The 263,523-nt window shown below is 40.9% G+C and overlaps 30 protein-coding genes, 1 long non-coding RNA gene, 1 other non-coding gene and 4 pseudogenes across 36 annotated transcripts in view; 16 read left to right on the top strand and 20 right to left on the bottom strand.

Annotated features, from left to right (window-relative positions):
- The window catches only part of LOC115684058 (coatomer subunit beta'-2-like), a 105,903-nt gene extending 99,800 nt beyond the window's left edge, over positions 1–6,103 (top strand). Inside the window, exons 26-27 of the transcript XR_008818615.1 lie at positions 5,819–5,873; positions 6,089–6,103. The gene's annotated coding sequence lies outside the window, so the exon portion shown is untranslated. The remainder of the gene's footprint in view (positions 1–5,818; positions 5,874–6,088) is intronic.
- Positions 801–1,353, bottom strand: LOC130140612 (thionin-like protein 2). The gene is made up of 2 exons (XM_056320380.1): positions 1,037–1,353; positions 801–954 (listed from the first exon to the last, which is right to left on the bottom strand). Exons 1-2 carry the CDS (start codon positions 1,299–1,301, stop codon positions 893–895), a joined length of 327 nt encoding a protein of 108 aa, XP_056176355.1. The 5' UTR covers positions 1,302–1,353; the 3' UTR covers positions 801–892.
- Positions 6,104–7,185: 1,082 nt separating the features above from the next.
- LOC130140573 (thionin-like protein 2) lies at positions 7,186–7,766 on the bottom strand. Its single transcript, XM_056320228.1, has 2 exons — positions 7,458–7,766; positions 7,186–7,339 (listed from the first exon to the last, which is right to left on the bottom strand). The coding sequence occupies exons 1-2, from the start codon at positions 7,720–7,722 to the stop codon at positions 7,278–7,280; spliced, it is 327 nt and encodes a 108-aa protein (XP_056176203.1). The 5' UTR covers positions 7,723–7,766; the 3' UTR covers positions 7,186–7,277.
- An 18,873-nt stretch (positions 7,767–26,639) lies between these two features.
- On the top strand, positions 26,640–31,897 carry LOC115684046 (uncharacterized). The gene is made up of 5 exons (XM_030608738.2): positions 26,640–26,913; positions 27,400–28,538; positions 29,363–30,264; positions 31,040–31,096; positions 31,377–31,897. The coding sequence occupies exons 2-5, from the start codon at positions 27,554–27,556 to the stop codon at positions 31,614–31,616; spliced, it is 2,184 nt and encodes a 727-aa protein (XP_030464598.1). The 5' UTR covers positions 26,640–26,913; positions 27,400–27,553; the 3' UTR covers positions 31,617–31,897.
- An 803-nt stretch (positions 31,898–32,700) lies between these two features.
- LOC115684073 (F-box/kelch-repeat protein At1g80440-like) lies at positions 32,701–34,054 on the bottom strand. The gene has a single exon (XM_030608766.2). The coding sequence runs from the start codon at positions 33,883–33,885 to the stop codon at positions 32,815–32,817; it is 1,071 nt and encodes a 356-aa protein (XP_030464626.1). The 5' UTR covers positions 33,886–34,054; the 3' UTR covers positions 32,701–32,814.
- A 5,751-nt stretch (positions 34,055–39,805) lies between these two features.
- On the bottom strand, positions 39,806–41,232 carry LOC115684013 (F-box/kelch-repeat protein At1g80440-like). Its single transcript, XM_030608688.2, has one exon. It carries the CDS (start codon positions 41,047–41,049, stop codon positions 39,979–39,981), a length of 1,071 nt encoding a protein of 356 aa, XP_030464548.1. The 5' UTR covers positions 41,050–41,232; the 3' UTR covers positions 39,806–39,978.
- Positions 41,233–44,511: 3,279 nt separating this feature from the next.
- Positions 44,512–45,076, top strand: LOC130140685 (uncharacterized). Its single transcript, XR_008818664.1, has 3 exons — positions 44,512–44,715; positions 44,794–44,889; positions 44,983–45,076. It is a non-coding gene; the product is annotated as an uncharacterized LOC130140685 (long non-coding RNA).
- A 2,828-nt stretch (positions 45,077–47,904) lies between these two features.
- LOC115684015 (F-box/kelch-repeat protein At1g80440-like) lies at positions 47,905–49,373 on the bottom strand (annotated as a pseudogene).
- A 3,282-nt stretch (positions 49,374–52,655) lies between these two features.
- On the bottom strand, positions 52,656–54,026 carry LOC115683955 (F-box/kelch-repeat protein At1g80440-like). Its single transcript, XM_030608616.2, has one exon. It carries the CDS (start codon positions 53,787–53,789, stop codon positions 52,719–52,721), a length of 1,071 nt encoding a protein of 356 aa, XP_030464476.1. The 5' UTR covers positions 53,790–54,026; the 3' UTR covers positions 52,656–52,718.
- Positions 54,027–57,253: 3,227 nt separating this feature from the next.
- TRNAS-AGA (transfer RNA serine (anticodon AGA)) lies at positions 57,254–57,335 on the bottom strand. Its single transcript has one exon. It is a non-coding gene; the product is annotated as a tRNA-Ser (tRNA).
- A 9,857-nt stretch (positions 57,336–67,192) lies between these two features.
- LOC115683960 (auxin-responsive protein IAA1-like) lies at positions 67,193–68,773 on the top strand. Its single transcript, XM_030608620.2, has 5 exons — positions 67,193–67,555; positions 67,858–68,039; positions 68,141–68,252; positions 68,352–68,413; positions 68,549–68,773. Exons 1-5 carry the CDS (start codon positions 67,305–67,307, stop codon positions 68,584–68,586), a joined length of 645 nt encoding a protein of 214 aa, XP_030464480.1. The 5' UTR covers positions 67,193–67,304; the 3' UTR covers positions 68,587–68,773.
- Positions 68,774–70,383: 1,610 nt separating this feature from the next.
- On the top strand, positions 70,384–74,163 carry LOC115683953 (katanin p60 ATPase-containing subunit A1). Its single transcript, XM_030608614.2, has 7 exons — positions 70,384–70,545; positions 71,049–71,523; positions 72,007–72,204; positions 72,611–72,855; positions 72,975–73,133; positions 73,273–73,360; positions 73,686–74,163. Exons 1-7 carry the CDS (start codon positions 70,424–70,426, stop codon positions 73,965–73,967), a joined length of 1,569 nt encoding a protein of 522 aa, XP_030464474.1. The 5' UTR covers positions 70,384–70,423; the 3' UTR covers positions 73,968–74,163.
- Positions 74,164–81,284: 7,121 nt separating this feature from the next.
- Positions 81,285–83,252, top strand: LOC115683954 (gibberellin 3-beta-dioxygenase 1-like). The gene is made up of 2 exons (XM_030608615.2): positions 81,285–81,947; positions 82,162–83,252. Exons 1-2 carry the CDS (start codon positions 81,472–81,474, stop codon positions 82,787–82,789), a joined length of 1,104 nt encoding a protein of 367 aa, XP_030464475.1. The 5' UTR covers positions 81,285–81,471; the 3' UTR covers positions 82,790–83,252.
- A 12,728-nt stretch (positions 83,253–95,980) lies between these two features.
- Positions 95,981–98,541, bottom strand: LOC130134678 (protein BOBBER 1-like; annotated as a pseudogene).
- A 3,284-nt stretch (positions 98,542–101,825) lies between these two features.
- On the bottom strand, positions 101,826–103,453 carry LOC115683959 (probable 2-oxoglutarate-dependent dioxygenase AOP1). Its single transcript, XM_030608619.2, has 3 exons — positions 103,080–103,453; positions 102,356–102,677; positions 101,826–102,074 (listed from the first exon to the last, which is right to left on the bottom strand). Exons 1-3 carry the CDS (start codon positions 103,451–103,453, stop codon positions 101,826–101,828), a joined length of 945 nt encoding a protein of 314 aa, XP_030464479.1.
- A 7,352-nt stretch (positions 103,454–110,805) lies between these two features.
- On the bottom strand, positions 110,806–112,021 carry LOC115683957 (probable 2-oxoglutarate-dependent dioxygenase AOP1). Its single transcript, XM_030608618.2, has 3 exons — positions 111,648–112,021; positions 111,201–111,522; positions 110,806–111,106 (listed from the first exon to the last, which is right to left on the bottom strand). Exons 1-3 carry the CDS (start codon positions 112,019–112,021, stop codon positions 110,858–110,860), a joined length of 945 nt encoding a protein of 314 aa, XP_030464478.1. The 3' UTR covers positions 110,806–110,857.
- Positions 112,022–120,999: 8,978 nt separating this feature from the next.
- LOC115683956 (probable 2-oxoglutarate-dependent dioxygenase AOP1) lies at positions 121,000–122,621 on the bottom strand. Its single transcript, XM_030608617.2, has 3 exons — positions 122,224–122,621; positions 121,792–122,113; positions 121,000–121,422 (listed from the first exon to the last, which is right to left on the bottom strand). Exons 1-3 carry the CDS (start codon positions 122,601–122,603, stop codon positions 121,177–121,179), a joined length of 948 nt encoding a protein of 315 aa, XP_030464477.1. The 5' UTR covers positions 122,604–122,621; the 3' UTR covers positions 121,000–121,176.
- A 3,823-nt stretch (positions 122,622–126,444) lies between these two features.
- LOC115683961 (deoxypodophyllotoxin synthase-like) lies at positions 126,445–128,317 on the bottom strand. The gene is made up of 3 exons (XM_030608623.2): positions 127,897–128,317; positions 127,478–127,802; positions 126,445–126,872 (listed from the first exon to the last, which is right to left on the bottom strand). The coding sequence occupies exons 1-3, from the start codon at positions 128,286–128,288 to the stop codon at positions 126,630–126,632; spliced, it is 960 nt and encodes a 319-aa protein (XP_030464483.1). The 5' UTR covers positions 128,289–128,317; the 3' UTR covers positions 126,445–126,629.
- Positions 128,318–135,090: 6,773 nt separating this feature from the next.
- On the bottom strand, positions 135,091–142,980 carry LOC115683952 (pleiotropic drug resistance protein 1-like). Its single transcript, XM_030608612.2, has 24 exons — positions 142,510–142,980; positions 142,057–142,177; positions 141,366–141,454; positions 140,984–141,068; positions 140,708–140,867; positions 140,522–140,598; positions 140,269–140,322; positions 140,097–140,187; positions 139,727–140,028; positions 139,342–139,623; positions 138,941–139,257; positions 138,685–138,845; positions 138,491–138,594; positions 138,235–138,397; positions 138,044–138,160; positions 137,776–137,909; positions 137,328–137,660; positions 136,890–137,180; positions 136,717–136,800; positions 136,494–136,627; positions 136,175–136,402; positions 135,926–136,097; positions 135,569–135,823; positions 135,091–135,461 (listed from the first exon to the last, which is right to left on the bottom strand). The coding sequence occupies exons 1-24, from the start codon at positions 142,839–142,841 to the stop codon at positions 135,201–135,203; spliced, it is 4,347 nt and encodes a 1,448-aa protein (XP_030464472.1). The 5' UTR covers positions 142,842–142,980; the 3' UTR covers positions 135,091–135,200.
- Positions 142,981–156,609: 13,629 nt separating this feature from the next.
- LOC115684030 (uncharacterized) lies at positions 156,610–160,362 on the bottom strand. Its single transcript, XM_056320361.1, has 2 exons — positions 160,081–160,362; positions 156,610–159,972 (listed from the first exon to the last, which is right to left on the bottom strand). The coding sequence occupies exon 2, from the start codon at positions 159,940–159,942 to the stop codon at positions 156,745–156,747; it is 3,198 nt and encodes a 1,065-aa protein (XP_056176336.1). The 5' UTR covers positions 159,943–159,972; positions 160,081–160,362; the 3' UTR covers positions 156,610–156,744.
- Positions 160,363–164,335: 3,973 nt separating this feature from the next.
- LOC115683963 (probable 2-oxoglutarate-dependent dioxygenase AOP1) lies at positions 164,336–165,927 on the top strand (annotated as a pseudogene).
- Positions 165,928–168,006: 2,079 nt separating this feature from the next.
- LOC115684047 (molybdate transporter 2) lies at positions 168,007–169,814 on the bottom strand. Its single transcript, XM_030608739.2, has one exon. The coding sequence runs from the start codon at positions 169,698–169,700 to the stop codon at positions 168,246–168,248; it is 1,455 nt and encodes a 484-aa protein (XP_030464599.1). The 5' UTR covers positions 169,701–169,814; the 3' UTR covers positions 168,007–168,245.
- A 4,057-nt stretch (positions 169,815–173,871) lies between these two features.
- On the top strand, positions 173,872–178,261 carry LOC115684007 (uncharacterized). The gene is made up of 7 exons (XM_030608681.2): positions 173,872–174,105; positions 174,967–175,082; positions 175,223–175,341; positions 175,442–175,604; positions 175,694–175,920; positions 176,314–176,635; positions 176,903–178,261. Exons 1-7 carry the CDS (start codon positions 173,947–173,949, stop codon positions 178,050–178,052), a joined length of 2,256 nt encoding a protein of 751 aa, XP_030464541.1. The 5' UTR covers positions 173,872–173,946; the 3' UTR covers positions 178,053–178,261.
- A 105-nt stretch (positions 178,262–178,366) lies between these two features.
- Positions 178,367–181,585, bottom strand: LOC115684006 (pentatricopeptide repeat-containing protein At1g15510, chloroplastic). The gene is made up of 2 exons (XM_030608679.2): positions 178,551–181,585; positions 178,367–178,470 (listed from the first exon to the last, which is right to left on the bottom strand). Exon 1 carries the CDS (start codon positions 181,412–181,414, stop codon positions 178,790–178,792), a length of 2,625 nt encoding a protein of 874 aa, XP_030464539.1. The 5' UTR covers positions 181,415–181,585; the 3' UTR covers positions 178,367–178,470; positions 178,551–178,789.
- A 588-nt stretch (positions 181,586–182,173) lies between these two features.
- On the bottom strand, positions 182,174–185,961 carry LOC115684008 (plastidic ATP/ADP-transporter-like). Its single transcript, XM_030608685.2, has 5 exons — positions 184,729–185,961; positions 183,698–183,952; positions 183,455–183,598; positions 183,018–183,365; positions 182,174–182,758 (listed from the first exon to the last, which is right to left on the bottom strand). The coding sequence occupies exons 1-5, from the start codon at positions 185,485–185,487 to the stop codon at positions 182,417–182,419; spliced, it is 1,848 nt and encodes a 615-aa protein (XP_030464545.1). The 5' UTR covers positions 185,488–185,961; the 3' UTR covers positions 182,174–182,416.
- A 10,913-nt stretch (positions 185,962–196,874) lies between these two features.
- LOC115684039 (uncharacterized) lies at positions 196,875–202,377 on the top strand. Of its 2 annotated transcripts, none has more exons than XM_030608727.2 (7): positions 196,875–197,347; positions 197,957–198,264; positions 198,469–199,194; positions 199,935–200,063; positions 200,522–200,725; positions 201,320–201,520; positions 201,881–202,377. In XM_030608727.2, exons 1-7 carry the CDS (start codon positions 197,194–197,196, stop codon positions 202,001–202,003), a joined length of 1,845 nt encoding a protein of 614 aa, XP_030464587.1. In that variant the 5' UTR covers positions 196,875–197,193; the 3' UTR covers positions 202,004–202,377. The 2 variants fall into 2 exon arrangements, with proteins under 2 accessions (XP_030464587.1, XP_030464586.1); XM_030608726.2 differs by having other exon boundaries at positions 196,875–197,450.
- A 1,455-nt stretch (positions 202,378–203,832) lies between these two features.
- LOC115684055 (probable histone H2A variant 3) lies at positions 203,833–206,940 on the bottom strand. The gene is made up of 2 exons (XM_030608750.2): positions 206,719–206,940; positions 203,833–204,313 (listed from the first exon to the last, which is right to left on the bottom strand). Exons 1-2 carry the CDS (start codon positions 206,824–206,826, stop codon positions 204,017–204,019), a joined length of 405 nt encoding a protein of 134 aa, XP_030464610.1. The 5' UTR covers positions 206,827–206,940; the 3' UTR covers positions 203,833–204,016.
- Positions 206,941–209,751: 2,811 nt separating this feature from the next.
- Positions 209,752–214,245, top strand: LOC115683974 (boron transporter 4). 3 transcript variants are annotated; one of them, XM_056320276.1, is made up of 14 exons: positions 209,752–210,121; positions 210,316–210,421; positions 210,533–210,615; positions 210,866–211,058; positions 211,176–211,314; positions 211,427–211,592; positions 211,697–211,863; positions 212,115–212,288; positions 212,385–212,480; positions 212,573–212,689; positions 212,853–213,154; positions 213,249–213,528; positions 213,605–213,742; positions 213,870–214,245. In XM_056320276.1, exons 1-14 carry the CDS (start codon positions 210,106–210,108, stop codon positions 213,900–213,902), a joined length of 2,010 nt encoding a protein of 669 aa, XP_056176251.1. In that variant the 5' UTR covers positions 209,752–210,105; the 3' UTR covers positions 213,903–214,245. The 3 variants fall into 3 exon arrangements, with proteins under 3 accessions (XP_056176251.1, XP_056176249.1, XP_056176250.1); XM_056320274.1 differs by having other exon boundaries at positions 209,757–210,121; positions 212,835–213,154; XM_056320275.1 differs by having other exon boundaries at positions 209,757–210,134; positions 212,835–213,154.
- Positions 214,246–215,404: 1,159 nt separating this feature from the next.
- Positions 215,405–217,431, top strand: LOC115684089 (protein DUF642 L-GALACTONO-1,4-LACTONE-RESPONSIVE GENE 2-like). The gene is made up of 3 exons (XM_056320315.1): positions 215,405–216,104; positions 216,246–216,758; positions 216,850–217,431. Exons 1-3 carry the CDS (start codon positions 215,810–215,812, stop codon positions 217,380–217,382), a joined length of 1,341 nt encoding a protein of 446 aa, XP_056176290.1. The 5' UTR covers positions 215,405–215,809; the 3' UTR covers positions 217,383–217,431.
- Positions 217,432–218,093: 662 nt separating this feature from the next.
- On the top strand, positions 218,094–223,261 carry LOC115684112 ((6-4)DNA photolyase). Its single transcript, XM_030608814.2, has 14 exons — positions 218,094–218,514; positions 218,694–218,765; positions 218,957–219,037; positions 219,177–219,356; positions 219,433–219,504; positions 220,236–220,322; positions 220,437–220,535; positions 220,631–220,714; positions 220,869–220,955; positions 221,093–221,164; positions 221,248–221,361; positions 221,829–221,916; positions 222,010–222,105; positions 222,716–223,261. Exons 1-14 carry the CDS (start codon positions 218,191–218,193, stop codon positions 222,895–222,897), a joined length of 1,638 nt encoding a protein of 545 aa, XP_030464674.1. The 5' UTR covers positions 218,094–218,190; the 3' UTR covers positions 222,898–223,261.
- Positions 223,262–223,452: 191 nt separating this feature from the next.
- On the top strand, positions 223,453–226,947 carry LOC115684077 (cytochrome c oxidase subunit 5b-2, mitochondrial-like). 2 transcript variants are annotated; one of them, XM_030608773.2, is made up of 6 exons: positions 223,453–223,829; positions 224,204–224,289; positions 224,376–224,426; positions 225,549–225,615; positions 225,751–225,830; positions 226,496–226,566. In XM_030608773.2, exons 1-6 carry the CDS (start codon positions 223,667–223,669, stop codon positions 226,496–226,498), a joined length of 450 nt encoding a protein of 149 aa, XP_030464633.1. In that variant the 5' UTR covers positions 223,453–223,666; the 3' UTR covers positions 226,499–226,566. The 2 variants fall into 2 exon arrangements, with proteins under 2 accessions (XP_030464633.1, XP_030464631.1); XM_030608771.2 differs by lacking the exon at positions 226,496–226,566 and adding an exon at positions 226,580–226,947 and having other exon boundaries at positions 223,466–223,829.
- Positions 226,948–226,970: 23 nt separating this feature from the next.
- LOC115683989 (uncharacterized) lies at positions 226,971–233,550 on the top strand. The gene is made up of 10 exons (XM_030608666.2): positions 226,971–227,108; positions 230,070–230,162; positions 230,420–230,534; positions 231,482–231,518; positions 231,614–231,683; positions 231,776–231,880; positions 232,231–232,381; positions 232,787–232,869; positions 232,983–233,076; positions 233,167–233,550. The coding sequence occupies exons 2-10, from the start codon at positions 230,132–230,134 to the stop codon at positions 233,252–233,254; spliced, it is 774 nt and encodes a 257-aa protein (XP_030464526.1). The 5' UTR covers positions 226,971–227,108; positions 230,070–230,131; the 3' UTR covers positions 233,255–233,550.
- A 1,462-nt stretch (positions 233,551–235,012) lies between these two features.
- Positions 235,013–240,593, top strand: LOC115683987 (periodic tryptophan protein 2). The gene is made up of 7 exons (XM_030608662.2): positions 235,013–236,284; positions 237,103–237,354; positions 237,436–237,528; positions 237,776–238,147; positions 239,103–239,447; positions 239,631–239,858; positions 239,950–240,593. Exons 1-7 carry the CDS (start codon positions 235,091–235,093, stop codon positions 240,130–240,132), a joined length of 2,667 nt encoding a protein of 888 aa, XP_030464522.1. The 5' UTR covers positions 235,013–235,090; the 3' UTR covers positions 240,133–240,593.
- A 451-nt stretch (positions 240,594–241,044) lies between these two features.
- LOC115683988 (uncharacterized) lies at positions 241,045–243,212 on the bottom strand. Its single transcript, XM_030608663.2, has 2 exons — positions 243,087–243,212; positions 241,045–242,210 (listed from the first exon to the last, which is right to left on the bottom strand). Exon 2 carries the CDS (start codon positions 242,166–242,168, stop codon positions 241,182–241,184), a length of 987 nt encoding a protein of 328 aa, XP_030464523.1. The 5' UTR covers positions 242,169–242,210; positions 243,087–243,212; the 3' UTR covers positions 241,045–241,181.
- Positions 243,213–244,913: 1,701 nt separating this feature from the next.
- Positions 244,914–245,668, bottom strand: LOC115684078 (late embryogenesis abundant protein Dc3-like; annotated as a pseudogene).
- An 8,709-nt stretch (positions 245,669–254,377) lies between these two features.
- On the top strand, positions 254,378–259,876 carry LOC115684074 (uncharacterized). Its single transcript, XM_030608767.2, has 10 exons — positions 254,378–254,561; positions 256,426–256,551; positions 257,148–257,235; positions 257,488–257,573; positions 257,698–257,916; positions 258,067–258,254; positions 258,471–258,629; positions 258,726–258,806; positions 258,907–258,961; positions 259,252–259,876. The coding sequence occupies exons 1-10, from the start codon at positions 254,451–254,453 to the stop codon at positions 259,432–259,434; spliced, it is 1,296 nt and encodes a 431-aa protein (XP_030464627.1). The 5' UTR covers positions 254,378–254,450; the 3' UTR covers positions 259,435–259,876.
- The last annotated feature ends 3,647 nt before the right edge of the window (positions 259,877–263,523 follow it).

Raw genomic sequence — 263,523 nt, 5'->3', positions numbered from 1 at the left:
CCCCTCAACAAGTCTATTGAATGGCCGTGCATGAAATAGACTTGAATGTGGGATTTGTCGGTGGACAAAATGTCGACGAATATGATGCAGTCTGCTCTTATGTGATAGTGTCTCACGTTGGATTTACCGGCCTTATTGGTCTCAATGAGCCTGTCGGCTTGGAGTTGGCGGAGTAATCAGAATGGATGGCTTCGGCTAAGTGAAGATACTTGAGAAACGGTCGAGGTAGGATAAAACGCTATATTAAAGTGATCCATGTGAAGAAGCCATAGAAGCTGTTCGCATTTTTAAAACAATCTTGGTTTCCCCCTTTTCCCAATTTGAAAACACGAAAACGATTTATAACTTTTAAAAATAAGAAGGACTTGTATGCGTTAAGGGGCTACACACTCATTCAGGAATGCTTTTGAATTTTCGAACCATTGTTAAGCGGCAACTTGCAATATTTCAGAAAATTTTGTTTTGGTAAATACTCCAAACGATCTAACTAGAAGTGGCCTAATTTTGCACGCCCTAAAGAGTTTAAGAATTTGGCATTCATATATGGCTAAGCCACGTCTGTTGCTGGTTCAAATCTTTTCCATTCAGGACAAGTTGGTTGATTAGGAAAATGAACATTATGATACGTATATGGTTCACCCACTCGAGCACTAACTCCTAGTGCTGTGTGAAGCCATGAACCTTTTGTCAACAACACATGCTAGTGTGTACTCCCTGATATGCATTTCCAGATTAATATTAAATCCCAATAAACTAACATTCACCGAAACAAAGTAGACAAGAATTTTGCTGGAACAAAATGGCTCAATACTCCTGACGTTCCATTCAATTCATTGACGTGTTATTCGACTTCAGAAAACCAAAGATTTATCATAAATTATTTAAGGGCAAGCTACGCATGAGTGGCACATCTCTCCGAGCAAGAATCCACACAACCCGCAACTCTTTTCTCACCTGAGTAACACAAACATGAGCAGAAATGTGAGCTTACAGAGAGAGAGAGAGAGAGAGAGAGAGAGAGAGAGAGATTTATTACCAGGGTTATCCTTTGAACTGAGGTTGATACACGAGGAGGAGGCACATCCAAGCGTGCAGAAGTACTGTGTATCCATAAGGCTGTCTGAAGAAGGAAGTAGACAGTCCTTCAAGCACTTGAAAGCGCACGAGGTCAGAGATTTACCAGGCGTGATGACACACGGGATGAAGCATGTCAGGTAGCAATCCTGAAATTTGGCTCTGGACTGCCCAAGAAACAACCCCAACACAAGACAAACCACAAAAACAGACTTCACTTTGTCCATGTTCTTCTCTTACGATGAGGAAGAATTAGAAGCAACACTGACAATTTGACTAAATTTAGCTGAATGATGGTCCTTTTATGCTCCAACCAAGAGTGCCATATATGGGTTCTTTCACGGCAAGCACAATAGGATAGGGACAAAAATTTTCCTTACATGAAATGCATCATGTTTGTTAAAAATCTCTCTTGATTTTAAGCTCACAAAGGAAACTGGATCGATTTAGGGCCCTGGTTTTAGTGGTTTACTAATTTGAGTAGGATTAATTAATTTGAGTAAGTTTTCTATTTTAATGCAAATATTTTCGAGAAAATTACCAATTTAGTCATAAACATATTTTACGGATTCTAATGTAATCCTTATCATTCAATTATTCCAATGTATTCCTCAATTTTGGCCAAATTCTGGCTAGCTATCTGATGCGAACAAACTGAATGAAACAAGGTAGTTTTCCACAATTTTATGAGTTTTTTCTTTTCTTTATTTTTCTTTTGCGGTTACCGTTCATCTTCATCCTCATTCTTCTTTCCTTTTTTATTTATTCCCTTGCTTCAAATAAGGTTTCTCTTCTCTAGAACATTTAAATACCAGAATCATCTCTAGCCCGATGGAGATTGAAAAAAAAAACGAAAAACGTGAACAATTACTCCAACAATCATTTGTTTCCCATTTCCTCGAATCCCAAAAATCGTATCCCAAAATCTCACTCTTAAATGAAACAGTACAATTTTGCATGATTTTCTGAAGGGCTTTGTATAACGGTCTTTGGGTCGAGAATAACGGCAAGTTGGTGAGCCATAAATTCCTGAAGGAGTGGACTCCACAATAATTTATAATTAATTTTTATTTATTTTTTGTGCTCCACAGCATTGTGTTAATCTCACAATAGATTAAGGGAAAATTCCATTTTGGTACCCAAAGTGGGGTCAAATTCTCAATTTGGTATCCAAAGTGGATAAAGTGTCAAATAATGGTCTGAAGTGCTTAATCAGTCTCAAATAAGGGTCCTAAGTGCCCAAAAAGTCTCAAATAAGGGTCTGGGTCGCCGGCCGGCAAAACATGTCCGCTGGCGGCCAAAAACGGTACTGTTCCGGCACTGGAACAATACTTTATTATATTTTTACATTTTTTTCTTTCTTTTTTCTGTTTTTTTCTTTTCCTTTTCCTTTCCTTTTTTTTTTCTCTTCCCTTTGCCGGCCTCAGGCGGAGGCTGCCCTCGTCGGCGTCGGGCGAGGGCCGCCCTGCCTGGGCGAGCGAGGGTCGCCCTCGCCGAGGTCGGGCGACCCTCACCCGGTTCGACGAGAGCGGCTCTCGCCGGATCCAGCAAGGGCCGCCCTCGCCCGCCCAGCCCTAGGCGGGGAGGGCCTCGCCCGACGGCCGGCGAGGGCGACCCAGGGCGAGGATTGCCCTCGCCGGCGTCGGGCGACGGGCGCCCCCGCCTGGGCTGGGCGGGCGAGGGTGGCCCTCGCCCGACGGTGGAGAGGGCGACCCTCGCTCGACCAACCCAGGTGGGGGCGAGCCGGCGTCGGGCGACCCAGAGCGAGGGTCGCCCTCGCAGGCGTCGGCAACGGGCGCCCCCGCCTGGGCTGGGTGGGTGAGGGCGGCCCTCGCCAGATTCGGCGAGAGCTGCTCTCGCCGGATCTGGTGAGGGTCGCCCTCACCCGACCCCGGCGAGGGCGACCCTTGCCCGCCCAGGCGGGGGTGGCCCCCGCCCGACTCCGGCGAGGGCAGCCTCCGCCTAAGGTCGGCGACCTCCGCCGGAGGCCGGCGGAGGGAAGAGAAAAAAAAAAGAAAAGGAAAAGGAAAAGGAAAAGGAAAAGAAAAAAAACAGAAAAAAGAAAAAAGAAAGAAGAAAGAAAAAAATGTAAAAAAATAATAAAGTACTGTTCCGGTGCCGGAACAGTACCGTTTTTGGCTGCCGGCGGACGTTTTTTGCCGGCCGGCGACCCAGACCCTTATTTGAGACTGATTAAGCACTTCATACCCTTATTTGACACTTTGTCCACTTTGGGTACCAAAATGGAATTTTCCCATAGATTAATGACGGTCACTTAATCAATTCTCTTTTCTGAATATTCTGATTTCCTTCTTTTTTTTCTTTCTTGTGTGGTTACTGTTCATCTTCTCCCTTTTCCTTCTTTCTTTTTTTTTTTATTCTTTTCGGTTTCTGTTTTCTAGAACATTCATATACTGGAATCATCTCTGGCCTTATGGAGTTTGAATAGAATAAGAAAAACATGAACAATTACTTCAACAATCCTTTGTTTCCCATTTCCTCGAATCCCACAAAAATCTTGCTCTTGAATGAAATGATATAATTTTGCATGATTTTTTGAATATTCAGATTTTTTTCTTTTTTTTTCTTTCGTTTATTTTCTTTGTGGTTACTGTTCATCCTTTCCTTCTTTCCTTTTTTAATTCTTTCCCTTGCTTCAAATAAGCTTTCTCATTTTTAGAACATCTAAATACTAGAATTATCTATAGCCCCATAGGCTGAGTTTGGTTGGCCGGATAAAATTATTTATAGGATAAATTTTATGTTTGGAGTGACATGAAATCTGGATATGACCGAATATAACCTAGATATAGTCCAGATAAAAAATCCCACCTAGGGGGTGGGATAAACCCAGATAGGATTTGTAAATATGAAGAAAACTAAATTTCAGAATATCGGCAAAAGCTTCTACTATCCCTGCAACTTTTGCCCTCTCTACCTGCCATCTCTCTCCCTCTTCTTCTTCGACTTGTTTTTGCTCTGTTCACATTCACGGCTCACCCGCCACCACACAAATATATGCAACTCATCATGCATTCGGTGTTTTAAATCAGGAAAAAGCTGAATATCTTTGGAATATATTTGTGAGTCTATTAAAAGAGAAATGGTTAGTATACTAAGATCGATTTATAAAATTAATATATAAGTTATGTGAGATTGTTATTAGTGTTGAAAATAACCCGCTTATTTTTTTACTTAATTGTGATATGTTATTTCACATTTTGAAATAAAGGATGAACCACTAAAATTATTCAAATCCTTGTATTAAAAGGGTGAATACAAAAAAAAGCTACAAACTCAACGCGTGATTAAGATTTTTTAAAACATAAGTACACATTGACTTGTCTATAGGGATGAGGATCTCTATCTCGCACAATATTTCCATGTAGGTTGTGGTGCCATTAGAATTTTAGAGTTCTCTCCCTTTCTCATCGTAATGAGTGCAGCATTGGATTTATAAATGAGAGAGAGGCGTCAATTGAATGCGTCGTCTAAGTATTAATAGAGGACAAAACTCATTCATTTGGTCCGTTAGGATATTATCAGAGTGAATTATAACTGAAGTGAAAGCCATTTAACAGTCCTTCTGTTTTGAGAGTACATACGCAATACCACCGAGAGAGACTCAAGAGAACCAAGTCGGAACTTTGTTAATTCTTTTTCAAGGTGAGACAAAAATTTAAGAGTTGTTGATATATATGGATTGAGTGTAACTTTGGAGGGTCGCAGTTAATCTTTTTGCTCGTCTAAGATTTTATTCAAGCACAGGCCCAAATGGTAAAAAATGGCTCAAATCTTCAAATCCTCTGAGACAGTGAGAAGCAACAATTAGGATGTGGATGGAGACGTGATGAACAACATTTCCATTTCAATCCATTATCACTTTATATCTCCTTCAAGTACCTGACTTCTGCATATCTATAGAATCCTATTGCTGGTAAGCTTTTTGAACCAGTCAAGGCAGCTTCAGAATATAATCGTGGTAATCTGGAGAAAGTAGCCCTTAGTCAAGGTACCTATTACAGTTCTTGTTGGACCAACCTTTCAGACATATGACTTGGCTACTTGAAGCCATGTTTGTGGATTTATGGGATCTAGTCTACGACTACCTCAAATGCATTTTTATAGCTTAGTGCGGATCATTTGAAGATTCAATATTGCTAGTCATTCATGAACCAAAGGCAGTGGTGAATCTGGTTATTCATATAAGTCATTCCCAAATTACGTAAGTTTCCCGAGCAGCAGCAACCCATATCATCTTTGGCTGTCTTTGTGAGAAGCTCCTGGAAATACTTGTGTTGTTTGTCCTACATGCAGGAACCTGGAGCAGTGAATGTGCTCAGACTTCATCTTGTTTTAGTAGGATCCGAGTGAAAATAGTTGGCTCGGCAAGTTGTAGGACTTGATCACAAATTGCAGAAACATTTCAGGACTTAAAACAATTGTTGTACAAGTTATAATCTTATAGGTTGAGTGACGCTGCAGAGGAAATCGGTCTGAAACACTTAATTGCGTGGTTGAATACTTCCAGTGCACCATGAGGAAAAATTCGGCTGACTAAGCAAGCTTAACTATAATGACAGCTACTGCTTTCAGACGTCACTTTGCTTTTCAATTCCTACTCCACATGGGGAGCACGTATTTATCTCGAGGAGATCCATGCGCTGATAACTCTGAAATTTTGCTTGACATCCATGCCTTAACAATTGCATCTTTCCCGATTTTCATTAGTTGTACCGCATGTAGCTCAAGAGATCACCGGGATCCATTGCCTCCATTTCCTGGTGTTTGCCAATTCAGTGAGTTGATTTTTTTTCCGCTAGTTTGGAAAATAAATAATGTAATAATTGCCATAGAGAAAGTAGCGGAAAACCTCCTTTGTTTAGTTGTTCTTTCGCCTTTCTTTGGGTACGTTTTCGAGGCCTTTCCAACTTTGTTCCATAAGCTTGAACCATTGAGAATATTGCTTCGTTGTAAGTCGAGAGTTTCGGGCTTACATGTTCCAATTCCCCAGGTTTTTGGTTTCGAGGGGATGAGAAGTATTGAGATCATGTAGACAGATTTCCTATACTCGATTTGATGGACTGGGGTAGCTTCCTTTTCTTATGCTTCGAGCATTTTATGATCGGGTATGAAAGCTGTTCAAGATATGGCTTCGGAGATGGTGGCGAATTTTGCGTAGAGGCGATGACATGGGCACAGGTTAATTAGTTTGTAATTGACTGATCTTCTGAATCTACATTCTCTATTTTTCAGTATGCTAAACTAGAGAATAAGGGGAAAGATCAATAGTTGCCCTATTCCAGGGGATTTTGCCTTCGACTATCCTCTCAACAAGTCTATTGAATGGCCATGCATGAAATAGACTTGAATGTGGGATTTGTCGGTGGACAAAACGTCGACGAATATGATGCGGTCTGCTCTTACGTGATCGTGTCTCACGTTGGATTTACCGGCCTTATTGGTCTCAGTCGGCTCGGATCGAGGGCCTTGTTGGCCAATTGGCAGCTGGCTTCCTATGGAGTCTGCGGAGTAATCAGGATAAAACACTATATTAAAGTGATCCATCTGAAGAAGCCATAGAAGCTGTTCGCATGTTTAAAACAATCTTGGTTTCCCCCTTTTCCCAATTTGAAAACACGAAAACGATTTATAACTTTTAAAAATAAGAAGGAATTGTATGCGTTAATGGGCTACACGCTCATTCAGGAATGCTTTTGAATTTTCAAACCATTGTTAAGCGGCAACTCGCAATATTTCAGAAAATTTTGTTTTGGTAAATACTCCAAACAATCTAACTAGAAGTGGCCTAATTTTGCATGCCCTAAAAAGTTTAAGAATTTGGCATTCATATAAGGCTAAGCCACGTCTGTTGCTGGTTCAAATCTTTTCCATTCAGGACAAGTTGTTTGATTAGGAAAATGAACATTATGATACGTATATGGTCCACCCACTCGAGCACTAACTCCTAGTGCTGTGTGAAGCCATGAACCTTTTGTCAACAACACATGCTAGTGTGTACTCCATGATATGCATTTCCGGATTAACATTAAATCCCAATAAACTAACATTCACCGAAACAAAGTAGACAAGAATTTTGCTGGAACAAAATGGCTCAATACTCCTGACGTTCCATTCAATTCATTGACGTGTTATTCGACTTCAGAAAACCAAAGATTTATCATAAATTATTTAAGGGCAAGCTACGCATGAGTGGCACATCTCTCCGAGCAAGAATCCACACAACCCGCAACTCTTTTCTCACCTGAGTAACACAAACATGAGCAGAAATGTGAGCTTACACACACAGAGAGAGAGAGAGAGAGAGAGAGAGAGAGAGAGAGAGAGAGAGAGAGAGAGAGAGAGAGAGAGAGATTTATTACCAGGGTTATCCTTTGAACTGAGGTTGATACACGAGGAGGAGGCACATCCAAGCGTGCAGAAGTATTGTGTATCCATAAGGCTGTCTGAAGAAGGAAGTAGACAGTCCTTCAAGCACTTGAAAGCGCACGAGGTCAGAGATTTACCAGGCGTGATGACACACGGGATGAAGCATGTCAGGTAGCAATCCTGAAATTTGGCTCTGGACTGCCCAAGAAACAACCCCAACACAAGACAAACCACAAAAACAGACTTCACTTTGTCCATGTTCTTCTCTTACGATGAGGAAGAATTAGAAGCAACACTGACAATTTGACTAAATTTCGCTGAATGATGGTCCTTTTATGCTCCAACCAAGAGTGCCATATATGGGTTCTTTCACGGCAAGCACAATAGGATAGGGACAACAATTTTCCTTACATGAAATGCATCATGTTTGTTAAAAATCTCTCTTGATTTTAAGCTCACAAAGGAAACTGGATCGATTTAGGGCCCTGGTTTTAGTGGTTTACTAATTTGAGTAGGATTAATTAGTTTGAGTATGTTTCCTATTTAATCCAAATATTTTCGAGAAAATTACCAATTCGGTCCTAAACATATTGTACGGATTCCAATGTAATTCATATCATTTAATTATTCCAATGTATTCCTAACTTTTGGCCAATTTTTGGCCAGCAATCTGGACAAACTAAATTTTTTTTTGGTATGTCATACTCTAAGTCTCAACTCACTCTCAGAATTTTGTCTTGCCTATTTGCAAAGCATATGAGTTGAAACCTACATCTGAAACTAATTCCCCACCTTCTCGTCAAACTGAATAAAATTTGGTAGTTTTGCATGATTTTATGAATATTCTGATTATTTTCTTTTTTTCCTTTTTTTGTGGTTACTGTTCGTCTTCATCCTTTTCCTTATTTCCTTTTTCTCTTTTCTAGAAAATCTCAATACAAGAATCAACTCTGGCCCGATGAAGATTGAAAGAATAAGGAAAGCATGAACAACTACTCCAACAATCCTCTCTTTCCCATTTCCTCAAATCCCACAAATCTTTCCCCCAAAATCTCACTCTTATGTGGACAAACTAAATGAAACTATTTGTAGTTTTTACATTATTTTCAAAATATTCTGATTTTTTTCTTTTTTTTATTCTTTTCTTTCCCTTTTTAACTCTTGTGGTTACTCTTCATCTTCTCCCTTTTCCTTCTTTTTTTTTTTTTTTGATTATTTCCCTTCAAATAAGGTTTCTCTTTTTTAGAACATCTAAATACCATAATCAACTCTAGCCCGATAAAGTTTGAAAAGAATAAGGAAATCATGAACAATTACTCCAATAATAATTTGTTTCCCATTTCCTCGAATCCCGCAAATCGTATCCCCAAAATCTCACTCTTGAATGAAAAGATATAGTTTAAAATGATTTTCTGAATATTGTGATTTTTTTTCTTTTGTTTCCTTTGTAGTTACTGTTCATCCTTTCCCTTTTCCTTCTTTCCTTTTTTAATTCTATCCCTTTCTTCAAAAGATTTATCTTTTTAGAACATCTAAATACCAGAATCATCTCTAACCCCATAGAGTTTGAAAAGAAAAAACATGAACAATACTCGAACTATCCTCTGTTTCCCATTTCCTCGAATCCCACAATTGTTCCAACTTTGAGTGAACAATTTCTAGTTTGAGTAGGTTTTCTTTTTTGTTCCAAATATTTTCTACATAAGAAATTAGTGATATTCGTGAATTGCATTCAAGAGAAGCTGGCTATGACAATCAATTGTGCTGCGTGCTCGTGAATTACATGTTGAGCATTTGAAGTCATAAAAATCTTGGATTAAATTTTGATTAATTCTCTTATGAAATTGAGAGACTGCTTCTTGAAGAATTATGAATGCTAAATACTATGTGAGTATGAGAGGTATTTGAGCTATTCGAGTATGATTGTCATATCTGTTGCATGTCTGTGGTAAAATCTTGTGCTGCTCTCCTCATGGAGTCGATCTACCACGTAAATCTGGTGTCCTATTTGTTTGTTTATTTTGTTTAATTTTTTGTTTGATAATCTATTTCCGCAACAATATTTGTCTTTAGGGATGTGTATCTCTATCTCGCGTAAGTCGTGGTTCCATTAGAATTAGATCTCTCTCTCTCTCTCTCTCTCTCTTGTCGTATGAGTGCAGAGAGAGAGAGAGAGAGAGTTGATGGAGTGCCTTGTCCAAGTGTCGGTAGAAGACAAAACTCATATATGTGGGCTATTGGGAAATTATCACCGTGGAAGATAACTGAAGTGAAAGCCACTTAAGAAGGTGAGTTTGAACAACGAATTCAATAACCTTTTAAAATCTCATTGAACACATAAACTTTCTGTCCAACTTATTGATCACATTATTCCACTGTGTCCCATATCAAAGACTTTCACAATTCTCAGAAGGCTTGCTACATTCGCTTGGTACATGTCCCTGAGCAAGAATCCACACAACCTGCGACTTTTTCTTCACCTAACAGAACAAGCATGAACAATCAGGCGACCTCCTTTGAGAGAGAGAGAGAGAGAGAGAGAGAGAGAGAGAGAGAGTATTCGATTACCTGGGTCATCCATTGAACTGAGGTTGGTACACAAGGAATAGGCGCATCCAAGCTTGCAAAAGGAGAGGGTATCATTGAGGCTGTGTGAAGGTAGCAGACACTTATTCACGCACTTGACAGAGCAATAGAACGAAGTGCGACGAGGCAAAAGAACACACAGATTGTAGCACTTCATGTCCCAAAAACAACCCCAACACCAGACAAATTATCAAAACAGACGTCACTTTGTCCATTTTGCTGCCTTCAATGAGGAAGAACTTGAAGAAGCACTAAGAAAATTGAGCTTCCGAATGCCGATTCAGGCCCTTTATGCCCCCCAACAAGAGCGCTTATAAGGCCTCTGCGGGACCGCCTTTGATGGTTCCTTGAGAGATGCCATTTATCGTTTTAGGCATCATATTTAAGTGCCTTCCTCTTTTCTTAGAAGCCCTGCATTTAAAAAAAATGTTCAGCCAACAGCCAATATCTATCCATTTGCGATATAACAGTAGGATTTGATCGTGGGCTTGGAGACCTACGGGCCCGCTTAGGCACAGCTTGAGCTGCAAGAGACTAAAGACATTTGAACGGGCTTGGGTAAGGGCATTTAGTTTGGCTGGCCCAGCTGGGCCCCTATGCCATGCTCGGCCTAGCGAAAGATCTGGATGTGAAAATCTTGTGATAGGTAGGCTCTGACAAATTTAGGCTCGACCTTCGATGTAGCCCATCTCGATCCCATCGAATGATCAATCTATTGACTGCAGTCGATGAGAAGTCAGAGAGAACCTCTTCTCGGGGTCAATTCTATAAGATAAAAGATAGATTTTGTATTCTACCACAAACATACTTTCGAGTTCCTCCATTTTCATTTGGAAGCACGGTAATAGCAAATTCTGGGATAGAGAAATGGTAATAATACTGCTATTGTAAAGACCAAGTCCGTTCCATATGGGCCAAAACTCCTATATTTAAAGAATTGACTCTATGTGTAGTGTAGATCCATACAACCTAGCGATACTTCCCCTTATTCAATGTGTCATTTGGTTTGGTCCTATACCTTGTTGAAGCCCTATTGCCTCGATGATTACTCTTCGCCCTCATCAGATCGAGTATAAGACAGACCCAAGAAAAAAAATATATTAGCCCCTAACGTGTGTAATTCATCATGCATTTAGTGTTTAAAATCAGGAAAAATTTGGATATCTTTGGAATAAATATTTGTGAGTCTATGAAGAGAGAAATGGTTAATATACTAAGATCGATTTATAAAATTATTATATAAGTGATGTGAGACTGATATCAGTATTGAAAATGACCCGCTTATTTAAGTACTTAGTTGTGACACGTTGTTTTGCGTTTTGAAATACAGGACGAACCACTAAAATTATTCACACCATTGTATTAAAGGGTGAAGACAAAATAAAATTATTAACTCAACTCCTCATCAAGGTTTTTTAAAACATAAATACACATTGACTTGTCTATAGGGATGGGGACCTCTATCTCGCACAATATTCCCATGTTGGTCGTGGTGCCTTTAGAACGAGAGCTCTCTCCCGCTCTCATCGTAATGAGTGCAGCATTGAATTTATAAATGAGAGAGAGCATCAACTGAATGCCTCGTTTAAGTATGGATAGAAGACAAAACTCATTCATTTGGTCTGTTAGGATATCATCGGGGTGAAGTATAACCGAAATAAAAGCCATTTGAGAAGATAAGTTTGACCAATGAATTCAACAACCTATTAAATCTCATGGACGACAAGAAAATTTCTTTCCAATTGATTGATCGCATTATTACATTGTGTAGCAATTTCGAAAAATCGAAGGCTTCCCTATTCTCAGAAGCTACACGCGCTTGGTACATGTCCCCGAGCAAGAATCCACACAACCTGTAACTTTTTCTTCACCTAATACAACAAACATGAACAAACAGGTCACCTCCTGAGAGAGAGAGAGTCCAGGTGAAATGGGGAGTAGCTTGCAGTTGCAGAGATGATGAGAAGGCGATGGGTGGGAGAGAAGGCGATGAGAGAGGGAGAGAGAGAGAGAGAGAGAGAGAGAGAGAGAGAGAGAGAGAGAGAGAGAGTATAAATTACCTGCGTCATCCTTGGAACCGAAGTTGGTACACAAGGAAAAGGCGCATCCAAGCTTGCAAACGGAGAGGGCATCATTGAGGCTTTGTGAAGGAGGACGCATGCACTTATTCAAGCATTGGACAAAGCAATAGAATGGAGTGTTACGAGGCTTAAAAGCACACCAAATGTAGCAAGACTTAAAGTTGGCACTGGTCTGCCCAAGACACAACCCCAACACCAGACAAATTATCAAAACAGACTTCACTTTGCTCATGTTTGCTGCCTTCGATGAGGAAGAACTTAAAAAGAAGCAGTGACAATCCCTCTATTCTACAAGAAGGATATCTTATATGGGAGAAACTTGTGGCTCGGCCTAAGTTGGTGGGCCTAAAACAATCACAGTCGTTCATTATTTAGAGTCCACACGTAAAGCCCACATGATCAACGGTTATGATAGATCTGAATCACATGAAATAAGTGCACCATAACTTTTGATTTTGTGGAATCCATGTGTGGCTCCACGTAGGATGTACAAATCAATGGTTCTAATGCACTACCCAATTCATGCCCTCCGAAGAAATTTTCTTTATATGGGCCTTCAAAAGTACACTAGGATAAGGAAAAATATTTATATATCCTGTAAAGTAGTTCTCAAGAGAATATAGTTACAAGTATAATGTTCAACACAGACCTATATTTTTCGTGGATATTAAGTGTTAATTTTATTTTTTGGCATTTTAGCGTGATAAAATAATTATGTTAACGAAAACATTTAGCGCGTTCAAATATTTCTATCTCCCCCACATGATTTCGATCTCATACTAAACAAATTATATATGTGTGACTACAAACAGGACATCTTTAATGAACATGAAGCAAGAATAAAAATAATATTTGCCTTGTATATAATTCCAAAGTATGGAAATATCTTATTAAACGTATTTACAGGTATATCGATTGTTTTTATTTGAGCACTGACTAATTAATTTATCAGTTTATCTTTTTTAGCATTAATTTAAAACATTTCTTAACATAATATCTTCCATTTGTGTTCCTATTTATGTTATACATATTTACCGATATTCATCATAGACTTATACATAATAAGTTATGGCAATGGCAACGATTTTTGCAATTGCACCTTATTCGTTATCATTGTCTTGAAAAACTAGTTTCCTTAGATACTTTTCAATTTACGCAAACTTTTTCTATGTCACTTACCTCATTCTGATACCACATACCAATGGTATAGAGATGTGTTCCTACTATCTGTGGAATTTTTTGATAAACTAGCATTGACGGAATGCAAATTACAGAGATGTATAGAATCATCAATCAAAAAATAAACACGGGTAATAAAATAAGTATCAATAAGACGGGTGTGAAAGATACTATTACTCGAAAGAAAAAAACCAAATCCAGAATCAGGTCTCGTTAAATGAAGCAATCTCCATAAATAATGACTCATGGGGGTGGTGAAGGGGGTGAAGTGTTACCAGAAACACCATGAAAAGAACCAACAATAGAAAAAAGGAATACGAGTGGCTCCTTGCGACCTCTCATCGTCAACCTACCTATCTCCGACTGATATTTGTTCTTTTTAAGGAACAAAATAGTTTTCATGGGTTAGGCATCGCTGGTACTACGGACCATCTCTCCAATCTGATCAAAAACAGGCCATCCACGTCTCAATTTGAGGATTTGCGAGAAAATTTGCACTTACTGCCTATCGATTTCAAGCTAAAAATCTAAATGTGTATGTGTTAAGGTCAAAACTATTGCGCGCTCTCTCTCTCTCTCTCTCTCTCTCTCTCTCTCTCTCTCTCTCTCTCTCTCTTTCTCTGAAAGAATGGAGCAATGGATTTATTTTGGGGTCTGGTGCATGGCATCAGATAGCGTTATCTTTGAGTGCCTCTTCTGAGTGTTGGTAGATGACAAAGCTCGTTCATCTGTGTATTTAATCTTCTGGTGAGATGGATATTACAACGAAAGATATGAATGCTGTTTTATTCTTTCCAATTCACCGATCATGTTATTGCACTTTGTACCAACATCAGAAACCAAAATTCCCAGATGGCCAGCTCCCCATAATGCTTGGTACATTTCTCCGAGCAAGAACCCACACAACCTGCAACTTTTTCTTCACCTGGCACAAAACAAACATGCGAGCTTCACATACACAGAGAGAGAGAGAGAGAGAGAGAGAGAGAGAGAGAGAGAGAGAGAGAGAGAGAGAGAGAGAGAGAGAGAGAGAGAGAGAGAGAGAGAGAGAGAGGGAGAGAGAGAGATTACTTGGGTCATCCTTTGAACTGAAAGCGGTACACGAGGAGTAGGCACATCCAAGATTGCAAAAGTACTGGGTATCTTGGAGGTTGTCTGATGAAGGAGGAGTACAGTGCTTCATGCGCTTGGCACAGCATTCGGGCGGAGTGCGACGAGGATTAATGACACACCGGAAGTAGCAACGCTTAAAGCAAGCCTTAATGCCAGTGGCGCTAGGCTGCCCAAGAAACAACCCCAACACAGGACAAACCACAAAAACAAACTTCACTTTGCCCATGATGCTGTCTTCAATGAGGAAGAAGTTGAAGTAGCACCGACAGGATTGAGCTGCAGCTGCTGAGTGGGAGGTTCCTTCTTTATGCACCAACAAGGGATCTTACATTGGCATTTCCTTTGGAAAATGTAATTTTGTGTAACTGGTTACACGTGGAATGCATGCATGTGGGAGCTAAAGACAAATTTTTAAAGTTGAAACCTAAATTTGGTTGGCAGTCAATGGTACGAGTAATGCGATTGATCAATTATACCATGTCGTATAATCGATACACAAAATACTTTTTGTCTCGATGGGGTTAACGTCGATAATTGTTTCGGAATGTTATATTATGTAGGAAAATGATAAGCTAACGGAGCTGTTATTGGGAGGCAACTGACGGTGCATTCCCCACCGCACGTATTGCAAGAGAAAACGGACATTCGTAGCTGTTCAGCAATGCATAGAAGTCAACTTCATGAGTCATTTACTCTAGGGAGATTGCTTTATTTAATGAGGCCTAATTCTGGATTTGGTTTTTATTTGCGATAACAGTATTTCCACAACCTTCGTTGGATCTGCCTCCCTTTTTAATCAATTTCGTATTTCCTTTAATATGAAGATTTGCCTTTTCACAACATTTAAAATTTGAGATGAAACAAATACGAAAGTGAAAGCACCCGGGTCAATTTGGAATCGGCATGGTAAGTTTCCTTTTCCGAGTTTTTTAGAACTGTCGGTTTTAGGAATTGCCTTGTAGTCAAATAATGAATAGGTTAACAAGTGACTCATAAGCGATTGATAAGAACCTAAAAATAAAAGGAGCAATTTGCAATGCACGTTGGTAAAACATCGATTTTTTTTTCAACTACGTCATAGATTTAAAGAGGGCACAAACTTTCAAAATAAAGTCAATAATTTATGGATGGCCTTTGAAGGCACTTTTTACTAAAGTTAAACTTTAATTAGATGTTTGACCAAAAACAAAAATTTAATTAGATGGACAGATAGAATTTCTGTCAGTATCATACTGTATTTAGTCTTAAATAAGGGCCATATAAGATCCCCAGTTAGAGCATGAAGGACTGGATCTCAGCTCAAATATTTATATCGGTGATTCATCAAGTTCTTCCTCAGTCAAGACAGCAACATGGACAAAGTGAAGCCTGTTTTCATACTTTGTCTTGGGTTGGGGTTGCTTCTTGGGCAGTCCAGCGCCGATGAAGACTTTCGAGGTTGCTATGCTCGTTGCTTCGTTCTGTGTATCATAATACCCCCTTAAAGCCGGTTGAACGTGGTAAAATGTGGCCTCAAGTGCTTGAATCACTGCATTCATCCTTCTTCAGCGATCTCCAATGACACACAATACTTTTGCAAGCTTGGATGTGCTTTCTCCTCGTGCTCCGACCTCAGCTCCAAAGATAACCCAAGTGATCTCTCTCTCTCTCTCTCTCTCTCTCTCTCTCTCTCTCTCTCTCTCTCTCTCTCTCTCTCTCTCTCTCTCTCTCTCTCTCTCTCTCTCTCTCTCTCTCTCATATATGTGCATGCGATCGCGTGAAGCTCACACAGTCTCTTCTTGTTTATTTTGTCAGATGAAAAGGCAGTTGCGGGATGTGTGGATTCTTGCTTGGAGACATGTAGCGACCATGTGTAGATGAACTTGTCAAACGTTTGGTTTCCGTTGTCGGCACAAAGTGTAATAACCTGATCAATTAAATCAAAAGAGATGTTATGAGCAGATCTTGAGCTACTTTTCACCAGCAGACTCTTGCATTCTTTCTTATGGTAGACGTAGGTTTATTCGGATTTCCCCTATGATACTATTCAACAGAAAATCGAAGGCCTGCGAAAATGAGTTTCGCCTTCAACCACCTCATGGACAAGACATGCAATTAACGCTCTCATGCATGCAATACCCACAAATAAACGTTTTGGTGTTATGATTGTGGCAGTAGTTTTATAAAGAGGAAAGTTGCGTAAAAAATTAGACGTTGCTCTTCATTTTGGTACGCCATCTTTTATTCCTGACTTACCCTCCATGGACAAACTTTGCGGAGGAACCCTTAGGTTTTTCGGGCAATGGAGTCTCATCAATATTTACGTCGGTTGGATAGTATCAATCGATTTTTATCATTAAGTAGCCCTCGTTAAAGACAAATTAATATATATATGTGTGTGTACAAATATATACTTATGTTTGTTTTTTTCTGAAAACCTAATTGATCTTACTAATGTTAGGAGAAACTTATCATCTTTGGGTAAGGAATCTTGATAGAACGGAACAATAATCAGCAAAACATACTTTGCGAAAGAAAACTACCACTAGTTACAGAAAATGTGAAGAAGGCCCGTACGTCAAATAATCGAAACTTTGAGTGCTCTTCATCGAGAGAAGTATATAAAATTGACTTGACCCCGAATAAGGATGTAAATGTCATTTCAGCTATGGGAATGTAGTTATAAATATCATGTAACATTGAAGTAACCCTGTTTTTATGGATATTATAATCGCATATTCAGTTTAAACTTTTAGAACAGTTGATAATGATTTCGTAATATTGTTTATGATATCAGTGCAGAATGTTCTGAATGTAAATCTTTTCACACCTCTATTTATCTTCCTTATTATATATTTTCACGCTTTAGTTATTTGGTCAAATTTCAACTTTTCCGTGAGGGGGAGTGTTATACTTAAATATTAAAATTACGACTTTGTTTAATAGTTTAAACTTATAGAACACATAATAGTGATTCCATTAAAATTTTCAGACCCGGGATGTCAAATTACCGAAACTTCGAGGCGAGGCAGCCAATTGTTTTTCTTTCTTTCTATTGGTGGTTTTTCTTTTTCCTTTTTCCTCTTTCTCCGTTATCACTTCATGACTGTCCATCTATGCACAGAAGTCAACTCCATGAGTCATTACTCCAGGGAGATTGCTTTATTTAACGAGGCCAGATTCTGGATTTGGCTTTTCTTTGCGATGACATAACTTCCACACCCTTGATCGATTCTACCTCTATCACGTATTAACTGATATTTCCTTTAATATGAAGCATTTGCAATTTTTACAACATTAAAATGTGTGCTGAAATAATATAATGATATGATAGCACCCGGATCCATTTTGAATTGGCCTATGTTTGATGTTCTGTTTCGAATTCTTTAGAACTAGCTACTACAGAATTGTTTATATAGCGCGCTTAATCGTTTAAAAAATAACATTTTATGGGTCGTGTTCTCTTCTATATCCATCTTAAATTAAAGTAAAAAGGGTAATGTCTATATTTGTAATTCACCAATCATAGCATTAGATGGAGAAAATTTCCTTCAATTAAGGACAATGGATAGATGAAACCTTTTTGTTTGTTTGAATCCTACTATGCTTAATTCGAAAGACGACTTCTATAAGCTCTCTCTTGGAGTATAAAGGACAGTAAGTCAGCGCAATTTTGTTTTGTCGATACTGCTTCAAGTTCTTCCTCATTAAAGACAGCAACATGGACAGAATGAAGACTGTCTTTATAGGTTGTCTTGTATTGGGATTGTTTCTTGGGCAATCGGGAGCCGACTTTGGCAGTTGCTTCGCTTAGTGCTTCCTTCCGCATGTTTCTTTACCCCCTCACAATCCATTGAAATGTACTTTCAAATGCTTTCGAAGCTGTATCCGTCCTCCTTCAGGCAGTTCCACAGACACACACTACTTTTGCAAGCTCGGATGTGCTTTCTCTTTGTGCAGCAACCTCAGTTCTATAGATGACCCATGTAATAAATCTCTCTCTCTCTCTCTCTCTCTCTCTGAAACTCACGTGTGTTTCTTCATGTTTATTTTGTCAGGTGAAAAGGAAGTTGTAGGCTGTGTGGATTCTTGCTCGGAGACATGTACCAAGCCTATGCAGCTAAACCTGTAAAACCTTTGGTTTGTTATTTCGATACAAAGTGGAATATCATGGGTCGATGAATTCAAACTAAATGTTAGCAGATCTTGAGCTATTTACTTTCCTAGAAAATTCTTGAGTTCTTTCTTCATGGTCGATATTGGTCTATTCAGATTTAACAGAGACGACTGTAAACTCCATGGAAGTTAAAAACAAGAGCTCTGATTATGGCCCAAGGCTGAAGCTACCCATCACCATCGCCCCACCATAACCAAGTAGCTTCGAAAGACGGTTATCGTAATACGATGCAACTCAGGATGAAAATCAATGCAAATCTGGACTTCATTTTCCTTCCTAACATAAACCTAAGGGCAAAAGCCCAATGAGTTTTGTCTTCTAGACCATCAAAGTTAACGCCGTTCCTCTTTCAAAGACTAAATAATTGGATATATATTCGTTATTATCTTTAATAGTTTTTAAACTACTGGAATAAGCGGTCGCATATCCAACTTAATGCTGGTATCATAGTTAGGGACGCAACAGAATAAGCGATCGCATATCGTTAATATTACAAGAAGTAAAGTATTGGTTGCATCTGCATCGTTTTTTTCTTTTACTTATAACCTCATCTCTTTATTGTTGCCTCAAAACAATGTATGGAAGGCGAAACTTCTCTTATTTTTCCCTTGAAAACCGGCTAAATAAGTAGTCTGGTTTCATGAAATATTTCGTGATCAGCAGACCACCATCACTGAAAAAAGAATGACAGAGCCGTCACCCTAGCATTGCTCGTATATAAACCCGCTAATAGAAAAAAATAAAAATCATTAGCTGCCTTGCAACCTTCTTCTATCTATAAACCCTATCTTTCCAATAATATTTACATCTATTTGTGTCGAGTCAATGTTATAACTTTTGCTTGATCGACGGTTAAAATCAATTATTTGACAACTTGGCCATGGGAAAGTTTCAAATAAGGGCTTGAAGGGGGACTGATTTCTTAAACCAGGACATAGAGTGGACCTTATCTAAGTAAGAGTCTAAAGCGGCCAATTTATTCTCAAATAAGGTCCCGATATGAAACCCTCCAAATTGAAGCTAGGGTTCTTCGAAGGTTGATGTTTGTTCCTAATATCGCTAACATAGCTTCTCTATTTCGATCATGTTTGTTGATCTTGGCTCCTTGATGTTGCTGTCGAAATAAGCAAGTGAGTTGCATGTGCAAGCCAACCAACTAAGATTTGGCCGGTCAGTTAGCCTTGGCCCTTATTTTAGACTAAGTTAGCCACTTCAAGTGTTATTTAAAACAAAATCGACTCTAGATGGTTTTTGGGAAAAAGATCTCACATCAAGTCCTTGTTTAAAATTTTCTCCCTAGCCTTCTTTACATATGGTGGCACGATTGGAAATTTTCTCTTTTAATCTATGCCTTTAACTTGCTTTTTAATTCTATCAAGAAGAGTATTGTAATAACCTAATTTGAGTTATCTAACTTCTTTAGGTTTAGGCCCAGTTTTTGGGCCTAATATCAACATTATGTGTATGCAATAGCTAGTAGAACAATGGTGAGGATACAACTTGAGATCTCTTACTCTGGTTGTAGCTTTAAGTTGGCATACATAATTACTGGGAATATTACCCAATCAATCCTAAACCTATTATGCAGATGTTAATTTAGTCATAATTTTTTTAATATTGCCAATTTAGTTATAAACCTTTATGCAAAATTCTAATGTAATCTTTTTTGGTAAATTTTGCCAGAAACAATGACTTGGCAGTCTAGTTATCATTGGCCGTCCAATGTGGTACACGGTCACATCATAGATTTCCAGCGAAAATTGGCCAAAATGACTTCATTAGAATTTCGCGCAAAGATTTAGGACAAATTGGCAAAATCGAAAAGTTTAGGATTGGATTGGCATATATTCAATAGACTTAAAACTAATTGGACAGTTTTGCCCGTAATTGTTTTTTCTATTGGCTTAAACTATTAAACGAAGAAATCAATATGTTATACTTTGATATATGTAATTGATGCGGTCTTTTATAAAATGAGTATGGCTAATAAATTAACACTTTGGAAGAGAGAACCGTTAACTTGGTGTGGCTTATCTGAATGCGGTGGAAGACGAAGCTTCTTGACTTTTGCATTTATGTTCCTGTTAGGAAAACGAAAATAATTTCCTGATATTGTGATTCATTGAGTGCCTTGTCCGTAAACTTTGTTTGAAGAGAAAATCCGTTTATTTTTTAACATTTAATTTTCTGTTGGGTTCGACGAAAAAAACAATTTTCTGTTGGGAAAATATATACGACATGGAATAAATATGATAATCCTTCTGTGAAGAGACAGCTTGCTCTAGGAAGGCGAAGCTGCAACGATTTGCAAGCCCTGATAGTGCAGGCGACAGTAGTCGCAACTCATTGTTTGTACAAAGATATGGTCTTGCAGGAGCAAATGCCCCTTGCATGGACCGTGAAACACTTCATTATTCTCATGGATCAGGTAAAAGATGCAATCCGAAAATTGTTTGCACTTGATGACCTAATAAATGTAACATGTGTCTTGGCTCTCAATTTTACTCGGCGACCAGCCATAGGCGAGGATCTAATTGTTATGCAAAGGTCAATCATAAGAATTCAGTGCATCTCTCGATAATCCTAGTTGTGCCGAGGCGAGGATCCTATTTCGGGGTTGAGATAGTATAGATTGCAAGTTTTGGTCGACATATTAAGTTTGGCTTCAGGACTTGAGATAGGACTGTGTAGGGATGACTATGGGTCCCGGTTTAACCTGAAAACCGACCTGAACCGGCTGGCTCAAGGCCGAATCTGAGATGAATCTATGGATAGGTTCATGAGTTAAAAGCCTTGGAAACCAATCACGGCTAGTTGGCTCCTAGGTTAATGCTCTAAACCACCGGTCTACTCAAGAACTGGTCTACCTAGGGTTCGGCTTTCGGGTCAAACTCGATCCGATTATTTAAATAGATCAAACTCAAGTTACCGAGTGCAAACATGCTAATATGACATACAGATGGGGAAAAAGGCACAAACCCCAGCTAAATGGCCTCTTTATTTGACATTTCTTATTACAATTGCTACATAGAAACGTTGATGGTTTGATGGAGTTCAACGTGTAGCAGACCTCGTCCCAACAATGGCTACATTTCTTCCATCACTTGATCTTGCATTTCTCCGAGCATGCATCCACACTGGCTTCCACTTTATCTTCATCTGCCAGAAATAGCAACAAAATAAAACTAAAGAACAGGATCGCTAACCCTTTGCAATTTACATCTGAATCTTTTCTTTGAAAAAAGAGAGAACATAGGCATCTGAAATGACTCAAATTCAAATTCATTAAGCCAAGCATGTTCTTGAAAAGACTGCAATAAACTTCGTTATTTGTTAATCAAATTCATGCACGAGCACGATCGATCTATCTATCTATCTATAGAAATTCATGAATATTGATTGATGGTACCAGGAGGGCTGATGTTGTTGCAGGTTGATTCAGCGCAGCCGAAGACGCAGGTGTCGTCGAGGTTCACCAGAGGAGGCAATGCACATCTCTTCATGCAAATAGCGAGGCACACGGGCCTCATTTTGCCGATACAACCGGAAGAACATTTCCGGTAGCATTTCTCATCGTACCTCCTCGCTTCTGCCTCAATAGCAGCATGCACAAGAAGAAGCACCATTATCATCATCACCCCCTTCGCCAATTTCGCCACACCAACTCTCTCCATTGCCCCTTTTTGGTGTTTTTGCTAATAAGACTATCTGCCAAGGACCGTATATATATACACATATATATACAAGTGTGTGGATGGTGTCTAAAAATCATCATTTTATGAATGACATGACATAAAAGACAAAGGGAAGACAAAATGGTTTAATTTTTTATGTTTTGAAATTCTCTCCCTCATGCCAAGGCTGGTAGAACGATGATGAGGAATTGGATTTGAGATTTCTCTCTCTTATTTCAACTTAAATTGGATAGGCAACCGTCTATATTTCAATATATTGAACTATTAAATAACGATGTGTTTCATACATGTGTTGTGATATTAGTGATTGACATAGCCCAACAAAATAGTCAAATATAAGCTATATAGGAATGCTACATGGTATTAAGATTGGGAAACTTACTAAATGACATGACAATGTATATGCCTATGTCATGTCATGAGAGATGTATTGAGTCAGCAAAAACTATACATAGAAAAAAAAAAAAGAAGGCAGCAAAATATATCTAAGGCACGGTCAAAGGAAGAAACATGACTATTTCCTATCTCCTTCACCTATTAGCAAGTATGAAGCCAACTTATTCCATTGGAAATAGAGTTCAAAGGTGGATTAAATATGAATTTACTTGCATCATCTCAACCTATCTTCTGTGCATCACCAAGGGGCCTCTATAGCTTCGAGATCCCCATTGAACTCTTCAATGTCTTTGGAATTAAGGTCATCTTCTTCTTAAAGGTCCACGAAACAGGTTAAGCTCAAATAAGAACTTATATATTTGCCAATATTAGAACAAATAAATAAAGAATGAGCCCAATTGTTTTTTTTTTTTAAAGATTGGAAAAGGTGCATTTTTTTTGTATAGGAAAACTATATTTTTTTCCCTTGACTACCTATGCTGCTATTTCTCTAACGAATGACAGCCCTTGCTTGGAGAATCAAACCCACATAAAATTACATAAGGATGTAAAATCAAGAACTAATGACAGAAGATCAAACAAGTGAAAAGTGTTCCAATTCTTGCGCTTGATTTTTGGTAGAGGTGTTTCAAGTTGAATAGAATTGACGTTTCTGAATTATTTACTGGTCTCCTTTTCATTCCCATTCTATTATTCTTACTTAGCATACACATAGTAGACATGGGACATGCCATATCATTAGTAAGGTTTTCTTAGTAAGATATCAGTACATGTAGCATTACGTTGAATCTAGATGAAGACAAAAGCTGCTGGAGCCCCATTAATGTTTCTGTTGGCAGAGGAAAATGAAGCCCCATTCCATTTCGCAATTCATTGTCATAGCCCCGTGCTGATATCCATTCAAACTTTTAAAGCTGTCGGGTCATCTAGTGGTGTAACATGCGCCACATGTCGCCCAGGATTTAAGGAAAATAGAGAGGAGGCCAAAACTGAAACCACAGAAAAATTTAAAGCGATGGTTTCGGTGATCTGCCAATATTGAACACTTTCATTACCGGGCTTGATCTTGCATAAAGCATATATCCAAACATCACTATTGAGAAGTAGACCCATCAAATGGGTGGCTCGAATAGAAAATAATCCGACCCAAATAGATTCATTCACTCCATTTTGACTCATTTTCATGCAACGTAAATTTAGTGACTTACACTTAACTTGACCTATACCCAACAACATAATCGATCTATATTATTAAAATACTTCTATATTTAATTCAATTTAAAGAAATTCATACGCAAACTGAGGTGAGAGTGCGGAATGAGTGAGTGCGAGATTGAATAAGAGCAAGAGAGAATGAAAAGAGAGTCATAAAGATGAGTTGGATCTAAGTAAGTTGTAAATTAATTTATGACTTATTTAACACATATATTATGTTTTAACATATTTATGACTTTCCTTACAAAAAAAAACATATTTATGACTTATTTACTGTATATAACTAACCCATATAGCAACTCAACTCATTATATATGAATTAATAAATTGATTTATGACCTATTTTAATAGTTCCGTGGAGAAGTTCCTCTCTCTAGCACCACTAGATTATGTACACTATGAATGGTCTCATAGCAAGAGTCAAATGGAGCAGCTCGGAGAACACTAGAATGTGTCACTTGAAGCCGGGACGAAGATGCACTGAGGCACTTCCAAGCACGAGGCAAGTGCATCTTCGGATCATAACGCGGCACGGGCATCTTCTACGTGATGCATACGGCGCAGCACTTGTCAAACCTCACGATTGCGTGCCCGTAGAGCATGCCCATCACGGTAACCATCTATAGACCCACCTTCACACCTAATTTCATCTCCATTTCTCCTAAGATCATGTCACAAACTCTTGATCGGCTTTCAGTTTTGATTGTATGATGAGTAATGAAGAGTTTAGCAGTTCTATAAGTACTAGCTAAAGTATCATCCAAATTCAAAATTCGGGAATTTGACACCAATTGTGCTTGAATTCGATGAGGAAATAAGTGCCATTTACTGCTACCATAGATTTCCGTTGACGTTTTTATCAGATGGTTAGCCGACAATCTGTCTGAGACAAAGAAGAAACAAAGGTAAGCAAGAAATTGCCTAATAAAATAAAACAACATTTTCTTAAGGATCTTGTCTACAGTTTGTCGCACTTCATAAGTATCTAAAGATTATTGACCAAAAAAATAATAATAATACGTATCTAAAGATTGAAACTACAATTGTCAATGATAAAGCGCAGGTTTCAAATCAACTAATACTTATTATCAAGTGATCTGGGATATTTTTTGTCAAAAATTTTTGGATCGACAGTACTGTCGTGATATTTTTTAAGCAATTAAATAAGCAAAGGATTTAGTGTTTTTTTTTAGTTCGAAGAAAAAGATCTTGTTAACAAGTGTCCATATGATACTACTTAAGTCAACCAATTATATGAGCGTTTACATGCATCTCCTTGTCACTAATTATGTTGGAGTACCCTGCAACTATAATTTGTTAATTAGTCAATTTCACTCCATTTCAGTATAGTATATCTTCGAACACAAAATTCGCATCTACCAATATCAAAACGGGATCAGCGAGGACCGTCGCCTCCCACTGCCAAGTACTTGGTACGATAATTCAATAATTACACGCGGTGTTTTTAATATTTTCGGGTTATTCTCTCAAACGAAAATCCGAAAAAGAAAATATAAAGTAAAGGTCGAATTATTAGCTTCGTATTTCAAAAGAGGGCCCAAAAAAATGAGGGTTAATACCACGAAAAATCATAAACTGGTACATTTGTGACACATTTACCCCAAACTATTTTTTTGACCATAAAAAACCCCAAACTGGTACACCTGTGACAATTTTACCCTGGACTATTTTTTTGACCACCAAAAACCCCAAACTGGTACACCTGTGACAATTTTACCCTGAACTTACCACAAAAAACCCCAAACTGGTACATATATGACAATTTTACCCTGAATTAAAATTTTAATTTTATTTTTTATTTTTTTCGATTTTTTATTTATTTTTATTCTTTTCTTTTACTTTTTTTTCATCTTCAAACCCTGGCCGGTCGCGGTCCGGACCGCTAGGCTGAAGCTGGCGAGCCGCCCTCGTCGGCGTCCTGGGCGAGGGCGGCCCTCGCCCACCCAGGGCAAGGGCGACCCTCGCCCGACTCGGGTGAGGGCGGCCCTCGCCGACGCAGCGAGGGTCGCCGCGCGCATCCTGGCGAGGGCGACCCTCCCGGTGCAGACGGGCGAGGGCCGCCTCGCCGGATCTGCGAGGGCGACCCTCGCCCGCATTGGGCGAGGGCCGCCCTCACCCGAGCTGGGCGAGGGTCGCCCTTGCCCTGGGCAGGCGAGGACGGCCCTCGCCCGACGCAGGCGAGGGTCGCCCTCGCGGATCTCTCGCGTCGGCGAGGGCCGCTCGTCGGCTTCGCCTCCGGCTGGTCGCTGGACCCGGCGATCGCCCGTAGGTTGAAGGTGAAGGAAAAGAAAATAAAAAAATTTAAAAAAATTTCAAAAAAATAATATTAAAAATTAGTTCGGGGTAAAATTGTCATATGTGTACCAGTTTAGGGTTTTTTGTGGTATGTTTGGGGTAAAATTGTCACAGGTGTACCAGTTTGGGGCTTTTTATGATCAAAATAATAGTTTAGGGTAAATGTGTCACAAATATACCAGTTTAGGGTTTTTCGTTGTATTAACCCAAAAATGGAACACCTACCACCTTGGACTTTGATCGGGGAAATAAGTAAGATTACATAATCGGACGGTCAGGATCGAACGGCTAAGATACCACCGACGACACAGCAACGACGAGAACACCATCCTGCGCCGTCGGGTATCATGCCCCAGTTCCGTTGACACGAGTGGGACTCGCACGTGCTCTCTGTCTCTCTCTCTGTCTCTGTCTCTGTCTCTCTCCCTTGTCCGAAGCAGCTTACCAGATCTTACACAGTTCCTGTGATCACGGCGTTCTCTCTCTCTCTCCCTGAGCTTCGCTCCGAGCTTCGTTTCCGCAAGCTCAGGCCAGATTCGTCCGCGCCGCGACCAGCACGAAGACTCTCTAGTTCCCGGTCGTCGCGTCTGCTCGCGGGAGTGGGAGTGGCGCCTTCTTCGAGCTGCATCCGTCTGTTGTACAGCTCGTTCCCCGGTTTAAGGTCCGATCGCATGGCTTGACGGCTTCGCACGATTCGAGCTCGGAACCGAGGGTATGTCCCCCGTACGCGTCTCTTTTTCGTCTTGGACTGAGGATTGTGGTTTTGTGGATTTGTTCTGGTTTTCGAGGCAATGTGGATGATCATCGAGTCGGTCGGAGTAGAGTGTTCCTGGAACGTCGTTTGATCTTATCGTGATGGATGCCAATTTCCCGTGTTCCGTGTCGGTTTTCTCGATTCATCTCGGTTTGGCCTTCGTTTGAGAATGTGCCTGAGAAAAAGATAGATGTTGAGCTAAGAATGTCTTGCCTTATGGTCTTTCTAGCCGATAAGATGGATGTTTCCTGTTTTGGTATGTGTTATTGCCGAGTAGATTGCTAGTTCCTTGTAATGATGATGAATTGGTGATATCTTTCTATCAATGATTAATATTCTATCTTTATGAATGCTACTCAACAAAAGATTTCTTATTTGGTGCCTTGATGTCTTCCATGTTCGCGTATCATGATATTAGTTTCTCTGCTTTGTTGTTTGATATAGAATGGAAATTTAAAGGGGCGTGCTGGTGAAGAATTTCATATAATCCGTTGATTAAAAAAATTTCGAGTGCTTTGGCCTTCGTGGAGTCGGGGCATCTCTAAGTACTGCAGATTGGATTTTGGTGTGACATAATTTGGAAACAAAGCAGAGACTGATGGAGGATGGGTTAAACAGAGGAGACCCTCAGGGAAATTTTGTCAGACAATCGTCGCTAAGGCAGGGCGGCACCTATAAACCCACGTTGTCGGGCAGATCAACACCTAGGAATTCTCCTACATTTCGTAGACTGCATTCTAGCCGAACTCCAAGAAGAGAAGGTAGAACCGGTGGAGTTAGTTTGCAGTGGTTCCGCAGTAACAGATTGGTGTATTGGTTGCTTTTGATCACCCTATGGGCTTACCTTGGATTTTATTTCCAGTCCAGATGGGCTCATGGTGAGAACAGAAATAATTTCCTTGTTTTCAGAAAGAAACCAAGGAATCATGATCCTGACTCTCATGACAATGAAAGAAGAAATTTGATTGCCAACCACAGTACAATGGCAATAAAAAATGAGACTGACATAAGGATGACAGAAAATAAAAGAATAGGTGTGGTGTTGGCTAACAAGGGCGATGGGGGTTCATCTCCTCGAAGTGTTGCTAAGAAGAAGAATAAGAAATCGTCGCGTAAATCAAGGGGTAAAGCTCGCAAACAGGCACCAAAGGTGGAGGTTAAGAGCGCAGAGTTGGAAGAGCAGGAACCCGAAATACCCTTGAAAAATACTAGTTATGGTCTCCTTGTTGGTCCATTTGGCATGACAGAGGACAGAGTATTGGGATGGAGTTCTGAGAAACGATCAGGAACCTGTGACCGGAAGGGAGATTTTGCTCGGCTTGTTTGGTCAAGGAGATTTCTGTTGATTTTCCATGAGCTCTCCATGACCGGTGCTCCCCTATCAATGATGGAGCTTGCGACAGAGCTATTGAGCTGTGGGGCTACAGTTTCAGCTGTGGTTCTTAGCAGGAAGGGAGGATTGATGCCGGAGCTTGTTAGGAGAAGAATTAAAGTGCTTGAAGACAAAGCAGACTTCAGCTTCAAAGTCGGCATGAAATCTGATGTTGTGATAGCTGGATCAGCAGTCTGTGCTTCATGGATTGGTGAGATGTTATTGAATTGAAAGTATTTGGTTTATTTTTTCTGTAGGGAAATGGTTTTGTTCTTCAATAGGAGATCACATCCAGTATGATTAGCACAGTGGCATTCAAACTGTGGAAGTATCTTGACACATGAGTGAAAATAATGCAAATTGAGTGCTAAGTTTGAGTATTATCAACAGTCTCATGGCTAATTGTATTTGGCTGGTTTACCAGGATCAGCCTCATCTATTTGCAGAATTTTATTTAGCCAAACTTTCAATTTGTAGAAGTGCATATAGGGCCATACCTTTGTGCACCATTCCTTCATGCAAGATATTGCTCCATTTGCGTTGCATTATCATAGACTAGTACATTTTAAACACTGGAAAGTGCAGACTGCATATTACTTTCAAGAAGTACCTCTAAGTGATATTTACACATCTATGTCGCTGCCAATATTTGAATGCAGAGTTACTTTTTCCTTCATATGATTAATCTGGCTAAAATAGCTTAGTCGATGATTTCTCTAAGCAATGTTCCTTCTGACATGTCTCCTCCAACAAATTTATCATCTCTGTTCAACTTTTGCTGTTAGCACTCTGATTCTATTTGTATTACTCTATTTTCCCACTCATGTAGGAATAGGAATCGATTCTAATAAAGTTTTTAAATAAGACTGGATTCACATGACATTGTCGTGTGGCTTAATTTTGATGTCCAGTTTCACATGGCTGAATTTGGACCAGGTAATTAGAGTTAATTGACAAAACCTACTTAATCGTACTAGGGAAACTCTATGAATTTATTTGATTGCTGTCTCTTCTCATGGGACATACTTATTTCAGATCAATACATTGAGCACTTTCCAGCTGGTGGGAGTCAGATCACTTGGTGGATCATGGAGAACAGGAGAGAGTATTTTGATCGTGCAAAACCTGTACTCAACCGAGTGAAGATGCTTATTTTTCTTTCAGAGTCACAGTCTAAACAGTGGCTGACTTGGTGTGAGGAAGAAAAAATAAAGTTGAGATATCCACCTTCTGTAGTCCCACTATCTGTTAATGACGAATTGGCTTTTGTTGCTGGGATTCGTTCTTCACTCAACACCCCGTCCTTCAGCACCGGAATGATGAAGGAGAAAAGGATGTTGCTGAGGGATTCCGTCAGAAGAGAGATGGGATTAACAGAAAACGACATGCTTTTGATATCTCTGAGTAGCATAAACCCTGGAAAAGGCCAGCTTCTGCTTCTTGAATCGGCATGCTTGGTGATAGAGAATGGCTCCTCGCAGCATAGTACTAAATTAAAAAACCTTGCAGGGTTTGGCAAGGCCCAGGAGGAATTGAACTCCACTGTAAAGAGTCATTTGAGAGCATTGTTTCAGGATAGGTATGATTCTGAATCAGTGGGTGAACTACCCAGCTATTTTGATTCTTTGAAAAACCCTAAGAGAAAAACTTTGTCATTGCCTGGTCCCATGAGGGAGAGTGGGAAAGATGCTTTAAGTTCTGAGCACATCGCTCGAAGAAGAAAAACATTGTCTGATAGTGAAGGGAAGCCACAGCAGGTGCTGAAAGTGCTCATTGGATCTGTTGGATCTAAAAGCAATAAAGTACAATACGTGAAAGAAACCCTGAGGTTTCTATCCGTGCATTCAAATTTATCAAGATCCGTTCTGTGGACGCCAGCGACTACTCGTGTTGCCTCGCTTTACTCTGCTGCGGATGTTTATGTCATCAATTCACAGGTTAAACATCTTCTCTTTGTTTGACTTCTAGTATTTTTATGAGCATCTTACAGTATTTGGTAGGGAGATCCGCATAAAAAAAGATTTATTTTTTCTGTCTATGTTGAAATTCAAAATTATCTGATGCAAATTATGAACTCAAATTTGAAGGAAAAGGATATGTTCTCATTATTTTTGTGTCCACACTTGAATGTATTTCTTCAAATTAAGTTGATTGTAAAAAGTAGAAGCCGTTGTTGCGTATACATGCTTCTCTCTCGTTCTACTAAAGGGATCTTATTGGCACATGACACTCATAAAAATCTGGAATGCTCTTTTGTTGCAGACTGATTTCTTCTTCTGCTCCAAATCTTTAGCCTGATTTGTAAAGCAGCTATTTAGCAATAAAGCAAGTGCTGAGATGATAATGAAACTAAGAACGAAGATCTATAGATAATTTTTCGTGGATATTTCTAATTAAACAATCTCTGACATATCACCATCTAGGTTAATTTTTAATTGAAACGACAAGGTGTTGGTTTATGGTCCAATCGTCTAATGGCATTGACCCAAAATGAAAAATAAAATACAAAAAACATTCTGGTGGGCATGAAGTTGCCCCAGTAACAGGTGTGAGAAATTGGAACGAATTCAGGGTTGTTGCAGAGTGGGTCAAGTGCCTAGGATTTACATATATGGCTCGTCTCCACACTTAGATTTTTAGTTTTGTTTATTCAAGTTTATATCATGGCTGAGTTCTGTTTGCTGTTGTATAAATTTTGAAATTTTTGTGCAGGGCATGGGAGAGACGTTTGGAAGAGTTACAATTGAAGCTATGGCGTTTGGCCTTCCGGTATGATTATTGACCAGGTTTCTATTACATTTAGAGTCGAATGCTTGCGTGAAACATTGGCAGTGCTTCTACCTGCAGAAGTCTTTGGTTTCTGTCCTTCACGTTTCTTGTTATGAAAGGAAATTTCTTTTTGTCTTAAATGCATTTAATTGGTTTCATCTTACACCATTTTAAAGAAGGTGCATTGAGAAATGTACCTTCTGTCCAACTTGTATGTAAAGGCAGCAACCGGGATGATCAACTAGATATTTCCTTGCTCACTTCCCTTAAAATGGACCAGGTGCTCGGAACAGATGCAGGAGGTACAAAAGAGATTGTCGATCACAACGAAACGGGCCTTCTTTACCCTCCTGGTCGTCCTGGAATTGAAGCACTTGCCAGAAACATCCGGTACTTGCTTAGAGAACCAGCGTTGAGGGAGCAAATGGGGATGAAGGGGAGGAAGAAGGTGGAGAAGATGTACTTGAAACAGCACATATACAAGAAATTCGCTGTGGTTCTCTCCAGATGCATGAGATGAGGGACCTTTTACCATTGGAGAATCACTTTCTTTCACAGGGCGAGTGGTTTCTAAGAGCTCACATGCCGGCCAAACTATTTGGCCAACGATTGATCAAGGATCCATACATTTTAGAAGGTGAAGAGATATGGTGGTCATAATAGGTATTTCTTTCCCTCTTCCGTATTTTTTCTCTTCATTTTGTCGTTGATCCTTACCATTCATGTCCAAAGCGATTCACTGTCATGACGTGGATGCTGGCTAATACTTCATCTTCCAATATACGTCTCATGTTCCCAACACGGCCTTTGGAAGCAAGTCGCTTGATTGTGAGTTGAATAGTAGGTATTTGACATTGGAATCGTTCTGCGCCGACTGGGCAAAAAGTTGAGTGTGAATGAGAGATGAAGCTACATGGCCTTATCTTCATGAACTTTCTAACTCGAACGCCTTTTCTAAGTTCCGACTCCGCTCATTCTGTTTCCTCTCGTTATCAATTGGTTCCAACTAATATCTTATGCTACCGCAAGTTTCCCTGCTTGTGACCAACCGCAAGGGAACGTGGCCAGTTGACCACACTGCCTTCTCAAAGCAAACGAAAAGATGATCGCAAGGCCAAATATTTGTAGAGGCTTAAGCCCTAGTGCAATTCCAGCAGATTGCTTCTGACGTATGAATGTGAAAAGGGAATGAATCGTTGACCAGGTTAAAGCAACATACAGGAGCACGGCACACAAGCTTAGGCGTATGACTTAACGTGCATAACCTCATGGTTGCTTCAAGGGAATCGGAATCGTACTTGTTTACTTGAAATTGGAATGGTCGGTGGACATTATTTGCACATAACCATTTAGGAAAGTCAAACAACCTCATCATGCACGAGCACAAGGCAGCTACACCACAATCGTTTGCTGCTTCGACTTCGAGCGAATGATGAAGAGAATGGACTATGCGTTGATCGATATGGATATATGCTTTGATCATGTGGTGCAAGTAAAGAAGTAATACCGTGGTCGACACGTCATTTGGGAAAATTAATGTAGTTTCATCATCCATATCGGCAGAAACAATCACGTATGCAGTGACTTGACGTGACGCTCGCTAATTACATGATTTTGCAAAGATGTATTGAGTATAATACAATGTACAGTAATACCATAACAAAAGTTTCATCTCCGTGCTATTATATACACAATTCCCGCAGTCAACTTGGATTCCCCTAAATTTCCAAACAAGACCCGGCCTGAACATGGCCGGAGAATTTCTCCGGCGACTCGATGCTGATCCAATTAGATGAACTCGTGTCCAACGCATAAACCTTCTGGGCCCCGCCGGATCTTGGAGACCCAATCACGAGCAACTTCCCTTGCCACTTTGTCACATGAGCTGGATTGGACACGTCCGCCGGTACTTTAGCCACCGCCCGCCACGTGCGCCCTCTGAGCGCCAGCACGTCGCCGTCCCTACACATGTACAGGTCATCATCCCCGTCGCCGTCCACGCATGTCATCGGGCACGTGCTGGCCGCCAGGAGATCCTCCCGCACCGGGCCCCACTGCCACGTGGCCGGGTCGAACTCCTCGGAGCTCTTCTCGAACTTCCCCTGCATCGCGGTGTTGTATCCGCCGACGACGTGGAACTTGCCACGGCGGAAGATCGCCTTGCACTCGTCGCGCTCCCTCGCCATGTCGGGCAACGGGACCCACTGGTCCCTTTCCACGTGGTACGCCAGGGCGGATCTCAGGGCGTTCTTCTCTCCGTCGTGCCCGCTGGCCACGAACACCACCCGATCCCCATCCGACGCGCACCCGAAGAAGGACCGCCTCACTCCCGGCATGTCGGCCCCGCGCCGCCACGTGCCGGTCATAAAACTATAGACATAGACCGAGCTGGAGGCCTCCCACGAAACCGGATCCAGCCCGCCGACGAGGACGAGATCCGACCCAGCAGCTGCCAACTGGCAAAACATAGGGAAGCCCCCGGAGAACTCGGGAGGCGGCGGCAACTCGCTCCAGCAACCGGAGAGCGGCTCGAAGGCGGTCAGGCGGTAAACCGGGCCGTGGGACAGCTTCGAGAACCCGGTTTCTCGGCTCGGGTCGGGCACGGCCTGAGCCATGACGACGATGGTCTGGCTGTGGCCCGCGGATTTGCGCTGCGACCGAAACTGTGGACGCTCTATCTCGGACTTCCACCCCTTGCACGTGGACGCGACGGTAGAGAACCCGCCGTAAGGCACACGGATCAAGCATTCTCGTGCTATGTCGTCGGGTAGACCGGGGATCAATTCCATAATTCGAACGAAAGATGGAGCAAGAACGTTTGTCTTCGGTTCAAGAAGACGAGAACGACCCAGAACTAGGAACCAGGAGAGCAAGAAGGCTCTGGATAGGATTGGGATTGGGATTGGGAACGTTGTTTTGCTGCTTATGGGGCTTGTGGTGTCGGAAAAAGTGGGCGGTTTGCACCTTTTATAGCGAGGGATGCGCGTGCGAAGCGAAGCGACGCGACGTTCGAGATCGAGAGAGCAGGGCGTCGTATTTACGAGGGGAGACCACAGAGAAACCCGCCGTTGTTAAACTTGAAATGCGTGTTGGTGGACTTTTGTGGTTGACGGCATTGATGACGAAGAATATTTTTGCATTTCGGAGTCGTCGAACGCGATTTAATTAATGGCCTCCAAGGGACCGACGCCATTGTTGAATGTATAGTCCCATTCAATCATCCTCGTTTGGAATCGTCTTCCAGTTCGGAGCGAACAAATCCGCACTCTTGTCTCTGGGTTTGATCGATTGACAAGGAGAGGGAGAGAGACGACGGAATCAGATGGCAACGTGGCGGTTCCATCGACGCAGAAATTGCTAACGAACCCTAAAAATAAATGAGTCACATGGATATAAGTTTGGAGTTTTTTTGTGTCACAAAAAATTATTTAGGATAAATGTATTATAGTAACGTAGTTTATGACTTTTGGTGGCTTTTTCCCTTTTATTAATGCATCAACATGGTATAGATTTGAAAGGGACTCTTGGCTCATGAGCTTTTGAAGAATTATCACAGAGTTGAGTACTCTCCTTGTTCCGCGAAAAATGTTATATTTATGGAAAATGTTTTTTAGGAAATTAATTTTCTGTGTTTGGCTAAAATAGTAAAAAAAAACGGAAAATATTTTCCGTCGTTTGGAAATAAAATTATGATTTGATTTTCTTAAATACACATACACTGTTTAGGTGCCGGTGACTTGAGCATAGATAGGTAAGGACAAGCACCGGCACCATAATCCGGGGTCCAGCCTCAATGCACCCCCCATGCAAGCACCGGAGACCCAAGTAAGGCCACTTGGGTACCAAGAAAAAGTGCATGTACTAATCCCAGGTTCATAGAAGTTGAAAACGGAAACTTGGTGCCCATGCATGACTTCTTGGCGCCACAGCCGGGCTCCACAGAGGCTAGGCTCGAGGCCCCAATGCTCGTGCTCAGATCCTCGGCACTCGGGCTAAGGTCTACAAAGGCCAAGAGCGGGACCCGGGTGACCTAGTTCCCTCGTGATCAAACTCGAGTCCCTAACATTAGAGCCCTAGTCCATCGAGGCTGGCCTAGGGACACCAGTGCCCGTACTTGGGTTTGTGACGACCATGCTCGAGTCCTTAATGACCAGGCTTGGGTCCATTGAGGTCAGGTGTCACCGAGCTCAAAATCGAGAGACATGAGCCCAGGCATCAAGAACCTAGGCAATATCATTAGGTCTTAGGCCTGGCCCCAATGGACCTGGGCATGGGTGTTGGGGTCCCAAGCTTGGCACAAGATATTCGGGCACTAGTGTTAAGTTTCAAGCCCAAGGACTCGAGTACGGGTACCGAGGTTTCGAGCTTGGCCTCGATGGAATCCAGCCGAACTCGAGCATGGGCACCAAGGTCCCAAGCCTCGGCCTCAATGGACCCTAGCTCGGGTGCGGGGGATTTGGGCATAAGCATAAGGATCCAAGGACTGCCTTTATGGACTCGAGCCTAAGCACGGGGGATTCGGGCATGAGTATCGGGGTCTCATGCTTTGTCTTTTTGGACTTAATTATGGTGCCATGGCATCAAGCACGGACATCAGGGCCTCGGACCTTGCTTCGCTGGACCTAGGCTTGGGTGCTAGAGACTCGAGCATTGGAGACCCAAGCACTGGCATTGGGGTATAAGGCTCGGCCTCAATGGACTCGAGCATGGACACTGAGATTGGGATATGGGCACCGAGAACCAAGGTCTAGGCACCAGGCACCTAGTCTGGAGCACGGGATTCCAGGCATGAGGATTAGGGTTGCGGGCTCGGCTTTAATGGACTTGAGCCCAGGTGTCGAGGACCTGGTCCTAAATGCCAAGGACCCGTGATTGAGCATTAGGGTTTCCGTGCCACAAACACAGAGTTTTTGGTCCAAGCACCGATATCTAATCATATTTTGGAAAATGATTTACGATTTGTCCTAAACTTAAACGTAGGTTTACCATTGACTCATTTTTCTAATTGATCCAAATGCCAGAAAATAAGAAAATATGTTTTTTTCAAAAAATGTCCTCCGTGAAATAAACGGATCGTATTTGTGATTCCAAATCCCAATTCGCCATGGTTAATGAAAATGTTTTTCCGAGAAAAGAGTTAATTACCTTAGTAATCTCTGAAGAACTTATACCGAGGAGCGGGTGCCTGAACTTGCATTATATATGACAAGGTATTTTTCGTTTACAATAAACCGGCAGGAACAGGGCATAAAATTAAAGTAGGAAGTCCAAATACATTGGTACCGACGTGAATGAGTTAGGACGAAGATAGAAGCTTTATCCATAGTATTTGATACGATGTTTAACTGAAACAAGACACGCATTGGCATTGCAGGTACAAGAAGATGGTCTGAAATTAGACATTGAATTTGCTTTTTAATGTTGGTTCACTCGAAATTCAATGTAAAATGAAGAAGTGCTAGGTCGTACATTGGTAGGCAGAATTTATGACGAAGGTTTAGCCAAAATTAAATGCATGGAAGAGGTAGTTTCAATATGTTTTCTGAGAAATAAATTATTCGAAAAATATTTTTCAAAAAATAATCATTTATATCGCTTACATAAATAAATAAATAAATAATATCTTCATTGTCCACAAAAATATTTAGATATAAATTATTATTGATAATAAAATATTTTTCAATAATTAATTATTTCAACCGATCATTCTAGAGAAATGTTTTCCATATCATTCATTTTTCGTAAAACAAACGGTGCCCTACTAATCAAGTTAAAAGTTTATTTTAATGTCGAAATCAATCAAGGAATGAATTGTTATATTTTAGTTTTATATAAAATTCTTAAGTGTAAAGGATGATCGAAGGTCCAAAATACATCATTTTTTAGCAAAAAAACGTCAGGGAGCTGCCATCAATTTGATTTCACACATAAAATGGCATAATTAACATGTAGGGTTTATCTAAATTATAGTAATTACACTAACAACATATATTTATGATAAGGCTTTTGGGTACGAATTTGTGTGATCAACATATAGGGGGATAATAATTCAACAAATGCTAAACCTACTATACGTCAGTCAATCCAGTTATAAGCTTTTCAATTTCATCAATTTAGTCATAAGCCTTTGATGATTTGCCAATTTAGATATAAATCTTTTGACAATTTGCAAATATAGTTATTCTGGTCAATTTTGGCTAGTAGTCGCTGACATGATGATCGTGCCACGTAAGATAATCAATATCTATGTTAGTGATTCTTTTGTCAAAATTGACTGAAAGGACTATACTGGCAAATCATAAAAAAAATTTGGACTGAATTGACAATAAAATATTAATAAGTTTATGACTTTTTGAATAATTATTGATGTAGCATGACCACATCAATTCATGTCCACTTTTTCATGTTGTCGTCGAGGAGATCTTAGATCAGACATGACATTTGATGTTAGACATTACGTAGTTGACATTTATACAAAGAGCAATCCGTTTGACTTCAAGAGAAACGTGGTGATCACGGCAAGTGATTTCAAACCCAAGTTACATGTACTTCATTAATTAATAATTATTTACTAGGTCAGATACTCACCAAGTTTGCAACTTACAGCCTTCGATTGATCATTCTCACTAGAATATTAAGATCGCCTCACAAAATTGTGGGACTTTCGACATTTGCTTATTGTTGTTAACCTCTGAATCTACTCTTTCAAAAGTCATGCACACTAAAGTCAGCTTCGACCATCCCGCAATACGTTAATAATATGTAAAATAGATTGATAATGTTTTGAACATGCTTTGCATTCAATATTATGGACATTATAGTCTAAAATGCAGAATGACACACTACGTAACATGCGATCTCATTGACTTATGAATCGCATGTTTCATTCGTGAGAAAAGAGAGATCAATTATAAAATGATTTTAATTAGAATAAGTGTAGATATCTTCTTCTTCTTTTTTCTTGTGTTTCCATGTAACCGTCTATTGTAGACTCAACGGGCAGAGGTGAATCACATGGCTCAAAATTGCATTCATGAAAGAGCAATATACCACATATATCGCCCAAAATAGGAGATCGCATAGATGAATTACTTTTGAAATTTCGTTGTGCTTTGGAAAGAACAAAAATGAAACATCATAAATTCGCCTATATTACTAATTTTGGCCCTTAATATTTTCTTGTTAATTATATCTTTTAGGTATTGGTATCCGCGGGGAATGGTTGATTGAATTTGTGAAGAGATGGTCTATCAAATGGACAAAACCATCAATTACATTCACAATAGAGATATTTTCTTAGACTAGACATGGTATTCAAAGGAAAAATTAAGGTAATAGCACGTTAGAATGGTGACGTAAGTGATGAGAATACAATAACATCAAAATGTCTTCTTTTGACCTCTTGGTGGAATAGCATGATAGCACAATTGATTACCATTTTTTTCCTTTTTTTTGGCCGTAGAATTTGGGGGATACAAGTTTCTTACGTAGATTAAACCTCGGCCGTCAAAACTGTTGGTTATGATTGACTAAAGTTAATTTCCAAGTCAATATGTTAATATAAACAAAATGAAGAATTGTCCAAATCATAATCCTATTATACAGCGGATGATTCAGTCTTAAACTTTCTAATTTGACTAATTTAGTTCTAAACATTTTGATGATTTCACAATGTAGTCCTTCTGATCGGAGATTGCTGATGCGGCAAATTAGTGAGTGCCGGCCATCCTATGTGGAATGATTGGTGCTGATGTAGACGATTTTTGCAATTTTTTTTAATCTTCTCTTTTTTCATTTTCTTTTTTCATATTTTTTTTATTTCCCTCAACCGATCACTAGGGCCTCGACAATGGCCAACGAAAGTTGCCGGCCACAGGTGAGGGCCTCCACGCCCTCACCAAATATGGGCAATCACAACCCTCGCCAATCATAGGCGAGGGAGTTGTGGCCCTCACTTGTGGCCGATGGAGGTCACCGGCCATCACCGAGGCCCCAGCAATCGGCGGAAGGAAATAGGATAAGAAAGATAAAAGAAAATGAAAAAACAGAAAAAATTCATAAATTCTTTTAAAAAATTACAAATATCGTCCACATTAGCGCTTGTCATGTCACGTGGGAGAGTAAGTATTGACTGGATCAACACATTATCGATTTCCGGCCGGAAGGACTACAATGGAGAATCGTTAAAAAGTTTAGAACTAAATTGATAAAATTGAAAATCTTAGGAGTAATTTGATTACCGTACAATAAGTTTAAGACTTTTTGGATAATTAGCCCTAAACAAAAAAAATGTCCCAAGAGAGAAAGAACACGTGAAAACCATTATTTGCGTGTGACTAACACCTGCTGCTAGGTCATATTTAATGTGAATGCGACTGGTTCTCTCTCTCTCTCTCTCTCTCTCTCTCTAATATGAGCTTCAACCCTCCAAAGAGAAGTTCCAAAAGAAACCCAAAGCAAATGGAAGTAGAGGGAGTCGGCCAATTTAACAAATTGAAATCTGAATAGACACCGTTTTGGAAAGTGTCAGTAGGTTAGGAGCTTCTCCTAAGCAATTTCATTTGGGAAATAAAAAGAGCAACATAAAGAATGTTAGTTTGATTTTGCTGCTGAATGACGCGAATTTGACTTGCCCTAGATTTAATTATCCTGTTGGCTATTCTAAACTCAGACCAAAATGTACTATAGCCAAACCGGCATATGTTCCACTTCCAATCATGTAAAATTTCTCACATTGCACTCGCTAAACCGCATCTCATGGCATCGATTAGACGTCCCTGAAAAAACCCTCGCCTATACAATTAAATTGTAATAAATCCAACAATAGTTTCATATTTAATCTGTACACAAGACGCTTTATATATTTCTCAGTCTTGCCCCTCCTAAATCTCCACACAACAGCCAACTTGAACATGGCCGGAAAACTTTTCCGGCAACTCCACGTTTGTCCATGTACACGTACTCATGTCCAACACGTAAGCCTCTTGGGGCTCACCGATTCTGGGAGACCCAATCACAAGCAACTTCCCTTGCCACTTTGTCACATTACTAGGATTGTGCACGTCACCGGGTATTTTAGCCTCGACTCGCCACGTGGATCCTCTAAGCGCCAACACGTCGCCATCCTTACACATGTACAAGTGGTCGTCCGCGTCACCTTCCACGCAGGTCCTCGGGCACGTGCTCGCCATCAATGCTTCTTCCCGCACCTGGCCCCACTGCCACGTCGCGGCGTCGAAGGCCTCGCAGCTCTTCTCGAACTTGCCCTGCATCTCGGTGCCATACCCGCCGATGACATGGAACTTGCCGCTGCGGAAGATCCCCTTGCACTCGTCCCGCTCCCTTGACATGTCGGGCAAAGCCGCCCACTCGTCTCTTTCCAAAAGGTACGCCACTGCGGACCTCAATGCGTTCTTCTCGCTGTCATGGCCTCCGGCCACGAACACCACGCGGTCCCCATCCGACGCGCAGCCGAAGAATGAGCGTTGTGCGCCCGGCATGTCGGCCCCACGCCGCCACGTGGAGGTTATAAAACTGTAGATGTAGACCGAACTCGAGGCCTCCCACGAAACCGGATCGAGCCCGCCGATCACAACAAGATCCGACCTGGCGGCGGCCAACTGGCAAAACATGGGGAAGCCCCCACAGAACCCGGGAGGCGGGGGCAGCTCACTCCAAGAGCCCGAAACCGGCTCAAAAGTGGTCAGGCGGTAAACCGGGACATGGCAAACCTTCGCGAGTCCGATGTTTCGGGTCGGGTCAGTTACAGCTTGAGCCATGACGAAGATTGTTTGGCTGTGGCCCGCTGATTTGCGATGCGACCGAAACTGTGGAAGTTCGATCTCGGCCTTCCATCTCTTGCATGTGGACCTGACGGTAGAGAATCCGGCGTAGGGGACCCGGATCAAGCATTCTCGGGCTATGTCGTCGGGAAGACCAGGAATCAACTCCATAGATGAATAAAGTACCAAGGAAGATTACAAATTTGGGTCAAGAAGACGAGAGAAATCCAGAGGTCAGATGAAATGGATAGTTTGATCGAGTGTCTTGGTTCTAAGTACGAAGGGGATGCAAAGTTTGCTTTTTATAAGATTTTGTTAAGAGTTTCATATTGGTGGAGAGATGCGACGTTTCTCAAAGTGGATTTTGGTCCCCTTTCCAACATTTTCTTTTTGTTGAATTCAATCAATTAATGACACAATTGGCTTTGGAAACCACAGGAGCAAGCCCCCATTAAAAACTTTTCTAGGTACGTTGTCCTATGGATGGTATTGTCCCCACTTGCCACAAAGCAAAGGATAAGAATATGACCAGAAATCAATTGTCGAGGACCAAATCTACCGTGCTGATTCACTGATTAGATTTGTTACAGTGGCCAAAATTGGATATGGATCAGATTTCGAGGGAGGTAACAAGGAAGAGATCAGATCGGAACGTCGGTTCAAGCCCACGCAAGAATTCCTTTTCAATTAACAAAGTCCGATCGAGACATTTATTGCCGCATGTGGGCACCTTCCTTATATTCCAAAGTTGACTGCTAATTTGCTTTCCCTATCCGATTCTCTATGGCCAAAAGAAATTAATTCCCAAAATAACGATTTGGGCAGCACTAAACATGATTTACTAATTTAATCATCATCGACAAATTTTTGCTATCATATGCTAAAATTAAAATTTCGAGCTTTCGTGCTAGAAGGGTGAAGCGTGATCGATTGTGTTTCGATGCTTTTTTATTGTTTTTTAATGGCTGACCACCTTGTCCGTGAATTTATTTACCAGCAAACCAGCAACTTGGCCATACATACAAAGTGCGCGTCTCACGGTTATCCATTAGAATATGGACACAAATCTTGCTGATGGAAATCCCTTGGTTTAGACTCGGCCAATGAGAGAATCTAATGGATAAGGGAACGATGATGTTTTGCTTTGATTGGTCAAGTCAAAAAGAGAGAATGTGACCCCTTTTTCATTTGGATAATCCATTAACCACTGCTGCTTGATTTCGTATCGCCAAAGGAGAAGATAAAGCATTAAAGAAATAAATAAAGGACGGCGCTAGTTTCAACCTCATTTCGGCTAAGGTACTCTTTCTCTTTTAGTGAACTTATCGAAACACCGCCCTTTCTCTCTCTTTCCCTGTCTTCAATTATTGTTTTTTTAGAGAAAAGATCACTAAAATCGCAAACTATACCTGTTCTAAAGCGTAGGTTTCAGATTCCAAGTGAAATCTATGCAGAACTTGAAATCGCTCATCTCTACTCGTAATGTTTGCACATGATTAAATCAAAATATAAGAACTAATAAAATCACGTAATTAATGTGCGTTGAACATATACATAATGAGGATTACACTAACCATATATATTTATGATAAGGCTTTTTAGGTACAAATTAGTGTGATCATCATATGAACATGCCACATAGCATGACCACATCAATACATGTCCACTTTTTCATGTTGTAATCGATCCACTATTTATATAAGATCTTAGATTAGATATGACATTCGATGTTAGGCATTACGTATTTGACATTTATATACGGAGCAATCCATTTGACTTTAAGAGAAACGTGGTTGATCATGGAAAGTGATTTTCGAGGCCAGGTTACATGTAGTTCATTAATTATGTACAGGGTCAAATAAACTTTAGTAGCTAATGCTTGCAACTTACAACCTTCAATTGATCTTTTTAATAATACTTTCTACAATAATGACATCACCTCGCATGTGCTTCATTCTGATATCTAAAAAAAAAGCGAAACATGAATTAATGATATTTGATTTCCAGGTCAAAATAATAACATAAACAAAAATGTCCCCAAGAGAGAAAGCATATTGTTGGGGTAAAGTATAATAAAGTTATATTGCACTGTTATACATACATGATCAACATGCTAAGAACACATTAAAATCATTATTTGCACGTGTCTGTCAGGGGAAGGTCTGTTCCAGGTGTTGAACAAGCATATCCCTTCTAACTTCCGGGCTATTTGTTCTCTCTTTCTCCTTTTACGGTACATTTGTTTTACTGAAAATTTCGTGATAAAGAAAATTATTTTCCATAAAAATTATTTTCAAGGAAAATAGTTAGTTTTCATTTATTTGGCTTTTAGAAGTCATTTCCCTTCAATCTAAGCTTGATTTTTTCGATTCATGGAAAATATTTTTCGCATATCGATTAGTTTTTCGTCGTCCAAATATCGAAAAATCGAAAAAAAATTTCTTGAAAACGGTTTTTCTTCTAACAAATGGACCTTGGTATGAATGCTGCTGGCCTTGTCTCTCTCTAATAATTAGGGGTGTGCATGGTCCGAGTGGGCGGTTCCCACTCCGGAACCGTGGACCGCCCGCTACAGGACCGGTTCCAAAAATTGGAACCGAGAACCGCCCGTCGGTTTCATGGACCTGCCCGAAAATCGGACCGCCGGTCCGGTCCGGTTCTTGGGGGGGTCCATGGAACCGGTCTCAACAAGTTTTCCTATACAAATAAAAAAAAAATCTGTAGACCAACATCGGATCAACAGAACAAAAGGAAAAAAAACATAACTTTTCATACAATTCCTACACTATGATCGATTATATGAACCATATCATCCATAAATCAAGTGGGTACCCATTAATTATTGGGAAAAATGACCAAGGTATCCCAACTACACAGGAGCTTTAAACATGATAACAAATTTTCTTCTTTTTTTTAAAATTTTTTTTTGTCAGATTTTTTTAATTAAAAATTTAAAAAATAAAATATATTATTATTATATTACCGGTCCGGTCCGGGTGGGCGGGTGGGCGGTTCCACACCGAGAACCGGGAACCGGCCCAAACAGTACCGGTTCCAAAAAATTGGAACCGGGAACCGGACCGGTTCCGTTGGGAACCACCGGTCCAGTTCCGGGCGGTTCCGAGCGGTCCGGGTGGGTTCCGGTTCTTTTGCACACCCCTACTAATAATAGCTTCAACCCATCAAGAGAGGAGTTCCAAAAGAAACCCTAAACAAATGGAAGTGGAGGGAGTTAGGCAGATTAATAAATTGAAAATCTGAAAAGACACCGATTTGGAAAGTGTTTTTTTTTTTATCGAAGAAAATACTTGCTTCATTCATCGCTTTAAGGGATACCACTATTACATGAAAAAGGAACCTCAGAACACATTAGATCCCATAGGATTTTCGGGGGATTAGAGGTCCAATTACTAGAGAGCTCGTTTCGTCTGTGGGCCTTAGAGACCCAATCCGCTATTTGATTTGCTTCTCTTGGACAATAGGCCAATTGTAAGCTTTTGAAGTGGCCCATCAGAGCTTTGCACGCAGAGATCAGCGAGTCTATTTCCCAGGATGGCTTATCTTGATCTGTGAGGGCACTTATCAGATAGCTACAGTCTGACTCAAGCTGGTACTTTAAGTGAGAGTACGAACTAAAGTGGTGAAGTGCTTCCCAACAGGCTAGGGTTTCGATTTGCGCCGGAGAAGACGCTCGCACCTTCTTTGCAAAACCGTCAACGATCTTCCCAGAGGCATCTCGGCATACACAGGCAACACTACCTTCGTTATCTCCTTCCACAAAGGACCCATCAACGTTAATTTTGAGGGTACCTACCGGCGGTGGCTTCCATATGGCAGGTGAGTGAGCGATCGGTCGATTGTGTTTTTTCTTTCCCGGGTTCCACTTCTCGAAGTTCTTGCGTGACGCCATGGCAGCTTCCACGACCCACCTCGGCTCTGGGTTCTGTTGACCAAATACGTGATTGTTTCTTGACTTCCAGATGTTCCATAGGATCTCGGCTAGTAGCTCAGGTGAGGGATTTTTGTTAAAATTGTTTCCTTTCTCCAGAAACCATTCTTCCATTCATCTCAAGCCTTTATCTGTGAATGTAATGTTCAAATCAGGGTGCGTCCAAACCTGTTTGGTCCATTCACAGAGAAGAAAGATATGTTCTACAGTCTCTGGGTGCTTGCGACAAAGAGGGCATAAGGGCTTAGGTACGATTTTCCTTATGTGCAAATTCTCTGCCGTGGGAATAGCGTTTTGGCACATACTCCAAATGAACAACTTGACTTTCGGAGGGGTGTTCAGGTTCCATATCAGATTCCATAGTGCTTTTGGTGGTTGATAGGAAGATGTGGCTCTGTGTGGTTGTTGTTGTTCATCCGTCACTCTTGCATAGTTGTAGGCACTTTTCACTGAATATTGTCCTGACTTGGTGCAGGTCCACATTAGCTTGTCTTTCTCAGCGTTAGGTCTTAGCGGAATTGCTAATATTTGCTCAGCTATCTGCTCATCGAACATACTCTTTATCATCTGTTCATCCCAACTATAGTCCTCCTGGTTAATTAAATCTGCCACTTTCTGAGGTTCCCCCTGTCTTGCCTCACTTCCAATTATTCCTCTCTGAAGCCACTGATCATTTCTAACGCTTATGTCTTCTCCATTACCCACACTCCATTTTACTGCTTTGGGGATGTGCTCTCTGCCCATTAGTATGCTTTGCCATCCCCACGATGAATGTGACCCATTTCCTGCATTCCAGAAATTGTTATTGGGGTAGTAGAGCCCTTTCAAAAGCTGCACCCATAAACTTGATGGGTTTTGAAAAACTCTCCACGCTTGTTTACCAAACACGGCCTTGTTGAAGGTTATCAAATCCTTGAACCCCATTCCCCCGCTATCCTTTCTTCTTTTCAGAACATCCCATCTCTTCCAATGTAGGCCCGTCTTGGATTCGTTGTTTTTCCACCAAAATGTTGCAATTTTTTGTTCGATCGAACGACAAATGGATATGGGGATTTTAAAAATTGACATTGCATAATGTGGGAGGGCCTGCACCACTGCTTTAATCAGTATCTCTTTTCCTGCCTTGGTTATTAGTTTCCCTTTCCATCCTTCGAGTTTCATATTGACTCTTGCCAAGATCCATGCAAACATTTGTTTTTTCGTTTGTCCCCAATTTGATGGAATCCCCAAGTATTTTCCTGTTTTTTCTATCTCCGGCACCCTTAATTCATTTGCCATATTCCTGCGAAGACTCCTTGGACATTCGTTGCTGAAAAAAATCCCTGATTTGTTGAGATTGATGGCTTGTCCTGTTGCGAAGCAATACTGGTTTAAAACTGCCCCCACATTTTGGCAATCTTTCTTAATCTTCCCATCTAGGAAAAAGATGGAGTCATATGCAAAAAGTAAGTGTGACAGCGTGGGACAGTTTCTATTCAACTTGATCCCAATGATGCTTCCATCTTGAACCGCTTTATTAAGTAGGTTGGATGGCCAAAATAATGAATTAAGGGTAAGATATAAAGAATCCTACTTTGATTATACTGCTGCAAGTGCGAATACTTTAGAATAGCCTATTCTAAACTCGGATTGCATCATAGCCAAAAGTCTCCTTCCAAGAAATGTCTCATTCCAAGATTTGCTTTTCTTGAAATGAACTCTGTATCCTGTAGCGACAATTCATGTCACGTTTTACGGTCCCTATAAAACTTGTGACCCGATAAAATTAGATTGAGGATGAAATTGCATTGGACTTGTTTGTGAAACCCTAAATTTGTGGTGGGAATAGGCAATGTTATCATAATAGATGTGCAAACCGATTTTGGAGTATGTTGTACTCTTAGATTTGTTATTCTGCAACGTATGTATAAACACATGTGTGGTCTCCGTGACATACGCGATTTTTGTCTACAATTCTTGCTCTTATTATTAGAGGTGAGCTTGGTTCGGGCAAGCAGTTCTCAACATGAAACCGAGAACAGCCCACTAAGGACCGGATCCGAGAAATTGGAACCGGAAACCGCCCGTTGATCCCATGGATCCACCCGGGAATCGGACCGTTGGCCCGGTCCGGTTCTCGGGTTGGTCCATAGAACCGGTCCCATCAAGTTTCACGCAAATGGAGGTGATCGAGAGTGAGAGAGGGAGGCAATGAACGGCTAATGGCGTGGCCATGAGTTGATGGGAGTTGAGAGTCGAGCTTCAAATTAGGAATTTTATGGTTTTCTTTTTTCTTTTGTTGAAATTTTTCTTAAAAATTATATATGTATATATATATATATATATTAATAGTCCGGTCGATCCGAATGGACGGGTGGGCAGTTTCACGCCTAAAACTGGAAATTGGACCAGTACTCACTGGTTCTAGTAAATTAGAATCGAACTGGTCCTCACGGGAACTGCCGGTTCCGAGTTAGTCTGGTCCGGTTCCGAGCGGTCCGAGTAATTTCTGGCTCCTTTGCACACCCCTACTTATAATCACTATCTTGAATATCTAGTTTACAAGTACTTTCCCCATCTTGGACCTCGAAATCAGGACACATCTTATTTTAACGAATAATTGAATGGCTGAAATGCATTTCTACGTTAAGATTGAGAGGAATTGAGACTCATTTGGCATCGGAAAAATTTTCCCTTTTTCTGTTTTCTCTTTTGTTTTCTACTTTTTACACATATATGGCGGGACCGCCTAACGTGCTTCTACACTTATTCAAATCAATAAAAAAATTTCGAAAATTTCTATAGAAAATTTTAAAAATTGTCCACGTCAGCGTTAGCCGTGCCACGTAAGATAGCCGGCATTGACTAGACCTCCACGTCAGCGATTTTTGCCCAAAATTAACTGGAAAACCGACATTGGCAATTCTTTAAAAGGTTTAGGATTGAATTAGTAAATCATCAAAATATTTATGATTAAATTGACACAATTGAAAGATTTATAACTAAATTGGCCGCTAGAGGTTTAGCACTTTGTAGACAATTTTCTCCATATTTTAAAATGTTACATTCGATATATATGGACAGAATGAGAATACAAGTTATTCAAGGATGAGTAAGTTCAGCCCCAACCGGTGTCTCATAACAAATCAAAGGATAATCTCATATTTGAATCTGTACACAAGCCGCTTTACTTCTCAGCCTCATTCCTCCTAAATCTCCACACAGCAGGCAACCTGAACATGACCGGAAAACTTTTCCGGCAGCTCCGCGTTTGTCCATGCACACGTACTCATGTCGAACACGTAAGCCTTTTGGGGCCCACCAGTTCTGGCAGACCCAATCACCAGTAACTTCCCTTTCCACTTTGTCACATGACTAGGATTGTACACGTCACCGGGTATTTTCGCCTCGACCCGCCACGTGGGTCCTCTAAGCGCCCACACGTCGCCATCCTTGCATATGTACAAGTGATCGTCCGCATCGCCGTCCACGCAGGTCCTCTAAGCGCTCACACGTCGCCATCCTTGCATATGTACAAGTGATCGTCCGCGTTGCCGTCCACGCAGGTCCTCGGGCACGTGCATCAACACGTCGTCTCGCACCGGGCCCCACTGCCACGTCATGGTGTCGAAGGCTTCGCAGCTCTTCTCGAACTTGCCCTGCATCTCGGTGCCATACCCACCGATGACGCGGAACTTGCCGCCTTGGAAGATCCCCTTGCACTCGTCGCGCTCCCTCGCCATGTCGGGCAAAGCCGTCCACTCATCTCTCTGCACGTGGTACGCCATTGCGGACCTCAGCGCGTTCTTCTCGCCATCGTGGCCTCCGGCGACAAACACCATGCGGTTGCCGTCCGACGCGCAGCCAAAGAATGAGCGTCGTATGCCAGGCATGTCGGCCCCTTGCCGCCACGTGGCGGTTATAAAACTATAGATGTAGATCTAACTCAAGGCCTCCCACGAAACCGGATCCAGCCCGCCAATAACAACAAGATCCGACCCGGCGGCGGCCAACTGGCAAAACATGGGGAAGCCCCTGGAGAACTCAGGAGGCGGCGGAAGCTCGCTCCACGAACCGGAAACCGGCTCAAAAGTGGTCAGGCGGTAAACCGGGATGTGGCAAAGCTTCGCGAATCCGATGCTCCGGGCTGGGTCAAGCACTGCTTGAGCCATGACCAAGATCGTTTGGCTGTGGCCTGCGGACTTGCGATGCGACCGAAACTGTGGAAGTTCGATCTCAGCCTTCCATCCCTTGCACGTGGACGCGATGGCGGAGAATCCGGCGGAGGGGACCCGGATCAAGCATTCTCGGGCTATGTCGTCGGGTAGACCTGGAATCAATTCCATACGTGAGTGAAGAATGAAGCAAGATGGCGATTTTCTGGTCAAGAAGATGAGAGAAATCCAGAAGTCAAGATGAATTGGAGAGTTGCTCTGACTGTCTTTGGTTTCCACGAAGGGATAGGATTGTTTTGCTTCTTATAGGATTTGGACGAGAGTTTGAAATTGGTGGAAAAGATGCGACGTTTCCACGAAGTGGACTTTGGGTTCTCTTTCTATCTAACTTCAAACTTTCCTAAGTACGTTTGGCCCGTTGATGGTATTGTTCCCACCCCTACTTGGCCCAAATCAAAGATATAAGGGCACTCTTATATCTCCAACGGCATAGTTTTTGTCCGTAAAATCAGTCATGTTCTAATAAGAGGGCGAGATTGAAAGAAGCAAGAGGGGCGGGTGTGGATTCGAATTCATTTATTTTTTCTATTTTATGCGTACATAATTTTTCATTGTCAGATAGTGCCTATTGTGTGGCTGATTATGTGAAAGACATCTGGGTAAAAATTACCAAAAATCCTAAACTATGCTCACTTTAACATATTTACTTTAAAAAAAAAATTTGACACCAAAAGTCCCAAACTTGTACAGCACGACATAGTTAAGTTGTTCTCTCCCTTAAACCCTCTTCTCTTTGGCAGGAAGTGAGCTAGCTTTTTATCCACAAACTCATAAAACCAAGAAAAAAAACCCTGCTCTAATCACAAGTCCAAATGGCATTGGATCAACAATAAAGTTAACTGCTAAATCATATTCAATATAACAATTTACCCATGTGCCTTGCATTTGACACCAACATCCAGTTTCAAAAGCAAGTTATACAGTCGATGTATGACTAGGGCAGGCAAAATCAAATCCCTTCTCTTCCTAATCTCTGTTGCTCTTTTTCATTTAAAAGAACAACCTTCTTAAGCATGTCGGTATGGTGGTGTATGTCATTGTCACGATAGCGGTGATGGTGATGCTGACGACAATGCAACCCTTATCACAGTCTTCTTTTGACCTCTAGGTGGGGGCAAACGACATCAATCGGGACATTTGATAGAACTATACATCGTATGCTGCCGAATTTCCAAATATGATGCTGTCGGCTCAAAAGCTGGTCCTCTTGTTTGACGAGGAAATTCTACGCGTCAAAGGGTCTACAATGTTCTAATCAAGCAGGATACTTCCAAGGAAGATGAACAGTATGGTGTGAATCGAATGTGAAAGAACAAGTTTGAAGATGGAAAAACCCTAATTCAAGATAAAGCGATGGCATGGAAAGTGCGGAAGCAGTTAGGGGTATTAAAGAAAGCTTGCAACGGACAAAGGCTTGGAGCGTGTGGATGAAGAATCGAATGGTCAAACGTGGGACGCCTTGGAAGAATCGATGAAGAAACTCGGCTTCATGCTTATTAGGATTCCACCATTGTCCCAAAGCATCAGACAATCTTGGTTCGATCGTGCTTATTCATGTGCAAAAAGCAGAAGGCTGTGTTTATGGGCATGATCTTCCATGCACCTTCCAAGGGAGGAAAAAAACTAAGCATAGGCAATCATATGTTCAGTTTAAGGTTTTGAGGTTCACTAGTTAATATTTTTTTTCCTTATTTTTTCTTTTCTTCTCTTTTCCTTCCTTACTTTTTTTTCTCTCTTTTTTCCTTTTCTCTTCTTTCCTTTTTTTTTCTTTTCTTTTTTGACCTCTTGGTGAAGTTTTTTCGTTTAACAATCGATTACCTTTTAAGAATTTGAGGGATACAAGCTTATTAGGTAGATTTACAAAAGCAAGCTCGGCCGTCAAAAGCGTCGGTCATGATTGCCGAAAAATAATATCCAGGTCAAAATGATAAAATGTCCCGAGAGACAAAGCATATTGTAGATACAGGACCAACATGCTAAGAAGAATTGAAATTCATTGTCTGTATGTGACTGGCAGAGGAAGGTCAGTTATTAACACCTATATATATATATATATATAGTACTTTCTTCCCACCAAGAATGAAGTTTTAAAAGAAACCCTAAACAAATTGGAAGTGGAGGGAGTGAGGCAGCTTTACAAATTGAAAATCTGAAAAGACACTGAGGTGTTAATAGGTTAGGGTATTCTCCTAAACAATTCATTTGGGAAATAAGAAAGCAACATAAAGAATTATGGGATAATAACACAAACGGTCCCTGAACTTTGGCCCAATTTATAATTTGAACCATGAACTTTTAATTTATTCAATGTAGTCTCTGAACTTCAACTTAATATTCAACGTGGTCCTTAAACTTTTGATTTGTTTAATATAGTCCTTGGACTTTTGGTACGTATTCAATGTATTTCCTGAATTATATGAAAATGTTCAATGTAATCATAAAACTTAAATTAATGGAAAGACTATATTGAATATTTTCACATAGTTCAGAGACTAAATTGAACATGTACAAAAAGTTTAGAGATGACATTGAACAAATTAAAAGTTTATGGATTACATTGCATATTGAGTTAAAGTTCAAGGATCACATTGAACAAATTAAAAATTCAGAGATCATATTGCACGTTGGGTTAAAGTTCAGGGATTGTTTATGTTATTTTCCCAAGAATTATAGTTTGGTTTTGGTGCTTCCCGTGTGAATATTTCACTTTCCCTAGATTTTATTACATTGTTGCCTTCTTGGTTATTCTAAACTCAGAGCATTAGCATTAGAGCCAAAAGTCTCCTTCCAAGAAAAGTCTCATTCCAAAATCAGCTTTCCTTGACATGAATTCTATACCCGTGTCAACAATTCATGTCACGTTTTGCGGTCCTCATAAAACTTCTGAGACAATGAAAACTGGATTGAAAATGAAATTGCAGTCGACTTGTTTATGACGCCCTAAATAAGTGTGCATAGGATATGCTATAGGATATGCTATCGTCGAAGATGTGTATACTAATTCCGTAATATGTCGCGATCTTAGGTTTACTATCATGTAACATATAAGTACAGTAATAAACACATGTGATTTTCACGACACGCGCAACTTTTCTCCCCTATTCTTTCTCTCATTATCACAATTTCACGACTGTAAGAACGAGACAGGAAGTAGCAAAGAGATAAAACTGCGAAACGAATGGACAAACTGTAGAGAAAGTACATCAATTTGTCTTATTGGACCATGCTGCAATCAGGCCAAATATGCTTCTATGACATCGAATGGTAGGCGGTCAAGCACCAACTTGTGGATAAGATGTGCGTAGCACATCTGTGAGAAAGGACAGAATTAGAGTACAAAGTTATTCAAGGATAAGATGTTTATGTTAGAGAAACTCGTCTAATGCCGTAAATTACGGACATGAATGAAACCCTCTTGATAAAGAGGAAAAAAAATAATACAAGGACCAAAATCTACTAGCAAAACCTGCCTATGTTCCACTTCCAATCAAGTAAAATTCATTTTCTCTTGTTTGGTTTTCCACGTAAAACTCGCTAATTTGCATCTCATGACATATTATCGCCAACGTCCCAAAAAAAAAAATCCTAGCCTAGTACAATTAAATAGTAACAAGTTTTAGAATGGTGGCATTTTTTAATCTGTACACAACGAGCTTTATTTCTCAGTCTTGTCCCTCCTAAATCTCCACACAACAGCCAACTTGAACATGACCGGAAAACTTTTCCGGCGACTCCACGTTTGTCCAAGTACACGTACTCAAGTCCAACACGTAAGCCTTTTGGGGCCCACCGACTCTGGGAGACCCAATCACCAGTAACTTCCCTTGCCACTTTGTCACATGACTAGGATTGTACACGTCACCTGGTATTTTAGCCTCGACTCGCCACGTGGTTCCAGCAAGGGCCAACACGTCGCCATCCTTACACATGTACAAGTGATCGTCCGCGTCGCCGTCCACGCAGGTCCTCGGGCACGTGCTCGCCATCAACGCGTCCTCTCGCACTGGGCTCCACTGCCACGTCGCGGGGTCGAACGACTCGCAGCTCTTCTCGAACTTCCCTTGCATCTCGGTGCCATACCCGCCGATGACGTGGAACTTGCCGCCATGGAAGATCCCCTTGCACTCGTCGCGCTCCCTCGCCATGTCGGGCAAAGCCGCCCACTCATCTCTTTCCACGTGATACAGCACTGCGGACCTCAGCGCCTTCTTCTCGTTGTCATGGCCTCCGGCGACGAACACCATGCAGTCACCGTCTGACGCGCAGCCGAAGAACGAGCGCCGTACGCCCGGCACGTCGGCCCCGCGCCGCCACGTGGCAGTTATAAAGCTGTAGATGTACACCGAACTCGAGGCCTCCCACGAAACCGGGTCAAGCCCGCCAATCACAACAAGATCCGATCCGGCGGCGGCCAACTGGCAAAACATGGGGAAGCCCCCAGAGAACTCAGGAGGGGGCGGCAGCTCGCTCCAAGAACCCGAAACCGGCTCGAAAGTGGTCAGGCGGTAAACCGGGACATGGCAAACCTTCGCGAATCCGATGCTCCGGGCCGGGTCGAGCACGGCTTGAGCCATGACGAAGATCGTTTGGCTGTGGCCCGCGGATCTGCGATGCGACCGGAACTGCGTAAGTTCGATCTCGACCTTCCATCCCTTGCACGTGGACGCGACGGCAGAGAATCCGGCGTAGGGGACCCGGATCAAGCATTCTCGGGCTATGTCGTCGGGTAGACCTGGGATCAATTCCATATGTGAATGAAGTATGAAGCAAGATCGAGATTTTCTGGTCAAGAAGATGAGAGAAATCCAGAAGTCAAGATGAATTGGAGAGTTGTTCTGAGCGTCTTGGTTTCTACGAAGGGATAGGATGTTTGCTCTTTATATATAGGATTTGGATAAAGAGATTCAAATTGGCGAAGTTGCACGAAGTGGACCATAATTCTCTTTTCTTTTTCTTTAAATTTCAATTAATTAATGAAACAATTGGTTTAGGAAACCGCAGGAGCAGCCGCAATCAAATTTTCCTATGTACTTTGTCCTATTGATGGTAATGTTCCCACTTGCCGCAAAGCAAACGCTAGAATAATGACTAAAAGAATAAATCAGTGGTCGCAAAAGATGAGGTGAATGAAGGAGAATGAAGGATGAGGTGAGGATGTCGCTTTCAAATCGACGGAGGAGTTCTTTTTGAATTAACAAGTTTGATCAAGACAATTTATTGCCGCATGTGGGCCCGAAAGAAATTAATTTTTTTTCTAAGGTTGACTGCTAATTGTTCCTCGTCTCCAATTCTTTTCAGCCCGAAAGAAATTAATTCCAAGAAGAACGATTTTACAAGATTTATCGATACATTTATGAAGTTATATAGCCGTACTAACATCAAATCATTATTTAACTTGCTGAAAAAATTACCGCCACCTACTAGAATTACCGATCACGGATCTTGTCGACATTTCTATGCAAAAATAAATGTAGCAACTTATTGTAATGCCACGAGAAAATCATCCCGTAAAATCTTTTTAACTAGAACACAGCACGCGATTCACATGGAGCGTTAGAGAATGATTTGGAATTTACATCCTTTATAATAATTAATCGATAGTCAACTAAACAAAAATCATAGGTTTCGTGCCGAAAGCGTGAAATGTGATCACTTATTTTTCAATGCTTTTATTGATTCTGTGACTTTTTTTTATTTTTGTTGCCGGTCAACTTGGCTATGGTGATAGCTCCCATACGAATATGGACACAAACCCTAGTTTTTTTATACAGAGTGCCGTAGCTCATAGTTATCCATTAGAATATGGACACAAACCCTAGTTTTGGTCTCAAGCAATCATAGTCTAAGGGATAAGCGAGACAATGATATTTTTATTTAATTAATCGAGTCAAAAAGAGATTACGTGACCGCTTTCCATTGGAATAAATCCAATTTCCACGGGTTTGGAGCTTTCGTATGCCAAAGGAAAAGAGAAAGCACAGATAAAAAATAAAAATAAATAAATGTATTGAAGGGAGCTTTGCAAGACCCATCTTGAATCTCCAACAGTTTTGGTTTTTACCCGAATATTTGCCCTCTCAAACTCCTTTCGACGGGATATATAACGGGAGACGTGTTTTAATAACTTGATCCTATCTATTTTCTAGTGCTCTCACGTTTGTCAAGAAATGCTTGTCAAAAAGTTAAGCAGAGACAAAAAAAAAATGATTAATCGAACCAGATGCTTGAGCGATGAGATATCGTCCCCCAAAGTTATGTTCTCTCAAACTCCTTGCAACAGGACATGTAACGGAAGACGTGCTCTAATAACTTGATTTCTCATATTTTTTAGTAATTTTTTTAATAAGAAGAGGATTAAGGTTCTAATAAAAGGGAGAGAATGTAGTTTAGAGGTTAACACGGGAGAGATCATTGGGAGAGAGTGCCAATTTGGGGGGTGATTTTTTTTGCCATTTTGTTCATTCGTTGTTAATTTATTGCTTTGGATGCGCCTTTTGAATATTTTCATAAAAGGTGAAATATCAAATAATATGGTCAGACTTGATAAAGAACAACTACTCTCAATTCTTCAGTAAAGAGTACTAACTTGCATGGATCGTTAGCAATTCAAATTTGCACTTCTTCGAATCATTGAACTCCAAATTTATCTCTCCCTATATGATGACTTGATGCTTTGATGTGGGTCACCTGCCAAAATGCTATGCTGAGATAATTGCAAGTAATTGTGTTTCTTTATGTTCATTATAATCCCACACCGTCTAAATAAGTTATGGTAATGTATCCTATACACAAATACCCTGCTCTAACCACAAGTTCAAATAACATTGGATGAATGAAAAGTTTAACTAGCTAGTGTGTATATCCTTCAATCTCTCTCATTCAATGTAACAATTTTCCCGTGTGCCTTACATTTCTACACCATCATCCAATTTGAAAGCAAGTTATACGGTCAATGTTTAGCTACGGCAGGCCAAAACAAATCCCTTTCTCTTTCTAACGTGGGAATGGCGGTGTATGTCATTGTCATGATAGTGATGACGGAGATGCTCACGACGATGACGGAGTTGCTCACGACAATGCAACCCTAATTGGAGTCTTCTTTTGACCTATTGGTGGGGCCAAATAACATCAATCGGGACATTTTGATGAACTACATGTAATGCCAACCGAATTTTCAGTCGTGATACTGTCAGGTAGAAGCCGGTACTCTAGTTCGACGAGGAATTCTACGTGTCGAAAGAGCCTACAATACTTTAATTAAGCGGGATACTTCCAAGGAAGATGAACATTATGATGTAGAATTAAACGTGAAGAAGCTGCAGATGGAGGATTAGATTGGTCAACATGCGACGCCTTGGAGGAACCGATGAAGAAACTCGGCTTCGTGCTGATTAGGATTCCACTATCATCCCAAAGCATTAAACAATCTTGAGTCGATCTTGCTCATTCAGATGCAGGAAAACAAAAGGTTACGTGAATCGGCATGATCTTCTTTGCACCTTCCGGAGAGGAAGAAAAGAGGTAAGAATAGGCAATCATATGCTAGGCTTAAGGTTTTGGGATTCGGCACTTAGATGGAACGAATCATCTGCTTTCCATTAGATGTCATAATGAAAGCAAATGGAAGAAATTTCAGTTTAGTGAATACAATATCTCTCGATAGCAAAGCCTATCGTACAAGACAGAAGAATATACCTGTATGTTTAAATGAGAAAGATTATCAAAAAAGTCTTAAAGCTATTGATGGTCAAGCGAGGGTTGCCCTCGTCGGCCACAGGCGAAAGATCCCTCCTTCATTTTTCCTTCCACTAAATCCTCTTTTCACTTCTTATTTACGCTCGCTCACTCAATCCCTTCCACCCTCCTTTTGTCCTTGCCGAGGCTTGAATAAAAATATAAATGGATAAACGACAATTATAATATCAGTATTTCTACAATTATAACATCAGTTTCTTTTTATTAAAGCGCTCACGGTACTTTAGCACCACCATAAAAATAACCTCAATCGCCTCTACCAATCCGCACTACTAGAGAGAGTATTACGTGCACCCGAATTATATGAGTTCAATTTATATCAACTATTAGATCCATGAGAATAACATAAGACCCATCTCGGGTTTAAAAGAGAGCTATTTTACTCTTAACCATCCCCGACATCCAATAGAACAATGAGATGGTCAATAAAATGAAAGAAAGAAAGAGCAAAAGAAAACGTGAACGGCAGGATTCGAACCTGCGCGGGCAGAGCCCACATGATTTCTAGTCATGCCCGATAACCACTCCGGCACGTCCACCTTGTGGTCATTTCGATGACTTTTTACAGTATTATTATTGAATGGCGGATTCGCTTCAAGACCATTATTCTCAACCTGTTCACTTATCAAAATATTAGGGCGTAATTCTAAAGTAGATTTAGACTTTAGTGCAGTATGTATTGGCAACTAAATTGGCTAGACATTAAAAAATCCGTGAAAATAACAAAAAAACAAATTTTGAGCATTTAGGCAATCCCCATACTTCGAAAGACAATCGTCGTTAGACCCCTAATTTTGTGGACGTAAAAAATCTGGAGATGGATAACCTAACTCTGTCCGAGTTTTTTATAATAAATAAAATGCCCAACACCTTGTGCACCCTAATACACATAGGTAATTAAAGTACCACATTGGATTTTTTTTTTTTTCCTCGGATGTCATCCTATAGTGACAATCTTGCATTGAATCCAATTACTCAATGGGCTGGGCCTTACTTGGGTAAGATATGCCTGGGGTCTTGTTAGGCCTTAGCCAAGCCCATGAAGCCCAATCATCAAATTGAGACCAATCCCTAATGAGGCACGACCCTTAGTTTCTCTCGGTTGATGTTCGAAACTCTTGGAGCACCCGGCAATGTTCGCCACCCCATGGGTACTCTTTGAACGACCCTATGCGAATGTGGCCTTGGGTTGGGTGGAGGGACGGCGATATTGTTCATATGCGTTTGACTCATCTACGGTACCAATCATTTCGCCATTAGATTTGCATCACCTATTCACTCAATACAAACTCCTGAGAAAACTTCTTGGTCCCTCGTCTCTTTTTGTTTCTCTCTCCTCTACCATCTCCCCAATCCCTCAGCCCGCAGCGACGACGCTGCTGCCATTACATGGACACCTTTTTTGCGGGTTTCGCCATCATAGCTCTCTCTCTCTCTCTTTATGACACCGGCTTCTAGCTCCATCCCACACTGCCACATCCTTGGACGGGTCTCAATCTGAGGTCATCAAAGCCGAAGATCAACATTAGGGGCTATGGAGTTTTTCGAATTGGTTATTTGATGGACACGTGACGCCAATCCGACGATCATTTAGGTGGTGACGGTAGGCGGGGACCATCCATACATGCATTCAAGACCCCTCCCGTTGTGTGTGAAGTTTCCAAGTGATAGACATAATCAAACCTAAGGAAAAGAGAGAAAAAAAAAAAAAAGAGAACGAGTTCACATTGTTCTCGAAGGTGGAACTCCCTACCGGTCACTTTCTTTGAATTTTATTCCGCCTCATTTAGGCTCCTACCCTTTCATTACTTGCACTAATTACCATCCTTACTACTAAAACATGATTTGCTTTTCCTAGAATACTCTCCCCTTGTACACAGAGGCAGGACTAAGATTAGCTCCGAACAAGTCATAAATGTAAATACGTGTACAAACTACTTATCAACGGAGAAGAGCATTCCGCAGGCTGCCACGAATCGGTGCCCTCGGCCACCCATATGAAATCTAAACCGATGGACGATTCAAGGAACACACGCTGCGAACCATTTTCTTATTATATATGTAGTTGTACGACATTATTGACTTCGAAGCTTCCTCGACTTCAACGTCATTGTGTCTCCTGAGAGGGAAACACTTCCAACCCTAGATGTTAGAATATTCGAAAAGGATAGGAGAAGAGGAGCGGAGAGGCATTGAGAAGAAGAACTTGACCCGAGCAATGTCAGATCCTGCGCGCGGTCAATGATATATGTTGGTTTATGAATGTATAAGTATGAGCTCGTGTAGGCATAGTCTCCACACAAAATACGATCCACTAGTCTTTTTTAAATGGATTTGGTGGACAATTACATTTGCCAATAAGACTACTGACTACATGGATTTTAGTCTCTATTATCGTCACCCCTCGAGGTGTTTGTTACTTTTCCCCCTTTTACCTAAGCAAGCATGTCGGTTGCTCAAGTCCCATGTCGAATTGATATTGTCGTGAACAGGTTCGGACCCTTCGATATCCCTTCTTTTGGTGCCTTGATTAAGTACCTTTAGTAGTTCAATTTAGTAAAGCAGATTTGCTAATCACTCGCTTTTCCCATGTTTTCAAGGAGACAAAGGTAATAATGTCGGGTGTAAAATTTCTCTGTAGAAGATATCGGCTCTAGTGGCTTAGATCACGTTCCCATGTCTTTTTTTACATGGCAGAAAGTTGCACTTGGAATTGTTCTTCGGGTCCAACATTTTTCCAACCACAATCTCTTTTACAAGGCAGCAAAATCTGCGGAATTCGTGGTCGTTCCTAGCTTTCACACACGCCGGTCTCTGTGTTTTTTTTTAATCTTCTTGCTACTTTCGGAAAAGTTCTAGGTCCCCTCCGTGTCCCTTTTATTTCAAACGAGTAGAACTTTCTATCCTTCTTTTTATTCTAGAAACTCACCTTTTTGTGTCGAATATATGCACACAACATTTTCTTCTTTTCATTGGGCAATTGATTTTTCCATATTTCTATGATAATCAAATGCGAAGTTTATAAAATTGTTGTTTATTCTCTATAATTTGATTCGGGATATTTATGAAGGAATTTGTACGTAAGTGATATTAACATCGAAATGAGGAAAATTTTGAATTCGTACTAAAAATTCAGGGACCACATTGAACGCCTTAAAAGTTCAGGGACCACATTACACATTGTGATAAAATTCATGGACCATATTGAACACATTCAAATTTAATGGACCACATTGTATATTTGGCCAAAATTTAGGGACCATTTATTTCATTCTCCTTTTGAAATTTGAATTTTCTTAGTAAGGCATGATAACGCATCTGATTCTTGATTGACTGTGGGGGGCAGCGGTAGCTCAATTATGCTCCTTAAGCCAATGAAGAAAGCCCCAATTTGAATTTCTGCCAAAAGGAGAAATCATTACCCCCAACGCAAAAAGAAAAGAAATTAAGAAGATCTGAAGCATGCCAAACGTCAAATAAAAGTCCGATTTCGATGAAGAAAGAAGTCAAAAAGGTATGAAGGAGAAGAAATTGATGAAATTCTTTCAATAAAGCTTCCACCTAAAAGCCACTTGAAAGTTGGAAGTTCGATATGCAAATTCCAAGGAGGAAACCCACAAAGCAAAAAATCTTTTTCGAGCGATTTTGTCTCGTTCCGACCTTGTTCTCCCCACACGGTGCATCGACCAACACTGTTTCTTCTCCTGCGAACTTGCGCTTCTTCCACGTGATGATAAGAAACCCTAGTGACAATGGAGCAAAGGTTCTAGGCGCACCACATTGTCGCGAAGGGGGTCGGTGTCCCACAGCAGACACCTGAATTTTCCGGGAATCTGCCGAGAAACGATCCGTGGCCATTCCTTTTTCGATGGGGTCCCAGGGGAGCTACTGATTACGGGGAGGAAAAATCCGAGAAACTGTTGGCAAGAATGGAGTTGAAAAGACCTCCATCTTTATCTTCCTTCGCCCGGGGTGACAGTTTTCACGGGTTGTTCACATGCGTATGGGGTCGGCATCATCCCATGTCCCATGTTTCCTTCCCCTACCATCCCCTCTCCGCTAGGTTTAAATAGCACGAAGCCGACGACGGTGCGTGTCGAGATCGAACCAATCAGAGGGCAAACGTGTCGCGTCGAGATCAGAGAGTATATATGCAAGAATCGGTCGTCTAGCATGATCTGGCTCCGGAAAGATTATTTCGTCGCTCGAATTGGAAAGGATGACACTCAAAACCCCACTATCTGTTTCATCTTAAGCTATTGGAGTCATAATTGTGTCGTCTTGGATTTAACTCACTCGTGGTATTATCTGTTTTGGCCCGTCTTCGTACCGAAACTCACGATTTTGTCATTTACCGTTATGTCAAAAAGTGCCTCAATAAGTTAATTTCATTTTTTACGTATATATCTTGGAATTGCTCTCCCCTTCTTTGGTGCACAGTTCGGTTTGTTCCTGCTCTCTTCACCATTCTAGAAGCTTATCAGGAGCCGCTCCTTATCCAGGCCTATTGATCCTGACAACCACTCATCGCCCTCGTCGAACCGGGTCATTATAATAATGTTTTTATGTGTTGCAATTGGGAGATATTATAAGGCCGACTTTTGCTAACCGAGCTAAGTCAAAACTCCTTCTCGATACATTTGAAAGGTAGGCCATTCACGTTGGAACTGATCAAACGTGACGGGGAAATTGATTTTTGTAAGCTGACATCGAGAAGTTGAGTTGAACACCGAGCTCGACATCTCCCCAACTCCGAATATCTTTTGCCATAGGCCGACTTCTTAGGACTTTGTCGAGGCCAAATACGAATTCTTGGTGTCCAAAAAGGAAAGAAGGAAGAGAAATTGTGTACCATTGAATCTGAGTTGCCTTGTCAACCCGAAGGAAACACTTGCTGGGTCAAGAAGAAACCTCAGACTTTTGAATAACGTCGTGGCCCTTCGAAGCACAGTTCACAGACACATGCATATTGAATATGCACATGCATGTACGTGGACTACGAGCCTGTGCATATGTCCAATGTCAATGGACTGCTCTTTCTTAACGACGTAAAAACACTTTGAACCAGATCCGATCTGCAAATCTTCACGGAATAATACAATGTCCGGATCGAAAATCCGCGGCTGGATTAAGCTTGATTTGTCAGCTACTAGCCTGTTCATGTGTTTCACGAGGGCTTATGGCTGAGTCAACGGCCGGCCTCCTCGTGCTACGAATCTGAAATTCAAGATTAGGTGATGCGCATTAGAACTTTCTTGACAAAGGAAGAGTTCCCATCTGTGATTAACTTTCATTGATATCACCCATTTCTTAATTGATCTTCAGGTTTCTATATATTGTAGGGTTTTGGAGTTATAATAGTTTTCTGTCTAGTCTCGCCTTTACTTTCTCTGCGCCCGTATCCTTGGATTATGATTTGATATCACATTCAAGGCGATGAACCAAAAAATAAATTTGCAAAATTTCGCTGAAAAAGCTAAATACTGATGCATTGTCTTGGCTTTCGGCATGTAAAACTTTGGAATCCCTCGTATGTTTGTCGATGTGTAAACTCTACAACTTTGCTATCGCATTACTTGAGCAGTACTAGGCTTTCGTTAGGGGTCATGGGGACAAGTATATCAAGAACACTTGGTAAGCAATATCCTCAATAAGGAAATTTATATAGTTATCTTGAGAATTTGAAGTTTATATTTGGTTTTGTTTCCACTTTCGACATTGGATTTCGAGGAAATTATCGAAAGTTTATCTCCGCGTGCTCTGAACGTGTTGAGCGTTCATGCATATGTGCAAGTTCTACTCTTGTTGCAAATCGCAATTCACGCTATTCTCTTTCCGATCGTGTCAAGTGCTATGTATTAACAAGTATTTGATTACGGATATCACGAAAATAAATCAAGGCATTAGTTGAATTTAGAAGCTTTTCCTATCCGGCTGTATTAACAAAGTATTGCACTTCTCAAAGCACTTATTTAGTCAATAATTATTTCTCTAGAGAAACAAAGCATCCTTTTTATGGTTACTTACCTTCTGAGTAAGAGGTAAAACTGTTTCGTCTGAAGTCTCATGTAGATCTCGGTATCCCTTAGACGCTAAACAGACATAGGGTATTCCCTCCTCCCGTGGAAAAAAAAGATACAGAGGAATTGGGAGGGTTGGGTGTGCAGGCACCGACACGTTAAAATAAGAAACGCGATCCTGACAACCCACCAAGTATAAATCCCTAGACAGGCAGGGTGGCCCAGTCGGAGTATCGTAAAAAAATCGATCTTTAAAAAGAATTTTTTTTTTTGTCAGAGTCTTCCACTTTAATTACTCAAAAAGGGAAGAACATGGCACGTTTTGTCGCCATTATTATCAGCTCACTTTTGTCCAAAGTTGAGCATGCACCCATCGTTGTATGCTGTGATGGATTTGATGAAAATGGGGAAATACCCACGACATACGTAGTCAAGACAAGACATAATTTGAGTCGTAATTATGGCTCCTGACTCCCATTTTTTTCAAGGACTAGAGTTACTGATTGCTCGAGAAGCAAGTTAGCTAAACTGAGATAAACGATTTAAAGTTCCCCCAAAACGTACATTGCTCGAGAAGCGATTTTAGTTTCACTTCTTACTTAATTAAAATATCGCGGCTCGGACATCGTCTTTAAAATCCCATAACATTTAAAAATTCCCACAAAATGTATATTGGCATGTAAATTTAAGGGTCGATATCACGAAAAACCCAAAATCAGTACACATATGATAAATATACCAAAAACTAATTTTTTGACCATAAAAAATCCCAAATCGGTACACTTGTCACAAATTTACTCAAAAATAATATTTTGACCATTAAAAACCCCAAATTGGTACACTTGTAATAGATTTACCCTCCATTGGTTTCCGTTAAATTGGATTAATAGCACGAAAAACTACAAACCGGCACACTTGTGATAAAAAGAGGGGTAAAACCCCAAACTGGTCCACCCGTCAACTGCCACGTGTCATCCAATTCAGCAATTTGATAATAAAATTAAACGGAAACTTACGGATGATAAATTTGTTACATATGTATCAGTTTGGAGCTTTTGATGATCAAATAATTAGTTCGGCGCACCAGTTCGAGGTTTTTGATGTGTTAAACCTAATTTTAAACACGTCTTGTATATGTAATTTGTTAAAATTTGTTCTTTTTAAAAAAAAAAATTATTGAGGAGCAGCTCGTGCGAGGGAAGAGGAGAGACCCGGGGCACCGGGGCTCCGGGGGGGGGGAGGGGGACAACCGGCTAGCCCGGTGAGGCGCACGATCCAAAGCCGCGTGCGGGACGGGGGGGTCAAACCCGCCACGCGCCGGTGATGGACAGCGACATCTGGGTCGACAAGCCGACACGATCACATGGCCGCTGCGGTGGGACCGACCCGCCCCCCCCCCCCTCCCTTTCCTTCTTTTTCCCCCCTTGCAGATGAAGTTGACTTGCGCCACAAGAACCCAAACACGTGGGCCCCGCCTCTTCCTTTTTCTAATTTTTTTACTGAAAAAGAAAAAGCCAAGGCGCTTTGCATTCGGAAATAAATAAAATAAATAAAAAAGTTACTTCGTTTCATTGTTAAATATATATAATGATCTTTTAAAAAAAAAAATTCTTTCGTAATTATGATATTTCCGAGCAGTGATTGACTGAGACGAGAACCCATCACGAACGGCACCTAACTATTTCTTCGATCGCTATAATTGAATCGCAAACAATAAAGTATTGCTGCTTCGTGAGAAATTCGATCATAAAATCAAGTTAAACGGAATAGGAGCTGACGACGAATTGATGCAGAAGCAATGTAAAAGGAGGATGAGAGCACAGACGTCTAGAAATCAGAGACGAAAATGAGTGTATCGGATTAAGAATACCACCCATATTGGGTCGGTAGGGGAATCTGGAGCACTTTCTCTATAAGACCTAGCTACGAAAAATAGATTGTGTTCACTCGTCACGTCATTCCATAATTAGTTTATATAAACTTTATTTCATGAAACTTTGAAGTTTTATTCGTAAACTTAATTTACGTTATGCCACAACTCGATTTAAAAATTGTGTTTTCATACGCCATATTTATATATACATTTATTTCTGTAAAGACATGACACATGATACCTAAGACTTATTTGTTCATCGATCATAATTCTAGTCATTTTTCTTATCTCTTTTTGAAATAATTTACTTGTTTTTGTCAAGTTTTTTATTTTGAATAATTTACTAATAATATATTGGAGAAAAAGGAGTGGCAGCCAATGTTGAGAATGACTTGGTAAGATGGGTAGATCAAAATCGGATTTTCAGCATTTACTACTGAAAGCGCCATTAAACCGTATTCCTTTTAAGAAACAGTACTTAGTACACACCTATTTCTACATTTTTAATTTTAGGGATAATAAATGATCAAGTAAGTGCATTGGATTTAGTCTAAGTATAGTCACAATTCTAGATTATGTAATATATATCCTTGAATATAATGGAACAACAATTTGAATGAGCTGCCCAAAAACACCTCAACGAACCTAATCGAATGCTTTTGCGTTGGCTCTGTAAAAATTATGCTTTGAGAACTTTTTAAGAAAACGCACTGAATAACTACTTTTTTTTTAACCATAATTACAATTATAACTACTATTATCATCATTATCATGATCATTATCTTTATCTTTATCATTACTTCTATTGCTACTACTACTATTATTAATATGTTGAGCAGTTAAATTTACTTGATAATATCTACATTTAAAAGCTAGACTTAGTTAAGCTATTTGATAACGATTATAGCCAAGACTTTTTTAAATCGATTTTCTAAGTGAGGTGCTTATGAGATTTAATAATTTCATATATTGACTATGTCGATCACGCGTTGAAAATAGTATGTATGTCCATACTTACTTACGCGAATAAAAGTATTTATTTAATTAATCGTAGGTCCTATGAAGCCAAAAGTTATTCAACACACTTGAAAGACTTTCAGACATTATACTATTTTTGACTTTATTGGTTGCATCATTTATTGTCTCCAATACACTAATTTGAGAACATCATGGTTGCAAAGTGTTTAAAAATATGGAAAAGGTCTTCATAAACTCAATTTTTTTCGGCTGATTGCCCTGGTAATTTCTTTTGAGAAATAAATTAATATCTATTTTCCAGATATATATGTGCATACCGATTGTTTTTCAAAGATTGTTTGGTGCCTTTAGAAAGCTAGAAAGACAGGTTGTTTGGAGACTTCAGAAAGTTAGAAGACAATTATGAGCCCCATTTTCGTGAAGCATGTTCAATTTTCACCAAGGATGAGAAGGGATAGAAAGCTAGGAAAAATGCCACCAACCCATCATAGATTTGGTGTAAACATCACGAATTTCAAAAAGTTGCCCTCCAACATGTCTAATTGCACGTTTCAGGGAAAGAAAGCAACAATTCATGTGATGATAATGTCTTTAGGCCAAAAAATAGGCAGACAATTCATGTGAAGGAGGCCAACGAAGGTTCGTAGAGCCACGTTGGTTTTTGTGCTCATGAGTAATTAATAGGCCGCTTCATGTTGGCATTTCTAAGGAAAACATTCATTAGACCAAGGAGGTATTACCATGGAAAATACTAACGCGGATGTGGGTAACAAAAATATGCGTGCAGCCCTCACATATTGACGTGCAAATACGTGGTACAATATATCTAGGTTTTTATTAACAAAACGACCAAATTAAACAAACTTTGCAATTTTCAATGCACCTACTTTATTTGTCTTTTTTGTTATCGATACATTGAAATCTGTATCAATATATATTGAGTGCGCAGCCATTAACACGAATTGTATGTATGATGTGTATAACTTATTTTTTCGGGTGATTAAAAATAGAATTTATGTACATACCCATCAGCCATCACATGTACCGTGTCGAAATATCGGCTTCACTGGTTAGTTTTAAGTCTCGTCACGGAAGATTTAGATGATTATGTGCATTGAATCAATGCCCAAAACAAAGGCTAACATATTGCCCATTGGTTTTGAGAGATGAACGAATGAAGCACTCGATGCCATTGCCGTCAGTCCCCTCAGATCAAAGCATTAAAGTTGGTTCAACTACCAAAAATCACTAAAGACTACCCTTAAGCAAAGCCAAATGTGATTAGACATGAGAACCCATCGAAAGCGACCCGGTCGAACGGCCCGACCAAACAAGGGCCCTAACTTTTATACCACTCACATCATAGTCACACGCTTTGCCAGTCACACGTTGTCCTGTCGCCTACATGGACGAATCACAGCCGCTCCTCGGCGCACACGTGTCCAGATGGGAATGGTTCCATCATTTTGCCGGTCACACGAGTTCCCCGAATGATATAATACTAGACAACGGGATGAATGATAGGGTTCACATTGTAGGCTAGACGCGTTGGTCAAGTTTCTGTTGCCGTCTAAAGGCGACTCAGCAAGAAGAGATTTCATTTCGAGCGTAACCTGTGAGATCGAAGAGAGGAGAAGATGGCGTTGGAGAAGTCGCCGGAAGTCGGCGATAATCCGGAAGTGAGCTTGGAGGAGATCACCGAGCTCCGACTGGGGCTGCCGGGCGAGGCCAGGGGGAAATCGGGCGCGAAGCGGGGGTTTTCCGAGACCGTCGATCTCGATCTCGGTGCACCAGCCGTCGGTCTCAACGAAGCCAAGAATTCTTCCGTGGGCGGTGTACAGATGAAGGATGGAGTTTCCGGCGGTGCAGCTAAACCTCCCGCAGCCAAGTAAGATGTTTGATCCAGACCCCTTGTCTTGAACACTAATGTTTAGTATTAAATTCTCCTTTGTTTTACATCAGTCACGGAGAAAAGAAAACACCATTCACATATAGATTGCGATTCAGCACAACAGTGACGCGATCCAAGTATCAAAATGATAGGAAAAAAACAATAATGTGCGAGCACGAGCTCGATAGGACACGAACACGTCGAATCTCGATATTTAAATTACTGCAATATAGTTTCGTGAAGATGGACTGCACAACAAAAGATTTATAAGGACTGTATATTGTTTTTGACATGTATAGGACGCAAGCTGTGGGGTGGCCGCCGGTGAAAGCATTCAGGAAGAGCGTGATGAAGAGTTGCAAGTATGTGAAGGTGGCCGTGGATGGAGCCCCGTATTTGAGAAAAGTGGATCTGGAGGCGTACGACAGTTACCAGCAGCTTTTGGCTGCTCTTGAGAAGCTCTTCTCTTGCTTCTCCATCTGTGAGTTATTTTAGTGCAATAATGAAAAAGTAGATTGATATAATTTAGTAATTGTATATAAAAATGAGTTCTTATGGGGGGTTCTTGGGAAACTATTGCAGGCAATTATGCAAGCGAGAGGAAGATCACTGACCCAGCAAACGGTGTTGAATATCTGCCTACTTATGAGGACAAAGATGGTGACTGGATGCTGGTTGGGGACGTGCCTTGGAAGTGAGTTTCCATTAATTTTCTGGGTTTTTCTTTCTTTTTTCTTGCTTCTTTGAGATATCGTGTGTTGAGTCGTTGTTCTCGGTTTTTCTTCTGTATCAGAATGTTTGTCGAATCTTGCAAGCGACTGCGGTTCATGAAGAGCTCCGAAGCCACCGGTTTAGGTAATCCATGCTTCTTCCTTTTGACCAAACCGACGGCTAAACAAAGATATCAAAGAAAAGATGCATGGACTCGTCTTACTTATTCGCTTTAGAATTAGATTTCTTATTAGTGACTGTGGCTTGTGTAAATTGCAGGTCCAAGGACACAGTCTTTGTGCACAAGTTCAAGTTGAAAAAAGAACAGCAAGCTTCCCAAGAGAGAGAGAGAGAGCATTCTGGGATTATATGTTTGATGTACAAAGGGTTTTAGATCTCAGCTCCTAGGTTTAGGATTATGCCACAGTTTTTGTATTTGGAGGGTTTCGATGACACGAAAATACACAGAAAATAAGAGGGTTTCGATCTCTCTATCATTTATCATCTCCGATCAGCTGCTTTTTTTTTACTACGAACGTACATATAGCCTCATTAATTTGATAATTTAGGGTTTTGAATTGGAGCTTGTAGCACGTTCGTTTCATCAGAATACATCATAAAGACTACGCTCACGAACTGCTAATTAATGTAGAGCTGTAGATCGAAGATAACATCGCCTTTGCGTTCTAAAACTGTGGGAGCACTTCCCCAAGTGGAAGAATATGATTTGTACACCCCATGTTTTAGGTTTGGTATGGATGAAATTCAACTTTGGTAGAATGGATCAAGTGGACGAGTTGAAGGGGCAACTCTGTTCACCTGTTAAATGCTATGATGGCGACCCCCTCGAAAAGGAAATTTTCCTAAATTAGAGATTAGGAATGCCGTCCAGGCTATCCCTTCTCTCCATTTGCGGGGTGCGATGACAAAGACAATGCCGATAGATAAAGCAATGTCGATCGTGAAGATAAAACATTGTCGATGCATATTTCCATAAATGAGAGAATCCTAATCGGTCGGCGAAAATGTGTATATGGAATAAAGGTTGAAGGTGTCAAAAGTGAGGTCGCATGTAGAGAACTTCTCTTTTACTAGTGCCGTGCAACGTATAAATTGTGAGACTCAAAAGAAAAATAGAGACAACCACATATTCCTTAGATGCCGACAAAGTTAACTTTATTGACATAAAGATACCGAAGTGGTAAGGAATGAAACTGAATGAGCACATAGGTTTCGTTTGTTTCATGGGAAACATTTTTATCATTTGTTGGCGTTTGGTTTGCTTAGGAAAATGAATATTGGAAAACGTTTTCTTAATCAACAGAAAACTTATACTTAAATTCAGAAAAATGATTTCCCCTTCAAATTTTAAAAAAACAGAAATCATTTTCAAAATATATAATTAGACATGACGCTTGGACCGGAAATTCCGCGCTTGAACATGGGAACCCTAACGCTCGTCCACAGGCCCATCGAGACAGAGGCCCAGGTGCCCATGCAGGGGTCCCCGGTGCTCGTGCCCGGGCCCATCGAGGCCGAGCCCAGGAACCCGGCCCCAAGCCCATCAAACATGGTGATAGGAAAGATTCACTATCAAATCTTATCTTCCTTTATTTTTTATATTTTTTATTTTATCAAACATGGTGATGAGAGGCTTATATGCTTTTTCATCTAAATTATAAAAGAGAGGTGGTCCGTCGGATTTTCAATTTTCAAACATGGATCTGGGCCTTCAGCAGTTCCGAAAGGCGAACGGCAGAGACCGTTGGAGGCCCTACAGATCCAACGGTCGAGAATCCCCTTTTCCCTTTGTTGCGAAACGATAAAAGGCCTCGCAAGGGCCCAACTGCAATTTCAAAAAAACCGACAGCCACTGCAGATGGTAAATAGCTCAAAGTGGCGAGGGCAAACGAGTCAATCCACGCGCCTTCTCCCTCCCCCTCGGTTCCTTACCGTTGAAACGTCGCCGTCGGGCTCGCTCCTTCCTGCTCCGCCGCGACTGGTTCTAGAGAGAGAAAGCTCGGAAGCTCCGGTTAGAGACAGAGAGAGAGATTGATGTGAATCTGATCGAGTACTGGAGCTGCAGAGATTGCGTTGAAGAGAGAGAGAGAGAGAGAGAGAGAGAGAGAGAGAGAGAGAGAGAGAGAGGAGAGGATGGTGGGAAGCAATGTGGCCGGATTGCAGGATCACTTGAAATTGGCGAGGGAGTATGCCCTAGAGGGTCTCTACGACACCTCCATCATCTTCTTCGACGGCGCCATTGCCCAGATCAACAAGTACTCCCTCTTTCCCTCCCCTTCCCCCCCATTTCTGCTCGGCTAAGCTCGATTGATTCCGTCATTCGAAGTGAAGGGTACTTCGAATCTGGGGATCCTCTTTGTTTGCCATTCGATGCGTAGTTTGTAGCTCCTGAATCTGTGGATGCTCGAGCAACTTGCGGGGGGGAGATGATGACTTGTAGCTAGTCAATCGCTGCTTGTCGGGCGAGTAGTGATTTTTCTCGAGGTTTTGGGTGTAGGCTGTGGATGGATGCTTCTTTCGAGCGAAGCTCGGATTTTTAATCCAATTGCTTCAGTTTTCGATGATTTCTGCGTAGAAAGAATTGAGCTTTGGATTCAATTTAACATCTTGAAATTCATGGGGTGTGTCATATTATGAAATGCGGAGGATATGTAGGAATAAGGTCCTTATGATAGGATTCGTCCGGAAATTGGTGTCTAAAAGTGCATGCGTGCGTCCCTTTTTTTTGCTCCAATTTCTAATGTGTGTGTAATTTTAGGCACTTGAATACGGTTGATGATCCCTTGATTCGGGCCAAATGGATGAACGTGAAGAAAGCCTTGTCCGAGGAAGCGGAAGTCGTCAAACAACTAGATGCCGAGCGGAGGGCGTTCAAAGAAACTCCCAGTGGTCGACGCCCTTCTTCGCCTCCTATCCATGCCAAGTCCTCCTTTGTTTTCCAACCGCTGGATGAATACCCAACTTCCTCTGGAGCTCCCGCCATGGATGATCCCGATGTGTGGAGGCCGCCGAGTAGGGATCCTACTGGTAGAAGGCCTGCGAGGGCTGGTCAAGTGGGCATGAGGAAGTCACCACAGGATGGGACATGGGCTCGTGGTGCTACTGCTAGGGCAGGTGCCGCTGCACGTGGTGCAAAGGCTGGTGGTTCGAGCAAGAGTAATACCGGTGTCCGAGCATCTTCTATTGGAAAGAAAGGCACTGGTTCTGGCAAATCTGCCAAAGCTGATTCTGGGGTAATTTTCTCTTACAAAACTTTCAAAACAATGTAAAAGCAAAGGGAACCCTATGTACTTGGCAGTATAGTGATATCTATGGGGAATTTGATGTCTGTTACGACTGTGTAGGTTTGGGCATGCTTCGTTCATATCCCATATGCTTTTAGTAGTTTCACCTTTCTTGCTTAAGAATTGCCGTAGCTTAGTTCACTCCATTCTTCCATTAATTTTCTGGAGAGGATTCTCCTATTAATTTGAATTTCTTAGCAGCTATGAGTTACAAGTCACTAGAGAAACTTAGTGTTACATATCTGCTGTAAAGTTGATCAATGTTTGGTTTGTGTTATATGCAAACTGTATTCTTATCCTTTTACTATTCTCAGCTTCTATAGATTAGGTATTTACATTATTTCACAAATGAAATGTGATGTACTCTGTTTGCTTCGAGTTTGATTTAAGATGTTTTCATTGCGCTGACAAATTTATGTTTGCAACTTTTAGAATGGTGATGCTGAAGATGGAAAGTCAAAGAAGGGACAGTATGAGGGACCTGATCAGGACTTGGCTGCAATGCTTGAGAGGGATGTCTTAGAGACTACCCCTGGAGTAAGATGGGATGATGTCGCTGGACTGAGCGAAGCAAAGAGACTTTTAGAGGAAGCTGTTGTGCTTCCTTTGTGGATGCCCGAATATTTTCAGGTACTACTTGAGCTGTAGAAGTGCAATTTATGTGCTACTTTGCTTTGGGTAGGATCTAAATGCAATTACTTATTGATGATGCTAATAGTTATTTTTATCTCCAAGTTTTGTAAAATTATCTTTTGAAGAGTGTGAATTTGAAATACGCTTTTATTGCTTTAAGAAAAAATTAGTTTATAAATTAAGGAGAGAGTAAGCAGTAGAATGGCCACTGGCCATTATAGAAGTACTTGATAGCGTCGATTACCAAAGATTGAGGAGCCCAAAACTGTGGTACCGAAGGTGATGGGTGCCTGGGGGAGTCTGTTGGGTGGGAAATGGGTAATCAAGCTGGAGTAGTTCCTGCTATCGTTGTCTAAAAAGTTGGAAATTATTTGCTCTATGCTTACGATGCTTTCATTCACAGGGAATCAGGAGGCCTTGGAAAGGTGTTCTAATGTTTGGCCCTCCCGGAACTGGGAAGACCCTTCTTGCAAAAGCTGTAGCTACTGAATGTGGTACTACATTTTTCAATGTTTCATCTGCTACTTTGGCTTCTAAATGGCGTGGGGAGAGTGAGCGCATGGTGCGGTGCTTGTTTGATCTTGCTAGAGCCTATGCTCCAAGTACCATTTTCATTGATGAGATCGATTCTCTCTGCAACGCTCGGGGGTGAGTTTGATACTCGGAGTGAGATATGATTCTTAGCCTAATGTCAGAAAAAGGAATAAATCCCTTGGATCTTCCGTGGCATTTACTTGTATCTGACTTTCAAAGGTGCCTCTCTTCAGGGCTTCAGGGGAGCATGAATCATCCAGGAGGGTCAAATCCGAACTTCTTGTTCAAATAGATGGTGTTAACAATAGTTCGACAAATGAAGATGGTACTCGCAAGATAGTGATGGTTTTAGCTGCAACTAATTTCCCGTGGGATATAGATGAGGCACTCAGGTTGATCATGTTTTTCAATAATTTTTAACCTGTGTTGGCATTTTGAACTTTGTTTTTACTTACAAAATCCATTTCCATAAATGCTTGCTGTTCAAGATTCCTTATCATGCATTTGTTGCTTCTTCCCAATGATGTGCAGGAGGAGGCTTGAAAAGAGAATATATATTCCCCTCCCAAACTTTGAAAGTCGTAAGGAACTTATCCGTATCAACTTGAAGACCGTTGAGGTAAGCTACTCAATCACTGCCATATTACTAACTTGTCAAACACTCGATTGATCTTTCTTCACACTGATGTATGATATTGCTTGAGACCATTTCATATGAGGAGTGATGCTGTGGAGTGTTATGCATTATGTGTCTTATTTTTCACATTTTAAGAGTGAATGTAAAGAGAATTATTTGAGTCATGCAGGAGTGTTTAAGCGCAACCATGTACTGTTAGTTGTTACTCGAAGCCATTTGTGTGATGAATTTTGTAAGGAACCATCTAGGTTTTTGCCTATATTAGCTCAAAATCACTTTGAAAGTGTGCTTCATGGTTCTTTATCAGGTGGCTGCTGATGTAAACATTGACGATGTAGCTCGACGGACTGAAGGATACAGTGGGGATGATCTTACGAACGTTTGCCGGGATGCTTCCATGAATGGAATGAGGCGTAAGATAGCTGGAAAGACTCGGGACGAAATTAAGAATATGTCCAAGGATGAGATCTCGAAGGACCCTGTCGCGATGTGTGACTTCGACGAAGCCTTGGTGAAGGTACAGCGGAGTGTTTCTGCAGCTGATATTGAGAAGCACGAAAAGTGGTTTGCAGAGTTTGGATCAGCATAAAGAATGTCACTGCTTCTCAAAGAAATCTTGATCTCTTGGTGTTCATGGTAACAGTTCTTCCCCTGTCAACCGAATTTGTCATATATTGAGTCAAAAACCTCATCACGTACAGTGTGACGTGCATTCGATTTGTAACCAGTTATGTATTTGTACCATGACAGTTCTTCAGAACATTTATCAATTTTACATTGGTTCATTCCTTGATTGTATACTTTCTTGTGACTATTTCCCGTAACCCATCTCGTTTAGCTGGGAGTGCTTCAGGATATCACGCCTCCAGACGAAAAAACGTAGATGGAGGAGAGAACACGTCCACGCCACATGGAGTAGCTTCAATGCCGAAGTTCTTTAATCCCAAAAAAGCAAAAGAATTTCGACGAGCGGTCGAGAACAGACAGAGATTAGAAATTTCAGAGAGAGCAATACTGAAAAAACTGAGTGAGATTGGCGAGGAAGGTTAGAAAGGAGAAGGGGAAAATAGAGGGATACATACAGGGGTAGCTCTGGTCCTCCATCAAGTTGTTCATAATACAGCGATCTCAGCACTTGTAGGAAATCCCCAAAGGTCTAAACGAAATAAGATAATCAATAGACTGTTTATGCAAATTTTTCTTCACGTGCACTCACATTAACTCTACCGATACTGAATGTTAATTGCAATTTTACTCACGAATAACTGTTAAATCATCGCAATTATATACCGGATAATGGTAATGACCATGCTGTGGGTGTTAACGCGACAAGAACCGATGTGAGCACCAAAGATGTCAAAGATGGAGGTCATGAAAGCTGAGATTCTAAGATGCTCTAATTTGATTGCCTCCGGCTTTGTTTCTTCTGCTGTCCTATATGAATTGATGTTGAATTTTTTCAGGTTCGCCCATTTTAGCTTATCCGATTACGTACTCCTCAAGGCAAAACTCGACTTATTTTTTTAATCTTTTACGAGCCCTTTTTTTTTTCCAACCTAATTTGGTTAATTTACTCCTCTGATTTGCTTTGGTTAGAACTCAAAGATGATGATTTGGAAATAATTGTCGATGATTCCATGTGTTTTCCAGTACAACGTTAAACATTCATACAATTGGAGGAGACTAAACACCAACTAATTAAAATGCATAGCATGCCATGCGAACAATCGATGGATTATAATTTCTTGAAGCAGGAACTGATCACTTTTTAATTAAAAATAGATTGTTAAGATAAGTCGAGGAATAAGGATTGTATGGAGACGGATATATGCATGCGATGCTCACGTGATATTCGGAGCAACATAGCTCAAGCTTCCATATATCAAATCATGGATGAATGTGCCCATAACTATGTCTAATAAGAATCTGAAGATCTTTACGTTCACTAGGTTGAATTGTTCTTTTTCTTTTTTTATGCATGATACTTTAAAACATATATCACTGGATTACCAATCATACGGATAGGCTAATCCCAAATGTCAGAAAACCGCACATCCAGATGCATTGAGTAAGCATGCTGCATCAGAGTGGTCGGCACATCTCCCAAAGTAATTAGTTATTCTGAATGAGAGATGTTGTAATTTAAATACGGATATGGCTGACCTCTTTGGAGTTATGTGAAGAATCTTCTTTGTTTTTCTCGATGCTAATAATGACTCTTTTTTCAAACTACTTCCTCACTGTTTTTGTTCTCTTCCGCTTTGAATTTGCAGAACAATGCAATGGTGGTGGAAACAACCAAAAGATTGCTTACATTGAAAATTAAGGGTGACGATGTACTTTCAATGCATACAACATCCGAGTTCCAATCACGGTCGTCAAGGATGTTGGAGCTTAGTTGTGCAACCTGTCACTGGTTTGGATGGTTTCTAAGCCTAAGCATATTAAACAAGAATGTCTTTATCCAGAAAACAAAAGAAAAAACAGATCTGCAACTGCACAAATGATTAAGTTATATTAGAGAGAGACAGAGACAGAGAGAGAGTTAACATCACAGATTAATCAAATCTGCATGGCGCATGCAACCACGATTAAGGAATACTTAATGAGAAGTCTCCCCATCGAGTACCAGGAGAACGTCCGAACATATGTTAGAAGAGCAAACAAACTAAGAATGGATCCAAGCATAGGAATCGGCCAGCCTTCTGTCCACTAGTATCCCCCATTATAAAAACCCATCTTTTCAAATTATTACATTCTAGGGTTTCAAGCGAATAATCATTGATTTTATGTGGGGAACCCCAAAGAAAACATCATGCCTTCATGCATGTGTTGAAACAAAATAAACTATGGCCGGGATATACATTATCTATGCACATAGACATGGACATCTTGGCTTGCCAACTCAGCTGTTTGTCCGGATCTTAGTTGGACATACATTAGTATATTGGCCAAAGTATCAATAATTCTCGCATATCTTGTCCCAAAAACTATACTAAAATTCATAATCCCTGCAGGAAATATTGCCAACCTGTGGCTAATGTGATTGGTCTGGTATTGGATGGAGAAACGACAAACGATCTATCATGCCATCCAATTCTGATCCGCTCTCATCTACTAACGTATTGAGAAATTGAAATGAAAAGGAATGAAATAGAGAGGACATGGGTATCCTCATAGTTTAGACTATGCTCATTTCCCTATTTCTCACCATAACTTTTGGAAGGGATAATGACACAAATGGTCTTGAACTTTGTTTCAATATGTAATGTGATCCCTAAATTTTTAATTTGTTCAGTATGGTTCATGAACTTTATTTTAATATGCACTGTCATCCCCGAAATTTTAAATTATTCAATGGTACATGTTCAATTTGTTCAATGCAGGACAACATTGAATATTTCTATATAGTTTAGGGAATAAATTGAACATGTACCAAAAGTTGAGGGGACCATATTGAACTCATTAAAAGTTCATAGATCACATCGCATATTGGGGTAAAGTTCATGGACCACATTGAATAAATCAAAAGTTCAAGGACCACATTATACATTCGTCCAAAGTTGAAGGACCATTTATGTCATTATCCTTTTTTGGAATTATTAATTTAGTAACGGCATCAAAACGCCAAGTCATAGTTGATCAATTATGCAAGTATGAAAGAGTGTGATGACACTATATTGGTAAATCTGTATTTCTTTTTATTTTATCATTTGGTTCTTATCCTGCTTGCTAATAGAAACATATGTGTCCATACATGTCATTATCATGAATGTCAAAATGTAAAATGTAATTTTTTGAGAAAATCGAAATATAAATTGATATCAAAATCATTGGGACTCTATTATTACGGTACTACATGACACAAACATCTCGTTGCTCTCTTCATTAAATCACTCAAAAGTCTTGGGTGGCAATATCAGAATCATTGTGCATGAGAAAGAAACAGATTGACCACATCCACACTTGAACTGAGTGCAAGTAGCTTTGTCTACAGAGCATTGGTAGAATCGATAACGCACATCTAATTGGCGAGGGAAATAGACATTAGTGTCTTCTCAATCGCTTTGCTCTGTTTGCACCTCACAGTACTATGGATTCTTTCCACCATGTTTTGTCAGTCCTCTGATTTGACATATTCAAGCAAATAGGTTTTTGACTTTTGAAGGAGAATGATTTCGAAATTGAACATTGCGAATTGCCAAAAGGAAGGACTTGAAGAGGATACGAGAGGGGCAGGCAAGTTTGGATTTTGTCATCATGTGGATATATTTAGCTTTCATCTCAGCTTGTGTGTCCTAAAAAAATGGAGCATGATCTGCTTGAGTGACATGAAACAACCTCTCTCTCTCTCTCTCTCTCTCTCTCTCTCTCTCTCTCTCTCTCTCTCTCTCTCTCTCTCTCTCTAAGTGGAGCAATATAATCTCAAACCACATAAGTTCCTCTATTTTTTTTTTTCATTTATGGTTCCTGCAACCTAACAAGATGACAACATTCATATGCAAACATGTGATTATCGTCAAGAAATCCAACAAAAAAAAAGCATTGACATGTCAGATAGTCGAACACAAAATCTTAAACAAGCAGAGGGAGACCGCATGTACATAAATAACATATAAACCACGTAAACAAGCTATGTGTGATACTTTAACAAGAAAAAAAATGAATCGAACTAATTCTTTTTTAAATTATTTTCCCTTGCAAAGGTGCCGCAAACTATGTAGAACTAGGTCATCATCTACTTTTTAGTGCCACTTCTGATTGAAACTTTCATTAAGCTCCTTACTGGGCAAGAAATTGAAATTGTGAAGATCTGTCTCTCGGTTTAGTTGTAAAATCCTGTTAGACCCAGATTGGCACAAAGAAAGGAAAAAAAGTCTTGTTTTGTGGTGACCTAGTCACTCCACCTTTTTGGCGCAACTTACTTTCTTGAGGGGTTGAGATTAACGAGTCCAATGGCCTTCAAAAGAGCATCATGACAAAAACCAAGCATAATATGCGTGGACATCATCATGGTATTTCACTATGCCTGTCCTTATGGTCTTGCAAAGTTTCTGCTCTTTCACATGGCGCAGCATCTTTGGTACCATTCTGTTGGTCCAAATTTGAGGTCTTAGCTTGTCATTAATTAACCCCCACTTAATCAAAAGGTGCTTCCTTAGACCCACATTGGTAAGTGCTGCATACTTTCTCCTCAAACGTAAATCAGTTTGAACTTCACTTTCATTAGGAAGTAGACAAGTTTCTTTGCTTCCTTATAGGCTTTAACCTATCGTGACAAGAGATCTTTTCGTGTGATAGCCTACCACCTTTGGAAGGAATGATCAATTCAACGGAGATTTTAATCTCAAACACTATGTTGGTAAATGACGTCGCCATCAACATATAGTTAGAAACATATAATTAGAGCTCTAATGTAAGTGTAAATATCAGAATCTCTTAGATCTATCCTGGCAAATTTGTCAGTTCGTGACTTTCTTGGGGAATCAAGCAATAATGCATGGTTTTACTGTTAATTAACATGTAAAATAACGGTGGTTACATGAGAAAACTGACCTTTGAGTGATGCTGGAGTATCCTCAATTAAACTCAAAGCAAAAGTCACGGGGAAAAGTACCCATTGTGCCCATTTAGTCTTAAACTTTTTAATTGTGCCAATTTAATCTTAAATATTTTCATATTTTGCCAATTGAGTATATTTGGTGAATTTAGGCCAAAAGTTGCTAGCAATCCTAGTTGGCATGGTTGGCACTAGTGTAAACATTTTTTAATAATTTTTTTTTATTTTTAATAATTTTTCTTTTTTCTTCCTTTCGTTTTCTTTTCCTTTTGCCAAGGGCCGATCACCGACACCAGCCACAAGCCATGGCTAGTCGACGGCCGCCGACCACAAGCCATGACCGGAAAGGGCGAGCGCCGACAAGGGCCCCCCTTGCCCAAGCTGGGCTCAGTGACGTCTACCCTCGCCTGTGGCGGCAAGGGTGAACCTCGCTCTGGGGAGGCCAGCCTTCGCCAGACATAGCCTGTGGTCGGCAATCGGCCACCGATAGAAAAGAGAAGGGAAAGAAAAAGAAAGAAAAAAGGAAAAAATCAAAAAAATTATTAAAAAATTTAAAAAATGTCAACGTCAGCGATTTCCAACCTAAATTAATCGGATGGCTTTATTTGACAAAATGTGAAAAGGTTTGGAATTATCAGCACAATTAAAGAGTTTATAATTGAATTGACACAAATGTAAAATGTTTATGACTTTTTTGGTACTTCTCCCAAAAGTCATGTGCGACACAGCGTTCCATGCGTTTCAAACTTTCATATTCCCTTCAATCACAGTTTAAGACAATTTATATAATGGAAAACCCTCTTTGGACCCTACTTAAGTAGCAGAAATTTGTCAAAACATATCACTTGAAACAGCATAAATGGTGCTTTGTGACTGGAGGCAGATATCACATTCTTTTCGCCACTCTGACTATAGACAGACCTAAACAGAACCGATCACCGAGTTTTTCCAGCACTGATGAATGATCAAATTGCAAATCTAGCCAATCATCCAATCTTTCATCCTTGCAAAGAGCGAGAAAGAATATTGAATTTTAAACTTTCAATTTCCACGAAACTGGCGGAGTTTACCACAGCCATAGTGTGAAATTCGTTGTGTCTCCTCTGAACTGTACTCTTGCAGGACTATTGTGCATGTGTAATAGCACATTTCGCATTCGTCCCTTGTGTGAGGCTCATCACATGAATCCTGCAATCAGTTTCGCATGATGATGATCTTGACATGATTGTGTTGTTTCTGTTCTGTCATTGGATGCCAACCTTATAGAATATAAAGAGAAGGCCAAAAAAAGAGAAACTGACTAAACGAAAATCTTTACTTCCTCCTTGTGCATGGATCAATGAAGATTTGACATCTATGCTGCTCTAACATTTCAAGAAAATTACTAACCAAAGCCAATAAACACTTGTATTTTTCATAGAAATAATCAGCTACAGTTTCATCATATACTTCCACGAAGGGCAAGATTCCAACCTTGTCCATGAGCAAAATGGAGAATCCACAAGCAACAGTCGAATGATTTTTAACAGAAAAGGGAGAAACCCATTTATGTAATGTCTGGGGACGACCAAATATGTTTGTGGATTTGAAGGGAGTTTGGTAGCCCACTTGGAACATCTAGGACAAACAAACCCAAATGTAATCTCAGAGTGCACTGAGGCTTTATTACTTTTCATGGAATATGATCGAATATACGTGAAGATATAAAAAGGAGCACTCACTGGTGGACAGACCAGAATGCCCTTCCATACGAATCTTCTGATCTCTAGACAAGAACAAGTTGAGAACAACTAATCAAAGACCGAGTTACCATGTCCTTGTCATACTCATAGAGACTTAGCAGTACCAAAAATAAGCTGCAAGTGAATTTTGTGCACCTCCGTGAAGGAACTTATTCAGTTTAAACAGGTCAAGTTGAAAACAAGAATCTCTCTAAACCTCAAAGCCAGTTTCACAAAATTTCAACAGGGCAAGTGGAAGGGCAATTTGAAGAAATATCCAGGTGATAGAGGGAATTGTACTTTGAAAAAGGTTGATTACGACCAAAATGGGGGTGGATATTGATATGCATGTGTTCCTACTTGAGGACAAAACAGATGCACATGGAGAGAGAGAGAGAGAGAGAGAGAGAGAGAGAGAGAGAGAGAGAGAGAGAGAGAGAGGGACCCTCCCTTCCATTGAAGCTCTGTGGCTTGTGAAGTTAAGATGCCTTTCCTTTCCTCGTTATATTGTTTGTAAAGGACAAGACGGTCCTCACTATTTTTGTTCTTTCTATTGTCCAATGTGAAATGCTCTCTGTTATTTCATCTGTTGTCTCCTTCCAATCAATGCCATACCCCAGCACCACTCAGCACTGAGAAACCACAACTCCATCATCTCTATATAAACTTAGTACTATACCATTTCATAACGAGTAACAAGTACATTCAGTTTACTCTGTCCATTTGTAAACTGTATCTCAACCTATAACCCGACATCCAACACACACCCTGTTTCTCCGCAAGTACTCTCTCCCTGTTTCTCTCTCCCCACTATGCCTTCCAGACTTTCAGATGCCTTCAGAGCGTATCCTGTTGAACTCCATCATAAACAAGTCGACTTCAGTTCAGTGAAAGAATTGCCCGACTCATATGCATGGACAGAACTTGATGAGCACCCTTCTTCTCACTGTCCTAGCAAAGAGACTTTGCCGGTCATCGATCTCAATGACCCAAATGCACTAAAGCTAATAGGCCATGCATGCAGAAGTTGGGGCGTATATCAAGTCATAAACCATGGCATACCAGAGGAGCTTCTTCATGATGTTGAGTGTGCTGCCAAGAATCTTTTCTCTCTGCCAGTGCCACAAAAGCTCAAGGCATCTCGTTCCCCAGAAGGCATCTCAGGTTATGGAGTCGCACGAATTTCTGCCTTTTTCTCTAAGCAAATGTGGTCTGAGGGATTCACCATTGTGGGGTCACCAATGGAACATGCTCGCCGACTTTGGCCTCAAGATTACAACGTATTCTGGTACTAAATTATGACCATGCACATGTCATAACTCACAATTTTACTTTTTCAAGCTACTTACTATTATCAATGGAAGCAAATAATGTAATCACCAAGAAGAATCTGAGGGACAGTGTCTAAAGATCAAACTTCCATTCACTCTTTGTTTAACCTTCGTTAGTCTAGCACCATTACTATCTTTTAAGTGCTTAATTTTCTCTGTTATTTGTTGCAGCGATGTAATTGAAGAGTACCAGAAAGAGATGAAACAGCTAGCAGGAAGGTTGATGTGGCTTATGCTTGGCTCTTTGGGGTTGACAAAGGAAGACATCAAATGGAGCGGCCCTAAAGGAGAATTCACAGGGGCAGTTGCTGCTTTGCAATTGAATTCTTACCCTGCTTGCCCGGACCCAGACAGGGCAATGGGTCTTGCCGCTCACACAGACTCTACCCTCCTCACAATTCTTTATCAAAATAACACAAGTGGCTTGCAAGTGCTTAAAGAGGGCAGTGGATGGATCACAGTGCCTCCACTTTCCGGTGCACTTGTTGTTAATGTGGGGGACCTCTTTCACATATTATCAAATGGCTTATACCCAAGTGTCCTCCATCGAGCAATGGTTAACCGAACAGAGCAGCGGTTATCAGTTGCCTATTTATATGGACCCCCAAGTTGGGTTCAAGTCTCACCTCTACCAGAACTAATAGACTGTAATCATCCTCCACTTTACAAGCCAGTAACTTGGAGCGAGTACCTTGGGACCAAGGCAAAACATTTCAACAAAGCGCTGTCATTAGTTCGGTTATGTGCCCTCGTAAACGGACTACCTGATGTAAGTGATAGTATCGTGAAAGTCAGCTAAAGTTTTCTAGCTATTGCCCCTCGAAGTGTGTATTGGTCGGCCAGATCAGAGGAACTGAATTCCTGAGCATTGTAGTGTGTAAGATAAATGATGAACCAAATGAGCTCCCTTTAGAATGACCCAAGGAAAACTTGTGTCAAATCATAAAAGCGAGATGCAAACAAAAAGACAGCTTTTTGCCCATTTGAATATTCAGGTGAAGGACCAACAAAAAGACAGCTTTTTGCCCAGATATGAAGGACGATCCTCCTCCGACGAAAATGACGAAGATCAAGATGAAAAGTGTAGGACCAATTATTCATCAAATGAAGCTTGGAAGATGACAAGGGACAAAAGAAGACAATTACAACTATTTCTTGCAAAGGGGAACTCGACCAATGACTTTTTTTAAGCAGAAGTTAACTGAGAATGTAAGGCCATGACATTTGACAGCAAGAGTAACAGATCATGACTCTCATGACTCTCTCTCTCTCTCTCTCTCTCTCTCTCTCTCTCTCTCTCTCTCTCTCATGCAGGCACATGGGCACACGCACACACACAAAGATAGTGCGCATAGGCTTGTTGACAAACAGTACATGGACACATGTCAATTTGTCAACCCCGTTATGACCTGGCAAAGATTTGCAAGTCGAAAATGATTATGCCCTTGAAGCCATCTCAAATATTATGCACGTTGTCTACTTAAGAGATTATCAGGGAGCGTTTACCATTTTGCAACTTTTTGTTCCAAAGCTGCAGTCATGGAAACATAAAGCTTTCAAATTTTACTTCACCTAATCTGACAGACTCACTGCATCATACAAATGAACAGTTTATGAGAATTTGCTGCAAATCATAACTACTAGAATCTATCTAGTAATTTGCTTACAAAAGTAACAGATAACGAGGCACATGGCTATGCCATCATTAATTTAGTAAAAGTACCACAAGTCAGATTCTAAATCTGAGAAGAAGTACCTAGAGCCTGGTGGCACAGAAAGCGAATTTTTGTCCTTTTGTTCTCTCCATACTCAGGGATCTCACTCTTGACTCCATAAGTTGAAGATTGCACCATTTGTAGAGGATACCCAGGTCCTCAGAGTATTGCCATTTGTTTGTCGAATTTATTCGATCCTATCAACGATGCAAAAAAGTAATGGGAATTCGCACAATACAAGAATTTACGTGGTTCAGCAGGGGAGATGTTCCGCCTACCTACGTCCACGGGAAGAAGAGATCCGTTTCACTGATAACGTAGAAAAGTGTACAGCCACTCTTTCTCACCCCCTATCTCTAGACTAGAGACCCGTTTTGCCCTAAATATATATAGTTAAACCCTACATGGCACAAATTACAAAATTGCCCACATAGCCTAAAATATTTAGCATTCCTATATAAATCCTTCTATGACTGAACATAAAACGCCTCTGGCGGCGACCCCCGCCAGGGCGGCCCCCCCAGACCCTCGCCCGCTCACCGGTAAACAAGACCCCCGTGTTGTCCAGTCGTTAGGGACCTTTCAGAGCCACCTCCTAATCTCTTGGATAACATAATACAAGACATCATCCTCAACACTGTTCAGGCCATGAAAGCACATCATAATCAAATAAGAGATTCTGAAGTGAATGCTTTCAGCAAGAGTAGTTCTGGTTTATTCAGAATAACCAAATTCTGACTGCCAGTGACAAACTTTGAGATAATAAAACCGACTGGTGAGAAACAGATATAGTCTCATTTTCAGTATCTTCAAAAGTATATAGTGCCTCCATCTTGCTTAGAAACACTGATTAAAGCATCGTACCTTATTAGTAATAGCAATGGAGTAGTCCACTACAAACGGTTTATACAATGAAAGCAGTGTGACTTAATTAGGATGGAAATCCTATGAGATGAACCAATTTTAGTCACATCATGTTCGAAATAAATGCGGAAAAACAAATACAGAACACAAGGATTTACGTGGTTCGATCACAAGGTGATCTACGTCCACGGGCGAGGCAAAATAAGATTCCACTACAATAAAAAAATAGTACAGTTTTCAAAAGTCGAAAAAACGACTTAACAAAACCTCACGGCTCACAAATCTCTCTCAAAACGAAAATCTCTCTTAATCAATGAAAAAAACCTAGCCGTAGTATAAATAGGGCTCCCCAAAAAATTTTCTCGGGGGCATAGCCCCCGAACCCCCCAAGACATTTGTTCGCTTGCTCCAGCTTGGGCGAACCGCCAAAAAGATTTGTTCGCTTGCTTCGAGTTGAGCCTATCGATCCAACCCTCCACGTCACAAACTAAATCTCAATTTTTTCTCCACTTTTGAGTCATACAAAAAATATGTCGGGTCAGGTGATGAACCGAACCGAGTACAGAAATTTCAAGATATATTTAACAAATCTCCACCTTGGCTTGAATTTCCCAAAACAAAACAGTCAAGAAGCCGAACACATTCTCTCGGCATCCTTAAGCCTACGTGAGCTAACTCGGTGTAGGAAATAAGGGCTGCAACGAAAGAACATATCAACTTCAAAACACAAATGTAGAACTTTCATTTACCTCGCCACCGAAGCCCCATAAGGGGCAAACTCAACCAAGCATGCCAATCAAGTTCAAGCAATGCTTAAACTTGTTGGCGGAGACTGGCTTGGTCAATATATCAACATAATTGTCAGCTGTACCAATTTTCTTTACCGTCATATTTCTCTCAGCAACTGCCTCTCGAATAAAGTGATACTTGACATCGATATGCTTAGTCCTCTCAAGATATGCTTGATTTCTAATCAAGTATTTAGCACTCTGATTGTCACAAAAGACAACTGAATTGTCTTCCTGCTGGAGCCCAAGTTCCTGAACAAGATTCCTTAACCAAATACCTTCTTTCACTGCTTCTGCTGCTGCCATATATTCTGCCTCTGTAGTAGACAAAGCAACTGTCGACTGTAAGGTTGACTTCCAACTAATAGTCGAACTAGATAGTGTGAAAAGATAGCCAGTCAAAGATCTCCTCTTATCGAGATCACCTGCAAAATCAAAATCCACAAATTCCACAGCTGAGGTACCGTTGGAACTGTTTCTATCAAACACTAGGCCCAACTCTGTGGAGCCTCTAAGATACCTAAGTATCCATTTCACTGCCTGCCAATGGACCTTTCCAGGATGCGCCATATATCTACTAACCACACTAACTGCTTGCGCAATGTCGGGACGAGTGCATATCATAGTATACATAATGCTACCAACTGCACTAGAGTATGAGACACGAGACATCGTAGCCTCCTCGACCTCTGATTGAGGTGAATGCAGAGCTGAGAGTTTAAAATGGGATGCCAACGGTGTACTCACGGGCTTAGCGTTTTGCATGCCAAACCTCTCAAGTACCTTCTCAATATAACTCCTCTGTGAGAGATATAACTTCCCTCCTTTCCTGTCCCTCTGAATCTCCATTCCTAAGATCTTCTTAGCAGGACCCAGATCTTTTATCTCGAACTCCTCACTGAGCCGTTTCTTCAAGGTCAACACATCTAACATGTTATTTGCAGCAATGAGCATGTCATCCACGTATAAGAGAAGATAGACAAAGGATCCATCTGAACCCTTCCTGAAGTAGACACAACTATCATAGTTGCTCCTATGATAACCGCTCCCTATCATAAAGCTGTCGAATCTCTTATACCACTGTCTTGGTGACTGCTCCAAACCATACAAAGATTTCTTCAATCTACAAACAAAATCCTCATTGCCTTCTACATAATAGCCCTCGGGCTAAGCCATATAAATAGTTTCCTCAAGCTTGCCATGCAAAAAAGCAGTCTTCAAATCAAGTTGCTCAAGCTCTAAGTCAAATTGAGCAATTATAGCCAGCAACACACGAATGGAAGTGTGTTTTACCACAGGGGAGAAAACTTCATCATAATAAATTCCCTCCTTCTGATTGTAGCCTTTAGCTACGAGCCGAGCCTTGCATCTAACATTTTCAACACCTGGAATTCCTTCCTTTTTCTTGAAGACCCATTTACACCCAATGGCTCTTTTTCCCTTAGGCAACTGCACCAAGTCCCAAGTCTGGTTCTTGTGAAGTGATTCAAGTTCCTTAACCATAGCAACAGCTCATTTTTCTGATTCTGTGCAAGTAACAGCTTCCGTATAGGTAGAAGGTTTCTGAATACCCATATCTTATGCTGTCGTAAGAGCATAAGCCACCAGATCAGAGAACCCATATTTCTGAGGAGGCCGGGTCTGCCTACTTTCTCTGCCAGTAGCAATAGAGTATGGCTGCTCCACCTCATCTACAGCTTCCTCATCTGAACTTGAATCAACTGGAGCAATTTGCTCGTTCAAATCATTCTGAGAAGTCTTTTCTAGAAGCTTCACCTGAACCTCCATCTCATTCATATCACTCTCATGTTTTCCTACAGACTCATCAACAACTTTCCTTTGATCAAGCATATGCATTTCATTAAATGTAACATCCCTACTAATAATGAACTTAGGTGAGTTAGGTTCCTGACACCATAAACGATAACCTTTCACCCCATCAACATACCCAACAAAAATACATTTCTTTGCTCTAGGTTCTAACTTACCATCCTTAACATGATAATAAGCAAGGCATCCAAAAACCTTTAGATTAGAATAATCACAAGGCTTACCTGACCACATCTCAAAAGGAGTCTTGCATTCTATTGCTGTTGAAGGAGAGCAATTAACCAGATAACAAGCCGTGTTAACAGCTTTAGCCCAAAAACCTTTTTCCATGCCAGCATTAGAGAGCATGCATCTTGCTCTCTCCAATAGAGTTCTGTTCATACGTTCTGCCACTCCATTCTGCTGTGGAGTGTGCCTAACTGTACGGTGTTGAACGATACCTATATATGCACAGAATTCATTAAAATCGCCACCACAGAACTCAAGACCATTATCGGTCCTTAGACATTTGATCTTCTTCCCTATCTGATTCTCAACAAGGGCTTTCCACTTCTTGAAGGTTTGAAACACATCACTTTTTCTTTTCAGAAGGTAAACCCAAACCTTCCTGGAATAATCGTCAATGAACGTCACAAAGTAAAGAGCACCACCCTTAGATGGAACCTGTGCTGGTCCCCATAAATCGGAATGGATATAGTCGAGTGTGCTCTTTGTCGAATGCGTCCTCGTACTGAATCTGACTCTGCATTGCTTGCCAAGAACACAATGCTCACAGAAATCTAGCGAGGTCATCTGCTCCCCACAAAGTAAACCACGTTTACTCAAAATGTCATGCCACACTCACTCATGTAGCCCAAACGCATATGCCACAATTTCGTTCTATCATTATCAGAAACGGAATTGCATGTGCCAATTGAAGGACCCATGACTGTGCTACCCTGCAAATGATACAAGTGATTCACCTTGCTTCCTTTCCTCACAACCAGATTGCCTTTTGAAACTTTGAGAACTCCACCTCCACCGGAGTACACACACCCAATGGAATCCAAACTGCTCAACGAGATAAGGTTTCTCTTTAAGTCTGGTATATGTCTTACTTTAGTCAAGGTTCTCACTGCTTTATCGTGGCACTTAATCCGAACAATACCAATACCCACAACTTTGCATACAGCATCATTCCCCATCAAAACTGATCCACCATGCAATGGCTCGTATGTGGTGAACCATACCCTATTTGGCCCCTTGTGATATGATGCTCCCGAATCCATTATCCAAACATCATTGGAGAAATTAACAGCAGAGCATGCCGTAAGAACACTTTCTGACGCATTAGACTCATTTTCGTTTGCAACATTCGCTGAATCTTGTCTTTGACCATGCTGCTTATCCTTTTTCTTAAGCGAAGGACAATCTGACTTGTAATGTCCTTTTTTGTGACAATAGTAGCACTCAACGTTCATCTTATCTCCAGTTGGCCTAGATATTGAACGACCAACAGATTTCCCTCAGAAAGCTTTATCCCTGCTCTTGGTCCTGCCTCTTACAAACAAACCATCTGCTTTGTTTTCACTAGTATTCCCATTCAATTTTGTTCTCAGTTCTGCAGAATTCAAAGATGCTTTAACATCCTCCAAAGTTATGGATTCACGTCCATAAAGCATCGAGTTCACAAAATTCTCGTATGAGGCAGGCAATGAACATAACACGATCAAAGCTTGATTTTCATCCTCGAGTTTAATATCTAGATTTTTCATATCTAGAACAATGTTATTAAACTCATCCAAGTGTTCCTGAACAGATGTACCTTCACGCATCTTTAGGGTATAAAGACGCTGCTTCAAATAAAGTCTCGATGTTAGAGATTTCTTCATGTAGAGACTTTCCAGTTTCTTCTAGAGACCGGCCGCTGTTTCCTCATCGGCGACTTCTCACAAAACCTTGTCATCTAGAGACAACTGGATCGCACTATGCGCCTTTTTGTCCATCTCTGCAATCTCAGCCGAGGTCATATCGTCTGGATATTTTCCGTCCAACGCCCTAACCGTACCCTCTCGCCTCAATAAAGCCTTCATCTTTATTCTCCATATTCCGAAGTTGTTCTGTCCGTCAGAAGATGAGATTTGAAACTTCAAAGATGCCATCTCAAAGAACCCTAGAATCGAACTAGGCTTTGATACCAGTTGTTCGAAACAAACGCGAAAAAACAAATACATAACACAAGAATTTACATGGTTCGATCACAATCCACGGGCGAGGCAAAATAAGATTCCACTATAATAAAAAAGAGTACAGTTTTCAGAAGTCAAAAAAACGACTTAACAAAACCTCACGACTCACAAATCTCTCCCAAAACGAAAATCTCTCTTAATCAATGAAAAAACCTAGCCGCAGTATAAATAGGACTCCCCAAAAATGACTTCACGGAAAACCCTAACTGATTGCAAATGTATCTAGCAAGGGGAAATTTTCTTGGCAAATGAATTTACAGTTGATTGACCATAACCTCTGGATAAGAGAAGCATTCTCCACTTATACTTCCAGACTAAAATTAACACTTCCAAAAACTCTGAAAATCTGAGCCTATTCAAAAAGGACCTAAGATTCAATGACAAACAGTAGATTCCTCTGCATAGGATTCATTATGTTTTATAGTGCTACTTCCAAGGTTGATGGCTATGCTATTCAAAAAGGTGAATCTATTCATGACTAGAGAAGCAAAAGTCATAAGCAACACAACCTTAAGCAATAAGGTTCTGCTGCTTCCGCGCCCGAGGTTGTCTAACAAATTTGCTCGATTCTTTTAAAAAAAAAGGTTTTGCTCCTCCAGATCAACTACATGTCAGATGGAGTGTCTACGCCATGTGCAAATGCCCCGGCATAGCGGATTAATCATGACTCGGCCTTGCTTTAAATTGTAAATACGAAGCAACTCCTAACAAAACACAATTCCACCCTCATAATAATCCGCTTGGCTTTGCTCAATCATGTACATCGCCTGGCCGCTCCATCTGATAGTTTCTATTGAAGATATCATTGTCTTATCTCTCTAGATCATTCTTGATTAGTCTTGACCTTTCGTATTTCAATGACTAGTTAATGTAATTATTTGTATTTGGTCTTGACCTTTCGTGTTTCGATATCTAGTTAATATAAGATACATGTATAGTCATTTATGAGTCATATCAAGAGTCATGTATTATGCCTATATAAATGCAAGTCTAGTTGAAGTATTTGTAAGGTGAATCAAGTCACAATAATATAGTTTATTCCTCTCCTCTCCTTGAGTGTTTTTCCTTAAGAGTTACCAATTAAAGTTGTTCACCTTCAAGAGTTGCCAACGATAGTTACCGACGATTGAGGCTTTCACTTTCAAGTGTTATGTCTCTAAATCTCAACAAGTGGTATCCGAGCCCAGGAGCCGAGGACCATTGTACGTGAGCAAACGGTTAGGGACCGGAGAACGCCAAAATTCTGTCATTGCAAAGACAGGGACTGTGATTCATTGGTCTGGGACCAAGCTAAATTGGTGTAGTGCCGGGCATTATATCCAAGTTCGATGGCAGACATTTCAAGTTCGATGAATGGGGTCGAGAAGCTCAACAACTCCAATTATAATAATTGGAGTTCCCACATGCAATTTTACTTGTTGGGACAAGATTTGTGGGATATTGTTGGCGGGGGCAACACCATACCACCCACGAATGATGGCGAGTTAAGGAGATGGACCATCAAAGCGGGTAAAGCTCTTTATGCTCTTTTTGTGACTGTTGAAGATGAATTAATGCAGCATATAAAGAGCGTGAGGACTCCAAAAGAGGCATGGGATAACTTGGCAGCGCTATTTGTGAGGTCAAACGATGCCAAGTTGCAAAGGTTGGAGAATGAATTGCTGTTGGTGTCACAACAAAATATGACGGTAAGTCAATATTTCTCCAAAATTAAATCTATTTGTGATGAAATTTCAAAGCTAGATCCTGAGAATGCCATCTCTGAGATAAGGATGAGAATAATCATCATTCATGGGTTAAGGCTGAAGTACAATGATATTGTTACGGCCACCCGTGGATGGGCAACTGAGCCAACTCTAACCAAGTCAGAGAATATATTGGCCAATCAAGAGGCTTTAGATAGACAAATGTCTAAAGTCTCGGTTAAGGAAGATGAAAATGCCCTCTTTAGTAATAAAAGAGGGTTCAAGGGTCAAAGGAGAATTGGTGCAGGTAGTAGAGATGACAAACAGAAGAAAAGTCATGAAGACTGGCAAAAGCGATCAGAAGGGAGTAGCCTTTGGCCAAGGGGAGCTTTTCAAAATCGCAACAAAGTTAGCAATGGAGATAAAAAGCAACAGAAGACATAACGGACGATGTTACATCTGCGGTAAAGTTGGCCATTTTGCCAAAGATTGTCGAGTCAAAGGAGTTGAAGGAAATGTTGTAGCATCTAAGAAAAATGATAGCGAAGAGGAGTGGGATTTCCAGGCGTCTATTGCCGTGGAGGAACAAGAAGAGCTTGCAGGCTCTTCTACCACCGAGTTAAAAGATGCAACGGCTCTCATCACAGTAAGTGATAAATCGATCAATTATGATATTGATTGGATAGTTGATTCAGGGTGTTCAAATCATATGACCAGAGATCAAGGTAAGCTAACAAACATGTCAAAGTACACTGGTGCGCGAGTAGTTATCACTGCGGACAACTCAAGGTTGTCGATTACTCATGTCGGCCAAACGGTGATAACACCCCAATTCAGTTCACATTAATTTGAGCTGAAAAATGTGTATCATGTGCTGGGGATGAAGAAAAATCTACTATCTGTGTCTCAACTTACAAACTCGGGAAATTATGTGGTGTTTGGTCCAAAAGACGTTAAGGTGTACCGCGATGTGAAACCCATTGTTATACCAATCATGGAGGGGTGTCGACTCGAGTCTATCTATGTGATATCAGCACAGACAACATACATAGGCAAAACTCGAAAGAGTGATACACCTGATTTGTGGCATGCACAGCTTGGCCATGTAAGCTACCATAAGTTGAAGGTGATGATGGAGAAAGACATGCTGAAGGCTCTCCTTCACATGGAAGTTCAAGAAGACGTAGTTTGTGCCGGATGCCAATAAGGGAAGGCACATCAGCTTCCATACGAGGAGTCTGCATTTCGAGCCAATATGCCTCTCAAACTCATCCACTCAGATGTATTTGGTCCGGTAGAGCAATCATCAGTCAGAGGATCAAAGTACATGATAATGTTCATTGATGACTTTTCCAGGTACATTTGGATTGATTTTATGAAAGAAAAATCGGCGGCATTTAACAAATTTCAGTAGTTTAGAGAAAAAGTGGAAAGAGAAGTAAGCAAGAAAATATTGTACTTTCGTACTGATAATGGGGGAGAGTTTACTTCTCATGAATTCACAAAGTATTTGCAAGATTCCAAGATACGTCGACAATTTACTTATCCGCATATGCCACAACAAAACGGAGTTGCCGAGAGAAAGAATCAGCATTTGGTGGAGACCTATAGGAGCATGCTACATGCAAAGAATGTTCCACCTAAATTTTGGGCTGAATGTACGAAGACAGCAGCGCACTTGATCAACAGGCTACCTCAAGCAAGGCTTGGCTTTATGTCACCATATGAGAAGTTGCGGAATCGCAGGCCCACGGTAAGTCATTTTCGAGTATTTGGATGCGTATGCTATGCATTTGTACCATATCATTTACGCAACAAATTTTACGCAATAAATTTGATAAGAAGGCAATTCGTTGCATATTTGTGAGCTACGATGATCAACGGAAAGGGTGGAAGTTTTGTGATCCTACAACAGGGAGATGTTACACTTCCAGAAAATGTGGTGTTCGACGAACTATCATCATGGTGGTCATCACATGCTGCTGAATTACCAAATTCAAAGCAAATCGAAGAAGAGGTTCATGAAAGGATGACAGAAAATGATGAGTTCAAAAAGCATCAGCCGATTGAAGTTGAAAATGAACCTGCAGCCGGTGGAGAACAAGTCGAGGCATTGTCACCAGAAAGTTCAAAGAGTCCATGGCGAACCGGTGTACGTCCGAGAATGATAGAAGAGCTTCAATCATGTCCGGTAGAAGAACCTAAAAAGCAAGAACCTCACCTTCGAAGATCAACAAGGCAAAAGAAACCAAATCCCAAATATGCAAACGCAGCATTAACTGAAAATGTTGGAGTAATCGAATACAGCCCGCAATGGAAGAAGGCCATGGAGGAAGAATTCCAAGCACTAAGGAAGAACGGGACGTGGGATTTGGTGCCAAAGCCTAAAGAGGTATGTCCTATATCTTGCAAGTGGATTTACAAAATTAAAACTCGACCAGATGGGTCAATAGAATGATATTAGGCAAGATTGGTTGCACGAGGTTTTTCTCAAAAGTATGGCCTAGATTATGATGAAACCTTTAGCCCGGTAGCAAAGGTTACCACAGTTCGAGTCCTATTAGCACATGCAGCAAGCAAGTCATGGAAGTTATGGCAAATGGACGTGAAGAACGCTTTCTTGCACGGAGAACTAGATCGAGATATATACATGGAGCAGCCGGATGGTTTTACGAGCAAGGCTTATCCAAATCACGTTTGCAAGTTGAAGAAAGCTCTTTATGGCTTAAAGCAAGCCCCAAGAGCATCGTACGGGAAGATTGCTGAATTCTTGGTGCAAAGTAGATATTCAGTAGCACCAGCTGACTCGAGCTTGTCTGTGAAGGCAGAAGATGGCAAGCTTGCAATTGTATTGATTTATGTAGATGATCTAACCATCACTGGAAATGATGTAGAAGAGATGCGTCAACTCAGAGCCAATCTCTTAGTGTGGTTTCAAATGAAAGAACTTGGACAACTGAAACATTTTCTAGGACTCGAGGTTGAGCAAACAAAGGATGGTCTATTCCTATGTCAGCAAAAGTATACCCGAGATCTCCTAGAAAAGTTTGGGATGCTTGATTGCAAGCCTATTTCTACTCCGGTGGATGGAAATGTAAAGCTATGTGCAAATGAAGGTCGAGAACTAGAAGACTCAACTATGTACAGGCAATTGGTGGGTAGCCTTATATACCTAACCATAACATGACCTGACATTGCCTTCGCGGTGGGAGTAGCAAGCCGATTCATGGAGAAACCACGAAAGTCTCGCTTGGATGCAGTCAAGCGCATGTTAAGGTATGTAAAGGGTACATTTGACTTTGGGCTCTTGTATAAGAAAGAAGCATTGTCTGAATTAGTAGGTCATTGCGATGCTGACTTTGCTGGAGATCATGACACACGACGATCAACTACTGGATACATGTTTAGCCTCGAATCAACGGTGGTGTCTTGGTGTAGTAAAAGACAGGTGACTGATTCACTGTCTACTACGGAAGCTGAATATAGAGGAGCGACAATGGCAGCTCAAGAGAGTACGTGGCTCGTACAACTAATGGAAGATCTTCATCAACCAATTGAATACTCGCCACGGTTATACCGTGATAATCTATCGGCAATAAGCTTGGCAGAGAATCCAATTTTCCATGCGAGGACTAAGCATGTGGAAGTGCACTATCATTTTTTGCGAGAAAAAGTCTTACAGGGAGAGATAAAGATGGAGTACTCCAAGACAAGTGATCAATCTGCAGACATCTTCACCAAAGGACTTGCAGCTGTGAAATTTGAAGAGTTTCAGACTCAACTTGGTATGGTTTCAAAATTTGTCCTAAGAGAGAGTAGTCGGTTAGGGGGAGTATTGAAGATATCACCGTCTTATCTCTCTAGATCATTCTTGATTAGTCTTGACATTTTGTATTTCAATGACTAGTTAATGTGATTGTTTGTTTTTTATCTTGACCTTTCGTATTTCGATATCTAGTTAATATCATATACATGTATAGTCATTTATGAGTCATATCAAGAGTCATGTATTATGCCTATATAAAGGCAAGTCTAGTTGAAGTATTTGTAAGGTGAATCAAGTCATACTAAAATAGTTTATTCCTCCCCTCTCCTTGAATGTTTTTCCTTGAGAGTTACCAATTAAAGTCGTTCACCTTTAAGAGTTGCCGACGATAATTACCGACGATCGAGCACCACAAAAAAACATGATTTTTGCGACGAATTTTGCAACGAAAAATTTGGGAAAATCCATCGCAAATCGAATTTGCGACGAATTTAGTGACGGAAAAAATTCCGTCGCTAATAGGTCGTCGCAAATTTGCGACGGAAAAAAATTCGTCGCAAATAATTCGTCGCAAATTAGCCACGAACTTTATTCGTCGCAAAATTCATCGCAAATTTCGTCTCAAAATTCATCGCAAATAATTCGTCGCAAATTAGCCACGAACTTTATTCGTCGCAAAATCCGTCGCAAAATTAGCCACGAACTTTATTCGTCGCAAAATTCGTTGCAAAATTCGTCGCAAAATGTCACTACAAAAAAACAATGGATTAGCGACGATTCGTCGCAAAATTCGTCGCTAATTTGCCAAAAAAAAAATTGTCAGTAATTTGCGGCAAACTTATTCGTGGCAAAATTCGTCACTAATTTGCCACCAAATTTTTTTACATTTGCCATCAACATTATTTATGAACGAATTTAGCGACGATTTTTTATTAATTCTTTAGCGACGAACTCTGCGACGATTATCATTTAGGGACGAAATTAGCGACGAAATTTTATTTTTGCAATGAACTTTTGTAATTTGTGATCGTACGATAAAATCATTTATTTTATTTTTCGATTTTAAACCTAATTAAAAGCAAAATTAATTTTTGGAATTTATATTTAACATTGATTAAGCACTTAATAACATCAAAATATTATAATAATATGAAAATGAAATACATTCATCTACATTTTCCACAAGAATGACATAAATAAAGAACCAAACTGAAAGGTGCATTCTTCCTCTTCAAGATAGACCTTCTCAATTGAGGAACTATCCAACTAAAAGGCGTTATCAGCCTTGTTATCAGAAAAAAGTTCACAGAATATGTTCTTGGCTCCACCAAGTGTAGCAGCCAAACCTTCTAACCTTCTCTGGAATCTTTGCTCTTGAGAAGTCCATCTCTGGATGCTGCAAGAGAGGTCGCCAGAAAGAAGAAATTAGCAACGTTGATCTACAGATACAAGAACGCTCATCAATAAGAAAAGCAACCAATATCCACCTCTGCCATGAACTTCTTTAGAATCTCCTGTTTCTGCATCTCATCACTGGTAGGAAGGCCCATTGCCTTTTGTCTCTGATCAAACTGATAAGTTAAAAGCAAAATGTCAGTATTGTATTTGCAAGGAGAAATGCAAACACTCCAAGGCCACCAGCATTGTGCTCGTCTACATGCACATAACAAAATACATGCAATGTGTGTTTGTTTAGTTAATACCCAGGAGGAGCTTAAGAAAGAGAGCCACTTACCATCATCTTTTCAACTGTCTGTCGAGTTTCTGGGTCCAGGTCAGACAATTTGCTATTCTCTGGTTCTACCTTCTGAGTATCAATTTCAGGATCCCCTTTGACCAAAGATTTCCACCACTCCATTTGATTGTGCTTAGTCAGGAGAATGAAGATCGCACTCTGGTCCTCTGTAGATTCACAACGTTAAGATGATCGCGCAACATGAAATTGACTCATAATACCATTAACTTAACAACAGGAGGCAGATCATTCTTGTTTGTGTTTGAATTCATATGCCATGTGATATTCTTGACTCAATCCACTACGTACCTAAACTCCAATAACAATCATCAGGCTTGACAGCCTGGATAAGCTCCCCCTGCAAGTAATCGTACATGGTCAAGAGAGTTATGTAAATAAAGCAAGCTGATTAAATAAACTCAAATTACGCACACTCGCTTCTATGACAGGAGGTTGACCCTTGAGTCCAACTTTCAAGTGGTTTTTCTTTATGTCGCATACCACAAACCTTCCTTTAGTACCCTTAGGAACTGGAACATGGACGGTAACCTCCTGCAGAGTCTGAGTCCAGGAATAACTCTCAAGATCAAGGCCATTGCCTTTGTTTGGCACTGTTCAACCAGAAACAATGTCAGAGCAACTACGGAGGCAACGTGGTATATTTTACACAATATGTCTACTAAACATATGCATCCACCTTGTAAAAGGAATCATAACAAGACAGTCTCTTATAGAGTTGTACTTTCCAAAGCACACTGGGTAACCTAACTGGTCATCTCAGCTAAAGCTATCTGAATCATACTCAATGCAAGAGCTAAAATCAGGCTCAGTTCACAATTTGGGCATGGGGATTGTCAAAGTCATAACTATTGGTCCATATCAAATGTTGATGCTGAGGTGGTAAAGTTATCACTTTTTAATTGGTCTTTAACAATTTTAATTATGAGTACTAAATCTTTTGTCCAGCCATGCTAAATCCCAAAGGCGGAAAGGCACTAACCAATCCCGAAGTTCCACAAAACAATCAGACATTCTATGATTACAGTTGATCCATAATCAGAATCACCTAGTTTTCCAGCTCGTATGACAAAAAAAAACAAGATGACACTTGCAAAGTAGCTTCTTTTCCTAATTTCCAAGGAAAATGGGAGATCCAATCAAGCATAAGCACGCAAAAAACTTGCAAGAACCAAACACTGCAACGAGAAGACATCTCCAAAACCAAAAGCAAGAAGCTTACAGCAAACCTTCCATCACTAGAGTACTTGAATAAGCCAATGCACGCTTAAACAGATTATAGGAGAGATCAACACAAGAGAAATTTAATTATTCGGGAGAGTTCAGATTGCTGAACAAAGGAGCAAGTACCCATCAAAGAATATCCACACTTTAGCGAAATCGATAGCATAATAGAATGAAACATTTTCCCTGCCCATCGCCATTAAATAGCCAACCAGAGAAAACATCCAAGCTATATAGATTACTACGGCCACGAAACCGTCACAGCCTAACTATAGCAGGAGAAAAGAGCCACATCATGAGCGATCACTATGTAATGTACTTCTCATCTAATCTCCCAAATGTCTCAACCCCCCAGCAGCGTCTCGACAGGCACTCATCGCGCTCATGCGTAGCAAGCAACAAATCACGACACTGTCCAAGAAAAATCAAAAGCCCTTACCTATCGCTCCACTCTTCTCCTCCTTCTCTTCCTCCGCATCGTTCATCTCCACCTCCTGCACCTTCTTCTCTTCCTCCACCTTCTTAGCCGCCGCCGCCGCCTTTGCCTTCTTAGCCCTCTCCCGCTCCCTCTCCTTCTCCCTCTCGACCTACCTCAGCTTCTGCTTCTGCTTCTCCCTCACCGCCCTCAACACCGCCGCGACGTCCCTCTCCGCCGCCTCATGCGCGACGAACTCGAAGGCCTCCTCGATGAACCCTAGAGGAAATCGACGGATTTTGTTTCCGTCGCAAATTTGCGAAGGATTTTTTTTTCCTTCGCAAAAATTTGCGACGGATTTTTTTTTCTGTCGCAAATTTTTGCGACGGATTTTTTTTCCGTCGCAAATTTTTGCGACGGATTTTTTTTCCCGTTGCAAATTTGCGACGGAAGTGATCTTCGGGGCACATGGTGCCCATTTTTTCAAATCCGTTGCTAATTTGCAACGGATTTTTTTTCGACGGAAATGTTTATACCGACCAATTTTTCAAATCCGTTGCTAATTCAGTCGGAACCTTGAGTAGATATGCTTCTACACTTTTACATATAATGACACATTACTCATATTTGACGAATTAGTAAATGTCATGATCTAATTCGTCTAAGGGCGGCAAGTCTGGTGATGTTTTTTTTTTTTCATTAGAGCAGCGGAGGAATGTCAAACAACTACGGGAGGTTGTTGCAAAATGGGCCGATGTGACTAGCATTACGAACACTGTGGAGAAGCATAACTGATGTGGATGTCGTTGTTACAAACAGACTCGATTGACGCTTTCTCAATTAACAATAGTGCTCTAATACAAAGTCAAGAATGTGATAAAAAAAAATTAAGAGCAATATATATATATATATATATATATATATATATATATATGTATATATATATATCATTGTAAAATGAAGAGTACACGAACCTATTTTTCAATTTTATAGGATGAGTATCTAAAAGGGAAAATATCAATTACAATCAATTAAAGGAAATATAGGGAATCTTCTAAATATTTCTCTAATAGAATGCATGCCCTCTATTCACTCATCATTCGGATGTAACCCTTTAGGAGTAATTCATCTAATTGGTTAGATCAAATTGGTTATGTCTAAATGAGAATATCTCTTTTATATGATCTCCTATAGAAATCCCCATATAGATACATTGACTTTACATTTCATACATCCACCCGATTCCGATCTATTTGAAAATTGCTATAATTTATTTACCCATATATTTACGCATACATAAGAGCTACGTGCGGAGGAAACCGCCATATTCAACTAAATAGATATCTGTGTTATCTATATCTAAGTCTTGAAAAAAAAAATAAGATAAGATTTGCACCTATCGAATCTAAAAAAGCTTATTTGGGACGAGAACATTTTAATAGATTAATTATCTAATATCTTGAGTTTATAATAGATCTTCTTATCTAATTTGAATTTGTAATATCTAATCTCTCTTAGAATTGGACGTGTAGCAAATTGTCCAATCTCTTTTGAATTTGAACTTTTGACAATCATCCAATTTAGTTTGAATTTCAATTAATAATTGTTAGTTTGCATTAGATTCATTTCATTAGGCAATATTTAGTTTGTCTTGTGATGGAGTATATTCCTTATGTAGTCCTCGTCCTTATCACGAGAGATTGAGACATGGTAATCATCGTGATTAGACTTAGAAGAACTTAGGTTTAGTTTTAGAACACTACAAAAAAACAAGGTTTTAGCCACAAATTTTGCGACGAAAAATTTGGCAAAATTCGTCGCTAAACGAATTTGCGACGGAAAATAAATCCGTCGTAAATTTGCGACGGATTGGAAAATGCAATACAATTTTTGGAATCCGTCGCAAATTTGCGACGAAAATAAATCCGTCGCAAATTTGCGACGGATTTTGCAACGGATTGGAAAATGCAATACAATTTTTGGAATCCGTCGCAAATTTGCGACGGAAAATTAATCCGTCGCAAATTTACGACGGATTTTGCGACGGATTGGAATATGCAATACAATTTTTGGATTCCGTCGCAAATTTGCGACGAATTTTTATTTCGTGGCAAATTCCGTCGCAAATTAGCGACGAAAAATTCCCCGTCGCAAATTTCCGTGGCAAAATCTATGTTTTTTTGTAGTGGAGGCTTTCACTTTCAAGTGTTACGCCTCTAAATCTCAACAGTTTCTCATTGCAACCAGCCCAAATCGATTGCGAAACATCAACTATTTGATTTCCACGCAATTAGCCACAACATTTTGGTAACCGAAAGAAACCCATATTGCCCAAAACCTCGGAAAAATAACCAATTATATGTTCCTTAGCTAACATTATGCGGTTTCGAGCTACTAAGAACTGATAAGCAGTCCCATGCATCCATCCGATTCAAGTGATCATGAACCAACAATGCTTCCATGGGGACGACATGCACGTGCAGGTGCGCATAATTGAGGAAAGCTAACTCTAGAAACCACATAATTCCCATAAAAGTCAAAGGCAACTGTGCATGTAAATCGATGCCAAGAAGTATATACATGATGAGCAAACGGAAATTACCGGAAAACGTAGCTGAGATAGAGAGAGAAGATCACTTGAAGCTGCGTAGCTCTGCTGAAGAAGCTGAAGAATTCACCAACGAGCTCAAATGAAAACGAAATAGATTAGACAAAAAGCTCCACATGGCACCGTTCGGTCTCTGGAAGAGTGAGAAATTTAGTAATAATACTTCTATACCTTTCAATTTTGCTAATTAATTTCAAATGTAGTCTTTCCGATCAATTAATGCCGAAAATTGCCTAATGATCCACAAATTGTCCCGGCGCAATGACTAAACCTTAGGTCAGCAATTTCCGATCGCAATTAGCCAAAATGACTATATTGAAATTTCACGCATAAGTGTAGGACTACATTAGTAAAATTGAAAATTTAGTACTGAATTGATATACGTATGACAGGTTTAGTATTGATTCAGTAATTATCTGTTGAAAAATATTTGTCCCTCTTTCTATTTATCTTTTTCTTCTCTTTTTCATAAAAAGAAAATTTTGCTTTTTGCTAATTTTACGTAATTTTCCTAATTTCTTTAAAATTTCACGAGAATTCTATGAGCACAAACAAAATTGTATGCACTTATTATGTAAACATAAAGTGTTTAACTATCGTTTGGAGTAAAATAGTTTTAAAGGCTTCTTAAACCGTAAATTTTTTTAGTATATTACAAGGAAATGAGAACTAAACTTAAAAAAAGAAATGGAAGTAATGTTACTAATGGCGATTATGTGGATATTTGGTTTTTCTTTCTCCCCCACCGCCGAAAACATTTAACTTTATATTTAACTTTATATCCAACACAACAAGGATTCATTTAGCACGACTGGTACATGACATTCCAGCAAAGCTCATCACCTAACTAATTGGAGAATGTTGAAAACAACTTTTTCTTACAAACTTGAAAGGAAATTGCAGAAATACAGACACTCATTCGTACATTAGTGTTCATTCAACAACCATGTAGGCCAACATCAAACACCACAATAAGTTTTGAGAGCAGATTCAGCTCTTTGTCCAGCTTCAGTGTAGTAGAACCCCAAGAACTCCACATGATCAAAGGGCTTAAAGAGCAAAGGGTGCTCTTCATCCACCAATTCGTCGGGTGCTTTTACTATGTACCCGCCCTTCGGGATCGAGAATAGTCCAACCGAGTACCTTGCCTTGTTCCCGCTCATCATGACTCGGTGATGCGGAGAGTGTAATCTGCCGTTGACCCACGCCTGTAGGATCATATCACGCGTTAAGAAACGTATTCTCTATTATATGCCCCACAACAACGGTCGTTCTCTCAAGGGAAATTAAGTTTGACAATCGACATGTCATATAACAGTTGTATCATATGACATGTTAATATTTTATTATCAAAACCAAATATTATTACACTATTACAACATCTTATCGGTTTGTGAAACGATATTTTGAATATAGTTGAATACTTGATTGGTTGATGAGATGCGGGAATTCTCGTTATTCACTTCAAAAGAAGAAGAATAAGACTCACGTAAAGTGATTCTCCTATCATTACGATGAAAGAATTCGTCGAGGGCCGAGCACAGATCCACTCGCCTTCTTTGCTCTGGAGTTGGAGGCCGGCGACTTCGTTCTGACACAAGATGGTGAGGATGTTCTTGTCCGTGTGAGACATGAGGCCAAGCTTAGTGTCAGTGGTTTGAGGCCCTTCGTACTTCATGACACGAAGTAGGTAGTTGGTCGAGTTCATGTGTTCGTCCAAGTATTTCTCGACGCCGAAGGTCTCCAAGATCATCCTCCTTATCATCTTATCCAACTCTGATAACTTCTCCGAGAATGATTGTATGGTTTTGCTGCCAGAGAGAGAGAGAGAGAGAGAGAGAGAGAGAGAGAGAGAGAGAGAGAGAGAGAGAGAGAGAGAGAGAGAGAGAGAGAGAGAGAGAGAGAGAGAGTTCATTCTCAGTCAATCACTTTTGTATGTAAACCATACAAAGGTTGATTCGATCTACATCCAAAAAGAAAAAATCTAAGAACTTCATTAGACGTATAGACGAAGGCTCTATAATTCTTACTCGTTAAATCTATCGAGAAGCAAATTTTAACACATGAGTTACCTAGGACCAACCGAATAAGACTTTTGTCTAGACAAGAAGCTATTTACCTGGATATAGGATTTTGCATTCCTAGATTCTAAATTAAATCACGAGGCACAAAGTACATATAGTTAATCCTTATGTTTAAAAATCTTTGATTACCTGAAATTCGGATATCCCTCGGGCCATAAGGTGGTGGTAACGCCATCCACCTTCTCATACATGTCGGCGTCGTCGATCCCTATGCTCTCATAGAGCGGGACCATGGGGTACTGCCCGACATAGCCATGGTAAGGCTTCCTCGAGACGTTCCGGAGCTTGGTCTGCAAGGGCAAGTCAAAGACCTCCCGGACCGAGCCAAGCATCGACTCTTGCAGTTCAACGGGCACCTTCTCGAACCGGGCTTCAAAGCAGCCGTAAGTTTCCAGCGCTTGCTTTACCTCGTCCCTCACGGTGGTCCACTCGGCTGTGCCCGGCTCGAGCCACGGGCTCGAGCAGTCTATGAACGGGAGCTTCAATTCTGTCATCGACCCCATCTTCTATGAATTGATAAACTTTGATTTGGTTTTGGTTTTGGTTTTGGTTTTGGTTTTGAATTGAGAACTGAGAAGTTGAACTTGTGGTGGGGAAGGTTGCCGAGAGTAAAGACAAGGCCAGTCGTAGGTTGAAGATGCTTGCCTTTGGAGGTGAAGATTCTCTGATAGCATTTACAAAGACTATTTAGATTTTAATTGAACTGAGCCGACATTATACAACAAACTTTACATGAAATTAAGCACTAAGCAGTCGGCAGATCGATCCTCACTTGATTTTGATGGTGATTGATTATGTGCGATACCAAGTTGGCGTATAATTAGTGAGTTAGACTTCTGAATATTACATAGAATAATTGCTTGTTGTTCAGGAGCCACTTTTCGCCTGGGCGATCGTTATGCTAAATGCATTATTACATATTTAAACGGGAAGGATTTATAGATTTAATTGATTATACTAATATTGATGCACCTGATATTCGCGTTTGAGGTGAGCTCAAACATGAAGTACAATGTAATTCTTTGAATGCGTTTGTTGACATAGAACTAAGAAATCCCGGCATCGCCAAATGCACAGTTTTTGTTGTTACTGTTGATACACAACCTTATTGCGACTTTTCTAGAGGTGAAACACCCAAAAAGAAAGCTAATGGATTACTAAACTAAAGACTTAGCGCAAACTCTCCCAAACCCATATCAATCGCAACTTTGGGGTTTCGATTTAATTAATTTAACATGCAATTTAATTCAACTTTTCAGGATTAATATCTCACAAAAGTAGAAACAAGATTTGCTCCACATTAATTATTCTTTTGAGAGTATGTTTACAATGTTGATCATTGCAACATGATTGGTTGTATTCAAATACTTCCGTATCGTAACAAGCCAGAGAATTACGTCCAAAACATGAAGTGAAGGGATTAGAATCACAAACAGGGTTAGTCCGAGAAATGCTTGGAATTTTTTTTTTATTTCGAACAGATTTTGGAGGGAACATGAAGAAGGCCAGCCTTCAAAATTACTTCATTGCCTTGTCTTTTCATTTCATTGGAGGATTTCATACGGTGCTAGTTTGGTATACTTCAACATGACCTCAAAATGGAAATAAATTTGTAATCTCATTGGACGGAATCAAATGAATTACATCATTGGATGGAAAGCATAAACAATCAAATCTTAAGCATAAGAAATATTTAAAAATTCAGAAAGCATGAAATCCTAATAGACAATTGAAATTCTAGAAAGAAAGAAAGACTCCTTCGCAGAGGAGTATAAAAACATAAACTTCTTTAGTCAATGACAGCATCTACCCTTTCGTGCTGGTTGGGCAGAGGATTCTACTTGACATTTGATTAACTATGGAAAGAGAACATCTTCGTGTCTTAAAGGTATTCGACCTTATTCTTCAAAGTGTAGCAAACATAAGTGGAGTGATTCACTTCTCCCATGCGATAGTCACACTTCTTAGAGAGATCGTATCCCTAATAATGTTCAGGATTTGGTCGCTTCGGCGCGTTAGAGAGTAATTCCTCTTTTTGTAGGACTGACAAGACTTTGGACAAAGGTCCAAATAGAGGCGTGAACTAATGTCTTCTAGAGCCGCTTTGTTGATCAGAGAGATGGCATCTTCCATCTTGTTGGCTTCGAGCGATCTTGATCGTCATGGTGCGAGCCGGTTGAACATAAGCTGCATTAACTTCTAGAGCAGGTTCTTTGTTCTTCCTAGTAGGAAACCTCTTAGTAGTAGAGGTCTGCCCATTAACTTCTAGAGTACGTTGTCAGACATATTGGGTCATCCTAACTAGATAAGTCTGCAGATGGATTTTCGGGCAAAAGGTGTCATCATATTTCTCAAAATCAGACATTTTAAATTTTGTTGGCATTTTGACCTTGGCATAGAGAGACGGGTCTCTCAAGCCTTGATTTTGCAAGCTTTGCAACTACCTAAACTTCTGCTCAATCTTTGCTAAGCGTTTATCTTGCTCGGTTTTCGGCGCAACAACAGGTGCCACAGGTGTGTTTTGTCAACAGTGATTTGAGGCGAGTCCTCAATCAAGTCAGGCATATATCATCATCAACTGATTGTCATGATAACACGACTTTAATCTGTGATTGGGAGGACACAGCAGTGAGATGATATGAAGAGACCCGACTTGCTTCAACAATTGCGGAAGCACGTTGGAGTCTACCTATATCTCATTTTCAATATTGGCAACTCGGTTTTGCATTTCATGTTTGGACATTTTCACCCTTGATTGTTGACTATCCGTAATGCGTTAAAGTCACCCATATGAAAAATTAGAAAATAAGCGGGAAAAGTACCAAAAAAGGCCATAAACCTATTGTATTAGTACAAATTCAGTCATAAACCTTTTAATTTAGTCAATTTAGTCCTAAAGATTTTCACATCGATACTAATTCAATCTATCAAACTAATTTTGGTCAAAAATCGCTGACATGAACGCCCATCATCCTACGTGACATAACTGGCACTGACGTGGACATTTTTTTAAATAATTTTTTAATATTTTTTTTAATATATAGCATGTTACAACCACTTTCATATATTACCATTGAAAGGTTGATTAAATCTACATCCCGAGAAAGTGTTGATAAAATCTATGAAAGTGTCTTTCTTTTCACTAGTTAATGAAAGTGAGTAATGTTTCATTAAAAAAGAATCAATGATGCACAATTTATAAAGAGACGAAAAGTTAGTAGTCTAATAGATTGTGTCGTCACATATTAAGAAATAGTGACATTTATGTAACAAGTGGGCTTAAATGTATAAAACGAAAATAAGTCCAATTGCAAGTCTCACTTAAGCCTAAAGCCCTGAGCCCACTCCATCCTCAACCTATGTATAAGCTTTCTTGTAGAACTGAGCAGTGAAAAGAGAGAGAGAGAGAGAGAGAAAAACCGACAAAAGAAGAGAATGGGGTTTTACGTGTGCATGCCCAGTAAGGATATAATCGAAAGAATTTTTGGAGGAAAGCCCTAAATTTGGATCCATGTGAAATCTGAGTTTTTGGGTCCAATCTAGGAGTTGTTTGGTTGTGAAATTATATGAAAATGATAGTTTAGGGCGTTGTGGAGCTATGAGATTTTACAAAAGTCAATTTCGAAATACGATTTGATCAAAACCAATTTTAAAAATTGGTGGGTATAAAGGAGCCGTTTTACTAGCAATTAAGCTTAGTTTATTCGATTTGTAATTGAGGTAGTGTTTTACTTAATTTTAATATTGTTTCTTGCTTATTTGATAGGATTGCTAGTTAATCGACTCGAATAATCTTTGTGGTTTGGTTTAAGCTTTCCTAGATGAGTGGTGCTTATCTTTTCTTTGAATTTGTAAATTCATATCTTGAAAAATATAGGAATTAGATATGTTATGATTTATGAAAGAGACATTATTTGGAGAAAAGTGTTAAAAAAGTCATAAACCTTTTGCATTGGTGCCAATTTAGTTCGAAACCTTTTTTTAATGTCAATTCAGTCCTAAACCTTTTGCATTGATACAAATTTAGTCCTAAACCCTTTTTTTTTGTGCCAATTCAATCCTAAACCTTTTGCATTGGTATCAATTCAGTCCTAAACCTTTTGCATTAGTGCCAATTTAGTCCTAAACTTTTTTTTATGCTAATTCAGTTGTAAACCTTTTGTATTAGTACCAATTCAGTCCTAAATCTTTAGCATTGGTGCCAATTCAGTCCTTCCGGCTAATAGCTATTCACGTGTCGAAGAACTGAATTAGCACAAATGCAAAAGGTTTAGGACTGAATTGGCACCAAAAAAAGGTTTAGGACTAATTGGCACAAATGCAAAAGATTTTGGACTGAATTGGCACCAATGCAAAAGGTTTAGGATTAAATTGGTACCAAAAAAAGATTTATGACTCAATTGGCACCAATGAAAAGGTTTATGACTGAATTGGCACCAAAAAAAGGTTTAGAACTAAATTGGCATCAATACAAAAGGTTTAGGACGTTTTTGACACTTTTCCCCATGATTGGATATTTCATTGAAAAGAAAAGTGATGTTTAGAGTATATTTATTTAACCTTTGGTTATACTATGAAATAGTTGGGGTTGATTATTTGCAAATGATTTGAGGAAAGCTTCGTGAAAAGGATTTGCAAAAGACTATAAGTACTGATTTATAAACCTAATTTATGAATGGTATTATGTTTGATAAATTGAACTGTAAAAGGTTATATGTTTTGGTTTGTGAAACCAATTCATGATATGAATTTTAGATTGGTTTTGTGAATTATTGGTGGATGATGGTTTGATGCTCATTCTCACTCTAAATCCAATGAGAGGCTTGTGAGTATGCATACTGTTGATGATATCATTTTGGGCTGAGCCATCGAATAATAATAGGTGGAGACCCTGGTAAGGGAGAAATCTTGGTCGCTTTGTCACCAAACTTTATGCTATGACCATAGTTGGATATTAAACATGACATTGATTAATAGAATGGATCATTAAAATGTGATTTGATATTAATCAATGACATGGACAATTGATATGTGATTCGATGCTGCTAATTTAAATGATCTAATACATGTAAAGTTTTGTTGAAATGAATTTACTTTTATTTAATTTGGTATGTGTGTTAGATGCACATTGCCTCGTGTGCCTTGGGCTGTTATATGCACGTTGCCTTCATTCTTTGAACCCTTAAGTTAAGTTCACTTTTCTCTTAGTCTTATGCTGAGTATTATTTTTAAAAAAAGAGAGAAACTATCAAAAAAGTCCTCAACCTAATGCATTTGTGCCAATTCAGTCATAAACCTTTCAATTTGGCCAATTTAGTCCTAACTTTTTAACAATTTGTCAATTCATTCCTAAACTTTTCAATTATGTCAACTTAGTTTTAAACATTTTGACGATTCGCCAATTTAGCCTTAAACATTTTAAAGAATTCTCAATGTAATCCTTTCGTCTTTTTGGCCGAAAATCACTAAAGTGGCGGTCTAGCAGTGCCAACCGTTCTATGTGGCATGACCGGCACTAACATGGATAATTTTTTTAGTTTTTTTAAATTTTTTCTTTTCTTTTTTTATTTTTTCTTCATAGGGCCGACGAGACCACCAACTATTGATCGAGGGCCGATGACCTCCGCCAACCACTAGGTGAGGGAGAGGGCTGGCGAGGGTGGGCGAGGAAGCCCAAGGGTCAACAGCCCCATTGGCCTTGTGAAGAAAATAGACAAAAATAAAAGAAAAAATAAAAAAACTCAATAAAATGTTTGAGAAAAAATTAAAAAAAGTATCTTCGTTAGCGCCAGCCATGCCACGTCGGGGCTAGCCATGCCATGTATGATAGAGATTTTTGGTCAAAATTAGCCAAAATAACTACATTGGTAATTCATTAAAAGGCTTAGGACTAAATTGGCAAAATCATCAAAAGATTTAGGATTAAATTGACACAATTTAAAAATTTAGGACAAAATTGGCAAATCGTTAAAAGGCTTCGACTCTTGCAGTTGGATTGGAACCTTCTCGAACCGGGCTTTGAAGAAGCCGTAACTTTCCAGCGCCTGCTTCACCTCGTCCCTTATGGTGGTCCGTTGGGCCGTGCCCGGCTCAAGCCCTGGGCTCGAGAACTCAATGACCGGGAGCTTCAATTATGCCATTGACCCCATCTTCTATAAGCTGGTAAACTTTGGTTTTGGTCTCTATTTATAAGATTGGTGCAAAATGCTGAGCGAGAATGAATTGAGAACTACGAAATTGAACTTTTATGGGGGAAACGGCTGCTGACAGTAGGGACAAGGACTGTGGGAGGCATGAAGACGATTGCTTTTGGAGGTGAAGATTCTCTAATAGCACTTACATAGACTTATTAAATTTCAATGAAACAGCCAACATAATACAACAACTTTCCATGTTTTAAGCAATAAGCATTCGGCTGATCTTGATTCTGAAGGTGATTGATTCCGTATAACACTAAGTTCATGATACAATCAATAAGTTAAACTTCTGAGTATTGATTAATTAATTCCTTGTTGATTAGTTGAATTAATTTTATGAATAGGAACTACTCTCATGATATCCCAAGTAATATTCATCTCTTTTATAATTTGCCATTTCTTGAAATCACTCTTCTGATTTAAAGTCGTGTTATAACATGCGTCCTCCTTCTAGTCATGGAACAAATATGCAAATTAAAAAAATTATATTTTTGATCAAGACTGAAATCTTATTGGAACTGTCTATCTTCGGTTCATCCCTTGGAATCATATCACTTCCCGAATCTGATAAAATAGAATGAATTGAGACAATATTTGATAAGTACGTAATTATCTTGAATATATTAACTGTTTCTTTATCTTCTGAGTGCTTGGAAGGGAAAAACAAGAAACATCTCGTTCTTTCTTCAACAATTTCTAATCTCTACTGGATCTCTCGGTAGGATGCAAACCCAAATGAAGTTATGACTATCTATCAAAGAAAAAGAAAGAATGGATCTTGTAGGATTTCAGAAGAAATCTCACTTATCATATTCCATTGTAGAAAATATGATCTTTTCTGAATTATTCCCATAATATATCTTATCCATGCATAATATCATGAATAAAGGATAATTTTTTTTATTGCTACTTAGTATTGCGAATCGGTTTGAAAAAGTATCTGAAAAAATCTAACTTATATATTTTTCACCTTGTCAAGGTAAGGAACCATGGCATGTACATTTGAAACATATTTCATTTGGAGGGAGTTGAAAAAACACTATTTTGTTGAAAGATTTTATACATCCGTCCCATCTTAGCGCTCTTCTTTAGACAAAATCTCCATTTTTCTCCTTTTCGGATGGTAAATATTTCTCAGAACAGGACTGTGAATCAAATCCATATTTCAATTTTAATTGAGATACTGATACACATTTTTCCCTTTTTAATCAAATCTGAAAAGAGGTTGGCAATAAGTTCTTTGTCCATGCACACGTATGATGATCAATCATTGTACAATTGCATGGAGAGACACAATCATGATAGAAGGTTTTGATTTCTTCCTAGTATATAACGGGCATATGTAGATCGTCTACATGAGGTCACATGATATTTTATTAATTAAGTCTGAATTTAGTACTCATTTTGCTAGCGGTTTCCAATGGTGATCCAAGACATATTTATTTACATAAATAAAGTCCATGTGTTGTTCTTTGTTGTTTTTTTATGAGTTAATTATTGTAGACTGAAGCCTTCTCTGTATGGAACTTGATCCATGATTTATTTCAACAATTATACAGCAAAATAAGGATTCATTTAGCACGGTACGTACATGACATTCCACCAAAAGAGTTGAAAACAACTCTTTCTCACAAACTTGAAAGGAAATTGCAGAAATACATACACTCATTCATACATTATTTGTTTATTCAAAAATCACGTGGGCCAACATCAAACACCACAATAAGTTTTGAGGGCAAATTCAGCTCTTTGTCCAGCTTCGGTGTAGTAGAACCCCAAGAACTCCACATGATCAAAGGGCTTAAAGAGCAAAGGGTGCTCTTCATCCACCAATTCGTCGGGTGCTTTTATCATGTACCCGCCCTTCGGGATCGAGAACAGTCCGACTGAGTACCTCGCCTTGTTGCCGCTCATCATGACTCGGTGATGCGGAGAGTGTAATCTACCGTTTACCCACGCCTGTAAGATCGTATCATGTGTTAAGGAATGTATTATTTATTTTGTGCCCCACAGCCGGTATGTTATGTAACATTGTATCATAAATAAGACTTACGTAGAGCGAGTCTCCTATCATGACGATGTAAGAATTCGGCGAGGGCTGAGTGCTGTACCACTCGCCGTCTTTGGTCTGGACTTCGAGACCCTCGACTTCGTTCTGGCACAAGATGGTGACGATGTTCTTGTCCGTGTGAGAGTTGAGGCCAAGCTTAGTGTCAGTCGTCTGAGGCCCTTCGTACTTCATGACACGAAGAAGGTAGTTGGTCGAGTTCATGTGTTCGTCCAAGTATTTCTCGACGCTGAGGCTCTCCAAGATCATCCTCCTTACCATCTTATCCAACTCCGATAGCTTCTGCGAGAATGATTGTATGGTTTTGCTGCCACAGAGAGAGAGAGAGAGAGAGAGAGAGAGAGAGAGAGAGAGAGTTCTGTCTCAGTATATATAAATTACGAGGCGCAAAGTATATATAATCGATCCCCGTGTTTAAAAAACTATGATTACCTAAAATTCGGATGTCCCTCGGGCCATAAGGTAGTGGTAAGGCCATCCACCTTCTCGTACACGTCGGCGTCGTCGATCCCCATGCTCTCGTAGAGCGGGACCATGGGGTACTGCCCGACATAGCCGTGGTAGGGCTTCCTCGAGACGTTCTGGAGCTTGGTCTGCAAGGGCAAGTCGAAGAGCTCCCGGACCGAGCCAAGCGTTGACTTTTGCAGGTCGATGGGCACCTTCTGGAACCGGGCTTCGAAGCAGCCGTAAGTTTCCAGCGCTTGCTTCACCTTGTCTCTCACGGCAGTCCACTCGGCTGTGCCCGGCTTGAGCCGCGGGCTCGAGAAGTCTATGACTGGGAGCTTCAATTCTGCCATCGAACCCATCTTTTATGATTTGATGAACTTTGGTTTTGGTTTTGGTTTTGGTTTTGGTTTTGGTTTTGTTCGCTATTTATAAGATTGGTGCAATATGCCGAGTGTGAATTAAGAACTGAGAAATTGAACTATTGTTGGGGGGGAAAGGTTGCGAAGAGTAAAGACAAGGACAGTCGGAGAATGAAGATGCTTGCTTTCGGAGGTGAAGATTCTCCGATAGCATTTACATAGACTATTCACATTTTAATTTAATTGAGCCCACATGATATAACAAACTCTACATGAAATTAAGCACTAAGCAGTCGGCTGATCGATCCTCAGTTGATTTTGATGGTGATTGATCATGTGCGATCCCAAGTTGGAGACATAATATATTAATTAGTTAAACTTCTGAATATCACTTGAATAATCGCTTGATGTTTAGGAGCCATTTGTGGCCTAGGTGATCGTCATGCTAAATGCATATTTACATTTCTAAACGGGAAGGATTAATATGTTTAATTGATCATACTAGTATTGATGCACCTGATATTCGCGTTTGAGGTTAGCTTCAACATGAAGTACTATCTATCTCTTTGAATGCTTTTGCACACATAGAATTAAGGAATCCCGGCATCACCAAATGCATGGTTTTTGTTTCCTGTTAATGTTGATACGCAACCTAATCAGTTATGAGACAGGACCACTGATAATGCACATGTCAGTGAAAATCAACTGAAAATGATCGTTGCGCTATGTCCTTGCACATGTATGTTGATCAATAGTTATGCAGTTGCATGGAGAGAGACAATCATCATAGAAGATTTGTTTCCTTCACAGAAGACAACGGGCAAATACAGATCGTCTATGTCAGATGTCGCATGATCTTTTCTTGATTCAGTTTGATTTATTGCTGATTTTCCTAATGGTTTCCGATGGTGGTCCAAGACATATATGTATATACATAAAAATAGTCCATGTCTTGTTCTTTGTTGTTTTTTTATGAGTTGATAATTGTAGCGTAAAGCCTTCTCTGCATGTAAAGATCCATGACCTCATTCAACAATTATATCTCTTAGATTATGTCTAGAACTCGAACCTGTGACAAAAATCTAAATCCAAGTAGAAATTCTAAATCCAAATAGGACTTGTGATTTGACGTCGTAATAAGCGAGAAATTATTGAAACACTTTTCACATTGGAGTTGGAATCTTAGTTTGAGTCGGCAAGTCACATAAAAAAATATAAAAACGAAATCTATTCAGTCATTTCACAATAGAGCAAACAAGACAAGTGTTGGGATTTTTCTCTCTAAGAGATTTATGAGAAAGTGAGAAAGTGTGAAATAACACTCATGGATTTTGCTTTGGGTGTATTGTAGGGTTAGGAAACACTCGGATGATTGTTACTCTATAATTTGCCAGATTTATAGTGAATTTTTTGGCGGCTAGCTCTTCCATGGAGTAAATATTGACACTCAGACCGAACCATATAAATTTCGAGTGTCATTCGATCCTCGGTGAATCTCTAGTAATTTCTTCTTTTTTACGTTAGACTTGAATTGTAAGATTTGTTAGCTTCTGCATTATTCCACAACAATTAGTATCAGAACTAAGGTGAGGGTTATTAGAGGTGATTTGGAGTTGTTGCTTGTCTTGTCTAATCACTTTTTGAAAATGTTATATTTGCAATTATATCCGAAGCAGGAGTTTAGATTGAGAAGTTCAACGCAAGGAATAACTTCAAGTTGTGGAGTATTAAGATGCGTTCCAAGTAACAATCTATGGTTTCATAAAGATGTTAGATGACAAGGATAAATTATCAAAAATTATGAAAGAGGCCAATAAGATATAGTTTATGGAGAAGACAAAAAGCATAATCCTAGTGAATCTATTGGATAAGGTGTTGGAGGAAGTGCCCAAAGAGAAGGATGTCATAGTTTTGTGAGCAAAACTTGAGTCACTTTATTTGATGGGGGGTTTAAATAATTGCTTGTACAAGCTTAAAAGGATGCGGGGTGTTGAAGGAACATCAATCAGAGCCCATTTGGACGAGCTTAACAAAGTCATGATGCACTTGAAGAACATCAGTGAGGTCTTGCATGATGAGAAACAAGACATGATGTTGTTGGTGTCTCTTGCGGATTCTTTTGAGCACTTTATGTTGGAAATATAATGCGGAAACGACAGGATCTTGCAAATTAAGTTAATGCGAAAATACCAGAAAAATAAACGAGAAACGATAAAGGACACCAGAGATTTACGTGGTTCGGTCCGAATATCGGTACTTACATCCACGGGGAAAGCCAGCAATAAATAATCCACTATAATCTAGAGTTACAATTCGCTCAAAACGCCGAAAGTGCTTTCCCACACCTAGATTTAAGCCCAAACCCAAAATGTTTACGAATAAACAATTTGATTTGACAAAATAAACTCACTGCACAAATCACCGTGTTCAGATAATTCCTTCGTACGATTTCTCTTCGGCGATCGCGACTTCTTCCTGTGTGGCTCTTCGCGGCTCAAAAGAAAAACCTACGGTTCTTTTCCCTTATATATCCACGCGGCCACTGTAGGTTAGAGAAGAGTATGTTTTCTCACAATGACCTTTATGCCCTTGGATAATACAAAAGAACAAACTCTTCAGCCGCACAACGTAAATGCTTGATCTTCTTTTCTTTTACCCTTGGGCCCACAAACTACCCATAAAAGAAATATATAAATTGTAGAATATGTGTGCCCATCTTTTGTCCTCTAGTGCCAATATGCCCTTTCTGCTGAAGACGTCTACAGTACGTACCAGGAGAGGATTTCCTTTCGCGAACGATCTTCGATATTATCCCCGATAGAAAAGATATATTTATCCAAGCAAGACACGTTTCATAAATAGCTCAAACTCGAGTCATAATTTAACAATTTTCCACCTTGGCTCGACTTTTGTAGCCAAATTATAGTGCTCATCATTCATGCTAGCTCTCCCAACGCCCCGACGGGCGCTCACTCTCCACAGACGCCAATTGTGCTCAAGCAGAGCTTGAGCTTTGCCAAAGAAACAGGCTTAGTCATCATGTCCGCTGGATTCTCTGCTGTCGCAATCTTATTAACAACAACCACGCCCTTCGCTAAGACATCTCGGATGAAGTGGTACCTGATGTCGATATGCTTCGTTCGCTCATGATAAACCGGATTATATGCCAGATATATCGCACCTTGGTTATCACAGTGTATACCAACACTTTTCTGATCCAATCCAAAGTCCGAGAGTAAACCTTTTAGCCATATCGCCTCTTTCGCTATAAAGGTCAGTGCCATGTACTCTGCCTCAGTCGAAGACAAGGCAACGTGATCCTGTAAGGATGCCTTCCAACTAACTGCACCACCTGCTAGCGTAAATACGTACCCTGCTAAAGACCTGCGTTCATCCAAGTCACCTGCGTGATCCGAATCCACATAACCAGTGGCCTCACTGCCATTATTGTCCCTTTGGTACACAATTCCAACGTCTGCTGTCCCCTTTAAATATCTGAGGATCCACTTCACAGCTTCCCAATGAACTTTACCAGGATGCTTCATATAACGACTAACAATGCTCACTACTTGTGAAATATCAGACGTAGTGCATACCATAGCATACATAATACTACCCACTGCACTAGAATAAGGAACACGGGACATATGCTCCTCCTCCTCCTCAGTCTGCGGTAATAACTTATCTGAAAGTTTAAAGTGCGTCGCTAAAGGTGTACTTACAGATTTCGCCGACTGTATATTAAATCGTGCAACAATCTTCTCAATATATTTTTTCTGAGAAAGACGTAAAATTCCTGCAGTTCTGTCACGCAAAATCTCCATACCCAATATTTTCTTTACAGCACCTAAATCTTTCATCTCAAATTCAGCACTCAATTGCCTCTTCAGCACAATAATATCAGACATATTCTTAGCTGCTATCAACATATCATCAACATATATTAACAGATATATCAACGACCCATCCTCCAATCTCCTATAGTAAACAACTATCCATATGACTTTTAGAATAGTTCTGACTAGCCATAAAAGAATCAAAACGCTTATACTACTGCCTAGGAGACTGTTTTAGCCCATATAAAGATTTCTTCAATAAACAAACATAATCTTCCTTACCCGGAATAGCAAATCCTTCTGGTTGTCTCATGTAAATCTGCTCCTCCAACTCTCCGTGAAGAAATGCTATTTTCACGTCTAACTGCTCCAGCTCGAGATCCTGTGCAGCAACTAAGGCAAGTAAAACACGAATAGAAGTATGTCTTACCACAGGAGAAAACACCTCGTTGTAGTCAATGCCCTCCCGCTGTGTATACCTCTTCGCCACAAGTCTCGCCTTATATCTCGCTGCCTCGACACCGGGAATGCTCTCCTTCCGTTTAAAGACCCACTTGCTATCGACAATCTTCTGGCTCTTAGGTACTTTGACCAACTCCCATGTCTGATTCCGATGAAGTGATTCCATCTCTTCACTCATAGCCCCTAGCCACTGCGACGACTCAGAACTAGCCATTGCCTCAGAGTAAGACGAAGGCTCATCTATCTCCACCTCGTCACCTACAGTCAATGCATAAGCAATATCTGTATAACCATAACGTGCCGATGGTTTAATTTGCCTTCTCTGTCTACCCGCGGCTATAGTGTGCTGCGGCTCTGCTGATTGTTCATTATCACCGACTTCAGGAACTGCGGCCTCATCTGCAATCTCAGTTTCTGTTACCTTCGAGGTCTCCGAAGTCTCCACCTGAATCTCCACCTCACTGCTGACACCACGATCTGTCTGCTCTGCTTGTTGTGTCTCAAGACCCCTCCTTTGAAGCATTGCAGTCTCGTCGAAGATCACGTCTCTGCTGATTAGAAAATCGGGTGATCTGGTATCAGTGCACCACAGCCGATAGCCTTTCACCCCGTGTGCATAACCCAGAAATATGCACTTCTTCGCCCTCGGCTCAAGCTTACCATCACTCACATGAGCATACGCAGGACATCCGAATACTCGTAATCCGGAGTAATCAACAGGTTTCCCTGACCATACTTCCTCAGGAGTTTTCCACTCAATAGCAGATGATGGAGATCGATTTATTAGATAACATGTCATGTTTACTGCTTCGGCCCAAAATTCCTTGCCTATTCCTGCATGCGAAAGCATGCTCCGAGCTCGCTCCAATAAAGTTCTTTTCTTCCGTTCTGCAACGCCATTCTGCTGTGGTGTCCCAGGCACTGTGCAGTGTCTCACAATCCCTTCTTTCTCACAGAACTCGGTAAAATCTTTACCACAGAACTCCATGCCGTTATCGGTTCTCAGGCACTTGATCTGTTTATCTGACTGCTTCTCAATCAATGCCTTAAACTTCTTGAACCGATCAAACACATCAGATTTGTGCTTCAGAAAGTAAACCCATACCTTTCTAGAGTAGTCGTCGATAAATGTCAACATATATCGGGCACCTCCTTTCGAAGGAACCGGAGATGGGCCCCAGACGTCTGAATGAATGTACTCAACCGGTCGCTTGGTCGAATGAACAGCTGTTGTAAACTTAATCCGACGCTGCTTCCCAAAGATGCAGTGCTCAAATAAGTCCAGCTTCCCTGTCTTCCTACCCTTCAACAATCCCCTATCACTCAGCATCGTCATACCTGCCTCACTCATGTACCCCAAACGCATATGCCATAACTGAGTCAAGTCAGAATCTGACTCACCTGATGAAACTGCAGCATATCCAGTCACGGTCTCTCCCAGTAGATGATAGAGAGAACTCACTTTCTTCCCCTTCATCACTGTCATGGCACCTCGAGAGACCTTCAGCACTCCACCTTCAGCGATGTACTTACACCCGATATCATCGAGTGTCCCTAGAGAAATAAGGTTCTTCTTGAGCTTTGGTACATGCCTCACGTCTGTCAGTGTGCGTACCACCCCATCGTGCATCCGAATCCGAACTATTCCTATCCCCACAACATTGCAGGTTGCATTATTCCCCATCAGAACTCTACCACCATCTGCAGTCTGGTGAGTAGTAAACCAGTTCCTATGAGGCGTCATATGATAAGAACACCCCGAATCTAGCACCCATTCGTCTCCTAACGAACCAGTAGTCACACACAAGACGGCTTCTGCATCACTAGTGCTCTCCTCAGCAACGTTTACCACATTGCTTGTGGCATTCTGCTTGTCACCTCTATTTCTTTGCTTCGGACAATCTCTCCTGATGTGCCCCTCCTCGTGACACTCAAAGCACTTCACGCGTCTCTTAGACTTTCTATTGCGTGACTTTGACCTCCTTTTATCTCTGCTGCTACTGGACCCTCGATGTTGTTCTCTACCTCGAATCACTAGTCCTCGTGCTACATCTTGCGCTAGACTGTCATCTCGCAACTTCCTCTGCCACTCTTTAGAGAACAATGCTGACTTTACCTCTTCCGAGGTAATCGTAGTACGCCCTTGGAGTAGTGAATCAGTAAAGTGCTCCCATGATTCCGGTAAAGAAGCCAATAACATCATGCCCTGTTCCTCATCATCAAGTATCTTACCGACGTTCTTCAAATCCATCATGAGTTTATTAAATTCATCTAGGTGAGATCTGATCGATGTACCTTCAGTATATCGAAATGGAAACATCCTCTTCAACATGTACAAGCGATTGTTCAAACCCTTCGTTACATAGAGTGCCTGTAATTTTGCCCACAATGCTGCGGCATCCTTCTCCTCAACCACCTCTATTAACACTTCATCCGATAAATTCAGCATGATTATACTCTTTGCTTTCTCCATTAGCTCTGCTTTATCAGCCGCTTTCATTATAATGGGTAACCCATCTTCACCATCTAATGCTTTGGCCAAACCTTGGGTTGTCAATAGCGCACGCATCTTGACGCTCCATAACCCAAAATTGTTCCTCCCGTTAAACTTCTCAATCTCAACTTTCGCTCCAGACATAATTGCAATAACAGAATTTTCAGATAATAATCAGACAAGCAAAAGCCCCAAATCACAATCCAGAAAAATCCAACCCTCAAGCTCTGATACCAATTGTTGGAAATATAACGCGGAAACGACAGGATCTTGCAAATTAAGTCAATGCGAAAATACCAGAAAAATAAACGAGAAACGATAAAGGACACCAGAGATTTACGTGGTTCGGTCCGAATATCGGTACTTACATCCACGGGGAGAGCCAGCAATAAATAATCCACTATAATCGGAGAGTTACAATTCGCTCAAAACGCTCGAGTGTTTCCCACACCTAGATTTAAGCCCAAACCCAAAATATTTACGAATAAACAACTTGATTTGACAAAATAAACTCACTGCACAAATCACCGTGTTCAGATAATTCCTTCGTACGATTTCTCTTCGGCGATCGCGACTTCTTCCTGTGTGGCTCTTCGCGGCTCAAAAGAAAAACCTACGGTTCTTTTCCCTTATATATCCACGCGGCCACTGTAGGTTAGAGAAGAGTATGTTTTCTCACAATGACCTTTATGCCCTTGGATAATACAAAAGAACAAACTCTTCAGCCGCACAACGTAAATGCTTGATCTTCTTTTCTTTTACCCTTGGGCCCACAAACTACCCATAAAAGAAATATATAAATTGTAGAATATGTGTGCCCATCTTTTGTCCTCTAGTGCCAATATGCCCTTTCTGCTGAAGACGTCTACAGTACGTACCAGGAGAGGATTTCCTTTCGCGAACGATCTTCGATATTATCCCCGATAGAAAAGATATATTTATCCAAGCAAGACACGTTTCATAAATAGCTCAAACTCGAGTCATAATTTAACACTTTACTGGTTCACTTTTACATGGATGCACACAATTGCCTTGGAAGAGGTAAAGTCCACCTCGTGGCAAGAGAAGTTATGAAAAGATAACTTAGCATATTGCGTAAAGTTTGGTTATTCGGGGTAGAGACAAACGTAGAGACACTAGAGGTAGGAGATGGAAGAGCCATTCAAATAGAGATCCAATGTTCGGAACCATCGATGCTACACTGTGATGAGGTAGGGCACTAAATGAGAGATTGTTCGAAGCACAAGAGTAAAAGAGTTAAGGTGGAGTTTGCAAACAAAGGTAATATTGTCACCAGAGCAAGTAAGAGTTTCAGTGTTCCTAATGATGTGTTAGCAGTCATCATAAGTTCATTAGGTGATGATTGGGTGGTTGACTTTGGATGTGTTAGCATATGGTTTCTCATAGACACTGATTTACTAAATATCAGTGTGCGGAGGATGGTAAAGTGTTTATGGAAAACGATGCTGCTTGTGAAGTTGTAGGAATCGGAATAGTTTAGATTAAGATGCACGACGGAATGGTGAGAACGTAGACTAACGTAAGACATGTGCCACAGCTGAGAAATAACCTTGCCTCGTTGAGTGCTGTTGACGTGTCCGCATGGTGTGTTTGTATATTGGATTTCCTTTGAATATAGAGTTTTGAATGTCTCTCGATGTGTGCTTACTCTGACGCAGGGGAGGATAGATTGTGAGTTATATCTCCCGACGAAAACGGCAATGATTGTCTCAACTGTTAAATTCTCTGAGGCCTCAAGTCAGGAACGACACAACATACTCGTGGCATATGAGATTGGATGCATGAGTAAGAGGGAGATGATTGTTTTGAGTCGAAGAGCTCAATCAGGAGGTCACCGGTCTGAGACACTGGAATTCTGTGAACATATATTCAACTAAATCTAGTACACCTCTTGTTCTTTGTTGTTTCTGAGTAAATTATTGAAGCGTGAAGCCTTCTCTGTATGCAACTTGATCCATGACCTCATTCAACTATTATATCTTAATAACACAATAATGATGCATTCTACAGTCGTTCAAGTTGCTATCGTCACTCAATTATGATATGCTACACACTCAAGTACCTTATTTCTTCAGCACATATAACGTAAGTATATATCATCACGTCACGAAAACGTAAACATCTTTGCATAAATCTTAATAACACAATAATGATGCATTCTACAGTCGTTCAAGTTGCTATCGTCACTCAATTATGATATGCTACACACTCAAGTACCTTATTTCTTCAGCACATATAACGTAAGTATATATCATCACGTCACGAAAACGTAAACATCTTTGCATAAAACATAAGTCGTGAAGAACGTGATGCGTTATCAACTAGCTGATCCTGTGGCTCTTTTAAATGCCACAATACGCCTGGGCAGAGCTCACATCTTTGGGGACGTCGTCCTTGGAAAAGTAACGGAGCAACCCATAATGATCGAACGCTTTGAACTTCAATGGATTCTCAGGATCTGCTAATTCTGGCGGGATTTCGATTATTCCACTGTGGAAGGCGAACAAGCCCAGCGAGTACCTGGGCGATTTCTTCTCCTTCATCACCACTTGATGCAACGGAGCATGTATCCTTCCGTTGCTCCATGCCTGTTCAAAAGAAGTTTAGTCATTTTCCATTACTCAAGTCAAAAGAGACACTCTCATAGGTGAGATAGACGACGCCGTTGATAATCGACCGAATGTGTTCTAACTTTTTGATGGATCAACGTCCTTTTGGAAACAGTTGCAATCAAGCTATGTTTGATCCACACAGAAAACAAGAAAATAAGGGAAAGGTACTACAAAGTTGAACTTGACATGAATTCGAATCGACTAGAGTCGAGATTAGTTCTGGTCTACAGATTAAGATCGACTATTTTTCATCTTTAAGTTGAAATTGTTTTTGGCGCGGTAATTAATCAAACATTGCTAGCAAATCTGAGGTTGGCATCACAAATCTGTCTATTGATCACCTACCAAGAATGCATCGCCTGCCATGACCAAGAATGATGTTGGTGACGATTCAAAGGCAATCCAATCGCCATCCTTCGTCTTGAGCTCCAAACCATCAACTTGATTCTGGTGAAGTATGGTCATGAAGCTCTTATCCGTGTGGACGTCACAACCCTGATTTGTCTCGTTCATCTCCGGAGCCCTATATTTCATTAACCTAAGGAGGTAAGTGGCCGACGCGACATGCGAGTCGTAGTACTTCTTCACCCCATAGCTCTCGAACACCATCCTCTTCACCATCTGCTCAAGCTCCGATACCTTCTTCGAGAATGCAAGCGCGCCATCGCTAGGAACCGATAAAGTAGATGAACGTTTCCACAACAAAGATCAGCCAAAACACGCAAAATTCGGATCAGGGAAACACAGAAATAATCCTTCGAGAATTGCTATTCGTACCTGAACCGCTTGTTACCAGCCGGCCACAAGAGGTTCATGAAACTTTGCACACCTTCGAGGGTCGTCGCATTGTCAATGCCCAAGCTCTCATTCAGAGGAATGGAGGGGTGTTGCCCGACGTAGCCAAAGTAGGGTTTCTCAGAGGTGTTTCTCGACTTAACCTCGGTAGGTAAATCGAACATTTCCTCAAGTGCATGAAAAATTTCGTCTTCAGCTTCTGAAGTGAAATCAGAGTACGTTGCTACGAAGCAGCCGTACTCTTCTAGGGCAAAAACGACGCGTTTGGACGTGGAGATCCACAGATCCGTTCCAGGATTGAGATTTTCCTGGGAAAATTCTATAACAGGAAGTTCAGGCAATAGCCTAGACTGAGAACCCATTGGAATTAATTTATTATGGAAAAAGGATTATTTCCTGAAGGACCACTGATTAAGGACGTGATGTTCGTGGTCCTGGGATTTATAAGGTCCCCCTCTTGCGGACGTAAGACACGACAAGAAAGAAAATTTAGCGTAACAACATTTTTTAATGAACTATGACACGAGGAATGATTGGGATTGCAAATAATTGTCCTCATCTCTTCTGATTAATTTGGAGGGTTATGAGCACAAATATTATTAAGCGTAAGAATTTTTGTAGCTTTATCCTTGATCTCATTGTTTACGACAATGTTGGAAAAGTTAATGGCGGAGATGTCGATAAGATTCTATAGACGAAAATGTCTTTTATTCACCAAGACCTTTTCAACGTTGTAAAGTAATGAGGATATTGGTTTTAACGTTATTACCTATGTGCCCACGTTATTATATGAGCAATAAAGTCCGATCCTTAATGTGCTTCCAAAACGAACAACTTGCTATATGATTAAGTAGATAAGTGATTAAAAAGCACTTTTAATGAACGATTCAGTGAATTTTGCTATGAGAAAATTTTATATAGATTAATAAATTTTTATCAAATAACCTGTTAATAGACATTGGAAGGAAGTGTTAGAATATCCAAATTATGGGCAATTCTTGTCAAGTTCAGATTTTTGGATAAATTGACGATGGTCATTTCAACCTAATGAAATGAAACCGACTTATGAATTTAATTTTTTTGTTGTACATCAATCGACTCAGTGGTATGTATTACCCCCAAAAAAGTAAATGGGTGAGTCTCTTTATCATGCTAAGAGATGACTATAGATCAATTATTTTAACAATTTATATTACCCAAAATTCAAGGTTTACATCCCTTTCATCCTCCGGGACCAAACAATGAAAAAAAATTATAACGTCCTTTTTTCGATATAACCCATTTTAATGGTCCAACCTGGCTTTTCATTTTTTATTGTGATTGATGAGTCTACAATATTGATGTAATCGTCACCCGAGGTCCCGTGAGGCTAGGACTTATTCCTAGTTTATTATTATACAAAGATGACGATGACACAATCTAGAAGAAGAGAAAGATACAATTTATATCATGATTGAGGTGATGATTAATTATTTTGCCGATAAGTGATGAGATAACCTCGTGGCCTTTGTAAAACGCCACGAAATTTAGGTGTGGCTCACATTTGATAAACTTTACTAACAGTAAATTACAGAATACTATGGTCCCATGTCTAAAAATATAAGCTTTTTTGCGTGCTGGTAAATTTCATTAAGTGTTGGTAAATGCCATAAACTATTGGTAAAACATTGGCTGTGACTTTTTTCAGCTAACTTATTGGTAATTTTATCAATACTTATATAGAAGTATCGATTTGTTTTTGGTGATATTGCCGTACCAACTTTTATTTCTATAACTTATTAAAGCTTTGTATTTATTAACTACTATAAAAAATTACCAACCCAAATTAGAGTGATTTACCAAATTGTATGAATAAAAAAGGTTGGCTCACCAACCTAAATTAGAGTGATTCTCCTTCCTATAATACTGACTTACCAAATTAGAGTGATTCACCAACTCATAATTTTATTGTACAATAGGTTGGCTTCGTACCCACCTAAATTAGAGTAATTTTCCCTATGAGATTAATTACACACTAGTTTTGGGTTTACAATTCTCATTTCAGCCATTTACCTACTTTTATTTTTTTTTCTTTTCTAATTTACCAACTTTGTATATTGATACCCACCTGCGCATGGCCGAGTTGGTGGACACTTTCCTTCCCTCCTCAGAGATTCTGGGTTCGAATCCCCGCTCGGTTCCGTAATTTAAGTGGGGGGCCCTAGCGGTGGGTTACTGAGTTAGTCTCCCCCGAGGTATAGGCGCCCCGATTACCTGTGCGGGCTTGTCCCCGGGGAATGGTGGCGGATTCTTGGTTACCAAAAAAAAAAAAAAACTTTGTATATTGATTGATCAGTTTTCGTGTGCCTTGGTTAGCAACCCTTTACATTTACAAACTCTTTTAGAGATTGCCAACCTAAATTAGCATGACTTACCAATTTTTTTTTCCATTAAGTTATCACCTAGCTAATATGTGAACTATAAAATTGAGTTAGAATTTAAAAGGTTTGGTGAATTACAAACAAGTTACTATGAAATCAAGTGATCCGTGAATATTTTTACTAACAGTTTTTTTTTTTCATATCTACCAAACTTTTACAGAAATCTACCAACACGAAAGAAAATCTTTTTTTTTTCTCTTGACCAGTTAGAATCCTCCCAGTTGAATGTCCCTAGTTTACTTTGTGGTCTGCGCATAAAGGTGATTTTATGTCTCCTTCAAATGGTCCTTTGTTTGTTATTTCTTTTTCTTTTTCTTTTTCCTTTTCTTTTTCTTTTTCTTTTTCTTTTTCTTTTTCTTGTTTTGCTAGGTGATTGATCAAGTGCTTATGGCGAGTAGAAATTAGCTTAGTGGTGGATCCGATGGCCTTTTGCTTTGTTGCCACAACAATATTTTTTTAGATGAAAATCAAGAAGAGTTTAATTTCGAAGTGTCCTTGAGATGAACACAAAATCCCAAAATGCTTCCTCTAATTTTGTCTCAATTAACTCGATATGCGTCACCCGAAATCGCTTTGTCAAAAGTTTGTGCTTTGGCACCAATAAAGAGCGCATTTATTCGAATGAGAAAAAAGATAAAAACGAAAAATTTATACTCTACTAATCATGTTAGCTAATATTCAGGATTAAGATTATCTTCTTCAGAGTTATTTTTTATATTTCCAACTTACATTAGCCTACTTCACATGAACTGTTAAATCACGTGAGTCTAACAAATAATGTAGAGTTAACATAGATCAAGAGTACCAAGTAGTTTTCCCTTCTTGTGGCATCAAAGAATCACATTGGACGTACGTGCACCAACCGCACTTAAGTGTTCTCGTGATAAATTGATTGTAGGGGTGAAATTGACACACTTGCTCAGTCAAGTTATAGGAGTTCATTGAGGAAATAAATGGATGTAGGGGCACTTTGAGATTTCGGTTCCTCTTACATCAAATTAAGCACAAGTTTCCTAACTAAGGGTGGGGAAGATTTGGGAAAGCCAACTTTATGTTTTTGGAGAAAACATGACTCTACGATGGAGACTGAATCCAAAAGAATAATTGCCACGTGTATAATAACCTCCGAGAGTAGCAGTAAAACAATATACAAAGAAGAAGATCCTGGTGGGGTCTCAATATATTTTGCTATCTGATATATCTAAGACAATCCAAATCTTTCCTACTGTTTCATGTCATAGAAAAATGAGTGTACTAACAACCCCCGGATTTTAGTGGTCTTCCATTTTTTTAAAAGCTCAATTGATTGATTAGCATTTGACATTTAAACCCTTTTGTCATTAGATAATCATTTATGAACTCTTCATTAATTATCTTAGCAACTTAAGATGATCTTATTCCTATCTTGCCTCAACGGACTACGCAAATCCAAGTAAAAGAGGAAGCGAAACATGCTTGGTACTTAAACTCCACGAACACGCTTATCACTTGAGATACTTGCTACATTACATGTTAATTAGATTTAGTAAATTTTAAATTTTTGTCATTTAATTTAAAATTCAATGTTTGTGAAAAAATAATCTCAAAAAACATTATTGTATTTAATACTAGGATCATTTTGATAACATTATTCTCATGCGTGTCATGTACGTAACTAATGGATGATACTGCCGGGAAAGAAATTATCCTTACCAAAAATCACAATTTTAGAAAGTGTTCTTGTTCTACTTCAGCAGAATGTGTCGTTGCATGTATAGATTCAATCTAATCCACAATCAATAGGTTTCATTGCAAGAGCGTATTTCATAGGGTTTAAGATTTATTCACCAAGGTGGAGTTTCACGTCACATAAGAAGAAAAACCAAAAGTAGTCATTCCTTGACTACTGGAAAGGCATCACTCACAAGCTACACCAAGACTAAAGCACATAACTGGGAATATAGCAACACTTCATGATCAATCATGACCCTACACGCCACAATAGGCTTTGATTGGACACTTGGATTTATACCCTTCGTCGGTACGAAAGAATCGGAGTAGACCAAGATGATTGAATGGCTTGTACTTTAACGGGTGATCGTCATCAACGAGCTCTTCGGGAACTTGTAGTGTTCCATTATTGAACGAGAACAGCGCGAGCGAGTATCTGTCTTCCTTGCCGTTAATGGTCACCTTGTGGTTTGGAGACTGTATCCTATCGTTGCTCCATGCCTGTTCAAACGCCAGTTCAATTGTTAAACTTGAAATTTCAGGCATATATGGATTTAACTGAGTGAAGTCTTGAACTTGACTAGAATCAAGAACTCAACGTTTTATGTTTGGCCCGGCATCGATCCCAGATTTATTTCTGGTTATGTCAAGGTTAGCTCAAGATTTGTAATTCCATGCACTCAACATTTCGATTGAGTCCTGGATTTTGACAGAATGAGATTAACTTCGAAACTACATCTACTTCTGTATTGCAATAATATATTAGTCATTTACATAGATTGAACTCTTAAGTATTTAGTGCGCTTGAAGTACTTCAGGACCATTTTCACTCATTCCTCTAATCTGAATTTAACTTATATGTTTTTCTAGGAAATAGTTGGCACTTATTTTATTGTTCTATGATCCCTCATTTATTGAGTGACTATCCTACTTTAAATCAAGATGTAAGACAAGCAATATCATATATTTCAATCATAGAAACTTGTAGGTGGTGAATTACACTTGTGGTCCAGTAAGCACTTTAGTTTTTCCTGAGAAATGTTTAATTTCGTGCTTATCATTTCTCATTCCTTAGTTTCAATAAGGAAATTTAGATCAGCACTCACCATTAATGCATCTCCAGCCATGACCACGAATTTTGAAGGCGACATCTCGACAGTGATCCATTCTCCGTCCTTGGTTTCGACCTCCAAGCCGTTAACTTCACTGTCCTGATGAAGAATGGTGGTGAAGCTCTTGTCGGTGTGATTGATGAATCCAAGATTAGGCTCATTCTCTAGCGGTGCCCTATTCTTTAAGAGCCGAAGGAGGTACGTAGTTGATCCGATGTAAGAATCATAATGCTTCTCTGAATTGTAGCTCTCGAATATCATTCTCGTAACAGTCCAGTCCAACTCCGCCGCAAGCTTCGCATACGAATTCATGATGTTGCTGACCAAACAAAGAGCAAAACGATCACAAACTCAAACAAAATGCTCAAAATACACAGAAAGGAAACAAGTGGCTGAATTCAAGAAGGGAGAACCGAAAGCGATCGTTGCCACTAGGCCACATAAGGTCAGTGAATTTCTGAGTCGCCTCTAAAGATGTCGCGTCGTCAATGCCCAAGCTCTCGTGTAGAGGAAGCTTGGCAATCTGGCCGACATAGCCGTTCAAGGGTTTCTGGTACCGGTTCTTCATTTTGGTCTCCGTGGGAAGAGCGAAGAGTTCGTGCAAAACGCCGAAGGTGGCATCATGAACTTGTGATGGGATTATTTCGTCGTAGTTCACCACGAAGAAGCCAAACTCTTCAAGTGCTTGGATCACCTTCTTGCATGTGGAGACCCAAGAAGTTGTCCCTGGTTTCAGGTCTTCACTAGAGAAACTGAGGATAGGAAGCTTTGGTGAGCCTTCACTACCCATTTCGAGTGTTGGCATGTTCGATTGATTTGAATAAACTCGGAGAGATTTCGAGGACTCTGACAGATTTCGAGGAGTATTAATAGGAGCGGAGGAGAATTAACATGTCATTATTTGTAGTTTTACGGAATGTTATTCTTCCTATGACTAAAGAAGACATGGCATCCATGAGGGTAAGAAAGGAAGACGTAAACTAAGGTTGAAAATTTGTCATTTGGGAGGTGATATATTTACATTTTTTTTTTGGTCGAAATGTATTTACATGTTAGGTGGAGATTTTCTTGAATATAATAGATGCGTGGTGGATATTGACTTGGGTGATTCCTTTGACAGCTTGTATATTGACCTACGAAGACATTGAGTGACATGATAAAGGAAAATGATTTTCGAAAAATCATTTAAAAAAATTATTTTCAAATTAGAAAATTTGTGTTCCTAACTTTAAGCATGTATATTTTCTTTAACTATAAATGGTTTTACGTTGATTGATCATTTTCAGCAAATCAAACGCGAAAAAGTCGGAAAACTAATTCGCAGAAAATTATTTCACTTGTACAAATACATGCTTAGTGTTTTCTATTCTATTGGACAGCATGGAGTATAGTGTAAATTTTTTAGTTGAACCCTCCTCATCGTTTTTGTTGATTATATCATTGAACATAATAAATCAAGTTCCTAATTCATAATAAATTAATGGATTAGGCTGTGGACATAGTGACTCCCATCTTACCATTATGAGATAATTGAGGTATTTCAAAAGCTTGGATTTATTCACCTAAGGCGGGTATATCGTTATAAAATATTGAGGGGCGACTGTAAGGTGTCGGAGAAAAATGTTCCACATCAAAATCATTAACAGGGATATAATTTGATATATATAGTTATTTATAATTTAGGGAACTTGAATGTTGTTATTCTCAATCATCCTTTTAATTTATAATAGGGAAAACACCACCAAAAATCTCAAACTATGCCACTTGTGATAAATTTACCCTGAATTTTTTTTTGTGACACGAAAAACACCAAACTATGCCACTTGTGACACATTTACCCCATAATAATTTGGTCTAAGGGCATTTTCGTCATTTTCCTTTTTCTATTTTTTTTCCTTTTTTTCTTTCTTCTCTCCTCCCTCCGCCGGCCATGGCGGAGGGAAGCCAGCGAGGGCAGCCCTCGCCGACGTTGGGGCTGGGCGAGGGCTGCCCTCGCTGGATCTAGCTCGGGCGACCCTCACCAACATCGGGCGAGAGTTGCCCTCACCCGATGCCAGCGAGGGTTGCCCTTGCCCCACCCCAACGCCGGCGAGGACCGCCCTCACCGGCTTCCCTCCGCCATGGCTGGCGGAGGGAACTGAGAAAAAAGGAAAAAAAAACAGAAAAAGGAAAAAGACGAAAATGCCATTGGGCCAAAGTATTGTGGGGTAAATGTGTCACAAGTGACATAGTTTTGGGTTTTTCGTGTCACAAAAAAAAGTTCAGGGTAAATTTGTCACAAGTGACATAGTTTGAAGTATTTTGTGGTATTTTCCCTTTATAATAATAAAGCATCTTAAAGATATTGAAAAAGCCTTTCCTAAAGTAAATTCTAGCTTTCAATGTATAAGATCTCCATGATAGATTCACGGTATAATTAGGAACCTTTTGATATAGGAGAAGCAATTCAAACATTTTCTCCAAATCGCAGATGGAGGTTTTGGTAGAATTTACAGCTTTTCTTGGAGCCATCATTTGTATCAACATTGTTAAAACTTTAAAAATTACAATTAACATTCTATTGTACACAATAAGTATCGCTGTTGCATCCCATATCTTTAGAATTTGCACTCTGCATCCTATAATTTGTGTGTTGATTTACGATGTGCACCCCATTGAGCACCCGCAGTTGTAAAAAGCACTATGATACTAGCACCGTTTACCAATTTGCATCATCAATATAATGGGTATTTTAAAAATATATATAAATGTGTAAAAAGGGAAATTAATTTGAGAAAGAAATTTGAATGATTGTAATTATATGAGAAATATTTAAAATTCAATTTTAAGATATATAATATTTGTGGGAATATCTAACATTTAACTTGATTAATTATAGTTTCGTACATTTCGTTGTACCTCATTCCATAGTTATAATAGAAGACATGGACATTTCCCAGATATTTAGACCACATTTTGAGGTTGAAACTCTCGTATGATTTGCTTTCTATATGTTAAATATCAATTAATTTACTCGTTCATTCCCTCTAACTCAGTTAATCTTTTTAATCACTTTAATATCCTAGTGCCTTCAATCCTTCATATTCAAGGTGTAAAAATGATTGAGATATACAGCTATTATCATAGATATAAGCAAAAGTGACCCAAGCATCTCTCTGGCAAACTCAACGATTAATCAACTTTAAGCATGAAAGAAGAAAAAAAGACATAGAACAGTAAGACTATTATATAAGCATCTCTCTGTTATAACTTATTCAATTCCTCCAACTACGTACAAACTGCTTTAGGTTAAGGTAAAATGCACAAGTCAAAAGCCAGGACTTAATCAATTCACAAGACTAGAAAAGTATTTGATGTACCTCTAGGTAGCTGAAATTCTATGCTCATGCTCTTAGAATATAAAAAGACATAGAATGGTAAGACTACAATATATGCTAATAGATAGACAAAATGGTAATTCAATTGAGTCAACTTAACTCTCGTCTTATCCCATAAATCTATTATAGATTATAAGGTTTTATTAAATCTTTCTCATATCTCTCTAAGAGCTCGTCTAGTCTAACTGTAGTTGAAATATAACTGTGTCGTGTTGTAAATGTTTATGAAGTATTGTAACTTCTATGTTTGATAATACATGTTTTACAGTTGTGGCACCTCAAAAGTGTGTGAGAAGGCTTCCTAAAACTGTTGTAGCTTTGAAGGTACTACAACCGTGTGGTATTATGAAATATAAAGCACACATTTTCATAGTTGAAACTATTGCAATGTTCAAGTGCATTTGCAACAACCAACAAATATCACCTATTCTTCTCCTTTAGTATTTTTTTCATTGTTTGCATGCATTGTCATTTTGCTAGAGAGAACAATCACGCATGAGATGTTGTATATTAGGCTCCGTTCATTTCACGAAAAATATTATGTTTCAAGAAAATGTTTTCTAGGAAGCCATTTTCCTAGAAAATGGCACAATTTTCCGGTGTTCGGCTGAAATCTGAAAAAGTTTCGGAAAATATTTTCCGTTATTTGGTATGGAAAACGTTTTCCTCACTTTTGAAGGTGTTTTGTCCGCTGAGGGAAAATGTTTTCCATGACTAGTTTATTTTCCGTGAAACGAACATCGGAAAATTTGGAAAATGTTTTCTTGGAAGTTATTTTCCATGAAACGAACGGAGCCTTAGTCTTTGAATATCTTTCCACGTCAAGTTGTGGTGTCAATGTCAATAGATACGGATTTTTTTCTTGATAAATAAACAAGTGGTGCTAAGATAGCTCATCATACTTGTTATTTTGTTTCGAAGTCTATTCATCACAATGGGGACCAAGAGTGATTTGGTCCCCCGTTCCTTGGTCCCCCGTTCCCTGATTCGAGACAGAAAGTTACACCATCAGAAAAGTATCTGAATGACTTATTCGATTGATTCCGCACAAATTATATAGTTTTAGTGATGATATATGATAGAAACCTAAGTAGTTTACGAGATAAGGACGGCAATCATAGATGTGTTACGAGTTGAAATAGAGACGTGATAGGGTTTGAAATGTGACGGGCATATGTGTATAGTGTCTAGTGAATTAAAATGGCGCACTTGAATTTAGCACGTCACTACCCAAAAACACTATAATAGCTATCTAAATTATCTAAAACAGAAAACAATCGAATCATGAGCTCTTGAATTCGAATACCTAATCCTTTTTTGCCATTTTTTATAGTCTAAAAATACAACATGAAATTACTCGCGTCGATTATTCACGAGTTTCTTTCAGGTGGAGACTAGAGCTGCCATGGCGATGCACGATGCACGATGAGACAAAGTCTCTTAAAGGGGTAATTTAGATCATGTTGATGCACGATGCACATGAGACAAAGTCTCTTAAAGGGGTAATTGTCATTGCTGCGTACGAACCAAGTGCCCTTTGCCAAAGAGAGCTGAAAGAAGCTTCTATTTATAGGCTTCAAAACCTAGCATTAAGGGCATTACGACGATATACAAGAGGAACAGAGAAAAACTAGTGATTGGAGTGGAGGGGAAGATCTGTTTATGATCAAGAAAGAGTCGAGCCTTGGTCTGAGCTAGGACTAAGGTGGTAGTGCTACCAACAGATTCTTCGCTAGTAAGAAATTACGCTTTTTTTGGGAAGATCTAGACATCTTTCCCCGACCTTTGCTGTGATTGAACTGCTATCCGACTGGGTGAATGAGAGGATGGGTTTGAAATATTCTCATGCCCTTATATGACTGTACATTAAGTAACCCTATATGATTCAACTGATTCTTGATAAATGATTGACTAGGTCCAGCCAAACAATTCAAGACAATAGTCACGCAGGTCTTAGTGGCCGCTAAGACAGCTGTAATATAAAGTCTGTTCAGCGTCATTTCATCATCGATGACGAAGATGAGATGTGCCCACAACATTGGTTACCTAGGACCACTCTTTGTCCTAGCACAAAAAGTCGTGCGAGCCAAGAACTTTTATCATATAATAGCAAAATTATGGACAAATTGAGATTGCAACTCCATCTTAGGTTACATTGACATCAGGAGTATTTTAATCTCCTATTTGGACTTCCCACCAAACAAATCCGTGTGCTTCATGTGTACTTTCACAATTTCCTTGATAATGCGAACTATATATTCAGATTTGGACTCTTTCCAATCATGCCGTCCCCAGGAAATTATGCTCTAAATACAAACAAAATGATCAATTTGTTGGTGTATCTTACAGGACCGCCAAAGAAGCTTCTGATTGGATTTCGTGAGATCTTGCCATCCACTAGAGTGTGCCAAATATACGACAATGATTTTTAATCGTATATTATGTAATAAAACTTATGATTGGATCTCTTGAGATCTTGCCTTCCATATTAATCAGAATGTAGTACGAAGTATGATTTAAAGATGACCCTTTTTTATGTACATTTAAATTCTGCGTTATTTTTCAAACGTTTGATTGGATTTCATGAGATCCTACCATCCAAAAAAAAGTTAGCATATTTTAAAGGCCACGAATACAATATAATACACCAAATTCATTTCAGATTTATTTGTCGTGTGTACATACATGCGCTACTATCGAGTTACGTCAAATTAACTGTTTGTAAAATGGCTTAAAACTTGTTAGGGAAATGAAAGGAAATAATCGGCGAAATCATATCATTGAGGGTAAGAGGGATGCATGTGGCCCAAATCAAAGAATTAACAAATTTTCATTCAAGTGTTGTGAGTAGATCTGATCAATAGGCAGATCCGGATATGCCAGGTCGGGCATTGAGGTAAAAGGCTAAAATTGTCCAAAAAATTATAAATCTATTATACGGCGGACAATTCAATCCTACATTTGGCCAATTTAATCCTAAACATTTTGGCAATTTGCCGATTTTTCTGATCAATTTTGGCAGGGAATCAACAATGTAGATACTGGCCGTCCCACATGGTACAGCTGGTGTTTACGTGGATAATTTTTGTAATTTTTAAAATATATTTTAAATATTAATTTTTTTCTTTTTTCTTTTTTCTTTTCTTTCTTTTTTATTTACTATTTTTCTTCCCTGAAGGTTTGGCAAAGGTCGTCGAGGCCTCATCGATGGCTGACAACCCTTGCTAGCTGCAGGCTGTCAACAGCCTTTACCTCTGTGCGCGGCGAGGGCCACGACAACCTTCGCCTCTGTACGCTGCAACCCTCGCCTTACGGCTCTCATCGGCTTGCACAAGCTTGGCGAGGGCTGTGAAAAGCGTCGCCTCACCAGATTTGTGTGAGGCGAAGGCAATCACGACCCTCGCCCAATGTCCGACAAGGGCTGCGACACCCTCACTGAGCTAGATCTATGCACAACGAGGGCTGTGACAGCCCACACCTTGCACAGAGGCGAAGGTGGTCACGGGTCTCGCCCAGTGGTCAACAACCCACACCGACCATTACCTAAGCCCCGTCGACCCCTGTCAACCCTTAACGGAAGAAAAACATCAAAAAAGAGAAAGAAATAATAAAATTTCAAACTTTTTTTATAAAATTGCAAAAAATTGTCCATGTCAACATTGGCAATGCCACACATAAGACAATTAGCATCACTTTATCGATTTCCGAACAAAATTGGTCAGAATAACTAAATTGAAAAATTGTCGAAATATTTAAGACTAAATTGGCCACTTAATAATAGGTTTAAGATTTTTTGAATAATTATCCGGAGGTAAAAGTCATTGTCATGCCCACCACAATACAAATATAATAATTTTATTGGGCCTGAGTGCAGGCCCAAGTATACACATGCTCGAACCATCAGCAAACCATGCATACAGGGAAAAAAAAGATAAAATTGCACACGAGGACTTATGGATTATCAGATTCAAGAACAAATTGAACCTATCATTTCAATTTAAGTCTAATTAGATTACTCTCTTCGAGGTTAGATGTCTAATGAAATGATTTCAAAGGACTAATTCTGACATTTTGACATTGATTGAGATCAGTGGTTTGATTTGAAAGGGAAATGATCATGATATGCAATCATGTTCCTGCGTACCAAATTTGATCTCCAGTCTCAGGACTTCACAGTTGAATCCTTCTTCAGGAAGAGATTCATATGACTGAAAAGATGGAGACACTTGCTGGTAAAAACACGAGGGTTCATATGCTTTCCATTGCAATTAGATGCCAATTTACATGTACATTATTTGACAGAAACATGCTAGTTATCCGGATCGATGCAACGCTAAAGTCTACCGCCTCTGGAAATTGAGCACCTTGATGGAAATGGTGAAAATGGACACAAAGAGCACCGCGAAGCCTAAGATCACGGCGGCGATCACGCCCAGGAAATCATGTCGGAAACCAAAGTAATCCCTCACGTATTCGTCCACCGTGCCCTCAGTGTCCTCAAGCGTGTTCTTTAGATCGCCGAACTGAGAGACTACCAATCCATATAAAGTCCAAGAAACCGGGCACGCCCAATAGTACCATCTCCACCAGACAGGTATCCTCTGTTGAATAGGAAGTCACGAGGATGTTCATAAATCAGGCATTACACTTGTTGTTGAAAACAAAATCAGCAGAAACATCAAAATCGATGGGTTGCCGTGGAACTTACAGTCCTTGGCACAATGAACCCCGAAAAGAGGTTCCACACGCCGTAGAATGCAGAAGAGACGATGGAAGCGATGTGGTGGTTCGGGGTCAGGCCCACGGCCATCATACCATAGTAGGTGAAATACAACAATGTGAAGTACATCAAGAACAGATACCAGAAAAATTTCGCAATGGTCCATTTGAATCCAATCATTGCGTAAACTATGATACCATATGATGTAGCTTGCGCGAGAACATAAGGGACTTCAATCAGAACCTACGAAATAAAGATTAATCACATCAGCAAGCTTCCAATATTGATTTAGGCATAACACTACTTAGAATAAGCATACTCGGAAGCGTTTCAAAGCAATTTTACCTGTGCTAATGCGTATGGCAGGGCCGAGTACATCCCCGCAGCTCGCTCTCTATAGAAAACCGTTTTCTCCACTGCTACAACTGGTTGCACAGAAGATGCATTTTGGATCCCAAGGAAGAGAACAGCCGAATACATAGATCCCATCGCATTGAACAAATCTTGTTGCCGGGTCCTGCGAGCCTAACATTCAGAAACACACAACTTCGAAAATGAGCGAGGCAAAAAATTGACGTTCTAGACAGAACTTACGTTTTAGAGCCGAGGTCCCAGAACATAGTCCCAAACATTAAGGCAATGAAGATGGTGAAGAGGAACCGAACAGCCGTATACGGAGGATTCCGCCAGTAAGACCAATGTTGCTTCCATAAGCAAGCCATTAACTGGGTGAAAGTTGACTGAGAATACTTAGTCGGGAAATAAAGATCCTTAGAATTTGGGGGAGGTATGCTCAACTCTTTAATCAAAGCCTTGTTCCTCCTGAAAATCACGAAAATGTGTTTTCCCATTGACATTTTACGGGTCAATAGCAAGACTAAAAGTTGGACCTCAAGATGTGAGGTAAACCCACCTGTACAAATCTGAGTTTTTGTATAAATCAGAAAAATCAACACCCAAAGCGAGTTCTTGTGCTGGGCTTGTAACTTCGAGCATCCAAGTTGCCGGATTATAGCCATCTTTGATACCGCGAACTCCCTGAATTCCCTTCATTTTGAAGAAATATACCTTGGTGATTCAAGTAGCAAAAGGAAAGTACAATTGAAGCCGGATTATATTCGTGAAACAGTCTGTACCTCAAAATAGTTTATTAGATGAGAAGACTGATGACCCAGAGGACCGACATATATCTCTTGTCCCCCTCGTTTCATTAAGAAAAGCTGCAAAGCAAGCACAAACGCTATAGCTTCAAAGTTTGAGAGCGCTGCAAAAAGATTTCTCGTATTTTGAATGTGTTGACATAACTCACCTCATCAAATGCTTCAAATATATCAATGCTTGGTTGGTGAATTGTGCATACGACCGTTCTCCCCGTGTCGACTGTATTTCTAACTGTTCTCATGACGATAGCAGCAGCTCTTGCATCAAGCCCTGAGGTTGGTTCGTCCATGAAAATGATGGAGGGGTTTGCGACTAGTTCAACCGCAATGGTCAGCCTTTTGCGTTGCTCAGTGGATAGACCATCCACACCAGGCAAACCGACCAAGGCATGTCTCAGCGGATTTAGCTCCACAAGCTCCATGACTTCCTCAATAAACATCTGCAACATTTTTTCCATTAGAAATGATTTGAAATAGATCGATCCTCAATTGACTTTATAAACAGCTAAGCAGTAAGCACTTCCACAATTTATTTTTAGTTAAGAAGACGATCCTGGTAGAAACAGATTGTGGTGGTAGATGCAAACCTTTCTAGTTGGTTCATCCACGCCAGGTGGCAAACGCAGCCATGCCGAGTAAAGTAGCGACTCATAGACAGTAACATGAGGTGAATGGATGTCATTCTGTTCACAGTATCCGGAAATCCTAGCAAATGTATCTTGGTTCTTTGGATACCCAGAAATTGTTATGTTCCCCTTGATGTATCCTCCGGTTTTTCTCCCAGCCAACACATCCATCAGGGTAGTTTTACCAGCACCGCTGACGCCCATCAGAGCTGTGAGGACACCTGGCCTAAAATCACCACTTACACCTTTCAAGAGCACCAATTTATCCTCAAGAACACCTTGATTCTTCATTTCCTGCCAAGATAACCACGAACACTTAGTTGTACTTAGGATGAACATTTAAGGTTAAACAAATCGAAAATGTACTATGTTCACTATCTTCAGACTTTTCACAGCTTAACATAAATACCTGTGGCATGTCAACTGAATAAGTTATTTCATCGAAAGTTATTGAGTGCTGCTCAAATGGGAGCACCATTCCTCTTTTCCTATCAGCGGCAACAGCTGTCTCGGGCCGGGTAGGTGTAGACTTGGATGACCTTCCTGCAAGACCAAAAAGAAAAGATAGGCAAAGAAGTAACACGAGTCCTTGACGGAACAAAACCTCTGTTCACCCTCTGACGTCTTGACTTCTGCTAAATAGTAAACTATGAAAAGAAACTATCTATACTTCATACCTGATCCATTTTTGTGAGTAGAGCCTTGAGATTGCAACTGAATTGATCCTCCCATTCTATTAACGTCCTCATTGCCCTCAGGATCATCTGATTTTACTGTCTGGGATTGGCCAAAGGCTGCATCATAACATGGAGCTTGAGTAGGCAAGCTCTTGCTGACAGAAACCTCAACAAGAAGAAAAGCCACTTACGATTGAGAAGAGCAAGAGCCATGGAAAACCCAAAGTTGAAGAGGATGACGAACCCAAACAACGCCCCAACTCCTATCCAATACCAGTATGCTTCAGTAAAGAACCCACGGGACTTCAAAACTTGAATTCCTAGTGGTTCGTTTGAACTTGAATTTATGGGAATCTATTATAAGGAATAGCACAAGAGGAATCGGTCAGTCAAATTCACATCTATGAAAGGTCAAAATATTGGCTTTAAGCAGCTACAAGACTTTACCTTATCCCAACTCGATCCTAAAAGCTCGTTAACAACTATCGCATTCTGCCCATACATTATAGGAGATATCCAGTAGCCCCAAATCCACCATTTCTTCACGTTCTCTACAATTAAAAGAAATCAAGATTAGCATTTCTTATGAAGAAGTATGAACAAAATAAACAAAAAAGGTTGAACTCTAGTACGTGTAATACCTCGGGAAATAACTACTCCGCCCAATGCAAAGAGAGTGAGCAGAGCAAATGCCCCGAATGTGTTGGCAATGATCAGATTTCTCCCAAGTGCTGCGATCAATCGAAACAAACCAGAGGCCATCTGGTTAGCGACCACAAGCAAAAGATACTGCTTGAACAACCTGTAACCCAACATAGACAGTAGAATGTATCAACTAGGACAACGAGATTAGAATTTCCATTTTACCACCAAAGAACAATCACAGCTCTTTCTTACCTTCCAACATTTGGGTCATATCCAATGACGTAGTAGGTGATGAACACCCAGACTGCAACCTCCACGAATGTGATAGGGATCTTGAGAATCCAAGTTGGAAGAGCATATGCCCATGCCGGATAGAAGAGGAGGTCTCTTTGCTTGTAGAAAACTGGGAGCTTGGCTATGGTCATCGAAAGCTCCACCATTCCATTAAACATGATTGAAATCAGGGTGAAGAACAAGGCACCAATGTAAACTCCTCCATCAGTTGCGGAATCCCGATGCATCTTAGTCCGTAAGAACAGGGTCATCGTAATAGATGCCATAACTGTAAGCTAATAAAACAAGTCATATCAGATTATGTACATCAGATAATTTATGGTTGAAGTGAACTGAAAGAGAATGAAGTTGGTATTTACCTGAGTGATCTTGAAGATGTAGACAAAGGAGTTCCTTTTCATAAGCAAATACTCTCTTGAAATGCAAGCTTTCAGCAAATCCTTCATTCCAACACCAAATCTTTTGGTAGTCAAAGCGGCCGGGTGGTTCTTGTTCTTATCAAATGGAGTGGAAAGTTCATCCCCGAGTTTTCTTCCCACGTGAAATGACTGGAACGCCTCCGCAAATTCCCGAACCGTAACAAAAGTGTAAGGCTCCTCTTTGCATACCCAATACTGATGCTGATCTTTTCTTGATGTTACCTATCGAAAAGTAGAAAAGTACGTTATTGCAAGGGACTTGCTAAAGTATATATCTTTTATCTCCTAAAAGTTGCTGAAATGAAATTTTAATAGTTTTACTTACTTCCTGCAAGAAATCGGCAACACCCTTCCTCCCAGGGCATTTGAATCCCATGGATTCGAAGAAATCTAGGACGAGTTCACGCGGGCCCTGGTACACGACCTGACCATCAGACAGGAGAATGATATCATCAAACAGATCGTAAGTCTCTGGAGCTGGCTGGAGGAGAGAGATAACCGCCGTTCCATCAAGGATGTGAATAAATTGTTTCAGGGAGCTGACGATCTGGTATGTCGTTGAGCTATCGAGCCCAGTAGATATCTCATCCATGAACAATGCCTTAGCAGGCCCAACCAGCATCTCACCTAGAAATTACAGATCAGAGAATCGAACATTTTCAGTTACTAAAATTTAATATGCTTCTAGTTCTAACCTGTGGTCACACGCTTCCGTTGTCCTCCAGAAATACCCCTCAGCATTTCATCTCCGACCATGGTATCAGCACATATTTCCAGCCCTAAAATCTGTGCAGAAAACATGTGCATTAAAGTTCTGCTATTTGTCAAGTGCCTGCATGATTTTGTAGTGATTCTTGTCAAAATTACCTTAAGAATATAATCAGTGACAACATTAGCCTCCTGACCTTCTGTTGCTGCTGCCTGTGGAATTTTGCATGACCCATTGCATAAGAAAAACCAGACACCCACGTTAATCTAAGAATTTCAACAACATAGTAACTGCTTGCTGGAGTCCGACTAAAAACCATTTGTTCCTCGTCAGTTTCTTCTTATGGATTACTTAATTCATTTCCTTAGTGGAAAAACGAAAAACGACTCTAAGTTCGCCTTGTATAATTACCTTCATGAAGATATCAATATCAGGGTCTGGTTTTATATTTGCCGCTTTCTCTCTTCTCGACAACTCCGACAACATATCTGTAGATGCCACCAAAGAATCATCATTTCTTATTCGAAAAAATTTGTCCAAGTCAAACTCAAACATGACATTATAAAAATATAAAAGAATTAATTCCAATTCACCAACCGTATCGTGATCCAACACCCTGACATCTTGCAGAGAAGGCTAAAGTTTCTCTAACTGTCATTTCTCCTAGGTGAAGATCGTGTTGACTTGTGTAAACGGCGGTTCTTTGGGGCACAAACTCATTCAAGCCATGCCCATTGTAAGTTACCCTTCCTGTTGTCTGACGAACAATCTTCACTCTTTCAGTATAATTGGATGATGTTTTAATTTATCATATAAAAGTTGAAAATCCACAAAAGAAGGGCTGAAATTAAATGAAAGGTGACCTGCACTAACCTTTAGTTCAGGATCGAGCTTGCCAGCCAAAGCTAACAAGAGCGTGGTCTTCCCTGAACTAGGAGGACCCAGAAGCAAAGTCATCCTGCAAAATTGTCCATTTAAATGAGAAGAAACTTGCCAGAAGAGAAAGGAAATTATTAGTTCCAAATCGAATTTGAAGCGGTAATCCAATCGACATGTTGAAAACTTCTGTCCAACAAGAATTTGACAATTTTTAGTTGAGACTTTTGAATAATTACACGACATGTAATGCATCTATAGATACAGCACCAAGCTTGGAGATGGAACCAAATCAGACGAGCTGAAGTAAAATTAAGTTCAGTTCAATTCAATTTGGAGGTTCGAAAAACTGGTTTTTGATTTGGTTTGATTTGCTCACCTGCCCGGTTTGATGATCCCACTGACATCTTGAAGGATAGTCAAGTGCTTCCTTCTACTAGGAAGTATGTGTAGAAATTTCAAGAAGCCCTTCAGCGGTAAAAAGAAACAAAAAGAATAGTAAAGGTTAAACAAAGAAACCAATCAGAACATTCAACCAAGTCACTGAATATCATTTTAATCAGAAAAACAATATGATCCTAATTGCAAGTTATGTGACTCAAATAGTATGGGACTTGGATGTGTGGTTTATATTTTATCAGGTTCTCCCATCTCAATAGCTAGCTTTTGGGTTGTGGTTCTCCGAAAGTCTATATCGATTGATATAGGAGCCGTCCACCATATCTCCCAGTTGCATTATCGAGGGGCGCCGGTGGTGAACCGATATTGCAGTGGTTGCCCGAGACTAGCAAAAGGCGGGTACAAAAGTCAACCCTACGTGTGCACCGGGATTGCGGAGCATGGCTGATTGTTATGATCCTAAATGGGACTTGCATATCACATATATGGTGTGGGACTTTGATGTGTGGTTTGTATGGTCTTGGAGGTGAGAGAGCCAAGGCCATTTAAATCACATATCGAAGTCCATATCGATATGGATCTGAGTCCTACGCTTGAGTTAGGATCCTAACAAAAATGAAGTTGCCTTTTTGGCTTTTACATTTAAGTTATTTAGGTGGTTGCTAGCTTACCTCTAGAATATTGGTGCAGAAATTAATGAAGGTTGGCAAAGCTCTGCTTCCTTCATGAGCCTCAGCCTCCACGTTCAAATGCTCAAATCTAACTTCAATTGTAGGAATGTCGATTCCAACTCTGCAAATAAACCCAGATTCACGATCACCACAGTTATTCAAACCCGAAATGACAAAAAAAAAAAAGGCATCTTGAGAATACCAGGAAAACTTTCTGCGGAAAAAATAATACATGCATGATTCCTGAATGAACAATTACCACCATTCTGGACGAGAAATTTTTCACTAACAAGAGATGGTCTGACGTGACATGGATCTTCCTTGGTAAAGATTTTTCTCGGAAGCCAAACAGACTCCATTCCAAAGAAACGTTGCAGATTTGGTAAACTTTTCCTCTTTTCTCGGAAACCCCACAAACAGAGGTTCCAAAGACAGAGCAAACAGAGACGGTACCTATCAATGCGGTTCTTGAGCTTCAGCAAAAACTTCTCGTTGTCCTCCTCGGCGACCCTCACTAACCTCTCCATCAATCTCTTCCTCTCGTGAAAACCCAGGTTCTGGATGTCGATCTCGTCGGCGCCGCCCCGCGAGGCCGTCAGGATCCCTTTCCGGAGGCGGTCGAAGGTGGGGAGCTTCTCGAGAGCAGCCCATCTGAGAGCTTCTTCGTCATCCTCCTCGCGCGAGGACCTTGAGAACACGTCCGTCGTCGTTGCATGGTTCCTCCACATGGTGGAGCTGGCCGCACGCAGGCTGTTGCTCGCTCTGTATATATCTCCTCTTTCCATGGACGATGCTGACAACTAAATCGTTGCTCTTGCTCTGTTTCTGAAACACAAGAAGATGAAGAAGACGTGAATGATAGCTTTTCGGGTTCTGTTTGCTGCTGATGCGTGCTTGTGTAATTACGTATGTAAAGTTGTTCTGTGAAAGGAGCTGCAATGGAGGAGAAACAGGCGCGAAGATGGAGTTTATATGGAGAAAGACTATGCGTGTGTTAGGTCCCACGGGGCGGCATTCGAATTGTCGACTCCATAAATGTTATTCCTGGGTTGGAAAATAAGAAGTCAAAATCCATTCTTCGTTTCCATACTTGACAAACTTTTTTTTAATCAAATTTCTATACTTCTCGCTAATCTAATCAAATCATTTTACTTTCACGAATTTTCTGATCAAATCCTTCTAATAATGAGATGCGTGGTGAGTGGGGGAGGACGCGGTAAGTGTTTGATGGAACTTTATCGAGAAAAAAAAATAAATTTGGAATAGAAAAGATCATCCAAGACATAAAAGAGTAATTTATTTATGAATTGGATAAAAAACCGAAGCACTTTAAGATTTACCGGTGAAGTTAATTGGACAAAAAACCTCAAAGAATTACTTAATTGAGAGGAATTCTCATATATTATCAACTCAAGACTTTGCATACTTGCAACTAAGAGAGCACCTCTTTTTTTTTATAGAGGAACTAGGACACTAAACTAGGAAACATTGAATTAGGAATGTTAAAACCTTAAAATAGGAAACATCAAATTAGAAAATCTTAATCTAGATATATTAAAGGATTCGGCTAGCGTGACCGTCCTCCATAAAATGACGGAGTGACGGTCAATTGTCAGCCACAAGACTTTTTTGAGGAAACCAGCTTCCTCAACCGGTTTCTTTTTGTTCGACCAAAAAAAAAAAAAACCGGTTTCTTTTTGACTCTATGTTTTTTTTTTTGTTTTTTTATGACTTCCATGTTTCCTTATTGCAAGCTCAAATTAAGGGACAAAGTCAAAAGAGGGCCCACAGAATCAATTTTCTTGAATATGAGAAAGAAAAAATAAATTAGATACCGAAATATAAAGAATTACAAGTAGAAAAATATAATCTCTTGAAAAAAATCATTAATGTCATTATATAGATCTATTTAATTTAAAAGATGAAAAAAAACACTTGAAACGTTGTCTTTGCAAGTAATAATAAAATCATTGTGCAATGAATTAGCTTCCCATTCCAATCATTCAAATCAAATTGCTCTAGAAAGACTCTCCGGTGACATAAAAGATCGGTGATATCGATTATGCATAAAACAATTGAAGTAAAGAAAAGATCAAAATAACAATAATGAATTAGTAGAGCAAAAAATTTACCCCATTGATCCAAATCTCGTAGATGAAGATGCGTTGGGACCTAAAACATTATAAAACATATCTTCAACATTTGGTTCATTGAGAAAACTCACGCGACCACGAGACACCTGACCCTATATCATTTCATATGAATTAAAAGTCAATTTATACTAAGGTATTTTAAAACAAAATAATAACAAGTATCAATAACGATAGAAAACCCCTTATTCTTTCTTGATTACAAATCAAATTTTGAGAATAGTTAGGATGACTCATCTCATCCAAATTCCCAATTGAGTGAAAATCAATGAAATTCTTAAAAAGATATAATATTAAAAAATTAGTTGGGGTAAAATTGTCACAAGTATACCAGTTCGGAGTTTTTTGTGGTCAAAAAAATAGTTCGGGTAAATTTGTCACAAATGTACCAGTTTGGGGTTTTTTGTGGTCAAAAAAATAGTTTTGGTAAAATTGTCACAACTGTACTAGTTTAGGGTTTTTGTGGTATTAACCCAAGAAACAATTATTATTATTTTTCTAAGTGAAAATATATAATTGAAATAGAAATGCTGAGAAATTTATTTAAGATTATACATATCAACGTTAATACATCTTTGAAAATTTTCAGTTTTTTTTTGTAATAAATAAAAGTCAAATTTCCATTGGTCTAGCGAAAAAAAAAAACTCAAAACTATTATACTCGGTGCTAATCCTAAATAGAGTAACATAGTTTTACCGCAACGAATTGAATAAGGAAAAATCGCACCAAGGATATATTTTCCCAAAACACTTGAACTGATTGATCAAAGCTAAGGTTGAATTGAACGTGCGAGACTTGTAACACTTATTTCTGCATGCATGTTTCATAAAAGATGTGCTACCTTCTTCTTCACGGAACAATTACCTATAAAATCTTACATTTTGTATTAGGGATGATTTACATCTTCGCATGATCCTGTTACCAATATCATCTTTGGTCCTCTAATGTGTTTAAAACTTTCACAATTTGCGACCACCTTTGATTATTGTCCCTCAACCAAGTATTACGAAGGATTTTAGACACCTACAATGGTGTATTACGAAAGATTTTAGACACCTACAATGGTGTACCAATACTTCGAAAAGCTCGTACTATTCTAACAACTAGCAGAACATTTATCTTAGGAAGCACGACAAAGATCATATTATAATCTGTGATACAGTATATGACCTAAACATAGGATGCAATAAAGTTGTAATTAAAACTTAGTATAGGATCTCTAACATACCCCTCTTAATTTTCCATAAAGCAATACTAGTAAGCCAGTTTGCCTTGCTATAGAAGCAAATTAACCAGAGATAGCCGCATGTGGTTAGTAAGGTTCTGTGGGTAATAGTGCCAAACGTAATGCATGTTGTCATCTGCAAATACAAGAACACTTGGTTACATTACGCCGTGCATGTGTATAATGTGCAGTCGCTGTGCATCTCCAAAAGGAAGCAGAATAAGAAGCAGTAGAGAAGTTTGCGATTTGAACTTGCTGTTCAAGCCTAACCCCTCAGCATGTCAGGCGGATTCTGGTCAAGAACAGGAACACTTGCGTGATCAGGAATGTAAAGAAACTCAAAAGAAGCCAACGGGGATTGACTCGGTTGGCGAAGATCGGGCACTTCTTATCGATCGTGCTGAGGTTCGATTTACACGGCCACCGGTCCGTCATCTTCTTGGAAATGGGTTATCGCCCATCATCCTAAACTTTTTGTTACCAAAAAAGAAAGATCAAAAGATTGCATTATGGTTTATGAGTTACAAGGCAGTCATAGAGATTGTAAATAAATTAGGTTTAATCGGACTCTCGACCTAGCCTAATTCAATTAGGTTTTAAATGGGGTTTTCAACCTCAATATGGGCTTATGGTCCATTTACAAAACCTATAGATGTGGCAAAGTCAGAGTTTTAGATTTAGGGAGTTCTTGGGCAAGAAATAAAAGACTTAGGGTGTCAAGGTACTTCACAAAAACTTGTTAAATCTTGGGGGCGAAATGCTGGAGGCGAAAATTAACAAGAAATTTCATTAAATACAGTACGTAATAAATGAAATCGGCGCCAAATATCCCTTTGGCCCGGCTCTGCACGAATTGTGCTGATAAGTTTGACATTTTGTCGTCCGATTTCTCTTCTCCTTGTACCCACATTTACGTGTTTGACTTTGGAATGCCATCGTAGTTAGGATAGAAGCTTCATCAATTGGTCAGCACCACAAGTTACAATCGTAAACATTCCGTTCTTATGCTTTAATTATTAGTAGGTTTAACTATTCCATAGCACCTTTTTGTTGGTGGCTAGTAACAGGTGTTCATCCTCTAGCATTTATTTGCACTTTTCCGGTAACAGGGATGAGGTCCTCTCACGAAACTTTTCAATAACGCTACGATTCAACCATGAATTGTGAAATGTTAATTAATAAGTCTTTCATCTTTTTAACAAGAGCTTCATCAAACGATGACAATATTGATATTTTTGTGAAATTCAATTGTAAGATGGTAATATACCCAATATTTATACCCTGAACTTTGTGGCAAAATTCATATGTAAGTTGGTAACAGAATAGTCAACTAAATAGCGTAAGTCCAAATGTGGGTTAATTACTTGCTCAATTATAAATTAATAGTGTTGAGATGCACATGTAAGTTGTGTTAGAAATTTTCACATTGGAGAATTGATGTGGTACGCAGCGGTTAATATATCCTAATCCGTCCATAACTCATTGGCTCAAGTTTTTTAGTGAAAGTGGGTCCAACAGAACATGTTGACGAGCTCAAAATTAAGCTTTCTCTTAGCAATCTCCTGAGATGTAGGTATTAGGTTTCTACTGTGCACTCCCAACAAATAGGTATCAAAGTCGATAGTTGATTGATGGCTCACTTCAATATGTATCGGTGTTTAGTAAATATCTCAAAGAAGAAATATCATGACCAACGTGGTTTTCAGGTAGCCTTCATGGTTTGGTCTAGCAAAAGAGACTTGGAGTGAAGCGGGCATTGTTGTTGTGGTTATGCAACGAAGTGGAGATCTATTTAAACATGTTGATGCAGAAAGATAGCTGAATTAAGAAGGAGCAGACCTAACACTGAGCTCACTTTTGAAGTTTAGATATGTGATGCAGAAAGATACCTAAATTAAGAAGAAGCAGACCAAACACTGAGCTTAGAGTGAAAGGGAGATTATTGAGATATACGTGTAAATTATATTATAAAGCCTCACATTGGAGAATTAGTACGGTATGGACAGTTAATATATCCTAATAGACGTGTGAAACAGTTAATATATTATAGTAGATCTATAACTTATGGGCTTAAACTTTTTAGTGAATAGTTAATATATCCTAACAGATGTGTGGACAGTTAATATATCCTAATAGACGTGTGAAACAGTTAATATATTATAGTAGATCTATAACTTATGGGCTTAAACTTTTTAGTGGATAGTTACTATATCCTAACAGATGTGTAGAGCAATTAATATATCATAATAGATTCATAACTTATTGGCTTAAACTTTTGAATGAATGTGGGCTCAATTAATTATGTTGACGCACTCGGAATTGAGCTCCCTCTTAGCGATCTCCCTAGATATAGGTATTGGGTTTCTATTGCATGCTCTCAAAAAAGGATTTAAATGTAAGTTGATAACTTGCTAACAACTAAAAAGACAATGAAGTTTACTGGGTACAGGATTTATGTCACCGCAATTACAAATTACTTTTATGTATTGGATTTTATTGATCAAGATAGAGTTGCCCTTATATCAAATTAACCTCTTTTAAGTAAGTTGATTTGCTTAAGAGGGAACCATGATTCCTTGTCGTGGCTCGCAACCATGAATTGAGAAGACAAACATCCTACTTCGAAGTTAAGACAAATGCTATGGTTCTAGCAATTTTGGCTGTGGACAAAGGCACCGGCTTCATTATGGGAACGATAAGAGGTAGTTGACTATTGAGGAATCTCTCGCAAATTGAGAGTTTAGTCCCAAAAGAACTTATCGAAGAAGAATGGGAATGATGAAGTCACGGTTGGAAGATAAGCACATTCTTCTGGGGAAAGCAATGTCCAACCACCAACTAACACTTTTCTCCTTAAAAGCAGCAAAAGGAAAATTGATTTTAACGACTTTCTTTCTTCTCCACTTCATTTGTCGGCCCTCTTAATGTCAATGTAAGAATGTCCGAAGGGAGTGGAGGGACATCGTAGTTGTGTATCTGTTGGTGGCAGCTCAGTGTCATTTTATATAATTCTTGTTGTTTTCTAAATATGTCACTGTACTTTTCAAACCAAACTAAGTAGTAAATCTAATCATGAATCTAGCTGTTCACGGGCGTACCAACCCCGCTGATACCACAATATTCGGAAGGCAATTTTGGGCGAACCTAGTCGAGGGGTTTGTAGTTGCGTGGCCTTCATTGGCCTGCAAAGTTGGGATATAAGTATAATTGTTTCTGTTGATAGGCGGGACTAAGCGACAAGTTAGGCTCAATTCTAAGGCTTGCCCAGGCTTAGGCTCGGCCCCGTTCATTGATCATTTCTATCATGTGACGATATAAAAATGCAAAATAAGTGGAATATAAGAGGAGTATCGGAATTTGAGCATGTGATATGTGCTCTGCTATCATATGTTAGATGATTGGTCTCTCCTAACGATCAAATTAGCAAGAAACTCACCCATCATGTCACCTTGACAAGCTAGCTGGTTGATTTTGTGAGCCATCTTATTTCGTGCACAAAATCAATCAAATTCAAATTCTTGACAAGGCAAATAGAGGTAGAGAAGTCTAATGGAAAAAGGACATCACAAGTATCATAACTTTAATACGGCACTCATTGGAGTGTCATAACTTTTTTTTCGATCACTTGAATGTCACAACTTATGTATGGTGCTCACTTGAGGCCATAACTATTTTTCTAATCACTTGAGTATCACATAACTTTTCAATCGATCATTTAAGTACCATAACTTTTCTAAAAAAGTTAGCCACAAGTGCTATGCCAAACGTCGAATTTCCGACACTTGAGTGAACGATTTTAAAAAAATTTGGCACTTAATTGATTGATTGAAAGTTATGGCACTTCAAGTGAACGTTTCCTTAGAAGTTATGGCACTTAAGTAGTTGAAAAAGAACTATGGCACTCAAGTAAGGGTCGTACAAAAGTTATAATACTTGTGGTGTCCTTATCGCAAAGTCTAATACAAGAGCCAAAGTTGGACTTGGATAGTAGAGGAAATAATGTAGACTTTCCCATTCGAAGGAGAATTTGAACTAATTATCCCCAAAATTTAGCACAATGTATAATCTCATCCTTGAACTTTTAATTCGTTTAATATGGTCATTAAATATATGTTCATATAGTCCCTAAACTTCTAAGGTGTTCAATCTAATCCATCAACTTTCCATGACAAAGTCAAATTAGTACTTTGGTACCATTCATAAGTTTTCATAATTCTACTATTGCACAAATTTTGGATTATCTATTCATTTCAAACATTTTCCTAATTTCAACAAAAAAATACAATATCTTCTTATTATCTTTTAACCTATTTGGTCTTTACAAATATTATGATTTTCTATTGAAGTAAATTTTAGCTTATAACCTCTATAATAGTAAAAGCACAAAGTCATTTAAAGTTATATCGGGTTGATATTCGTGCTATTTGATGCCTATGTGTTTCATAAGGATATCTAGAAACGATATTAATTTTATCTATAAATATTCGTACTCATATTAATATAAATTTATATCTGTACTTGTACTCATCTAATTCTTATTCCTTATCTTTTTGAAAACACGAAAAACAAGGGATTGAAAATTTTATCAATCTAAAAATTAAGGGACAAAATTTAGACTAATATGAGTACGCATATCTCTAGATAGATCAGTATCGTTTCTAGATATCCTTATGAAAACACTTAGACCTAAAATAGCAAGAATATCAACCTGATATAACTCTAAAAGAGGTTTTACTTTTACAATTATAGAAATCATAAGCTAAAATTTACTTAAATGGAACTACCGTAATATTTATAAAGATAAAAAAAAAAGGTAAAAAGGATAATAAAAAGATTATATTTTTTGCAATTAATTTAGGAAAATGATTGAAATGAAAAGTTATTCTAAAAATTTGGGTAATAATGTAATTTTGAAAATTTGTGAATACTATCAAAGGACAAATTTGACCTTGTTGAAACATGAATGAATAGATTGAACAGATTAAAAATTTATGGAGTATATTAAATATCTAGAAATAGTTCAAGAATCCATTGAACTGAATTAAAAATTCTATGATAATATTGCATGTTCGACTAAAATTTAAGGACTATTAATACCATTTTCCGCATTGCAAATTTCAAACCATTCGAGGTGGGCACAAGAATTAAAACTCTACTCCACATTGATTGCAATGACAAAAAGGGTTCCTGTGGCTAGTGCGAATTGGCTCCTTTAGTTTTCAGCACGTGGAGTTTTTGGGCTACACATTGGATGATACATAATTGAAACATATTGACCCGAAAAAGAGAAGAGGGAGAGAGAAGCCCGCTTGTGAGAGTATGTATAGCTTTGGGGCTACCCTCCAGTTCGTTTGTTTTGTGAAAATAAATTATTTGAAAGTTATATTTATAAAAACGATCGTTTGTATAACTGACAAAATGGAATATATGAAAAATATATATCCATAGTCAAACATGACTCATCCCAAACATTAATTATTAGGTGACTCGTCAACAGGACTCATCCTAAATATTTATTACATCGTGACTCTTGCAAACATTTATTACAATCATTAATACACTTTCTATTCATCGATGATGAAAATATTGTCTATTGTATAATTATTTCAATCGATTACTTTTAAGAAAATACTTTCCATCGTTCATTTGCCACGAAACAAACGAAGCTTAAATGCCTCAACATCCTTCGACAGGCCATGTTGACGATAATCTCACACTATGGAAGAGCGTAAAATTTTATATGATGCTATGGTTGAAAGTCGAGAGTTTGGAATACAAAGGCGGCCACTCCAAAGAGTAAAGGCCCCCCCGCAAGGTACAAGACGACCTTAAACTACAAGTGAAATTTAATCGACTACTCATAAGAAAACATAACTAACCGTGTGAACGACAAACAACCAAACAAGTTACAAAATCGGTTTGAGCTCGTTTCACCGCGAGGACTTCGACAGGATCCCATTTTGACACGAAATGTTCGTGTGATTTCAGGTATTTATTTCTGTAACCACGGCTACAACTTACTCCTTTTCCTTTTTTGTGGATTGAACCTCAATTCTAAGTACCTATTGAATAGGCAGTGCTGCTTAAAACCTGTGGCATCGATCTGGAGGTGTCTATGCGTACATGATCGAGTCATTGATGTAGGATTGGTAATGTGCCTAAATTATGGACCAAAAGTTTGGCTAGGCCAACTTGTGCTCAGACTTCTAGAAGAATGATCAGAATAATCACATTTTTTTTCTAACCTTCCAACGATTAGATCGAACCCATTGACGTAGCAGGTGATGGCCACCCGACTGCAACCTCCACAAAAGTGATAGGGGTCTTTAGGATCCAGGTTGGAAGAACATATGCCCATGCTGAATGGAAGAAGAGGTCTCTTTTCTCGTAGAAAACGGAGCATAGCTATGGTCACCGAAAGTAACACCATTCCATTGAGGATGATCATAACCACGGTGTAGAACAATGCACATGCAGGACACGTGCTCGGCACATGTAGAGCACATGCATGATACATGCACAGTACGCGTATGGCACATGAAAATTTCAATGAGGCTAAGAAAATAGTGGGGCTGTGCTCAAATAGGCTAAATTGTAAGAATTCAATTATTTAAGAGCCCAATCTGATTGAAATTCAAAAAATTACCTGGGTTTGAATTCAATGCCGACATGCAATTCACAAACCAAGAATGTCCACAATCTCCTAAGTGCAGGGAATGTTGTAAAGAATGTAAGATTTTGCAATGTCGATATTTTTGTTTAAAACTCGAATCCTACCGTTATCAAGGGATTCGATCCCTTTTTTTGTTGCTCGTCACCTTTGTTTTTTATGGATTACTTAAGTCATTTTCCTGCTTTAGAAAAGCGAAAAACAACTCTAAGTTCTCCTTGTTTATTTACCTTCATGAAGATATCAATATAGGGTCTGGTATTATATTAGATGCGCTCACTCTTCTCGACAACTTTGACAACATAGCTGCAGATACTGCCAAAGAATCAACTTTTCTTATTTGAAAAAATTAGTCCAAGTCAAATTGAAATATGACATGAAAAAGATACAAAAAAATCCATTTAAATTCGATAACCGTATTGTGATCCAACACCCTCACATCTTGCATAGAAGATCAAAGTTTCAGTTTCGCCGGAATTTAATCCTTTCGCCGAAATTCATTTTTCGATTTTATTAGCAGAAGACGGGTTATGTGGCGCTTCCGGACAAGAGTATTATCAACGGAGCACAAGGAAACATATAGATATGCTTTGATGGAATTTAATTAGCGTCAAGATATACAAAACTTCGTCAGAATTTAATCGACGTCAAAGTCAAGTGAAGATACAATATTGGAATTTAATCGACAACGAAGACCTAAAAGCTACAACTAAGATAAATTTAATCGACGATGAGATATTTGAAAACTACAACTAGGATACAGGAATGGAAAGATAATAGGTCTGATGTTGTTTGCTCGAGGGTTTTACAAAGAGTACGATGTGGTTTTGGAGCCTATAATTGACGTTCACAAACAGTTACCGAAAAAAATTAACTTCTTAGTGGTTGTAAGAAGTTACATTATCCACAAAAAGTTTCTATGCGGTCTTCTATTATATGGCAACACTTATCTATAAGAAGTTACAACAATCCTAAAATAGCAGCAAAATAACTATCCAGCCATTATCCTCTAGTCAATTTCTCGCCGTCAATATCAATGATTTCAATCAACTTCAAGGTTCTCATCGATAACTTCGTGTTGCATGTCATCGATGAACTCACTGGCCAGTTGTCGATTCTCTCCAAGTTATCGATAATTCTGTTTATAAATGATCAAATTATACTCCATCAATCAAGTCTATCACGTGTCGACAATAGCCAAAAGTTGGTCTTTTTTGTGGAAACAATTTCTGTAACTGCCATTTCTCCTATGTGAAGATCACGTTGACATATGTAAGCCGCGGTTCTTCGGAACACAGACCCATTCAAGCCATGTCCATTGTAAGTTACATTTTCTGCTGTTTGAGGAACAATCTTTACTCTTTTAGGCTCCGTACGTTTGGCGGAAAATATTTTCCAGGAAAATATTTTCTGGATTTTCCAGTATTCGGGGGGCGGAAAACAACTTCCATGGGAGGGAAAATGTTTTCCGTGGGAGAGGAAGTTGATCGCCGGTCACCGCCGTCGGCCGCCGGTCGCCGCCGCCGGCCGCCGGTCGCCGCCGCCAGGCATTCGACGGTCGCCGCCGCCGATCGACGATCGCCAATCGCCGCCACCGGTCACCGTCGATCGTCGGCTGCCGCCCGTCGCCGGCCGCCGCCCGTCGCCGCCGCCGGTCATCGGTCGCCGGTCACCGTCGGTCGTCGGCCTCCGCCGATCACCGCCACCGGTCACCGGCCGCCGCCGGTCGCCGATCGCCGCCGCCGGTCGTCAGTTGTCGGCCGCCAACAACTAAAATTATCAACATGTTACAAACTTCTATCCAACAACTAAAATTATCAAGGAATGTGACAGTTTTTAGTAGAGACTTTGACATACTTACACAACATGTAATGCATTTATAGAAGACAGAAACAAGCTGTTAGATGGAACCAAATCAGACATGGCGATGACATATCAACCAAATTGTTGCAGATATATATGTAATAGATTCTCCGTACCTTTCTTGCTTTTCCATATCTTTTAGGATCGTGCATACATCGTGTATATCCTTCACTGATTCTAATTTATTATAATTGATATTCTAATATATTTTTACCTTAGATATTCATTTTATAAATAACTCATGTACTTTTCGTTATGAATATAGAAAATTACGCAATTCTCAACTAAATATTCGAAATTCGAATGTGAGTTTTTTTTTTTTTTTGGTCGAAAGAATGTGAGTTAATAACTTTCTCGAGATTTCAATGCAATTTGATAACTTGCTAACTTGCTAACTTGCTAACACGTAACAAGGCTATAAAAGTTTACTGGGTGCAGGATACTTATTATCGTTTAGAATACTGTCAAGTGTCATGTACCGAATCATATCGATCCCAGATAGAGTCATCCTTAAATCGAAGAGATCTTCTTCGTAGGCACAACCTTTTGGCGAAAGCAATGTCCAACCGCCAACTCTCACGTTTTTCTTCTCAAAAGCAGCCCAAGGAGGAACAAAAGGGGTGACTCGAACAATTTTCTTTCTTCTTCACCTGCTTTGTTGGCCCTCTTAATGCCAATGTAAGAAAATCGGAAGGGAGTTGAGGGATATGGTAGTTGGGTGGTGGCTTGGTGTCGTGATGCATTAATTCTTGTTAGTTTTCTAGATATATGTCTCCTTTTCGAACGTAATTAGTTTTCTAGATGGATACGGAAATTGTTTCTTGAACTACATATGGATACATGATATGAATCTATCCACGTCAACGGAATAAAGTTATAGACCTGATTATGAGTCTAATAGTCCATGGGCCTACCAAGCCCCGCTCATCTCCCACAAGAGCCTGAAGGCAATTTTTGGTGGGCCTAGGCGAGGGGATAATCGTTATATGGCCTTCCTTCGCCTGCAAAGTTGTGATTTTATTGTTATTGTTTTTGTTGGTGAAAAGTACCAAAAAAGTCATAAACCTATTGTATTTGTACCAATTCAGTCATAAACCTTTCAATTGGACCAATTTAGTTCTAAACCTTTTCAAATTGGTACCAATTCAGTCCGTCCGGCCAATTTAAGCCGGAAATCGCTGACGTGGACATTTTAGAAAAAAAAATTAAAAATGTCTACGTCAGCACCGGTCATGCCACGTAGAACCGCCGGCATCCACATCAGCGATTTCCGGCTTAAATTGGCCTGACGGACTGAATTGGTACCAATTTGAAAAGATTTAGGACTAAATTGGTCCAATTGAAAGATTTAGGACTGAATTGGTACCAATGCAATAAGTTTAGGACTTTTTTGGTATTTTTCCCGTTTTTGTTCATAGGCAGGCCTAAGCAACGGGTTAGTCATGCTCAGGCTCAAGCCCCATCCATTTGTCGCTTCTTACAAGTAACTTATAAAACATGCAAAATAACTCGAATATAAGAGGAATATCAGAATTTGCGTATGTGATCTATGTTTTGATATCATCTGTTAGATACCGATTCTCCCCCGAGGTTGAAACTAGCAGGACATGGACCCAATCGCATCGCCTCATGCACAAAATCAATCAAATTTAGAGTGTTGAGAAGGCAAATAGAGGAAGAGGAGTGTAACACAGCAGCCCAAGTCGAACTCGAAGAATAGAGAGAACATTGTAGACTTAAAGCATTCGAAAAGCCACAAATATGCACAGCACATTGCAATTTCAAACTCTTCGTGGTCTGATCAATGCGGTTCTTGAGCTTCAACAAGAACTTCTTGTTGTCCGCTCCATCAACTTCTTCCTCTGTTAGATTTCATCGGCTTTGCTACGTGAAGCAATCAGGTTCCCTTTCCTCAGGCGGTCGAACATGATAAATCTTTTGAGGGCGGCCCATTTCAGAGCTTCTTCGTTGTGCTACGACCTCAAGAACGCGTCTGTTCGCTATGTCCAGAGCCTATATAGTCTGCAGTTAAGGGTATACCATGCTGCATGCACCACCACAGTTACAACTAATAAGATCAGGCTCAGTTGTGATTCAAGTTCCTACAATCCCAATCTCTGTTACTCTTTTGAGCCCCCAACCTAAAGCACCATCAGCCGCCAATATTGTATTCCCTCTTCTGTGTTCAACATGCTGACCTCTTGATCTTTTGCCACTTTATTACAATACCTTCATGACAACAACACAAGCCTCTGCTTCTAATGCCTTAATCAAAACCAACGAGGTACCAAGAATAACATCTCAATCTTGTGCATAGCATGCATACAACAACAACAACAACAACAACAATGATAGGCCTATCCCCTTTATATACAAGCAAATTAAGTAGCATAACCAGGCCTCATTTTTGTGTCCTCATCTCGCTGACTCCCACCAATACAATGCCCTGATCACAACTTCGGTGACCATTCCAGACACCAGGAGACAGCAGAGCTTATACAACATAGCTATTTATATGTCTAACGCTAACAAGTGTCGTGAACTTATGCATTCCTTGATGACTAACAACTGACTAACAACAGGCTCAACAGGAGGGGATTTATGGAAATAATAAAACAGCTTCATCAGGAGCAATGCCCTATGATTTACTTGAAAAAGAACCACTTTAAACCCACACCATCAAAAGCCGGTATCAGACATGAAAAGTATATCCATTCAAAGAAGAGAAAGTTATCTCTAACTTTACATCTATTGTTACTTATTCCTAAAGTGTCTCCATTTAATCTTCATCTTCATTCTCTTTGTCATGCCTGGAAGTCCCATTTACACCAGATACAAGCTCTGCCTCGGTTGGATTGGATGGCAACCTCTCATAGGCTTTCGAACTCGACGGAAGCAGCTTACATTGCCCCAATCTAAGACTCTGGCTGAGCTTCTCATAGCCCCACCTCTGCTGAATATAGACTACAATTGCTAGTAGAACAGCACTCAAAGGTATGGCAACATCTCCAAACTTGGAGTAAAAATCCCAATTAGGATTGACAAACTCGTATTCATCCACAAAGTATGGATTGGGAGAGGGGGATCTCGTGTAATCATATAGATGAGGGAGGAGTCTAACTATAGTGATCCCGACATAATATAGCTTTCTGAGAGGATGACTATCAATCTGCCATAAGAAGTTGCCAATAACTTGAGGGAGAAGGAAAAAGTCGTGAGCGAGGCCAACGTACTCTTCCAATTTGGTTTCCCACACTGGAGATGTGTCCGAATTGCCAGCAGAATCATAGTATACATGCGTCTGAAGCGATGCCTGGCTAGTTTTTACAGAATGAATTATCAAAACTATAAGGTAACCTATTAGGTGTATGGACAAGGTAGTAAGCAGCACTTTTTTATCACTTGGGACTCGATATGGTTCCAGTGGAGCCCTCATGAGTAGCCTGATCCGAGATTTCCATACCTTCTGAAGAAGTCTCAAAGTAAGCAAAAATGAAACCATCACCAGAAGCTTTACGGCATAATCGATCACATGAATCCACTGGCTTCTTTCCAGATTGTAGGTAGAAACTTCCGTGGATTTTGATGCTGCTCTCTTGAAAACGGCTTCCGCTCCAGTAATCAAAGGAAGGCTATACCCCACGGCTTGTACACCAAGCATAACCAACGAGACATAAGCTACAGAGTCCACATTATGGTCGATGTAGAAGAGTTGGCTCAAAATGCAAGAAATGGCCAGAGAAAGTGTCAGTACCCGAAGGATCCCCTCAATACCTCTGCGAGAGAGAATGTCCTCTCTTTGTTGCCTATACAATATCGGGAAGGTCTCAAGCTTGATGGAATCAAAATGGAGAGGATCATCTTCATTTCTTTGGCTGCTAATGGAAATTTTGGCAGTGGGATCAACAAGCCACCGATCTGTGGTGGGAGGGTACGAAATGACTACCTCGATCAAGCAGTCTAACCCAGCTTCGAGATCCATACTTTCAAATAATATTTTCCATGAGGCACGGATATCTCTGCAACCAACAAGATACATCTTCCCGACATGCAGGTCATATAGTCCCTCTAAAAATATCACTGAAAAATTGCTGTAAGCCTTTCCTGGAAAAGAAAGTTGGGCTGAAACATTTACAAGGAGCTGCCTTTCAGTGTATACTGCCTTAGTGCGGTAAGGGACCTTGTCTTCTGTGGAAGAACTGTTCTGTGAAGACCAATAGCGTCCAAACAACGAACCCAGAGAGAGAATCTCCATCTGCAGGTCGACTCTCGGAGATCTTGATTTAGGGAATGGATCAGGATGCGCAGACACATGAAGAGTGAGATCTTCTGATAGAACAGAGAGACTGACTAGGTATGATTCCGCATCTTCTAGTTTGGGGAATTGCAACAGCGACTTCTTTATCACGGACCTGAAACTGAAAGGTTCATTCTTTTCAAGGATAACACCAGCCAAATCGATTTTCGAGTAACTATAGTATGGATTAGCCGTCTTGAAATAATTCCATAACTCCGTAGGCTGCACTACCTTCTCAAATGCCAAAGGGAAGAAGGATATGTTGTCATTCTTTAAGCTAAAGAAGCTCCCAAGCACAATGCTTCGTTGCTTAATGGAAAATGAGGTAGGAATATACAGACAAATCCGAGACTTACACTCGCTCCCTTCAGAATCACCGGTCCCTACACATCCAGCCATGCACAGCTGACCACTCGAAGACTTCCAAATTCCCTCGGCAGCGAGAGTCATATTGCTCGGACTGGATCTTCTTTCTGCAGTGTACTGATTCTCCGAAGGAGAAACAGCTCTGAACACAGCAGCAACTCTCGCAGAGGATGTTTCTTGTACAGAAGTTTGTTCGCACTTGATATCCTGAATGTAAAGTTTGACATCCTTAAAACTGCCATCTGAAGCCCTAATCTCCTCATCCACCGCAAAAGGACCCAGCCTGCCACAAAAATCATCAGTAGAGTTGCATTTCCAGTTCGGCACAACGGTAAAAGCTTGTCCTATAGATTCCTCGAGAATCCTACAGAATCCAGTACCCTTATAGATTTCAATGCTGCCATTCAAAAACCCATCTTGGTAGGGGTATGGATTGCAGGATTTAGCAACAATCTTTTCAGAACCAAACTCGTAATGAGCCGCCTTGCCCAACTGCGATGCAATATGTACTTCATCAAAGTGCTTAGCATTAGATTTTGGGTTAAGGCTCGTCATTCTGCCTTGGATCACCCTGTGTGTGAGACTGAATGTCGTAGGGTACCGGAGGACAAGCAAAATTCGGTCATCCTGCAAAAGAGGCGTCTGGTTGTAATTCAAATTTTTCACCCATTGCCATGGATTAGCATGATCGGATTCCCTCGACGGCAACATGGTGTTCCCCAAAAGACACAGCACTCTCTCTCCACCATTTTGATTGGATTCGCTGTAAACCCCTTGAAACGAAATCGAAAGCTGAGTATGGCCCGGCCATATCTCCAACTGATGGCTTCCCTCATAGGGCTTCTCCGAAAACATGCCGTCCACGGTTATGCCCATTGTCAAGAGCCCGCTCACGAAGACCGATTTCTTCGACCGGTGGGACCGATCGACGTCGGTGATCCAGAACGAGACCAAGCGCAAAGGAGCCCTCGACGAGTTGCTCGAGAGCTCGTGATCGTCAAATGGCAGTATTGGGGAATCACCCACGTCTTGTTCCCAATCCCCATTCACAAAAAACAGCTCTTCCTTAATACTAAAAGCTCTGCTATCTTCAATTCTCAGTTCAGAAGCAGATTTCAAAGTAATCGAACACTCTTTCTTCACTTCATTGATCAGATCATTACTGTAAGTGGCAGCAGAAGACGAAGAGGAGGAAGAAGAAGGTTCGCCTTCAATTGCAACAACATCCCTATCTATCAAGTATCCACCAGCGAACTCAAGGGCCAAGAACAGATAGACAGTGGAAACAAGAGTGCCAACGCACAAGGTCTTCATGATCTCCGACCACACGGGATCTAATCACTCCTAGAAAAGATAAATTCACAGAAATAAACAAGAAATGCCGCAACCCTTCAAACAACCATTTGCCTCAGAGGGTAGCTGAAACCGGGAACAGCCATCTGTTGTACTTACCAGCAAGACTTGAACATGCAGCAACCGTTAACCCAGTTCAGGCATTGGTCTGGTGCAATGTGTTGTGTAGTAGTTTACACGGACGGACAGGAAGACTGAGATCTCGACCCAAGAATCTTCTAGTGTGCGTATGAGAGAGAGAGAGAGAGAGATGGAGTCGAGTTGAAGATAATTAGGACAGAGGTTATGTTCCGGGTTTGGTGCGATGTCTGGATCGACAAATGTTAGAGAAGGAAAGATCACGGCTTTCGCACACCATCCCACGATTCGAGGGGCGCGTGTAATGCATAATTTCTTTTGTGTTTTGATCGAACGTGTAACGCATAATAGAAAGAAAAGAGAACGACGCAATGTTCTCTAAATTTTAGCTTATTATATAACATGATCTCTAAATTTTAGCCTAATACGTAATATCGCCCCTGAATTTTTAATTTGTTCAGCATGATCCCTAAATAATTTGTATAAGTGGTTCATGAACTTGAATTAATAAAAGGATAACTTGAACATTTGCATACAGTTTAGGGACTATATTGAATAAGTACGAAAAGTCTATAGACCACATTGAACAAATTAAAATTTAAGGTCCACAAGTTCATGAATTACATTAAACAAAGTAAAAGTTCATTGATCACATTATACATTAGATCAAAGTTCATGGACCATTTGTGTCATTAAGGAAAAAGGTAGACATATGCTCAGACTCCCGAACTTTACCACCCGTCACGCAATTGCCCGCAAATTCTATGAAATTACAAATTTTACCTCCTTCAACTTTGATCTTTATGCAATAGCCCCGCGTCCGTCTAGAAAGTTAGAGATTACCCCAACTTTAAATTTTTGTTACGGTAATTAAGTCAACAGAACATCATTTTCAACCTTAGTAAAATTTGACCCTCATGGCTAATATCTGGCGAATAGCATCCATATAGTTCAAACGATGGACAAAATTATAACATTAGACATGAGCAGTAGATGAGCAGCTCGTTAGGTTCACTCAGCCCTGAAGGCAAAAATGGATGGATTTAGGTAACTGTCTTGCATTAAAAGGCCTTGCCCACCCATCTTTGGTGCAGGCCGGGCCTCCATTGGACTGAAAATCTTAATTGTTGATTTTAAGTTATGGATCGGCCTGCACAACATAATAGGTCCGACTTCGAAACTAATCAGTGACCGTCTCTTAAAAGTCGAGAGCTGAAGCCGCACGGGAGCGGCATGTCTCAATTATGGCCAAAACTTCTTTTTGTCTAATAAAAAGCATGAACGTTAGGTCAAATGTCAATTCTAGCCCAAGCATTTTTTTTGTCTCATAACAAAGCACAAATTTTCATTCGGAACTCTAATCCTTGCCCATCAAAATTCCATCCAATGATACCATTAAAGAGCCGACGTGTCATTCCATATGTACTTGATGGAAACTTAACGGGAGATAGATATGGGTACCAATTGGAAGCTAGTGCTTTTTTATGAGACAGAGAACTTTGAGCTAAAATTGGGACTAAAGTTAAAATTGATGCTTTTTTACGAGACAAAAAATTGAGACCAGGATTAGGTCCTGAGCTAAAATCGATGCTTTTCTACAAGATAAAAAAAAGGTTAGGCTAGAATTCGAACTAGAACCCAAGTTGGTGTTTTTAAGAGAATTGGGCCAATTACTAAATACAAAGGAAATTACTACTTTAAAGATGACTTACAAGTAAATGATCACTGTGATTTCCTTCTTATAAGGGAAATTAATTCGCCTCTAATCATCGTCGTCATCTCCTAAAATTATTTAGGTTTCTCTCATGTATCATCTCTAATTCTATATTGTTTGTTCGAATCAATTGAATTAAGTCATTTGGATACCATTCTGAGGGAGCGACTTTGTGTCTGGAATCAGGGAATGGGGGACATTTGGTCCCCCTTCTGATGAATAGACTTTGGTACAAAATAACAAGTATAATAAGTCACCTTAGCACAATTAGTTTTATTTAACCAAAGAACAAATCCATAGCTATCTAGGCTGACTCCACGATAAGGCGTGTGAAGATATTCAAAGGCTTTGTTTTTCAACTTCTCGTGCTGGACTTTTCTCTCTACATATATACTAGCAAAAAGACACAGACTATGGGTGCAAACAAAGGAAAAAATATTAAGCGAATAAGTTATTTGGGTTGCTTTTCTTCTGGTGGTCTGTGACTGGGTATTACACTTTTCTTGATGGTAATTTGGTAACTTGGAGAAGCAAGAAACAGACTACCATTGTCAGGTCCAGTGCAGATGCTAAATCTTGTGCTATGGCACATATTGTGGCTGAATTGTTGTGGTTGAACTCCTTTCTCTAGGAGCTTGAATTGTTTATTAATCAACCTATTGATATGATGTGTGATAATCAAGTAGCTATTTATATTGCTGGAAAACCTATTTTCATAAGTGAACTAAGCATAGAGAAATTAACCGCCACTTTGTAAATGATGCTGTGAAGCGGAAGTTGGTTTCTACTCCTTACATTGCCTCTAGAGATTAGTTTGCTTATATGTTCACTAAAATGTTGTTTCGTCTTGCCTTTGTTGCTAGTTGTTCCAAGGTGGGCATGGGTGACCTATATGCTCCCTCAAGCCCAACTTGAGGGGATCGTTACGTTATTTGAGTGGTATATTGCTGGGAAACTGTTTTTCATGAGTGAACTAAACATATAGAAGTTAACCATCACTTTGTCCATAATGTTGTGAAGCGGAAGTTGGTTGCCACTCCTTACATTGCCTCTAGAGATCGGTTTGCTTATATGTTCACTAAATCATTGTTTCATCCTACCTTTATTGCTAGTTGTTCCAAGCTGGGCATAGGCGACCTATATGCTCCAGCTTAAGGAGGAGCGTTACGTTATTTGAGTGGTGTCGATTTTATTTCCTTTTACGTACATAAAAATATTATGGTCATGTATAATTTATATTCAACATAAATATATTATGATAGGTGTAGGGCTTCTGTAACACAGAAATTGAGAGTCCCTTGTTGGTTTTTACTATAGGTTTTCTTCCTCTCCATTTCTCCTCTCTTCCTTCTTATCTCTTGACTATTTGCCGCAGATTCTCTAATCAGCTTTGTGACAATTATATTTGAATCAATAGAAAAGCCAACACTCAAAATGGGTAGTGAATTGAAGGCTCACCAAAGCTTCCTATTCTCAGTATCTCTAGTGAAAATCTGAAACCAGGGACAACTTCTTGGGTCTCTACATTCAAGAAAAGGGAAAATTACCAAAAAAAGTCCTAATCATATTACACTTGTGCCAATTCAGTCATAAACCTTTCAATTGTGTCAATTTAGTCTCAAACATTTTCACGTTTTGCCAATAAAGTCAATCCGGTCAATTTAGGCCGGAAATCGCTGACGTGGACATCGATGATCCTACGTGGCACGAACAACACTGACGTTAACATTTTTCATATTGTTTTTGAATTTTTAAATAACTTTTTGATTTTTTCTGTTTTTTTCTTTACTTTACTCTTTTTTTTTTTGGACTCAAGGCAGGCAAGGGTCGCCGGCCAACCCTCGCCGGCACGGTCGTTCAAGTTGCTTTCGGTTTATCATATGATGCTCCACGCACAAGTACCTTATTTCATCAGCACATATACAACAGCAAAGAACAAGACACGGACTATATTTTATGCGCATACATATGTGTCTTGGACCACCATTGGAAACCGATAGGAACCTTGAGTACTAAACTCAAAACTGAATTAAGAAAAGATCAGGCGACATCCCATATGATACGATCTGTAATATCCCCATTATTAACTGTGGAGGAATCAAATTCTTCAACGACGATACGTCTCTCTCCATGCAACTGTGTAACTATTGATCAACACCCATGCGCAAGGACATAAGCGCGACGATCATTTTCAATTGATTTTGATTGACTTGTACATTATCGGTGGTCTCGTCTCCTAACTAACTAGGTTGTGCATTAACAATAATAAAACAAAACCATGGGCGATGCCGGGATTTCTCAATGTCCATGCAAACAATAGCATTCTATAGACAACTTGGTATTGTGCATCGTAGTCAAATCACCATCAGAATCAAGTGAGGATCGACCAGCCTGAGTGATTAGCGCTTGGAACATGTGAAGTTTGGTATATTATGTCGGCACAATTTAATTGAGAATCTAATTAGGCTTTGTGAATGCTCTTAGAGAATATTCAATTCCAAAAGCAAGCACCTCCATGCCTCCCCAGTCCTCGTCTTGACTCACGGCAACCTCACCATTCTTATGAATAGCGACCAAAACCAAAAACTAAAACCCAAATGTAGCAATCTAGAAAAGATGGGGTCAGTGGCAGAATTGAAGCTCCCAGTGGTAGACTTCTCGACCCCGGAGCTCGAGCCGGGCACTGCCGAGTGGACCGCCATGAGGGACGGGGTGAAGTGGGCGCTGGAAAGCTACGTACGGCTGCTTTGAAGCCCGGTTCGAGAAGGTGCCTGTCTAGCTGCAGGAGTCAATGTGGGGCTCGGTCCGGGAGCTCTTCGACTTGCCCTTGCAGACTAAGCTCCGGAATGTCTCGAGCAAGCCCTTCCACGGCTACGTCGGGCAGTACCCCGAGGTCCCGCTCTACGAGATCATGGGGTTCGAGGACGCCGATGTGTACGGCAAGGTGGATGGCCTTACCACTCCTCTATGGCCCGAGGGACATCCGAGTTTTAGGTAAACCAAAGTTTTTTGAACACGAGAATCGATTACATATATATTGTGCCTCTAGGAATGCAAAATCCTATGTTCAGCTAATTAGCTTGTTGTCTAGATGAAATTCTTATTCCATTAACTTCAGGCGACTCGTGTGTTGGAAGTTGCTTCTCGATAGATTTAACGATTACGATGTTGCTTCTCTCTGTGTGTGGCAGCAAAACCATACAATCATACACGGAGAAGCTATCGGAGCTAGATCAGGTGGTAAGGAGGATGATCCTGGAGAGCCTCGGCGTCAAGAAATACTTGGATGAACACATGAACTCGACCAAATACCTTCTTCGCGTCATGAAGTACGCAGGGCCGCAAACCACCGACGATAAGATCGGCCTCAGCCCTCACACGGACAAGATCTTCATCACCATCTTGTGCCAGAACGGAGTCCACGGTCTCCAAGTCCAGACCAAAGACGGCGAGTGCCTCAGCGCTCGACCCTCGCCAAATTCTTTCGTCGTCGTGATAGGGGACTCACTCTACGTAAGTCTTGATCCCTTTTTACCTTTTGAAAATGATAGGCGAGGAGTTTCGCATCTCATAACCTTATCATTTCGCGTTCAAATCATGGAACTATGTGGTTACGTTCACCATCACCGAGCAAGATGTTTTCATGTGACCTATGATTACTCAAGTCTTGACATGACTTATCATTCACCAATCCGGTACTCAACTTTATTGTAATTCTTCAAAATATGATTTTACATGTCGTGACTGCAAAATAACATTGATTTGATGATATAATGTTAGCATGTCTCAAGAAACAACCATTAGATAACGTACTAATTATCGAACTTAGTGCCTCGAGAGGACGAATGGAGTTTTGGGGCATGGAATAAAGAATACAATCCTTAACACATGATATGATCCTACAGGCATGGGTCAACGGCAGATTGCACTCTCCGCGTCACCGAGTCATGATGAGCGGGAACGAGGCGAGGTACTCAGCCGCACTGTTCTCGATTCCGAAGGGCGGGTACATAATAAAAGCGCCGGACGAATTGGTGGATGAAGAGCACCCTCTGCTCTTTAAGCCCTTTGATCACATGGAGTTCCTGGAGTTCTACAACACTGAAGCTGGACAAAGAGCTGAATCTGCTCTCAAAACTTACTGTGGTGTTTGATGTTGTCTTCCATGGTTGTCATGTAAATTGGCACAATTTATGAGTGTATGGAATGTCATGGATGTACCGTGCTTTACTTTTTGTGAGTATGCTTCTTTCTTAAGTTATCCGAAAGAAAATCCATTTCGATAATTTTTGCTTCTGGAATTGTTTTGGACGTGGACTTTTAGACTAATCTTACAAAATGGGGAAAATTTGTCCAAAAAAGCCCTAAATCTATTGTACGGAGGTCAATTCAATCCTAAACCTTTCAATTGTGCTAATTTAATCCTAAACATTTTAACAATTTGTCAATTTAGTCCTAAACATTTCAATTGTGCCAATTCTATTTCAAACTTTTTGATGATTTGCTAATTTAATCCTTAATCTTTTGATGATTTGTCAATTTAGTCCTTCCGGACAAATATCCAAATATTAAGTTTAGGACTAAATTGGCAAATGTTCAAAAGATTTAAAATTAAATTGACACAATTGAAAAGTTTAGGACTAAATTGGCAATAGTCAAAAAGTTCGGGACTAAATTAGCACAATTAAAAGGTTTAAGACTGAATTTGCTGTCGTAAGTAGGTTTAGAACTAATTGGACAATTATCCCTACAAAAGGGGAAGTAATTAAAAATTTAACAAGAAATATAGCGTTAATCCTCATGACTTCTTTCAGTTTTAATGATTTGTTAACATGTCTAAGACTTACACCTTTGGTTGTCCTTAATTAACTTCCAAGATCAATTGCACAGGGACCTATTGGACTTTGAGTGATACTCAAACTTAAAATTGAGATTAACCATAATCATCACACTGCTTCTTGTAAAACTTAAATAAACAAGACGAGGAAATTGTCCAATCAGTCCTAAACTTATTGTACGGATGTCAATTTAGTCTTAGAACTTTCCAATTTTATCAATTTAGTCATAATCCTTTGCGCGGAATTCTAATATAATCCTTTCAGCTAATTTTCGCTAGAAATTGCTAACATAGCAGTGTACCACGTAGGACAGTCGACAATGACTGGACCACCACATCAGCAATTTCTGAAACATTAGAATTTCACTTAAAGGTTTAAGACTAAATTGACAAAATTGAAAAGTTTAAAATTGAATTTATATCCATACAATAGATTTAGGACTGATTGGGTGATTTTCCCAAATAATGACCGACTGAGGATGGTAATTTTGCCTCTTAAGAGGTTAGGAAATATTAATTATGTCTTATATAATCGTGAATTAAAGGAGGAGAGACTGTCTTCTATTGGGCCATTGCTTCAAATAAATCGAGATGTTTTGTGATCGTGTTGGTAGCAGCATGTGTGTATGTCTGGTTCTCTCTTTCTTTCTTTAAAGGAGCTGCATCATTTGTTGTAAATGACTGCTACCTCATACTTGTTTGGATCAGAACTCTGCTTTGAGAAGTTTCTGATCTTTAGCTCTCTGAGTAGGCTTTACTTAGAGCAGCAGTCGGGGAGATAGTTGCCGCTTGTCACGCTAGAGACCTTCTCTGATTGGGTCATGCGCATTGCCGAAACCCGTATGGCCTGCGATTAGTTTTACGATTCCGGGATACCAGTGAAATAGGTGCTTAGTTCAGGAGTTGATACCTGGCAAGCATATCGATGTACCCGTTAGGCATTTTCGCATAATGGGGCGGCGAGGTGAAGATCCATCTTCACCCTAAGATAGCCAGCCAATCATTAGCCTCCTGATATGCATTTCTGCACCGACCATGTTATGATCTATCCCAACGGAAAGAGGGCCGTGGACATGGGGATATTCCTCAGCTGCTGGAACCTGGGAGTCCTGGAACGAGGAACTAATGTGAGGTACCTTCATTTCACGAAGCATCAAGCATGCCCTCTAGGAGAACATTGTCTCCGGAAACGACATTCGTTTGCCTCAGCTTGAAACATACTGCGCACATCCATTCACTTGCCAAGCAGCACAAAATGTTGATTCGGCTCGTACATAGGATAGGAACGTTCAACCAGCGGTGACATTTCCTTTTCCTTCATACAACACGAAATCTGATTTAGCAATTAACAGCAGACCATTCTATCCCGGATTACCAATCTATCTTGAGAATCAGCTTATCAGCAAGAAAGGGCAGATGAAGATTTATCTTGGACCGAAGCTCCAATATGCGGATTTTATGCATTAGTACAGAATGAGATGTATACAGATTATTTGTACAGATACCAGCTAGCTATCATCTAACACCAGAATGGTACAGCATTAAACATGCCTTATGAACTTGCAAACAAGATTTGCAAACCCGCATCTCGACAGAATGTAATACTGGAGCAGCTACAATCCCAATTATATAGCCTCAGGGAACAACATTAGTCTCATTTCCGGAATCTTTGGTTGCAGATCTCTGAAACCTTAACGAAGAAAACTCCATTCGCCTCAACTTCAGTAACAAGAACAGCAGAATCCCGCACCCAAATCCTAGTGCAGCACTTGACCCCGTCAAAGAAACAGCAGCACACACCAACATCACGAAAGACTCCTCCTTTGTGTTCATATCTCGCGAAGCCATCGCCAGTTCGATCCCGGCAAACAGCAACAGCACCCCAAGAATCCCAATTGGGAATTGATTCAATATCCTCACAAATGAATTCCCAAACAGCAACCCGAGCACCAACTTCCCTATCCCCAGAAACACTACCGAGGCACCGCTCCTCCCCCCGAACCGGTACTGCCCTGCAAGCCCCCCGGCTCCATGGCATACTGGCATCGCGCCGAACCAGCACCCCACGAAATTCATGATCCCTACACTGATTGAAACCGATGTGGCCGACAATTCCCTATCTGGGAACAAATCAGCGGACAGTTTACACACCGCAATCACCGAATTGAGAATCGACAGCGGGATCTGCGGAATCGCTGCGCGTAAAAACCCGCTCTTCCAGTCATCCCAAGTTATCATCAACACATGCAGCTTCGAGGGGCCGAATTTGAGGCTGGTAAAGATTGAAGGGTCGCGGATAACGCACAACACCATTCCAAACAAGAACACTAACAGAGCCGACGGAATCGCGGACAACATCCTCAATCTACGGTCGATGTTTCGCTTAGATCGCGACAATTCAACATCAACTTCATCATCGTCACTTTCATCCATACAATCCAAACCTCGAACATCTGTGGAATCGTCGTCCCCAGACCCAGTACACAACACAAGGAACAGAACAGCAGCAATCGCAAGGACAAGGCCGTCGAGGCCGAGCCACGGCCTCGCGGGCCCGGACTTGGAGGTGACGAAGTCCTGATCATACCTTATGTACTTGATCGCGGAGAAGGCGAAGGCCAGGCCCTGCGACAGCTGGACGCCGCGTACGACGGGGAGGGGGATGTAGCGGTAGAAGAAGGACATGAGGCCGGTGGCGCCGAGGACGAGGAGGACGGCGGCGGTGGAGAGGCCGGCGGCGGCGATCTGGGAGGGGGAGAGGTGGGGGGACTCGGAGACGGCGACGGCGGCGATGGACTTCATGGGCTGGACGGGCATGGGGATGCCGAAGAGGACGCCGGTGGCGACGTTGTAGAGGGCGGTGAAGATGAGGGTGGTGGAGAGGTCGAGGTGGGACACCAGGGTGAGGGTCAGGACGATGGGGATGTAGGTGCCGAGGTCGCCGACGGCGCCGGAGAGCTCCGAGGAGAGGGCGGTCTTCAGGCGGAGGTGGCGGCGCCACCGGCCGTCGAGGAGGAGGGGCGTGGTGTCGGCGGCGGAGGGGGAGGAGGGGCGGCAGCGGCGGTGCGGGTCGGACGGCGGGTCTTCCATGGTGGCTGTCGAGCCGTGTGCGCGATCGAGCGAGGACGAGAGATATCGTTTAGTTCATATCGTGTCGGTCGGATACTTGCGGCTCTTCGTGGATTGGTCGGGGCTTAATGTGGCAAATCTCCCCAAAGGAGAAAGTTCTCCCTCCGTGATTACACTTGAGTACACTTTTTGTTGGTGCCGTATCATCGTACCGTGTCGGAAATTACCTCGCCCGATTCATACAAGAGCGTCCGACATCCAAAAATGACCGGACCCTTATAATCGATGCGATGTCATTGTAGAGCTCGGTGTCGGTCAATTTTAGTATCGTTAAGTGGTCATTCAAAGAAAAGCCTGTTGATGAATACTAACAATCGACACGACACGGATGTAAGGTCAGGTGTCGAGCGATTGGGCTATCGATAAGATATTAAGGGCAAAGGAGCATGTCAATGATCATGAATATCGACGATTACGATCGGTTGGCGATTGACACTCGGTAAATTTAGCTAAGTGGTTGAGGCGGAAAACTAAAAGCGATGAAGATGCCGATTGGGGAGTTATCGACAGTTAGCAGAGAAGAGTGGCGTGCAATCTTGGAAGCTTGAAGATGAGCCCAGAGACTACCGAAAATTGTAAACACTTATGGATATGATGAATGTGCAATAATGAAACGTGATCATGGAGCCAAAAATCATGGATATGCAATTATAACTTCTGATTTGAATATTAACCGCTGAGGAGCAGTTACGTTGTGTAATAAGCTATATAGGCTGTTTTTGAATCGTTGTAGAGACCCCTGATCATCAACACAAGCAATGTATTTTTCAATTTATCAATTTGACTTTCCAGTTGATGTACTTAGTTTCCTATGGAGTAATTAGCGCTAGTTCTTGTTGTGGTTACGCTTAATACTTCCTGTCCGAATCGCCATGAAACCGATTAGATCCAACCTTCGGTAAAAAGGTTATTTCTGTCGCGTGGAGCCATGCCCCGGCGAAACAAAGTAAGACCTAAACGTTTATATCGATGACATCAACATGAGATTTTTTAGATTTGCTCGAAGCCCTCAAAAGCATTCGTTCTTCCTGTCAACCTCACCGAATAAGGAGCACTGGACCTTCCTTAATGATCCCCAGTTTATTATAGTGGAGGTGCCGGAAGGACGACGAAGGAGGACATCAAATCAAAAAGAGAAAGAAGCGTCCACGAAAGTTTGAACGGTAGTTGGAAAAGATGACAAAGAGGACATCACATCAAGAGAAAGGAAGGAGGAGCGTACACGAAAGTTTGAATGTTAGTTGGAAAAAGTTGGCTTTGGACAGGAACGCTCGTGTCTCGCCGATACCCCCGGCCCTCGGAAACCTCTGAAAGTCAGGTTTGACTCTTGGAGGCACCATGAGGGCACGTGAAAGAGAGGCTTTGTCGACCCAAAAACCAAAAGAAAGAGAGCCTGTGAGGCCTCGGTTTCGTTGCAGATGCAAAAGCCCATTTGGAAGAGAGAGCTGCTGGACCGAGGAACGAAAGAACTGTTGATCGGGGGGACTTGGACTCTTCTCCCCTATGACAGCTTCCTCTGTCATGTTCCTGAAGAGCAATCTTGAGATTGGGAAGGGTTTGCCAGGCCTTCGATCGAACGTGTTGCTGGCAATGGTAGCGGTGCCTTTCTCTGCCATGATAAACGGCATCCAAACAGCCCTCTTTTTTATGAGTATGATGGGTGAAGAATACTTCCTGATGCTGAACAGTGTTCAGTATGCAAAGCTTGCAATTTTATCAGGTTCAAGAAGCCACGAGTAGAGTGGCAAACATTTGACTCTGGCTTTCTCTCGATATCCTGAGGCACTCCTTTTATGTCCTGGCTTATCATCTATAACAGGTTGCCCGCGAAAGATCGAACGATCTCCTGGTGTTTAATTGTCGATCCCGCTCTACCGTCTATGTGGAGTTGCAAATGAAACCAGGGACCATTTAGGATGCATTTGATTCGGTTTCTCTAAAGTCCCTTGGGTCATTGCTGGAGTGTTTAATAAATATTTTAAGAGTCCATTCGGGGAAATGCTAGCATTTCTAAAGTCCTCCAAAACTCTCAAGGCTTTTACCTCAAGGCTACTACGTACCAGCATTGGGTATTCAGGATATGAAATTTTTTATATCACTCTTGCCCTCGTCAATTTTTCGTATTCCTCTTTTACCCCTTGATATTCCACTGTTCATCGTCTTCCCAGCAGCTCGAGATATGGTGACTTGTCTATTCGTCATCTGGCCTGGCTTGAGATCGAAGTCGAAGTCGAGGTACGAAAGCGAGATTTGGCGACTCGTCGAGGTCGAGATTTGAAGTCATGATCTTACCCCTCGGCGATTCGTCGCCTGGCCTAAGTTTGAAGTCGAAGTCGAGATGGTTTCCGACTCGTCCCCTGGCCTAAAGTTGAGATCTAGCGACCCATCGCTTGGCTTGAGGTCAAAGTCGAAGTCGAGATATAGCGTGCCTGAGGTCGCACGACTATGGTGGCCCATCGCTTGGTTGCGCGACTCTGGCGACCCCCAACCTGGGTCACGCGACGGCCATGGCCAAAGCTTGCGGCTTCACCAGAGTTATTGAGGAGGGTTCCAGATGTGGTTCTTTGTTTTTTGTTTTTTTCTTTTTAAACCAAAGTTCTTTATGCAGATAGTGTTGTATTTTATGCAAAAGCATTTCCCAAAAGCCGAACCAAACACAGCCTTATTCGCAATGATCCTTTTGCAGAAGCATTTGAGACTCGATTCTTCAGCCATGCAATATCCAAAGAGTGCCTGGTTGGTGGAAAGATGAGTCTTCTACCAGTTTTAAGGGCAAATCTCTTCCCTGTTTTCTACAAAAACTTGCTTGGAATGCTTTTCACTATCATGCGTGGAGAATTACGAACTCCAGAATCCACTCTTCTCCTAGCCATACCAGTGATAAGGTTCTTCATGCAATTAAACACGATGTTAGGTACCTCTACATAACACCAGGAACATTACTTTTGACAGAAATAAGATTTGAACTAATGACATCTTGCTTCGACGAACGCGGGATCTAATTCTGACATATCCGTCTTAATTGGGGGATAGCTTGCTAGCTTGTTGCTGGTTTCATGGGGGCTTGTGGCGATGGAACAAAGCTTTCTTACTCACAGAAAACAAAAACAAAAGAGCAATTGACAATTGAGGCCACACGAGAGAGAGCACAAACTCTTCTCAAGTGACAAAGATGAGCTCCCAAATGGAGGAGGGTCCAGGAGGTGCGAAAATCAAAGGATTTGAAAAAAGGAAGAGTCGCACTTTTTTGGCTGGGACAAAAGTCGTTGTCCCATTTTGTTCAAACTAGGATGATGTGGGGAAAATGATTTGGTTTTTTTTTGGCTTTCCAAACATGGAGAATTCAACCGCCCAAAATCTTACAGATTTTCCGTTTTCTGTCTAGGATCACAAAATCTCCCAATTTCCATCTTTGAACGGGCACTTTACATGGCCCAGGTTTCTTTGGATCCAATGTTGAACGGATACAGGAAAACAATCTCTGCTTGACATATTGTCCCTTACAGGCAAAAAAATTCCATTCCACATGACCAGAAAAAGCATTTGAGTTAGAATTACGAGCCGCTCGAATCAACCGCTTTTTCAAGTTCAAGCTCGACCCGATTTAGGTACTTGGATTGACTTTAACTTAATGAAAATGAAATGCAGTCGAGTTTGTGGTATCGCACACGGCGAGCTCGCTCGCACCCCTTGCGGCGTAGCACAAAAAGGAGTATGCGTCCGTCATCAAAAGATTAACAAAAAAAAAAGTGTTTTATATGACGGTTGTATGACGAGAGAATAATTACACAAATGGTTCAAGAATTTTGAACCTAACGTGCAATATCGTCTCTAAACTTTTAATTTGTTCGTCTCTGAATTTTTCGTACATGTTAAATCTAGTCCCTGAATTAATTGAAAATGTTCAATGTTATCCCTGAACTTGATTGGTTAGTCAAAAGGGAGGTATATTCAATTCACTTTTTTAAGCAAAAAAGGAAACGGAATTCATTGCCGGGGACCCACTTGGAGCCGTTACACGTATGGGCCTCCACCGTTTTGCCAGCGTGGCACCGGACTTTTCGAAAGGCGCTACCCCTTCCTTTTTCAAAATCAGTCGACCGTTACGTCCCCCCCCCCCTACCTTCTCCTCTCCCATCAAAAGCACCCAGCGTCCCTCTCTCGTTGCTTTTCACTCCCACGCGCACCCACAGTGTCCGGTCAGGAAATGGCAGCTGAGCATTCCTTCTCCGAGCCGGAGATGGAGGTCGACGACAGCCTCGGGTACCCGGTCGCGTATGGGAAGCTCTGCCGAGACCGCGGCGCCAGCCCGTACGCCCACGGCCCGCCGTTCGCCTTCACGCCTCACGCTCTCCCGCCACATGCGGTAATTTAAGCTTGTTCCTTGAAAGAAAAGAGAAAAATTGAGTGGAAATGATATGATGTGAACTTGGTTTCTTTTTTTCTGGGCAATTCTCGGTAAATCTGCTCATGGGGCAAATTAAGGTTTCTAGAATTGAAGATTCTTATTTGGGTTCTCTGATTTAGCTGCATCTAGTTAGCTAGCTGTGGAAAAGGTGTTGGCTAGCTTGAATGGAAGAGGGATTGCTCATATTGTGTGCTCCAGAGATCGATGTGTCCAAGCTTTCTGTGAGTTTAATTGAAGAAGGAACCAACTGTACATTAGTCTGAGACAATTGCCTTTAACTATGTGAAGCTGATTAGCCTGTCCTGAAATGGAAATTTTCATTGAGTGAAAACTGCTGCAATTCTGCGGGTGACAGTTCGGCTTATCGTGTTTCTTCTCTTCTGTCCCTAGAAGTATTCAGTAAGTGAAGATGAGAACACATAAATATAAATGGCCTAATTGATGACTTCTCGCTGAGATGCCATGGCCTAACTAGTTTAAACGGCGTGTTCGGAGAAAATTCACATCACTTACGACCTCATCAGTAGCTCTCAGCTTCTGCGAGAATCGTGCTTCCACCAGTGAACTCAATTTCGATTCTTTTGTTGCCAACGTAGTTCGATTAATTGCTAGGATTTTATAAGTGGATTGTCTCTCAGTTCTCTACCAATTGAAATGAAATGGGTAGGTTGGAAAAAAATTTCTAAATGTTATTGTTAACTGTTGTTAGTAAGTCTTGCTGCATGTGTGTGACTATGTCATGAATGAATTATTTCATTGGGTGAGATCTTCACTGGCTACTGTTCCTGCCTTTTCATGTTTGGTTTTATGACTTTGAAGGCTGCAATGGTAGAAGATTTGGAGCTGATGTTTCCGATAATCAACCCAAAAGCAAAGCCTACTGCCAAGCCAAAGATCTTTATCAGCCTCCTGTGGAAGCAACTTAACCATCTTGGGTATTCACTGGATTTACCAAAATATTTTATGAGTGAATTTACCTCCAAAATGCCATAAAAGAGTTTTCATAAGTTAGCAAAACAGACCTAGTATAATCATCTAGTCACAATATTTTGAGATACATTGTCTCTTGATGCAGGAATGCCGGCTTTGATCCTACGGTAATTCGAGTGGACCCTTATGGGAATGTTCTCTATTATCATGCTGATTCGGCATCTCCGCTCGCCTGGGACATTGATCATTGGTTTCCTTGCTCAAGTCTGTAAAACCTCTCTCTCTCTCTCTCTCTCTCTCTCTCTCTCTCTCTCTCTCTCTCTCTCTCTCTCTCCAATTCTAGATATGAACTATCTATATGCAGGAGGTGGGTTGACTGTTCCAAGCAACTTGAGGATATTGCAATGGCAAGCTTGCAAGAAAAAGCATAACAAATTGGAATTGCTAGTTCCATGGTGGGATTTCCAATTAGGCATCTCTGTGAATCAGTTCTTATCGATCTTTGCTTCATCGAATTCAGATTTCAGGTGGTCATTGTACCATTAATTTGCTTTTCATATCAATGTAAGGCGCCAAAACTATGAGTACTCAAGACACATCCTTTCAATTTTGGCAGGCACAGAGCATTCTCGTTTTTGTTCTTGGAAGGTGAAAACGAAGAAATAAATGCCTCCCAAACAGTAGAATCACACTCTTTTCCTCAGCACTTTATCGAATCAAAAGAGAGAGTTGGCTTAGCTCCGGCTGCCATTGTGGTTTCTCGGAGGGAGTCTCGTGATTCCTTTTCGAATTTTATATTGACCGATTCTAATAGAAAACAGAGGGCACACAAGGCTATGATGGGTAAGTAGGCTTCCCTCTCCACTTATGCTTTTAGTGCCTTTGTTAGAGCAGAAAATTTATGAGACCTCTTTATTTTCATTTTTTATGATTATTATCTTATGTATCTTACTCACCAACTGAAAGCCAACAAAATTCACCAGAACATAATCTGTGTGAAACATAGGATTACTGATTGAAAACTAAATCAGCTTATCATATATAAGTAGATATGAGGTGAAGCTATTTGTGAACAGGAGAGAATTGGTTCAGTTTGAGACAAAGATCAAAAGTTAATTTTGATTGCACTGAGGGGGGAAGGAATATTAAAGTTTAATGTTGCCCACAAATGGGCATCTCATTATGAATTTGGTTCGCTATTGTGATGAATGACCTCTGTTAGTTTTATCGTTTCAGTGGCCAGTAAGCTGAATTCCAGCCCGCTGAAAGAAAATGAAAACCCGAATCAGTTGAGAAATCCGTACCAGGAGATTGTCTTGGCTAGAGATTCACTAAGACGAAAGGACGAGGCGACAAAAATGCAGGCTGAACTAGCAGAACTTGATGAAGAAGTCAACCAGATGAAGAGAAAGAATGAAGAGGAAAAACTTGCTATTCAAGACTTGGAACTAACCCTGATAAAAAGGAGGAGGAGGGCTGAAAAGTGTAGAAGACTAGCAGAGGCACAATCTTCGTATAGAACGATGCTGGAGAAGATGATTCGAGATGCTATGCATCAGTAAGAGTCCTATACCTCTCTTTATCTTCTTACCTTTACTACAATCCAGTTATATATAATTTTCTGTCTGATCGTCATTTTGCTCAAAAGTCGGGAACAAACATGATTTTCGAGATTATAATGCGGTGATGACCATACTTTTACAGTTGATAACTTCCACCCCATTCCTCAATTTGTCGAAAGCAATCAATAAGTAGACAAATCGCATCTTTATTTTTTGTGGCAAAATTTAAATTGTTAACAATTTTCCTTTTCTTTTGGCTTCAGGAGTGTCATCTATAAGGAGCAGGTGAGACTGAACCAGGCTGCAAGTAATGCACTAATGGCAAGACTTGAAGCCCAGAAAGCAATATGTGACGCATCTGAGAGAGAACTCCACAAAATCCACAAACAGAAGGATGAAATTGCGCAACAGGTTCGTCCCGAGTGGGAGCAAGCAAGAAAGAGGTCCAGAATGGATGATACCTTACTGATTGACGAGAAAGACAAAAAAACGATCTTATATTTACCAGGAATCAAGCCGAGGACACCGTTACACAAGGAACTGAGACTCTTCCTAGAAGAGGAACATAAAGCAACCAAAGCTCGATTTTCTCTCACTGGAGAGCAAAATCTAGAAGAAGCACAACAGGGACACCAATCAACTGCGAAAGATTCCCATGAAGAGAGTCCCGAAGATTGTCCTGCAGTGAAGGATCAATCTACAGGACAGTGTGAACCGGAGGTTTCAGGAGAAGGAGAAGGGAAAAGGCACAGCATTTTATTCCCTGCTTTACAAGAAACAGAAACTGAGGAAGATGGAGAGAGCAGGAAGCAACGTGGAAAAGCCAATGTTGAAAGATGGCTGCACATGCTGCTGGAGAATACTAAAGATGAACTGAGCCCTCGAAATGAAGATGAAGGGAAGAGAATGACCAGTGATGAAATAATCAGGAAGATGGACCATAAGTTCCCACAGAGAGAGGAGGAGAAAAAGTTCTCAGATTCACAGGATGATGCGGGTCTTGGAAAAGCTCAGGTGGAGAACAAACAGAAAGAAACTCAAGAAAAAGAAAGTGAGATAAAAGAAGAGATTGTTGAGACAACAGAGCTGGTTAAAGCGCCTTATGTAAGAGGCCAAAGGAGTGAAGTAAGCCGCCACGGTGTTGTAACAACTGTAAGTAATGAGAACATTGAGGGGAAAGAGAGAGGAGAAAAGTCTAAAAAAGAAAAGGGGCTCGTGAGATCAGAGAGTGCAAGGATCCTTCGACGGATTCCGTCGTCACCATCTGTGATCCTGGGGCTGAAAAAGGGTGTGGACTGCATCAGAAAGAAGCCCATGGTGGTTGATGACATTGATGGGGATGAGAATTATGATGCAGAGAGCAATTTCATCAAATCATCCTTCAGGACAGTCAGGAGAGCTGTCAATTTATAAACCCCTTCACTCAGCAGCTTCTCTATGCATTCATTTGTACTTAAAATATTCCGTTTTATGGGGTGCTTGCCAACGACTCCATTTTATAAATAATTGTGTGCAAAGTTTGGATTTTATGTTTCATTTGTTCATTGAAACTGGTTGTGTAAGCTTGTTAACGGCTTGGTTCGATTTCAATATCCCAAGTTCTTGGCTATATTTTTTTTCAAGGTTCTGTCTTTGGCAACTAAATGTGCAGAGATTTCCAATCAATCCTTTAAACTTCATTTCATGCATAACACAGTGAAGAAATACTAAAAGAACAGGGAAGCATATCAACCTCCAAAATTTGATGTGTTAGATAGCCAGTAGGGAATTGTACAATTAATTACAAAAATGGAAAGATACAAGTTCAAACTGATGAGCCTTATACTAGCATCTCTCAGCTTCAAGAGCCAGCACAATTGTCAGACCATACACCATCCAGTCATGATGAACTTTGCATGCTTCAATACGCACGTTTCAGTTTCAAGAGCCAGCACAATTGTCAGACCATACACCATCCAGTCATGATGAACTTTGCATGCTTCAATACAGATGCTTTCTTTTGGGTATAATTCTTTTCATTTCACATTACTAATAAGTTTGACCCTGCGATGGCGAGGAAGCACAACTCACATAAACTGCTGTCTACGAGTATAATTGCAGTATGTCCTAGAAGAGAGTATCAAATGAAGAGAACCTTGCTCTAGCTACATCTATGTTGCTTGCTTTCCCCAGTAACCTTCATCACCACAAGAGCAAGCTCCATCCTTAAAATGGTGAAAATTTTCTGTATCCCTAACAGATATTTGTCTGCGGACCACCTTCGAAATAAACTTCACTATATCATGACAGCTTTGGCACATGAATAGATTCTTCGTCACCCGTATAGGCATCCCTGGAGCAGTATTGGTGAGCCCAAATGCAACGGCTTGTCTCTCACTATGTCCGCAGAAAATTTCTGCTCTTGAAGCTTCAATCTTATCAACAGAACTATTGTCTAATCCGCCAAAACCATCTATCTTCATTTTCTCACAGAATCCCTCTATAACTGCATTAATTTCTGATTTCTGAGGGTGACAATTATCACCACCGAGGAAAGCATGAACTTTCCCTTTCACCTCTATCCAACTGCACCCAGGATCTATAGTCAGTCCCTTCTCTCTCATAAATTTTCTGACTTTCGCAACTTCATCCCATCTGCCAACGTCAGCATAAAGATTAAACAACAGAATATAATAGCCCACACTCTTTGTATCTTTTTCAAATATATGCCGAGCTGCAAGCTTGCCAAGATCAACCTGCCTATGAATTCTACACGCATTAAGCAAAGCACCCCATATGGCTGCATCTGGAGCTACGGGCATTTCCTGAATAAACTCATATGCATCCTCTAACTGCCCAGCACGACCTAGTAAATCAACCACGCATGCATAATGCTTCAAATTTGGAGTAATAGAGAATTCATACTGCATTTGCTGAAAGTATTCCAACCCTTCATCAACCATTCCAGATCTGCTACAAGCACATAACAGTGAAATGAAAGTAATTTCATCTGGGCATACGCCAGATATGTTCATTCTATGATAAAGATCCAAGGCCAGCATCCCTTGTCCTCGTTCTGCATAGCCCGTCAAAAGAATATTCCAAGATGCAACATCCCTTTCATGCAAGTTAAATTGATTCCATGCAGATCCCATCCGTCCACACCTAACATACATATCCAGTAATGCGTTGGGCAAGAAACCATGGAATGCCAGTCCATTTCTTAATACATGTGCGTGAATCTCCTTGCCGCACATCAAAGCTCCTATTCGAGAACATGCAGATAAGATAGAGATCAAAGTAACGGCATTGGGCTCCAATCTGAGTTTCATTTGCCGAAAGAAAATCAGAGCCTCGAAGCAGCGGTTGTTGATCCGAAGCCCAAGGATGATAGAAGTCCATGATATCACATTTTTCTCTGGAATACTGTCAAAAATGTCCAAGGCCTTGTCTATGCATTTGCATTTGGAGTACATGTCAATGAGAGTGTTCGCAACTATTGAGCACGAGATGAGCCCCGTTTCATTTGCAAGTTCGTGAAGCTCAGTTCCAACGTCCAAACAGCCTAAAGAAGCACAAGCAGAGAGAACGGTAGCTATAGTGATCTCATCGGGTGCCACACCAGCTTCTCCCATCATTTTGTAAGTCTCTATCGCTTTCTCATGAAGCAAATTATCCTCGAAACATGAAATCATCGATGTCCAAGAGACTACGTCTTTACATTCCATTCGAGAGAACACGTCCTCGGCTTCCTCCCACTGCCCAATACTTGAGTAAAATTGAATCAACGAATTAGCAACTGAAACATCATCACCTAATGCTGTTCTTATCACATAACCATGAATCTCCCTCCCTATCTTCCCATCCATAAGAATCTCACAAGCAGAGACCACACTCGTCATGGTCATGATATCAGGATCGATGCGACATTCAAGCATCCTAAAGAACTGTCTCAATCCTTCATAACATTCCCCATTCTCTATATACCCAGATATCATAGCATTCCATGAAATTCTATCTCTTCTGGACATTCTATCAAATACTAAACGCGCACTCACAACATCGCCGCATTTCATGTACATGGTAATCAAGGCATTAAGAACATCCACATCCGATTCGAACCCATGTCTAATAACATGCACATGAACCTCCTTCCCCCTTGCCAAGTCAGGCACACCACCACAAGTTCTCAAAACACAAGGAAATGTATAAACATCAGGCTTTATCCCAACCCACAGCATCCTGTGGTACAAATCCAAAGCCTCATCAAAGAAACCATTTTTAGCATACCCACCGACCATGATATTCCACGAAAACACATCTCTCTCGTTCATTCTGCCAAAAACGTACCACGCATCGGCCAAGTTGCCGAACCTCACGAACATGCTCAACAGAGCATTACCCAGCCTAATGCTCAGCTGGGTGTACACCTCCAACACATAGGAGAACACGAGCGCCCCTTCATCATAGGCCCTCTTGTGCTCACACAGCCTCGAGAACGCGATGAAAGAGTCCTCCTCGACGCCAGACTTCAATTCTTGCATCGAGTTCAAGCATCCCAGGGCTTGCTGGAGGTCACCGCGGAGGCACAGCTCGCACAGGTAAGAATTCGGGTTCTGGGTGTTGAGGGAGCCGGTGTTGAGGACCGACACTTCCCGACACTTCCTCAGACCAATTCGACGACTTCTAGGACCGGGAGGGAAACGCACGGTCCTGGGATGATGGGTTCGGGGGGAGGAAGGATTGGGATGGTCCTGGTGCGGAGAAATTGGAGATGTGTTAGCGGGGAGAGCCATTCTTGAAGGTGCAGAGCATGGTTCTTCTTGGATGGGAGGAGGGAGGGATTTGCGCGAGGTTTTGCAGGAGCGCAAGAAGATAAAAAAAATCGCAAAAGCCACAGAGAAAGAGAAAAAACACGAATGAACAAAAAAGATCCGTTCTTGGTTTTGTGCTTTCGAGATAAAACGTCTCTTAACGACTTAAACTGAATCTCTCTCTTTTGAATTAACAGAGAGGCGCTCTAATCCTCGTAAGGATGAGTCAATTGATACCTATAAAATCAGTCGAAATCTTAATATCAAAATCAATTAATTAGATGTGAACTTTGATTTTTTTCTTTTTATGAGATACGTGAACTTTGATTTAGCTGTGTGAAATTTTATGTATTTCGAATTTTTCACGCAATATCTTATATGACATGCTAAGGGCACGTTTCGAAACCCAATTGAGCAATGAAAATTGAAAATTCGGAATTTGATGAGATTAAAGTTAATTTGATGATCTTAATTAGTAGTGACTCAATGAGAAAATCCACTCAATGTGGTAAATAAGGGAGAGGTTAATTGATTCATTTGATGGCAAAAACAATTGATGGCAACTAGAATCTTGCTAAAAAGTATACCAATATTTGTCGTTGTTCTAGCAGTCTTTACTACGTTTTGAATGAGCATTTACCGTAACCTATCCCTCACTAGTCCCTACTATGAATTCAAAAGCTTCTCTCTGTTTTCCCCTCTGCAAACCTCCAATCACCAGCAGCCTCCAATCCCTACCAATGAAGAATCATAAATACTGGGATTGAATGTAATAATACAAGTCCATACATCAGCAAGCACCTAATCACTAGGATGCCAAAGGAACTTAAAAAATGCTCAGATAAGTAAACACCTTTGCGTTCTTCTCCTCCTTTTAATCAAACAAATGTCGGTATGTCTATGGTTCTGACTCTGCTTCTCATCGGCATCGGCCTGATGATTATTCTTTCTCACTCAATGGTACAAAAAACATGTACGACAGATTCATGACGATTTGCCAGGGGAGTCTCCTGCAGCGGGTTTCAACGTTAAATCGCTCGCCAGAGAACCATTCCCGCTCTCGTCTTGAGCCACGACCGGTATCTTTACTGCGGCTCTCTCCAGCTCCTTCTCGAGTTCTTCCTCCTGACGTAATGCGGTGAACTGGGAATCGAGAGACTTCGCCGCAGCCAACCACGCGAGCACGATCACCATAAGGATTCCTCCAAGGTAAGGAGTCGAATTGGCGAGAGAGCCGAAGGTTAAGATCATGAATTGCTGAATCAGAGCACCTCCGGATTTCCCCAGCGGGTTGCACACGACATCAATGGCCGCTTTCCCTTTAACCTGAAGCAAGCATTTAAAAATTGCTGAGTGAATGATCATGCGGGAGGTATAAAAGCCTAAGCGCGAGTTTTAGGTAATTTTCTAATGTTTTCATTTCTCATGAATTTCAACAGTCCAAATCTTCTCCTAAGGCAGCTTTGGCCATAGTTTCGAAGTAAACTTCCTGTCCATACTTTTCATAAATAAGATGACTGAAATTTAAAGAGGAAAAGTGACAGAGAAAACTCTTGTGAGGGAATGGCAAGTAATTAATCTGAACCTTGGTGTCCTCATCCAAAGGAATATAAGCCATTTCCTTGCAGGGGTCAAATAAGCTGTACTTGGCGCTCTTGCTGAAAATGTTCTGCATGGCACCGACGTATACAGCAGCAAGAAGAGGAGTCACCCCAAACTTCGCAAGAGTTGGTAAGAGTGGATCACCAAATAAAATCAGAGAAAAGAACGCGACTCCTGTCACGAGCAGGACGGTTGGTGTGATCTTGGCTGCGACTCCCCATCCGTATTTGTCAAATACGTATTGACTCAGTAGCATCATCGTGAAGGTAGCTATTCCAGTTGCGGTTGAGAAATCGCCCATGAAGGAAGAATACTCATTCGGACTAGGAAACTGCAAGAAGAGTGGAAGGCACAAAAGTTACGAATTGAAAGAACCTATTAACAGTGAGACAGGAAGAGAGAAGCTTCATCAAGATTTACCTGAGCTTTGAGCTTGGATTTCCATGTAACCTCAACTAGATTGATGCTAATACCATATGCAACAACCAATGTGGCAAGATCTCTGATGTACCTTGAAGACACTAAGAATTTCAAGCTCTCCATGGTTCCCATCTTGGGTTTTTCCTGCGAGATTAATGGAAAGTCCGATCAGCTTACCTCACTGGCTCTTAACTGATGGTCTGAAAACTAGGAAGTAATAAATATACTGATGTAGAGGATTACCTTCTTCTTCTTGCTACGAGATGGCAGAGGAACAAATGTATTTACCCACCAGTAGAGTCCGCAAATAGCAAGCCCCATTACCACCACAATACTCATCATCGCTTTCAGGGAGATAGCCCAACCATCAACACCAGGACCTAAGCTCTTCCTCATATTGGAAAAGTATTTGACTGTCCGGCCTGAGAAAATAAGAGCAACATTTGCTCCAAGTCCAAAAAGAGGGTAGAACTTTTTGGCTTCTTCCACAGTAGTTATCTGCAGACCAAGCATTTCTGGTGCATTAGCACATGGTGTCGAGCGCTAAAAATGCATAATTAATACACAGTGAACCCAATTCATCCAATATCAGAAACCAGAGCTAAAATGGCACATAATAACAGAGACAATTGGAGCAGTAGCAGTAAGATTAATTGGCTATACTAAGCTATCGGCATAATCTTCTCCTGCGAGGAATTAGAGAAGGCCATCACAGAATAGCCCAGGATTATTTGGTCACTTAGAATAAAAGCAGGACATCATTTGCTCAATCTCCAAAGTAATACCAGAAAAAGTCCTAGTAAACACAGAAGTCGGAATTTCTAGGATAACAAAACATAATATTGACTAATGGGAGCACAAACAATCTATAGATCAAACACCGAAAGAGATACTCTTTCATGACTCAATCAAAACATAAAGCACCCCCCCTCGTCAGACAAAAGGGACACTCGTAAATTACTCAAATATCTTTGAATTATACAGAAATAAGACAACTTATGTAGCATATGAGATCGTGATATTGATTTCCTTCCTTACCTTTGACTTATGCGAGACTAAGAGAAACAAAATGCCCTCTAAATTAATGGAAGTTTCTACACACAACACAAAATGAGATCCACTAGCCAGAACCAATGATAGAACTAGAATAGATACGATTCCATTCACAAGCCAGAAAGATAAGGAACTACATAATATCTCATTCACTAAGCAGAGAGATTTTCTTTTCTTTTTTTTAACTGCAAGTGTATAACAGCAAGATAAATGTTCCTCGCCTGATTGGCAAATCCCCAGAAGAGGACCGAAACCACAACGCTGCCCCAGAGCTCAGCCATAACGTAGAACAAGCAGAAGCTCCATATCCTCATAATGGCAAGTGGACCGAGAAACCTCGGCCCAAGCATTCCAAGAAGCTTGTCCGCAAGAGCTTCAGGGTGAATATAACTACTGAGAGGATAAAGAACAAATCCAAAAGCCCCAAAGAAAGCAATGAAAGGAACAATCACAGAGTAGAAGAGAGCCTGCTTTGTCATCACATTGGCCAATTTCGTGTACAACAACATGAAACCAATCGCCATAGGCAAATTGACCCACGTTTTAAGAAACGGAATGATTTCTGCACTGCTTCCTTTTGCTGTGACAACCAACACATCTTTGGTGTCCCTAAGGATTGTGTAATTGAACAATATGCAAAAGAACATTAACCCAAGTGGGATAATCTTCTTGAGCGTCACAGCCTCAATGCCCAAGAACTTGGGCTTCTCAGGCTCAGCAAACAAAGGCTGCCCCTCAGCTGCCGCAGCTGCTTCAGCCTTGCAAACGTGAAAGCTCCTATTTTTCTGGTATATTCCACCGGGTTTGGAGATAGAGCCACTAAATCTATGAAACCCATTTGAAGATAAAGGAAACCCAGGAAGCGCCTGTGGCTTTAGTGACAAAATTCGGTGCTTTAGGCCTTGAGATGGATTGAACAACCTGCTTCTCGGGTTTGGTGGGAGAGATACGAGACCTCTGGTTTTGAGAACAGCTTCCATGTCTCTCTCTCTCTCTCTCTCTCTCTCTCTCTCTCTCTCTACGTTATCCCTTCCAGAATCTCCAAAAAACTCTGGTTCTTCAAGAGGAGAACATGAGACAAGAGGGACGAGGAAAGGGGAGGAAAGGAGATAAGGTGGCTGGAGAAGATTGATTTCTCAGAGAGAGCTGTGATAAAAATGATAGCTTTTATAGCATTTCACACACAAAACCCTCAGGGTTTTAAAGAACATAACGCCTATGTTCTCTCTCTCTCTCTCTACCCTCCCTCCCTCTCCTTCTGTTCTTGATTTTTAGCAGATCCTGATTATCAGAGGTAATCTACTCATCAGCTTTCCTAAATTATGCAAATCCAACTTCCTATGCAAACAAATCCTCTTTGACTGTAAGAATTGCTCGGCTCAAGCCTGAATCTTTCGACGGAATGGCAAAGAGAAATGCATTTGCTTAAAGCACCAATAGAGAGAGAAAGAACAAAAAAAAAAAGAGCAGAAAAAGGAAAATGGCCAAGATAAGACAAGAGTTGCCGAGATTCTGATGAATTCAGAGGCAACCTCTTTAAGGAATTTAATAGTATTGCTGTCTACGGCTCTCTTTCGTCGACTGTGAGTCACAGAACAGGACTGCTCCAAGGAAGTTTCCTTAATCTTCGTGCTTAGTGAGTAATTAGCCGCGTGATTCCAATGGGCATAGGCACGATTAATTTCATGACTCCTAACTTCTCTGTCCTCGCTCTCCTTTTATCTCAGAACCTAGATCCTTTGAAATTTGATAATTAAGCTCCGTTTATTTCACGAAAAATGATTTTTTAAAAAAAGTTTTCTAGATTTTCCAACATTTGGTTCATAGAAATATACTAATCAAGGAAAATATTTTCGATCAATGGAAAAAGACCTTCAAAGTGAGAAAATGATTACCATTTTTTGAAAAGAGGAAATCATTTTCCCCTTCTCCTCGGTGCATTCCCATATCGTCTCCGCCTGCAAATCTGCCCTTGACAAGAGACCATCCCCTTCGCCTCCGCCGCTAGTCCCACCCTCGCCCCGGCCAATCCTCTCTTTCCCTTGCTTGTCCTCACCCTCTCCAACGCCAATTTCGTCCTCCCTTTCCCTTGCTTGGCCTCACCCTTCTACCTTAATGGGGTAATAGTGACTTCCACATGAATAGTCAAAGAACTCAGTATGAGCACCAGGGTCTCAAGCCCGGATCCTTGATTCCCAAGCACCAGCATGTGCACTGGTCTTGGGTCCACCGAAACCGAGCCCGAGAACTCGATGCCCATGCTTGGCTCCCTAGCGCTTCAACCAAGGTCTATAGAGACCAGGCCCAATATCCCCCGGCCTCAATGGACCTGGGCACAACCTTGCTGGACTCAAGGTCCTCGAGTCAGCCGCGATGGACTCAACCCGGGTGCTAGGGACTCGACTCTGCTGCCAAGGGCCCGGAAATGAGCGTTGGGTTTCTGTGCCCAAGCGCAAAGTTATAAGTCTAAATATCAATACATAGTCACATTTTGAAAAATGATTTTAGATTTTTTAAAGAGTAAATCATTTTTCTAATTTTAAGATTTGGTAGGAAAATATGTACCGTTAATTCATTTTTCTAAAACAATCTAAACGCCGATAAATAAGGAAAATATTTTCCTCAAAAAAAACACAACCAAAAGTTGCAATATTTTTTAGTTTACCTAAATCGTTTAACCTTGTAATGTCGTTTGCCAGAGGGTTAGAGAGGGGAGGGACCAATGTATATTTTTTTTTACTTTCGAGGGACATTACTAATATATTTTCAAGAATTTATTGACAAAGCAAACAAATCGAGGGATAGTTGCCATGATTGAATCTCGGATCTCCACGCCAAGACTCGAGAAGTCCATATAATAAAGAAAATAACAACAGGGTAATCAGTTTAATGAGAGTTTAGAATGAAATATGCTCAATTAATTGACTCAATTTACTTAGTCGAAAAGATCACGACACCCCATTATCTCTTTGTATTTACATAACATGTCATACCTCAAAGAGCTTAAATTAAATCAATTTATGTTTCCCAAATATGTGTTTATATAATGTCTGGTTTGTTATATACTGTTAATGTAGCATGTTGTCTAACTTCGTTTTAGGAAAAATAACACAAAACAATTCCTAAACTTTAATTCAATATGCAATGTGGTTCCTGAACTTTTAATTTGTCAATTTAATCCCTGAACTTTAGCACTGCATTGAACATTTTCATATAATTCAGGAAATACATGGAACACGTATCAAAAATCAAGGGATTACACTGGACAAAGTAAAAGTTCATAGACCATATTAAATATTTAGTTAAAATTTAGGGACTACATTGAACAAATTAAAAGTTCATGGACTATATTGAATATTTGATCAAAATTCAAAAATTGTTTGTGTCATTATCTCTTTCGTTTCGTTTTTGTTTTTATCTTTTGTTAAAAAGCAATAAAGCCAAAATAAAATAACAAATAAATGTATAAATAGATGGGAGACATAGACAAGACATCATCCCACCTCGGTAATCGAAAGCACGCAGCCCAACACGTTATCTCCGCTTAGCTCTGGTCATTTTCGACCGTACAGATAAGACATGCTTGCGCCAATGATCAACACTCAGAATAATTCGATCCCCTGCAAAAAGTCAATTACTTTTAATATGAAAATATCACAATTTGAATGAGTTCGCCTAGGGAAGGGAAAAATGATACGAATAGTTTTGAATTTCGGTCCAATATATAACGTCGTCCTTCAAACTTTTTATTTATTTAATATGATCCCTTAATTTTTAGTGCACGTTCAATCTAATTCATGGAGCTATGTGAAAATGTTTAATATCATCATTCCATTGATACAAGTTAACGTAATTTACTGATTTGACTTCCAATCTAATACTTTGAACAGTGGGCAATTCACAAGATATTTGGCTCAAATTGCAATATAAAAATCAACGTCATTAAATAATGCGAATAATCATTTTTACAAATTAAAAGGATGACGATATTCTAAATTGGGTTGAACAACTTACGTGGACAATCCACGTGTAACCTTCTTCGTTCAACAATTCTGTCAACTCGAATTAATGGAAGGATGACATTGGATATTTTCATAAAGTCTAGGGACTAAATTAAATATTTACCAAATGTTCAGGAACCGCATTGAACAAATAAAAAGTTTGGAGACAATATTGAACATGTAAAGTACAAAGACCATTTGTGTAATTATTCCCCAAGAAACTTGGCCAAACATGACTAGTTGAAGACCCATGAAGCCTAATGTTTCTTTCCAAGAGACTCGATGGGCGAGAGATTATTACATGACAAGCAAAATCCAAATTTGAGCCCACCACCTTGAGGCCCAAATTGAAACATTACGAACTTCGGAGAAGTCATCTAACTTTCCCCAAGGCCTAAAATTTGTTCTTTGGGTCTAGCCCGAGATATCGGCCCAATCTCAAAAATAGTCTGTGTTCGCGGAAAATGAATAATTTGGAAAATATTTTCCTAAAAAATTATCATTTTACATCGCTTACAAAAACGAATGAACGAAAAATGTTCTCGTTGCCCGCGAAAATATTTAGAAATAAATTGTTGTCGATGATTGAAATATCTTCCGTCGACTAAATTATTTCAAGAGATATAAGCGATTATCTGTAGGAAAATAATTTTCAGATCATTCATTTTTCGCAAAACAAACGGAGCAGCATGAGCGCTTCGAATTCCGATCAAACTCGACCGGTTTACTTGGTAAAGCGTGTTACGTCAAAGTGACTTGGGACAAGAATTTTTGGTTCTAGATAACTTCTCACGATACTTCATCGCTTGGTTTCGATGACATAATTCATACTCGAAACCTTGCTACTCCAACTTTCACCTACCCTTTACTTTCCTTAAGGTCTCGCCAAACATTCTAGTGGGAAAAATAGGCAAAAGGGCATTTCCCAATTTATCCGGAGACGATTTGTAAAGCGAGACCTTTTGATTTTTCAATGTGTTTTTCGACATTGAAAAGCATTAGCCTTGGTCAAAAGGTCATTGCGGCGTGCCCTAGATTACGTTGTGTAATGCACATTAACGGTAGAAATGACTTTGTGGTGAAATGACTCTATCGAAAGGCCCTTGTTTCTTTCCACTCTTCTCTCGTTTTTTTGGGGGTAAGTGACATCTGATTCACGGTTCATCTCTTTCCGATTTCCAAATTACATCATCTCGGTGCAAATTAACAGCTTTAGTTTCAATAATGTCACATGCCCAAGCAAGCCAGGTGATTAATGGAGATTGGTGTAGGAATGCGAAATTAAAGATTGCACTTGCTACACCGCCGATGTAAAACAATCATATGCACGAGCGGGTTCGGGCATTCAGGAACTGAGTTGCTGACGCATATATAGTTTTTGATTCCGGTAGCTGAATTCATTCCATTAGTGTATCGGGGTTTTTCATTTCGTAATTTCTTATTTGGAAAGTATTTTATGCCGGCAATATCCCTTTCATAGATCCTCAAAGATATGATACCTGGGCATGTCAAGCCAATTATACGTGCTATAGATTTGCTCGATCGGGGTAGAGGAACATGCCGACTAGATGCGCAGTACCTATCTAATTGCCTACATAGCCGAATTCAAGATAATTAATCTCTGAGATATTTACTCGAGAATTTGGATTCGCGGCTTACCTAATAGGCTAATATACAAAACTATTAGATAATTGCCGATGGTTATGCCATATACAACGTACTTCAAGTGAACTTCCTCGTAATTGATATGTGTGTGCACATTCACTCTTATGTATGGCCAGAAAAAGAAAAGGTTATGCATATGCCTTTGTAGGTTGGATCCTATTCGTGCAACTAAAGAAAGAAGAAACAACCTGCACCAGAAATTTTTCTAAGATGGTCCATGTTCTTTACAGTTTACAGCAAAGCAGCCCTAGGAAAAGCCAAAATCGGGCCAGCGACAGAATCTCATTAAATTTGCAAATCCGGTACGACGCGAGCCAAAAGCCAGGCCGGTGGCCCCGAATAGATTCTATCCGAACTTTACAGCCCGAGAATTCGAACCCTTGTCGTGCGTCGCGCCCCCCTTCTTCAAGACCGAGCCGAGTTCCACGGCCGACGGGTGCTTTCTTCTGGTCACCAAAGGTCGGATCTTCACATCCTCGGCCCGCCGAAACGTTCATCTGACACTAATCATCCTTCTCGAGAAAGAGAAAAAAGGGGTCATCGGCACGCGAAGGGAAGATAATGGGGAATGAAATGTAGCTACCTAATCTTTGCACTTATGATGCGAGAGAAAAAACGAGGAACGGATGGATTTCGCACCGTTGTACCAACCTGGATGACACCAACCTACCTTTGTGTTGAAAAGAAGGCTCCAAAATTCAAACATGGCCTTAGGAATGCGTACGTAAACGTCAAATCTAGTGGGGCTATCATCCGAATCAGCCCGAGCTGGAAAGTCCTTCCCTAAGGGACCACCACCCTCGTCAGTCTCTCTGTATTCTCTCGGGCAGCCAAAAAGTCTCCCTTATCTTTGATTTTCTTTTTGCACGACAATTGGGAGAGAATTATCTAATTCTCCTCTTGAATTTTTTTTTTAATTTTTTCTTTAGCTATGTAATAATAAGGGTTAATACCATGAAAAACCCTAAACTGGTATACTTGTGACAGATTTACCCCAAACTATTTTTTTGATCATAAAAAACCCCTAACCAGTACATCTCACATTTACTCGAATTATTTTTGTTACCAAAACGAGAGATCATGCATATTTTACCCCGAACTAATATTTTAATATTATTTTTTATTTTTCGAATTTTTTTAGTTTTTCTTATCTTTTCTTTTTCCTTTCCTTTTCTTTTTTTTTTTCCTTCATTTTTAAACTCTGGTCGGCGAGGTCGGCCCTGCTGGCCGACGGTGAGGTTGACCTCGCCGGCAACTGGCGAGGTCGGCCTTGCCCACCCCTGGCGAGGTTCGACCTTGCCAGTTGCCGGCGAGGGGTTGTCCTCGCCATCGCTGGCGCGGCTTGGCCCCGCCGCAACTGGCGAGGTCAGCCTCACCCAGAAGCGGTGAGGTCAAACCTTGCTAGCGACGGCGAGGACGACCCCTCGTCGGGGGTGGGCAAGGCCGACCTCGCCAGTTGCCGGCGAGGTCGGCCTCGCCAGCGGCCGACCTTGCCTGCCCCCGCCTCCGGCCAGTCGTCGAACCGGCGACCGGCCAGAGGTTGAAGATGAAGGAAAAAAAAAAAGGAAAGGAAAAGAAAAGAAAAGAAAAACTAAAAAATTCGAAAAATAAAAATAATATTAAAAATTAGTTCCAGGTAAATCACAAAGCATATCTGCCGTTTTGCAAAAAATAGTTCGAGAAATCTGTCATAAATGTACTCAGTTTGGGGTTTTTTATGGTAAAAAAAATAGTTTGGGGTAAATCTGTCACAAGTGTACCAATTTAGGGTTTTTCGTGGTATTAACCCTAATAATTATGTATTTAAAATTAATGATTGCATATGAAAAACAAAGAGAGGGGGGGACGCTGTGATTTGAAATTTTCTTCCCTCCATGAGAATTTCGAAATTCCGCGCGATTGTTTATTTCGAGCCTACCTAACTAATGATGTGGATTTGTGATTCGATGGGGGCTATGTTGGTCCACACAAATCGCCCTTTTCCAACTCAATGGTGGCCCTAGTCCGGGAGGTTCGTGGATGTTTGCCATGAATCCCTTTCAAAGCTGTTCTTCGCACGAATTGTCTTTCGGTGGAAAACAACGTGACACCCATTTGTCCCCGACATCAATCCCCAAGGGCGTGTCTATTCGAGCGAAAGAATTTTACTCATGAATTAGCATTCCGGACTTTCCCGCATTCAAACCATTCACGGTCGAAGAAAATGCGCATGCTTAAAGTTAAGAATATGAATTCCCTAACCTAAAAATGGGAAGGCGTTTTTCTAGGAAAGAATTTCTCGTAAAGCATTTTACATCATCGGAAAGCTTTTCTTTCAAACAAACGGACCCTAATTGCTCGAGCAAAGCAAAGAGAGAGAGAGAGAGAGAGACAGTGGCTGTCTTGGTTTAACAGCCTTGTCTACTCACAAAGGAACGTGGAGGGCCCAAAGCAACATCAGCAATTCTCTAAAGTTGGGATGACTAGAGGATAATGACTCAGGTCCATTTGTGCCAATGCTTTTGAAGCTTTGCTTTTTGGTCCAACCTTACGTCCCATTTTCATGCTCCAACCCCGCTTTTTGTCTCCTTGGGATTTCCAGGAATTTCTTTTTTATTTTATTTATTTTTTGTTTCAAGAAATAAAAAAAAAATGACATAAATGGTCTTTGAACTATGGCCCAATTTACAACATGACTCCTAAATTTTAGCTCAATTTGCAATATCGTCCTTGAATTTTTAATTTGTTCGATATGGTCTCTGAAATTTTTTGTACATGTTCAAATTAGTCCCTGGATTATATGAAAATGGTTAATGTTGTCCCCGAACTTAAATTAACGAAAGGATAATATTGGTTATTTTCATATAGCCTATGGACTAATTTGAACATGTACCAAAAATTCAGAGACGACATTATACATTGGGCTAGAGTGCAAGGATCATATTGAACAAATTAAAACTTCGGAGATCACGTTACACTTTGGGTCAAAATTCAATAATCATTTGTGTTATTGTTCCTTTAAAAATTTGTTGATTAAAGTTACCAAAATGACCTAGCCGTCCTCATTAATAAAGAGGTCCCTTTTTTGTTCGTGATCCAACGGTGCCTTCCCTGCCTTTGAAGCTTTGTAAAACGGACACAATGCAGTCCAGCTTGGGAACGAGAGATGACAGTTTGCGAACATCATTTGGGTACAACGAAGTTTTGTCGAATACGATGAGAGTGAGATACACTGTTTTGTACGTCGTCGATGTTCCCGACCGGCCCTCTCGAGCTGCTTCTTATTAGTTATTAGACAGCAAAAGGTCAAACGAGACGCTGCCACGAGGCGTGACGTGCGTTGGCCAAGAAACCAAGAGAACCAAACTCGCACCAAAAGATTGTTGTTTTAGAGAGGATCGATTGCCAAGGAGATGCGGCCCTGCTGGTAAAAGTATCGAGGGATGAGGTCAGAGAGTATAAGGTCCGGGTTTCGATTCTCATGAACATCATGCACACATATACATAGTAGAGATATGAGTAAGACCCAAAAAAAAAGAAAAAAAGAGCGGATCGATCTAGTTAGTCTCGCGCATACACATGACTTGTCACCGTATGAAAATGGGATTATAGTGCACATGGTCCTTGAAGTTTAGTCAAATATACAATGTCATCAGGGTCCCTAAATTTTGGTCCAATGTGCAATGTCGTCCATGAAGTTTTAATTTATTCATTGTGGTCCCTGAACTATTGGTAAATGTTCGATGTAGTCCCTAAACAATATAAAAATGTTTAAACTTTAAGGATTACATTAAACTTTGGACCAAAATTCAGGGACCGCATTAAACAAATTAAAAATCTAGGGGCGACATTGCATATCGAACCAAAGCTCATGGATCATTTGTGTCGGTTTTCCTCGCGAAACTCAATGCAACTGGTCAAAATAAAACGACGCGTCTACATATAGAGATTGCTCATTACGGCAACTGTCGAGTTCTCAACGAACTCGAAGATCACGACACTTGTTTATCATAATATTGAAATGCGAATACTCAACATTTGGACTCGGAATGATGAGTTCGTACGATAAGGATATAAAGAAGGCGTGGACAAAATTTAAAAGCGAGATATTTTATTGGGACAAGGGACCACATCGATCAAATTTATTCGGATAAAGATAAGAAATTATGCTCTGCCCTGCCATAAGATCAATGTAATTAATTACGAAGATAATAATTGATTAATTGATTAAAGACGAGTAAGGGAAGGAGGGTACCGGCGGAGCATCATAAGATGCTACGCTTTTGGTACTGCAATTCTGCGGAAGCTAAAAGTGGCTTGTAGCTGCGCAACAAATGCACCGGGGGCCAAACGATGTGGAGACAACCCACAACACGACGCCCTAAGAAAGCCGCGTGGGGAGTGGAGAGAGGAAGGACCCTTTTTATGCGATTTGGCCGGACGTATGTGGTGCCAATTGGCCGCACTTTCGAAATTTCCAATATAAGATAATTATTTTCGCGCGGGACCAATTTTATACGGATCGAAATTCGAGTTAAGTCTTGTTGTTGGGGGCGTGTTTCGTACTTTCCCATCGATGGGAAGACACGGGGGGTCCCGCTTCTTGGTGAGCGGGCAGGGTCCAGGAGCTGTCCCGACGAAGGTCGTAGTGGGGAAACGCCATAATTTGGGCCCGTATTTTATTATTTTTTTTGGATTTGGGCCCGTGAATAACTTCTGAGTATATATAATCTCTTTTTCTTGTAATTGAGAGTTGTAACAGAAAAGGTAAGAAATGTTAACTATAGTGGAATCTTTTGCTAGATATAATCCTAGTTTGAGGGTGAATTATGATAAAATCTCGTGTTCCAATTTTTCCTTCGCGACTTTTTACTCTCTATTTCGTTGTGTTTGTGCGCCTAATTCTAACATTTCTTACTGTTGACATTGACAGGAAATGGAATAGCCAAAGTTTTGACGATGTCGAGTCGTCGTACGAATGGCTACTTTCACCGAGAGCAGCCTCCTCCTTATTAAGTCGTGACGAGTCGAACAAAAGCCGCGAATCAACGGAGATTATGCATATTCCGAGGCCATTCAAGTTGTCGCGAGACACGCATTCAAATAGCATCGAGCCCGAGACAAAAAAGCTCATTACGCATGCGCCTAGTGAACCGCGGCCATCGAATCACGTGAACGTCGCGATCCAAATGATTTGTGCGATCAGTGCTTGCGTACGGCAGGAGAGGAGAAGGGAGATACCGCTACTGGCCGGAGAGGGGGACAAGCGTAGGGGTCCGACCCGGGGGGGTCGGGGCCGGGGCCGGGGGCCCGGGGGGGCACGAGAGCGACGTGACCCTGGGAGCATGTAGGGTGGGGCGCGCGGCGCAGATTTTCTGGTCCCGACCACGATCCGTCCCCGTCCCCAAAGTCCAACGGTCACCCCCAACCCCCACGTTGTCTCGGGCTTCGCGCTGCTCCTCCTCCATGTCCTCGCCGTCCCTTGCGCAGCTCTTTCATTTTTTGAATTTGACTCGATTTTATTTATTTAATTAAATTAATCAAACCCTCTTTAATTTGTCGTTGCCTTTTGTCCTATTTTCAATTTTTATTTATTTATTTATAACATGCATTATCATGCCTCGCGAATTTTTTCGAAGGAAATTTGTGAGCCCTGTGGATCGCGGATCGAAGAAAACATTTCCGAACGCACGGTCTGTGCCGTTCTCGCACGCAAGGTGAAAGCAAATTGACGGAGCGATTGAAAACCGAAACGTGTGCACCTTATGACTAACGGAGCGAAGCCCGCACCGCCATGCTAATGCTGTCGGGTTTTAATATCTATCCATCGAACTGTTTCTTCCCTTTTCGGAAGAAAATATCTCGAGCAAATTTATTCGCTTTTATCTTATTCGATCGAATCGATTTTCTCTATCGGCCTATCGAGAAAATAACTTGACCGAAGGGAATTTCGCCGTTCGTAATATTCCAAGTAAAAGCCGGCGATATATTACATCGCTTTTGCCACAGAGAATATTATGGAAATTTGACTTTTTTTTTCGCATTAGGTGAACCACTCGATTTATTCAATCACCATGAGGGGTGAAAATATTTTTGCCCAGAAAATGTAATCATGAATCATGATCTCATCTTTCCACCATTGCCACCTAACTTCCGCGACAATTCAATCTCGTTCGGTTCGGTATTCCCATCCCTACTGATTACAAGTCGGAACCCAGGTCCCGAACAAGTTCATACACCTCAACGAGAAAAGAGAGAAAAAAAATTCCAAAAAATGAGCCGAAATAGAAAATCTTCTCAACCATCTAGAAGCGCTAATTAGGAATGACCATGCTATTATAAATATGAAAATTAGCATGGCAATACGGTCCAAAAAAAAAGTCTTGGACGATCGTTTTTTTATTATTATCCCCACAAAAAATAACAAAGAAGGAAAATTATTTAATTAATTAAATTTAATTTCCAGAAGAAAGGGTAGTTCTGTCAAGTCAAACTGAAAAGGCTGACAGATGGGCAACAGGCCTGGAACACAATGGAATCCTACATAAACTATGTAATTAACAACGTTAATTTCCCCCACTTTCCTTAATTAAACCCATTTTTTACCTAAATTTTTCTTTAATTGTTTTTTTTTATTTTTTCCTCTTTTTAAAAAAAAAAAAATCGGCGATCGATTATATCAAAGAGAGTCCGAGATAAATAACGCCGTTCACATTCGAGAGAGAGAGAGAGAGAGAGAGAGAGAATTCAAAATCTTTCGAAGCTCCGTTCGTCGCCCGCCGTCGAAATCTCCGGCGCCGCCCGTGACCCCCGCACTCCGCCGCGCTCCCCCCCCTCACGGCGAATGGCCACCGCGCCGCCGCGGTCGACGCCGGCTAGGGTTCCGCGCCTCCCTCGATCGAGCCCGACCTGATCGCCCTCGGCGGGGCGACACCCCGACCACGGCCGCCTGGTCACCGGCGACGGCTGGGTCCCGCGTCCGCCGTTGGATGATCGCCGCCGCCGCCGCCGCCGCGAGGAGATGGGAGGGAGGGGGCTGGGATGTTGCCACCTGGTGGAGAAGCTGAGGAGGATCGTGCGGACGGCGTTCTTCGTGGTGGCGATGGTGGCGTCGCTGCTGGCGTCGTCGCTGCCGGTGCTGGTGGCGGTAGGGGACGTGCTCGTGCCCTGGGTGTTGATCTCGAGCTTCACTTGCGTGAGTTGCTATGGATTTAGGGAGCATTTGAGGAGATATTCGTTCAAGAGCTCTTTGACGGACATTCCGTTGGTTTCGATCGTTAGATCTCTGATCATCATTTGTATGTTCACCGTCCTGTTTTGCACCGCTTTCGTTTCTCTTTCTCTTTCGTTTCTTTTTTGGTGGAGCTCGAGGATTTGCCGTTCTTTCTCTGGCGTCAGTAACTTTCGCCTTGCTCTGTTTAAAGGGATGACGACACTTTCTTTCTAGGACAATGCTCTTTCTTCGGCCGGGGAATGTTAGGCTTTCAACTTTTGGCTTTGTTGCTATTAATAGGAATGTGAAATGGCAACTTGGAATTTGCTTTTGTGGCTTTTGATGAACTCTCGGGAGCGATTTTACAAGGGCGCGCAGCAATTTGAGATTGATAAATTCTGTCATTCGAGTCATGGGTGGCTTTTGTAATTTAAAATTCCTAGAAAGTCATTTGATGTTAGTAACTGGTGTCGCGGGCTTGATAACTTTGTTTGCCGTGTCGAATTGGTGTGGATTGATACCGTAAGGATTTCTGTAGGAGAATTGAAGGAAATGCATTTACGTGCTTGCTCATGTTTACTCTGCAAACAGGTGTTTATGCGATATGCGATGGTCCTGCTCTCTCTCACGGGCCTTATCTGGGAACCGTTACTCTGTCCTCCGTCATCTCCATCCTCATTCTTTCGGTCAAGGCTTGTGTTTTTTCTATAAACTCTCAAATAGTAGCTGAAGTTCCATCTTCCCTTGCGAGGAAGAAACTTCATTTGAAGAAGTCATGGGGCATGCCTGTCTTATTCCTGTCTTCGGTCGTATTTGCTTTGGGCCATACTGTGGTTGCTTATAGAACCAGCTGCCGGGCACGGAGGAAACTTCTATTTCACCGAGTTGATCCTGAAGCAGTAAGTTTGGATTAATTTTGCTGCTGCATAACATAAAAGAAAGAAAATCTATCTTGTCCGAGCCAGCTATGAAAATCTTATCCGCGGCATAAGTAATTTTATCTTCGCAAGCATGAGTTGGTGATTTGCCTGAGTTATTTGTGGTTTGAATTGCTTGAGTGTGCTTCTTTCTGAATGTATTCTTGCATACTCTAAATTTAACAGGTTCTTTCCTGCAAAACCATTTTCTCCGTTTACCAAAAGGTCCCAAGGTCACCGACTCCAACTGCTGGGAAAACTACAAAAAGTGACTCTGAAACGAGGCAGAAGCCCATGGGGTCTGCTCATGGCGAAGGTGATATCCCGATCAGATTCCTCACGGATGTTGACAGCTTATTTATGACATGCCAAGGGCTTACTATCCATTATAAACTCTGCTCCCCTAGTTCACCATCTCATGTTTTGTCCTCGGCTGCCTTCTCGGAGCCCAATGTTAACTGCACCTCGCCACAAACAGTGATGGCTCGGCTAAATATTGACAGGCAAGCATTTAGTGCTTTGCCAAAATCTCAATATCTTCAGAGGAGCTATAGCAGTCAATTCAACACGTCCTCGCTGTATGCTCCACTTTTGGACAGCTCCGTACCTTATCCTATGCTTGCTGAAGAAATTCCTGCATTGAATCTGGATGATGCTGATGTGGAGGACCAAGCAAAAAATTTGAACTCAACTTTTGGGCAAGATTCCAATAGTGGTCAATTTGGAATTGTCTTAATACATGGATTTGGAGGTGGAGTCTTTTCGTGGAGGCATGTTATGGGAGTGCTTTCACGGCAGGTCGGTTGTGCTGTCGTCGCTTTTGACAGACCTGGTTGGGGATTAACCTCCAGGCCACGACGCAAGTCTTGGGAGCAAGAAGAAATGCCTAATCCTTACAAGCTGGATACGCAGGTAATTATGTGCCGCTGATTGTATCCTCTAGTTGCCTGCAAAAGTCTCTCAAAGTTCTCCCTATTTGGCACATTGATTACAATGTCTTGATTATGAAAAAAGAATCGATGACGTAATGAGTTTGAATCTACTGTTACTTTTTTTTTTTTAATGACTTATCAAGAAGAAGTTCTGTGTCTTCCGAATTATGCCCTAGAAATGGGCTGGAAGTCCCAGTTTACTATTATCCTGAGTTCCAAAGCACTACTTACCAAGGCACAATATAGAAGTCAAGAAATGACTTGCATTATTATGGCCAAAGATATTATATCAAATTACTACTGTAATCTTTGGTGAAAAATAGGACACTATCGTGAACATAAGGTAATACTGTCCAGGGTGTTGGTTTCAAAGATAGAGTAGCTGGAGGTTTGATGATATGGGGAAAACGTCACAAGTCCTTTTATGAAGTCTTAAAGAAAAGGGATGAAAGGAGACATATGATGGTCTCTGCATTCTCCTTGAAAATGACGAATGTTATATATCGTTCCATTAATAGGATCGTTTGGATACGTGTTGCCATATATGTATATTCTTTTGAGCTGTACTAGGTATATAGCTCTAAATAGGTATTTTACTTTCATTTAGTGGTATGTAGCATTAGCAATCCTGTCAAGGGTACTGCATTTACTAACTCTGGGCTCAATGGGTTGATTTTCATTTTCTTGATTTAGGATATGTTTTGATTCTGTCAATTTCAGGTAGATCTCCTCCTTTCTTTCTGTGCGGAGATGGGGTTTACATCTGTGGTGCTCGTCGGTCACGATGATGGTGGCCAGCTTGCCTTAAGGGCTGCACAAAAGGTTCAGACGTCATCAAATTCTTTCAATGTAAGTAAGCCTCTTGGTCTGGTCTTCTTGCTTTGGAAATTGTTTCGAGTATGTGCTTGCGCTTGTCTAGAATTACCATTCCAGTCCTTTTTGGTAATATGGTACAGAGATTGCATGGAGTTATAATTCTACGGTTATATGGCCTCAGTCAACTTGTTATCAAAGAATTGCTTATTTATTGGTTGTCTTGATTCCTGAGTTCTCATCAATTGCCAACATTTGATAATGATTGCATTTATAAGAGGAAATAACATGATGGGGTAGAGATTATTTCGTACACACGAGATTGGCTCTTCAGTCCTGTTTTGGAAGCTAGTTTAGCAAAATTAACAGCTTGAAGAATGTTTCGCAGTGTATCTTATATATGTCTATTGATTGGTCATAAGTTTTCTTTACAGAATTATCTATGTTAATTTCTCATCATCATGACTTGTAACTGTTGGCCTTCTGTGCATCAGATTGTAATTGAGGGCATTGTACTGGTTAGTGTTGGCTTGTCAAGAGAAGTCGTTCCTGGTTTTGCAAGGATCCTTTTGCATACTTCCTTGGGCAAAAAGCACTTGGTTCGTCCTTTGTTGCGAGCAGAGATTACTCAAGTGGTGAGTCGTCGTGCATGGTATGACGCAAGGAAGATAGCGCCAGAGTTTTTCAGCCTCTACAAGGTATTTCGCTCCTTTAGATCATTACTAGCTGGGGTTTGGTATTCAATAAGAACTTGATATGTATTTGCCGTATTTTTGTTTCACTTTTGAATATACTTTTATAGCAAACTTTTGTTTCCATTACACAATATTTTGAAGACCATGCCAGTGCTCCATGAAAATTTTACCTCTAGAAGTTCTATTCGACATGTCTACCTGTCGTAATTGAACCAAGAGATTTTGCTGGTGTGTGCATAAATAACGTGGGATAGTGGACTTGGAAACCATCCCCATCACATTGTCCCTTGTCAATGGAAAACCAAAGCAGTTTCTTGGAAGAGGGGTATTTACACTAGCAGAAAACTAGCTTCTCTAGGAAAAATCAAGCAAGTTGAACATTGAGATGTCCCTACGTGTACTGTATGTGCACCTGTATGAGCTCTCTCTTACATAGTCTGTTGGGACTGATCAGAGGGATCGACCTAGTACACATCTGGAAATTCTCTCTGAATGTTAGCAACTCTATGCCGTAGTTATGTTTCTCAGAAGAGATGATCTTTCCCATGAGTGCTTCCTTTCGTCTTATATTTGCTCGTCATGTCTGGTATCAATCAGGCGCCACTATTTGTAGAAGGATGGGATGAAGCACTTCATGAGATCGGGAAACTCTCTTACGAATTTGTTCTGTCGCCCCAATACGCGGCAGGCTTGCTCAAAGCAGTCGAAGACACTCCTGTGTTGGTTATTGCAGGGGCTGAAGATGCCCTCATTTCTCTCAAATCCACCCAATCAATGGCATCTAAGCTTGTAAATTCTGTAAGTTTTTCTTCTCATAACCGCACGTTGAACTTTACATGGTGCAGGACTCAGAGAAACATGTCTTCTTAACTTTGGTTGAGGCAGTTATACATGCTTAACCAGGAAATGCAATATGTTGCCACCACGACCCCGAGGGTCCATTTTAGAATTGGAAAAATTCTTAAATCACGGCCTGAAGGAGGCTGTTGGAACGTAACTGCTTGTTTGTTCTTCGTTTAGGCTGTGATATGTGCAAGACGAACAAAAGGAAAAAAAAAATCTGCATGTGAATCTTCCCCTAATTCTTTCTTTTGTGTTCTCTAAGTGTCATGAAATCCTCTTGTTAAGATGGTCTCTCACGACATATCTACAATGCAGAGACTGGTGGCAATATCCGGCTGTGGCCACCTTCCGCACGAGGAGTGCCCCAAGGCATTAGTGGCGGCTATATCACCCTTTATAACCAAGCTCTTATCAACATTAGAATCAGTGAATCAATAGGTTGTTGCTTCACATTATAATAGAAGAGTAGATGGTGTTATCTACTGTAGGGGCTTTCGTTTTTCCTTTTCCCTTTCTTTTTTGGGTCCTGCTCACCCCAACAAGAGGAAGAGAAGAAAGTTGGTCTCTCCGTTGGGTGTTTTTGATGTTAGCTTGAAGCCTTTTAATCCTTTTTTCTCTAGGCTGTAGAGCAATCTCACCTCATTTGTAATTTTATCTCTATTTTTTTTTCACTTGATTTTGGTAACGCACATGCTTGTTGGCAAGAGTCGTTTGTCGCGACAACACTGTAGAGTGAAAGCTACAAAAGAGAGATACCTGGTCAGATGAAGTTGGACTCGGGATTCGCATGAAATTTATTCGTCTTGGTTCAATCACAAGGTTTAGTACTCAATTGATTTCCGTATAATAGGTGTAGGACTGATCATGCAATGTTCCCAGTCGAGGGACAAATGTTGCATTTGCACTCAAATGCGAGAATGTAAAAAAGAAATATATGAGGAAAGGCCCAAAGTTGGATGACTTCAAACTCAGAGTGCCACGAATCAACAGCAGAATTTATTATTGGTGAGATGGATGTTATGGATCGTAAATAACGATCTCGCTCTATATCCAAACCGTTCACCTTCGTCTGTAGTTCTGGAAAGAGGCAGGAGTGAGGAAAAAATTTGGACAAAACAATGAAGGGGTTTTTTGTGTCTTTGCTATTAGGTTGAATATGAAAGAAGGTACATGAAGAGCATGATCGGAACGCAAGTCGGGATTAAACTCGAGAAACTCCAGAACGGGACACATGTACAAATCACCATTTGGCAATGTAATTTCTGGACCTTTATGAGGACGGGGCAATTTTTTGAGGAATTCAAATCATAGGTCGTATGATCAGTAGAACCGGAGTCTATTATCGAAAAATTGTTCTTTCGAGAAGAAAAGCAAGAAAAATATGCCATTTAGGTTAAAAGTCTCTTGTCCCGTTGGTCTCGCCGTGGTTGGCTTAAAAAATCATGCCTTCGTTTTAGGTTACGCGTTGGAGAAGCTTGGTGGTTCCCAAGATTTCGCCGGCACCAAGGCTCGGCGTGACCATCTCTTCCGCAAAAAATGCGACATGCTCATTCCCCCATGTGTGGCTGCCACGGCCGGTGGATCATGATGGCGACTGGAATTAGCCTTGAGCAGGGATCTTCGTCGTTCCTCTGTCGACACCGTAGGGAGGAGCATTCATCAGTGAAATTTGGTTCTAGTGGCAGCATAAGAATCATTCAATCCCATGAGAAATGGAAACGTGATCTCATTGTTGAAGCGCGCTAAGCTCATGAGCAGCCCCGAAAGTCCACGGTAGCGAAGTTCATCCCGACGCGAAAGTTTGCCGGAATTCAAAGATGCGTGGAGCATACTGTGGAGAGACGCGACCATGAACCGCAGTCATATTATGGAAAATATTTAGTTTCCAATTTACTCATATCACTCGAACTTCTTTTCGTGTTTTGGGAAAACGAGTGGAGTCCAAATTAAATTAACGTGCATCATCTGTTACGCGTCATTTTCCCTTCCAAATACCGAAACGAGGCGGAAACGGAAGCAAACGAAAACGCCATTTTCAAGTTACTCAAGAAAACAGAAGCATGCCTGTAAAATCATTTCGAACATACGGCCCGATTGTTCAGATTCAGAATGCCAGAAACAAGGGCTATAAATTAGCAATCCGTTAGATATCATGGACTCCGGAGTATGATTGATTTAGCTATCCACGAAGCAAAGGCATAACCCATTAAGAAGGGGAGGATGCTGTATCGGTGTTAAAGCTAACAGAGAGAAAGTGAAGGGATATCCCAAAAGCAACGCAACTTCTGTTAAACACCACCACCTAAGCTAGCACAAGATTAACTAAGACAAGTACTTCCGATTTGTCACATGAAAAGAAATAAAAAAAAAAAAGCAGACCAACAATATCCTCATCTCCCTCTAACCGAAAAATTACACGGAACCCAAACGAAGCGATGACGAGAAGCGATCCTACTCCTTTGAAGATTTGTTAATGAGCGACTTGTGGATGTGAGGGATGACCCCTCCACCGGCTATGGTTCCCTTGATGAGGGTGTCCAGCTCTTCATCTCCCCGGATCGCCAGCTGCAGATGCCTCGGCGTGATACGCTTGACTTTCAGATCTTTGCTCGCGTTGCCTGCCAACTCCAGCACCTCTGCAGTCAAATATTCAAGGATAGCGGCAGTATAAACAGCAGCTGTCGCTCCAACTCTTCCATTTGCAGCAACCCTCGATTTCAGCTGACGGTGGACCCTGCCGACTGGGAACTGTATGGAACAAAAGGGGCTATATCAAACATCTCACATTCAAATTTTATGTTCACACCACGATTATGTGGCCACCCCCCTCTAGTATATAAAGCTAGCAAGCATAACAGAAGAGTTCCTTTGCCTTAAATACAAACGGAACCAACCTTCCAAAATTTGTCATACATCTTTTGTATGCATGCTTGTAGAAATAAAAGGACAATGTTTGACATAAGAGCATGCTAACCAGTCAACATTACAGCAAACGAAAAGCTGCGATACAAGTAAGAAGAGGCGCTCGCAGACTCAAGACTCCTATATCTCGAGGCCTTAATGCAGGACAGCCAGAGTATTTTAACAGATTACCCAATCGCAACCATAAAATTTCCTAGAGATACTTCAATGAGTCAAATACGGAGACAACCCAAAACTGTAAGTTTTATATGTACTTCATCTGCATACACATAAATAAAAAAAAAATTGCCAGCTGCTCTGCCCTTATACATTACTGGAAAGAGTGAATAACTTCACTTGTCCTTCCACTCCAAACATTCATGGTGCCATAAACTAAAAACTCGCCCCTTATTCCAGCGAATGTAGAAAGCTCTCATCAGGTCAATGCCGAATATATTTTTTCCATTTCTAAAAACTACCTGAGTATCTCTCCTGCTCTATAGATTTTCTCCACAAAAGTGTTCTTTAAACTATCGATCGTTTGTTTAGAGAAAGCCAGCAAAACGACCATTGTTGACTACTAACAACTTGCGAGGCGTCAAAACTACTCGTTGTGAGTTCCTCAATCCAATCATTTATCCACTTTGTTGGCCAACAGCATCCGATTGTTGTAGTCCATTTACTCCAGATTCCACCAGGAAGCATCTTAAAGAGTTCACACATCTATTAAAGTACTTAAGAAACAGCTGTAGTAGTGACCAAGCAAACAGCTCACCAACATATAAGGACAAAAAGAAAATGCATATATTACAAGGCTACTCGTTAATAAATATCCCCACTCGTTCTGTAGATTTCACATTCCCCTCACCTAGAAAGAACTATTTGCAAGCCGAAACCATATCGCACACAAGCTACGGAAAATTGCCATTTGCAGCAATTTGCTGGGCACAGAAAAGAGGAGGGCTTCATGGTTAGGGTTATGCTTCAAGTAGTCGTGCACAATCAAGGGTGGGGAGATGCGAATATCACAGAGCACCAAAATTATGCAGAAGTGATCTCAGATAAATTACTGCCCGTTCTTTAAATGCATAACACTCCAAAACCATACTTAATGACCGACATCAACAATCTACGCAGTGGTTTTATGCAACGGCATGCAAGAGAACATAGAAACAGAAAAGCTACGATCAGAATCCTCGACCTACACCTTTTTCTTTTAAAGTTGCAAGTGCAACTCAACACCAATCAACTGTTCAACCTCTCATTTGTAGAATGAAACATCACAATTCTGTAAATCAAGGTACATGGCAATGACTAAAAGAATTGAGGACGCTGGCGATAAAGGTGTAAGCTATCATGCATACAATAGGTGCTATAGCACCTGATAACAAGTCAACCCACATTCATGTCATGGACTCATGGTGGCCATCTTCTAGAGCAATTGTCGTAAATCATATCTGAGACATGCAAAAGGGAACTGGAATTCCCGATAACGGCCATAAGTTTCCATCCTTTCAGGTACGCATATTCTATCCTTAGCTTCGTCTGCACTAGATATACTTTTCCATAGTGGACGCTAGCGGATGTTCGAAAAAAGGCACAACAAGGGGAAGGCTTCCCCGTGTAAAAGACTCAGAAAAACAGCCACGGCAACAATTCGCAAGCACAAAGTTTCCCAAACGAAATCGAAGCTTGCGGCTGTCGAAAATAGCTATACGTTCGACACTCCCGGTAAAACGGAGAACTATACCATCTTTCGATACGATTTCTTCAGCCGTGTCGCCGCAAAATAACATTTTACCCGAAGACAGTTGCTCGGAAATCCCTATACCACGGTGCTTCGGGGACATGGTAACTATAGGCGGGGTCCAGGAAAGGATTAGGGTTTAAGCAGTAATCGCGCGAGCGAGCAAACCTAATCCACGGATCGCCTCCTACTATTCGGGCTATTTCAACAAGCAGGAAGTCCCCACATCCAGAGATATTCAAATCCCTGCAAGAAAAAGAGTCTCACGGCCCGAGAAAGCTCAACCACTCTCGGCAACAAACAGTTCAACACGTGGTGCCAGCAGTCCGCCAGCAGAACAAAGTCAAAAGGCGGGGCTCTCGATTACGACCTGAGAAGCCAACTACGTAACGAGCTGCAAGCGTACTACGTCGAGTCAATCCTCACCCCTACCCGTACACATACACGATCCATACACACACACACACGTACGTACACACGGAGAAACAGAGAGAGAGAGAGAGACCTGGAGGCCAGCGCGGGAGGAGCGAGAGACGGGCTTCTTCTTGTCCTTGTCCTTGCTGTTGGAGGCGGACTTCCCCATTATCAAGCCTTTTGCGCCCTTCCCCGACATCTTCGACCCCAATCGAACACCTCGCGGACCGCTCGGTTCTGTTCTCCCTAGGGTTTTAGCTGGCTAGTTCGCCGGCGAGAGAGGAGACGCCGTCGACGGCGGCGGACGGCGGCGGAGCGGCGGAGCCTAGAGAGAGAGAGAGAGAGAGAGAGAGAGGGAGAGAATTCGCGATCTGGAAGAGGAGACGGAGCTCGAGGATCGATGGCTTTTATATTTTGCGAAATTGCCCTCGTCCGCGTTAAGGAATCACGCTTCCCCTCGTCTCGCCTCTATGGGCCGGATGGGCCCCTCCTCGTGTCCCGATCTATTGGGCCGTACCAAGGCCCACTTTTCGGGCCCAAATTGGAGACTTGGAGAAAGGGGAACGTTTTGAGCCCATGGCTACGCTGCGAAAACCAAAAGGGAAAATGAGGCCACCGGTCCCCCGAACTCTGGCCCGACGTGCAATGTGATCCCCGGACTTTCAATTTGTTCAATGTGATCCCTGGACTTTTGATACATATTTGATCTAGTCCCCGGACCGTACGGAAACGTTCAATGTTGCCCCCTAAGCTTGAATTAATGGAAGGTTGGCATCGAACGTTTTCATCCGGTCCGGGGACTAACTCGAACATGCACAAGAATTTTAAAGTTTACATTGAGCAAATTTAAAGTTTAGGAATTAAATCGGACATGTACCAAAAGTTCAGAAGACTACATTGAACATATTGAAAGTTCGGGGACTACATTGCATATCGAGCTAAAGTTCTGGGACCGTTCGTGTCATTATCTCAAATCAAAACGACACGAAACTCTTAATTTACCGACCCTTTCTTCTCATAAAAAAAAGGATATGAGTCGACGTGGGCGATTTGGAAGCAAGTCAGCTTCGAAGATGCAGCAGGTAAGCCAAGCGCCGAAGGTCCAAGTTGATGCTGTCCAGACAGCAATCGTGGTCAAGCTAGCTGCTGGTCCAGCTTTCTAACGCAAGCCCAAACCCAAGTGGGAAGATGGAATCCGCGGATTCTCATGTCCGTCCGAAGAGTCGCAATCGTTGCAGCGTATTCGTTGGATCGGTCGTGCAAACATGAAGTCCCCGCGCACATTCTACACAATCCTCACGGACACGGTAAGAAATTGGTGCCAAAGATTGCACTGACGCGAGTCGGATTCCAGCCAATCCTCCCTAGGGGTGTACATCGGTCCCGGTCCGACTCGAGAATTGAACCAAACCGGTCGATTTTGGGTGATTCTCGGAGAGACCGGTCCGGTTTGGAACTAGGAATAACCGATCTAGTTTCCGGTTCCACATAAGCATAGTCTGACCAAAAAAAAAAAAAAATAGAAATCTAAAATATATTATCGTGATGACAACGGCGCTGACATCATCCTCTCCAATTTTTTTTTTCCTCGACAATTTAATCATAGTAAATTCAAGAAATTTATGTAAGCTCTTTCTTTTTTTTCATGTAGATTTTATTTATAGGATAAAGTTAATTATGAACATCACGATCGCTTCGTTATTCTAACAAAAGACTCATTTTCCCCCTTATTACTTAGGAGCTGATCGACACTGGTGCAGTAAAAGCAGTAATGCATTGATGAATCATGGAACATCTAGCTTCATGTTGTTATTACTTATTATGGGTGATCGATTTTGAGATGGGTATGTTTCATATCTGGAACTTGAGATCTACTTTGTTAGAGCCGGTTCCCTGTTCTTGGAACCCGACACCTACCCTGTTTGCCCTGATACCGACCCTGGAAACTACCCTATGTTTTTCGATTCGATTTCGAATTCTATCCGATAACTTATTTTTCTTTTGTTCCTTTTTCTGTTTCATCTTTTACAGCAAAGTAATATGAGTAACGAATTCGAAGTGAAAAGCGAATGAGGGTAAGCAAGCAAAGGTGGGTCAGGAACAAGCAAAGGTTGCAAGGGTGGAACGAGCGAGGGCGAGCTACGAGCAGGAGAGGAGGAGGGTGATTCGTGAGCGAGAGAAAGAGAGAATCGTGAAGTATCTGAGCAAGGTTGGAAAGAATGGAGAAAAAGAGAGAGATGGAGAAAAAAATGCCAAAAAAACAAATCAGAGTTTTTGGACTTCATGAAACCGGTTCCAAATTCGATCCGGTTCTCAAGTGGTTCTTCACTCGAAACCGGACCAGTTCTCACCGGTTAACCAATTACTGGAACGGTTCCGACGGGAACCTAGAATTGAATCGGTTTTCAGGGCGGTCTGGTCCGATTTTCAAATAGAACTAGTTCGGTTATACGGCCCTAAATAATTTCCAACCATCGATATGCAATTACTTTATCGAGCAACGGTTGATTTGCTTTTTTCTGAATAAGCAATAGGATGCACGGGGAAACGAGAAAAAAGAAATTACTGCGTAGGCTCGGGTAATTACGCTCGCCATAAAATCGAAGCAGAATCAGATTCCGTGTGCGTATTTTCTTTTAATACGTGGATCGATTTCGCTATTACTGTAAAGTCTTCTTTTTTTATTTTCCTTCTTATTCCGGGAAAACAATTGCTCCGCGAAATATATTGCAAGAGAATTTAAAAGGTCGAGATGTTACCCAATAGGGAGATGCCAACTGTCAGGGTGGGGGTGGGGGGGGGGCCCGCCACGTCTTGGACCTTCTTCGCTTGGGGCGTGTTTCTCTCTATATAAGCCGGCGTGAAGTGAAGCGAACCGTTGGCTCCTATTCCTCTCCCCCCTTTGCATGGTGCTGTGAGGCTGTTGCTCTCGTCTTCTCCGGCCGACCTATCAGGCGGCACCGCCGCCGCCGCCACCGCATCCTAGAAGGTGCCCGCGGTCTTCTGTGCACGACCCGTCTCTTTCTTTTTTGCGTCAGTCTGTGTTTCCCCCGCCCTCTAGTTGCGTCTCCGATGCAGTCTTTGCGTGGCCCGAAGCCGGTTTGTTGTTCCGAACTTATGTCGCCAAGAACTTGATTCTGAACCTTCTTTGGAGAAGACGGGTGTTAATTTTTAATGCGCGGAAAGAAGCTAGCTGCGAGCAAAACAAAAAAGTCCGTCGTTTATGTTCGAACTCAGAGAATAAAAGGCGGAGAAAATTCGCGCGCCAGTCTCTCCTCCGGCTGTCTTTTGTCGACTATAGCGTCCAGAAAACATGGAAGATGGCATGGACGATTTGTTCTTTCTGTGCCGAGTGGAACCGGATGCAGTCACTTATATCCTAGAGAGACGTTTTCTTTATCAGATAATTCGAGCGCGAGCTTCTGCATGGCGTGACAGATAAAATCTTCTTGGAGTCTCAAAAGTGTCAGTGGCTGTGATGTTTGGTTGTAATGGTTGGTTGTAATGGTTTTCGTTAAAATTCTTTCAGAAAATTAGTCCCCGTTTTTTGTTTTCCTTTCCCTCCGTTCATCTCATTGGAATCTGGATTAATTGGTTTTGATGTTTTCCTTGTGCTTTCTTTAATCCTCCGTTCATCCTTATCATCATCGATTTTCTGCATTTTCGGCGATTCTCTTTGTTTCAGCAGAGATGGAGAACATTAAATCTCCGTTTAAAGGCATAAGGGCAGATCTTAGAGGAAGAGCATCGTGTTACAAGCAAGACTGGATCAATGGCCTGCGTTCTGGAATTAGGTGCTCGAGTTTTCATCACCTGACTTGCATGCTACTGGTACTTTTTTCTTAACAAAGAAAAAAAAAGAAAACTATATGTACTAAACTAGATTCATTCTTAATTGGCTGCAGCATATTGGCCCCAACCGCATATATATTCTTTGCGTCTGCTCTTCCTGTCATTGCCTTTGGTGAGCAATTGAGTAGAGACACAGGTTAGTTGGTGACACTTGATAGCTCTCATTTTCAGCATTTCCCCTGTTTTATCTTGTGAATATTTCCGCATATTTCATATCTTTCTTCACTCTCAACATTTCCCCTGTTTTTCTTAAAATCAAAATATTCTTTTGCATCCATGCCGACGAGAATGAAACTGCACTTAGGCTTCTTTTTGGCAGCTTTTTTAACTCTACTTGACGCAGACTTTGTAAATTATGACTCTTTGGTTTTTTGTTTCCTTACCAGAGGGAAGCTTGAGCACTGTAGAAACATTAGCTTCTACTGCTATATGTGGCATCATCCACTCGATATTCGGCGGGCAACCGCTTTTGATACTTGGAGTTGCCGAGCCAACAGTTATCATGTACACTTATCTGTACAAGTTTGCCAAAGGAAGGGAAGGTCTGGGGTCGGAGCTATACTTAGCTTGGGCTGGATGGTATGCTAATAGCTGTCAAGCCGAGTTACATTCCTGCGGGATTTTTTCCCCTTCTTTTGTTGTTGGCATTGATTCTCAATCTTGTCAAATGACAAAGCTCCTGAAAGTAATGTGCAGGGTATGCGTTTGGACTGCTCTGTTGCTATTTCTCCTAGCAATTTTCAATGCTTCCAACATAATCAACAGGTTCACAAGGGTTGCAGGAGAGCTTTTCGGCATGCTCATCACTATCTTGTTCATTCAAGAGGCTATCAAGGTAATAGCTCAGAACAAAGATGCTCTGCAAAGAGAGAATCACTAAATTGGAGATCTTTTCATGGCTGTCAGCAATTCCGTTGTCGTATATAAGATAAATGCGTGAATTGCAGGGAGCGGTGAGCGAGTTTAAAATCCCGAAAGCCGAAGATCAGAACCTGCTGAAGTACCAGTTCCAGTGGCTCTACACAAATGGGCTTCTGGGGGTTATTTTCACCTTTGGCCTTCTTTACACTGCTTTAAAGAGCCGGAAGGCAAGATCTTGGTTGTATGGCACAGGTTTGCAATCACAACCACCCCATCGTCCACTGATGTGTCTAGCAACTTTCTGCGCAACTTAACTATTTTTTTTAATATCTGATACAGTTCCTTATGTTCCATAGGATGGCTCAGAAGCTTCACTGCTGATTATGGGGTCCCTCTGATGGTTTTACTCTGGACAGCACTGTCTTTCAGTTTACCAAACAAAGTCCCATCGGGTGTGCCGAGAAGGCTCTTTAGCCCACTACCATGGGAATCGGCATCCTTACATCACTGGACCATCATCAAGGTATTCTAGTAACAAATTATTTGTGCCCTTTTTTGTGTTTTTGGGAAATGAGGATGGTTGAGAAAACTGGGACTTAAAATCAATGGATTGCTTCAGCTGAGGATTTAACAGCCAGCCATTCCCTCTTCTGATTCCAATATTCATTAGAATGTGTCATTAGCAGATTATATGTAATATTATGCTGTGAGAAGATCTCAACTCTTATTTTCTTTCCCTAATTTCAATGTGCCTCATCACTGAACTTTATTCAGGACATGGGAAGGGTCTCACCAGCATACGTGTTCGCCGCCCTCATCCCTGCAGTGATGATTGCCGGTCTGTACTTCTTCGACCATAGCGTAGCTTCGCAATTAGCGCAACAGAAGGAGTTCAACCTGAAGAATCCATCTGCCTACCATTATGACATCTTTCTTCTAGGTTTCCTGGTACATATGCATTATCCATGTGTCATATCTTAAAGCACATTCTCGAGTATGTTACACTGAAAAGTTAATTGCTCCTATCATGTTTGGTTCTTCCAGACTTTGCTTTGTGGATTGATTGGGTTGCCTCCATCCAACGGAGTCCTACCTCAGTCCCCTATGCACACTAAAAGCCTAGCTGTCCTCAAAAGACAGGTTGGTGGAGTGTTTTTCAGTTCAAATCTCAAAATTACTTTCAGGAATTGGTGTCAGCTCATGTAGATTGCACCCAAAATTTTCACTCGCAGCATATTAGGAGGAAGATGATCAAGAGTGCAAGGGAGAGCATCAGGCGGAAAGCTAGCAATTCCGAAATATATGGGAAGATGCAAGATGCTTTCATTGAAATGGAAAACAGTCCAGTAGTAAGTTTTATGGTTAACATGAACATAATCTCATGGCTGACACCCGATAATCATCAGTAAATTAAGCTGTCACACAGGAGAATACTCCGCAGTACAGAAATTTACAATCTAACTTAGGCCCTTCGAATTGTTTTGTGTATGATAGACTTCTTCGGTGGTCAAGGAGCTAGAAGACTTGAAGGAAGCAGTCGTTCAAAGCAGCAAAGGAGATGAAGAAAAGGCTTCATTTGATCCTGAGAAGCAAATTGATGCCTACTTGCCTGTCCGGGTGAATGAGCAAAGACTTAGCAATTTACTACAGTCGGTCCTAGTGGCAGCCTCGGTGTGTGCCATGCCGATGATTAAGCTCATACCCACATCAGTGCTTTGGGGTTATTTCGCGTACATGGCCATCGATAGTCTTCCTGGAAATCAATTTTGGGAAAGAATGCTATTTCTCTTCATCACTCCCAGCCGCCGCTACAGGTACATAAATATAGAAAAGTTGATGAAATGTCTTGAATATCCGTTGGCATGAAATTCTGCTGATTTTTGTTACGATGATTATGTCCGTTGGTAGGGTTCTGGAAGGGGTTCATGCTTCTTATGTGGAGTCCGTGCCTTTCAAATATATAGCCACATTCACCATATTTCAGTTTGTGTATTTGCTACTGTGTTTCGGAGCGACAAAAATCCCGATTGCCGGAATTCTATTCCCCTTGCCATTCTTTCTTCTCATAAGCATAAGGCAACATGTATTACCCAAGTTGTTCAATCCGCATCATCTGCGAGAACTAGATGCGGCGGAGTATGAAGAAGTCACTCGTACCCCACGATTTTCTCTCAGCCTCTCTCGCCAAGTATGCTAAGTTGTTGTCATTAGTTAATATAAATTAGCTCCCTGTCTATACAAGATCTCACTAGGTATTATGTTAGGAGAGGGAAATACCACATTTTGGGAGCATGGAAGATGAAGACGAAAAATCGGATGCTGAGATTTTCGACAGGCTGACAACCAGCAGAGGAGAGATGAAGGTTAGGACTGTGAGCTTCACCGAAGATGGACGTAATCAAGTAAGAAAACATTCATGTTCTTGTACCTTTAACCTCTACTAGTTACGGCCGATAAATCAGGACTCATCTGCACGTCAAATGAAGGGGCGGAGTTTAAGAAGTCTCCTAATTTGTTTATGCTTTGCAGGTGCATCCAGAGGACACTATCTCCCTGGAGTGAGATTGCATGACAAAAGAGATAACTAGCTCACATTAAGAAGGTAGAGAGGTAAAGAATGTTGTCGCGGATTGACTTTAGACTGTTCCTATCAGAAACATTCTGCTAAGGAGGGAGTGGAGGGCAATGACTGTTCTGGAGGGAGGAGAGACAGACCTTACTACAGTATTTGCCCTTCCATAGCCTGGCAAGCAAAGTTGATTATGAAGATGGACTAGAAGTCCTGAACAGTTCATAGCATACTAGGAAACTATCATTAATTTGAAACATGATAATTGATTGTTTCATTTTCTAAACGAATGAAATTGTATACGTGTGGTCTCAATGAAATTTCTCCATCTGTCTACATGTGTAGTAAGTAAACGAATCATAGTGCTAATGAAAATCTTCTCTATCATTGTTTATGGGCTGGGACTTGTTATATTGAAGCTCCTAGGCCTGTGATCCTTAAGAAAACTCTTTTCTATCTGAGTTGAAGTCCAACATTCGACTTGAGGGCTGCCCAGTCATCTACTGAACATGAAAAACAAACTGTACAGACGCTATTATTGACTCAGCTTTAAGCTGCACAGGCCATGTCATTGACGTTCGAAAAAGGAGAGTGATAGTTCTATAGGTAAGTAGCACACCAAATCTCTCTCGTTTCCTGATATGGAACTTGCGGTCTTCGCGTGTCACGAGACTCCGCAACCGTCACGGTGCAGTAACGCTTGGGGAGAATTTGTGATCAAGGAGTAATAATTTCAATTGCATGCTCTCGCGAATGCACCGGCATGAGTACCCTAGTCGGGAAACTCGTCATAGTTCGCGAACTCTGTTTAGACACTATCTAAGTTCCACGCAGACATTACCTAGCTCAATCTAGACTGAACCGTGATCGAATGCGTCGTTTTGATGTGACTAGAAGTACCCTAAAACATGTTCACACTTTGTGATTGAGCCAGAGGTGCACCTGGTGGAGTTGGCTATGATATGCCCCATATCTGGTTCCCGCACAACACTAAAGGCAGGTATGCTTGGTGGAGTTTCTCCGGGCTTAGGAAACTATTTGTCTGAGGGCGACTTGTTAGACCAAACACATGCACCCATGTTACAGCATCCTGCTCTAACCATGCTGTTGTATTTTGCATCATTCAGATGTTTTTCAACGGCCCTTTTTCTAGTCAGTGCAGGTCATCGCATTGACTGTGTTAATTGTTAACATAGCCGACCAAGCCGAGAAGGAGAAAGAGCTCAACTAGGTTTGGTTCTGTTTCTGAATTGGCGATTTCATATCGCCAAACTCCCGAGAAAAAGATAACCAAATTTTTACCATTTTCTTGCCCATTGATTGGCAACTTTACAAAAAAATGATCACTGAATAATGTATCTCTATGCTTTCTTCGTGGAATAATGGAATGCAGGTAACCCTCTAATGCATGTGTTGACCGCATAACACAATCTCAGGGTGAGAACCTCGCTAACCACATGGGTGCCAGAGAACAACCAAAATGAAAATGATTAAAAGGACAAAAGGGATCTCAAGGTGACTTGATTCACTGAAGTTTGTGCAGTTCTCATCCACATGACAGAGTGCAATCTAAGAACTAATGCTTGAATATGCGTTGCAATGTGCATGTGGCAATCAATAGCATGTTTTTGACCTCCCCCGGAAACAATCTCTCGAAAAATTCAACGCTGTTGATTGATCTGCCCCTTAATTACGTGCAAAATGTGCATTACCATGCTTCAATCGCACTCAGGCAGATATACATAGTTTTATCTGTCCGAGGAATTTCTGCTTTTAAAATGTGCATGTGGTGCTGTTAAGACACCCATGAAGAAACTATACATCATAACCATCTTGACCTGGAAAAGAAGGGCAGAGGATAGATTAATGAATCCTAGAAACAATATCACAAAAGAATAATATGCAGATTGGATCATCTGGCCTGGCCAGTACCCTCTTGAGAAGACACTGCCATGCAAGGGACACCATAATACATTTGTATATGATACCCATTCTCGAAACTAGTGGGTTAATGTCGGGATTGGGTCCTCCACTGCCAAAAAATCATATAAAAGCCCAAGATCATGGAAGCAGCTGTAGCATTAGTTATCCCCACAAGTCGCAACGATCGATGGCGAGCTCTCGATCGGCAATGTTGGTGGTGGTGGTGCTGCTAATGAGCTCCATCTGCTACAAAGGCGAGTCCTTGATCGATGGTAAGCTCTCAAATGGCCATTGTTCCTCTATAGCTGGAGGAAAAACATCATGTTTTCGTACTGTGTCATGTTCGGTAAAGTGGAAAAATGTACCTTAAGCCCAGTGAATAATGTTGTCGTGCTTGTTTCATCTGATCACAGGGTTGTTGCCCAATGGCAACTTCGAGTACGGGCCGAAGCCATGGCAGACGAAAGGCACGGTGGTGACGGATGGAACGGCCATACCCAACTGGGAGATCTCGGGCTACGTGGAGTACATAAAGTCGGGCCAAAAGCAGGGGGACATGCTGTTGGTCGTGCCCGAGGGCGACTTCGCGGTTCGGCTCGGGAATGAGGCAGCGATCAAGCAAAAGGTGAACCTGATCAAGGGCTCGTATTACGCAGTCACGTTCGCCATGTCTCGCACGTGCGCGCAGGACGAGAAGCTGAACGTGTCGGTGTCGCCGAACTCGAAGGCCGACGACTGGGGGATACTGCCGGTGCAGACCATGTACAGCAGCAACGGGTGGGACTCGTACGCATGGAGCTTTCAGGCCGACGGCGCCGTGGTGGACATCTCGTTCCATAACCCCGGGATCGGAGAGGATCCAGCTTGTGGCCCCTTGATCGACTTGGTGGCTTTGAAGACCTTGAATCTCCCTAAGCGCACCCCATGTAGTCTCTCTCTTTCTCTCTCTCTCGCTCTAAATTTCTATAGCAGATAAAGAGTCCTCATCATATGATTCGTTCTGCTACTTTCCGACAGATAACTTGGTAAAGAACGGGAACTTCGAAGAAGGCCCCTTCATCTTCCCGAACTCGTCCTGTGGAGTCCTGATCCCGCCCCACGTCGAGGACGACCACAGCCCCATCCCCGGCTGGATCGTCGAGTCCCTCAAGGCCGTGAAGTACGTCGACTCCGACCACTTCGCCGTGCCGGAGGGCAGGCGGGCGGTGGAGCTCGTCGCCGGGAGGGAGAGCGCCGTGTCCCAAGCCGTCCTCACCGTCCCGGGCAGGGCCTACGTCCTCACGTTCGCCGTGGGCGACGGCAGGGACTCGTGCGAGGGGCCGATGCAGGTGGAGGCGTACGCGGGGAGGGACAGCGTCCGGGTCCCTTACCAGTCGGCGGGGAAGGGCGGCTCCGTGCGGGCCGAGCTGCGGTTCGTGGCGGCGGCGGCGCGGACGCGGGTGATGTTCCTCAGCTCCTACTACGCCACGACGAGCGATCACTCGGGGTCGCTGTGCGGGCCGGTCGTCGACGATGTGAAGTTGCTCAGCGTGCGTCGCTCGAAGAAGTAGCGGGCACGCATGGGTTCTCTCGGCTTAAAATTTGGGCGACTGGATCCAATTTCGCATTTACTACACGGGTATACCTTAAAAGTCTTATTTCGCGTCTCTGTATACGAAGAAATATTCTTGGAGAAAGGTCATGACTTGAATCTATGATTCTTCTCGAATTTCAGGTCATTAATCTGAATCTATAATTCTTCTCGAATTTCAGCTGCTGACTTCTTTTTATGATAGATTTGATAAGTCCATGATACACCTCTCAAACAGGTGAACTGAGTCGAATTCAGGCAAGATCGAAAATGGGCTGATCCAAACAGATTTGTGTAATCCGTTCTGACCCAATAAATCTATTTAACATCAATATCATGTTTAAATCAATTTATAACCTATTTGCATTAGTAATCAATATATCAAGTTAGCTCATTATATATGTGTTAAGAATTGATGGGTCTAGTCGCGAATATATTCCAAAATAAAAATAAATCTATTAAATTAGATTCACACGTGTGTGTTTCGTAATACTGCAATTCTAACCCGTCAACGTGGCGCCTTGCGGACCAATCCCGCGAACCGCCTTCACCACGTGGTGCCTCTAACATGCGCCGAAAGCGCACAACGCACTTTAGCCTCCTCGACCTGGTCCACTGCCGCCCGCGTACGCACGTAGCCAGGCCATGTGGTCGTCACATTCGACACGACTCGGGCGCACGTTAGCGTCGCCACGTTCGAGTGCAAGGCGCGAATCGCAGCAGAGCCATTTTTAACTTCAAAACTCCCACGCGGCTCGCGCTCACCTCCGAGCTCGACACCGGCACAAATGGCGTCGCCCGCGTCGTCGTCGGCGTCGTCGTCTTCGCTGATGTGGTTCAGGAAAGGCCTCAGGATCCACGACAACCCCGCGCTGCAGCACGCCGCCTCGCGGGCGCGGGGTCCCCTCTACCCGGTCTTCGTGATCGACCCGCGCTACATGGAGCCGGACCGGGCCGCCTTCTCCCCCGGCTCGCCCCGGGCGGGGGTGAACCGGATCCGGTTCTTGCTCGAGTGCCTGGCCGATCTGGACGCCGGCCTCAGGAGGCTCGGCTCGCGGCTGCTGGTGCTGAAGGGGGAGCCCGGCGAGGTGCTGATCCGTTGCTTGGATGAGGTGATGGAATGCTGTGTGCTCTGCGTAGCGATGGAAATGTGGATTTGAAGTTACGTGCATGCGCATGCGTGCCTTGTGGATTCAGTGCTCGGTTGATGGAATGTTGTATGCGAAGCTCATGCATGCTTCCGACTTGTCGTTAAATTATTTGATCATGAGATGGAATCTGGCTGTTGCAGTGGAATGTCGACAGGCTTTGCTTCGAGCACGACACTGAACCTTATTACCAAGCTCTGGATAAGAAAGTTAAGGTGAGAAACTCTGTCTGATGCCTTCGTGGTAGTTCGTTGCGGTTCTGAAGTGACGGAGCAGTTACCGTCTGAGCTCCGGACAAGCGATGGCGGGGGGAGATTCGCTGCCATTTTTTTAGTGAATGGTGAAATTGAGCTGTTTTTCTATGCTTGTTTTATCTAATGAGAGATTGTCTTGTCTGCGAGGACAGAACTTTGCATCTGCTGCCGGCATCGAGACATTCTCGCCCGTGAGCCATACGCTGTTTGATCCCGCAGACGTTATAGCGAGAGTAAGTCCTTGTTTTAGTTGTCTAGTGAGCAGTTGATGTTTTGAGCTTGTCTACCCACGCTTTGTCATGGTACTCTCTGCTAATATGTGGCGGTCTTGTCCTGGTTTAATTTTTATTGCTTGTGGGAATGACTTATCAGAATGGAGGAAAACCACCTTTGAGTTACCAATCATTTCTGAAGCTTGCTGGAAAACCCTCATGGGAGGGGTCGCCGCTTTCGACCATGCTTTCTTCTGTTCCTCCGGTTGGGGATGTTGGAAGATGCGAGGTTTTTGAAGTTCCTACACTGATTGAACTTGGTTACGATGAGACTGAGCAGGTTAGAGCTGCTGAGGCCTGCAATTTTCGATTGTCTTAAGACTGTCGTCAATATTCAAGAAGCAAGCTTATTGCAGGATGACGTGGCCCCTTTCCGAGGTGGAGAAACTGCAGCATTGACAAGAATGAAAGAGGCACTCAGTAACAAGGTAGGGTACTTTACAGAAGCTAATCGAAAAACTGAGCCCATTCCAATGTGCTTTCAGTTGTTTTATATCTGTTAATCTATTTGCAAAGTACAATTTCTGCTCAAGTAGCTATAATTGATGTCACCATACGTCGTACGATATCATGGTGCTTTTGTGGTTCCGGTATAGTTAATTATGTTCCTAACTAGTTTGGAACAATTCGACCCTCAGGCTATTGGTCAAATGTCTTTAACCAATAATCCTCGGTACTTTGGTGCTTTGCTGAATAGTATGTTTATTGTTAGCCAATGGTCTTTCGTTTGCAAGTTTATATGTCTTTGGCTGCTCACCAAATGGGGGACATAACTCCGCCTTCAATTTTTGCTGCTGATATTGTATACGGAGTTTGATTGTTAGCCTGATAGTGCTCTTGCAACTGATGTAAGAGCAAAACAATCCAGCATCTCTGGTTGACGAGATGCTGTAAGCCAAGATATAAACCTATGAATCTAAATTTTATTAGGTAATGCCAATTGTCTGTGGGAAGTATCATGCTGTCTTTTTGTCTGCTTAATCAGGATGGCGCTAGTATTCTCTGTCTGTGTGATTTTTCCATCCAAATTCACTGAATGAAAGGTGAATGCTACATGTTTAATGCGATTGGTGTGTCACTCTTCATGCTGTTGGGAACTTCTTGTAAAATGTCAATTCTTTCTGTTGTCCTGAGCATTCTCCCCCTTGTGGTAATGTAGGCTTGGGTAGCAGATTTCGAGAAACCAAAGGGCGATCCTTCTGCTTTTTACAAGCCAGCCACAACAGTTTTATCGCCCTACTTGAAAGTGAGTTCAAACCGAGACAGTCCTTTGACATCTTGTTTTATTTATGCTACATCCCAATATGTTTCGCTTCCATAAAATCAAATTCCATTGGTTCGTTTCTAAAATTTGGGGCAGTTTGGATGTCTCTCATCCAGATACTTCTACCAATGCCTACAAGACATTTATAAGGATGTCAATAAGCATACTTCACCTCCTGTTTCTCTTCTCGGCCAGGTCAGTTTCTAATGACTGTCATCTTATGTGTTCTTGTTCCAATTGTAAAAACTTCCAATAATTATCTCTAATCATTTCCTTTTTTCATTTTGAAGTTGTTGTGGCGAGATTTCTTCTACACAGCAGCTTTTGGTACTCCTAATTTTGATAAGATGAAGGGTAACAGGATTTGTAAGCAGGTGATTAGAACTTTTGGCTTATGGTAAACTGATATCAATAGAAACCTCTTCTATCCCTAGAGCAATTTGAATCCTTGCTAGACACTAGAAGTGTACTGTGGAGATATTCTCCAGAAGTACCATTTTGTACTTACTATACTCTTTGGCCGTACAGATACCTTGGAGCGATGACGAGCAACTGCTTGCTGCTTGGAGGGAAGCTAGGACAGGATACCCTTGGATTGATGCTATCATGGTGCAGGTAAGACGGGGAAAAGTTGCTGTATTGTTTGGGCGACCTTTTTTTTTCACTGTAGTTATCCGATAATTAAACCATAAATGCATTTTTCTAATGGTCTCGTCTTGCCCTTTATAATCTAATCTATGTTGCTGATGTAGCTCCGCAAGTGGGGTTGGATGCACCACCTAGCTCGTCATTGCGTAGCATGTTTCTTAACACGTGGAGATCTGGTATGTGACATTTATTCTGTCAGCATTTGTGTGTACGAGAGCTTCCAATTTCTTTTCTTTAAATAAACAGCATCTGCATGCAGTTTGTTCACTGGGAAAAAGGACGAGATGTTTTTGAGAGACTACTCATCGACTCTGACTGGGCAGTCAACAATGGAAACTGGCTGTGGTTGTCATGTTCTTCATTTTTTTACCAGGTACGTACCATCTCTTACTTCCATTGCAATCACGAGACAGTTTAGTTCTTAGTTCTGATATTCACTTGTGGACAAGGGAAATGACTTGCTTTCACCTCTGTATCCTGTATTCTTTGGATAAGATTCTCAGCATCATCACATGCTTGTCAACTGCTTTATCCATGCTGTTTTTTCTGGGATGCAATACATGCTTTCTTATTCTATGTTAGTGATCTGCTACAAGTAATTTATAATTCGTACTTGTCAACTTAAATTTCCTAAATGAATTGTATGTCTGGCAGTCTATAGTTAGTATTAAGGTAAGTCGGTCTAATTTGGGCTGGACCATTGCACCTATCAGAGGCTTGTATTCTTGGAGCAGCATCATCTTTGTGGAAATATGGATGTGCTGTTTCAAAATGATTCTTTTCAACTAGACAAACATTTACTTGAGTTTCTGAAGTTCTACTCATTGTTGTCCTGTGCAGTATAATCGCATCTATTCTCCAATAACCTTTGGGAAAAAATACGACCCCAATGGCAGCTACATACGCCATTTTTTACCTGTATTGAAGGGTACGTGTATACATTAGGACCATCTCTGTCACTTTTTCTTGGTTGAGGGCTAGCTTCTCATTTCAAACTTATGACTGGATGAAAAATAATCAGATATGCCAAAGGAGTATATTTATGAACCATGGAAAGCTCCCTTGAGCATTCAAACTAAAGCAAAGTGCATAATTGGAAGAGATTATCCAAATCCAGGTTTGTTATCTGAACTCTGTTTTACTCTAATGGTGATTTTTGGCAGTTTCCTAAAGTATGCGATGGTGTGCATGCAACATATTTGAAATCATTCATAGGTCATTCAGTCAGAGGGCGATGCTTAACTGTATAGAACATGATTTACATAGAAACAATTGGGATGTGCATCTGTCCTCTAGTCTTGACCAAAGATCGAGAGTGTGCTTATCCAGTTGGTGTTGATTCAGCAACCAACTCATGCATAAACGCTAGCTTTTACAATTTAGAAGGTTGAGCCAGGTGGGGGGCTTCGCATACGACAATTTTTTTATCTTTACATAATCGGAGAGTTGGGTGGGGGGGATAGTTGGATCTAATTCTTGTGAATATGAGGTCCTAAGTTTAGAAAGAAATAATACTTGGATAGAAGAAATCTTTTGCTTCACAATACAAGTTCCATCACAATTAAAAGAGACGTGCTAAAAAATTGCATTCTGCAATTATCTTCTTATTACCGTGCTTGATTGAGTATCATATACCTGATTGGCTCAAAATCAATAGTTGTCGAAATAATATCAATCGAACGCCATAGGCCCTCTGTAATTTCTGCTCTCACTTCTTCTGTTATCAGTGGTCTCTCACGATTCAGCCAGCAAAGAGTGCAGACGGAAGCTGGCCGAAGCATATGCTGTAAACCAGAGACTGAATGGCATGGTGAGCGATGAAGATCTGAAGAGCCTGAGGAGAAAGCTGGAAGAAGATCAAGAAAAGGAGCCGAGAAATACAAAGCAAAGGCGAAAACGCAGTGGCTGATTTCGAAAATCAACGTAATCCTTCCTACCGGCAAGGCTGACAAATCTATCGTGGATAGTGTCGTCATGCTTCTAAATTTATGCCGAAGGGCGCGGGAAGTTATGGTCTCACAGATCAACTGGACTACTTTTGATTGTAACTAGCATAGCATCTGACTTGGTTGATGACTGTTGTGCTCTTCGACTCGATAAGCTAGTTGTAAATATTGTGAATGAGCAGAAGTAGTTCCATGCCATGACTCTCAGCAGAGGTAGGTTCATTTTTAACTAGGTGAAATGCATTGGACAACCATCAAGATAAAGCTTCAAGTTGGCCTAGGGCTGATCTCTTAGAATCAGAGAATGGAAGTGGTAATTCACATTCATGATCGGTGCGTTTTCCGAGATTATAATTGTTGTATAATAGCCAAAGGAAAGCCCAAGTTGCCGTGCGATCTAGATTTCTAGCGTTGGTTCATGACATAACCGTGGGACTAGCCAAATAGGCTATCAAACAAGCCGATCGATCACTCGGTCGAACCGGTCGAACCGTCTATCTAGTCCGGTTCTGAAAACACTCCCGGGGAAAGAGTCCGGTCCGGTTGGGCGGCGGATCCAGGTGGGCCGTGCTGACGTGGAAAGCCGCGAAGTCAGGTCCAAGAAACGCAGCGCGCAGAGCTTTCCTCATTTCAGGCCGCCCTTCTTCCCACTCCGCGCGAACTCTCCGACTGCTTCGCCTCCTCAGATCCATCAGCCGAACTCCCGCGTCAAGCTGCGACGAATCCGCAAGCATGTGGAGGAGACTCGTCTCTTCACACTTCCCGGCCCTGGCCGCCGCCGCCGCCGCCGCCGCGTCCACTTCCGGCCGATCCGCCCTGTCCGCCGCCTCCCGATCGCTCGTTGCTCCCGCTTCTTCCGCTTCCGTTCTCGTTCGCCGCTTCGGCGTCGGTTCCGGTAGGTTTTCTGATCCTCCGTGCTGCAATCGTTGCTGATGATCACGCGTAGGCTGGTCGCATTGTCGATATCGATGTGGATTTTTTTTGGCTTCGATACCGGTTTGAGGAGGTGGCTTTGTTGGCTTCTTCTTTTTACGTGTGCCCCGGTGGATGCTGATGATCGAGTAGGAAAGGATGGCGAGAACAATTCGCATGCGCGTTTAGATTAGTTTGTTTCTATAGATATCGTTGCTGGTAGTGGTTTTGACAATGTAGATGTAGCGTGAGCGCAAAAGGGAAAAAAGAAAAAAAAAAAAAAGCGAGGGAAGAGGTGTTGACCTCTTTGTTAGGCGAAGGCGTGTGAAATTTATGTGGATTCATTTGGTTGTTCAGCGCAAAGTGCTGTGAAGAAGAAGGTTGAAGATGTGATGCCGATTGCTACTGGACATGAGCGAGAGGAGATTGCGGCTGAGCTTGAGGTGGTCTTTCTCTCTTATCTTTCCGTAGCTGAATGGTTTTGGTAAAGCATTGATGGTTGTTTCCCTAAAGCTATTACTTTGTGCAGGGAAGGAAACTTCTTGATATAAACTATCCCGTTGGTCCTTTTGGCATGAAGGTTAGTCTCATAGAGTTGATTGTGAATCCGAGATGTGCATTTTATCTCTTCGACATGTCTTCTTATTGCAAGTTGTGATAGTTAGTGTCTATAGACTGATCTGTTTACCCTTGGAGTGCATTATTGGTCTCATGCTGCTTCCGATAGTTGTAGTTTACTTATTACCTAATAATTGTTCGTTTGATGCAATACAGTGACATCTCGCATTTGATGTTTACATATGGATGTTTGTGCTGATGAGGTGCTTTCCATATTGTTCAGACATTAGAATCAGAAAACTCAGCACACTGGTTACTTTATTTCCTACTGCAGTTATAGCCTTATAGGCACTTCTAAATGTTTGAATGGCAGAGTTTTATGGTTTTGCTTACTATGTTGGATTAGTTAATTGGTATATGTTCAAAATGGTGCCGATGTTTTCTCTTTTTTGTTTCTGAACGAGCGCTTGCTGCAAACTCATGCTGCCACTTTACATTCAATTTTGTCGATCCACTGAAATAAAGTGATATATACAATTGACTGTTTTCTTTCTATTTGCTAAGTGCTTCTCCCAAAATGAAATCATTAACTCAATAGGATCAGTAAAGCTACATTGACCAATAATTCAAGTCAGACCAATATAGGATTTTTGGTCAATTATACATCGTGACAGTGTAATTTGGAGGCTTAACATGCATTATTATGATATAGGTTAGTAAACAGAAAAAGAAACTCAGTACTGGGAGTTTACAATGTTGTAGAGGCATGTCGCTTGGTGGCTGATTGTTCATTTGTGAGTAAAAGGTTGATAAGCAATGCTGTTCACCAATGATTATCAAGTTCATGTAGGAACCTTGATTTTCTGGAGAAAATGGTTCCTTAATTACTACAGATATCTAGAGTGAGTTAGTTTGCCTCTGAGTGTCTTTGGCTTACACAATATGACATGGTTTGTGAAAATTGAAATGTTTGAAGTTGTTTATCAGAGATATTGTGAATCTTTGTCCAATCCTTTCGTCTTTGCTGTTTAGGGGTGTTGAATGTGTTTTTTGTATTGTTTGATAGGCAAAGCACCGCGAACTTTCTAAATGCATCGCTTACTTTATTTTGTGATAATTAAGTTTATCATTTGTATGTATGCAGGAAGCTCCTGCTGTCATTAAGTCCTATTATGACAAGAGAATAGTTGGATGCCCTGGTGGTGAAGATGGCAAGTCCTTTTGCTTTCGTTACCCTTTTCCATTCACTCCCATTCAGCCATGAGACACTTGCACTCATGCACGGGCACTTTTTACTGAAGCTTCTGTCAGATGTATTCTAATATACTTTTCATTTTCGCTTGCAGAGGATGAGCATGACGTTGTGTGGTTTTGGTTGGAGAAAGGCAAGCCGCACGAATGCCCAGTGTGTTCACAGTATTTTGTTGTAAGTGGGGGAGCAGATTTCAGTATTTTCCTTTACCTTATTATGACCGGAGAAGACTGAGTGCGTAATTTGAAATCCTGATACTACTATACTGAAATGATGTGTGCATACGGGTAGCATGAGTACTCAAGGAACTATCATTGCAATTGTATTTATGTCCTATATGTTCTGAAAGGACTCCTTGCGTAATAACACTTTTTTTTCTAGGTGACTTCTTTTAGATTGTTGAATGGACGACAAATTCATTTTCAATGTCAGCTACTTCTATCCTGGAAATGGATTGATCACGTTCTTCATTTTTTCTTTTGGTACTTGTTTGTTTTCCTTTGTACAGTATGGGTTACTCAGCTTGGTTGTGTGAGATGTGCCCTAGTTGGCAAAACTTTATGCGGATGAAATAGATTTTTTTATAGTGTGATTTGAAGTAACTTCAGGAGGAGGTTTGCGTAATTATATTCTTCCTTAGCGAAATCAATGGAGAATTGGCAAAGACATCAATGAATTTGATTTTTCAACTCTATAACTTGTTCAAGTATTTTTTTTTTTGGTCTCAACCTTGTTCAAGTATATGTATATCATTGGATCAGCGTTGCGGTTCATATGTACATTTGAGTGTCAAGTGGGAGCTCTTCAATTTTCTTATTGTGTCCTATTCTTATTCTTAGTAGGGACTTCTTCAAACTGGACTTGTGTAATTAAACAGGTATTTCAATCACAGAACTTTCTTATAGTACCATTTTGATTTACAGTTGGATGTTGTGGGCCCTGGAGGACCACCGGATGGGCATGGCAATGATGAGGACCATCACTGATTCATCTTTCGATTTCCTAGTGGAATAAAGCTTTTCCATATACGCTGCAGAGTAAGAATTGGGAGCTCTCTGTTATGTCAGTTTCTAATTGATCCGGTTTTTTGTGGCTGTTGCTTGGCAACATTTTGGTCAGTTTTTTCTTTTTCATGGTATTCATGAGGCAGTCACTGTTAGAAATGCGAATCTTGTTATATTTTTATTTTTTTGCTGGCAAGCATTCAATAAATCATCAATACATATTGATTCTTTCGTGAACATTCATCAGTATCTTTGAGAGAATCACAGAACATTTGTTATTTGTTTCATCTTTTTGTGCATATTTATGCTCTCTCGGAGTTGTGACACCTGTTAGATATACCTGCTTCACCAAATTCCAAGAGTTAAACCACAAATACAACTGGGAAGAACTGGTGAAGTGGATGAGGAACAGATGCAAAGAACTTGCAATGGAGCGCAGGCATGCCAGGTGTGGATTTGTCATGCTAAATTATCTATTAACCATTTCAATTAGAAGAGGCCCTTCTCAAAGTTGATTGCCTTTATTCTACTGTCTTGTCCACGGAGTTTCTTTTTGGTGGTTTAAAGTTGTTTAGCTTCGTCAGCTCACAAGCTTTTCGAGAACAAACCGGTGTCATTTCTTGAATCAAAAGAAAAACACCCGCCGTTTACGTCGCTTTCTTATGCGACAGAGTGGTGGGGGCGAGTAGGTGAGGGAAATGGGGGATGATTAGATATATTCTCGTAAAGGCTTTTGCGCGGTCCGTCCGTTCATGATCTTGGCTCACCAAAATGTGCATCAACGTGACGAGAATCAAAAGGGAATAGATTCAAAGCGTCCTGTCAAAATCATGCATGTCATTAATAGGACAAAAACAGCTTTTCTTCCTATAAAGAAGAAATGCATGGAGAAGTTCTGTGGATACACAATAAATCTGTGGAAATTCTGTAAAATGCCTCCCACTTGCATTGGATTAAATTGTCAATATCGTTGTGCATGTCACGTGCACTCTCGAAGAGCCATAAAAGCCTTTGATTCGACTGTGCGAATCGTTTCTTGGCTATCAGCCAATGGGACCTTAGTTTTACAATGCATTTTCTGAAGCAATAAGTAAAGCACTGCTTGGCTTGGTCATACGTCTGTTTTGAGTTTGGGGTATATTGTCGATATGCCTCCCCGGCTAACTAAGAGAATGCTACGTCTTGCTCTTTTCTAAAGTCTCTCTTGAAGCTGAAGATATGGCTATACTTAAGCGACGAAAACCTAGCCATCATTATGCCATTATGCTTTTGGACATTGCCAGTATCCTTAATGTAATTTTCCTAGATACAAGTCTCTACCCAAGAGTTTCCATCCAGTAGCTTTTATAGGTGCCTGCCAATTCTGGAGTTAGAATGTGCTAATGGATGCCTAGTAATCATATTCCAGTTCCATACTTCCATCCCTTTCTTTGAATAAAAGAAGGAAAAACTTTGCCTATTTGCCGACTTATGTTAATGCGGATCCATTAACGTAGAGCACATTGGAGTCTTAGTGCCAACAGCATATGTTGTCTAATCTTTAATTAATCCGAAACTTTGTGCCGAAAACGTTCTTTTGTGGAAAGAAAATTTCACAGATTCTTCTAAAGAACGTGGGATTTAAAAAAGGAGTTGACGAACGAAAAGGGTTGCCCTTTTGACTTCATGCACATGAAGGAGGGGGGGATAAGTTCCCACTTTGCATCTTCGAAGGTGTTGCTAATATTGTCCATATTCACACTTCACTACTAAACAATTACGTCACTACCACAGCAAAAGCTTGTCCTCCTGTCCGCAATTTATATTTGCTCAAGAGGGTGACATGATACCGCGAGCTTAATTAAAAAAAACCGAAGGTAGTTTATTCTACTTTCTTGACTCACCTGCTAAAATTATTCACACTCGCTCGAGGACGAAAGTCAATTTGTTACCTGAAAAGGGCCGGAAGAGGAATGTGTTGGTGTTCTCGGTGAGGTTTGATGTATATGATCAAGCGATGTCATCTGACAATACGAATTATTGTTTAAAAACGCGGTGTAACAAGAGAGAAAATCCCGCAACATCGCACAGGCACTCCCTAGTGGTACTCTTGCGGTCACAAGTAGTTGTAAGCAGTGTGTATGTTTGATTTCGCGTTCCATCAAAAGTAGTTTAGGTTGCAACACACCGTCACAACATTAACGGCACGATCAAATGCCACTGTATAAACAGAATGACCATCCAATGATTTATTACATAATTCGGATTCATCAACAACTAATTCGGAACAATTCATTCGGCGGCTGTTATTATATTCAATTAACCGAAAAAAGGAGAGAAGATGGGGGCATTTCTAGTTTGGAAAAACTTGTTAGCATAGGAGTGAGCATATTTAGATCTGAGATTTGACCTTTGAGCCACATTTGATTAATGGCAAATTACCTCTTCCATGAATTATGGGTTGAGATGTATTAGTTGAGGTAAGAGATTTATGCAGCACAGGAGACAAGACAAGAGACAGCAGATCAGTTAAATTGAGTAGGAAATTAGATCAGGTCATCATTTTGTCCGGAGACAAATGTCACATTGTGTTTCGCGCGGTTTGGGATTTTGTCGTGTGCTCTGTTCAATGTAAAAATACAAACAAAGATCGGGACTCCACCAATGGCAGAAACCAAAAAGCACAGTAAGAAGCAAGGAACAGGAGAGGAAGGAGAGGGAAAAAGTTCAGTTCCTCTGTCTTCTGTCTAATCTCCAACAGGTTGGTAACTCATGAATGACTAGAAGCTTCAAAACTTCAATGTAAAATATGATAACCCCAGCTCTCTCTCTCGAAGTCTCCGTTTTCCCTCCTTCGTTTTTTCCATATTGGGTCCTGAAAAAATGCAATTTATGGGATGGAACTTCACTTTCCGACTAATGGGTATCCATCAGTCACCAGAAATCTATAAACTAAAAAAGGTCTGTTGAAAAGAAAGATATTTTCTTTTACCAATTTGGGTTATTCCTTCCTGCATTCAGAAATATTCCTCACTTGCTGTGGGCCTTGCTTTTGGGTTTGTTTTTCCCTCTGCCACTGCTTGCAAGCATTTATTCCTCTCTAACATTGTAAATCGGTAAGCTGGCTAGCTTGAGTGTGGACGATGGTGCTTTGCCCTGCTTTGATTCTCTGAGCCCCAAAAAGATATCTTGCTTTTTTTAAATGTTTTCCTTTTGGCTTTTTGTTGTCTTTGCCTATCTTTTTCAATGGATACCTCTCCCTGTCTCTCTCTTGTGAGTTTCTAGGCGTTTTCTTTGGAGCAATGTGAGCTGGTGCGGTTGCTACACATTCCTAGTGATGCATATTCATAATGTTCTATTCCTTTCCCACGTCGCCTTCGGTTCATTTGGTTATAAATACATACAGTCACCCTTTGTTTTTTCATTGCAGCTCTTCAATAGCAGTCATCGCAGCTCAACTGCTATTTCCGTGTGCTTTCTAGAGCTAGGGGAATGAGCTATCAGCAGCATTCATCAAGTTCTGGTTTGTCCATCTTTAGTCAGACTAATGCTTAATCTTTCATGTTCTGCCATTCCTAATGATGCATGAGAACAAGAGCTAGATTTTTCTTTTATTTTTAGTGCATAGCATAAGAAGCATAGTGATACTGCTTTCCACTTTCACCAGCATAGCATGGCAGCATTGTCCCGAGAGAAGTTATCTTTTCAGTCCTAAGCGGAAATACCTCTTTTTCGCATTGTTGCCCCTCATAATGACCTTGTTTTTGCAACTAATTTCAGGTAATAGAATGTCCCGAAGAACATTTGAATTTGGGCGAACACATGTGGTGCGGCCAAGAGGGAGACACCAGGCCACTATTGTTTGGCTGCATGGCCTTGGTGATAATGGCTCGAGGTAGTCTTGCCCATCATCACTCTGCTTTAACTCTTTTAGTGCGGTTTCTTTCTACGCCAAATTGTGTGAAAAAAAAGAACTTTTGTTGAGGAAGAAGCCCTTTCTTCTTGGATAGAGCTCCATCCTTTTAAAATTTGCTTGAATTAATTTTTGAGTGTCTTTTTCTTCACTCTTCATTATGCTATCATTATGGCAGCGGAGAGAAGAACACATTCTAGTCTAAGATATTCATGTCTCTCGTTTATGCCCGGTTTCATTTTCACGAATGTTTGTTCTAGTATGTTCCCTGGTTTTTTCCCAAAAAGCCACGTTGTACTTTGTACATGGTCACTTTTTATTTTCATGCTTGAGAAAGAAAAGGAACTTATTAAAGAATATCAGTGTCTTGGCATGTTCAACAATTCACGGGATATTGTGGTCCAGATGATGCAACTTTGTTTTGGAGATTCTAACTCGTGCTTATTCCAATATATCATAGACATATATGGGTGTATGTATGTATGCTTTCGTCTTGTCTTATCTGAAGCTAACCTAGGGCTTCTGCTTAGCCTGAATGAGAGTGTTTGTAGTAGTTTTTAATGATGAGGGACCACTAATCCACTGGGTTTCACTGCAGCTGAACGACTGCTCTCTAATTTTGCATAAGAATATTCCTAACTCAAACAAATATAATGATCTGGGAGAGACTTTTTTGGACGCTCAGTCTCAGAAAATGTTATAGAGAGAATTCTCACTACGGTATAGCTATTTAAATGATTACGACAGATGAGAATGTCCAAATCGGGGTAGAAGAACTTTCTGTGGTGGCCATTGTAGATTCTCAAGTTCTTGAGATGAAACTTTCCCACTGTGTTGGTCCTAAGGCTATGCATATTTTGATGTCCTTCATCTGCATGAAAATTTCAAAATGAAGTAAACTCTAAATCTGCTTTCTTTGGCTGGCTCAGCTTGTCCCAGCACTTGGAATCCCTCTCTCTTCCTAATGTAAGTGCGCTCCTCCTTAATCTCTGCTGCTCAAAATAAGAATTAGTCTGATATCAGGAGGCTTATACATCTAGAAAACAATTTTCCTCAAGCAGATTAAATGGATCTGTCCAACTGCTCCCACTCGTCCCGTGGCTTTGGTAGGCGGATTTCCTTGTACTGCATGTAAGATGATTAATCTATTCCTATCTTTTCTTTTTTCCAATGTGATAAATTTTTATTGTAATTTAAAAGTCTGTTTTGATGCATGTTCCCAGGGTTTGACGTTCGAGAGATTTCAGAAGATAGTCCAGATGATTGGGAAGGCTTAGATGCTTCAGCAGCGCATATTGCCAATCTTTTGTCGACAGAACCAGCTGATGGTAATTAAGACCGGAAGAAAATTTTGTAGAAGAAGCATTTCTTTAATACATGCAATCTTTAATTTTTTTATTCTGGATTACCTTCTGGAACTAATTTTCAGATTGTGGTCGTCAATTAAGCAAAAAGTTGGTATAAGAACTTCACTTTTTCGCAACTTTTGAAGTAGGAAAGATTACTAATAGATAGTCCAAATACCCAAGGCAGTCACAATCATTTGCAACACCACTGTCTTTTTGGCTGATAGTATGTACCATGTGCTTCTCTGATATTTACTAGGTTGCTGATCAATCAACAATTCCATCTTGAATAACATTTCGTGATGTAGCAACCACTTGTCATGTTTTTGCAGTGAAAGTTGGCATTGGAGGCTTCAGTATGGGTGCTGCCACAGCTATTTACTCGGCAACCTGTTTCGCTCTGGGTAAATATGCAAATGGAAGTCCATACCCAATCAACTTAAGGGCAGTTATCGGTTTGAGTGGTTGGCTTCCAGGCTCAAGGTAATTATTCAAAGCATTTTATATTTTCCATGTAAACGGTCAGTCCACACTCCTTTTCTCCATAGGTTATGTTTAGACAAAAAAAAAAAAATTTTGGGAGCAATCGCACCTCTCTTTTGGTTTACGAGACTCTGTGTCTATTGTTGTCAAAAGAATATCATGAAGTCTCTAGTAGCCAGAGTCCTGCATAGTTCATACCAAGTCACCTTCTTTTCGGGAGAGAAGTAATCTGATTCAGCTATTTCTTCAGCATATCCGACTTATTTCTCGATTTTAGCGTGGTACTACTAACAATATGAACCCTGCTAAAGTCATGTTATCTGAAGGAAGCCTAAATTGATAAAGTTGGAAGGGGTTACCCAAACATGTTCTTTCAGACAAGTTAATTCTCGCTTTCTATCACAGGAGCTTGAGAAACAAAATGGAGGTTTCCAATGATGCTGCAAGGCGTGCCTCATCCTTGCCTATTTTTCTTTGCCATGGCACATGTTAGTATTTCTCGTAAATCTTGCTCTTTCAGTCTCTCTCGCAAGTTCTTTCAATTCTAGTGATTTTCGGCCCCTCTAAATGGGAAATAAGGGCGTTCTCGATTCTGCCACAGGTGATGATGTAGTCCCTTTTAATTTTGGAGAGAGGTCATCCCGCTACTTGAGCTCAGCAGGATTCCAATACGTTACATTCAAGTCTCATGATGGGTATTGAGCTGATTCCCTTATATTAGGAAAAAAGTATACACTGGACTATCAGACTTATACATTTATGAATGCTAATGCATGAATGCGCAGGCTCGGTCATTACACGGTCCCTAAAGAGATGGAAGACGTTTGCCATTGGCTTACTGCTAGGCTGGGGCTCGAGGGTTATGGCTCATAACTGATTCAATACCGAAGCTTCAGTTTCCTCAGGCATTGGTGGAAAAAGAATGGATGACCGACATATTACCAAGCGAGGAGAGAATAAATGAAAAGTAGGATGAATGCCGATACAAGGAGAAGTGGATGAGGGGGGGTACACGCTATACAGTTTAATTCACCTTCGCTATTTTCTTCTTGCCTATCGTAATAAAGTTTTTGGAAGTGCTGCTTACACATATGTAGCATGTAATGGTTAGTAGAGATCTACTTTTTTCCGGAATTTAGAATTCTTTACGAAAGATGAGTTATGTTTTATCTTTCATGTGGCAGCTTCTCTCTCTCTCTCTCTCTCTCTCTCTCTCTCTCTCTCGATCTCGACATAGAAGCGCGCATGAATAGCCTAGAGAAACCATGGCACAGACTTTTTGGTTCATTGAACACTTAGGTTGATGGATATGTGATGAGCTTGATTCCATAAAGAATGAGGTCTTATCTAATGCAAGGAGTCTACCTGCAAGATCGACGGACAAAAACTCTGTGCCACTAGTGAGCTTCACATAGATCCTACTCTTCTTTTGAGTGAGCTTAGGAATGGACAAATCTTGATCTTCAAGTGTGCTGTGGAAGTCTGGAAAATTTGGAAAGTTCAACAACTGAAGGGGTCCTTCAAAGTTCACTTGCAAGGAAGGTAAATGAACAAAATGAAAGGGAAAATTACACAGTTCAACGAGTCCTGTAGTATAAAAGAGGTTCAACTTTGCCGGCTGGTGGATAACGCTCAACAGAATTTGTATGGTTAACTCCTGCAAAAATCAGCTACATATTCCTGAATGCAGACAGGACTGCAGGACTCTTGCTTGGGCTGAGTAGGACACTGGCCAATGTAGGGAAATGCAAATCCTCACTTGAACCTGCTGAAACTCTCTTCTCTAGGAAACGACAGAAACAGATAATACGAGGACATGACCAATTGGTGTGATTTATCAAACAATCTTTCCCGGGTTTCCCGGACTAGGTTCTGGTTAAGAGAACATGTGAGTTGATTTAAAGACAGGAAAAGCAGGCGGCAAATCAGCTCCTGAAAATCGTTCTGCATAGCGCAACACTTTAGATTAAATCAAGAGAGAAACATTGCAAAAGTAATTGACGAATGGGGGGATTCCTGCAACAGCAAAAACAATTTAAAACATTCTCATAAACTAGTCAGGCACTGAGAAGAGTCACAGGAAGCACAATCTAAACGATTGAACCGATCAAACCGAGCAAACTGAATAGACATTAGAATACTCAGAAATCAATTCATCAAGCACTGGCGAGAATCGAGGCGTATCAGGACTTCTCGGGAAGGAGGAGCATCTGATGACTCGGCCGGATCACAATTGCTGCCGTGAGCGTCCGTCTCAAGCACTAGAACAAGTCAACATGCGAGTATCAAACATCAGATTACCGTATGTTCTAATGTCTGCCCAAAACAAACGCATAGCGCATCCATATCAAGAATGATGCATCAACATTGTTTGCGGAAATTGGCACAGAAGTCTTACATTTGGACAAGTGGGTCACATCCAAAAATGGGCAAGAATCCATGACATTAGTTAGTTTGCTAATCTTGTAAAAATTTAATCCGAGCTACTGTAAATTCTGTAATCGAAGAGAGAGAAAATTCTCTCTCTATGGGCCTCAAGTCGTTTTTCATCTGTTCTTCTGGGCCCATATTCGCCACAAAACTCCACTTTTTGTCTGCCTGGAGATCTGATAAACCCTCCAAAAACCCCTACGCGGCCCCAACACTTTCCGGGCGAACTCAAAGTTCCGATTTTTGCCGCATTTTTCCTCACTTTCTCGCCGACCCGCCATGAACTACAGGTTCCACAACCTCCTCGGCGCCCCCTACAGGGGCGGCGACGCCGTCATCTCCAGGAACACCCACCTCATCTCCCCCGTCGGCAACCGCATCTCCGACACCGACCTCCTCAAGTCCCAGACGGTCACCCTCCCCATCCAGTGCTCCTCCAACATCGCCCGCCTCGCCGCCTCCCCCGACGGCACCTTCCTCCTCGCCGTCGACGAGAACCGCCGCTGCCTCTTCATCAACCTCCCCCGCCGCGCCGTGCTGCACCGGATCACCTTCAAGCACCCCGTGAGCGCCCTCGAGTTCTCGCCCGACGGCAAGCTCATCGCGGTCGGCGCCGGTAAGTTGGTTCAGATATGGCGGTCCCCGGGATTTAGGAAGGAGTTCTTCCCGTTTGAGCTGGTTAGGACTTTCGCCGATTGCGATGATAAAGTGACGTCGTTGAAGTGGAGCCCCGATTCGTTGTATTTGCTGGTCGGGTCGAAAGATTTGACGGCGAGGTTGTTTTGTGTGAGGAAATTGAAGGGTGGTTTTAATAAGCCCTTTCTGTTTTTGGGTCATAGAGATTCCGTTGTTGGCTGTTTCTTTGGTATGGAGAAAAGGACGGACAGGGTCGATCGGATTTACACGATAACTCGTGATAGTTACATATTCAGCTGGGGTTACAGTGGGGATGTGGAAAATACGGGCGGCGAGGAGCCGCCTGCACCGGGGACTCCAGAGAGAAGTAATGAGAGGACTTTGGAAGTTAATGCGAAGAAGAGGAAGGAGCTTGGTGATAACGAAGATGGTGTGGAGGATGGTGAGTGTTTGTTGCATAGAGGTAAATGGGTGTTGCTGAGGAAGGATAGTTTTATGCAAGCACCGGCCAGATTGACATCTTGCGACTATCACTGTGGACTTGACCTCCTGGTTGTAGGATTCTCTAATGGTGTGTTTGGCTTGTACCAAATGCCCGATTTTGTCTGCATCCACTTGTTGTCAATCTCAAAGGAGAAGATCACGACTGCAGTATTCAATGAGCTTGGTAATTGGTTGACATTTGGGTGTGCAAAGCTCGGGCAGTTGCTTGTGTGGGAGTGGAAATCCGAGAGTTACATACTGAAGCAACAAGGACATTATTTCGATGTGAACTGCCTTGCATATTCACCTGATTCGCAGCTCTTGGCCACTGGAGCAGATGACAACAAAGTGAAGGTAATTTCGATTTTCTCCATGAGAAAATCGTTTTCTTTGCATGCTTGACATCCATTGGAAATGTCTTGTGATTTGGGTAGATGTGTGTGCTTTGAAGTTGTGTGTGCTTAAACCTGGACAAGAGTTTCTGGTGGTTCATGTAAAAGTTCTATTGGTATTTTGCCAAGCAAGCTGCACCTTAAGCTTCCTGCGGCTGAGTGCTTGCATTACTTAGAGGTTCTCTTTTTAAAGCATCGAATCAACTTGACCTCCCTAAGAAGGGCTGGACTATTGCCACCCCCATTTTGGATGGAACCATCTTTTTATATAAAGTGACAATAACACCCTTATGCCATTGATACTCAGTTAAGTATTAATAACGTTATTAAAATTCTCTTACTTTCCATTCAAAGTTAAGGGTGGAAATGACCTCAGAATATTTTTTCCTTTATTATTAACCATTCTAAGTCCTGTACAAAAAGTGTGATTCTATAAAACAATTGGATTTTTTTGTTTAAACCATAGAGACTGATTTCATTCCTTGACCATTCTCAAACATTATTAAAATTCACTTGCTTTCCATTCAAAGTTAAGGATGTTTTTGTCACTTTAAACAAAAACGTGTGGTTCCATCTAAAATGGGGGTGGAAGTAGCCCCACCCCCTAAGAATTGATAGAAGGAAATTTTTGGCAAATTGACTTTGCCAGCATCATGGCCCTGATTTTGTTTGCTCATTTCTTTTCTATATACTGCGAAGATTCTATTTCTCAACAATTGATGCTACTTTGTGTTGATGGACACTTTGACCTGATGTGGAAGCTTCTTTTGCGCGTTCCAGGTCTGGACTGTTTCCTCAGGCTTCTGCTTTGTGACATTTTCGGAGCACACCAATGCAATTACTGCTCTCCATTTTATGGCTAATAACCACTGCCTCCTTAGTGCATCCCTTGATGGGACTGTTCGTGCCTGGGATTTATTCCGTTATCGAAATTTCAGGACATTTACAACCCCTTCTTCTAGGCAGTTTGTTTCTTTGACTGCAGACCAGAGCAGTGAAGTTATATGTGCAGGAACCCTTGATTCATTTGAGGTTATTTTTTTTTATCATGGCAAAGGAATTACTGCTTCGTAGTTATTTATAATCCTAACCGAATTTTTTCGCTTGTACCAGATTTTTGTGTGGTCGATGAAGACGGGCCGCTTGTTGGATGTTCTTAGTGGTCACGAAGGCCCTGTTCATGGTTTGATGTTCTCTCCCGCCAGTGTGAGTAGCTTGTGCTTTTTGTCCATGTTTTCCTTATAACTACTGTTCATGATCTTAATTTTCACTTATTATTTGAGTCTGCATTAATTCTGGTGTGCTTATTTCTAAGTCATTGCTTTTCTGGTGCCGTTATAATCTTAAAGCATGTTTGGTAATTGAATTCTTGAATGTTCCAGTGTAGTTTGGATTTTTAACGATTGGTTCTGTTACATCTTTTTGGCTGATGAATTTTTTGTATCCATCTTAGGCAATCTTAGCTTCATCCTCATGGGACAAGACTGTCAAACTGTGGGATGTTTTTGAGGCAAAAGGCGCTGTTGAAACATTTCCTCACACACATGACGTTCTTACAGTTGTTTATCGTCCAGATGGAAAGCAGTTGGCTTGCAGTACATTAGATGGACAGATTCATTTCTGGGATCCAATTGATGGCTTGTTGATGTACACAATTGAGGGTCGTAGAGACATTGCTGGGGGTCGACTTGCAACAGATCGTAGAGCAGCTGCTAACTCAAGTTCTGGAAAATACTTTACAACTCTATGTTATTCGGCTGATGGGAGTTACATTCTAGCTGGAGGAAGTAGCAAATTCATTTGTTTGTATGATGTTACCGAACAGGTGGGTTTTTAGCAGTTCTATTATGTCCCGCTTTGTCGATGCTCTAACGTTGCAATGCTCTGAAAAATCTCTAGTCTTGGTGGTATGTTCCTATTTATTTTTTTGTATTCATACATCTAGGGCACTTTTTGTGATCGGAAGATAATATTACAGAAACTTGGATTGATTAACAAAATTAAACTTACACCTGTCCTAGGTCAAGATTTCGTAACTCTTTATATTATAAATATAATTGCTTGTGTGCCGGATCATTTGTAATCTGATCAGAAGATTTAGAGATTTAACCTGGCAATTTTCAGGGAGAATAAAGGACTTTTCACATTGTTCTTACTATATGCTGCAAGTTAAGATCCGCTTTGTACTTGAGGCAGAATGTCTCGTCTTTTTTTTCTGCATGTTGCCGTAGTTTCCTGTGCAAGTGAAAATGTGCAATAATTTCTCTCATTTTTTTAATCAGGTCGAATTTGTCTATGATACACGTCATTTATTTTATTTCTTGGAGCTCCAACTTGGTATGCATCTGATGCAACAAGGTTTTCTTTGGTTACTTGAGAAGTGTAATGGCCAGTAAATCCAGTGCCCAAGCAGTCTTCTGCACTGTAAAGGCTGCACTGCTCCAAATATTTGACTCTTTTGTGATAAATAGTAATAAGTAATCTCATTTTCTATGAAGAACCTTTTTCAGGAAGGACAAAAATAGTAAGACCTTTTCTTCCCCCCTTTTTTAGGCCAAGTGTAGACAAAACTTGAAACTGCTTGTGGCTTGACATTTTAATTGGTCAGCAGTTGATTGCCTTACCAATTATTTCCAAATTATACACGGAGAAATACCTGTTTGTATTGCCTGTCTTGACGCATGCTTAGGTTTCTCTATCTTTCCTCTATGTTGAGTGGGTGCATTTGTGTTCTACCTCTTATTGGCTATCTACTAATGCATTTTATCTACGGTTCACAGGTTTTGCTACGGAGGTTTCAGATAACCCATAATCTGTCTCTAGATGGAGTACTTGATTTCTTGAATTCAAAGAAAATGACAGATGCTGGACCTCTAGATTTGTTTGATGATGACGATACCGACACAGAAGAAGGAGTTGACAGACAAACCCGGGGAAAGTTAGGCTATGACTTACCGGGATCCTTGCCTAACCATGGACGCCCCATTATTCGAACGAAATGCCTGAGAATTGCCCCAACTGGTAGGAGTTTTGCAGCTGCAACAACTGAGGGGGTTCTAGTTTACTCCACTGACGACACTTTCATCTTTGATCCAACTGATCTAGACATTGATGTGACACCAGAGGTACAGCAGTTGGATGGTAACATCTGGTCTTAGCTATGAGGAAGGAATGTCAAAAAGTTTAATTTAGTTTTGTGAGACATCTTAGGCAAAGTGGTGATTGCAAAAATGGCTTGTTGTGCTTATACTGGAATTTTGAAGCAGCAGACTTATTCATCCATAATTGTTTTCACCTTTGTTTCCCAGGCCATTGATGCAGCTCTAAGTGAAGGTTTAATAAAGAGGGCTTTGATTCTCAGTCTTCGTTTGAATGAAGATACACTGATCAAGAAATGTGTTTTTGCTGCAAGTCCGACGGACATTCCAGCTCTTGCTTCATCAATTCCTTCTAGATATTTGCAGAGGCTAATAGAAGCTTTTGCTGGTCTTTTAGAAAATTGCCCCCATTTGGAGTTCATTCTTCGGTGGTGCCAGGTATTACGTGAGGTCTTGAATGTTTAAACATATCTGGGTTCAATAGCTTGTTCATACGTTCAATTATAATATCGCTCGGCTTGTTTGGCAGGAAATCTGCAAAGCTCATGGTCAGTCTATCCAACAAAATTCGAGGACTCTGCTTCCTGCCTTGAAATCCCTGCAAAAGGCAATCACAAGAATGCATCAAGACTTGGCAGATACATGTGCTTCAAATGAATATATGCTTCGGTATTTGTGTTCTGCAGGCACCAGACAGAAGGGCTCACCATGAGATAAGAACCGCTTTACCGAGTATTTGTTTGATGGGAAGGCTCATAACTGTTGTCTTATTGATAACATTACCAGATCATCATGCCATCCTTACAATATCTTGCAGAGAGCCCCTTCATATACAGAGTACTCCCAGCGTCTAAGAGCTGGAGTGCCATCTTCGAAAGCATTCTTTTCAGTCTTTGGCAGTACACAACAGAACAGGGGCGTTCCTTAAAGTCCTCCACTTCGCATTCATTGATTGTAGATATGTTTAATGATCCTCTGACATCTCGGGTTTCAATTGTTTGTAACTGCAAATCGGGCCTCTTGAGCATCTTATTTTTGTAGATGGGTTATTGTGTTTCTTCTTCAGATGTTTTAATAGGACAGTTTTGTATTCAGGAAGAGTTTAGTCAATTCTTCCCATTATAATTGTGAAATCGTCGTCATGAATTTCAACAATAGAAACTACGGGTTGAACTACTCTTCTTTATATGTGATTTTCCGTGTTTTGGTCGTGCGTACCCAGATTGTCTTCAAAGGTGTAGCCCGCCGTGCGTAATAAGAACGAATTTGAATTGCATTAAGCAACGAATGTTCTTTAACGAATCGATCTCCACCATTAGATCATGTTAGGCCAAAGTGCCAGGTGACTTGTTCAGTTGGTTTTCACTTGCAATGGAAAGTTGATTTATTGAGAATTGTATATTTGAACCTCGTAGAAACTTTCGCAGTAATTAATGGGGTCACACTAACTGAAATATGAAAGTTAGCCATTAAGAAAATCGTAAATTGGTACAAGAAGATTGAACATATCAATATGTACGCTAAGTGAACATTTGAAAGTTGTCACCCAGTAGGCTAGCCATTCAATGATTAGAAGAGAGAAAAAACCATAGCATTCAAAGGCTAGAAGACATGCAAGAAGAGAGAATAAAAACATGCACGACAATGTATTGATTCTATGTTCTTCCAAGACGACAATGTACAGCAATTACGCATCTAATTAAAGGGGCTGTCATGTTCCGATCACCATATTCCGCGTCCACAAGGACCATGTTCTAGTAATCACCGCCTATTGCTAGATGCCGACCATCTGTGATCACGCCACCTAAGCCTCTGGGCATGACGCCTACCGGCAGAGAAGTCGTTGGCCCTTCGGACACTACCGTTGGACTCATATCCATATCTTCCCCGCGGTGTCCTCCGCGCTGGAATCCGGCCTCGCATCTGTCTGTGGCCTTGGTCAAGGCTCTGCAAGAGGAACTCATTCACCATCTCTGCCACAGACAAGGCCCAGGATAAATTGGCCGACCAATCGACCTCAAACGGGGCCATTTGATCCAGACTCCGATTTTCTGCCATAAACAAATGGCCAGCATCCGTTTCATCTTCAAGAAAAGCTGACTCTAGGGTGCTCCGGAAATCTTCGAGCTCTGTTTCCTGTTCCAACCTCGTCCAATCATGCCGCCGTGACGGATCCACTTCCGAAGGCCTGATATACGGGTGCTCAGATCTAGCGTGCTTCCTTAATTCTGAGTAAGTCCCAGTAAACGAACACGTCTCCAAGGAACAACTCCTCGGCTTGGAATTCATGTACTGGCGAGCAGCGTCAATGACAACCCAACCCAATATCTTCCCTCTACAAAAAGGGCAGACGAGCTTCGAGTCCACACCACTCCCACAAAGACCGCCACTACTAGATATCATCTGTCCCTCTATTGTGGCTGATGGAGGGACTTGTTGAGGTAATGCTGTTGAGGGAGACGGAACTGGTGATCCATAGAACTGATCGAGACAATTTGAATGGCGGTGGCTAGTGTTGCACATGTATGGCCGGCATCCGTTTTCTTGAGATGAACATATCAAGAGGACCGCGTTGTGAGGATGCTCCATACAAATGGGGCACCTAGCTTCCTCCCATTCCCTGATGTTTTCAGCTGAATCAACTGTGTTGTTGGACTCGCACAACTTAACATGCTGGGGGGAGCAGGGATAAGGAGCCGCTGAAGACCGATGGTCGACAATGGAACGTACTGTTCTATCCTTTGGCATTCTAGACTGTTGATACTTTCCCACTAAGCACTTTCAAAATCTCTGTAACATACAAGCGACAGAATCAGTCAAATAACATAAAAACTCCTGCCGCAGGAGTTGGTTTCTTATTCAGATGTAAACCAAGCATTGTACGATCGGGATTGTCTAATGTCGTCTCTTTTGATTTTAACACATGAAATTTTGAATTTTATTTAGTATCGTATGCTTCCTAATTTCTTGAACGCATTAAGAACTGACATCTGAAGTCATCTAGGAATTTCAATTGATGGAAAGCCAAAAAGATACAATTTTTAAGCTGGCCCCGGACTCTACCGGATGATTCTACAGAAGAAAAAGGCAATCACAAACAACTAAGATAATCCAAGTCCATTAAACCGAACAGAGCCAGATAACAAAGGAACGTCAAAATCATGTGAGAACGCGATTACAAACCCTACCCTCCACAATAATCTCGTAATTACACCATCATCCCTAAGAATCAGAGAACCCCAAACAGCGCACAACACGAAGTTGAGGCAGAAAAACATGACCCAGAATCTCAAAACGACGCGAAATCTCCTGGCTCTATCCAAAACCGGTTCTTTCGCCACCAACCAGAACCTACGACACACTAAGCAAACGGATCCCGACTTGTCGCTGCGATGGACAGTAGACAAAAGCACGGGAAACGATCACGACTACCCACGATCCGTTAACATCGATTCGAACCCGGTAAAGAGAAATTCCAGAGATCCAAGCGACCGCAAGAAGACCGAACCAGCAAAAGGCCAAGAAAATCAAGACGCGCCCATCAAACAGAACCGCAAGAAAAGGAAAACCCAGAAGAAAAAGAACGGAAAAGAAGAGCGAAGGATCGACGGGAAGACGACGAAGACGACGACGACGACGGAACAGAGAAACCACAGAGGAGCTCACCGGAAAATCACACGCGCGCCGGACTACGACGAAGACTTTGCACACGAGAGCTTCTACTCAGGTGGGGCTTTATGGGCGTGAGGAGCGGAGACCGACTATCATTAATAAACCAACATTAGATTGAATTAGAAAATCGAATTTATTACTTTAATCTTCGTTATTTCCTAAAGTATATCTTTTTCTTTGGATCGAAATTTCCTAAAATATATCTCAAATTACCCTTTATTTTTTTTTAACCAAAATTGGAGATGACGAAGTTTCCTAAACCTTAAACCTTCCGTTTTTCATTATTATAATAATGATTAGTGAAGGTGCACATGCAAATTACTTGTATGGTGTGTACAAGGGATCTTGCATTACGGATTATCCGGATCAGCAGGTTTATTATAAATTAGTTACTTGCACAATATACAGGAATTAACACCCTAAGACTCGATAAAAAGAGATTCAAGAATTTTGAAATTGTCATACGCGACATAAAATAAAACTATACCATCACTCCTCCATCCATTGTTTAAATACTAATAAAATTAACTAATTGAGGATATTTTAGAAAAGAAACAATCTTTAAACGTAGAACATCCTCTTTCATGTTACATGAATATAGATGAAATAAAATAATCCATCGATGTAAACAAAAACAAACTTTGTTTCATGGAGCTGATTTTTGTCATACCGTGATATATGTAAGTGGGTTAGGGACGAGCAATCAGATCGTAAATGGCCTAGATTGGTCTTGTACGAGAGAGATCGGTTGGATTCACGAGTTCAAAAATTTCTTCCCGATGATATGTATTTTGCATTTCTTTCCCACCTTTTGTCTTGTTGAATCATTTTATGTTTTTTGGGAACTCATTGGTTGCATCTTTTTCCACCATTTTTTGAGTTGGCAAACAGAGCAAGACGAGGAGTCACAACTTGCAAGGACAAAGGGAAAGAATTTTTATTCCATTAGAAAAGCAGAGCTGCTGTGTAGCGGTGCGCATGATTCCAGTATCTATCCTGGAACCTGAGAACCTGATTAATAAGAATCTGTAGATTCCATATTCCAAAGTATGCATGGTAGGTTTTAGGTTTTAAAAATTGGGGAACTTGTTTTGACGGATAGGTTCCAGGTAGGTGGAGTCTGGAACCTGAACCTGTCTTCTCGTGATCCTGCGGTGTTTCATGTCATTAGATGACGAGTGCATAATCTGAAACCACTAACATGAGCTTTTATTTTATGACTTGTTAATGTTTCATATTTTTCGTGTGTCTAAATATAAGTTGTGGTTAGTAAATCATAGCAGTAAGTGATGGTTATTAAATGTGATCATTCACTACAATTGTTCAATTAATAATACAGGTGTAACCTGAGTAGACTCTGGAACCGATCCTCAAATCTGTGATAGGATAGGTTCCAGGTTCCAAAAAATGAGGAACCTATACGGAACATGGAACTGCTCACCCTTAGTATCAAGAATCTGTGATAGGGTAGGTTCCAAGTTCCAAAAAATAGAAACCTGTACAGAACTGCTCACCCTTGGTATCAATTCACCCAATGGCTTCTCATTTTAGTTATATTTATTTGAATTGTAATGCTAGGAAAATTAATTTCTTGTATTCTCTTTGATAAATGAGAAGCTTATTTAATATTGTTGCGTTTATTTTTATTTTGTTTAATTAAAAATGCAATAAAAAAAAACCTGTTAGATCCTGAAATCTAGTCTGGAACCTGTGACAAGCTAGGTTCTAGGTTTCGACGGGTAGGTTCTAGATTTTAAAAAATGAAGAACCTATATACGAAGGTATGAAATTTGGAACCGCTCACCTCTACCCTGTTGTGCATGAAGTACAATGTCACCACCACAAGACAAACCGCAAACTTTCGAAACTCAAAAGACATAGGAAAGCACAGAGGACCTCTAAAAACACGTCCTAAATCTGAAAATCACAATGGAAAAACACACAGACTGGCGCGACCGTCGGCTCGCTTCCCCGGAGGAGCCGATTAGGTGTAGCGGGGCGGGTCATCCCTATATAGGGTCGGGTCGTCCCTGTGGATGCGGTCGTCGCCGCCCATCCCGAAGGTCTGCTACACGGTTTCCTTGTCCCCCTGGGCCATGCTCTTCACCTGCTCTGCGGCCCGCGACGCCTTCTCCTTGGCGGCCTCAGCGGTCTCGGAGGCCTTCTGCTTGGCGGCGCCGGCCTTGTCGGAGATGTGGCTGCCGGACTGGTCCTTGCTCTCCATGGTCTTGTCCTTGGCCGCCTGAGCTGTCTCGTAGGTCTTGTCCTTCGCCGCCTCGGCCTTGTCCCTCACGGCCCCCATCGCTCGGTCCATCTTCTCTTGCACGGCACACCAAGATTCGAGTTCAGAGCCACATTAAACAACGCTTGGAATCCATCTTCTCCTAGCTTGTGCACAGAAGTCGCAACGCTTTCAAGAACAGATATAACACATATGTAAATACCTCAGTACGGCCCTTGACTTCGCCAGCTTGGTAGCTCTGGTCGTGAGACGCCATTGTTGGAGGTTGCTGAATGCTGATGCGGCTGAACTGCGTAGTTTTAGAGATTGGGAAAGGAGGTGGATGAAGGTGATCCATTTGCAGCGACGATCTTGGCCTCCATTTATAGAGTTCTGCACTGCTGCATGAAGAGCCCTCTGAAGGCGCACACGCGTCCATGTCGTGACACGTGGCGATACAGTTGCCACCAATGCAGGTGCTAGGCGGTCCGCTTTGTAACCTTTCGCAAACAATTACGAGAAATTCTATCCAATTGCAGGATTATACAACGTGAGCAAATAGGGCCCCCCATGTGGCTCAACCTGATCTTGAATAATTTGAAAAAGTAAGAAGGTTTTTAATTTTTTAATCTGGAATACGACTACTGCAATACAGTGAAATCGTAGTTTCATACGTATCTGCACGTATTTACTTGAGCAATTACTCTTAAACTAAATCTTCTGAGAAAGATGTATGACAAGTCGACAACTAGAAAGACTACATATCAGCAATTGGAAACAATTGACAACTACACAAATTTTACATATCAAACCTTGGAAATTGAAAAACAACTAACAAAAGACATGATAAATACTAAAGATACTATAATACTCCCCCTCGATCTGAACGGGACGCCACAACCACAAAGATATTGTCCTTAAAAAGTTGAAACCGATGAGAAGATAAGCACTTTGTAAAAGAGTCATCTAATTGATCAGCAGTTGGAATATATATTACACAATTATATCGCTCGATGTTTCCGAACAAAATGGAAATCAATTCCCAATATGCTCGGTGTAAGCATGGAAAACCGGATTAGCGTCTAAATAGGAGGCACTGACACTATTACCAAAGACTTCAACAAGTTTAGAGAAAAACATATGTAGATCGCATAAAATCGGTCGAATCCAATAAAGTTTAGATAAAATTATAGGAAGATCACGTAAAATTTGTCGAATCCAATAAATTTCTGCAACACTCCTGTACCTCTAGGTTGAGATTCTGCTTTGGCGACACTCCTGTGTTTAGATTATCTGCACTGGAGCGAGAGACAATGGGTTGCTTAGGGCATTGTGATTGAGACAGCAAAACTCCTGTACCTCTAGGTTGAGCCTTAACGCCAAGGAAGAAATGCAATGGTCCAAATCTTTCATGGCAAATGCAGACGAAATCTTGTGAATGAAACTATGCATATCTGTGGCACTGCTATCTGTTAAAAAGAATGTCATACCGTAAAGTAATAGAACCAAGAGTCCACAGCTTGAATGAGGCACAAACATGGAATTATCTGCCTCGCTGCAACTAAAAGATTCACCAAGCTGAAACTAAATAAAGTGTTTAAACCATGCTCGAGGCGCTTGCTTAAGTCCCAATATTGCCTTGTGTAAATGACGCACATGGTTAGGCTATTTATAATCCATAAACATAGGAGGTTGAGTCAAGTATACTTCCTCGCGGAGCACACCATTCCTACAAACATTTTTAACATCTAGCTGATGAATAACCCAAGAGCAAGAGATAGCAATTGAATGGACTGTTCGAACAGTAGTAGGCTTGACAACTGGGCTAAATGTCTTAAAGAATGAATGCCAGCTTCTTATTTAAAACATTTTGCTACAAAACGAGCATTATAATATTTATAAAACTGGATTGTCTACTTATCAGTTACCACTTTTCAAAACAGGAAACCTACCCAATGCAATGCCCTCTGATATCCAGAACTTGAGATGGGTTCATCCTGCAACTGTGTAATTCATAGCTTCCATATGGCTTGTAGTTCAAAGTGTAAACCCTTAACAACAAGCAAAACTACAAAAAATCACCCCATACTTTTTACTTAATTACACTTTGCGTCCTCTTACTTCCAAACCTATGTGTTAAATAAACCATCTTTTCAAGACCCTGTACTTTGATATTCCGAAGTACCTTACACTATCTTCTTGTTGTTCGACAACTCTATGGTTTAAAGTGTAGATTTTTTTGAAACTTCAGGATACAATGGGTGGAATTTGGCATTAAAAATGGTGTAACCTATAGTTTCGAGATTGTTTGAGGATGATTTTTGTAAATCAACTCTCCCTTCAATGTGTCGTGACTATAAAAGCCGAGGGCACCAAATAAATATGGGTTCCTTTAATGGTCTCACCATCAGTTTCTTTCTCAATATTCAGTGTATTCCCCATCATTTTTCAGTCCTCTTTTCATATGGTGTTCCCACTTACGTGTTAAGTGTTAGGTCAATTCTACACTGTATTGAAGGACAGTCCATCAAGACCACATCTTGAACATCAACACAGAGTTGGGCCCAATCGATGACACCACAAACTGAGTTATTTTTTGGGCTACGATCCAATAATTTTTGCTACATGGAATGGCGCTTTTACGGAACTGCAATTAGGTTTGAGGGTCCGAGTAGTGTATGGACAGAGCAGGGAATTATCTTTCGGAGGAGGCCGGACGAACTTTGTCATAAAAGAGCCATTTCACAATGAAATTTGGTCATTGCCTGTATGAGGATGAACAAGGGAGATATACCATCGTGTGGAGTCATGTAAGCAGAAGCGACTGCATCTGGATACCATGCAACGTCAGAGGCTTCGGCAACCGACATAGCGACAAAGGACTTCGGTAACTTGTCACAAGCATACGCGGGATCGTATCTGGTTTAACATTGAAGAGCAGTTTGACCTGCCATTGAGCATTTTCTGACAGAGATCGACTTTGCCATTAGAAGGAGCACGACCCAGAGTTCCATCAAAATTCCACGATTGAGAGAATGACTAGTTTCGACTTGAATAATGTGATTTAGAAAACTCTCACGAGAATACTAAAAATATATTTTGAGTTTGAGCTCGTTAAACACATACGGTTCAAGTTAAACCGGGTAACTCTGGCTGCCGTCCTTTGACTTTGTTTGTTCGTGCATTAATTTCTCTGCACGCGCCGCTCGAAGATGAATAAATCAAGGTGCAGGAAGAAAACTTTGATGTTGTCGCACATGGAAGATCTGACATGTTCAGTGCAAGAGAAATTGAAGAAGATAAAGGAATGTGGGCTTTGTTTGTCTCTTTCTATTTGCACATTGATCAAAGGAAGCTGCATGGAGTCCATCTTCGTAAATGCAAGTTGGACTTTCTGAACTTGGGAAAGAATTGTTTATTTTGTCATGGTTTGTTGGAGCTCTCTTTTACGCACAAAAGAGAGGCCAACGGGCAAGATGTCTCTGTCGCATGTGAGCAGCATGAGGTGCGATGATGACCATTAGGTCATGGCCATTGAATGATGAAGACTCTCTCTTCTGCATTATAAAGGAAGTGAGGGACGTCCAACGAAGAAGTGCGCCAAGTTCCATTCGGTGGCCGAGAGGAGACACAGAGTTCTTCTCGTGAGAGTTTGCACGTTGTAATTATACCAGAGTGATTTAGCCAGTTAAATTATCGTGAGTAGAATTTATTTAATTTCTTGAGTGAGATTTCACTAGGAATTGTGAGGGAGTTAAATACTGAGTGAGTTATTAGATATAATTATGGTCTGAAAAACACCGAGAGAGTGTTTGAGTGCTCGAGTGATTGTAATCTCCGTTGTATCGCTTGTTTTCTATAGTGGAATTCCGTGCTGCTCTCTCCGTGGAAGTAGGTTTCGATATTCAGACCGAACCACGTAAATACGGTATTCAATTTCCTTTCCTTCATTCCGACTATTTTATCTGATTCGCTTGGCTATTATTCGCAACAAAGGAAGTGACAGATGCAGGTCTGAGCGCTGGGCTTAAAGTTAGAGTTATGAGAATCACGTTATATGCGACCTGCACCACATTCACGACCTCAACTGCGAGAAGAACCGCGCCTCCTAATATTACCGGCGCTTGCACGAGCGGCAAAGGTGGTATTATTCTTCGTGGAAGGAGAGCCATCGATTGCTTGCAAAAGCTGCTCTTCATACAATAATTTTGAACGTAGAGCATCAAAAGTCAAGATCGTATCATTGCTCATGACTGCAGTGACAAAAGATTCATACTCCGGTGGAAGACCAGCCAATGCACAGATAACCGGTTCTGTCGACGTAATAGCTGAATTAATGGCAGCCAATGAATCCGCAATAGTTTTCAAATTATAAAGATATGAATCCATAGGCTGATTACCCCTTTTTGAGAGATTGAAGCTGCAGTTTTGAGTTGCATCTCTTCAGCTGTGGACTCATCATGGAATTGCCATTTAAGTGATTCAAACATCACGGGAAGCAGGATGCTGATACACCTCTTGCAAAATGTCTTCTGTCAATGTTGCACTGATCCAAGAGCGTAGACTATGTTGCATTTAGAATAAGCCGTCCATTGGCATCGGCAATGAACTGGGGTGGAGACGAGAAGGAACCGTCCACGTAGCCTATGAGATCATGACAGATTAGGACAGAGAAACTTGCAGAATCCAGTTTAAGAGAAACAAGACGGGTTATATTCGGAGCGACTAACACGCGAGGGGATGATGGAGGCTGAGGTAAGGTCATGTGAGGAAGAGAATGGGGTTTGCAGATGGGTGGGATGAAAGAGAGGAACAGAGGTTAATGCACTCAAAAAAAGGAGATATTGGGCTGGTGAGTGGAAGGGTAAGTAGCAGACCAATTGGAATGGATGGTATAGGCTGAGAGGAAAGAGCAGGACCCGTGAAACCAACAGAGAACGATCGAGGAGAGGAATCGACACTCGGACAGCATCAATGGACATAGTGAGAGGTGGAGCGTTCAGAATTCATGTCTCTGCGGATGAAGAAGGAAAGGCGGTAGAAGGAATGATGGCAGAAGTTTTATCATTGAGCAGAAGCCATAGCCATGGCGATGAGAGGAGATAGTATTCGATCTGTTGTAGCTCTGATACCATGAGAATGGTGTAATTCAGCTCAACAAATAGATCTGCGCTTGTCATTTATTTGGAGCACAGGTAGTCATAGCCAGATTTTCAGAAAAGGTACGCAACGACTAGGAAAAATTGTATCAGAAATTGAGAAATACTTACAAGCAAAAAGATTACACATCAGAACATTGCACATTGAAAAAGAACCAGTAAAAGATAATGATGAGAGCAAAATGTGCACTTTTGATATTTAGAGCTTGGAGCTCTTGAGGATGAAAAGAAGCAAAGCCAAAGTTGAACAATGTCACAAGCAGCTTGACTCTCTTCCTCCCTGGTACTAAGGGTGGATTTGTTTCCCTGAAATTTCATGACAAAAAAGAAATATTTTTTTATAAAAATCTTTGTCAAGGAAAATATTTAATTTTCATTTATTTTGTGATTTTGGGAAAGTGATTTTCATCTAGCCAGAAATGAAAGTCGTTTTTTTTTATCTAATCTTATTGTTTTAGGTCCATGAAAAAGTAGATCGATTAATTTTCTGTCATCTAAATATCGGAAAGTCGAAAATCAATTTTCCGAGAACAAATTTCCCTTCAAATAAACGGACTCTAAGGCTCCTCTTATGTTCTCTTTCCCATCTTCTTATATCGAGCATTGAACACAATTCAAACGGCTAAATCAAATAAAACTCTCACTGTTTTTTTTTTTTTTTGGGTCGAAAACTCTCACTGTTTAAAGGAAACCTTTTGAGATGTTCAATTCCTCTGTGATCGCATCATATCTCCAAACTGACTCAGAATTCACTGAAAGACATCCAAAACAATCAAAATAATTATTATTTACGAAACGAATAATTTATGTCTAAAAAATTTCTTGGACAATAAAAATATTTTTCGTTTATTCATTTTATTAGTGATTAAAGCGATCCGTTTTTGAAAAAAAAACATTTCTCAAATTATTCATTTGCTGCAAAAAATTAATGATCAAACACTCGAGGCCTAATTCCAAAAAAAAGCATCAACATCAGGTTAAGTAATAATTCTGGCCCCAACTTTTTTTTATTTCATAAAAAATCATTAACTTTTACTTAAAGCCCAAATCTGGCCACCCTAACTTAAAGCTACTAAGGTAGCGAATGATAACCATTCTGTTCCGGAATGAGTTCCTGAAACAGAAATAGATTTTTCTATTTCTGGTTTCAGGATGAGTTTCTGATAAAAGAAACCCGTTTGATAACGATCAAAAATTTCTATTTCTGGAACAGAAACCTGTTTGATAATAGCACAAAATTTCTATTTCCTGAAACAAAAACTCGTTTGATAAACAACACAAAATTCTATTTCCACGAACAAAAATCCATTTTTTTTTAAAAATGGAATAAAAATAATTAGAAAATCCAAAAAATTCCTAAAAATCTCAAAAAAATTCAAAAAACCCAAAAAAATAAAAAAATTCTAGAAAAATTCATCACAATTTCCAAAAAAAAAAAATCAGATTTTTCTAGAAAATAGAAAATTTGTTGAATTTTTTCAAAAAAAAATCAAAAAATCAAAAGTTTCAAAACTTCATAGAATGACTTAAAATACCTGTGGCCACTCACTTTTAGTGAAACTTAAATTCTTTTAAGTGCCCAAAAAAAATCAAAAAATAAAAAATTCCAAAAATTTCAAAAATTCACAGAATAGTTTAGAATACATGTGGCCATCCACTTTGAGTGAAATTTAAATTTTTTAAGGTGCCTAAAAAAATTCAAAAACTCAAAAATTTCAAAACTTCACAGAATAGCTTAGAATACCTGTGGCCACCCACTCTGAGTGAAATTTTAATTTTTTGAGGAGAAAAAAAAGCAAAAAATAAAAAATTTCAAAACTTCCTAGAATGACTTAGAATATCTGTGGCCACTCACTTTGAGTGAAATTTAAATTTTTTTAGGTGCCGAAAAAAAAATAAAAACATAAAAAAATCAAAAATTTTAAAACTTCACAGAATGACTTAGAATGCCTCTAGCCACCCACTTTGAGTGCAATTTAATTTTTTTAGGTGCCCAAATGGTATTTTTGATTTTTAAATATTTTTCGGCACCTAAAAAAAATTAAATTTGACTCAAAGTGGATGGCCACATGTATTCAAAGTCATTCTGTGAAGTTTTGAAATTTTTGATTTTTTTCTTTTTTTCGGCACCTAAAAAAATAAAATTTCATTCAAAGTTGGTGGCCACAGGTATTCTAAGCCATTTTGTGAAGTTTTGAAATTTTTGCTTTTTTGCTTATTTTTATTTTTTTCGCACCTAAAAAATTAAATTTCGCTCAAAGTGGGTGGCATAGGTATTCTAAGCAATTCGTGAAGTTTTGATTTTTTTTTTTTTTCGGCACCTAAAAAATTTAAATTTTGCTTTCAAAGATGATGGCCGCAGGTATTCTAAGCCATTATGTGAAGTTTTAAAATTTTTAATTTTTTGCTTTTTTTTTTATTTTTTTAGGCACCTAAAAAAATAAAATTTCGCTCAAAGTGGGTGGCCACAGGTATTTTAAGCCATTTGTGAAGTTTTGAAATTTTTGCTTTTTTTCTTATTTTTATTTTTTTTGGCATCTAAAAAAAATTAAATTTCGCTGAAAGTGGGTGGCCACAGGTATTCTAAGCCATTATGTAAAGTTTTGAAATTTTTTATTTTTTTATTTTTTTCGACACATAAAAAAATTTAAATTTCACTCAAAGTGGATGACCACAGGTATTCTAAGCCATTCTGTGAAGTTTTGAAATTTTTTTATTTTTTGCTTTTTTTTATTTTTTTCGGCATCTAGAAAAAATTAAATTTTGCTCAAATTGGGTGGCCACATGTATTTTAAGACATTCTGTGAAGTTTTTAAATTTTAGATTTTTTGATTATTTTTTATTTTTTTTGGCATCTAAAAAAAATTAAATTTCGCTCAAAGTGGGTGGCCATAAGTATTCTAAGCCATTTTGTGAAATTTTGAAAATTTTGATTTTTTTTATTTTTTTCGGCACCTAAAAAAATTTAAATTTCGCTCAAAATAGGTAGCCACAGATTTTAAACCATTATGTGAAGTTTTGAAATTTTTGATTTTTTGCTTTTTTTTCCCACCTCAAAGATCGTGACTTCCACATGAACATGTGTTTTGAAGAAAGAGTTATCTCAGAAATGATTCTCATTTTTGGTCTAAAAATAGAAAACCAACTTTTTTTTGGTTATGATTTCTGGTTCAGAATCGGTTCTGAAACAAAAACTTGTCCCAGAAATAGAAAAATGAAATTGCGTTAACAAACGGGTTTCTGGTCCAAAACTGATTCTGGAAACAAAAAACCAGTTCTGGACAAAATCAGAATGATTATCATACGGTACCTAATTGTCCAGCTTGACTATTCCACTTAAGCAATAGATCGATATGGCTTGGTGATTGGATTTAAATCACTATTGTTTCCTTCTCTGAGCCATAACTTGAAGAATAACGGTAAAAATGTTCATCGTTTCCTTCACTTCACCAGGAAGTCAAAAAGATCTTCAAATTGAATCTCTCCGGCCAGACTTCGCCGTTATGTCGTGATCTAAAGCCGCGAACCACCCGCCTGTCGAGAGACGCCATAGACGAGATTCGCCAAGCCCACGACCAGAACATTTGTTTCTCAAACAAGGGGGGGGGGGGGACGGGATTTGCGATGAGGGCGAAAGTTAGTGATTGTTTTTATGAGGCAAAAAAAAATCGAGACTAGAATTACCACCCGGTCTAAAGTTTTGCGGCTTTTTCTCGAATCAGCCTAACACAACACTTGAAGGGAGAAAAAGAAAGGCAACGCATTCGCGGGAGCCCGTGATAGTTAAGCTACACCCGCGCGCAGGGTAGTAGGCCTCACCCCGACCGGAGCTCACTTCTGTAGCTTCGAAACCTCCTCGGGCAAGATTTCTCCTCTTTCTTCTTCTTCTTCCTCTTCTTCTTTTCTCTCTCTAATCTCCCCTCTACCGGTAGCTGCCTTCACAGGAAGAGAGAGAGAGAGAGGAGAGAGAGAGAGACCATGTCCCTCACGAGCGTGAAAATGTCGGAGGAGGTCTGGCTGACGTGCCTCACCCACGCATTGTCCACGGAGACCGAAGAGATCATGGGCCTCCTCCTCGGCGACGTCGAGGTGAACTCTCCTGATTCAAGAACCGCTCCTTGTCTTCGTGCTCCCGCATTCTTTACTTGTCTCCCTTTCCTTTTCCCCGCAACCGATTCGCGTGTAGCAGACATGGGTCGACGACGCGGTGCTGTTTTCTGGGTGGACGATGAGCGAAGCGGTAATAGGATTCGAGGCGATTTTTCCTTTAGAGACAAAAAAAAAAAAAGAAGAAGCAATTTTGGCTGTCCCCGAAGCTCCATTCTGGACGAGCCGTGATCGATATGAGTTCCTGTCCCGATTAGCCGCACCAGTTACGCCGCCAGCGTTGAATCGAATGGCAAAGTTCGATTTTTTATTCGTTTAATTGCTTGGGTGTCGTCTCAGAGGAGGTGGGTTTGCGGCGAATTGGCAACCCTTGTTTGAGCTAGGTCGATGGCGTTCGGATTTTGGGGTTGTATCTTTTGCTGTTTCCTTGCTGCTGATGAATAGTTTCGTGCCGCGTTTCGAGTAATAACTGTGTCTATGGATGCAGGGCAATCCTCGATTATGTGCCAAAACGTTTTTTTGTGTTCTCCCCCTTTTTCGGTCTCTCGTTGAGTTCCTACTTTGGAAGAATTGCTAGCTTGCAAGATTGTATGTCTGTTAGTGTGCTTACTTCAATGTTAGTTCATATTCGGATGAACTGGAAAACTGACGAATTAGGCCATATTCTGCTTCGACCGCCATAATTTCTTTTCAATCTAATTTTCATCTAGAATATCGTGGCTTTCTCTTCTTTATCTCGGTAGTCGTGTGGGATTACATGCATTCCTGGAGGCTGGAGTTAAGTTGTTCATACCTAAACTTGGTTGTGAAGGCAAAAGAAAAAAAAAAGAAAGAAAAGCCCAAACTTATATATGCAGTAAGATGTTTTGATATTGTCAAGAATATCTCTGTTTAGAAGGAGTTAATGAGACCTTGTGTGTCATTCTGAGAAGTGCTTGGCATCAAGTGCACGAGGGACAATGCATCAACTCTTTGGCCGTGGGAAATGCTATTGAATATTATATCATGGAATTGAGGTCAGTTAAGTCATGAGAATAGCGACCTTGATAATTTAACCTCTTACACGAAGCAGACCTGTGCGAACTGGTTCCTTTTGGGGCTGGGGATGCATTTGATAATGATACTGATATTACACTTTACAAGAACAAAAGATTGAAGACATAATAACAGATGACTCATATCGTAGCACCAGAACATCGTCCTTTAGCTTTTGTAGTTCTCCGATGGATTGGTGTGTAGATGACATGCAAAATTGGCACTTAGTTGGGTCTAAATATCAGATTGACCTGTTCATTCCTGGAGCCTGGATGGTTAGAAGGGGGCTTAGTTGCTTGAAGGTGTCGATGTCTATACATTTTTGACTCGTTGTTTAGCCTCATCTATTCCTTGTTTTCTTTGGTTGGTTTCTGTGGTCAAATTGACATTCGGTCGACCTGGAATAACGCTTGGTAATTCTCTGTTATTTGGAGATCCTTATCATTTCATTTTTGGCCCCAGGATTTGAAGGTGACAACATGTGGTCAGCTATGGTCAGCTAACTGTAGTTAAGTGATGTCCCTTATGTAGGTCGGGTTGCCATGGATTCGTTGGGGGACAAATGGGGTTCTTGATTTTATGTATTTTTTTTTTATATTCAAAACTCGTAAAGCAGCTATAACTGAGTGTTGCACTAAAATTAAGATATATCTAGGAGAACTGGTCGTTTTGCTCCTTGCTTTGGTAAAAGAATAGACCGTATTTAGCTGATCTACAGCTTAGAATGAAATTCCATGTGCATTCTTCTTACCTTTCCATATTCTTTTGGTTTTACTAGAATTATTATGATAGTTTGTTTCTTATGTTGCAGCACTCAAAAAATGGGACTGTCACAGCAATAATTTGGGGTGCATCGCCTCAAAAACGATCTGACCGGCAAAAAGATCGTGTTGAGACAAATCCCGAACAGTTGGCTGCTGCATCAGCGCTGGCTGAAATATCCTTTCTGATTCCTTACTCGCTCATCAACCCCTTTAAAGCCTTCATCTCTTGAGCTCAACATTAATTTGCATATATGGATTTCATATTCTGTAATGAACAAAAATTGCTTGAGTTTCTTCATCAGTCTTCTTGTTTTAGCAGGTCATAAGATGTATCATGATGTTTTTTTTTTTTTGTTGTTTTTGGCAACTTTTTTGTGACTTTTATGGCTAGATTGTAAAAAGATGTGAGAAGGTATGTGTTTCTGATGGTTAAATTTGTTGATTTGATTCCATCTAGGGGAGCTTTTGCTCTCAACTTACTAAAAATCTCAATACCCTATATAAATCACATAATCAGAACAACGGGGACATATGTGAGTCTACCAAAGGAGGAAGTCTAACGTGGCAATTTTTTTATCAACATAGTTTGCTTTCGACAGGCTGAATCTGCTGTAGTTGATTCTGATTAAAAGGACTAATAACTGTTTCTTGCCCATGCTTATGGTACTTTAAAATATACAAAGTGTAATTATTGCTTGCTATCGCACATTGCTAGCTGTTTGTTTGGATCTTGCCAATCATGTTCTTGGTTAACTAGACTAGATAGCACGAGATGACCATGTCAACAGGAAGAACAACAAGAGTAATTGGATGGTACCATTCGCACCCACATATAACGGTTCTCCCGTCCCATGTTGGTAAGCATTGCGAATCGCTACTTTTTGTGGAGTAAATTAATAATCAAATGCACATCAAGCATGATATATTATTTCTATAAGGACAAAGCATTGGCAACTCTCTTTATTGCTGCACCAGGGCCTCACTACGTTTCACTTGTTTATGATTTACTTTACTTGATTCGGGAATTGAATGAGGCCGTTTTCATTCAAAGTTGATAGTGTTTTCTCAGTTTTTTTCTAAAGATGGTTTTTGAGTGCTACTTTGTGCAGATGTACGGACACAGGCAATGTATCAACTCCTAGATTCTGGATTCATTGGGTTGATATTTTCCTGCTTTAGCGAGGATATTAGCAAGGTATGTGGACTCTTTAAGTTTCCCTCAACACGTTTTGCAGCTTTCAGATCGGTTAAGCAGTTCATTTGATAAATAGGTTGTGGATAGTTTGAAGCAATTTGACTGCAATGTTATGGGTTTTCAGGTTGGGAGAATTCAAGTCATAGCTTTCCAATCTTCAGATGGGAAGCAAAACCAGATATCAAGACCTATCCCTCTATCTCCGGTTAATAGAAGTTCAGTCATAGACTTGGAATCATCTTTGAGTTCCTCCGAGAATTTGTTGGCACGATCTAACTCTGGGAGGGGGGAGAACCCCGAAGAGGACACTGGTGATTCCAGAATCTCTGCTGGAGCTAATAAGGTGGGTTACTATTTAATGTAAAGCCAACAGGATTGGAGTCAAGGAATTGTAAGGCAGTCACCTCATTAGATTGTGATCTATCAATTATTCTATCTAACGGTAGTTTATGGTAACATAGCTTGATGAATGTAATTTCGTATGAACTTCTAGGGGCGGGGAAGGTCATCGGACTTGGGGGGTTTCTTTGCTAATGCTGATACCAATTATCTTGGAAGAGAGATAATTGGTGAAAATTATCGCAATGGAAATCCAAGCAGCAGTGCCATTGTTGCTATAGATCCCATGGATATGACAGAAAGCATGCAAGAGGCTATGCATAGGTCAAACTTGGACATGAGGTATACATGAGTATGTACTCGGCACTTAATTATCCTTTCCTGTTGCACTTTATCTTTTTCTCCATTCATTCTTTACCTTTTTTGGGGCCACTTCTTCTGCGTTCCGATTCCACCTGTCTTGGGCATGCTCACCGATCAATCATTGTACGTTTTTTGTCCAGTAGGCTGTCATGACCTCTCAATCTTAAATTTAGTATTTGCATTGTTGGCTGGCAGTGGCGCCGAGTATGTGAGGAAAGAAGTACCCCTCTATGTGTTACCCAGCTCCTCTCTCCTTAATGTTGTTTCACCTCTAACTTCATTTACGGACCTGCAACGTGTCATTTATGAAGAGGAAAGGGCAGCATATGTTGAAGCCATCAGACAAAATATGAGGTGGGACTTGAGTACTGCCACTTTCAAGCATTCTGTTTCTGTTACTGTTCTCTTTGCGGCATTTATTTTGACTTTCCGCGCTTATTTTCCATCTAGGGACGGGAAAGCACATCCGCTTACTTTTATTCATCACACCTCAACGTATCAGGCTTCCATGTGCAAGTTAATGGAATTCTGGTGTGAATCTATTACCTTTGCTGCCCATTGATTTTCTGTGTCACTGTTGATTTGTACTGAATGCACTTATCCTTTTCGTTGGTTTTTTTTTTTTTTGCAGTTTAAGCCCTGCCATTAGAGTACTTCAGGATCGTGTGAGAGAGAATGAGATTCGGGTAAATAACTAACCTAAATTCGGTCATTATGGGACAGTGAGGATCAGTCAACAGTCTTCTGAAAAACCTCAAGTCTGCTCATGAATTTTATTTGTTTCTCTCAATATTAACAGTTGAAAGGGCCGGACACCTCGGTTACCAAAAAAAAAAAAAAACAGTTGAAAGGGAACTATTTGAAGTCCAGTTTCAATAGCTTGTTATTGAGAGATCTGTTTTTGATCCCTCATTGCACCATTTATGCTCCGAAAATGTCTTCTAATGTCTGTAGAGACTACTTGCCTTGCAAACAGATACTGAAGCTGGTGGATGAAGCAAAGAGTTTGGAGATGGAGGTCCAGAGAGGGAGTGATTCGAGTTCAGGTCACCGGGGAAGTGTATATGGTCAGAGAAGCGGACCTAGTCCACCGGAGTCTAGCAATACAAGGAGCATGATCGGTAGCCCCGGCAGCCGAAGCAGGAAATGGCCCCAGTGAATTGCAAAGCTAGCCTAATCTTTAGTGCATTCTGCAAGGTGTTGTATCCGGGTGATATATTTGCTTGCCCCAATTTGGTTTTGCAATCTTTTGAACCGTCCGTGGGAAGTGTAAGATGTGAGGTTTGTTCGCGGTCCCTGTTCTTCAGCTGTAAATCACGTGGTCCATTTTGGTCGGCCATTATACAAACATTAGCAAAAAGGCGGACTTTCCGCAGCCACATTGTAATTGTCTATCCGGCATCGTTACTACATGCTAAGACATGCAGACATTCCATCCCTGTGGCAGCTGCAGACGAACAGCTCGAACCTGGAAATTAGGAACAGTAGAATCTCTTTTAATCCTCATCATATACAGGGGCCTGATGGCCAGTGACATAAACCTTGAGCTGTCTGATGAATCTGTCGTTTGAGCTTGTGGTCCGTCCACGCAATTCACCAAACTATTTGTACTGTAGTAACTTCATGTAGACCTCTAAGACGACGGCTCTTAACAGGAGATGCCACGATAGATCTGGACTCACAAAATAGGTCCATCACGAGGAACCCTTAACTAGAGAGCTAAGGTCCAGAACTCGAGCGTTTCCTTTTCTGTATTGTGCAGGCTCAAGACCCTCAAGGTCCTATACAGCCGACTATTCGAAGTCCCGTTGAGACCGCACATTGAGATGCTCGGTTCTCAGCAGCTTAAGCCCCGCCATTACTTAGGGCTCAAGGGAGAGAGATTCGGGCAATTCAATTACCTTATTGAGTGTGCTAGGGTTACTACTATGGCGTGATTCTAGCATGGCATTGCGACGTGCAATTGTGACTTATATTAAGCCTTTCGAAAGTATAGCGAAGCTCGGGATTTGAAGATTGTTTGTGGATGGCGCGTTACAAGATTCATGCCACCACCGATTATAGTATGCATCGACACTAACAATTCGCGATCATCGATCATTGTATCATTTTCAACATTGAAACATCCGTGACCATGATGTGTATAAAGCAATCTTCCTGGTTTTGTCATTTAAGATATGAACACCCACACACTTCATCCGTCGCCGAGTGTCAAACCCCACAAAAGACCGAACTGTGTAATCATGGAGATAAACCTGCGTTGGTGCTAAAAATTAGAAAGAAAATCACATAGACCGCATGATATTGGGAAGAAAAGAAGATAAAGAGAGAGACCCAAGATCAGTATCCCCATTTCATTTCACTGAACCACGATGATCATGTTTGTACACTAACCATCCACAACAGTGTTTCTGCCGAGGCGAATGCCATGACATGAACACAACGGTTACGCGACATGGAATCAAAGTAGCTGAGGAGACTGTCAAATTAAGCCAGAGACCTAAAGCAAAACCCTAAACAGAATCACCACGAAAACCTCCTTTTTTCTTGGTTTGTTTGGTTCCATGCTAAGACGCTCGCCCCAGAACCTCAACGATCACCCTATCCTGCACACATCAAAACCGCGGAACAGACCAAGGCACACATGAGAATCGAGGACGAGACCACGAAGCACACCAGGTTATCCCTAGTCAGGGTTGTCGAGCCAAACATGAGCTCCGCCAAGGAGGCCTCGTGATCCAAGCAGTGCTCGAGCAGCCTCCGCCGAGCCGCGCTCAGCTTCGCCTTGACGCGCTCCATCTCCGCGGAGTACCTCGGCAGGCGCCGCAGCTCGCTGGAGAAATAGAAGCAGTAGGAGGCGAAGATGACGAAGGACAGCGACAGGGGGCATCCACATGGACCCGCAGGTCACGTACGGCGACCTGGCGGCGGCCGCCACCTGGAACATGCAGAAGAGGTGGATGGCCATGCTCTGGAAGGAGCGGAACGCGACGCCGTCCATGTTGCGGTCGAGCTCCTCCATTCTCCGGCCAAGGCGGCCTGCCCAGCTCTTCCGAAGGGCTACGTGCAACATCGCCGGAGAGCTCTCTGTGCAGAACCGGATGACGACGACGGACGGTCCTGGTGACGAAGGAGATCGCTTTTTTTTAGGGGGGAGAAACCAGGATCTAAACATCCGACGGTCGGTGCTGCCCGCGCGGGTCTCCATCTAACGGCTCCAGATCAGTTGTTCTGTGTGGGCAGATCGGGGGGCGAAAATTTCACGCGTTAACAAACTTGATTAAGGATTATTTTCTATTAGGTCTGCATCTATCTAATTACCTAACTTTAGTTAGTACTGCAGTTCCACGTTGTCTGTCAGAGGTGATCGGTTTCATGGTCGATTGATTCCTACTCTGAATCTGTGAACCGGACCGAACAGGGTTGATACGCAATCTGTGGAATCGCAAACCGACCCCATCACTTGGATTTCACGGGTTTTTTTTATTTATAAATTTTATTCTATGGTTTCCACAATATAAAAAAAAGAAAAGAAAAGCGAAACAAATTCACAAGAAATCGGGAACATACTGCTCGGTCAATAATTTATCTTAAATTTTTTTTATGGTTTCTAATATATATACACTCTTGACCGTTTCCACTGGTTCAGTTCGGTCTAGTCTGGCCGGTCTCGGTATGGTTCTTTCTTAGGAACCGCAAGTCAGATCACTTATTTCCGGTTCAAAAATTTGGAACCAGGAACCGGACCGATTCTTGCTGGAGCCATCCAGAATTAGCAGGCTCGGTCCAGTTCTCGAGCTGGATGCACACCCCCTATTGTCGGTCGCTAATAGTCAGCGCCACCGATCGCCAATGCCGCCTCTGGTTGCCAATGCCACTGCCATTGATTGCCGCCGATTGAGGTCGCGGCTTGTCGGTCGTTCGCTGCTTTTCGTCGTTGATGAGAAGTATTCTTCAAAAAGGTCATAATTCTTTGTCATCCAAAACGTTTGAATCTTCCTTATTCGTGGGACCATGCGAGGCCTACAAGTAATCAACGTTGCAGAATGTGATTTGATTTCGTATACAATATTTATGACATTCTCTAAACTTTGTAACGCGGGAAGACATAGAGACTGTCGCTCACTGCACACCGAGATCTAGCGGTGACGCACAGAAGAGGAGCGAGCTGCTGTTGTCGGAGGGGGAACGCGAACCGGCGACCGGCATCCTCCGGCGCGGCGATCTCGAGCTTTCACCGTTCCCTAAGTGAGGAGGCTGTCGATGCTGTCCATATTTGGGCATCGCTTTAGTGGTTGGGGGTGTTTAAGGTGCATTAAAAGCCAACGATGGCACCACCACATGCACCTGCCTATGCCTCTTTCCATTTTTTGATCATGCCTTGCATTCAGACTCTGTTTTTGCTGCTTCCTATTCTTAGTTATCAAAAGTGCATCCCCCCACGTTCCCTCCATAAGTAGGCTTTTTCTCGGCATCGGCCTCGAGTCGTATCGATCCCTCGAGCTAATCCGATCTCGAGGGGAAGGATGGTCCCCGTGAGATAGGCCTTGCGGCTCAAGCTCGCCGCCACGAACGTGAGTTGCCGCCACTGCCCGAGTCGTCCGGCGACCGCACCAGGTTCACGTTGCTCGGCACGAACTCGTTGCCGGCGGCGAGCTGACTCGGCCAGCGGGAGAAAACGTCGGGTAGGGCCCACCCACCTCGTCATCCTAGTCCCCGACCATTCGGCAGTCGACACGTGTCCCAGATGGCCCCACCATTCAGATTTTTCGTCTCCCTCCATTGCCCTCTCTCTCCTCCGTTGCCCGTCGCTCTCCGTTGCTCTTTTTAAACCCTCTCTGCTACTGCTGCTTTCTTTTTCTCTCCATCTCCTGTCTAGCTCATTTTTCAGGAAAGCTTAAGAGAACAAGAAACGAAAGCTAGAATACAGACCCAGAAAAGCTCTGAACCATCCTCAACCTCGAAGTCTCTGAGGTGGGGTAAGGCCTTCATTTCAAGCTTTCTTGCTGTGCACGCGTCGCTTGTGGCTTTATGATCTTCTTTGTTCATTCTCGGCTCTGCATTCCCCTCATCATCATCAAGTCTTTGCATAAAGGTCTCATTTTTACTTGCCTTCTTCGTTTACTTTCGACTTTCTCATGGTGTTGTAGAATTTATTTCTAAGTGAATGCATGTTTCAGGCTCTAACTCGTTCCTCACGTTAAATTTGTGGGGATTTTTGTTTGTCTGTCTCATTTTTACTGTTCTT

The sequence above is a fragment of the Syzygium oleosum genome, unplaced genomic scaffold (assembly GCF_021117445.2).
Source record: "Syzygium oleosum isolate NSW1041296 unplaced genomic scaffold, Sole_v2.1 Sole_v2.20, whole genome shotgun sequence".
NCBI lineage: Eukaryota > Viridiplantae > Streptophyta > Magnoliopsida > Myrtales > Myrtaceae > Syzygium > Syzygium oleosum.
The sequence above is the reverse complement of the archived record's forward strand: the minus strand, read 5'-3'. Positions and strand labels throughout refer to the sequence as shown.

What these genes read in the sequence shown, in the direction of transcription:
- LOC115684112 (XM_030608814.2), top strand. Translation starts at nt 218,191, where the DNA reads ATGGCGTCGCCCGCGTCGTCGTCGGCGTCGTCGTCTTCGCTGATGTGG. An exon ending in CCGCAGACGTTATAGCGAGA is followed by an intron (nt 219,038 to 219,176) that starts GTAAGTCCTTGT and finishes ATGACTTATCAG; the next exon opens with AATGGAGGAAAACCACCTTT. An exon ending in GTAACAGGATTTGTAAGCAG is followed by an intron (nt 220,715 to 220,868) that starts GTGATTAGAACT and finishes TTGGCCGTACAG; the next exon opens with ATACCTTGGAGCGATGACGA.
- LOC115684077 (XM_030608771.2), top strand. Translation starts at nt 223,667, where the DNA reads ATGTGGAGGAGACTCGTCTCTTCACACTTCCCGGCCCTGGCCGCCGCC. An exon ending in AGATTGCGGCTGAGCTTGAG is followed by an intron (nt 224,290 to 224,375) that starts GTGGTCTTTCTC and finishes TACTTTGTGCAG; the next exon opens with GGAAGGAAACTTCTTGATAT. An exon ending in ATGCCCTGGTGGTGAAGATG is followed by an intron (nt 225,616 to 225,750) that starts GCAAGTCCTTTT and finishes TTTCGCTTGCAG; the next exon opens with AGGATGAGCATGACGTTGTG.
- LOC115684007 (XM_030608681.2), top strand. Translation starts at nt 173,947, where the DNA reads ATGGCAGCTGAGCATTCCTTCTCCGAGCCGGAGATGGAGGTCGACGAC. An exon ending in AAGCAACTTAACCATCTTGG is followed by an intron (nt 175,083 to 175,222) that starts GTATTCACTGGA and finishes CTCTTGATGCAG; the next exon opens with GAATGCCGGCTTTGATCCTA. An exon ending in GGCACACAAGGCTATGATGG is followed by an intron (nt 175,921 to 176,313) that starts GTAAGTAGGCTT and finishes TTATCGTTTCAG; the next exon opens with TGGCCAGTAAGCTGAATTCC.
- LOC115683974 (XM_056320274.1), top strand. An exon ending in TACTTAGCTTGGGCTGGATG is followed by an intron (nt 211,059 to 211,175) that starts GTATGCTAATAG and finishes AGTAATGTGCAG; the next exon opens with GGTATGCGTTTGGACTGCTC. An exon ending in TAGCTGTCCTCAAAAGACAG is followed by an intron (nt 212,481 to 212,572) that starts GTTGGTGGAGTG and finishes TTTCACTCGCAG; the next exon opens with CATATTAGGAGGAAGATGAT.
- LOC115683961 (XM_030608623.2), bottom strand. Translation starts at nt 128,288, where the DNA reads ATGCCAACACTCGAAATGGGTAGTGAAGGCTCACCAAAGCTTCCTATC. An exon ending in AGTGGCAACGATCGCTTTCG is followed by an intron (nt 127,803 to 127,896) that starts GTTCTCCCTTCT and finishes TTGTTTGGTCAG; the next exon opens with CAACATCATGAATTCGTATG. An exon ending in TGGCTGGAGATGCATTAATG is followed by an intron (nt 126,873 to 127,477) that starts GTGAGTGCTGAT and finishes GCGTTTGAACAG; the next exon opens with GCATGGAGCAACGATAGGAT.
- LOC115683988 (XM_030608663.2), bottom strand. Translation starts at nt 242,168, where the DNA reads ATGCCAAAGGATAGAACAGTACGTTCCATTGTCGACCATCGGTCTTCA.
- LOC115684039 (XM_030608726.2), top strand. Translation starts at nt 197,174, where the DNA reads ATGGGAGGGAGGGGGCTGGGATGTTGCCACCTGGTGGAGAAGCTGAGG. An exon ending in CTTACAAGCTGGATACGCAG is followed by an intron (nt 199,195 to 199,934) that starts GTAATTATGTGC and finishes TGTCAATTTCAG; the next exon opens with GTAGATCTCCTCCTTTCTTT. An exon ending in CGTCATCAAATTCTTTCAAT is followed by an intron (nt 200,064 to 200,521) that starts GTAAGTAAGCCT and finishes TCTGTGCATCAG; the next exon opens with ATTGTAATTGAGGGCATTGT.
- LOC115683955 (XM_030608616.2), bottom strand. Translation starts at nt 53,789, where the DNA reads ATGGAATTGATCCCAGGTCTACCCGACGACATAGCCCGAGAATGCTTG.
- LOC115684074 (XM_030608767.2), top strand. Translation starts at nt 254,451, where the DNA reads ATGTCCCTCACGAGCGTGAAAATGTCGGAGGAGGTCTGGCTGACGTGC. An exon ending in GGTTCTCCCGTCCCATGTTG is followed by an intron (nt 257,236 to 257,487) that starts GTAAGCATTGCG and finishes TACTTTGTGCAG; the next exon opens with ATGTACGGACACAGGCAATG. An exon ending in GCCATCAGACAAAATATGAG is followed by an intron (nt 258,630 to 258,725) that starts GTGGGACTTGAG and finishes TTTTCCATCTAG; the next exon opens with GGACGGGAAAGCACATCCGC.
- LOC115683956 (XM_030608617.2), bottom strand. Translation starts at nt 122,603, where the DNA reads ATGGGTTCTCAGTCTAGGCTATTGCCTGAACTTCCTGTTATAGAATTT. An exon ending in GCTGGTAACAAGCGGTTCAG is followed by an intron (nt 122,114 to 122,223) that starts GTACGAATAGCA and finishes ATCGGTTCCTAG; the next exon opens with CGATGGCGCGCTTGCATTCT. An exon ending in TGGCAGGCGATGCATTCTTG is followed by an intron (nt 121,423 to 121,791) that starts GTAGGTGATCAA and finishes TCTTTTGAACAG; the next exon opens with GCATGGAGCAACGGAAGGAT.
- LOC115684030 (XM_056320361.1), bottom strand. Translation starts at nt 159,942, where the DNA reads ATGAAGACCTTGTGCGTTGGCACTCTTGTTTCCACTGTCTATCTGTTC.
- LOC115683989 (XM_030608666.2), top strand. Translation starts at nt 230,132, where the DNA reads ATGAGCTATCAGCAGCATTCATCAAGTTCTG. An exon ending in GGTTGGCTTCCAGGCTCAAG is followed by an intron (nt 232,382 to 232,786) that starts GTAATTATTCAA and finishes TTTCTATCACAG; the next exon opens with GAGCTTGAGAAACAAAATGG. An exon ending in TTTTCTTTGCCATGGCACAT is followed by an intron (nt 232,870 to 232,982) that starts GTTAGTATTTCT and finishes ATTCTGCCACAG; the next exon opens with GTGATGATGTAGTCCCTTTT.
- LOC115684073 (XM_030608766.2), bottom strand. Translation starts at nt 33,885, where the DNA reads ATGGAATTGATCCCCGGTCTACCCGACGACATAGCACGAGAATGCTTG.
- LOC115683954 (XM_030608615.2), top strand. Translation starts at nt 81,472, where the DNA reads ATGCCTTCCAGACTTTCAGATGCCTTCAGAGCGTATCCTGTTGAACTC. An exon ending in CAAGATTACAACGTATTCTG is followed by an intron (nt 81,948 to 82,161) that starts GTACTAAATTAT and finishes TATTTGTTGCAG; the next exon opens with CGATGTAATTGAAGAGTACC.
- LOC115684013 (XM_030608688.2), bottom strand. Translation starts at nt 41,049, where the DNA reads ATGGAGTTGATTCCTGGTCTTCCCGACGACATAGCCCGAGAATGCTTG.
- LOC115683952 (XM_030608612.2), bottom strand. Translation starts at nt 142,841, where the DNA reads ATGGAAAGAGGAGATATATACAGAGCGAGCAACAGCCTGCGTGCGGCC. An exon ending in GGGTGTTGGATCACGATACG is followed by an intron (nt 140,599 to 140,707) that starts GTTGGTGAATTG and finishes TGGCATCTACAG; the next exon opens with ATATGTTGTCGGAGTTGTCG. An exon ending in TGCCATACGCATTAGCACAG is followed by an intron (nt 135,824 to 135,925) that starts GTAAAATTGCTT and finishes TTTATTTCGTAG; the next exon opens with GTTCTGATTGAAGTCCCTTA.
- LOC115684046 (XM_030608738.2), top strand. Translation starts at nt 27,554, where the DNA reads ATGGAGGATGGGTTAAACAGAGGAGACCCTCAGGGAAATTTTGTCAGA. An exon ending in AGTCTGTGCTTCATGGATTG is followed by an intron (nt 28,539 to 29,362) that starts GTGAGATGTTAT and finishes TACTTATTTCAG; the next exon opens with ATCAATACATTGAGCACTTT. An exon ending in TTTATGTCATCAATTCACAG is followed by an intron (nt 30,265 to 31,039) that starts GTTAAACATCTT and finishes ATTTTTGTGCAG; the next exon opens with GGCATGGGAGAGACGTTTGG.
- LOC115683960 (XM_030608620.2), top strand. Translation starts at nt 67,305, where the DNA reads ATGGCGTTGGAGAAGTCGCCGGAAGTCGGCGATAATCCGGAAGTGAGC. An exon ending in CTTCTCTTGCTTCTCCATCT is followed by an intron (nt 68,040 to 68,140) that starts GTGAGTTATTTT and finishes AAACTATTGCAG; the next exon opens with GCAATTATGCAAGCGAGAGG. An exon ending in GTTGGGGACGTGCCTTGGAA is followed by an intron (nt 68,253 to 68,351) that starts GTGAGTTTCCAT and finishes CTTCTGTATCAG; the next exon opens with AATGTTTGTCGAATCTTGCA.
- LOC115683987 (XM_030608662.2), top strand. Translation starts at nt 235,091, where the DNA reads ATGAACTACAGGTTCCACAACCTCCTCGGCGCCCCCTACAGGGGCGGC. An exon ending in CAGATGACAACAAAGTGAAG is followed by an intron (nt 236,285 to 237,102) that starts GTAATTTCGATT and finishes TGCGCGTTCCAG; the next exon opens with GTCTGGACTGTTTCCTCAGG. An exon ending in TGTATGATGTTACCGAACAG is followed by an intron (nt 238,148 to 239,102) that starts GTGGGTTTTTAG and finishes TACGGTTCACAG; the next exon opens with GTTTTGCTACGGAGGTTTCA.
- LOC115684055 (XM_030608750.2), bottom strand. Translation starts at nt 206,826, where the DNA reads ATGTCGGGGAAGGGCGCAAAAGGCTTGATAATGGGGAAGTCCGCCTCC. An exon ending in CCTCCCGCGCTGGCCTCCAG is followed by an intron (nt 204,314 to 206,718) that starts GTCTCTCTCTCT and finishes TGTTCCATACAG; the next exon opens with TTCCCAGTCGGCAGGGTCCA.
- LOC130140612 (XM_056320380.1), bottom strand. Translation starts at nt 1,301, where the DNA reads ATGGACAAAGTGAAGTCTGTTTTTGTGGTTTGTCTTGTGTTGGGGTTG. An exon ending in CAGTTCAAAGGATAACCCTG is followed by an intron (nt 955 to 1,036) that starts GTAATAAATCTC and finishes TGTGTTACTCAG; the next exon opens with GTGAGAAAAGAGTTGCGGGT.
- LOC115684089 (XM_056320315.1), top strand. Translation starts at nt 215,810, where the DNA reads ATGCAGATTGGATCATCTGGCCTGGCCAGTACCCTCTTGAGAAGACAC. An exon ending in AGGCGAGTCCTTGATCGATG is followed by an intron (nt 216,105 to 216,245) that starts GTAAGCTCTCAA and finishes ATCTGATCACAG; the next exon opens with GGTTGTTGCCCAATGGCAAC. An exon ending in TCTCCCTAAGCGCACCCCAT is followed by an intron (nt 216,759 to 216,849) that starts GTAGTCTCTCTC and finishes ACTTTCCGACAG; the next exon opens with ATAACTTGGTAAAGAACGGG.
- LOC115683959 (XM_030608619.2), bottom strand. Translation starts at nt 103,453, where the DNA reads ATGGGGTCGATGACAGAATTGAAGCTCCCGTTCATAGACTGCTCGAGC. An exon ending in GAGGGATATCCGAATTTCAG is followed by an intron (nt 102,678 to 103,079) that starts GTAATCAAAGAT and finishes TCTCTCTGGCAG; the next exon opens with CAAAACCATACAATCATTCT. An exon ending in TGATAGGAGAATCACTTTAC is followed by an intron (nt 102,075 to 102,355) that starts GTGAGTCTTATT and finishes ATGATCCTACAG; the next exon opens with GCGTGGGTCAACGGCAGATT.
- LOC115684006 (XM_030608679.2), bottom strand. Translation starts at nt 181,414, where the DNA reads ATGGCTCTCCCCGCTAACACATCTCCAATTTCTCCGCACCAGGACCAT.
- LOC115684047 (XM_030608739.2), bottom strand. Translation starts at nt 169,700, where the DNA reads ATGGAAGACCCGCCGTCCGACCCGCACCGCCGCTGCCGCCCCTCCTCC.
- LOC130140573 (XM_056320228.1), bottom strand. Translation starts at nt 7,722, where the DNA reads ATGGACAAAGTGAAGTCTGTTTTTGTGGTTTGTCTTGTGTTGGGGTTG. An exon ending in CAGTTCAAAGGATAACCCTG is followed by an intron (nt 7,340 to 7,457) that starts GTAATAAATCTC and finishes TGTGTTACTCAG; the next exon opens with GTGAGAAAAGAGTTGCGGGT.
- LOC115684008 (XM_030608685.2), bottom strand. Translation starts at nt 185,487, where the DNA reads ATGGAAGCTGTTCTCAAAACCAGAGGTCTCGTATCTCTCCCACCAAAC. An exon ending in TCTGGGGATTTGCCAATCAG is followed by an intron (nt 183,953 to 184,728) that starts GCGAGGAACATT and finishes CTTGGTCTGCAG; the next exon opens with ATAACTACTGTGGAAGAAGC. An exon ending in AATCCAAGCTCAAAGCTCAG is followed by an intron (nt 183,366 to 183,454) that starts GTAAATCTTGAT and finishes CTCTTCTTGCAG; the next exon opens with TTTCCTAGTCCGAATGAGTA.
- LOC115683957 (XM_030608618.2), bottom strand. Translation starts at nt 112,021, where the DNA reads ATGGGTTCGATGGCAGAATTGAAGCTCCCAGTCATAGACTTCTCGAGC. An exon ending in GAGGGACATCCGAATTTTAG is followed by an intron (nt 111,523 to 111,647) that starts GTAATCATAGTT and finishes TCTCTGTGGCAG; the next exon opens with CAAAACCATACAATCATTCT. An exon ending in TGATAGGAGACTCGCTCTAC is followed by an intron (nt 111,107 to 111,200) that starts GTAAGTCTTATT and finishes ACGATCTTACAG; the next exon opens with GCGTGGGTAAACGGTAGATT.
- LOC115683953 (XM_030608614.2), top strand. Translation starts at nt 70,424, where the DNA reads ATGGTGGGAAGCAATGTGGCCGGATTGCAGGATCACTTGAAATTGGCG. An exon ending in CTGCCAAAGCTGATTCTGGG is followed by an intron (nt 71,524 to 72,006) that starts GTAATTTTCTCT and finishes TGCAACTTTTAG; the next exon opens with AATGGTGATGCTGAAGATGG. An exon ending in TCAACTTGAAGACCGTTGAG is followed by an intron (nt 73,361 to 73,685) that starts GTAAGCTACTCA and finishes GTTCTTTATCAG; the next exon opens with GTGGCTGCTGATGTAAACAT.